Genomic DNA, 288,358 nt, shown 5'->3' on the forward strand with positions numbered 1-288,358 from the left:
GAGCTATCACATCAATGCATTGTCACATCACCCCACTGACATTGCATCACACAGAAACCGCTCACCACACCAAGAGGGGAGGGGGGCCTACCTGGAGACCCCTTTGGACAGCCCTGTGGGCCGCCCCTTCTGTGTGACTTGGCTGTGAGAGCACCTGTCCGCAGGCCCCTTCACCCCTCCCCTGTCCTGTCATGCTGTGAGGCAAAGCTTCCTTACCAACAGGAAGGAATGGGAGGAATTGCCACACCAAAGATGCACAGTTTGGGTTCTGCTTTCCCCCCCTTTACCTTTTTAGACCCTCTTCCCTGTTACGGGCAAGCAACCACAACTCAGGGAATTGCAGTAAACTGGCTATTTGGCCCATCCTTGGCAACATCTAATTCCTGGTTCACATCTTCAGAAACAGTAGAAAAATACAGGCGGTGGGAAAGACCTCTTCTCCTCTTTCCTCAGGCTCCCATTTAGCCCAGACACCCTTCTGCCACCTTACCAGTCTCCCCTGCCCTGGTTTCTGCTGTCCCCATCAGCTCTCATTTCCTACCCCTTCTTGGCTGGATTTGGCAAGGTCTCTGGTGCCCATTCATCCAGCCCACCTGCTTCCTTGGGCCAGCTTTTACACTACAGAGTCCTTCCAGCCTCACTCATTGCACAAAGGCAAGAGGCAGGCAGAGCAATCTGTTGGAGGTACAGTGATTGATCACCACTGGGCTTTTGAGAAACAGAGAGAGGCACAGACCAAGAATGTTTCTCTGCTCTCAAAGCAATTTTTTTGTGGGAGCCAACAAAGCAGCCAATAGTGCAACAACTCTCCCTTGTATGAAGAGCCCATAAACTTTAGCTGGCTGCACTCCCTGCTGAGGGAGAGGCCTTGGTTGAGAGCCTGCTGTCATGGTGAGTTGTAAAGCTACCCCCAACGTCCCTTTCCCCCATATGTATATTATTTGTCTCTTATTGGCCCTTCCCCCTTGCTCCACCCCTGTGCCCTCAGACCACTGGCCCTGCTGTTCTACCCCGCACTCTACCTTCCCTATGTAATCCTGGCTCTTCCAGACCCCAGGGTCAGTCTTTGTCCCTGGACCCCATTGTGAGGAAGACAATAAAGGCTTCTCATGGAACCCCATATGAAGACTCCTGTCCCTTTCTTCAGAGTCCCTGAGGAACTGCAGCCATCCAATAGCCCTTTGCAGGGCTAGAGCTGAAATCACTAGGGCAGACGTGCCTTTGTGCCCAAGGGATGTCCCATTGGAGATGCTTCCCTGGGAAGGTCACAGCACTCTACCATCCTCACCTGCCGCAATAGTTTCTGGCGCATGCTCCAGCTGCAGCTCTTCTCCAGCTTGGCAAGGGGAGGAGTAGCATCAGCTGCGCCCCAGCTTCCTTGTGCCACATGGACTGCTCAGCTGTGAGGGCTGTGAGCCCCACACTTCATTCAACTGGCATGGACTGTGATGTTCCCAGCATGGTGATATCTCTGCAGAGAAATCCACTGAAGTTCACAGTGCAAAACTGCAGCAGCTCAGCAAGGGCAGGAGCAAGGACGTCTCTGCCCAAAGTCTTGGCAGGGTCTGGTGAGCAGAGAGGACAGAGGAAAGCAGTTTGGGCTCCTTCCCAGGCCTCAAAAAAAAAAAAAGCTTAGTGTTTCCACATTTACTGCTTTCCTTGATATGTGGGGAAACAGTGGACCCAAAGTGATCCAGCTGCTCCAATCAGGGTCTGTCTGCAACCTGCATCAGAACAGGCAGAGACCAGCCAGGTGTCTGCAGCAGAGCACTGTTCTGTTCCCTGGAAAGGGCTGCCACTCCCATGGCCAGCCAGAACAGGCAAGTATGGCAAATGTCTGAGCGCTCATGATCATTTTAACCATGGACACTAACATTAGACAGAGAAGCTGGACCCCTGGACAGTGAACAAGGAGAAATGTCACAAATTGGCATAGATGTATCCCTGAACTACCAAAAGCCATGTGCTCTCAGTGGGAACAGCAAAGCAGAGGAGTCCAGTGGGATCTAAGAAGACCTATTTCGGAGGAGAAGGCAGTGGTTCTCAGGGAAGGTGTGCTAAGAGTCTGTAGTTTTTTTTTAAGTGATGAAACTCCAGAATGAAATACAGTGCTGTCAAAAAACCCATTACACAAACACTATGCTGATGTCTTGGCATAATAAAAAAAAATTCTATTTTGCTCAAAACTTTAGGGTTATTTTCCAGTTGCTTTCTATTTTAATTCTTTCTGCATTTATTTTCTCTTCCAGAAACCTGCAATGGTAAGACCACTTGTGAGATTTACAGGTTAAAATATAAATCCAAACTGAACACTGTGTTTTCAACCTTTTCTTTTTTTTTTCAACTGCCTGTTGCAGTATTTTTAGCAAGCCATTGTTTCTCCAGATTCCCAGCACACAGTTCACAGGCTCTGTCAGAAAAGCACTAGCATCTACTGCAGTTCACTGATGGGGACATTCTGCTTTAAACAATCCTTTGTGCTCTCTGGATCCTTCGATACTTGTGGCACTGGGCTGAGGCTGATGTCAAAGAAGCAGACAGATTTATGAAGCAACAGCAGTTCCCACAACTGGAGGAGGAGGAAGACAGAAGGGAAAATCACTTGGGCCATGTTGTGTCTTCCTCCAAAGCCCAACAGCACTGGCAACCCTAGCACTACGTGGACACCTTGGTCACAACAGTTACACTGTGTAGCAGTTCTTTCAATCACAAAACCTGACAGGCAGCAATCCTCTGCTGGTCTGTGGCCTCTGAACAGAATTTCAAGGATTATCACAGAAAACCTACCTGAACCAGGAAGAATTTATCCACCCACAGTGAAACATTGTAATATTAGACATTAAGAATTCCAGCATACATAGATCTTTGCTCTTCTGTGTCAATCTGGTTTGGGCTTTAACCCACCAAAAAACTACCAAAAAAGGAAAATAAAATTAATTTGCCCCTGAACAGCTCTGTTATCCACAGCAGAACCGACAGTCTTCTGGCTATACCAGAGGGTGAACAGGGCTGAGGGGCAGTGACGACCCCTTATGGGCACTACACGGGCCCACACGCGGCCCGGCACATGGGGCACCAATCCATGGGACCGAGCTCAGCCGGCGGTGGCTGGGACAGTTATGGGCGGGTGTGCGCGCAGGGGCGCCCGCACTCCGACACACGCCTCAAGGAAGGCTCAAGGGATCTCTCCCCTATATTTCACCCCTGTCCCACCCCCCGTGCTCACGCTCCCTGCAGAGCACTGCGGCTCCCCAACACGTCCGCCCCAGACCCAGCCGAGCCGCTCCCTGCTCAGTGCCCGGCCCCGCCCCCTCCGCGCGCCCTCCGGCCGGAGTGGGCGAGGCTCCCTCGGCCCCCGCCCCCCGGCGGCGCCGCATCGCGGCGGCCATTTTGTGCGGCTGCGGTCGGTGCGTGGGGCTCGGCGCGCCGCGGGCCCGGGCGGGGCGGCTCCGTTCTAACCCTTTTTCCCGTACAGATCTCTCGGTAAGAGCGCGGCGGCGCCCGGGCAGGTCGGGCCGCCTGCCCAGCCTCGCGCTGCGGGCCCGCGGCGCGGCGGGGGGACACGGGGGGGGGGGGCGGGCGGGCGCGTCCCCGCGGACAACGGGCCGGGCGCGGCGGCGCCTCCCGCCTGCGGCCCTCGGCGCCGAGCGGGGCCGCCCCCGCCTCGCTGTGGCCCGGCGCACTGAGGCCTGCGGCTCGGGCCGGCCCCGGCCGCCCCCCCGTTCCTGGCTCCCGCCCGCGCCCGGCGGCCCGCGGAGCTGCGCGGGCAGGTGAGTCTGTGCGGGCCGAGCGCAGGCGCCGCGGGCCCGTCCGGCGGGGGCGGCCGAGGGGCCTTGCGGCGGCGCCGGGCCCGGGGCGGGGGATTTGAGGGGCGCGGAGCGGCGCCGGGCGGGCCGGGTGCGGCGGGGGGCGGGAGCTGCGCAGCCCCGACGGGTCTGGATCCCGGGGGTGCTCGGGTGGGGAGGCTGTACGTCACCCTGCCCCGGGAGTGGGGAACCCGCGCGGAGCAGGTGCTTGCCCTGCCAGATGTTCAACACGTCAAGGGGAAGGTTCCGTAGATGGTACCACCGGCTGGAGGCTTCTGTTGCTTTTCTGTCCCATTAAATCTGGAGCATTTCTTTATCGCGCTGTATTCTGTCTCTTTAAACCGTTTTAAAATAACAGAAATTACGGTAGATCTTTTCGCTGACCCCAAAGCTGCCTCATGTCGTACCTGTGTAATGCGTAAGGTTGGGAGGCACTGTGGTATTCTTCCTGGCAGGTCTGTGTTCAGATACGGCTTACTGCCAACAAAGTGGATTTTTGTACCAGTTGGTAGTCTGTAGTCATTCCAGGATTTGGTTACTCTAAATAGGTACAATTTCGGAAAACAGTTTTATCTCCTTTTCTGACTGAAAATCTGGGTACCAGAGATGTTTCTGTGATCCCAGGCTGTTGTTTCTAGCCTAATGCTTAAAAATAAATCAGGAGAGGTATCTGAAAGTTGATGAGTCCAAGTTGAATAAAATAAATGTCACTAGACTACAGAATTTTTTTTGTGTTGTATGCAGTAGGAAATCATATGAAATGTTAAAGCAATGGTGATGACTTGAATTAACCTTTTGCAAGTATCTGTACAGCCATTTGTAATGGAGCATCTCTGTAACTAGTGGTTTTGACCTGGGTTCAGTTAATTTTCTATAATGAGTAAGGATCCTTTCACAGAATCAGTTTCCAAAAAAGTCAAGTGAGAAGGCTTAAGCAAAGATCAGTTACAGTATAACTCTCCCTTTTAATTTTTGTGTGACTTCTAAAGTTTCATAGTAATAAATTAAGGTGGCTTAGATGAGTGCATGTTATTTGACCTAAGTCAGCTTGTGGAAGAGTTCAGTAGTTTATGTTCTTGCTGAAAAATTCAGAGATGTCTCCTTAATGGAAATTTTACTTGAGCAGGCTGAGAGTAAAATGCTTGCATGTAATTTTAAGGTCAAGTTGGGAATGAGGCTAGAGTAGTAATTGCTCACAATGGTACTGCCTTGACTGAAATGTAAGAAGCATGCAGTTATTTCTTATCTTTAATTGGTTAAGCTCTCTGTAGCACTTTCTTTTGCTCCTGTAGCTCCTGCATGAATTAGGCAATGATATTGATTTAAATTCTCCCTCTTGGCCAGGGAAGGAGAGCACAACCCCTAATTTAATAGTAGGGGATGATAAATCCTCTGTAACTGCATATTTTATTTATAACTGAATCTGCAGAAGATAGGTATTGTCTGTAGCTGTAATTTGACTTGCTGACACTAGCTGTCCTGCCTGTGTGATACTGTCCTGTACACATGTGAGCACTTGCACTGTGAACTGAGCTAAAGAATGTACATGGGACAGGGGAAGGATTTAATGCTCAGCCCTACAAATGATTGTTGTCAATATTTAAACTGTGCTCTTGATGGTTTTCTAGTTGTGTGGATACAGTGGGGTCTTTTTAAAAAAGAACAGTTGCACATCTTTTGAACTGGTGCATTTTATTGAGAAGTCTTGTGAAGTGCTTATGAGTTCATTGTGTGTCTGATAAAGTCTATTCCTTTCTTTTTTACTTCAATTAATTTCTTGTTTTCATACTTCTGTTCCTTGCTTGCCTACAGGTTTGTTTTGACTGCTTGTACTTCCTGCAGGAAAATACTTTCTTCAGGTGAGAAATGGTGGTTTGGAACTCTTGGTTTGGCCTTGCTGTCCAAATACCAATAGCTACATGGCCTATAGATTTCTAAAGACCTTTTGGAACTACTGGCATTCCAGTATTTTTGTGACTGCAAGCACTAGGCTTAAATGATCATGCATGCATGGCTGCATACTGTGTCTGTGGTGACTGGCTGCAGATCATAAAGCTTATTGGAATATAAATCCTCCTTTCAGAGATATGTTAGTTTGTTGACATGCCTGTGTGTGTTTTTCCTGGGCTTGGGAACTTCCAGCCTTACTTAAGTGTAGCCAGCTACAGTCTTATTTTTTCATAAATCTACCTGAAATGGAGTTCTTAAAATTGGTTAAAAGGAAATTGATTAAAAAGGAAAACTCTTTCCATCTGTGTCTTCAGCTTGGTAGCCTCTATAAATGAAAAGAGAGGAAGCACTATTACTTATTCTGTGGAGGGTTTTTTTGTTTTGTGGGTCTGATTGTTGTTTTTTGTTTTGGTTTTGTTGTGTTTGTTCATTTGTTTTAGGTTTTTTAATATGAAGTTAGCACTGAAGAACTTTCTGATCTTGTTGCTGATGTTAAAATACTAGTTTCTGAATTGACTCACTTTTCTGCTTAAAATCAGCGCTTCTTTCTCAAGGAATTGGAGAATATCCTCTTGTTCCACAGAGTCATTGAGTAAGGAAACTATCTTCAACACTTCTGTGTTCCAGATGTGGAGCCGAGCATCCTTAGCCTAAACCTGTGCATAGTGATGCAAAGACACTATGCTATTGCACTAGTGCTATTGGTAGGGTATGAGTTAGGTTAGGTTATTAGTTACATTATTGGTTATGGTTATTAGTTACGTTAGGTTATTTAGTTGCCTCTTAAAAAACGTATGTTGGCATAGCAGGGGCTGTGAGTCCACCAGGCTGGAATTGCTTCTTCCCTATACTGTAGTTTGCTAATGGATGGAGCTTTTTTTGCTCCATGATCCTCTATTTTTATCAGTCATTTGCCTACACTGCAGCGGTCTTCTATTGCTGTAATCAGGCTTACAGAAATAGGCAGTTACAGTTTCTTGTTTGTTTTTCCTGCTGTCCTTTCATCTCGAAGCTTGGAGACAAGTCTGCAAGCAGTCTTGAAGTGCACCCCTTTCTTTTCTTCTAAAGAAAATAAAATAGGCAAATCATATCCTTCCTACAGGGTGACATACACACAGATGATGTGTCTGCTTAATTAATTATCTTAAGTAAAGACATAATTTTTCGTTGGTATTTATTCCAGTATAACTTGGAAGATTTCCTTTATTTGGATGTCTTAAAAATATCCTCTTCTTTATCAACAAGTAGGGTAGATTTGGTTCTGTCAAGGCAGGAAGCAGTGAAGTTATGAAACAGAATGCTGCTTCTAGGAGTCAGAACACTGCATAGTGACTGGGTGGAAACAGTGACCTGTGGGATTTCCAGTAGCCTGTGTTGCAGGTCCTGCAAATTATCTGTGAAAAGTATTTCTCAGACTTCTTTTAGTGGATATTTTTACAGGTAGATTTTTTCTAATTGTCAAAATTCTCAAGTCCAGTTACTGCTGCAGGTACTGTAACCAGATAGGTTTTCTGCTTTCTGACTTGGTCTCCTTCCATTTTCAGTCATAATATTTTTCATCTGATAGCTAAAATTCATGTTGATGCTTGGTGATAAAAAAAAAATTAGGTTCAGCATCCTGCTGTAAGTGTATATTGTGCTGCTGGAACACCCAGAGCAACCTCAGAGATGGGATATTGCAGCTGATGGTGCAGTGCTGGGTGGTAATGTAGCCAGGTAACTGGCATCTGTCCTGTGATGTAGGCATTGACTGGGAGGTCAGGAGAAGAACAGTTTTCAGCCTCTGGAGGCAATTCCTGTCAAGTGTGAGGGAAAGGTACTCTCTCCAGGATGATCTAATAGTGCACCCAAGCAGGTGGACTACAGTAGAGAAAGGTATCCACTGCCTGAGAGAATCAGCTGTGCTGGGGGTAATCTATAGGGATTCAAATAATGAGCAGTCAGGAGAGACGAGGTCCAGTGTGCATAAATATTGAGCCCCAGCGCTCACTTGGCAAGTTTCTTTTAAAAAGCTACTGCTTTTCCCACAGGTGGGCACACAAGAGAAATGCTGCAACATTCTCAGGAGGTTAAAAAACCAAACTTAACTGGCAAACTTGAGCAGAGCAGAAATTGGGCAACATTTAAAACAATCAGAATAAAGCACTTGACTTAGCAAACTCTACCCATCCAACCTCATAACACCCATATTCCAAGAAGAGGAAGTTAGGAGTGAAAAAGAGAGAAAACCAAAAGATACAGCTACCGTATTTCATCCAAGTGCAGTCTCAGCTATCATAAACTCCAAGGATGATAGCAAAGTGACCATGTGCACCTTTGCACAGTGGTTTTTAGCTCCTGTGGCCTCCTGTGGCTGTGCCTCCCAGGTGGGACTTCTGGTTGTCCAGCCACTCTGGGGCTGGATTGAGGCTACAGGCATGGGGTGTGGGACATTGCTTTCAATGTGCCTGACAATTGTTCTGGGCTGGACAAGAGGTTCCTGGGGATGAGGGCTTGGAATGGAGCAGTGCACCTCCCACTTTCAGAACAGAAAGTGCCCTGCCCCTTCCTGCCCCATTTTGAGCCAGTAAGAATTTTCTCTAGCTTTGACAGCAATCCATGTGGCAGAAGTTTGTATGGAGTGTGGCATTGCTGTACACCTGCGCATTGGCATTGATGTCAGTGAAAGAGGACAAGAAGTGCTCCAGGTGACTATCTGACTTGGGCAATTTGAGATCATCTTTTTTCCTCCTTACTGACCTGTGGCTTGGCTGTGGACTGTCCAAGACTCTGGACAGACTTGAAAGACTTGAGTAGGTTGGAGAGGAAATGTCCTGTAGTCCTATATGGCCAGTGCATGAGTACAATGGAGAATGGAGACTGACAGTGAACTACTGTGGCCTGAATGAAGTCGCACCATCCCCGTGTGCCGCTGTGTCAACACGCTGCAACTTCAGTATGAAATGAAGTCCAGGCCAGCAAAGTGGTGCCACCATTGGGATTGCCAGTGTGTTTTTCTCCATTCCTTTAGCAGTAGAGTGCAGGCCACTATTAGTGTTTACCTGGAGTGGCATCCAGTACACCTGGATGCCCCAGAGGCAGCACAGGTGTCCCAGAGGTGGAAGCACAGTCCCACCATTTGCCATGGACTGTTGCAGGGTGCACTGGAAAAGGATGAGGCTCCAGAACACTTGTGTTATGAATAAGGTGCAGTGATCGGCTCATGCAAATGAGGAGGAGTTATTAAGTATGGTGGGAAGAAGTTCTGATGAGGTTTATAGTTTTTTTGACATGTGCTCTTGTTCCAGTTTGATTTTGAACCCTTTTCTGTTCTCCCTTCAGTGTTCCCCTCCCCCTTTTGTGGTTACTGCCTGGCAGCTCTGGCCAACAGGGCTGTCAAAGCATGGAGGAGGGCATATACTTGCGCCTTCTAAGAGGCAGCAGGGAGTGGGAGACTTGTTGCTGGGAGGCTTGGCAGGCCAACATCTCACCACCAATCAAGATGTGAGAGGGGCTTCACCAACAAAAGGCAGTGAGGACTGACTGACAGACCTTGGGAGGAGCCAAATCTACCTCTAGGGATGAGGCCACGGACCCTAGGAGGAGCCAAGTATACATATATGGGCAAAGCCACTGACTGCGGGAGGTGCTGGGAGGAAATATAGGGACTGCTTATGAATATTAATGTAGCTGATGCAACCTTGAGTATATGAAAGGTAGAGACACCATTCTGTGGGCTGAGCCTCTGGTGAGCAGAAAGTCTCGCTACACTCCCAGTGCTGTCCCCTCCTTCGCTTTGTAACTTCAGCTTCTAATTAAGTTTTATTTACTCATTCCTGCCTGGGGTCTGAGTCATTTGTAACACTTGCAGTACATTGATGACATCACTGTATGGGGGCAGCACAGCAGAGGAGGTTTTTGAGAAAGGGGAGAAAATAATCCAAATCCTCTTGAAGACTGTTTTCTCTAAGACCAGGGACTTGCCCAGAAAATTCAGTTCCTAGGAATAAAATAGCAAGATGGGTGTTGTGAGAGTCCAGTGGATGTGGTCATCAAAATAGTGTGTCCAGTCAGCAAAAGGAAACACAGGCTTTCTTAGGCACTGTGGGTTTTTGCAGGATGTATATTCCATAAGGTAGTTCCATAAGTAAGCCCTTTCTGTCGTGTGACACGGGAGAACAATTTTAGGTAGAATCCTGAATAACAACAAGTTTTGGACAAATTAAACAGGAGATTGTTTGTGCAGCAGTCCTTGGGCCAATCAGGACAGGATAAGATGTGAAAAATGTGCTCTACATTGCAGCTGATAAGCACGGTCCTTCCTGGAGTCTTGACAAAAAGTACCCATGGAGACTTGAAGACTACCCACGGGGTTCTGGATTTGCTGATAAAGAGGATCTGAGGTCTGTTGCACCCCAGCTGAATAAGAGCTCTTCTCAAGTTTTGAAGGGGTTGGAACCACTCAGAAGTGATTGACACTGAAGCACAGCACTTTCTGGCACGCTGACTGACAGTGCTGGACTGGATATCCAAGGAAAATTCCCTTCTACACATCACACTGCTGATGCCACATGGAGTAAGTGGATCACTGTGACTGCACAGTGAGCTCAAATAGGAAACCCCAATCAATAGGAAACTCTGGGATCTTAGAAATCATCACCAAGTGGCACAAAGGTAAAAATGTCTGTACCATTGGAATAGGAGGAGAAAAAGGATGCCCCCCCCCCCCCCCACGTAATCAGGTATCAGAAAATGAAAAGCAATGCTCTCTTTATGCCTGATTCCTGTCATATCATAGGGACAAACTGAAGATTGAAAACTGTCATATGGCATCTTACACAGTGAGTTGCAGAAGCTATTGAAGGACAAGGTGGTCAGGTTGCAGAGCTGAAAGCTGTCCAGCTGTTACCAGCTGCTGCTAAATGAGAGAAATGGGCAGTGTTCTACCTCCACATTGACTTGTGGATGGTGACAAATGCTCTGTGGGGGTGGCTGGATTATGGAAAAAGACCAATTGGCAGTGCAGAGGGAAACCCATCTGGGCTGCTGAAGTGTGGCAAGACATGGCTGCCTGGATAGAGAAATCGGCTGTAAAAGTACATCATGTAGATGCAGATGTACCCAAGAGCTGGGCTACTGAAGAGCATTACAACAATGAACAGGTGGATCAGGCTGCCAAGGTTAAATTGCCTTAGGCAGATTATTTCGGGCTTGGTGGGCAGCCCATGACACTTCATGTCATCTGGAAAGGGATGTAACAAGACAGATGGGCTCATGACTGTGGGGTGAACTTAACCATGGACACAGTCTCCCGGTTGTGACCTGTCATCCATGACTATGAAACATGCACTGCAGTCAAGCAGGGCCAAGTGGGTAAAGCCCCTGTGTTATGAGGGGCAATGATAAAAATATAAATATGGAGAGGCCTGGCAGATTGATTACACCACTCTTCCATGACTCAAGCCAGAGGTTCCCAGGCTAGCTCAGATCTTCTCTCCAGTTCGGTGCCTGGAGGGGCCCCGCCAGGGCTACTGTTTGAGTCCTGGCCAGGATCAAAGTTCTCTGTCTCACTTTGAACACGAGTCCATGGATCAGGCAAAAGAGCAGGGGGGAACTTTTCTTCCATTTTGCAATTCAGAGATTTATTCTGCAACGGTAAAGCCGGAAGAAAGGACAAAGGACGGGGGTTTGACTGTCCTTTTAAAGGGTTAACGCCTCGGGGGATTGGAAGTCGGGAAGACCAGTTAGGAAATAGAACTGGTGGGCATATAACCTTTCTACAAATCCGATACATACAGGTTAAGATAAGCGGTAACAGACATGGGATTTCTCTAATTAACTTCCGAGGATTCGGGGATTTCCAACGGCAGGGAACAGCGGGGTGGAGCCGCGGGGGAGAGGGGGCGAAACCGAGCCGCCCAAACTGCTTTGGCTGGGACACGGGAAACGCATGGCACGGAGCGGCGGTTGCACCTCGGCGGTGCTTTCTCGTACTTGCAGTCCCTCCGGGAGCAGTGTGGGGCCAGCGGGACCGCCGGGAAGCGGCGCCGGGTGGCAGGGGAGCACAGCGTGGTGGGGCAGGGCCGGGGGCCGGTGTCCCGCGGCAGCGCGGGGGGAACGCAGTGGGGCCGGGCCCGGCAGAGGCGCAGGGCCGGGATGGACCCAGCGGAAACGACAGGCACAGCCGCGGGGGGCGGGGGGGGGTCGGCGAGCCCGGCGGAAGATTCGGCCGTGGCAGCAGAAGCCCCGAAAGGGAAAAACAAACACAAAAACCTCTAACTTAGCTAGCAAACTGAACCCCCACTGCAGCAATTCCATGGAGAGGTCTCCACAAGAAACAGTTTTCTCATGACTTTTCATTCCCATGATGGCAGGCGCCCGGGAAAAAACTGCCATCATGCTCTCCTCCCATTTTCACACCACTCAGAGGTGTGTTCATGGGCCATGAACTCAAGGGGTATTATTTTAAGGATGAGCTATTCAAAGGCAAAGGTTCTTGTCATCTGTCTCTGTGATCATCTCTGGGAACAGAGATTTTCTCCTTTTCTCCCAGGGAGCCAAGGGTCTGTATCAACTCTCACTTCTCTCTCTCTGTTCAAGCATTTAATAAGATCAGTTATTCTACCATCTGCTTAGCTTCATCAATGGGCACTTCTGCTCAGATCTTCACTTTGAAATACTTCATTCCTCCCATATACTCTTTCATAAATTAAAGGAGTTCTTCAGAACATTATTGTCCATCTCCATGGCCTTACCAAAATAATATTTCAGCTTATTAAAGCATCTCCTCATTCTCCTTTTATCTGGGGCTCGACTCTTACTGGCTTTGATGGTTCATGTTGTCTCTTTACATGTTGATCACTCCCACTTTTCCGCTCTTTGTAGAAGAGATTAAATCTATGGGTCTCATCTGGCTAGTGAAAGGGTTAAGTCTTGCACAGGTCTTGTGGATGGTTATGTGATCTCTGCCTCGGCAGCGGCCAGGGCTGTTTGTGATGGAGGATTTTTTTCAGCAGCCAGGCTAGCACTCAGAGGCAGCATGGTGAGGGCTGATGGCTTCCCCTCCCCCTGCTTGTCAGTTTTGGTGAAACCCAGCAGTGGCAGAGTTTCAGCCAAGCCAGTGATCGGCCTGGCCCAGCAGCGCTGCTGTACAGGGCTCGGCGGGCTTCCCGAGGGGGCTCAGCCCCTTTGGGAAGGGGCTTCTACCACCCCACAGTCTCCATCCCCCAGCCGGGAGCTGCTGCGCTCCAGCCCTACCCCTCCCAGGCCACGGGAGAAGCAGAGGGCCCAGCTGCACCAGAGTTCTGTAACCTTTCAAGGCCGGAAACAAAGAAAGCAAGCAGTTCCCAGGCTTAGGTTTAAAAGGTGGTATTCACAAAAGTGATCTTACTTTTCAGTGGTCTAAAGTACTTTCAGTTCTGAGAACTGGCTAGCTATTGGCTTGATCTCAAGCAGAGAGGAAATTCCCAGCAGCCTCTCTCAAAGCCTTCACTTCCGTGTTTTCTACTTTTTCTTATTTTTTTTTTAAATGCCAAACCATCACAGGTAAATTGTTCTTATCTCAGCCAATGATCTTTACCTTTTGTGCCTCCAATTATCGTTTGGGAACACTTGATGGAAAAATACCATTCCTAAACCACAGCAGATTCTATGCAGCTTTAGTTCAGATAGAAACCATGAGAAATATCATCAGAATGCCCAATTTGCAGCCTAAATTGGGCTTCTGGGAACAATTCAAATGGCTGTCTTTGCCACTTCTGCAGTGTGAGGAAGTTTGCGTGTATTGACAGGAGTTGGATTTGTGGATGAAGAAGTGAATCTGGAGAAACTCTTGTAGTTGATTCTTGTATTAGCAAAACACAGCTCCTTCTGCCATGTGGTGAATGTTGATTATCCAATGTCTTCACTGATAGGAGAGGACTACTTAGTTAATTATAGTTGGTTAATACTGCAGTACCTGCTGCACCAAAGTAGGAGTAATGATAAAGTTATTGGTAACTTAATGACAAAGTTACTGGTAACTTACAGTTAACAACAGATAAATAAATGATGGAAAAATCTGATGCAGATAGGCAGAGAGAGTGTCTGTGTGTCTCTAAGGGTCTCTTAAGCATCTCTTTAATTTGAATCATAGCAGCCTGCTGACCTGTACTGAAATATTTTCAGATTAAATTTTTGTTCTAGAGGTGTTACGCTATCATGGGGATACTGTTGACTGTAGAGAGAGTATTTTTTTGAACTCTGAACTACTTTTAGTGTCAGAATTCACATGATTTTTATTTTTCCTTTCCTGTAGTTATACAGCACTGTTTGGAATGTTTGCAGCAACATAAACAAGTTTCTTGGTGAGTATAAGCATAGATCCTTTTTTTAATTGTGGCTTTTCTTTAAGCTTTTGAAATTTTGCTTTAAAAATCAGATTTTACTTAAATACTATCCACAGGGCCTCTGTGAGACTTATCTGCATTGAATTCTTGTATTCCTAAAGGCTGCCATTTTTTCCTTTAATAAAAGCTATACAGACTTATTAAAGCAGGTTTTCATTAATATTGCTTTATTTAGGAAAAAACTGATTTATTTTATGTGACTTAAACCTTTTTCCAAATTCTTTTTGTTTGTTCAGTGCTTAGGTGCTTGTTTTTTATCTTTAGTGTGTTACAGGAAAAGAGAAGGGAAACTAGAACAGCTAAATGGGACATGATCAAATGACTGAAATAATTGTTTTCAGTAATAACTATTTATTTCTTTAATTACACTTGGTAATTCAAATGGATTTTATTATAGAAAAATTTTTTTTTTGTTCTTTTGAATTGATTTTATTCGTATGCTTCCATGTTGATCTATCCCAGTCTCAGTGCCAGTTGAAACTAACAGCACAGTTACATGAGATGTTGCTGAGGGGATAAAAATGACATTGTCCAGGCCCTGTAATCTCAGGGAGAGAGTGAGGGTCTTGTTCAGAGGCTCGCTCATGTAACATCTTTTCATTTTTGTCACTAAGTACTTTGGGAAGTCTTGGTTCTGCCTGAGGAGAAGAGCAAATGTAGATTTTTACTGGTATCAGTTCTCTTAATCTACTTCTATAAACTAGAGAAAAAGTAGACTGAAATCAAGTACTCAAGTCTTATGGTTTGAGGGAATGTCAGTGGTGAGGAATCATCTGTTCAGCATTCTTGTTAGAGATATTAAGTATCAGTTCAGGATCCAGTTTCTGTGTTGTGTGGCTCAGAGTTCACCTGTGTAGTTGTTAATTGAACCTGGGAAGTTTTTAAAGCAAGTAAGTGCTGCTGAATATGTAGTTGAGGATGCTACATCATGCAAGTAAGAACTGCGTTGTAGTCCAGTGTCTTGTTTGAAATGTGTCTTTTGGATAAAAGAAGGGGGTGATGCAGTATTCCTTGAAGTTTGTTGCAGTGTCAGGTCTTCCTGTCCAGTTTAAATCTTTCATGTTCATGTTCCTGTTAAAAAAAAAATTCCAAACCCAAAAACTTGCCTGAAGATCTAAGCATTGTGGTTTGAAATAGTGGTGTGAAGGACATCATCTGAAACTTACAGTCACATCTGAAAACAGTCACCTACCTGTGAAATGGTACACAAAACGATCATGAGGCAGGAGCAGACATTCTTGGATGAGCAGAAGCTGTTCTTGGATTAACGTGTTTAGCAGGTATAGGGGTCTTATATCTGTTTTTATGTGTAGAGTAAAACACAGTAAGACATACTTCATTGTAGCACTGCTGCTGTAGTCAAAACCTGCCAGGCTGAGGATTTTGTTTGCAGGCAGTAAAAGTCTATTGTAATCGGCTTCCCATGTCAGTGCCAGTACAGTTTTTAAGTGGTGCTTGTGAGACTTCCACTTAGTCTTCATAAGATGCCATTAGGATTGTTTAGTATAAATGGTGTCTGTAAATACTGTTTTGCAGTCTGATATCATACCTTTTCTCATCTGCAGGTGTGTGTTGTTTCAGCACAGCATGGCTGTGGTCATCCACTTGCAAGGTGTTCCGATTGCGGTGGGGACCATGGACTTCTCTGGATTGACCATTCCTGATGGGGGTGTGCATATTGTAGGGGGTGAACTGGGTGAGGCTTTCATAATTTTTGCCACTGATGGAGACATGAGACTGGTGTCATGGGTATAGATCATAAAAGGTCAAAAGTATTTCAGAGTGAAAAAAACCTGATGTACAAAATGAGAATGGACTTAGTCCTTGGCATTTCCATCTGTAGATGTGCCAGCAGATTTGGAGCAGTGGTGCTGGAGAGGATGGCAGTCAGTCTTAGTCTTAGGCTTTGTGGAATCAACTGTAACCATGCTTTGTCCTAGAAGGAAACAAAACAAGTTTGTGTTGCTTGTGTAGGAGAGGCAGTGCTGCCTGCAGTACCCCAGGTCAGCAACATCTGTGCTGTATCTCCAGGAAATACAAGACAATCTCTGGCTAGTTGCTTTTACTCCCTGGTTTTGCCAGTGCTTTTTATTACCTGTCCTACCCTGTAGTGTTGCGGCATCACCACCAGGCTACTGAGTGCCTCCTAGGAACTGGGGCAGAAGCTTCCCATCCAGAATAAAACATAAATTTTCCATGCAAGGTAAGGTTATATTTATGGAAACTGTCGAAGTTGACTGTGCTCCTTTGTCAGGTCAGAGAGCTATGGTGTTTTCTTTCATGGTGTTCCTCTTTTTTTTTCTACTGTATCCTTATGGCAGAGGGAGGGAAAGCTCTGGGTTTGGCATGGATGCACAAAAGAATGAAGGAAATAGGCTAAATTTTGGAAGTGAATTGCATTTCTTGTGAGCTGCTTATGAAGCAGCACTGAGAGAGAATTAAGTTGGAAAGTGGGGCTGATTTCAAAGAAAGGGTTTTGGTGTGACAGTTAGTAAAATAATGGTTTAATCACTCTGCAGGTATTTAGAAAATAGTTTTTGCCAGAGTAGGTGTGGTTTGGAAAAGGCTGCAGTGGTTTTGCAGTTTTCACAGAGGAAATTATAGAGGCTGTTATTTGTGAAAATTTGCCGTAACTGCTTGGGTTTGCTCTGCCTGATAATATGAAACAGATTTTCAGTTTCCATAGGAGCCTACTTCTGTTGGAACTTGGTGATACGCCAGGTTTGGGGCTCTGCACTGACAGAGCCTAAAACTGGAGAGAGTAAGGTGTACAGGACGAGCACTGTTAGCAGAGCAAAAAGCTTGTTTTAGAAGTCAAAAATTGTTATGCCTGAAGGGATCAGTATTAATGTATTTCCTTTGCATTGCTGTAAGTCTGTCTTCCTCACTGATATGTGTGTCTGAAGAGTTGAAAAGTTAAATTACCTTATGATGACTTTGATAGAGAAGAAAAGACTCTCCCTTTTAAATAGCAGGTATTCTTTCAGTAATAAAGGTTTAGTAGATATATATCTATAATACAGATTTATAGATTTAATAATAGAGAAACATTTTCTTTTGGAAGTAGTGACTTGTCTAAATCCTGAAGTATTTGTTCCTGAAACAGATCTGATCTTAGAGAAGTAAGAAGTTTTGTAGAAAAGCCATACAGCTCTTGGGGTAGGCCTAGTTTCCGTGTTTTAATTACAGACTTGAATACATCTCAGAGTTACCAGAGCATAAATCCTGTTAGTGTGTCGATTTAGGTACCAAGTTAGTACAAATTGATTTTGTGGTGAAGAAGATTTTAGGAGAGATGTTCTGGCAAAGCATTCTTATTTCTAAGTTGTAGCTATGAATGTCTGATCAGTCTAAGGTTGTTTGTTGACAAGGTGTTTTATTGCAGTTCAGAGTTCTTAAGCAGTCTTTGCTGGAGAGGACAGAGGCTGAAACTTAAAATCTCAAAGTAGGCAAGCCCCTGTGTAGGGTGCTTGCTTTCTGAGAAACTGAAGTTATCAGTGTGGTCATGGGCATGCTGGTGAAGTGTATTTTGGCACTGCCTCTTGGCCTAGTTTGTGCAGAGCTGTGTCACGGTTCTCAGTAAAAGTTGTGTCTCATGGTTTCAGTGTTGCTCTAAGGCTGGGTGTTTCAAGGTAAAATGGTTGAGACCCTCTACTGAGTAATTTATCTTATGTAATGTTCCGCCAAGTATATATCTGCTTGAAAAGACTGTTCCTGAAATGGGCTGCAAATGGAAAAACCAGCCTGCTTTCATGGTCTGAGGGGCAGGACTGCTGGGTCACATTGCAAGCCAGTGGTAGGATATGAGAGAAACCGAAGCAGCCCAAGTTTTATAACTTGGGAGGGGAGAGAAAGGAAGACTTGGGAGGAGGGGCCAATGATACGAAATTTTTGCTCAAAATTTTTTCTCTTTCAATTTTGTGACCTACTGCCTTCTAACAAGCTTGGCGAAGGTGAAGCCAAGCTTAGTGAACTTAGTGAAGTGCAGTATGTGTGTGCTTTGACTAATTTTGATGTTAGCTGACTAGCTGTGTTCAGATTTTCATGGAATCTGCTGCCTTTGTAACTCTGATTAAATGGCTTTGGCCGTTTTCTTCAGATTTCCTATTAGCTGTGATACTCATATTTTTTTAAATATTTGACTGAAACCATAGTAAGACCTTCCTCACCAAAACGGATGTGTTTATGCAAGCCCTGCTGTGTGTGATCCTGTTACTGAAGTCACAAGATGTGTATGTTCCTCTCCAGCCTCATGGAGATGAGCTGAGATGAATCCTTTTCATCCAGGTGGCAGCTCTTACTGAGGAGGACCACTGCGGGAAGCTAAAATAATGTACCGAGAGTGCCTCTGGGAATATGTTGGCTTTGCATGTCCCTCCTTAGTGAAAAGGAAAAATAAGCGTACTAGGGAAAGAATCACCTTGCAGATGTCATTTCTTCTACAAGTGTTAAGCAAATTGTATGTCTGCTCCTCATTTGGAGGCATGAAATTCCATTGCTAGTGCGTGAAAGGGATATTTTAATGATGTAAATCTGCAAAGAAAATAGTGAATATTTGAGGTGTGGGTGGATAATGCTCTTAAAATACAGCTTCACACTTGCCTTTTTTTTTTTCCCCAATTTCTACATTCTGATGCGATATAAACTGTAAAATCCCAACCATCTTAAGTTTTTCTTAATTTCATTTCTCAATTAAAAGTTATGAGCTCCCACCCCAGTCATTAGAAGACTGGGCTGATTCAGATCCATGCTGTGTGAACTTGATCTGTTTATCAGATACTACTCTAGGAAATTATTTTTTTTACTTCCTAGGTGGCTAGAATACTTTATCTTTTGCTTTGAATCAACCTTCAGGCAATAGTATTTTTTCCTCCATACCCTTGCAGGCTGCTTTAATAGAGGTGAGGATCAGTCTAAAAGCACTGCTTTAGACGAAGGCAGCAGATGAGCTTTTGGTAGAGAAGTTTCTTTGCAGTGAGGTGGTTGGGCTGTCTCTGTGGCCAGCCCTTGCCAAATGGCTTGGCTTAAAAAGTGTGGTGAAGGAGTAGCTTTTCCTTATTGTAGAAGCTTTATGGTATTTCCAAAGATCTTTGATTTCTGAACCACAGTTGAAATTAGAGTAGTTCTTCATGATGTTAATCCTTTTGTAGATGCAGGTCAGTTGATACCATTGCTGTTTATGCCTTATGTGAACCAAAACACTGGTGCTTATTTCTGTGTATGTCTCCTTGTTCTTGTAGTGTAAGACTAAAAAGTTTTTTATTTTAACGCGAATCAATTTTGTCCATCTGTAATTGAATCTTCAAGATACAGCTTTACTATAAGGACAGTGATACTGAATAAGACTTATTTGTGTTTTTGGATCTTGTGAACTTGAAGGCTATGAGAATGGATCATTATTTGTGTTACTAAAACTGTGGGAAACAACTGACAAAAAAAATCAGGAAAAATAACTGTTGACCAGGCTTTTTCACTGTGTGTACCTTCAGAGAAACTACTAGAGCAAGATTTCTTAAACTTTTATGTTATCTGTTGGAAACAAATATTAATGAAGAATTTTAAAAATTTTCCCATTAAAATGGTGGACGAAAGCAATGCAGATATGCAATCAGTACAGAAAGTCTTCTAAAATTGGATTAAAAAAACCTACATATTTCTAATGGCTTTGAAATTTATTGCACTTGTAGTGATGAGGTGACATAGTGTTCTAGAGTGTGTCACTAATATGGTAGCTGTTGAAAGATTGTCATTGTGTTTGTTTTGCCCACTTCCTGTTTACTGGATTCCTTGTTTTCATCAAAACCTGGAGGGGGGAGAAAATATTATGAAATTACCGTCTCATTTGTGAATAAACATTGGGTTGCATGGTTCTTAATTGACCTGGAACTTGGACCAATGGACAGAGGCTGAGCTTCACTCTTTCACGGTCCAGTAGCTGACATTTTGAACATGCTTTTGGGAATCGTTCTGCACACTGTCACTTGGGAACCCTTGTTTAAAAGATAATTGCCCCCTAACTTTCTGCAAATCAAAATTACAGCAGTACCTTAACATCTGGCTTCTGGGAATTATAGTGCATAAGCTTATTTTGTGTATGTCTTGATTAGTGATTGATATTTAATTGCATTTTTCAGGGGAATAAAATCAGCAGTGTTGATATTACAAAATGACAAAACATCCTCCGAATAGAAGAGGGATCAACTTTGAGGTGGGAGCCCAGTTGGAAGCCCGTGACAGATTAAAAAACTGGTATATTTTTAAAACCATTCATGTTATATTAATTTTAAGTCTTTAATATCTTAAACATTTTGTATTGGTGCAGTATTTAAAGTCATAGTCATTGGTTTGTAGGAAAGTAGTTAATTTATTAAAGTTTATATACCAGTGATTGAGATGGGCAATACATGCTAATATGTTGTGCTGGCCCTCCAGAAGTATGGTGGTGTTGTGTCTGGGAATAGGACTGCTCCTAAATCTACTTGGACTTCAGGCTCTCATTCTCCTGAATTCACCCTTTAAGTTCTGTGCTATACTTAATATTGTAGAGCAGATATTGTGGAAGAATAAATTCTTTGCAGTACAGAATATCCTCACTGCTTCCTTTCTCAGTGCGGTTGCGAATTCATAGGTTCTGAAATCTGATTGAATTTGTTAGGCCTGTGCTCATATGAGGGTGGTCAGCTTTTTAGAATTAAAGAACTGTGTGGGGAAACATGTTCCATGCTAACAAGTCTGGTCCGGTGCCTGTCTTGCAGCCCTCAGCTGTGAGGAAGAGCACTTTTCTTCACTAACCACTGCATTAGGAAGAGGACAAAGAGCTTACAAATTATTTGGGCTAACTTTGAACTTTCTAACTCTTTACATTTCAGGTAGTCAACTCAAAACTTAGCATTTACTAACAGAAACTCCGTGAATGAGAGATAAAATTAAAATTGCCAAAGATTTCTTAAATACAGGAATTAATTATGTTTTGTTAGCTCCTGTAGATAACTTCTCTTTCCAGAAATCAACTGTAGTTGATTTTTATTAAGTAGTCTGTGTGGGATAGAGATGATTGTACTTAAAGCTCTGGAGCCTGTCAACAGGTGAAGTGTACAAAGTCAGTATTGAAAACCATATTTGGAATGTGTCTAAGGCAACCACTGCCTTAGACACATTCCAGAACATCTTGGTTGCATGCAGAGCATGTTCTCTCCAGATACAAGGGCATTGGAATTGTGAAAATGAGAAAACAGCTCTTTCTGTAAAGCATGTAAAGTATGACCATTAGAACCTATTCAGATTTTAATTTGGCTTACCTGTATATCCAAATGTTGTGTAGGTAAGCAGTGATCTGAACCTGCCTGCATTTTCAGTATTCTTGAGTTTTGTTAGTACGACAAAAAAAAATAGGCTTACAAAAATAAGATCTCTGAGCCAGTCTGTAATGTAGGCTTTTTAAAGATGCAGCTTGGTGTAGCTGGAGTAAGGCTAATAACTTGCGTCCATGACTGTTACCCTTCTGACATGTTTGCTAAACAACAACAGTATCTGAGCGTAAATAACTCTTGCATGGGAAAACTTTGTGGGGGGAATTCAACAACCTGCTCTACTTTTTGCGTATCCCTTGGCTTAAATTTAAATTTTGGATGTGCTGTTTGTTCCATATTCTTTGGTTTTTGGAAACACTTGATCTTGAATGACCTGTCCCTACACAAAGTGCTTTGCAACTCTGGCCTCACAGCTTGGTTATGAACTCTCAGTTTCTGAAATATTTTGTTTAATTGCTAAGCTCTGAACTCTGGATTGTGTGCATTTGCATTTTCAGGGTTTCTAAACAAAAATTTTTAAGAGCTGGGGGCTTAGCAAAACTAACAGTACTGACACAGCTCACTGGGTGAAGATTTGTAGAGGACAGAGACTGGTTTTCTTTCTCTGCTGCTTTCACCACTCTGTGGTGTGGTTACAGTCCACTCCTGTGGAGGAACAGGATTTTCTGTTTGCTGACACTTGCTTTTCCCAGTGCTAGACCTTTGGAGGTCTAGACTTTTTTTGTGTGTATATTTGTTGCTGTGTTGGCGCTTGTCACAGTGCAGCTGGTTTGAAGCTGCCCCCCAAACTCAGCCAGCCTAGAAATAAACAAGTCCCTCGGTGAACCATGATAGGATGGATTTGAACACATACAAGGGACTTCAGCCAACCCCATTCGATCCTAATTGCAAACGTATCACTGCTTGAGGAGCTGGGCAGTGTGAAGACCCAGACCAATCAGCTATCTAAACCCAGGAAATTCAAACCCCCTATTAAAAGAGCTGCCATAATAAACTCTTTGCTGTTTGTCTTATGATCATCAGACTTGAGTCATGATTTCTGTCTTCAACCTCACATAACATGCAGTGCCGCACTGTGAGGACCAGCCATCCCACGAGCAGAGTGGTGGGAGACAGAGGACAGCATGTGCAGAGTCAAACCAGTGAAAAAAGCTGGAAAAAAAATCAGAGCGTGCAAGGAGAGCTGCCAAAACAGTGACAAAGCTGAAAAACCAAAGAGCTGGAACACAGAAGCGGACTGCTGTAAAACCAAAAGGCCAGTAGAACCCTACTACAGCGAAAACAAGCTGCCAAAGATGTCATGAAGAGCCAACCAAAAACAGCGTGAAGAGCTGACCAAGAGTCCGGATTCACCTTTATAAATATCCCTTCTAAATAGAAAACGGCACTGAAGTAGTGGGTGGATTTGCCTCCATGGAGGAGAACCCAGTCTTTGTGGACTCTCTTTTTTTACTTCAATGGCTGATGAAGTATAAGCAACAGATTCTAGAAGCCATTATGGACATTATAAAACCCTGGAGGCTTGTAAAACAGGCTGTAGAAGCTGCTATGGATGCTGTGAATGTTATAAAGCCCTGGAACTTTGTTTCGAACTTACTGGGGTGGTTGGAAGCCAAGTGGGATGCAGGGACACACCAGTGGACATGCCACGGAAACCGCCTGCAGGGCAGAGTGGGGGGTGAAAAACCGAGAGGGGAGTGGCTGTTATTCACCAGAGCTCCCCCACCACCGTCCAAACTGGTGGTGACTGCATGGTGCGTGGATTCACCCGTACTGCGACTGCTCGAGCCACACCCACCAGATCCATCCTCGGAATGCCTGGGACTGCTCACGACCCAGCTGTAAGGGCCACCTTTGAGCTTCATGCCCCGTAAAGCACCACAGAGACAGCCCACTGAAAAACGCCAAAAAGGCAGACACCATGTGCCTCGGGTGTGGGTCACCAACATGGCAGACGCTACATGGAGCAGAAGTCACTCACTCCAGATGGCACTCACCACATGGTGCAGGAGCTGCACACTCAAAATGACAGAGCATGTGTGCCACAAAAGCAGCCTGCTCAATCATCTCAAAATGGCGGAGCGCAGGAGAGTGATGCCGTCCCAGCCAAGTGGGGGCTTGGTAGCTACCATCACTTCCGTAGTGGCACCTGAGATTCCATCCATTGCACCCACCAGCTTCTGGAAGCATTGCAGCACGAGAAAACAGAAAATAAACTGGCAGCCCCATCCCTGAAGCCCTTCCAGCACCCCCTGTGCCGTGCATAGAGCTGCTGGCACACGGAGATGCGGGACGCTGCTTACCGCCCACCTGCAGCAACGCTGCACCTCCCAGGAAACCTGGAAGAGCACCCGATCACAGAAGCCAAGTGACATTTCCTGAACCCAGAAGCATCAGCGGGAACCCACTGAACCCTAGAGTTGTTCCAGCGCTTCACCCTGTGCGCAGCCTGTGGCTCCACAGCGCTGACGTCCCCAGCAGCAACCCGAGAGCTCCAGAGCCCAACACAACGCTCTGAACCAATCCTGGCTGTGCCGAGAGCTGCCACCCCAGCGGGCGGGGGGCAGGTCCCAAGCGACAGGATAGCTGTGCGGAGTGGTGGGTGTTCACCGGGCCACCACCGCCCACCATAACCCACTTGCTATGGCAGGTGCCCAGTGTGCAGGGCAAACCAGAAAAACCTATCCATGGAGCATTAAAAAACCTCTTTTGGTGAGGTTTTCAAAATCAAAGACAAAAATTTACTGCCGTAAGGCAAGCACGCATTCTAATGTTGGTTTCTAGGTACCGTCAGCAGCTTCAGTCCTTGTGCTGTGATGAACAATACTAAACTCCTTTCAAATATGCACTGAAGTTTCATTATAATACTGTGTAATATTTAAGGTTTTAGTTTAATTTAATAATTTCCTTCTGTATAAAACTCTGAATAATTTTCCAGACTGTTTTTACCCTCCAAAGGATAAAAAAAGCATCAAAGTCCAAAAAGAGCATTCTAAGTTCATAAAGGCAAACATAAAGGTACTAATTTGATGTAAAAGCAAAGTGTTTCATTAGCAAAATTTAGTTACGGGGTTTTCTAGCCAAATATTTTCCACCTGTCACTTTGTTTACAATATCTACAAAAGCATTTTCATGCTGTTGACCACTAACAACTGCCTTTCATACTTCAATCATGCCAGCTCCTGAGGTCTCAGGAGGTTGAGGTCAGTGGCAGGTTTCTGAGTACAGCAGGTCTGTTGCTGCTGTTGCTCAAATACTAGTTTGCACGTTTCCTTGATTTTGAATCAAAATATAAACATGGCTTTTAATGTTCAGTTTTTGCAACAAAGTATACAGATACTATAATCACAAAAGTAGAATAATTTGAGATTACAGAGAAGTTAAAAACTATACATGAGAAGGTAGTAACAGAAACTTCTAAATTAACAAAAATAGTTTGCCTTGCAGCCTTGAGGTCATGTCTTAATACCTTTCCTGAAGAAAACATATTATTTAAAGATGCATAATCCCAAAAATGTGTTTAAATTACTTAGAATTGTTATCAATTTCGTAACTCTTAACAGAAGGAAAAGGTTCATCATTTACACTAATGCCATTAAGTGATGTTAAGTACACTAATAATACAGTAGCTGTGTAAGAGTAACTTAATTCTTTCGAGCCTTAAGAAACAGCTTCATAAGTGTCCTTAGATAACAAAATTATTCACTTTTGATGTCTCTATTCTGTAATATTACAGATTATCTATATTTATAGAGGCAAACACCCCAACTAATTTTACACTTTGTTTTTAGTATTGTGATTTTACAAAGTGGTTCTACAAGTACAAGGGAATGATGTTATTAACATTGTATATACCCATCAAATAATAAGCTAAGATCACAACCAAGTGAAAAAGCTTTCACAGGAGAAATCCAAAAGCTCCAAATATACACCTTGGACCATCTGTGGGACCCGTGGAATGGCAGTTTACTTACAACTTCATTCAAAAAACCTCAAAAGTCAAGTATTTTGGGGACATTGCTGGCACAAGGGCATGTCACTTTTGATCATGTAGCACAATATGACCTGTAAAACCTGGCTGAGACGGGGAGATGTTTCCTTTCATGGTTTTGAATTGGTTTGTGACAAGGAGATAAATGGTGCTTTCAGAAGAGTAATATATATGTCTGCATAGTTGTATTTATTTACAAGTTATTTATATATCATTGGTTATTTAGTTAAGGATAGATAAGAAAGGCAGCTGTTCTATGAGTTATTACTGAAAGATTTCTTTTAAAGATATGATAGGGAAGCCCACCCAATCTGCGTCTCAGCTCTGGCCAAGCTGTGGCTTTGACTGGCAGGAGAGGTGTGCCATCGAGCCCTCCCAGTCTAGGTCTTCGTTTTGGCCAAACTATGGCCTTAACTGGCAGGGGAAGTTATCAAACCCAGGTGTTTTTGTGCTAAAGATGAAAGCAAGTCACTTGGACTAGCTGATTTGGCTTTGCAGAAGCTGAACCCCTTTCCTTTGAGATAAACAAAGAAGCCTCATCCAGAAGAGGCCTTCCAAATCCTCGTTCTGAAAAGGAGGCTCCTCAGCGATGGAAGACCCTGGGTGACAGTAAAGCATATAAGCAGTTTAAATTTCACCTTGTTAATTTCATTCAAAAGTGCGTATTTTGTTTCTATTATAGATGCTAAAACAAAGGGGAAGAAGCGTGGGGTATATATACACCCCCTTCAAAATTCTTGGGTGCTCTCATGTTCTCATGGTTTTCTCATGTTTTTCAATAAATTCACAACATAACCAAGCAAGCCAACAGCCTGTTGGAAGCAGAAGATTATCAATGGTAAGACAATCTTCTCATCGCCCTACTTAAACTCCAAGACTCAAATATTTGGAAGACATCAGTGGTAGAAATACATGTGTTTTTAATTAAAATGGTTTTGAGTTGAATTTTTTATTGCTTGTAGTGTTAAGTTGTAAAATTGCAACTTCTAAGTAATAAGCCTGCAGCATGCCATCTTAAAAACTTGTATTTCTGGTAATCCCCTTTAACAGCTCCTAAATGTGAGTGTTAAAACTCCAGTGACACATGAGATACATCACTGGCTGAGGGAAACTAGGCTTGTCGAGTTGAGTGGAGAGTCTAATTCAAACTAGATTCATTTTCTGTGTCATCATGTTGTCTTTGTCATCTTATCTGCAAGGCACCTGCAGAAGATAACAAATAACACTTTCACATTCTTTAATATTACTGGAACAGTGAATTGTCACAGCGTGGCTGGTCTGAGGCTGTCCCCAAACTCAGCCACCCGAGAAGTAAACAAATCCCTGGGTGAACCATGATAGGATGGATTTGAACACATACAAGGGACTTCAGCCAGCCCCATTCGATCCTAATTGCAAACGTATCACTGCTTGAGGAGCTGGGCAGTGTGAAGACCCAGACCAATCAGCTGTCTGAACCCAGGAAATTCAAACCCCCTATTAAAAGAGCTGCCATAATAAACTCTTTGCTGTTTGTCTTATGATCATCAGACTTGAGTCATGATTTCTGTCTCCAACCTACAACTGTCCATAATGGGTGCTAAAACATAGTCATAAGTCTCCTGTTCAGTTAAAGTGCTGTCTTTGATTTCTGTTCTCAGCACCAAATACCTCAGTCAATTAATGGGCCACCATTGCCAGTACATTGGCAGCGATGCATTGGAAAATATTTCATGTCAGAGTGCCGTATACCTCTTGCATACCAATGCACGTACCGGTACACAATGGCTTGTGCCCCAAATTGCTAGTGAAGGACTTCGGTGGTGTTTGGATGAGTTTCCAGCTTTCATGAAGAAGAAACATTGTATGCTAGCAGAGTAGTCAGTGTGAAGCCTGCTCATTGTCAGTGCAAAATGAATTCTGTATAATTACTACTCTTCCCAGAGGTTGCTTTGTTGTATTTGGAATCATAGCATATTGGCAGTGCACTGCAATTCCTGGTGCAGTTGTCTGTCATGTCCTATACTTGGAACTCCAGGGAGTACAGTGAGTACTTTCGGTGCTTGACTTATGTTGTTAGGGCTTGTGTTGATGCATCAAACCTGTCATGAAAGGTTTGGCCTCGGGTTGCTGTAGGGAGAGAGCCTCTGTGGATGCTAAAAGGTCTCCTGGTACATAGTGCTGGAGGTCAGAGGATGAAGGAGGGGGGCTGCTGTAGTAGGACAGCCCTGAATGGAGGGATCCCAGAAGGATTGCTGTAGCCACAGACATGGGCATACTGTCTCAACCGAGTTGACTTTCTGAAATCTTTTTCATTGGATCATTTAAACTGATTGAGTGATGGCTAGCTGCATCTCTTACTGAAAAGAGGATGACTGTACTACATGCCTGCAATAGGCAAATGATGTTACCTTTTGTTACCTTGTTAAAATGACACCTCCAAGTTTTTCTGTCTATTGTCTAAGTAAAATGTGAACGGGCTTTTAGTTCTGGTTAGAGCTCTTGAGTAATACTGAGAGTATGGTGCTACCCTGTTAAGATTCACATAGTCACTTCCATGAATTCAGTTCATGCTGTCAGGAATTGGTCTACATAATGAAAAGATGAACCACTATAGCTGTTGTCCTTCATGGTGCTGGTGCTCCTTGATGCTTCCTTTCCTCTCTGCATTGCTTTGACTGCACTAAGCTTGTCCCTTCCTAGTTCCAAGGGAGTCAGGGTTTATAGCAATTCTGTTTTGGTATGTAGGAAAAGAGAAGAGAAACAGATTAGTCCAGGGAATTTCCAGATATTTACCTTTTCCCAGAAGGGGATAGTTTTACATTTGTCTACCATAAACCCATTTTCATACTGTTTCCTGTGCTTTGACAGCTGTAATCTGAAGTTGCCAGTCGTTACTAACCATAGTCTATTCAGTTCTTTGAGGTTTTGATTGTCACTTAGGTTCTTAGAAAATTAATGCCAGCAGTTTGGGCATCTTAGAGATTTTCCCTTACTGTTTAGCCAGTTAATAAGTTCTTGAAAGGTATGAGCTCATTCATTTCAAATTTTGCTGGAAAAGTTGTTTTGCCCTCCCTGTATGTTGCAAGATGTTGTCTCTGATTACACAGTGTTTCAGATAAATACTTAAATCAGTACCATTTGGGATTTTCTTACCCAGGATCAGTTAGCTGTCTTGAATACCCATTGAGTGAGCTGAATACTTCCTTTGTGGTTTGGGGGAGGATGTGTTGGGCCAGCCTGGACATATCTCAGTTGTTCTCTGGGGCCTTAGCCAGGCTTCAGCTATTTGCCTTTCACTTTGTGTATCCTCTCATAGTATGTTTTGTTGGTTTTTTTTCCTGAAGAAGTTTGAATTTCTTTTAAGTTACTTCTACCCCTATGTATGTTCACAGGCTTTTTGGGGGAAGTGTATGGATAATGCCCTATTATACTTCTGTATAGATCTGTGAGCACTTGTGCCTTCTCATATGGTGTGCTTGCTCAGTTCTATGGAAGATGTGAGAGTAAGGAAGCTTGACCTGTGAATGAGAGGTGCTCAGGGCTGTTGAGAACCTGCGAACCTTTCTGCTTTGTTTTGTAGCTGCTAGTGCTCTCATCTGAGAGGAAGGTGGTGTCGAGGAGAGGAGGCTGTCAGAGTTCATGAATAGGTCTAGCACAGCTTCTAATAGGTTTACTGCTCCAGTCAAGAGCACTGAGTTTATGTTAACTGATGTTTATTGCTTCAAAAAGAGAAGAAGATGTTGAGGCTTTGCAGCATGTTGTCTGAGAATTGAGAACTTATTCAGGTAGACTGAAATTTGGTCTCATTATCAGGTAAGATCTTGATGATCTTGGCTCCCATTAGTGAAGTGGGGTGGGTGCAGATGGCACTGATTTATGATTCTGGGATGACAGTTCTGGTAGGGAAAGTTCCTCTTATTGCTGGATATGAAGCAGGGAGCACTCTTGCATCAAGTTAGTTGGCTCTTATAACTTGAGCTTGTCTCATTTTAGTGGTAGAAAGTAGACTGTACTTCCAGAGGTGGTTATCTGCTTGGACAGGATTATTAACTTGATACTGAGTCAGCACTTTGTCCTTTTTATCAGCTTCCTTCTTCATCATTGAAAATCTAGACTAGTTCCAGGTGTACTGCAGTCCCAATGGCAAGAACACTGTTCTGGCTGCTCTATTGCTGAGAGGATCTGGGATTTCTTACCTGGTTTTGCTGCACTTAGATTGTAAGAAATCGGATGCTGATTTTTGTCATTACCTGAACTTAGCAATAGCCAAAAATAATCAGTGTAGTAGAACTAGCTTGTGACTGTTACTGTTGCCCCCTCTTGAACTTGTGAAGGACAGCACTTGAGTTACCTAAAAAAAAGTATCTGGACTGTCACAGGAAGGAAGTTTCTTTTTTTTCCAAGAAGTTGTAACCAGTTAGAGACCTCCCTGCCATGTAAGTATCTCCCATTTGGGTTCCTCTGCTCCACAGCCTTTGCTGTATCCATTTTGGTAATACATTGGGATGAACTAATGGCATAGCTTGATGTGTGTGGCAGTGAGTATTAAGCTAAATATTAGTCTATAAGTATTAGTCTGTAGTTACAGTTTAAGCCTCTAGCATGGCCTGTTTGTAACTCTTTGTGAAGTTATCACTGGACATGTCTCAGATCTGCTGGAGGATTTCAGTTGTAGGTAGATTTGCTTTCCCTTTGTGTAGGGTTGTAGAATGGTAGCTGGGGTTGCATTTGAGTCTTAATTCATACATGTCTTGGCTTTACTGTTAGCATCAGGCTTTATCCTTTCAAGATGCCACTTCTTTCTACCACTTGTTCTACCTTTCAAGTATTAAAGAATACTTGTGGACTTGAGTTTTGTCTTCAGCCCTTTGTTCAAGAATTCACTAAGGCCTTGCCTTTCTTCCAGAATACTGAAAGCACTGACAAATGGAAATTTTCTCTTGACGTTACTATTGTGGAAGGGAAAGCATTGTACTTGGAATGTGACCTTCAGATGGGTTAGTGAAATAGCTGTGATTCTGAAATAGTTATTGAAGTTACAAATTACCAATGCAGTTTGAAAAAATACACTTTACAAGGCCTTCCTGATCAGAAACATTTGAATTTGACTCATCTCAGATTCCTGTACTTCTAATGTACTAAGAAGTTTATATTTACAAATCCCAGGGTTTTGCAGATGAAATTTAATTTCTGAGTCTATAAAATTATGTTTAGTGTGCCTGCTGGGTTTTTGCTGTTACATTGGATAGATGAGTCATGATGACTGGTGATGAGAAGTGAGTGGATTGACCCCCAGGCATTATTCTTGATAAGAGAGAACTGAAGCTATTGATTTTGTAAAATGTGACGTTTGTAGATGTAGGGAAGGTCTTTCTGACTTCTGAATCTGTAGTTAAATTTCTTTTTCCACCCCAGACTAAGAACTTCTTAGTTGTCTCCTTTTGCTGCAGCCAATGTTTGCGTTTGCTGTTCAGTTTTGGGTTTTCTTATGTGCTTTGCTCCATAATTTGGTAGCATCTTTATTGCTTATACAAGTGGTACATCAAATTAATAAGACTGAAGTAGCTAAACCAAGGTTTATTTGTATAAAGTGTCTGAGACAGCTTACCTTATTCTTATTTAAAATATTTTAATCTACCTTTGACCAGGTATCCAGCGCACATTGAAGAAATTGATTATGAGGAGGGGAAGGTACTTATCCATTTCAAGCGCTGGAACCATAGATATGATGAATGGTTTTGTTGGGACAGTCCTTATTTGCGTCCCCTAGAGAAGATACAGTTAAGAAAAGAAGGATTGCATGAGGAAGAAGGTTGTGCAGTAAGTAGAAATTAGAGGACATTTGTGTGTGTTGCAGTTTAATTGCAGTAAGTTGCATTTGTATGAATGATTACCTTTAAAATACTTCACTGTTGCTGTGTTACCCCTGCTGTGTAAATGTTATGATTTCTTCTAAACATTGGAAGGCTAGTAATTGAAATGTTTTAATAAAGTTGTATGTTTCGGTAATTCTCAGATGAAGACACTTTTAACTACTGTTTTGTAGGGATTTCATATCAATGATCAGGTATTGGCATGCTGGTCTGACTGTCGTTTCTATCCCGCCAAAGTTACTTCTGTTAACAAAGATGGTAAGAACTCCTGGTTTTGTCATGCTTAGTAGTCATGTATTTCTAATTGTGCTGGAACCTCGTTTAGGTGGAGAGATACTACAGCAGATGGAGAACAGCTGTGGAAAATTGCATTTTCAGTTATGTGTTTTAGTCTGTCATCAACATTTTTAGCATCTTATCTTGTTTATGAGATCAAAACTTTCTGCTGGTATATCCAGTCAGTAATTGCTTTAAGTATATATGTGGGAAAAGTTGTTTCTTAAATTTGTTGTTATTGCCTGTAAACTGCAATAAAACCTACTCTCAGAGCTGCAAAACCGCCTTAAAAATCCAAAGGGGAGAGGGATCTTTGAAGGATTTGTTCTAGTGCTGGGCTTGCTTTAGACTGTTTGTGTTGTAAGATCAAGGAGAAAAGGGTTGTGTAATTATATTTTCGAATATTCCACCAGAAATATTTTGGGGTTTTGTGAGTAAGGTGCATCTGAGGAGCAACTCTTAAGATTAGACATGCACCTTTATTTTGATCAGAATTGTTCTGCATAACTTTGCTGTGTCTCCCTGGCCTGTGATAGGAGCTCTGTGTTGAGGGTTCTAACAACACAGGTAGGGCAGCTTTCATGTAGAGCTAATTGTGCAGCTGGAATATTGGAGCTGTTAGCTGATGCTGTCTTAAATAACTTCTGATCTTTGAACCCTTGTGCTTTGTTTTCATATCTTAGGTACATACACTGTGAAATTTTATGATGGTGTAGTTCAGACAGTCAAAAACATTCATGTCAAAGCTTTTTCCAAAGATCAGGTAAGTATGGTGTTTGTGCAGCTAGTGTATTCTTGAATGAGCAGTTCAATGGCTAGATTTGGTGAATTATAAAACATAAAATTAATGAAAAGCCTTTACTGCTGAAATACAGTATGTCTGAAATGAAGTCCATTAAAATGAAAAGTGGACTTCAGTTCTGCTTCATTAAGGGGAATGAAATGTGAATCTTTGTGGTATGATTTGCAAAGCTCACAGATTCTTTAAGTGCACCTCTTGAACTAAAGAAGTCATCCTGTAGGTAAAACAGATATCTAAAAGTCATTGAAAAATTCAGAATGTACATATTAAAGCTGGTGGTAAGGTTTTGAATCATGGTGTGATTGTTTTGCCTACTTGAGATTACTTTAAATATACCTGTCTTAAAAATAAAGGAGTGACAACTGTGGAGTGGACAGAAACTATTCTTTCCCAAAGTAACTGCTAAATATTTGTGAGACTTCTAAGAAAAATGGCTATTAATCTTTTACCTCACAACTTTGAGAAGATCAGTTTTTTTAAGTATTCTTTGTTTTCCTTCTGTAGTTTAACTGTGTTACCAGCCCTTCACCTGCTCAGTGCAGTGGGTTCAACCTTCAGCATGTGATAGAAAGTAGTAGTGAGCCATTAAAAAAAAAAAACAAAAAACTGTCCTGCTGATGGCGAGAAGGAAGAAGTGCTGCTCTGTACTTTGATTTTCATGTACAGGCATGTAGGAAAGACTGACCAAGTTCTGGCCTTGAGTAACTTGGTTAAAACTTCTTAAATACCTTCAGAGTAATTTTCATTACAGGCAGGGTTTTAAATTTGTTCTCTTGTCATGCATTCCTGTGTGGTAACTGCCTATGGATTTTTTTGTCATGCTCTCTGCCTTTAGCTTTCTGAAACTTTAAGTTTGAGCTAAGAAATTGAACCTGTCCCCCCAGCACAAGTCTTAAACACAGATTCCACTAATGAATGTCAGTGGTACCATTTAGATTTTTCACTGTTGCAAAGAGGTATGCCAGTCCTCCAGATTTCTGTATCTGCCAGGCTGGGAGGCTATTTCACATCTGCCATAAAGTGCCCTTAATATCTTTCAAATGGTTATCGTTGTATGTGGTGGAAAGTTGACTAATACTCACAAGTGAACTATAGCAGAATCTTCATTCCATTAAAAATGTTTTTATGATATTTAGCATTACATAAATGGAGTCGAACAATCTGAAGAAATATTCTGCATAAGAAAACAAAAATATTTTGTCTCTCCTTTAGCTAGTTTCATGATTCTGCATAGCTTTGGAAAGGTTTTGAAAGGAGATGAAAGGGGTTTTTGTTTTGGTTCTTATTGTTTTCTCCTTTTATCCTTTGTCCAAGAAGATTTCTCTTAGCCCAAGAGAGTCTCCAGTTATGCTAGAACATTTATTCTGGTCTCTAGCATAAAAAAGCATAAAGTGAGAATTTCCTAGTGAGCTCTATACAACCAGAAGTAAAGTTGTTTTAAAAAAATACTTGAGCCACTGGAGTGCTCAAGATTCAGAAAAAAAAAGTACAGCAGTAGTGTAGCAGCATGTTGGAAGTGTCTTGATCCTGTTCTTCAGGAGGAGAGAGTGGAGTCATGAAGGCACACATGGCTCATATCTTAGTACTTGTTAAGGAAAAAAAAAGTGGTCCAAACCACACAATTCCTGAAGGGAGCAACATAAGCAGTCATAATTTCTTTAATTACAGTATTACTCTGTCCCTGTGTAGAGGGTGTAACTGTTTATGTTGAAGAATGATGGTAAAATGCTAGTGACCTGTAACAGTGTGAATCTGCCTTTGCAATGACACACAGCTTTTAAGAGTTCAGTAACACAAGAGGTAATTCAGACATACTATATTCATTATTCAGTTTCTTGAGAATGTTTTAACGATGGCTTATGAGTGTTCCAGTAGCACATACTTTACATCAGATGGTTTTGTGAGCATCACAGGCCTTGAAACACAGTTGCCTGAGGGTTTTTTTTGAGGTGGTAGATTTTTGTTTGTTTTCTTGGAGTGGGTTTGGGTTGTTTTTGGTTTTGTTTGTTTGGGTTTTCCCCTAATGTTTGAGTTGCCGCTGAAGTGTCTCCTGTAAGGAATTTACAGAATACAAACTTATAGGATGTCTAGTTGTTGGAGTCTGAAACACAGAGTGTATGCCCTTGTTTCTGATACCTAGCTCTGAGATCCAAAAGAACACTGAATTTCATATAACATGAAATTTATGAGCATGTTTTCATGGTGATACATGAAAACAACTGTTAAAGTTAGAAAGCTGGAAGTGTGAGTGTGTAGAGAGTTTCCTTCAGTCACTGAGTGAAAAAGTTAGAGTTTAAAATAGTTTAGAAAGCAGAAGACAAGATGGAGGATTTAGAAGTTTTAGATTTAGAATTTAGATGTTTCTTTTCCTTCTTCTTTCTTCTTCCTGTTCTTCTTCTAGAGGTTTTTGGGTAATAGTAAGTGATGGGATAGAAAATGCTGCAGTGCAGCACACAGGTGATGGGTCATTGGGTCATTAAGAAAAATAATATACGTGTCTATTGTTAATTGGATAAGAATGAGTATAATGATAAAAGAACTGTGTGGTTCAGGGCCATTTTGTGCTTGCAAAGCCCAAAGTGAGTCACAAGGCCATTTTTTACCATCAGGGATGAAATGCGCCAGGTTGTGGTAAATAGAACTTGTGGAGAAAGTCTGGAGGGACCTGCCATGTTTTGTGGTAACATCCTAATAAACACGAGAAACAAAATCCTAACAGACTTTGGAGTTTTTGTCCTGACCCAGAGAACTGAAATAAGCAGAACTCCCCATGAGGGAATATTCCCAAGGAGCTCAGCTCAGAGAAGCTGAGAAATCCAGGAGTGAAGAGAAGTGCAGAAGAAGCACAGCAGAATCAAGAGAAAAAAGAACAGGAATTTTAAAAAGTTATATCTGGTAAAAGGGGTGCTCAGACATGTGGAAGATTTCCTTCCTATTTACCTCATAGTAAGTAAACTCAAAGTAAACTGAGCTGTCTGTTTTCATGAAATATACAGCAATTTGATTTCACACTTCTTAACAGTGACTTTTTTTAGTCACATCTGTACCTAGTATGGTTGAAATAATATTATAGAGGGTGGAGCAGATTGCATATTCACCATTTTAGTGCAGTAGTATTATTTCTTAAAGGTATGGTCTGAAAATGCCTTAAAAGGTATCTGTTCATGTAAGCCACATACAGACAGGAATATTGGGGTGAGAAGAGACAAGATGTAGTGCAGTACAAGGAAATAGTGAGTCTTAAGTGGATTCTCAGAATTTCATATAGCTTAAATGACCTGTTCCACCTTCTTTCCCCAAGAAGGTGTTGAGGTATTTAGTCTTTCCTGTCCTCTGATCCTAGGTCAGAGTTGAAGATTCTTGTACCCTGTAGAACTGTGTCTGGGAAGAAGCATGGTTCATGCTTCAATTAGGCAACAAGAAGAGAGAAGTTAGTTGAACTAAAGGCAGTGTTGACACATGACCAAATATTAATCCATGTGCAAAGCTAGAACATTTCTGTTTATCTGGGGCAGCCAGTAGCAAGATCACTGGAAGGGGAAAAAAACATAATCAGCATATGTCATCCTCCTTGCTCCTTTCCAGTGGTGTAATATAAAGCCTGATCACAAAAGGGGATGGACATGGAGTAGCAGGGAGCTGTTGATACAGTGTGTTCTTCCTGGCCTGGTGTTACCCAATAAAAACTATGGGGAAATAGGCTGGCAGTTGAAAGTTGCCTCAGTAGCGTGCTGGCTGGGGACTGTTAAGGGTTTTCATGTCCTCTCATGCTGAACACAAATTGCAGAAAAAAATTCAAGTTTCATTTTTAAATTTAAATGCTTAAATTCTAACATCACATAGTTCCTGATGACTGCTGATTGCAGTTGCTTTACATGACTCTGCCTAGCAATATCAGCAGCAGTGATGAGGGCAAGCAAACTGCATGTCTGTTTTGAATGAGACTTCAGTAAAGGAAAAAAGTTTGCACATGCAAGTGATTGAGCTGTTTCCTGTTTTCTGTGCTCCTGACTCCCACTCCTTCTGCAGTGTCCCAAGCAGGTTTTATGTAGTACTGCACAAGCTAGTAGAGACACAATATTTCCTGTTCACACTGCGCAGGTCTTTCAGGAGTTCGGGTGCCTCTAAGTTTTAATCTGTGGGTTGCAATAGAGTGTGTACCTTTATCACTTGAAAAATTGGACAAAGATGCAGGTCTGCTAAATACAAAGTGGGAAGGATGGCTTTTAGACTACAATGAGTTTATTTGCCTGTCATTCTTCTTATTCTAGAATATTGTGGGTGATGCTAAGCCTAAGGAAAGAGGTAATGAAATTCCATCATCTACTGAAAACCAGGAGAAACTTAAAGAGCAGAGGAAAGCAACAGGTAGTGCAAAGAAAGAAGAAGATGAAAAGACATTAAAGACTGAGAAACGAGTTAAACAACCCGATAAAGAGGGAAAATTTATAGTCATCTCGGAAAAAGGCAAGATCTCAGAAAAGAATATATCTAAGAATGGAAAAGAAGATAAAGAGAATATATCAGAGAATGATATGGAATATTCAGTAGATACACAAATTGAGAAAAAGCCTGAAAATGACAAGGTAAAGAGTCCACAGGAAAATGTGAAAGAAACTAAGCGAAAGCGTGGCAGACCACCAATAACACCTTCCACGGGTATGTAGCCAAGCTTAAATGTTTAGGCATGTGCCATAACACTTTTAAACTTATCTAAAGGAATAAGAGATACCTTGCTCTTTCACAGCCTAATCTCTAGAATCTCTTAAAAATTTTTTAGTTCATCTTTGTTCAGGACAGCCAAGAACATACTAAAGCTTGGGCCCTTGGTGGTTTGGTCAGAGATTAGCTTTAGCAAGTATCCATCATGTAATATAAGCACACCTGTAGTAGGGTTAAATACTACTGTGTGGGTTTTAGAAAGCCAGATGAAGCTGTATTTATGCAAATCCAGTATTTTAGATTGTAAAGCTTGTGTTAAAGTGTTTCAGAGCTTTGTATTAAATTGATTTTTCTTCTCTTATCTAAATCTGTAGAGCCAAGTTCTCAGACACTGCAGCCCATAACTTTGGAGTTAAGACGTCGGAAAATACCTAAAGGAGGTGATGTTCCATTGAAGCGTCCCAGGATTGAAAGAAACTTGTGTGAGTAAATATTCATGCCACTGCAGTCCAATAGCTTCTACTTTATCTTCATGTGCTGTGTGTGGAGGCTGAAGAACTTGAGTGTGTTGATGAGGAAAGAAAATTATATTCTCTGTAGTAGTGTCTTGACCAAGGAGATGAAGATCTAAGGAAAGCTCTTTCCTGTCCTTAATACCACAGTCTTAAACTTCAGTGTGTGTAGGTTATCCATCTCAGTTACAGCTGTTTGTGTGCCTGAATTGTCTCATCTAACTCCTGATATTACTTAGATCTGTGGAACAGCTTGTTTAGACCAGCTCCACTGTAATGTGCTCTGCAGTATACTTCTGTGTGCATTTTACTCAGTGAATTTTTTTTTCTCAGTAAGAAACTAGTAGGATACTGATCTGTATTCATACTTCAAATCTGTTACTAGAAGAAAAAAGTTGAGAGCATTTGCTGTATTTTTATGCTTATTTGTAACTTAATCATTGTAGCTTTTACAGAGGCCTGATTATCCACGCTTTTTAGCTTTTGCTGTTAGCCTTAATCCTTAAAAAAAAAATACTTTCAAGGGAGTCACAGGGAGGGAAGAATTTGAAAGTTTGCTTGTGGTCTGTTTGTACTCCTGTAACTGCATGTTACAACTGTTCCAGCTCAGGAAAAGTTTAAGAACTCTTCAGACAATGCTGAGAGAGACCAGATCAGGAGGCGATCTTCAAGACTGTCATCCAGTATTAGCCGTGAGATTTTAAATACAGATCTTGTCACAACTTCCACGGAAATTCAGACTTGGAAAGATGCAGTATCTAACCAAAATGAATCTGAGAGGGGTAAGTGCCTTCGCAGTGTACTCTGGATTTTTGTGATGAGGTGGTCATGTAGTTGTTGCAAGCTCTATATTTTCAGTTGCTTAACCTGCAGGCTCCATATCTGACATTAAAACCTGATTGCATCAGCAGTGCAGGGAAAGCTCATGGAAAGTTTCTATCACACTGCTGCCCTGATTGCTTTTGGCTTTTGATTCCCTTTCTATCAGTAACCTTAGCATTTTCCTTGGGTTGTGGGAGCTTTCCAGCAGAGGAGAGCTCCATAGGCTGTAAAAATATCCAAGGAAATAGTTTAGTTTGGGTTTTTTTGGTTGGTTGGTTTTCTTTCTTAGGGAATACAGGTTCTGATCATGAAAATGAGGTAATTTCAAAGTTTTAATGCTTTCAGATTGTAGCAGTAATAGCCCAAGTACTGAACTCAGAGTTCTTGTGGATTAATCCTGTTGTTGAACACTAAAAGCATCAAATGGGACACTTTTATGCTTAAACAGGGTGGAGATAACACTCCCTTTTCTGCTCTGTTCTTCACTGCCCTTTCCCTTTTGAGGGAGGTCTTGCAGTGGTTTGGGATCTGTCCTCTTCTGGGCTATAAACAGTTAGCTTGTGTGTTTCTAATCAGCTGTAAATTTATAGGGGTGTTACCAGTTAATTGTGTTGCAAAAATTTTGTGTGACCAAGAGTCAAGAACATGGGTGGGTATTTTTCTCCATTATAATGTGATGAAGATTCCCCCTCCCCCCACAGTGTTCTGCAGTATGCTTTTGAATACACTTTATTCAGTGGAAATTTTTTTTCTCATTCTAGTCCAGTTAGAAATTCCTGTTGAATCTGACCAAAGTTTCGGTGAACAAGGATCACCTGGAAATTCGTGGCATAGCACAGCACTCAGTACAGACACCAGTTTGCAAGAAGAGAAAGCTGAAGACACAGAGTCTTCCTCTGTTCCTTTCAGAACTCAAGAACCTTCTGCTGCTACAGGTTCAGGTTTTTCATATTTAATATTGATGCATTTCTTAAGGCAACCGATACCAGATGTTTTGTACAAGTGTTAAAATTATGAATTCTTGAAGTTTTAACCTTGGTAAAAAATTTTTATTCCTTGTGGACTCAGTTTTAATCTTACGCTTTCAAGTTGGACAGGAGTCTTAAAAGTGGAAATTGTAATTTTTAAATGACTGGGTGTACTATTTTCAGCATGAGTGATGAAGTTAACAAATGCTTGTTTTCAGTGTTTGGAATTCTGGATTAAATTGAACTTAACACTGTAAAAGGTTAGGTTCTTTTCTCCTTAATGTGCTGAAAGTATGTGGTAATATTGCTGTTACTGCTGTTTGAGAATCCTGACTGTGCATTTTTATATCCTTATGTTTAGATTTGGAGGCTTTAATGCAAATTTATGAAATAGTTCAAACATTTCAGTGTCTGTCTTAATATATATACTCCATTTTCTCTTAGCTAGGGAGTGTTCTTACCTTGCCTTTTCAAATTAAAATTTCCTATGCAGATAGTAGACTGTTAAAACATGGTGCTGTCCTGTGATTATTTCTCATAACTTTAATCTTTGAATCTACAGCTAACTGGGGAAACTTGATGTACCTATTTCCTAGTTTATGCTTTATCAAACAAGTTTAATTTTAAGTGTAACAGAACATTTAGAGAGATTTACAGTTGCTCAGCACTGCTGGAGTAATCTGTGTGTGTTGTTTGTTGGTTATTTTAAATTTCCCTCTTGTTTTCCCTCTTGTATCTTCTTTCACTCACTCTGGCGTAACTATTCAAGTGACATGTCCTCTCTTTCCATTAATGGGTATCCTCAGGGCAGGTATACCTGTTTTTCCCATGACCTCTTTCCTTCACTCAGATTGAATGTGTATATGGTCTTCTACTGTTTAAAAATTTTTTAAAAATTTGAGATCTTTTGATGTTGATCTCCTTCAGCTGTTGCTGAGCATTTGTAATTTGGGTTTAAACTCGGGAGAATTCCAACTGAATGTGTAACGTTTGTGTGTGTAGTCATTCACACTAATGGAATGTGTGGGATGTGGCCTGAGCTTGCTTCATTAGGTACAAGCAGCAAAGCTGTGGGAACAGGGCTTGGCTAACACCTACCCAGAGGCTGATAGAGTGTGCACTCTTGTTCCAGGCTCTTCTGTCAGGTCTTGAACAGGCTAGATTAAAGATAATTTGGGAATATTCACTCACATTGAATTCTGACCTGAAGTACAGCACTGGTGGTACATAAAAATCCACACTTCTGAGCAAGGATTTTATTGTATTTAATTGAAAGTTGTTTCAGTTAACACTAAAAATGAGACATGCACCTCAGTGGACATCCAGATGTGACAAGCAGGTGTTTTCATTTTAGAGCACTCTTAAGGATTGGGGATAAAAGCTATGCAGGGTGACTAAGTACTATCACCTGAAATCTAACTACAAAAATCTACATTTCCATACTTAACCAACATGTAGTTAAAAGTGGATCTGTGTTTCCCTCTTCATGCTCTTTTGGTTGTGGGATTGTACCAGTACACCCCAGTGCTGATGAGCTGCCTGATGGGGGAACAGCAGGGCTTGGTCTTTTACTTGGTAGTGGTGCGTGTTTGTAGCAGCATGACAGCGACAAGCACCTCATGGTAGGATCTGAAAATCGCCAGTGGCTTCTGCTCTTGTGGAGGGGTAGATAAGTTGCAGAGCCCAGGCATGCTGTCCTGAAAATAGCTGGTGTTGGAGACTGGGAGTTGAATTAACTCATTTATGGTTGATTATCAAGGGGAAAGATATACTTCAGGTAGAATAACTATGTGTCAGACAGTTATATTCATTATGTTCTCAGTCTGCCATGTGTTTTAAAGAGACTGGGGGCTTGGGAAGGGGCAAAGTACATTGCTGGAAAGTAGGTGGTGTATGTGGGAGAAGAGGGTGTCTGTTGCATATGAGATTCCCACAAAGTACAGCATGGAAATTAGTTGTTGGTAACTTTTCATGTGTAGAACAAATTACCATTATTATTTGTAGACTTTAATTCTAGTCATTTAGTGGGAATTAATTCTCTTCATGCATGAAAATACTCTAAAACCTATCTTTTCCTCAGTGTGATATGTTAGTGTCATTTTGGCATTGTTGAGTAATGCATTCTGGTAGTACCAATTTTACCTTGCATGATGTATAGGAAGAACATTGTTTTTATAGCATTTGAATATCAGCAATTTTTAACGACATGAGCACTCCTTTTAGAGGGTGTTTATCTAGTCTGGTTGGTAGATGATTCAAGGTTCACAGTGGTTGCAGACATCTGTAACAGCAAACACAGTCTGGAGTCTTCCTAGGACTGAGATGTTTTAAAATATAACATGTAATGAAAGGGCAATATAGTATTGCTTGTCAAAACTGAAGTTCCTTTTTAAAAAGTTTCAACAAAATTCTGAATGTACTGAAAGACTGAAATCGTGTTCTGCTGGCTTTTGACACCTCTAAGGACAAGGCACCATAAGTGGTAATCAGAATTTAGCTGAATCACAGAATCACTAGGTTGGAAGAGACCTTCAAGATCATAGAGTCTAACCCATGCCCTAGTACCTCAACTAAACCATGGCACCGAGTGCCATATCCGGTCTTTTTTTAAACACATCCAGGGATGGTGACTTGTGGACCTGATTTTTCTGAGTCTGAGAGAGTTACAGTCTGTCAGTGGCTGATCTGTTCCCAAGGGAAAGTCTCTTGAGAACATCTCTCACTCAAGGACTATTATTGTAAATAATCTCATTTTCTCAAAACAGTTCTGTACAGCTGTGGTTAGTGTGTTTTCTCTTGTCCCACCAATGGGACAGAGAGGTGGTGTTCCCTTTACCAATCATGTTAAACCTGTAATGTAATACCATATAAAAAGCTGAAAAGTTTGTATAATAAAACTTTCCCTGAACATGTTGTTCTGGTGTGTGCCGCTGCATAGAATCCACACTTGTACTTCATGTGCAACAGGACAGTGACTTTGCCACCTCCCCAGGCAGACCATTCCAGTATTTTATCACTCTTTCCATGAAGAACTTTTTCCTAATGTCCAACCTAAATTTCCCTTGGCACAGCTTAAGGCTGTGTCCTTTCGTTCTGTCAGTGCTGCCTGGTGAAAGAGACCGACCCCCACCTGACTACAAGCACCTTTCAGGGAGTTGTAGAGAGTGATAAGGTCACCTCTGAGTCTCCTTTTCTCCAGGCTAAACAACCCCAGCTCCCTCAGCTTCATAGGGCTTGTGTTCTAAGCCCTTCAGCAGCCTCATTGCCTCTTCTGGACGCACTCAAGCATCTCAATGTTCTTCCTAAACTGAGGGGCCCAGAACTGGACACAGAACTCCAGGTGTGGCCTCACCAGTGCCGAGTACATGGGAAGAATGACCTCCCTGTTCCTGCTGGCCACACTATTCCTAATACAGAAATCAAGTTGTCTTTCAAAAAAATATGTGAGAGTCTGTTGGCAATTTTTTGCAGACAGTTAAAGCTCTGCATATATCTGAAAACAGAAGCATTCCATAGCTGTTCATGTCAGTTTAGTCTTAAAAATTCTTTTTACTTTAAAGGTGGGCTGCCTTTGCTTTGCCCAGATCTGCTATCGTGTTTGTAGTTGTATTTGCTAGCGCTCTTGAAATAACTTACTTATTTGCATCAGGGATTCTGTTTGCCTTTTAAGTTACACCTGCTTTTCTAGTTTTGTTCACGTAGCTTTGGGTTTCAGTTAAGGAGAAGCATAAGACCTTTTCACCAGTTTGAGAGAGCTGCTATTTCTACTGCAGCTCACCTCAACAGGCTTTAATCCCTTCAAGGTAGCGTGAAAGTTGTATTTTTGAGCCTAACAAGATATGGTAGGTAAATAAGTCCATCCTGCCTTGCTCACTAAAAGCTCCCTAAGGTGAGGCACCACAATGTGGTCACAGTGTTTCAGTTACAGGTCAAAGTACAGGTAGAGCCTTTATATCCTCCTTACCTGGCCCCTCCAGAGGTACCTTGAGGTGTGAGTGGTGCACTGCAAGGCTTACATGCTTTACTGCCCAGTGCAGGCTGCTTTTATTGGTACCAATTTATTTCCAGCACAGGGGGAAACTGGTGAGTGGAGGGCCACAGGAAATACTATCTTGAGTAACTCTTGCAAAACCAAGTAATGTTACAGCTCAAAACCCCACAAGTTTATAAATGATCAGTGATTACTGATGCTCTTACATATTTCTTATACCAGGCATCTCCTTCTGTGGATTCTGGATGCACTGGAAGTTCTTGGATGCTGTCCTTACCTAAATTAGCTTGAGAGGAGCAATTAAGCAAGATGCTTTTTGTTTCACAACTGAGATACTGAAAGAGAGAGGGTTTTTGAAAATAAAGGAAGAAAGGTAATTTGAGAGTTGAAATGATGAAACACTTGTTGAGCTCAAGAAAAACAACACAAGATTTCAGGAGAGATAAGTTGAATGAAATAAGTAATTAGTGAGGACACTGGCCCAGAGTTTCAATGTGTTTAATTTAACAGTACATGAATGAAGAAATAATTTGATCTTCACTTAATATTTCTTTGGAGACTAGGAAATAGAGAGTGATGGTCTCCTCATTTTAGCAAGCAATTGTGTGTGGAGGTCTAATGGCTCAAAACTGCAGTAACACCCGTTTTAAGTGGGGGAAAATGAGAAGAGTTCTATGCGCTGCTGGCTTCTTCGATTGTTTACCAGAATGTTGCAGGAGATGCCACAGGATGGCAGACCTTCAGTCAAGGTACCATGCTGCTGCCAAATATTCCTGTCCCAGCAGGAGTCACATCAAAGGGAAAATTGGTGATGGGGTAAAAACACCTTTGGTGGACTTGGAAGCTTTACACTATGCATTTTACAGTGAACTTACTGCTGAACGTGGTCATAGCTTGACCCTTGGATAATTCAGCCCAATAAGAAGTGGGAAGGGTTTCTGACTGGAACACTGAGGGAGTGTTTTTCTCTGTAGTGAAACTTAAAGGACACACTGATGTTTGACCATGAGTGTCTGTGCTTAATGTTGTATGGCTGACTGACAAGCAGATGAGGAGTTTGAATTTTGATTATAATTATGGGAGAAATAGCAGGTGTCAATTTACCGTTCACTTTCCTCTGTACTCACAGAAAATACCCACCAAGCTCCTCTGTAAAGGCAAGTGCCTGAAAATCTGAAGACAATACCTCAAACCTGTTCCTCTAGAAACCAATTTTAGTGGTGTATGTTGTGAGCAAAACTTCTGTGTGAGGATGGTAGCTGCCCCTTTAGGTGTTGGTGTAGGAGGTCATTTTCAGAGTGCTGGGGACATGGGCTCTGCAGAGGCTCCCAGTGGCAGAGTTGGTTGTCAGTTTCCTACTGTGCCTGGGTGACAGGGAGTTCTATTGTGCTACTTGTAAAGAAGGAAAATGTAGTCATGGGAATGATTGAAGCTTTGTTTCAAATTTTGTGGGATCGTCTGTATTTTTATTACTCTGAATACATTCCTTTTGTACATTGCAGTAAGTTTTTTGTCTGCTTCCTTTCCCTTTGCCCCATGTCTTTGTTATCCCTATTTCTAACTTCAGTTAATGCAATCCTTTCCTTTTCTAACTTGCAGCTGATCAGTTAGAAGGCGTTCCCTATATCTTCTCCAGAATATGTCCAGCTTAGTGGAGAGGAAGTGCTCTGAGCTTGTATGCAGGGCCTCATCCTGACAGTTGCGGATGATGTAATACTTTAACTTGTTATCTTAGTAATGGTTTTTTGTTAAGTCTTTGGACCCCATTACTCCCTTCTGCTGCAGTTATTTTCCAACTTCATGTTGGGTATTAAATGGTAACAAGTTCTGAGGCTCTGTAGTCCCAAATGCTGGTTTTTTCCTTTACAGTCAAGAGAACCTTTTTGTGTTTGCTTTCACTAAACCTGCAGGCCATTGCACTGAGTCTTCATTTTTTCATTCTTCCTGACTGCAGCTTTTGATGGTCTGCATTGTATTTTGATTTTGGAATTGGCAAACTTCATCATTGCTCAAGTGAGAGTCTGGCTTTGCTGCAGTCTTACTAATGTTCATGTCAGCATGTTCTTAATGTGGCTATGACAGTGTCTTCCTCCTGGTCATTACCACTGTGAAACACCCAAAACTAGTGTCTTTCTTTGTACTGTTTCCTTCTTCAATTTCACTGCACATTCTGCCTTTTAATCAGATTCATGTTGCATATGATTTAATCTTTCCCTATGCGTCAGGGTACAATTACTTGTGTTTTCTCCATGTTAAAGATCTGTTTGTACAGGGTACTTAAAGACTGGGTGTCCCTCAGATATAGCTGTCTAGGATGCTTCTCTGCACTGTGACAACCTTTTAAGTCTGCTGCTCAGTAACACCAGTTTTGTTACTGCATGCTAAAAACTTGGAAACAAGCTGTACTGTGTTTTTACTTCAGGATTGTGTTGACACTGCCTTTAACACTCCTGTTCAAAGCCTTACTGCACTTACAGAAAATCTTACTTCTGCTCATAATGTTTCTGGATACTTTTGTCCCTTGTTTACAGCTATTTCTAGTACAATGTCTTAATTTTCATTCATGTGCTGCATCCCTTCAGTTTTAGTCACTGTTGCTAGGTTTGGGTCTTGCAGATAAACATTCCTTTCTTAATCCTGAAAGTTGAAAACTATTGTAAATATGGAAATAACACTTCAGTACTGGCAAAGCAAATTGAGAAATTGTATTTGGAAGCTGTTTTTTTGAAATGATACCTCTTTTCCATTGTCTCCTAGCTGGAGAGGGATTTTTTGATGCTGTGTATTGGTGATGGATAATTGCCTAGATCTATTTAGATCTGTTTCCTCATTTTTACCTCTCATGTGTTGTATTTAATACAGATACTTGTGACAGTAATCTGATTTAGTTCAAAATGTTCCTTTGGTATGTTTCTTTAGTTCAAAATCATGAACTAAAAGTTTCTGACATTTATGATAGATACAACCCTAGGTTGCACAGTAGTGCTCTGTAGAATAGGTGCCATAAAATGTTCTTACATTTGAATCTTTAGACTTCCCTTGCTTTTCTGAGAAACTTAAGTAAGTATAGTTCATAGGGAACATTCTGTAACAGATGCAGGCAATTTTGTTTTTCATTGCTCCTTAAAAGTTGAAATAAATTTCAATTTTACTTTAAAAATGTTTGGGCATACTGCTTCTGTTGTCTTTGGAGGTAACCAGGCTTTGGTGGTGGGACTGTGCACCCAGAAAGCAGGTAGCAAAATAGGTGTAAGGAGAGAAGCAGAACTGTTTTCTTGCTTTCACCAAAGGTATGAATAGTTGTGAACAAATAATCTTTAGTGTTTGGATTTAGGCATGTAATCTCTGTGTGATTCAGTCTTTTATCTTTAGGAGCGCTATACAGTAATATCAGCTGTTGGGCAAGGACTCAGGGAAGCAAAATATTATAACTTACTCATTAAAACAGTGGCATCATGACAGCCAGTTTCTATGAGCAGTGTAGGGTAGTTTTCCCTTTAAAGTTACTGATCTTTAAGGCAGATACGGCATTAACATTTTATTTTTAGCATTTCATAGCTAATATGTGTGAATGCATGTTTACTTAATTTCTTTTTGCTGTTTAAGTTTAGGAAACCATTTGGTAAATACAGCATATGCATGGGGCAACTTATCTGTTTTGTTCTTACAGTAACAAAACCTTGTAGGAGAACAGATTTTCTTGCATCAAAAAAAGCTGCAACTGTTGACCAAGATCACAAGTTTAGATGCAAGTTCTTGGACTGTTCAAAATCCTTCCGCAAAGCCAAGTTATTGCATTATCACATGAAATACTTTCATGGAGTGGAGAAGGCTGCAGAATCACAGCAGAACCCTGTAAAAAGAAATATTCAAACCAGAGCTTCTTTGGCTTCTGAAAAAGCTAATCAAGAAAGGTCAAAAAGAGGACGGACCACAGCTGGTTCACTGTGTAAGTATGGTGCTGGTCTCTATCATTTTTTTAAACAGCAGCAGGCAGGACAGGCAGAAAATACCAGAAATCCATTTTCTTTTGGGCTGAAGGACTCTCTTTTAGGGCTGTGTCTTAGCATGTTTCTATATGGAGAAGCATAATATATGTGTACATCATATTGTAGAAGGGTATGAAGATGTTCCTTCTTGCAGAATTCAAGATCATGTTCTGGTAAAGATCCCACTATGCAGCTTCTCTTATTTTTCTGTAGAAGCTCACTTGCATATGAAGCCTCTGTTCTTTTTTAAAAACCACAGTTCCCTGAACTTCTGACTTGATGTTTATTTTTCTCCTGGCTTACAAATAGTATTGATTGGAGATTTCTCTCGTTTTCTGTATTAGGGAACAGTTTGGATACCTCCAGTTCTCACCTATTTCTTCCTTGTCCTTAGGTTTTGACTTTACTTATCTGTACTTTACTGCCTTCAAGCACATACCTGGCTGGAAATTCAGTACCAGTTTCAGTAGTATTTACTGTTCTGTGGGATGAGAAATCCTAGTATTTAACAAGTTCAGTTGTTTCCCCTATGCTTGGAAAAAGATCTTTGCACAACAGATAATCAGTGGAAAGGGATAAAAACTTAGCCAGAAAAAAAAAGAAAAGTAAGTTTTAACTGCTTTGCAGTCTGCAAAATCACATTCACTTCTGTTTCACCCTCACTCTCTGAAGCACTCTCTGCCTGCCATGATACCAGAGTGGCAGTCTAGGTCTAGTGTGAATTGTAGTGGTTATTGATAACCTGTCCAGACTTGGCTCTTGTGGACTGATGTCTCTGTACTGCAAGTCTGTAAAACTAGTCATGTCTTCTGTCTTTTCACTGAGCCTTTTTTATAAAATACATCATTCTCCTTGCTGAATTCCCTGATGTCTTTTGTCTTTGCAGTTGATTTTTCATTAATACTTTAAGAATTCCAAAGTCTTGCAGGTTGATCACAGAGCTCCAGCTCACTACAGGAGGATATATCTTGCCTTACTTTGTTTCATGACTGCATTTCCTAGAGTCCGGAAAATGACTTTTCATTTGAGGTGCTACTGCTTGTTCCTGACAAGATGTGTGTGATTTTACGTACTGTAACTACATGTAAACCCCAAATACTTCTGTATCTTTAAATAATGCAAAGGCATAAGCTTGGATTAGGTAGGGAAGGAATTCTCTTTAAATACATTAGGTAGGAGGATGTAATGATTTGTATATATTGTACTCTGCGTGCAGCTTAATTGAACCCAGGTATTGCCTGGAGGAACATACCTGAGATAAGCACGGTGTGAAGACTGGCTGCTGACAGCTGCAAAGTGATCAAAACAAGCTTTGTACATGTCATGGGCTTTTCAATAACCGACTTCTGTTTGGCTCTTCGAACTGTGTAATTATTTTTATTTGAGTTGTTTTGTTGTGATTGTCTTCAATGCCCTGACTAGTGACTCAAGATCTTGACCCTTCAATTTATCCATTCCTCCAAGTGCATACAGTCAGATGCACCATCATCACTGTCAGGTAATTCCTTGTGGAGCTGAGATATAACTGTATTTGCTTATTTTAAACCCCCACTCTTCTAATTCCCCATTTGTGGATGGATACTTTTCACCTGGATCATTTCCACGATGTGATTCATAGCAGCTCTCTGCACAGAGAACTTGGGGTGTGCTCACAGCTGCTGAACATTGCATCAAGGTGGAAGGGGGTTGTAAAATTCTCAAGTAACCTTCACAGCTGAAGCCTGCTGTTGTGGAGCTATCCTACATTTTTTTCTTGATGAGGAAAAGCACTGTCATTATATATTTGTTAATTGTCTGATACTAAGTCCCATTGTTTTCTAACTCAGTGTGTTCTTAATTTCCCTGATTTTTGTTTGGTGGTGCTACACAGTCAAAAGCAGAGTTAATGAGGTTCCTGAGCTCTTACTATATTTGAAGTTCTGTTCTTCTGTCTTAATGGCATGGATAGAAAGCTGGTCTTCTAGGTAAGACTTTCTGTCTACTGAACACTTACTCCACCTTTTCAAATGGCTTTTCAGGAGGTGCTGCTTAGAGTGAAAGCTTTTGAGTCCGTAATTCAGTCTGATACGTAGTGGGTATACTTTCCACTTTTACCATCCTAACTTTTACCAACATCCTTACTTTTACCATTTTGTGAGCAAAAATTCTCCTGTTTGAAAAGAATATATTTAAATAAGAATAAGAATTTAAGAATATATTTAAATAATTTTACCTTTTTGGTACAAATGTCCTTTTCTGGTACTTCACTATATTAGGTAGATTTTAGTGCTTAAGAAAAGGTGGCAATTTCTAAAAGATAAAACTTTAAAACTTCAGGAATCATGATTTTTGTCATTCCGTAAACTTGAAGATGCTCTTGCTTTAAAAGCTTTGTCACACTTATCTAACAAGTTCTATTTCAGACTTCCACGACTCCTTACTCTTTCTGCTACACATAAAATAAATGGTGGGGGTTGTCTGGTGCTGGATTTAAAGTGAGAATACTTACTGCTTCTAAAGTTGTAGGAAAATGTGCAATATTCAGAGCAGTAGCAAAACATTTTCTTTGCAGTGCCTAAAATTAAAATTTTAACACATAGGAAGGAAAATGGATGTAAGTGGTCTTCAGTGACCGTGTTGTGGGATTTGGGAAAGAACAATTTAAATATAGTTGCTTTGCACTGAAGTGGAGACTCTGAGATTACGATTTATGTAAATTGTGCTACTTGACATTGGAATCAAAGCTTGAATGAGCTGGAAAGGTTAATGTGGGACTGATTTGAGCTGTCTCCTCCTTTTTCCAAAGAAGGATCTTGCCTTTGCAGTGGCAAACTTGATGGATAGCTCTCTAAATTTTGTAGTTGCTCTGAACAGAGAGGACTGAACTGCCGTTGCCTACAGCTTGTATTTTACATATGCCTTACAGAATATGCCTAAACAGAATGACTAGGACTTCATGGCTACTGGATGTGTTCAGGCAATACCTTTCTTAAATTTATCAGGAAGTAGTATGAGATCATTATGATGAAGCAGCTCTTCCCCCATGTGCCTGTTACTTACCTCCTTGCGTTGCTGCTACTTTGGTCTTCAGGACAGAATTGTTCTTATATGCAAGAAGGCAGTAAATGTTGTGTCCCCCTGGGCTATAGGAGACACAGGCATACCTGCCCTCAGCTCTCAGGTTGCATTACACCTCAGCAGGTGCAGTGCAGAACACCTGCAGGCTTCTGTTAGGAGGATCACAACCTACACAAATGTATGTGGGTGCATAAGCCCTAGAAGAGGCTTTTTGAAAATCTGGGCTGCAGATGACTTCAGTGTTGGTCTTAGTTGAAAGAGTTGCTTAGATTTTGTGCTAGTTCAAATAGACACGCTCTATCAGAATTATTGTTTGGAAATTAAATGTGGTACGGCATCTGTGAAAATGTATGTCAGTTAGTGACTTAGTGATTGCTGTAATGAAAAATGGAGTAGAACTGGATTCTGTGTCCATATGCATTAACCTTTAGACAGGCTTTTTTCTTTGTGGTCCCTTCTCTTTTGCTACAGAACCCCTTAGTTTACTGTTGAAGTACATCATCCCCTACTGTGACTTGTGCCCTGCAGACACTGTAAACAATTGTCTCTGAAGGTACCAGTTTTCTCTTTCAGATATGTCTGTCTGTCCATGTTATTTCATATAAAGTGCCTGCAAAAGGTTATTCTTAATAAAGATTGTTGTTTCCTGACCTATAGAAATTGTTTTTTCCTGACCTAGACCACTCCAAGGGCATGAAATATAGAATAGCTTTATTTCTTTCTTTGTACCTGTAAGTACAACAGTTTTGACGTCTTGACTTGGAGTTTTTCTGGATTGATGGCTTTCATCTATTTACTAAAATCTATTCATTTGGAGCTTTGCTAACATGTAGTTTATACCTTTGTGGTGAACATATTTTCTGAAATCTGAAAGTCAGGACTTGAGTGCTTGCACAGCTGATGTGCCCCCACGTCATACCCTGGCAAAGTTCTGCACTTGCTGGATGCTGAAGATTTCTCAGGAGACACAAACCTCGTGAACAAGTAGGGGAGTAGATAGTGTGCATGCACGGAAGCACCATATGAGGTGATCTGTGTGTTCTTAATGCTCCTGATAACTGCTTAGTACTGCTGTCAGCACAATTGTACTGACAGCGACCTCATGAGTTGATACCCATTGATTCCTCGGACATAATTTAGCTCTTCTCAGGAGTTTTGGTCAAATAACCTCTGTTTTAGAAAATTCTGCCTACTCAAAGTTAATTACGGTATGTTCTGTTAGTGTATGGCCAACTTTATGCATGAATTCTTTACTTGAATGCATGTAAACAAAATAGATATTTTGTCCTTACATGTGTTACGGATGAGAGCTGAACTGAGGGGGGCAGGGAGTGGTGGTGGGTGGCAAACTTGTTTTGACACCTTAAAACATGGTTGTCACTAACAGCTGTCCACAGGCGCACCTCTGGCCTGTTGCGTAGTGGTTGTCAGGTTAATCCTTTGGGAAATTTTCCTGTTTTTCTCTTGATTCTGGCTGGCCAATGCTTCTGCTAGACAGTGGGATATGCATGGTGATCTACAAATGTGAGGTTTTTCCTTGCAGCAGGGGAACATCTGCATAATCACTCTCTGTGTTTGCAGAATCACCAGTTGTATTCAGCTTATTATGACAATGCTGCATTTGGTTTCTGGGGGGCGGCTGTAAGTCCAGATGAAACATGGCTTTTCTTTCAGTTCTTGAAAATACCACTGGAAGTTCTCAGCGAATGATCTCACAGCTGTGGATGATAACTTTGTCTGATTCATGTACTTGGAAATGCAATCTCTGCTTCCTCTGAATGCTCAGTTATCTTCTTGCCTGGGGTCCTACATCAGGGTTCCAGGGCACAGAAAGCTACTGCTTTGTCTGTCACTGAACCTCAATGTGCTTAGTAGCAAGTTCTCTAAAGCTTATTTTGTGTGTTTTGTGCATGGTTGAGGTAATTTCATATCTCAGGTCTGTATGTCTTAGTTTCTAAGATCCTTCACAGCTTCTGGGTCAGCTCTTCATATGACAGAGGATATTTCTTCCAGGCTTAGGAGAGAGAGGCCTGAAAGAACTCCCTGGATGAAGGCTGGAGGCAGTTAATCAGCAATCCTGTTCATCTCCAGTATCTTGTGAACATACACCTCCTGTTCCTGTTAGTAGTATTCAGTGTCATCTGAGCTGGAAATTAATCTGCTCTGATGTTTAATCACAGCATTACTGTTCAGGGACAATGAAAGTGTCATTGTCCAGGGTGTCAGGAAGTTTTTCATGCCTTTTATGGTTTTCCCAAGGGGGAACACAAGATATATGTGTCTTCATGGGGCCTGCACAAGCAGCTTTAAGAAAAACATAGAGATTCCCTTTGTAGTCCTCACAGGAATCTCTATGAGCATGGTCCTCCTGTAGCTGCAGCCTCAAAACCCAGTCATCCTGTGACTGGGTGGAAGCAGAGGAGTAGGAAACCTTCTGGAGGGTTCAGGTTCACTTGGGGAGACCATAGGATGGAAGCAGGTGGTACTTATGCAGAAAAGCCAAATGTGAGAAATGGGCAAGTTCTAAAGCCACGTGCCTAAATATAAGGTCTTAGTTGTGGTTACTATGAATAATTGTTCCTTGTTCTTTAGGGATCTATTTTATTAACTGACCTGTCTGAGTTATACTTCCAAATGAAGAAAGACACCTTAGTGTGGAAAGCTTGTACATTGTCATCTCCATGGCATCAGTTTTAATGTTTGTTGCCCCAAAAGTTTAGGCTAAATTTCCAGGTATTTAATCTCATCTTCTCAAATTTAATTGCAACTTCTAAAATATATTTCAGAGTGCTCAGGGATCTTGTAGACCCTCTAAACTTTTCTGTCAATGTAACAAAGTTGTTTCAAAATGTAATGTGTTTGTGTCAGTTACTGGGGGAAAAAAAAAAATGCATCCAGTGTATGATAGAGTACCTTGGCCCCTCCCCCAGGACAGTGTAATGGTTAGCTGAGAAATCTTACAGAAATATATTAATCTGTGTGTTGCAAAAGACAGGATGTATTCTTGGCAAAAATCTCCTTGAAATTAAGTCTCACAAAGCTACAAAAATCCAGTGGACACAAAATACAATTTTGTTCCACCAGGAGCCTGTGTGCACCTGTGTCAGGTGCCACAGGAAGTGCCATGTGCTGCTGCAGACTGGTGAGATTGAGGTGGCTATGGTGCTCTTAAATGTTAATTCATGAGATTGAATTGGGGCTGTTGGGAGAAGGGAAAGTTAGGAGGCCTAAATGAAGGCCGTCAGGTTTGTATGGATTTTTGTATTGTAATTTTGAGTTTCACTTGACACAGAGTTGTGTAAATATTTTGGAAATATTGCAGAGTGGTAGACAGCCAGGAAAACTGCAGAAAAGATTGTTTATGTGACTTTTCACCCTGTACTGAAGTATGCCATTTGCATTTCTTAAAGCTTGGGTAGATCTCTAAGGGTACTGGTGTTCCCAAAGAGATTATGTAGTACCTGAATGTTATTTCTCAGCTACTGTGTACGATGGGAAAAAGTTTTCTTCTGTTTTTGTCATCTGAATTGATGACAAAATATCTTGACCCCTAGTCATGGAAGTCCTTAGAGGAGCAGTAAGTCAAAATAGACCTGACTTTAAAAAGTGAATAAGGACAGCACCAATAAAACCAAACAAACAAAAAAAAATTACCACAAAACCTCTTTTTCTGCAAGAAAACTTGGTCTTGTTGCAAATGGAAGGTCATACACCTAATTGTGGTGTTTTACCAAGGATTCTGCTTAATAATTCTTTATGGACAAAGCCTTCTACTTTCTTGAGGGAAATACGCACCCAGTGAAAGGCAGCAGTGTGTTGCCTGTCTGGACAAACGGCATCTTTTAGAGAGTCTTGTGTGGGAATTGGGTTTTGGTTTAATTTCTGTCATTTGTGCCCGCTATAGAGCACATGGGCAAGTGACTAGAAGATAAGTTTGGCTGTGGAAATAGTTGCAAGTGGCTTTTATTTTTTGTTTGGAATTTTTTTCCCCTTAAGTTCTAACTTCATAGAGAGAGAGGACCAGGGAAAATGTAGTAAGATTTGTGCATCTTTGAGTTTCTTTTGCCTGAAGAGATCCTGATTCTGAAAGCTCTACAATGACATGTCTTAATGTGCCTTGTTATTTCTTCAGCTTGAAATGCTGATCAGGGTGCTTGATCCAGTTTCTTCTATTAAGTGTGCTCTATGGGACTCTTTCCATTTTCAGTCGCTCTCAGATTCTTCTCACGATTGTTTCATTGAAGTGTCTAAGTGTAGCATGTTAATCTTCAGACTAGAAAGAAGTTGCCTTTCTTATCCTCTGAACTTTTGAGATGCGTATGATGATGGAACTGGACATTTTTGAAAAATGTCAGCAACCTGTCACCTTAGCTAATGGGTCTCATTGACTAAGATACTTGATGTAATACTCCAGAATGGCAGTGTACTGGTCTTGTTTAGTCTGCTGTCCTACCTGCCATGCACCTTCACTGCTCTTTTTCTGTCCAGGAATCTTTCAGTAGGAGTTGCTATTTGCAGTTAGGAGGATGAAACTGTTTGACTTAAATAAAAAACTTAATCTCAGGTGAAGCCACGTCTGCATCTTATGATTTTTATGAATTTTAGGTAGTGATCCTGAATTCTTGCATGTCACTCTTGACTGAAACACTGTTGTTTCAGTGGTATGTGTTTAAAAACTGTCCTTCCTTATATGTGCTTTATATATGCCTTAAATATGCCACTTCTGTGTGTGTTACAAAGCACACTTTTGAGAGCTGTCTGTGGTTCCTCTAGTTAAACCAACTGGACACTTTTTCTCTTGGAGAAACTAATAAAAATTACCTGACCCATATCTCTGCCAAACTGAACTGTTTCTCTTCTCATCTATTCTCAAAGTCACAGTTTTTCTGGAAGAATAGAGCTTTGGGGAATGTGGGGACATCCCCTGTTTCTTTTTGAGAGAAAAGCCCCTCAACAAATCTAACTAAAGCATTGGAGGTTTTAGCCTTTTAGTCAGGGCTAGGACTGAGTTGAGCAATGTCTGGTCAGAAACATTCCACATGGACTGCCAGAGCTGCTGCTGCTGCTGCTGCTGCTGCTGAAATAAACTGACTTTGGAAAGTATTTAAAGTTTGGACTTGGTCTTTGTTCTCTTTGTAGATGCTCCTCTACACATAGCCCTCAGGAGTACCCCGTATAGAGATGAAAAAGTAGAAAAGAGAAGAACTTCAACTCCTGTAAGTGTGTTAAATAGTCACCGACATTCTATTAGAGACCAAGCCAGGAACCACATAGCAAGAGCACTGCGGAGGCCTCGGGAAAGAGAAAGAGTTCAACATGGTACGGCTTTTGATTTAACATGGAAAGTTAAACGTGGAAGAGTCTTGGGAAAGTGTTAAACATTGTAAAGGACTGATAATACTCTGTATACCATCATTTATGGAGAGTAATTTTGTATAAATGTATGGCATAAAATGTAAGCAGTGTTTTCACTGTCATTTTGTAAGTTTTCATGCTATCTGCACTAGGGTTTATTTTTCCCAGTCAGTTGGTAATATTTATAAGATGTAAATAGTACTAAAGTATTAAAGGTCATGAAAAGGTTGTAGGTCTTAATTCTGTTCAACTCCTGGCTGTCCAAATCATTGAATATTTTAAGTAATCTTATACTTACAGAAATACCTAAAATTAAAATACCCCCCTAAAAAGAGGGGAATGGGGGTGGGCATGAGGCACAATTGCCTAGGGTGGTTTATTTTGTAAGGGCTTTTTTTCAATAGCATTTGATGACTTCTGGTAGTCAGCAGTTGCTACTAGACATCTCCGAAGAGCTTCACAACTGACTATTCAGTGATATTGTGTAAACACTGTTTATAGTGAAATCTACTGTTGCATAGGTGCGTAACAGCCAAACGGGATGAGGGGATGTATGTTTACACACACGCACACTCTCATAGAAACAATACATATATTCGGATATTTTTGTTTGTATATAAATAATACATAAATAATTTTTATTTCCAGCATAATTTTAGATTACTATATCACCACTTTCCTTCAGATGTTGGTAAAAACTTGAGTCACAGTGATGAGGAAAACACAAAATCTGAGGTTAGACTATTTTATCTCTGACAGATGCTCTGTGTCCTGGAGATTACCTTCTTAGCTGCCTGTCTCTGTATTGTTCTGTTGATCACAGCAGACAGACATTAGCATCTTGCTTATTCTTGGGCATCTCTCACTGCCCTCTCATGTAGGAAGATCTTAATGAGATCCATCAGTAGCTCCTCACTGTTCCTCACTCAGTGGGCCATGACCTATGTGTGAGTGTGGCATTTAGAAATTATAATGAGCTTTCACAATGGTGATGTGATGGAGGATAGTGAGCACTCATCCCAGTTCTTATGAGTCTCTGCCATTCAAGGAAGTTGAAATCCTTGTTTTTAAAAAAAAAAACAAAAAACCAAACCATTAAAAAATGTAGTTGTTGTGTGCTTAATTTTTAGGATTTTGTTTTTCAGTTTATCTTTCTGTTTGATCATGTGAATCTATGAGGATGCTCCTAACCTAGACGAGTCTCTTTATCTGGTCTTATGTCACTGAAAATACATTACGCTTCAGAGCACTTAGAAGAAACAACTTTAGACAACAAGATTGTTCAGTACCTGGTTTCTTGGAAGACTGGTATAATACTTGAATATTTGTTCTTTGAAGATTTTTTTTCCAGGGAAACATGCATTAACTGTGTTGTGCATTTCAGAAGATAGCGGCACACAGAAATTTGCAAATTCTTAGATTTTTTTCAGATTTTAAGACACATGGGGAAGCTTAAGGAGACAAAGTGGATAAAGTGACGATTTCTCTCATTTTTATCTTGGATACGTTGATAGTGGTTGAGGAAGCTTACCTTATGCCCTTGGATATCTTCAAAAAGATTGAGCAATCTGATCATGCGAATTTCAGTTTGCAAATGAAAAGAAGCAAAATTTTTCTACCTCTGTTGAGCTCAGTTACTCTCTCTTTGCCCTTCTGGAGGAATAAAATGGTAGAGCTTCCTTGCATCCCTGTGAGCAGAGAGAAGGGAATGGTACCAAGAGCATCCTGACTATTGAAAGAACGGGAAATGAGGACAGAAGAAAGTAAGAAGGAAGTTGGAAGTACTGTTGGAAGTACTGTATTTGACACTAAAATATGAACATTTTCTTTTCCTGTTTTTTGTTTTGTTGTTCTTTTTTTAACTCCCCTCAACACCCATGGAGAGGTGGAAGAAGGTGACTTGTGCTGCCACTCCTGCTGCCATTGAAGGCCAGGTGACTGGTGTAGCCATGTGGGTGAGCACACTGAGGTGCCTTAGCTAATTTCATGCTAAGAGCGGCACAGATGTGGCAAAGTAGTAGGAAATCTTTGAGGACTGAGAGGGATGGGGAGGTGCCGAGCTAGAGTCTCCTGAGGACAAGCTACTGAGCATGTCTCCTTCATGCTTACCAGAGCTGATTAAATGTGAATGCAATTTGCAGTTGTTCAGTGAGCTGTTTGAGCCATAAATATACAACTGATGAATTTACTGTTGACGTGTGAAAGAGGTTGATGTGATATGCTGGTATTGCCGGTTTGCTTCATAAATGGCTACAGACAGCCATGGGTTCTCAAATGGTTTGTGCAAGTGAAGATTTCTTACAGTATAGTGTCTTCAAGTGCTTATTCAGAACTCTTATCATCTGACATTGAAATAGGTTTCTGAATGGGATGGTGAGTGGCTCAATCAGCCAAGTACTCTGAGAGCAGAGCCCTTTTTTAGATACAAAGCATCCTTCCATAATAGATGTTGATTACATTTCTGAGTCAGGATAATTTACTTAAGGAACTGCGTAAGTATCTAGAAATTCTGCTGCTGAGACCTAAATCTGAAAGACCAAACATGTGTCTGGAAAGCAGGGATTTGTGTACATGACCTTGCAACAGAGTTATACTGAGCTGTGCATGCTCTAGTATCATGCTTGATTGACAGCTGTCAGTCATTCAAAAATTACAGTGTGTTTTTAATCTCATGAAAATAGGACAGAGAACAGATGTTGAGAGAATAATAGTTAAAGCCAGCTGAACCAATTGCTCTATTTTCAGTATCAGTAAAATATTTGATGGGGGAACTGAAGTTTGGGATGTTGGGGTTTTGTTCTATTACAATGCTAATGAAATGTTTAGTCATAATAATTTAGAAGGTGGATATAACGAATCCCTCAGTCTTTTTTATGATCTCTGAAGCATGTAAATAATAAATGAGCACTGCTGTACATTTGATTTCTCCCATGTGGTACTCATATTTTGTTATGGGACAGTCAAATTAGGACTTAAAATAGATCATTCCAATTGAGAGCTGAGAAATTCTTACGAATAAGTTTTCCTTTTTCTGTTTTTTTCTGCAGTGAACTGGCCTTGATTGTCCAAAGAAACTGTGGAGGCTTTTAAAGAAATTATGAAGTAGAATAAATGTATAATTTTTTTAAACTAATTTGGATTTTTTGTCTAATTGCAGCTGTTAAAGGACATGAGAAGAGCAAAGAAAAAAAATCCAAAGACTGTGGAAGATCCAAGTCAAAGAAAAAGAAAAAAAAGAAAAAGAGGTCTAAGCCTGGTAAAGCTCATTTTTCTTCTGTAGATGAAACTGACTTCATTATTTTGTTTTGTTACCTCAAAAAAATCAGTTTAGGTCACTTAAGAACAAGCATTGTACTTCAGACTTCTTTCTTCACTTAGCTTTTATTTTATTAAGTGATTGATTTTAAATTGTGATTGGCAAGATAATCTGTTTCCTGGTTAAGCTTTGTTGTTAGTGCTGGATGGTGGCTTGTAGTAGTGCTTGTAATGACACAGAACAAATGTCACTCACAAATGAATGTCAGTCTATAAGTCAGGCTTTTCCTTAATAAGTGTGCTTCTGTGCAAGCTTTGCCCCATTAAGAGAGTGCAGATACCCTGTGTACAGACTGTTCAGCTCTGGGGCTGCTTTATGAATGCTGGAGTTTGGAAGCATTGAGTCCTCTTTTTCTGCTGTTAACCGTACTTATTTCTTACACCTTCACTTGCGGGGGAGGGGCCTGTAACAATGAACCAAATTAAACCTGTCACAGCCTTAATTTCTTTCTTAAAGATTTAAGATCTTAAATTAATTTCTTAAAGAAATTAATCTTTTTTCTGGAGAGATTAAGTAAAAGCCCGATTTAAAGTCTGTACTCAAGTTATCCCTCTTTCATGTCTTATTACATTAAAGGATCAAGTGTGACAACTTTCTCTGCTGTTGTTGGGGATGCAGCATACTTCAATCTGCTAGGCATAATTTGTGAAACTAGATCTCCCTAAGGAAGAGTTTCTAAGGTAGAAACACTTTCCTAATTGCTGCCATGAATAAAGCAAACTATCAAGAGAGTGGATGGGAGGAACCATAGGCCAAGTAACTTAGAATTGTACTGAAACAAATAATGAGTTTCTGATTATATGGTGCTCACAAGTGTAATTGATAATGTGAAAAATGTAATTTGTAGATTTTTGCACCAATAGTCCCCATGAGCTACATGTCAATCTGTCTATGGTTTTAAGATGTTACATGCCTTTTTTTGATGCTGACCTTATGCTAATTCAGTCCAGAAACTGTGAAGATTTTTTTCCAGATAACTGGAGGGTGCTGCTTGTAACTTGACCCAGCCTTGATTTATCCAGTGTAGGCCTCACAGAGGAGAGCCATTCAAGGTGTTTTCTTCACACACTCCTAATCTGGGCTTGTCTGCTTGTGCATTCTGTTCCATTCGTAGACTAGGAAAACGAGTGCTTTCTGTCATCTTTGAAGTCTGTGAGATTAGGAAATGTGAGTGTAGCTCATGTGAGTAACAGTGGGATGTGAGGAGGGAGCTCTCCAGCTAGCTGTGCTTATGTGGAAGTCCTGTAAAGCAAAAGCATTTGTATACCTACTCAGCCTGAAGAATAGTTGGTCTGGAAAGGCTGGTCACTTACCCCTTTATCACTTCTGTTAGCAGTAAGCAGTGACTGAGTGGCATAAAATTGTCTGGTTCAGACAATACCTTCCTTGCCTCTGGAAAGCTTGCACATCTTCCAACAGCATCCTGCAGTCCCAGAGCTCCAGCATACTGGGAACTGGCCCAGTGAATTACACATTCATGCTATGGGCATGCATGGCGCTGTTTCTTCTGTCAACTTTTTTTGACCATAGATTTTTAATTGTAACGTGTACTACAATTTTACAGGGCATTCAGGCATTGGAGAGAACATAAATATCACACAAGAGCTTTCACCTGAAAAACCAGTTGTCATAAAATCTAGTTCTTCAAATAAATCATCTGCTTATCCAAGTACACTGCTGCACTGCACTGATTCTGGACAGCACAAAGGAAAAGCAAAAGCAAATGGTGAGCTGATTCTCCTATATGGCTTTCTGGTTCTGTCTTCCATTAACAGTAAATATGTGCGCAGTACTAACATACTTGAAAACTATTAATGCATAAGTTTGGCTATTCTTACTCAGGGCTGTGTGTATTTCCTTCCCCCTGCTTGGCAAGACTGGACCCAGTTCATTTGCCAGAGCTTGATGTTGCTGCTTTTATACTTTGACTTTGCTTTCATATACACTTCAAGACGATAGCCCTTATTTCAGAGTCGAACTCATTTTGCATTCTTTTTTTTTTCAGTGCCTTATTAACTACTAAAATAACTTCCAGCTTAATAATTAAAATTTTCATATTTTCAAAGGTTTCTACAAAGTAAGAATTCTTTTAGAGTTAAAAATGAGTACTTTGCAAGCTTGCTGTGTTGGAGAGACCACTGGGTGTGGTGAGGTGTACTTGTATAGATACAGAATGATATATGGTTATAATGACTTTCTGAGCTTCATAATGAGAAGCTCTTGGGTAGCTGTTTATTGGTGTCTTCATATCTGGTGTACTTCATACACAGAACCTATAAAAATCTGGCTCCTGTGTACCAGCTTTCAGAATTATTAATATCTTGGTCCATTTTACTATTTACTGTTACACGCTGGTGCAATAAAAAATATATTGGTTTTTTTCTTGTTCTTAAAATTCATAAATTTGAAGGAAATAGAAATTGTATGACAGTTTGATTATATACAAGAAAATTCCTTTTTGTACACATACACTGTTGAGAACCACTTATTTTTACTTTTTTTTTTGCATAGCTTTGTTTGTTATTAGACAAAAGTAAAATTTAAGTTCATTTAAATTCCTCTTCATAAGCCAAACAAGAAACATAAAAAATACTGAAGTGCAGATGGTGGTAATGTCTTGAAGCTTATTTTGCAAGTTTGAGCAGTTGCGTTTCTGGAGTATATCAACAATCGGACATATAGTACCTTGGCCATCAGTTGCTCAGACTTCTTTTGGTCACTTCATAGATACTGAAAGTGGTAGAAAATATCAGAAATTATTTTAATTCATCCTTTTCAGAATTGTTTTGTTGCTTTTTGCATCTGCAGAACTTGTGCCTAGATAAACAAGATCTGGTGTAAATAAAAGTGAAACTTTTGTGTAATACAGAAGTGTAGTGTGCCTACCCTGTTGCTTCCACAGTAGTTTAGAGTGTCCTAGTTCAGAAGTGGAATAGAACTTTTAAGCATGAAAAAAAACTTGTGTTTGGTTCTCATCCCTTTTAATTTGACAACAGATGTTTCTCTGAAAGATATACTTTAGGCCACAGTCTGGTGGTTCTGTTTTTGCATTCTAGGATTCTGTGAGCTAGATGATGAAAGTAGTTATACTCGCTGTGGGTGCAACCCCACCATCTTGCTTAAGATTAAAATTTTTACCATCCATTCACCTCTAACTCAATTATTTTCAAATAGTTAAAATACCTTGTCTTCTTCCTCTGACCCTCCCATTCAATCCCCAAGGAAGATACAGACATTGCTGTAATATTATTGAGGTAGGATTCCAAATTTAGCATGCTGTTCAGTTAAACTTTTCTTGGCAGTTTTATTCAATCTAGGATGCACTAATGCTTTAGCTAAGTAGTCCAGGTGCATTCTGGAAGAATACCTTGTGCAGTGCACTGTCTGTGAGTTTATAAATGCATCCTGAAGACTAAATAAAAGTAAAAATTTTTGAAGCAGGATTAAATTCTGTGTTGGACTCAGTATTTCTGTCATGAAAACATCACTTTGTGAGATTGAATGGTTCATAAAACAGAACCCTCTTGCCTCTTTTTGAGAGTTCTGCACTCGAAGTGCCAAGTCACAATTCTGTACAAATTGCAGCAACTAGCTTGAATCCTATTTGAATGTACAAGCCTGGTTTTGTTGTTTATAGTTTTGTCTGAAGAGACTTTGTGCCTTTGGTTTGAGACACTGTGTTGACAGTGCAGTTTTAATGACTGAAGCTGTTAAGGTGGAATATTTTGAAGGAGTCATTAATGAGACTATAAAACTTTGTTATGTGGTAACCTTTAACAAACTGTCAAAAGTGTGATATTCCTTCAGTTACACTGTGAATACACTCATGCTTTTAGGAATGTATGTCTGCATACTTGTGATGAGATTTTGAGGGACCTTTTTTGTAATTACTCAGGATTTTATATGAATACTTCTTGTACAGAGGATGACACCCTGAGTGAGTCATCTATGGATAGCTTGCCTTGGAGTGATGATGACTGCAGTCAGGATGTTGACATAACCACCAACCCTGATGAAGAAGTTGAAGAAAGTGATTTTGAGATTGTTCGGTGTGTTTGTGAAGTAAAAGAAGAAAATGACTTCATGATTCAGGTATGAAGTGGAGGGCAAATGTACATTTCAGTGAATGTAGTGGAAGGTGTCAGTGGAGAAACTTCTGTTTGTATATGAAGTAAACTATTGTTGTCCTCCAAAGCCATAACATTTTTTTAAGTAATGTCAGGATAACTGCTATGATAGTTAACTTTTGCTTCATAGTACAGTTCGGGATTTTTAATTGAAGGAAAGAGGGAAAATTCACTCCAAGTCGTAAATAGTTGGTTTGTTATTTGTGAATTCTTTTAAAAATAGAAGGCTTACTTGATTCTGAGAACACATATTTGAAATCAGTGACTTTTTAGGCTCCCTCTAATTTAGAGCCCATTCAGAACATTGCCATGAGATAGCAGTGTACCTCCCGTTCCTCTGCCCTGCCAAGAAGCTTGACTTACACATAGAATTCTCCAGACAGGCTGAAAGAAGCAAAAAACACCAAAACAAGCAAACAAACAAAACAAACAAACAAAAAGCAGAACTTATTTTGTGCATTCTGTGGTAGTCTGCAAATTCAAAGTTCCTAATCTGCCTAAGGCCATCTGTCCATTTCACATGTATCTGCTGTTTTTAAACCAGCTCCACAGAAAACTTGGAGAGGCTCCTTTTATCTCTCCTGCCTAAAAATGTTGATAAAAACCTCCTTGGAAGTTATTTGCCTATTTACTTTTTGAGATGTTTGTAAATTATCAGGAAATTGTTCCCCTATGTAGCTCCTTTGAACCATCCCACCCTGTTCCTATTAATTTCAAGAGGTGAAGTAAAAAAGATCAATTTCTTCATAATTTTTTACTCTAATTAGAGTTTCCATGCTATTTAATTTCTATGCTTTTTCTCTTAGTGGTGAGTTCACTTTGCACGCCTTTGTTTTAGTGTTGGATCTTGACAATGCAGGGCAAAGGGTACCTTATGAATTAGTAGGAGAGGGTGGAGTGATAGGCAGTGGTCAAGTTTAGGTAAATAGCACCGGACTGTAGAGGAGAAAAAAGGAGTCTGGCAGTGGTGACTAAAGGGGCTAGATGTCCTCTGCAGGAGATGGTTTACAGAAAAACACAGAGAAATAGCCTGGAGTATAACTGGCAAAAGTAAATTCAACACTAGGTTAGAATTGCAGAATTAAGAGAACTGTCAGCTGGCTCAGGACACTTTAAAAGTTCATGGGCTGCTTCTAAGATTGACTTGCTAGATTGAACTAGTTTGGGCGAGTTTTTTTAGCATATTGCAAACTTTTAAACACTTGAACTGTTTTGTGAAAGAATTGGCTAGGAGAGTAGGTTATTCTCTCTGAAAAAGAAATGCAGATCAGCAGTATTGTGAGTACCTGCATTCTTTATAGGGATTGAGGTGACAGGAAATATGCTGGCACATGGGTTACCTGCTTGGGTTTGTTGTGTACCCATCTTGATACCAGAATGAGGAGCCAGGGAAGTTTCTTCATGATTCTGGCTGGAGGTTCATTCCTCCCAGTACACATGTATCCCCTCCTCTCTTACAAGAGGGAGAATGCTAAGCATTCTCTTTGAGATGTGTTCATTGCCATGAAGGTGCCAAATTTAGAAATAATGCACGAAAATATTAATTTTAAATAAATCAGCACTTTCTTGTCCATGAAAGATTAGGGACCATTAAGGTTTAATGAAATTAATACACAGTTAAAATGGGAGTGTGTTCCTTTAGGTATCTAAACTAATAATTTTCCCCCACATTCAGAAGATTTTATTAAAAATTTTCTTTGACCTCTACTTGCCTTAAATTAATTGTCTTGAGCAATTTGTGTATTAAGGATGTCATTCATTGCACTGGAATGCAGAAATCTGGGTTTGCATTTCTAGAAGTATGTGCTTCAGTTAGTAGAAGTTAAATCTGGAAAAAGAAGTACAGAAAAATAGTGTATTGTTGGTTAGTGCTTTTTTGTTCCAGTCTCTTTAACTCTGCAGGGAGGTTACTAGACTTCATTTATGGAGCTGGCATAAAGCAGCAGGGTAGCATTGCCCTGTGTTCCTTCTGGAGGCACAGCACTCAGTTTTTGTGGTGAGGCCCAAAGAAATCTAGACAGACTGTCATTGTCCCTTCTTTCTAGTTTTTATACCTAAACATTGGTGGAATTTGTGTATAATGCAGAAAGTTCTGGGGCTGAATTTGATGGCCTCAGAGGTGATGGATGTAAATGGACTTGGGATATTTTTGTTCTGGAAGGTGAAAAGCTGCTTTAAAAACATCTTTTGGGTTTGGTTATTTATTTTGTGACTGAAATTTCAATTTAAATATTTTTTGCACAATGCTGTATGTTTGTTTTTTTCTAAATCTCCTGCTTGGCATGCTTTGAACCTCTCTACTAATCCCACCTGGGCAGGGATTAGCTTCCCAGAAGCATGTGCCAGAGCAGTATCCTGTACCCTGGCAGCCACAGTGTGCAGTAGGTTAAAGGATGGACCTGTGCCCTGGAGGGGTGGATATTTAAGTGTCAGTTGAGTAAAATTTTTAAAAAGTTGGGATGCTTGTGCTGGTTTGAAATTAAACCAGCGGGAGAAATGAATCCCCACAAATACCTTGAGACAGATTTCAGGTCAAAGTTACAATTTAATAGGAAGATTACAGTAAATGCAGTGATACACAAAAACTGACCCAGAGTCAAGACTACAGCCTGGTACCCTGTTGGTCGGGATGGTGGTCTCAGTCCCATAAAGCAGTGACAGCAGTCCTGTTGAAATGATGGTTGAAGTTGAGAGCAGTGGTCCTGTGGAAGGTCTGATCCTGAAAGTACGGGTTCTCCTCTAGGTCTGTCCAGGAGTCGTGGTGTCCGAAATCCCCAAAGCACACAGAATATTTATGGTCAGATACAGGCAGGAATGCTCAGTACCTCCCCCAGGGTGGGCAATTTCACAATGGAATGATGTAATCCTGTAGGTGATAGGATATTTTGGGGAGTCCTTGATGGCCTAGGTCTTTACAGCTGCCCACTGGGGCATTGAGCAGTTATGGCCCACTGCCAGAGATGACCCCCTTAAGCTGGGTGTAAGTTACCACTGTTCAGTCAGTTTGTGAAGACAAAGAAACACTAGCCTGATGTATCTGGATTGGGGTGGAGGGGGTTGCCTCTTTTCCTTATTTCCCTCTTTCACTTGCAGCCTGGAGAGTTGGGTGTGCACCTGGCAGCTCTTGCAAACGACCCACCGTTAACAGTTCATCAGGAATAATATAGATGGGAGTAGAATGGTTACAACCCCACTTGTAACCCAGGACAGACTCTTCACTAGAGTTCTGGGCAAAATTGCCTGGAAAATCACTAAGTGTAGCCCTATGCAATATGGCATGATTTATGGGATGCAGGTGTAACTAGATCTAGGAACTCCCTTCTTATTTTTAGCACAGTCTATTTCTGTGCTAAAATTTTTCACATTTTTCTGGCTTTAATTTGTGAAAGGAGGATTGTCTCTCTTTTTTGAAAGCATCTCCTAACTGCTTTAGGACCCATACTGGAAGGCAAAACATTAGTGATCCCATCCTTCAGAAACCTGTTTCTCCCTAACCTTTTACATTCTCAATTCCCAGAGCTTCTATTTCCGCCACACCTAGACCACTTATTTAATGCAGCGAAGTATTCAAAGTCTGGTTGTCCTTTTCTGTTCCTCCTAGCTTGAGGAAGGGCAGGAGATAAGAGCATTAAAGTGGTGTTGAACACAGATGAAATGTTTAGCAGGTTGGCATCTTTGTAGGTCAATGACGAGCAACATGTGAGATTCCCTGCAGTTGCTTGTTAGGGTTTGGTTTAGCACATATTGTAGTCCTGCACCACTGACAACATTTCTGCTTTTGGTTTATGCTCTGATATCACAGTTTCCAATCAAAACTGACTTAATATTCTTATGTGGGGTTTTGTTCCATGTTTCAGTGGTCTGTAGCCTACAATCAAAATTTTGTCTCATTAAAATACTGATGGGAGGAGAAAATGACAAAATGTAAATATTTTTTTTTCCTGCTTGTGAAAAACGAGGTTCACTCTCCTGATACATTTTAAAAGGTTTAATATAAACAAAAAGACAACAGGAGACAAAGACAATAAAGCAAAAGGTTAAAACTGCCAGGTGCTTGGCTCTCTGCCAAGAGCACACCTGGTGTCTTGGAAACACCCTTTATATGGTATTGTGCTACATGGACTTTCATGCATATTCAAACTTTTCCAGGAACTGTTTTTCATGTTTTCATGGCCACTCCTTGCATCCGCCTTTTTAGAGCATGCATGTTTCTTGACTTTGTGGTTTTAATTCCTTTCTTATCTTTTGATTTGGGCTTGGGCTCCATCTTCCATAGGTGGTAAGTGTTGATAGCGGTGTTGAGTAGCCTGGGCCTCATTCATCTGTTCACTGGGGGTTATCCTGCCTGCTCAGGCAGGACCTGAACCTAACGTCCAAAATTCTTCTGACCTATGCCTGAATTCTAGCTAATAGCAGGAGAAAAAGACTGCATTCACATAAAAGCGATTATAACATTATACATATAATATTCATCTTAATACTTGTGAAATGCCAATATCACAATATGTATTTATAACACTGCTCTGGAACAGCATGGCTCTAAGAGCAGTGATTGCATTTTAAATAGTGTAACTGTGCTAAAGAGATACAAATTATATTCAGTCATTGCCAGTATGATTGTCCTGCCTTGGAAGGATGTTGGAAGCTCTTAAAAGCTGATACAACTCCATCTGCACTGCAGGTTTGTATTAGAGCTACCTTTGAAATGGATAAAATGTCAGAGATACAAAAATCAGTAAAGCATAATGCTAGCTAGTCCTGTGTGACATAAATATCTCTGGGATTTGATAATTGAATGTGGTTTCCTGTTTGAGGGGGAGGCTTTTGAATTCAGAAAAAATTATCTGTTGTGGTGAAAAAAGCTTGATTGCTCTGTTAGCTGTCCTGGTTACATACACATGCATCTCATGAAAGATTTTAATTTCCAATTTTTGTAACTTTCAGGATCTCTGCTTCCACTTTTTAATTCTCATTCTAAAGAAACATACATGAAAAATGTGTGGGGAGGGCTCACATTTTATTATAGTCTGATTCTGTAATATATTTGCTTGTAAGTGGAAGGTGTTGTGTGGGTATTAATAAACCTTTTTGTCTTAAAATATGTAGATCTTGAGTTTCTTAATTGACATGATGATATTGAGCTCCTATAGCCTTCATTTCTATTAATATGCACTTCTTGACTTTGAACAGTGTGAAGAGTGTCTGTGCTGGCAGCATGGAGTCTGTATGGGCTTACTGGAAGATAATATACCTGAGAAATATACCTGCTATGTTTGCCAAGATCCTCCAGGTACCGAAATTTAAGGTTACAGACCCTTGTTATATATGTAGTAAATCTGCTAGTTTATCTATATCTAATCTGTATCTATATCTATCTCAATGAAAATTTGCACTATTTTTTCCCCTGTGTCTGTCATTGTAGTAGGTAAGTTTCAGTTTCAGAAAGTTAATTTATGTGAATGTCCATGATTCAGTATTGTGGAATTACAAAAGGACGGGAATGGAAAAGAATGTTTTCACTGTGATGACCATCTGTCACATATTTGCTGTAATAAGGATTGTACTATTTGACTGTGGCAAATGAGTGTAGAAAACACTCAGGAAGCTCAAGCAAAGACTCCTCACAAGCACATCTTACGGTATTTGACTGCAGGCCTCCCCCAGCAAATCAGGCTTATGTGTGCTTTAAAATCAGCACAAGGCTCCTGGCTCTCCTCAGCAGTGGCTCTTGTCATTTGACTGCATTACCTGCTGTCATGGTTTGACACTGGCCAAACACCAGGCACCCATGAAAGCTGCTTGCCCACCCCCCCTGCTACAGCTGGGCAGAGGAGAGGAAAATTTAACGAAGGGTTCATGAACTGAGACCGGGAGAAAACACTCTAAGGGCAAAACAGGCTCAACTTAGAGATACAAAGTGAGTTTATTACCAACAAAATCAGAGGAGAATGATGAGAAATAAAATGAGCCCTAAAAAACACCTTTTCTTCCCCAAACCCTCCCTCCTTCCTACCAACAGCGCAGGGAGACAGGGCATGGGAGTCTTGGTCAGTTCATCACCCAAGGTTTTTCTTCCACTGTTCAAGGAGAGGAGTACTTCCCCTGTGAGACTGTGGGGTCCCTCCCACGGGTTTCTCTGCAAACCTCTTGGACTTGGGTGCAATCTGATAAGCAGCACTCTGCCCAAAACTGCTGCAACGTGAGTCCTTCCCATGGGCACTCTTCCCAAAACTGCTATGGCGTGGGTCACTTGTCCACGGAGTGCAGTCCTCCAAGGACAGGCTGCTCCAGCCTGGAAGCAGGGGTTCTCTCTCCCACTGGATCACAGCCTCCTCCAGGCATCCACCCACTCCAGCATGGGCACCTTCCCTGCTGGTCTGTGGATCCCCATAGGCTGCGGGTGTATCTATGCATCTGGATCCCTGTATCCCCACTGACTGAGGGTGGATCTCTGTATCCCCTGTGGATCCCCATGGGCTGCAGGGGCACAGCCTGCTTCACCGTGGCCCTCACCATGGCCTGCAGAGGAATCTTGGCTCTGGTGCCTGGAGCATCTCTTTCCCCCTCCTTCTCCACTCACCTTGGTGTCACCATGTTGTTTCCCTCACATGTTCTCACCTCATCCTTTCTCAAACTAAAAGAAAAAACTATGTGCCTTTGTTTTGATTTTCTTCTTAAATCTGTTATCACAGAGGTATTACCAACCTCTCTCATTGACCCAGCCTTTGCAAGCAGCATGTCCATTTTCAGAGCCATCAGGGATTGGCTCTTCTGGACATGGTGGAAAACTTCCAGCAGCTTCTCACAGAAGCCACCTCCGTGGCAGCACCCCCTCCCCCCAATCGGGTGGTGCAAAAGCAACACACCTACAATAACCTATATATTGGTATTTACCTGGGGTAACACAGTCAGAGTTGATTAAACAGTGTGTTCTCTCCTCCTTAGCAGATAGTTTTAAATGTCTTAGTCCATCTTACACAGCACGTAAAGTTACACTTAAGGGAATATTTTCTGACTTTCTACTGTATGGATTACAAAGCCTTGCTGAAAGTGAAAATGGATGAGGTTTGGGCTTGAGTCTATGGTTATAAATGGCAAGAAAATGGATCTCTGTTCACCTGATGAAAAGACCTTTTTGGTTTATACACGTATTTGGATTGTAATCTAAGGGCTTATTGACTGTTGAAAGCTGCCAACTCTTTTGTTCTTTAACTCATAGATTTGTGTAATATGTTTACTGCTGTTGTTTGTACTCCCCCAGTGAAGACATTCTACATCTAAATATTGAACTTTTACTACAGAGACAGCAATATATTTAACGTTTTTTAGAGTATCTTGCTTCTAGGATTTTCACCTTCTATTAAAGATCTTATGTTTAATGTCAGTTGAATGTAGTTTTAAATGGAACTGAAATGCACACACCAACTGAAGTTGTGTCATCACACTTGAATGTGAGTGCTTTTGTGCAGCATCTGATTACAGTTTCATTTGTTTAGTTCATCATTAACTATTTGAAGATTTGAAATTCACATTGGAGGGGTCTTAATTTTTACCTCTGTCTTGAAAAAGGAAAATATGTCCAACTTTTTGACTGTAAAGATGTCTTTTCAGTGGCTCTCCTTTTGGCTTGAAGTGAGTTAATAGGCTGTATGAATCTGTAAAGAGGTGCCTTTTAAAACTGGGCATGGCTATTCAGCAAACTCTTAATTAAGAGTTTTCCCCAGTCTAAACTGCTGGAACTTATAACAGCACCGCTCATTCTATTAGAAATAAAAGCAAATTAAGTGTAATTTTGTCTAAAAGCTGTACTAACTGCTGTTTTACTCAGGTCTTTTTGAGTCAGGTGGGATTTTTAAGAGATTTGTTAACATTTACTCTTGTTTAAACATGATCAAGATGATCATGTAGCACAATTGCTTGTGGCTGTAGTCTGGTGTCTTAAGGTTATATTTTTCAAAAGGGAGCACTTTTTATCTCAGGGTGCACATAACCTCAGTTGTTCAGGTGACCACGAAGCTCTCAAAGTCACTATTTTATTCTTGTGGACTGAACTCCACTTTCCATCACAGATGTCAGCTTCTCTAATGCAGAAATTAATGAGGGAGGGCTAATGCAGGTGGCCAGGAATGTCTCCAATGTGGTTCTGACCATACAAAAATTCTGCTCAACTTTCTTCTTGATACAGTGTATCTGCCGGGAAGGTTGAGCTGGTACAGCTTTCAGAATTCTTTTTACCCTGTAGTGATTTCTGATGCCACCTAATACCCATGGATTGCTATGTAGTGCCAGCCTCAATCTTACCCTGCTGCCTAGTAACTCTCTTTTCTTTTTCTTTTTTTTTTTTTAAACTTCTCCTCTAACTAACTAACCTGCTTATGTTGAAGACCTTTTTGCAGTTACAGTTCTCAGTCTGTGCTCCAGTTTTATCTCTGGTTTTGTGGGCTTGCTGCCTGGGCTGTCCATAGGCAGTGGCTGATGTGATTGTTTCTGCAGGTGCTGAGCTGTTCACTGAGAACATCTGTAGTAACTGTACATTTTACAGGATGTGTGGGAACTTTTGTTAGGTATATAGCATTAAGGTTTTTTGTGTGTGTTTGCAATTTAGCAAGCATCTTTCCTTGTAATACTGTTTGTTTGGCAGTTTAAGTTACTTCTATTGATGCATTTATCACATTCAACACCATTTCAGCTGTTGCTGATATTCAGTATCAAGAGTTGATATTGATATCTGTCAAGACAGAATTATCATTATTAGAAGCTTTACTTATGCAAGTTTTCTGTCAGAACCTCATCCTTGATTCCTTCAAAATGCATTTTTGCACAACTGTACTAATACATATTGATGTTAAAAACAAGACCACTGGGAGGCTGATTGCCTTTTTCTGCATTTGTCTGTCTGCGGAGAGCTCCATTCAGGCTGTAATTTCTGTCATAACCATGGTTATACTAGACAATGTGATAGATATACTGCTAAAAATACAGCTTTCTTAGCCTCATCTTAACTGCCTGTTGTGAATGTCCTTTGGTGGAAGTTGGTGTCAGAATGCTTTTACAGTTGGGAAGAGGTTTTTGGCTTCTTGTTTTACAAGTTCTTCATTTCTTCAGGGTTATGTCTGCTGTTACAAGATCTTCATTGGTTCTGTTGATAAGAACAAATAAGCTGTTGCAGTACCTGGAGATAATCAGAATTATTACCAGCAATGTCAACACATCATTTTAATTCACTCATTACTGTCACTTTAGGTCAGAGGTCCAGCTTAAAGTACTGGTATGAAAAGGAGTGGTTAAGTAATGGTCACATGCATGGCTTAGCATTTTTGGAAGAAAATTATTCCCACCAAAATGCCAAGAAGATAGTGGCCACTCACCAGCTGCTTGGTGATGTACAGCGAGTGATCGAAGTCCTGCACGGGCTGCAGCTGAAGATGAGCATATTACAGTAAGCAGTATTTCAGTACCAGCCAGCATGTTCTCCTCGGGAATTAGACTGCAAGTATAAAAATAACCAGAAATGCAGACTTGCATTTGTGCTCTGTGAATTTGTAACATTGAATTGCTGATGTGATCTTGGGAAAGGACTTGGCTGCTTGAAAACTGTTTAAGTGGGTTGTGTGTAAATGGACAATATGTATAGAAAGGTTTAAACTAATAAAACTAATAATGACAGATTTTACTGAATCACCCACATAGATTTTAAGTAAGAACAGGATAGACTTATAACCCATTGCACCATTTTTGCAGCACTTGCTTTCTCCATTACAGGAAATCTGGTCATAACTTGTCCAAGAGGAAACAAATATTTTTGTTTGGTACAGTATGTTGTTCTGGTGCAGTGGGAGAGTGGTAGCACCCTCAGCAACCTGAAGCACTTCATTTCTGAACAAAGGTCATTTTAGCTGTATATACAGAAAATAATATAATTAATTATATAAAAGGTTTTTTTCTATCTAGTCAACTTTGTATTGCTTTTCAATGTGTATTTTCCTATTTAAAGTCATCCTTGGGTTCTGATCACTGAATTTATTTTTTTTAAACTCAAATCCAGCAGTTTCAAATTTATTTAAATTTATTGAATTCCGTAATTGTAATTTATTAGTTGATAAATTGCACAGCAGCAGCTATTCGAAAACAAAGTGCTTTTGGCATTCTTTAGACCCTTTCCCCTAATCTGTGGTGATGGAGGAGGTCCACTGACCTCTTAAAGCATGTGAGTAGCCATTTTAACATAGGGTTTTGCTTTTCCATTTTGGGATCCTTTAGTTAGGTCTGTAAGTAATCTCTTTCCTTTTTGGAGAAACATAAATACTGTAAGGCCACTTCATGGGCCTTTTGTTAAAGAGTGACACTTGAGTTTCAAGCTTTCCAGTTGTGAATTGAGATTTAGACAGTACTGAGGTAGGGAGCACTGGGCATGTGTGTGATTGTTGCTGCAGGTTTTGTTCCTTTTCTCTCCCATGCTAAAGTCAGTGTGATGGCCTAGCTTAATTAAAGGTAAGGTGCAGGCAGTCCTGTTTGGATCATCTGGTTAAAAGTTTCAGCATCTGTTTTCTTTATCATGATATAAATCAAAAGAGATTTGAAAAATTGCTGAATTAGAGTAATTATTATATTGTTGATGCAGATCAACACATAGAGGATGATTTCACAGGTGCCTGAAAGGATTAGGAGAATGTTGCTCAGTGTTTCAAGGAGGTGGCAAAAGACCCAAGGTGATGACCCCAGCAGTGCCATGGAAGGGTGAACCTTCAGCAGGCAGGAGTTAAAAGGTTATTCGGGTATTAGCAGTTGAATTTTCATCCTGAGGTAACTGGTGCATCATTTTTCAGAAGAAATTTCTGTCTTTTGTAAAATTATCCCTTGCTCTGTTCTGAGCAAACTGTAGTTTCTTTAGGTGTAGCAGAGTGGAGCTCAAGCAGAAAGCTTTGGTAAATGAACACCTGGCTTTCACTTTCCCAGGCATGCCTTCTGGATAGTTCACCAGGGAGATACATCCACACTATGCCAGCACTGGAGGCAAAGGTGCTTCTATGAAATAGTCTGAGCACATCCTTGGCAGCTGTATGCACTCTGTTTTCTTCTGAAAGACATTGAAGAGACCTGAGCTGCTGCGGAATGGCTTAGAAAGGAGTTACTACCAAAGTCAGGTGGTCATGTTTTGTTGGGTGGTTTGGTGAACAGCCAGAATAGATGGATCAGCTGAATAGAATAAGTCAATCCACTTTTGCAGGGAAGCAGAGATGGGGGCTTGAGGGAAGCCCTCCCTTTCTGTTTAGCCCAGTGCAGGTGCTTTAGAGTCAGGATTTGCTCTGCTGTGTTCCTGCAGCCCGTAGCAGCTGAGCTGCCAGCCCTTTGAAGATAGTATTCTGCTTTGCTCTCCTTTTACTGCCGTTTTGATGCCTGACACAAGGAAGAACATGGGTTATAATGCTCACTCGAAATCTTTTGTTTGTTATATCTGGAATAATATGATATCTGTAGTTGCCCCTTCTGCTGGAATAAATAGTGGATTAGTCAATTTGAAGACAATTAAAATTAGAATTTTTCTAAGAACAGGTTGGAACACTGCTACAATGTTGTTTTACCATTCCTTACTAAAAATATTCTAGTTAAAATTAATTTCTACTGTTAATAAATTGCAAATATTGAAGCAAAATGTTCCATGAAGGACCAACATTGGTGAGGAGTTGTATGTGTCTATTTGCAGCTTGTTCTTCAAGTCTTCTATTAATCTAAACGCTTGGCTTTTTTTACTGTTTAATTATTCTTAATTTATTTATGTAAGAGGATAGTTTGCTTAGTCACTTTGGCATTTAAATTGGGTGGTTTACTTCTTTATGTTTGAACAGAAATAAAGAACACCCTGACTTAAAGCTTTGGTGTCATCCATGGAAGCACATCACGGTGGATGAAAAAATCCGTACAAGACACATCATTCACTTTGAGGAAAACTGTTGCAAAGAGGAGACAGCAAGTTATAGAACTTGGAATGGGACAGTTGAGAAACCTTCAACAATTCCTTCTGTGGAGGAATCTTACATTACAAGTGAACACTGTTACCAGAAGCCTCGGGCCTACTACCCTGCCATAGAGCAGAGGCTGGTTGTAGAAACAAGAGGTTCAGCCATGGATGACGGAGTAAATAGAATAAGAGAAAATGGGGATGATACCCTCTCAGAGAGGTTTGGTTGGAATCTGGACCAAGAAATATGCAAGACTGAAAATGAATCCAAACACAGTTACTCAAAGGTATTTTTATTAAAATAACCCGCTCTGGCAAAGAGCATGTGTTTGCCTAACAACCTGCAAACTTCAGCCTTTTTAAATACTTTTTGGTCTGTTTGTCTTTGTTTTTCTGTTAGAATGTTAAATTTAAGTTGTCAGTAACAACTAAAATGATAAATGTGATCAACTCCTTCATTTTATAATTTAAAAATCTAGGTTGACTTCTTGACCTCAAGTAATTTGAAAAGTGTGGACCATGCATTATGGTCCACTGGTAGTTCATTGCTGCTTTCTTTCATGTTTTAAATGAAAAATAAACACTAGCAAAGAGAGAGAACAGGCCAAGCATGTATAATACTACCAAATACACTGGTAGGCCAACTTCGAATTATTTCCATCTTGATTTCCATGTTCCTTCTAATAGCTAAATTAATTTTAGGTTCTAAATCAGGCAGCAGTTCAAGATGGAAAAAAAAGGGTATTGGGCTGAAGTGATTTTTTTAAGACTGATCACCATGGAATAGTCCTGTATATTCTTCCTACTGGAGCACTTCAAGTTTAGCTTTTCAATGCTTGATTCTCATTGTCAGCTCTGTCAGCGTAGTAGAGGCCTTTCTACTCCCCAATGCAAAATTTTTGCTTCTATTAGCTAGTACTATTTCCTATTAAATGTGGGCTGAAAAATGTTGAAAACCCTCTGGGAAATGAATGAAACCTCTCTGCTCTAGAGCCAGGCTAGGAGAGCTGTGAGTGTTCATCTGGAGAAGGATCCAGGGAGACCTGAGAGCCCCTTCCAGTGCTTAAAGGGGTTCCAGGAGAGCTGGAGAGGGACTTTGGAAAAGGGATGGAGTGACAGGACAAGGGGCAATGGCCTTAAGATGAAGAAGTCTAGATTTTAGATGGGGTATTAGGAAGAAATTCTTCCCTGTGAGGGTGGTGAGGCCCTGGCACAGGTTACCCAAGAAGCTGTGGTTGCCTCATCCCTGGACGTGTTCAAGGCCAGGTTGGACAGGGCTTGGGGCAACTTGGGATAGTGGGAGGTGTCCCTGCCCATGGCAGGTGTTTTAAAGGCCTTTTCCAACCCAGACAATTGTATAATTTTACGATTCCGTTAAATACTGAGCTCCCTTTTTTTCAGATAAAGGTATAGCTCTTACTTCATCCATATGTAAGTTGTAATTTGCTGTTTTTAACTTCTCTGTCAGTCTGTTGAGATTGTGTTATGTTTTCTAGAAAGGAAAATATTTTAGTTCTTCAATCTAAAAGAGCCTTTTTCTAAAGGCTCATATTTCAGCAGAGGAATTAGAAAAGTAGGGGAGTAGAATGAACACTACTGATGTTGTAGTCAAGTTCTGTAAGGAGTAGTAATGTTTGTTTGGAGATGGTTCAGTGAAAGTTTTAGTAGAATTTAGATTCCTTAAGGAAAAATCCCTTTTCATTCCTGAATTGTTTGCTCTTTAGTTGATTATTGTCAGGTGAAAAACAGCTTCAGCATTCCCTGAGATGCACAAATTCAGTGCTGGGTCTTACAGATGAAAAGTGGCATGTATATGTTATCTTCAGAAAACCAGATGCTTGTGAAGTCCAAAAGCTTTTAGCAAAATACCTATGAAAATATGTTTATATTTAGATCTTCATGCTCAAACCAGTTTAGTATCTGTATATGGTCTGTGTCTCTCCCACTCACTGGCCTAGGATGACTTGAGCAATTGGGGGGGACTGGGAGGACTCAGGCAGTTCAGCTTCCCAGTTCTGTTTCACTGTAAGAAATATTTAATATGCATATTTCTGCTAGGTGAAAGAGTCTGTCTCTAAGAAAGTCTCTCCAGAGGAAGCTATTGAAATGAAATTGCTGGAAAAAGACAAAGAAGGAGTTATGAACTCACAGCTGCAGTGGCAGCTCAATCTTTTAGCTCACGTGGAATCTCTGCAAGATGAAGTCATACACAGAATGGATTTCATTGAGAAGGAGCTAGATGGTAAGTAGTGTTATTCTAGTTTAAAAAAATAACTTTTTTTTTAACTGAATTACTGGTTCAAAACATGTTCAAAACCAGAATTTTACTTCTTCAGACCTACAAAGAGATGAATGTTCCATTATCATATCTCCCAAGACATACTGCTGATGTGGGGTGTGGATTTTAAAACAAAGAGCAGAATTTCACAGAACAAGTTCTAATTAGGCTGTCTCTAAATACTTGCATCAGATGTTGTACTGGAACGTCTTTGTGTCTTTTTGGGTTTAGGTTTTTGTAATTTTCCAAAACTCTTCTCTATGTCTGCATTTCTCGGTTCTTCCGGGCCTCACTGGCTATGTTAGCCCGTTCTGGGTGGCCTCTTCAGTGCACAAGGCTCTTATCCTTTCCTCTCTCTTCTAAATTCTTCATTTAAATGTCTTTTTAAGATTTTCATAGTAATGGAAAAACTTATAAGCCCTTCGTGTTGCATTAAATGATTCAGGATAGTTCTTCTTTACTTCGTTAAGTCTGACCACTGGTTGTGTAGTGGTTACAACAGCAGCTTTACTTGCAGGGGAATCCAACTTCTGCGCAAGTACGAGTCCTCTCTTTGTAAGGTACTGAAAAGTTGGACAGCTAAAGGGCTGTTTCATGTAGTGAAGATCAGTCAGGGCTGTACTGCCTAAAGAAACTCTGGTTCCCAAAAGTTAGACTTTTTGTACCTGCTGTGGAGCATGGGTCTGTGCAGTTTGTTGCTGCTTGGAGTAGGAACTTGCTTAATTCAAGGCGGTATTTGTCAGTAGTGAGTGATGCTGCTGGTTCTGCAGCAGGTGCTGCCCATGGGTAAAGTTCACCTGTTGATCTGGTTGGTGGCAGTGGCTGCTCTTGGTAGAGGTGTATTTATTCTGTCTTCAAGGCTTCAGTCTTCATCTGCAATACTGGCAACATCCCCAGAAGTCATCATAATCCAGCCTGACCACCTTCCTTGTGGGTGTGTTACACTGTCACTTGTCTTCTGCTCCTTGTTTCCTACTGAGAAGCTTTTTAAAGCAAGAGTTCATTTTCTTTGTGCAGCACTCTACTGGCTCATGCTTTTGATCTTCATCCCCATTTTGTGTTACCCAGTTCTGCCTTGGTCAGTTGTATACCATATTGATGACAGATTTCTTTCATTCTGGTAGTCCCATCCTCGATGGCATAAACTCCCTGTACCACTGTGTCCTTGCCCTGGAATTGACACAGATCAGAAGAAGTTTAGCATGAGATTTCACAATGTCTTGTCCAGAGTTTTCCTTTCCTGCTTTTTCCTAGGAACAGCATCTTCTCCCCCCATCCCCATGTGAATTATTTGGTTATGTATCAAAAGTTACTTGCAACTTGTGTGAGGTGTTCAGTTCTGTGATTTCTCAAATAACAGTGTTAAAAATATTACCCACTTCTTTCTCAAGATTTACAAAAGATTTAAAGAATTCTTGTTTTGTGACTTCAGATGAGCTGTTTGCTGAGAACTACAAGTTCTTAATGACAGTGGCACTCAACTGAGTGACAGTTTTTGTTTTCTTTGCAGTTCTGGAGAGTTGGCTGGATTACACAGGAGAGCTGCAACCCCCAGAACCACTGGCTCGACTCCCCCAGCTCAAACATTGCATAAAGCAGCTGATAACAGACTTGGGCAAAGTGCAGCAGATTGCACTGTGCTGCTCCACGTGAGGCTGGAGAACACTGGGCAGTGACTGTGTGCAAAGCTGGAGTGTCTGATGGGAGCAGCTCTGAATCTGTAAATGAAATTAGCATGCTGGTTGCATGGGATGCAGATTGACTTCAGGGACTTGTGAAGAAGTGTTGTTCAAAGAAGAGCAAAACGGTTATTTCAGGTCTATTAGACAATTACAATGCTGTGGAAAAGGTCATACTCTAGTCTCCAGAGGTTGCCTGTTGGTTGATTAGTTACACTCAATTTTCACTCCTTACAAGTTGCTCATCAGAATGGTAGAATTTTTCATCATTAAATTGACTAAAAATTGTGCCACTGAAGAACAGTTCTAAGAGCCAAAAAAATTTGGTTGCCAGGGGTTGTAAATAACTTTGCATAATTTAAATGACTCATGCCATGTTTTATTTCTTCTGGTTTATGCATACTAGCACTCAGTATTTAATCATTAGGAGATGTTATAACAGTTTCAGACTTAGTAAGTATGAATGTCCAGCTCTTGACTATAAAATGTTATGTGGAGGTTTTCAAGTAACAGTGGCCTGACCCACACTTCTGTTACAGTAAATAATGTAGCAGGAGGTCACAGGTGGATTGCACTTATTTTCAGAATAAATGATTGTTTTCCATATTTATCCTGTCATTGTCACATGACTTGGTACTGGGAAGTCCATGAACATGGTGTTTATGTGCATTCTTGAGCTCTTAAATCTGGCCATCCTGTGCCTCCTGCAGCAGTTGGGTGGGATACCCTCCTTGCAGTAGTACAGAATGTCACCAGGACAGGACTGGAGCCACACTTAGAGTTCAGACTGCAGCATGGTCTTTCATAGATGTGATGTATTTTCTACCCATTTGTTAATAATTGCCATTCCGGTTATATTTGGAAATGTAGATTTTTTTCAATACTCTGGATGTGTTCATTGTAAAGACTTGCTATGAATGTGTGGTTTTGGGAATCAGTTTTTGTGTAAATAAAGCCTCAAGATCTATGCATGAGGTGCTGTCCTTGCATACAGTGAGTGGGTTATTATCTTTAATGGTCTGTGTTCACAAAGTCCCTTTTTATACCTTAAGTTTTAGATTTTGGTTTCTATGTACTTTGTAATAGCAAAGTGACAAAGCTGCTGGTGTTCAGTCATGTTATACAGAATCTTTGGAACATTGTGAGCATTTGAGAGGTTCAGAGTCTTGGAGCTGCAGATCACCACTCCTGAAATAATGGCTGCAACTTTAGTTTTCCTTCACAGATATTGCTGAGTTCAGTTCCCTGTGGAACATAGTGAGCTGGTTTTGCAGTGAGAGGGCATCCTAAAAAGCTGTTACCCTTATTTTATTGTGTGCAATGGTACTACCAAAGGGTAACATTAAAACAGAATTGTAATGGAAAGGCCCATGCCTGTACAAATTATTAATTTGGAATATATATCTGTAATGTGTTTATTCACAGGCAAAGAATAATGAAAACTTGAAATATCCAATACTGTTGTAGGAGTTACAGTCTTTACATGGTGAATATTTTATTTCGTTCAGAAAACAAAATAGTTAGGATGCTCTAGGTAGTAACTAAGACTTCTATATCAAGATTCAGTTCAGGGAATAATTTGTCTCACAGTTTTATAATAAAAAGTTGGTATTTAGTGAATACAATGTACATACAGCAGAAAAGTAAACTTACTTTTCTGTAACACAATTGGAATAAAACTTATATGGTATTTCAAGTATCACTTGGCTCTCTGAAGGTGAGTCCAGTTCTTATACCTTGGCTCATTCCTGTCAGGTACCTGAGCATGTGTAGCTCTAGAGGAGGTGATGGTGACCAGACAGCCAGAACAGCATCAGAGGAGCCCCCAGGCAACTGGTGATTTTCAGGTGAAACGGACCAGAAACCTGGACCCTGGTTATAGTCTGTAAAGCAGTATATGGCTGCATGGGAACAGCTTGCTTGTGCTCCCAGTCTGAGGGCATTTAAGCACTCAGTCCCTGAACAGGCTTATTGCTTCAGAAGGGGATTTCTTCCCAAGCAATGGCTTTTGTATGCTCATTGTGTGTTTTCACTTGTCAGTTTATTTTTCCTCAGGGCAGTACTGGAGGTTTGGAAGAAAAGGCAGTTCCCATGGGTAGATGAAGTTGCAGATCCTGAAGACTTGCATCCCCAATATACAGTCCCTTTAGTAGTGCTGGGGAAGCCCTTGCAGATAAAGACTGAAAATATTTATTTAAAATAGAGTAGTATTTTATGTGTTCAGGGAAGATTCTTCATTGTGCTCTGCCTGGATTCATTTCTGTCCCTTTTTTTGCAAGTTTCCTCATGGTTATTTTTAGTCTGGACCAGCTGTTCAGACTGACGGGTCACTTTTTTGTTTCCTTAAATCACTGGTAAGTGAATGCAACGTGGAGACTTGATGAACTGAGCAAACATTGCACTGTGGGTACACATGTGTTTGTTAATGCACTATTAGAACCAAGGGGCTGTACATAGAATTTTGTTTTGGAGCAATATATGCAAAACTTGAAAACTTCTGTATCTTGGTGTTTGGAATAAATAAAAAAATAGGTTTTTGTTGGTTAAGTCTTAGTAAAGTCTTTGTTTCAATTAATGATAACTCAATAAAATAATTCTGGAATTTTTTCCTTTACATTGCTATGAAATGCAAGTACTGTAGATTGTCAGGTAGATACATCTCTTAACTGTTGCTAAAGTCTGGAAATTGTTTTCCAGATCTGGTACATAAATATCATTAATAGTGTGTTGGATACTGTTTAATAAGGCACTCACGTTCCAAAATCCTAATATGTCTAATATATTAGTACCTAGTATGTGTGATCTGACCCTAATTTTTGTTCCATTTGGACAAGCAGCCTGTCAGGGGCAGCCACAGCAGCTTAAGGCAGAGGAAACACAGCATTAGCAATGGTGTGAAGCAAGGCGCTCTGGATGCAGTTGAACAATCCATACAGAGAAAATGCATGGGGGGAGAAGGAAGCTGGGGAGGGCTGGAGAGGAGCATTGTGCCTGGCCCAGGGTGCCTGAAGGCAAGGGACAGGCATTGATGTGCTTTCAGGTTCCATCTTCTTTCCTCTCAGTTTCCCCAGTGGAAGGAAAGCAGATGCGTTCCCTTCTGTCGCATGTGTTGTTGGAGACCGGCAGGCAACAAAACACACCAAGGTTCATGTGACAGCAGCCAGCTTTAGTGAGTGCTATTCTCCTTATATAGTTTTGGAGGTCTGCACAGTGAGTCCTGACTGGCTGAACCAGTTGCCATCTGGCCAACCAGCCAATAACTGCCCGTGTCCCTAACAGCTTTACCTGCTCCCCAACGCTCCATACTGGTCGAGTTATGTAATTAAGGTAGTTACATAATAAATTATATTTCCATTATAAAATTAGGATTATTTCTAACTGGGAGGCCTTCAGGCCAGCTGTTAGCCACCACACAGATGTATTCCCTTGTCCTAGCAAATTTTTCTTTATGATGTCATTCAAAAAAAAAAAAAAAAAAAATTATTATGAAACTGCATTTCAAGGCTGGAGGCTGCATTATTGCTGGAGCCTGGCATGGGAAGCCTGGAGAGACTTGAGCCATTGATTGCAGATCCCAGCGTGTCTCATTGCTCTGTGTCATCATGCAGGTCTTTGATGATCATTTAAATGCTAAAATCAGGTTTTGAAGTTGTTGTCTGAATTTGAAATAATTCAATGGGATGTGTGCTGTGGCTTGTCATGTTTTGATATGCCCTCTGATTTATTTACTTGCCTGATCTGAAGGTTTCTGTAGATGCAGACTCAGAGAAGGAGGCAGCTCTTAGGCAGCTGTCAGCCTTCATGTGGGCAGAGTCACTATATTCTTGTTATTTGACCAAAACATCATCTATAATTACGGGATCTGCTGTTGTCTTTTGTCCAGCCTGTGGGTCTGTTCATGCTCATTCTGATGGCCAGTGCACCATCCACACTGCTGCCACCTGCTGCTCCATCCAGCTGTGGGAGTGCTTGTGGTTGGTCCTTGTTCTGATTTCCCAATGGCGTTCTGGTGCACTGCAGGCCATTGCAGTTGTTCAGCAGCGTTTCACAGCTTTGTGCTAATCCTTCAGGTTGCACAGCAGTTTTTGTGAAGGGAAAAAACTGTACAGCTCTTGTCTGGGTAATACCTGCTGGGAGTAACCCATATCGAGGTCCTGTTGAAACAGACAGGTTAAATACATATATATATATATATGTATATATATATATGTATATATTCTGAGCTTCCAGACGTGACTAGGTGAGTAAGTCTTGGATCTTCAATACAGATGTGACAATGGACACCAGGGAAGGACCGACTCCTGAACTGATGGTTTCTGTGCCCTTGGGTCTATTGGGGTGAAGGTTAGGTGGATCTTGGTCTGAGTCTGGGCTCCAGGTACAGCCGTGTCCTTTGCACAGAGGCTCTGAGCTGACGAAGACACTTTGCCTGCTTTGCAGCTCCTCAAAATCCCTTGAATCCCAGCAAATGCTGCTGCAGGGAAAGATGCTCAGTTTAGTTTGATGGGGATGAGGGGCAGAGCATAGTCTTGCCTGGCCAGGTTGCACATCCAGATATCACTAAGTGTGAGAGACTAGACTTTTATGGGTTAATGACTCAAAGCATTCCTCAGTTGTAAAGGCACTGAAGTGCTTTGCTGGAGATAGGCTATGAGTGAGGTAACAGACAAACCTTGTGGCAGGATGGAGCCTCATGTCAGGGGAAGGTTTGATGGGGCATTCCTGGATCAAATGTCTGAGAGGCAGCTGTCATGTCCTTGTGTCATAAACCCTCAGGGACTCCCAAAGTGCTCACAGACTCATTTCTGATGCTTTTCACCAGAGGACTGAAAGCTCCCCACATGAGGGGAGGTACCTCATGGTACCTTTCAGGGGCATTTCTGGCCTGAGTGTACATTAACCCAGGGGCTTCTTTCCCTCACCCTCGATGGATCATCGTTTTGACCAAAGGACTAAGCTGCAGCAGTCAAGACTCATCGAAGGCCAGCTGGGTGGTGAGATTTTCACATTCTTCATCCCTCTCTCTCTCTCTCTCCCTTCCTCCCTCCTTTTTCTCTCTCTTTCCTTATACATGTCCTTGGGTATTTTTGTGGTTTCATGCTGTTGGAAATGATGTAACTTAAAATTTTAGAAACACTTTAGTCATGTGTTTGTTTGCCTTTGCCAGAGGGGGGGAAAGGGTGAGTGTGGAATTGAGGTTTCTCTTCAACGGACTTTATTCACTGGGGTTTGAATTTTGCTCGGTGAGGCCTGATTGGCTTCAATCAACAAAAATCAACATCTACAGGAATGTTGAGAAGATACAGAAAAGCTAAACGGACATTAACAAATATGCCTTCATTGGTGTCATCTGGTCCTGGGAAAGATTAATAAAAGAGCCAAAGAATGAGGACCAAATTAGCATCAAAGGTCAAATGATCCAATAGCAGATTGAGTACTGAGAACTGTATAATGTAGAACCAATGAATGAGAATTTCTTTGGGTTTTAAATGTATAAATATGTGAAAAGTCTGGCAAAGAAATAGGTGAGCTGGAATGACTTCTACTGCACATCCTGTGTGGAATAAAGTAATGCTTGATTCTCTAACACTTGAAAGATGATATTGAAGAGTTTCTTTTACTCCTGCTGTGGCGACGTGCCTCGAGGAAGACAAAGAGTTACATTGTCCCACCCCAAACCCCTTGTGAAGGGTGGCCCAGGAGTTCTGATTGGGTTTGAGTCCCTGGGGGGTTCTCCCTTGGTTTGCTTCTACTGGTCCCTGACATTGAACTCCACCCTCAAGGGTGGAGACCCTCAAAAGTTCTGTCCCTCAAAAACCCCTGCTGTGCCTCTGTTGGGAGCTCTCTGTTCTGAACCTGACTTTGTTCCCATGCTGAATAAGTGGTTTCATGAATGGGAGCCCATCTCGGTTGGTGTTTGATGCTGGTCCCCAGAATCCTGCGGCTTCCCTGGACGAGATCCTGAGGTTGCGGACTGGAACATATGGTGAGAGAATGCATGGCATCCAGTGAAGCAGCAGGAGAACAGCAGGACCGGCTGCATGGACACCCTGTAAGTTCCCAGCTAATGGCTTGAGAGCCGGCAAGACCCCCGCCCTAGAGAGGAGGACTCGAGAGAACCTGGCAGAAGGGCCAAGTTGAGAGTGCCTAGGGCATGGGGAAAAGAGGGCTTACAGAGGTGTGGGAGCTGAGAGACCAGAACGCTGGGACAAACACCTTACATCACCCAATGAGATGTATTATGGACGGTTTTGTTTTTTTTTATATACATGGGAAGGACCTTTATGGACAATATTAACATTATGGACGATTATGGACGGTATGGCTCTTTCTGTGGACTGTTTTTGGCTTCTGTGAAGTCCCTCATTTTTTTTTGGTGTATACCTCCTTGTATCTTTGCCTTTCCTCTGTTCCTAAGGGCAGGACAAAGGGTGAAAAAAGCCAAGATGGCTCGGGGCTGCTGCCGACTCCCCGTCACCCCGGTGTCTTTCTGCCGTCCCATCCCCTGTTTTCCTGAAGGCAGGCAAGGAGCAGAGAACATCCAGAGTGCTGCGGGTCTGCTGCCGTCTGCCCGCCGTTCCGTGTCCTCCTTCACCCCCTGTCTTTCCATATTCCCCATTCCCTGTCTGGGAAAATGAAAATGTCATGCTGTCCTGGACCCTCCCCCCTTCCCAAGATGACACTGGCAATGCTCTCTGAGATCCCTTTTTCCTGCCTTTCTCCTTCTTTTCTGGTCCTTAAGCCTTCTCTTCCCCCCAGTAACTCGCTCCTCCTCTGGTCCCACCCCTTTCTCCAGCAGCTCCACCCCTGGGGGCTGTGCCGTTTCCATCGTGGGTAACAGCCCCTCCGGGATCATCACCCCCTAAAGCGCCGACACCTGTATATTCAGAACAGGAGCCGAGGTTGAACACTAAAAACTCTGCCCCTCGTAAGAGGAGATCAACGAACTGCACCCTTCCTAAAAGAAAATCAAGAGCTAGAAGAGACTGAACTAAAAATCATTTATGTTTTTATTAATTATCACCGCTGCTTAATTTGCCCAGCTGTTGTCTGAGATCTAAGTGTTTTTTACTAATTTCTTTGTGCTTGTTTGCCTAATGTACTTTGTTGTTGGGTGCTAGTGTTTTTGGTGTCCCACAAAGCAAGATGGGTGCTTTGTGGGGGATTTGGGTTTTCTATGGTGTAAGTTTTGGAAACATTCTAAGCTTCTAATAAAAATTTAATTTTAAAAAGGGGCAGTTTGTAAGGTGCCACCCGCCCAGGGAGGCAAAGATTTAGTTTCAGATAAGCATTGTTAAACTGAGAGGTGTGGCTTTAAAGCCGGAAAGAGTGAATTCCATTCCTCTGTCTCAGGGGATGTGCCCTGTGAGCCTGGGAAGAGTTACCCTACCCCAGACCTCGTGGGGCATCAGCCCAGAGTGTTCTGATTGCATTTGAGCCCCTGGGCTTTCTCCCTTGCTGTGTTCCTAGTGGTCCTTGACCTTAAATTCCACTCTGGTTCTGTCCCTCAAAACCCATCACCCTGCCTCTGTTCGAGGCTCTCTGTCTCTGGATTTGAGTTTGTTCGTGTGCTGAATAAATGGTTTTCTGGGCAGAAGCCCATCTCGCTGGAGTCTCATGATGGTCGCTGGTCGCTGTAGCCTTCCTGTACCTGATCCTGCTGCTTCAGAATGCAACAGGATATCTCCTCCAAAAACATGCACCCCTTTGGAGACTTGCCCCTCTCTTTTTATTCTCTACAAACTAGGGCTACACAAAGCACCTAATACATATTCATTTCTTAACGCCACCTGCTCCTGCTTCATATTAAAATTAGCTCCATGCCTCTTTGCAACTGGGAACTGTTCGTTGTTGGTCACTCTGGCGGTCATCTGGGGCTGAAGTCAGCAGTCTTCCTCTCAGTTGAACTTTTCACCTTGCACATGCTCCTTTTAGTCCTTTAACCATCTTTCTGATTTTGATACAATATCTGCCTGCTTAGGGGTCCAAAGAACCCCCTTATCCTGTAGTGCTGTTATAAATTTGTATTGTGATATTGGCTTTCGCAGATGAATATTATATGTTAAATACTTTTTAGCTATGTATGTACTTTTTTCTTGCTAACAAGTCTTAAGCTTAAAAGAATTTCCTAGGTACAAGGCAAGGAAACCCCAGAGGGCAAGGACAGTGGGGCCCAAACTCTTATCAAGAGAACAATAGAGGCCAAACTGTTATCAGCGGAAGATATGAAGCCCAGCTGTCCTCAGGGAAAGGATGATGGCCCCGGACTGTTATCTGCCCTGACCATTTGCAAAAAGAAAGGAAACCAAACTCCAGAAAAATGCTGACCAGCAAGAATAATGATGACCAGCAAAAAATATATGCTGACCAGCAGAAAATAAAACTGTGAAAAGCATGATCCAAGAAGGCGGAACCAGGGAGGGGACATGCTTGAATATGCATTAACCCCTCACAGCAAGGAGGGGATAAAAAGGAGATCCCTGGGATACCAGGTGTGCTCTTGGCAGCGCGCCAAGGCACCCGGCCGTTTTAACCCTTTGCTTTATTTCTTATGTCTCCTAATTGTCTTTTATTTATATTAAATTCTTTTTATAATTTATTAAGTGAATCTCGTTTTTAAGAGTGCCTTTGTCCTTGCATCCTGTTTGCACATTCTAGCTCTTTATCTTACCTTGTAGCCTTGCTCTGTCCCTGTTCTTGTGGGAACAGTAAGCATTTCCTACAGTTTTATCAGGCCCTACCCCACCCCCCTTTTAGTCAAAGCATTTCTTGATGCTTGATTCCTAATTCTGAATTTCCTAATTTTCCTAATTCTTAATTTCTCTGTTTCAGTACTGTGATAAATGTAACCTTGGATAAAAATTCGTGAAAGAATAAATAAGTATATAACTAGATTTGTAACAATGTAAAAAGTATATAAAATATAGTGTGGCCGAAGAATTTCCCCAAACCCAGCAGTAACTACCCATTCAGGTGGTAACGACCCTAGGCGACGTTCATCAGCCTGAAAGAAAAAGCAGGTTAAGCCAAACAAAGAAAGGAGCCAGGCCGAGATATCTGTCGACTCCACACCGGACTTGGATACTTCACTCTGAGAGCCCAAACCGAAGATACAATCAAGAAGCACTCAGAACTTTTACATACGAGAGGACTCTGCCCAGTCGTCTATTGATTCAGTTCCACGGTTCCAGGAAATTCATTCAACCAGCCATCTAAACTCTTTGTTGAACAGTAACTGCTCAGAGTTTTGGCCTCAGGACACAAAATCCCTATAAAAACCCCGGACAGTCTACCCTCCTTTGTGGATTTGGGAACACCTATACCTTTGGGTATAGACCCCTGTCCACCCAGCGCTGCGCTGTTTATTTTATTGTGGTTTTTCCTCGTTGTTTATTTTTATTATAAAAATTGTTTTATAATAAACTGTTCTTTTATTTAACCTAAATTTGCCTTTGCATTTATAACAGTAGGTTGCAAGATTGAGCTCATCAGTCAGGAAAATGAGGAAGGAATTGGAGCATATCCAAGCAGGAGACCTGCACCTTTTGGCTTAGAGGTCTTGCTTCACTGGCCTCAGGGTGCAGAGAGGGAAGGAAGAATGGGATAGTGCCAAGTAGCAAAATTGCTTCTGCACCACCTCTGGCTGCAGAGGAAGGTCTAGCTTTGCTGATAAGAGCCTGTTGAAAGCAGAGGCTTGGAAGTGTGGCTGTTCTGAGGCCTTTCTGCTGCTGTTCAGGCCCCTTAGCCCTGCGGTGTACCTGGGATCAGGGTTGTACATGAGTATTTGCATTCTACTTCTCTGAATAATTTATTTCTGGCACAGACCCATTTCTTTCCCCATTGTTACTAGAACAGCAGTTGTGCATGTTAAATTACACTTTTAAACCTACTGGGCTCATGAATTTGCCCAAAGAGAGTTGGCTGAAGACCAGCACTGGCCAGTGGCTGCCTGCTCACTCCAGCTGGGGCTGAGGGCTATGGCAGGAGCAAATCCCCCCAGGTTGTGGCAGTGAAATCAGTTCCATGGGCAAGTCACAATATGTTCACCAAGCCTCAGCTGTGAACGAGGTGCCTTTTAATTGAGACACTACAGGTGGTTATTCCTGCATGTCCAGCAGGATCCTGTTTTATGTAATTTACAATCCATGCATTAAAAGGTTTTAAAATCAGCTGCTTTGGGCACAGTCAGGGGCTGGTTCCCCCCGGCTGCTGGTCCCAGCAAGCAGAGTGGTGAATTATGAGGATGAGAGCACTCTGAGGGTCCATGGCTGCTGCTTGCAGGCCTGCACCCATGCCACTAAAACAGTTGTGCTTGAACTTGGGAGGTCCAATGAGGTTGGGCTGTTCCTCCACCTGGTCCAAGATTTGGTTTGTTGAACATTTCCATCCTCTCTCTGCTGCTGTGGAAGTACAGATGCCAGGGGTCCCATTGTAGCATGTGGGGCAGGCAGGGCTCCTCTGTGCAGCCTCTGCCTCCTCCCCCCTTGGGTGTTGGGTGAGGCCCAGGGTGCTCATGCATCCTTTCCCAAAATGTCCAGTGAGGGAAGGACAGACCCTCAGGCAGCTGTCTCCTCCAGTGTCGCTGCCTGCCTGGCTCCACATTGGTCTTGGCTGCCCCAAGTTCCAGCCAATGGGCCCCAGAGGCAACAAAGACTGTGGCTGAAAGCAGGAGAAGGCCGAGCTGGGGGATGGGTGTCCACCACAGAGCTGTGGCCAAGTGGGGCCCTGTCCTCAGCTGTTCTTGCTGTTCTTCACCACCTTTCCTGTGGGGTCCAGCTCGGGGGTGTCAGTCTCTGAGACAATCAGGTAAGAGCTGATGGCTGCCCGCAGGCCCTGCCTGATGGGAGTCCTCCAGTGGGGATGTGGTCTCCAAGAACAGGAAGGAGCTGCTTGAGAGCAATTAGGGCAGTCAGTGGGCAGCCTACATCTCCTTGAGGGTCAGGTGGGGGAGCCCCAGCCCCTGTCCCAGCTGCCCCCACCTCCCAGTCTTGTCCCAGTGGAGCAATGGCTTCTTGATGACAGTGAGTGTTGTGGGGCCTGGGCCCACCCTTGGCCCTTCCATGGAGCAGGGCTTGCTGAGGGGGCAGCAGAGCCCCTCGCTGAACTCTGGGCAGGGACCCAGCAGCATCAATGGGGTTCACCCCCTGCCCCCAACCTGGGTGCACCTGGGCAGGGGGGGACCAGCTGCCACCTTTTCCCCCTCCCTCCTTTCAGGGCATGGAACATCTCCCCACACACTGCTCAGGGTGCCAGGGGGCTGGTGGGCCATTACCAGCAGTAGAGGTCCACCAAGTTGTGCAGGCTGGGGAAGGCGAGCTGGGGTGAGATGTAAAGACATCAATTGTTCAGCCAATGGATGCAGCAGTGAGTCACTGAGGCCCAGGCAGTGCGATCACTGCAGCACACCAAACAGCAGCCTGGCAGGCACAGGCAAAGGGCACTTGGCTGAGTTGTCTCAGGCCCCTGTTGTGCTCAGCCCCACTGCCTGATGCACACACACACTGCAGGGGTTCAACCATCCTACAGAAGCAGTAGGCATCACCTTTCTCCCTTTGGGCTTTGTGCCTGCAAGCACTTCTGTGCCAGCCCCATGCCATGAGCACCTTCAAAACAATGTAGGTGATAGGGAATGGCTGGTACATCAGGTGGCATTGATGCCACAAGTCACTTGCACAGTGGCACCTGGCAGGATCTCCTCACAGGTGTGATCCCCTTGGTGTGATGGGGCCCTGTTTCTTTTTGCAGGCTGAGTCTTGTCACTTCTCTGCATAACCCAAAGCTTCAGGAACCTGATAGTGGTTTGCTCTTTTGAGGCTCCACAGAAGGGGCTCAGCACAGAGTGGGGAGCAGCAACAGCAGGAAGCAGCCCTGTAGGCAGGGCCATTGCCATTACATGTGGCAAGGGAAGATCATTCCCTTTCACTCCTTGGTACCCTACTGGGGAGGACTGGGACAGTAACGGAGATGGGTCTGAGGGCACTCACCTGGCCTGGTCTAGCTCTCCTGTATCAGGAATGATCTACTGTGGTTGCTTGGATGGAGCAGCAGCTCCTTTTGCTGGCTGATGCCCTTGTACCGCCACTTGTGCAGACGGTGGGCACTGGCAGAGCCTCTCCTGGCTTCCAGGGACACTCCAGCACCCAGTGTCCTTGGGACACTCCAGCATGCCATGCCATCTCCCCAAGCCCCAGCCACTGCTCAGGGCAGGACACCCTGCAGCAGTGGCAAGAATCTGGCCTCAGGGTTGGACAGGTTCTGTGGTGGAGCCATGTTCCTTGGGGCCCTCCTTTGGACAGATTTTTCTCAGCACATATCTGTTGCCCTGAAAATTAAACTTCTGATCTTGTTTTCATAGTTTTAGTTACTTTCCCAGGAAAGTAACTATAAACATAAGTGTTTACATATTCCTTCTAAGAAACGTCTTTGACAGACGTTTCACATGGCCAGTGTGATTGAGAAGGTGGTAACTTATCCAATCCCTGGTCATTGTCAAGAATCTATAAATACTGGAGTCAGAAAATAAAGTTACTTCTTTTCCTGTCATACTGTTGAGATGTGCCCATGTGAATCATTCCGTGTCCTTTAGCAACATATATCCATGACTGAGCCACACAACTGCTGGGGATGTGGCACTCCTTGCCAAAAACCTTGGATGCCACCAGCCACCACTCCCTATCCCTTTGGGGAAGAGACATGAGCCATCCTGAGTGGCTGAGGCTGCAGGATGGGGGGGAAGAGACACAGGATTGGTGCCATGGCCTCACATGCTGGACACTGGTCAGGAGTGCAGAGACCTGTCATTCTATTAGGACTGGCTGGGTAGAGACGACACAGACTCAAGGGAGTCAGAACAGGAGAATTCCTCTAGTTTATTACTTTAGACTTGTTTTATAGACTGGTTCGTGGAAAGTACAGAAAGGAAACTCTTATTGGTTAGCAAACCACTACATCACCATCATTGGTCAGTGGGGCACACACCCCTCGACCTTCTCTTGCAAGGAAAACAAGGGACAGACAAACAGCACCTGCAAGGGCTGTTTTTTGTCTTTGAGAATTGTTTTTAAATCCTCCCATGAATTTCCCAGGCTAGCTCTCAGGCAGGAGCGAGCCACGCGGCCTGCAATAACCACAGGCACTCTGGTTCAGATTCAGCATCCATAGAGATCTACTCAGAGAGGATGCACAGCTGCTCCCGGATTGTCACACTATATTAGGAACGGCAAGAAGTACGACACAGACTCTCTTAGCTGCGTTGTCCAAGAGAGCAAGTTTTATTATCTTTGTTCTTCTTTTATAGGCAGGTCCAAGAGGTAAAACTCTCATTGGTTCACATTAAACTTACACATCATTATCATTGGTCAAGTGGAACACCACCCCTTGACTGTTTCTTGCAAGTAAACAACAAGGATCCTAAACAACACCTGCAAAGATTGTTGTCTTTCTCCAAGGATTGTTTAGATTTTTCCTCATGCTTTCTCAGGCCAGAGTGAGAAGCTTGTGTGACTTAGTTTCACACAGGCTGTGTTCCCTGCTTGCTTTTTGCATTTATCATCTACACCCAATCATCAGGACAGTGGCTACCCCCACCCTGGAGGGGAAGTCACAGAGGGCCAGGGCCTGGAAGCCACTGGGGGCTGCGGGGAGAGGAGAGAAGGCTCAGCATTCCCTTGGCAGCACCAGCCTGGAAACAGGCACATGGGGTATTGGATGAGCTCACAGCTGGGCACCCAGCTGCCTGAGTGGGCAGTGGAGATCACGAGGTGTCAGTAGATGCTGCTGGAATGCTGAGTGGCTTCTCTTGGCTGGGCAGATTCCCCATCCTTGGGGTTCAGTCCCCAAGGGCTTGGCCTGTGCTGCTGTTGTCTGGAAGGGACTTGGTTCTTGAGTCAGGATTCCCCACCCTGTGTCCCAGGCAGGGCATTGTTGCAGGGTGGTGCTAACATGGTCCAGATCAGGGCTCTGGGCTCTGGCTGAGTCCGGCTGGCTGTTCCCCAGGGAGCACTTTAAAGAAACCATTGTCCCATCACTGCCACAGAACATGTGTGGGAACTCCCCAGGACAGGGCATCCACAGCCTCATGGTGGAGAGCCCCCAGCCAGGCTGACTTCCTGAATGCTGCCATCCCACCCCAGACCCATATCCCCAGAATGTGGGGCACCCATCCCAGCGTCCCAAGCTGCTGGTCCCCATGGAGATTGAGCAGCTGCAGGAACACCTCTTTCAGTTCCTGACCATGGAGAGCTGCCACCAGAGCTATGTGTGACCCAGAACTGTTCCAGGTTGAGCCCCTCTCCTCCCCTGCCCTAACCCCTTCATGCCTTCAGGAGAAGTGAACTCTATTTACCTGCCCCTTACCGCTGTCACCATTGTTTGGATTCTCTCATGCTCAGGTAGCCATTGGCCAGCTCTGCCCTCCCTTCCATGGAGGGGCCTCAGAGCACCCAGGGTGGCAATTCCTGCCCTTGCCAGATCCTGTTGGCTTGCCCTTGGCCCTGTTCTAGGGGTGGGTGTTTGTGTTCAGGTCCTGGTACTGGGGTTGCTCCTGGCAGTACTGCATTGAAGGGCTGTGAGGTGATGGAGCTGCAGTTGCTGCCGCTTCCATGTACACACTAGAGAGGGTTTCTCCTTTTCACTCAAGCACAGGTCACCCAGCTGAGTCCCTTTAGGGCCCTGGGGTGCCCTGGGCAGCAGGGCCAGCAAAATCCCTGAGAGCACTCAAAGCACTTTGGGCATCACATGGGATTTATGGGTGCACAAGTGGGATCAATGGATAGCATTTGCAAGTGGGAGCATAGATGATAGGATTCGTAGGTTGAGGCTGGACAGGCACCATCCCCAGGGTGGTCTCAGTGAAGGGGGAGTGTCCCAGGGTGCCTCCTCAGTTGTAGCAACACCAGAGCCTTCAGCAGGTGCATGGTGTTGGATGTGATGGGCAGAGGTGGGGAGGTGTGATGCTCATGGACCTGCCCAACACAGTGCTGCATCCAACACTGCCCCATACCAGCACAGCCTCACACCCAACACTGCTCCACACCAGCTCTGCCCCACACCAGCACTGCCCAGCCTGTCTGTGCTTGGCCTGGGTTATGAGTGGGAGCAGCCCCAGCTCTGTTCCATCTCCATCCTCATCCCTATCATCTGCTGCTGATATGGGGCCATTAATTAATGGTTAATTAATTAACCAAACTGTGCGTGTGTACCATTCACCTTTCAAAGCAAACACTCCTTGTCTCAGCCAGCACCATCTACCCTCGCCCCACCCCATCACTGCCCAGTCCCCCACCCCCGCTGCCTGAGGTCAGAACCCTCTGATGTACACATGTACACCCTTCCCTGCAATCCAGCCCTGAGGAAGTTCCTCAGTATTTGCTCTCAGCAGCTTCTGAACTCATGGCCCAACTGAGCCCCTCTGTGTCCCCCCCATGATTTCCTGCTGAGCCCTCGCAGTGTGTACTCGCAGATACTAGCCCTGCTGCAGCTGCACATCCTGTTCTGTTTGTGCTGAAATGTGAAAGCTTCTGGTCAATCGTAATCACCTAGTGTGAAACACACTCGGGTTCAACAGAGCTTTTGGGCCTTCTGATGCTGTTGGGGTTCAGAACTCCTCTGAGCCTGCACTGAGCTCAGCAGTGCTGTTTTGTGAGTGGTTGATAATGTTTGGGAGATGATTGATTTGCTCTTGGAAGTGCTGGTGCCGCCCCACTGTGGTTCTTGGGGATGTAGGATGCAAAAGCATAGTGCTCAGACAACAAAAGCATGATAGCTCAGGCCACAGGAGGGGCTGTGGAGCCCTCTGTGCCCACTGGCCAGGGCAGCAGAAATGCACCATCTGATCTGGTGGGGAGGACTAAGGCTTCAGGCAAAGTGAGGCACAGCCACCTGCTGTTTCACGAGTTTAGACCAAACAATTGTTGCTTGGAGGAGCGGGAGCCCCTGATGGCTCCAGTCCTGGTCCTCCTCAGTGTTGTGACTGACACAGCTTTGCTGTGGCTCCACCCTGAACACCTCCAGGATGGACATCCCACCCCACTGTGGGATGATCATCCCACAGTCCCCTATCCTTCAGCCTTAAAAAAAAGGAAAAATCCCAACATCAATCTTGAGCTTTCCAATTTTCAGTCTTTGGCTGTTGCTCCTCACAGCATCTTCTGGCACCAAGAGTTTGACTCCATCCCTTTGTGAAAAATGAAGTTCACATTTTTTTAATATAAAATTTAAAAAGTTTAATAGAAAGACAATTAGGAGACAAAGGAAAATGAACAAATATGCTGAGACATTCAGCCAGGAACATGCCTTACTAACAAAGGATTGTCTCTTAAAAAGAGAAATCTCTTCCATATTCATAAATGCTTATGTATGATTGAAACATTCCTCTTAAGTTTTAGATGTTCTTTTGTTTAGCTTCAACTCCCCCCTCACCAACAGATCAATCTTCTTGGCTCCGTTGAGTCTCACACTCCACAATAACAGAGGTTCAATAAATTCCTCCCTTGGAGCTCTGGTCACCGCTGTCTTCATTTGGGTAAGATAATTTAAGAATGCAGGGAGGGTTTATGAGTTTATGACTATCTTTTCAGTCTCTGGGTTATATGAACAAAAGCAGTCTTTATTTCAATACCATGCTACAGCTTTATATATATATATATATATATATATATAATCACAATTTTTATCAATAAGAGAAATAAAAGAAACTGTATCAATACAGCAAAGTTTTCCAATATTATACATATAACATTCATTTTAATATTTGCAAAAAGCCAATAATATATGTATCTATAACACCTTCCGTCAAGGAGCATGTCCAGGTGTGAGGGTCAGGGGCTGGCTGTGGCTTGGTCCCAGGGCTGGGGGCAGCAGAGCACTTGGTCCATGCATTTCTGGGTACCCTCCCAGAACTCTCCCCTCCACCCCCACCATCCCCCAGCACTTCAAGCCCTGCAGCCCCCATGCAGAAAGCTCAGCCCATGGCTGTGAGTTGCATTTTACCATCAGTAAGCTGGAGCTGAGCTAAGCCAGATTCACCCTGTACTGCTGAAGGAGCCACCAATACAGAAATCTGTGATCTTGGGCTGGACATGCCACTGAATGAATTTGTCCCAAGGTTTTGAGCATTTGGGAATTCAGCCTAAGGGTGAGCACAGGAAATTGCTGTGGCTCCATTTGCCTGCCCCTTCTGTTGGGCAACCCAGTTCCCAAGGGCAGGGAAAGCTCAAGGAAATTCCACCAATTTTCAAGGTCTTACTCCAACCTCTGGGCTGCCCTTGAGGGGTGGGAATTCACATTTATGCCCTGCAGCCCCCAGCTGACACTTGAGCAGCCAGTAGGGATCAGGATCCAAGCCCATGGAAAGCTGTCTTAAGCTCAGGCATAGTTCATGGCACCCAAACACTTGGTCCCTTTATAAATTAATTTTTCACCTTGTATTCTTGATTTTTTTGCCTTTTTAACAGTAAAGCATTTTCTTAATAAAAACAAGCCCACTTTTCCCAGTTATCTTACAACTAAACCTTTCCAACTATCACTACAGATCCTGCCTGGCTTTTGTCTGTGAGCCACACAACTGCACTCTTCGCTAAATCACTCTTCTTCCAAATTGCTAAAGTCTTATCTCCACACTAACCTGGGCTCCTGGTCCAGGAGCAGTCTGGAGCTTGGAGCTCTCTTTGTCCACATCATCATGAACAGCACTTGAACCAGTGCCCACTGTGGGATAATTTCCTCTAACTCATTTCACTGTCATTTAAATATTGCATTTCCTTTCTTTAAGGCTGTATTTCTGGAGGCAGGACCACTCCTGGGCGCAGTCAGCTGGCATTAGATCCCAAGTGCTGCACCTACATGGCTCCTCTCCTACACATGGTGCTTTGCATCCAGCAGTGCTGAACTTCACACTGTGTCCAGGGGGCGGGTTTGATGGTCTCCTGTCTCCTATAGACTTAGACTTCTGGTTTTGCTCATTTAATCCCTTTCTACCACTACAGTAAACTGCCACTACTTTTTCATTGATAAAACTGGCCAGTTTTTCTCAATCCCCACTTTCCATCCTGTTTGCAATTCATGAGAACACTGTCTTATTTCTGCAATGACCTCCCCCAAGGTCTCACAGTCCAGGCCCCAGGGGGCTCTCCATAGGTTATGGTGACATCTGACAGTGAGAGTAGAAGTTGGGCCTGGTAAAGGTGAAGAACCTCTGGCAGCAGGTGAAGAACCAGGTGTGTTCCATGACAGGCTACTGGATGTCACTTCCCTGTGCCCAGCTGTAGGGTGGATGTGTCAACAGACATCCCCCAGCTGCCCAAACTGCTCTGTCCTCTTGTGCTGTGACAGTGGTTAGCTGTGTCATGTTTGTGCAACATACCAGTGAAGAGCACTGCTCCAGGGACAGCAGGTGGCTCTTATTGCTAGCTGCTGGGAGGTGGTTCTTGCCTGTGCTGCTGCAAACCTGTTATTGTTTCCATTCTGGACATTTCTAGTTGTATTTTGGCAGAGGCCAGCTCTCCAATGCCCTTGAACAGCCTTCATCCAGGGGCCACAAGGTCGCCAACCTCATTATTCTGGTGCAGGGGTGCCCAGTCCTCTCCCTGCCCTGGAGAAAGTTTGCGGCATGCAGCAAAAGAGACTCGGACTGAAAACCCCCAGGGGTGCAGGTCGTGCCAAGAGAAACAAGAACACACAGTGTAACAATGAAACTCAGTTACAGCTTTATTTAATAACCGGTACAAAGTCCCCTTCAGGCAGAGCCTCCTGGTCCTATTCCCTACCTGAAATGGAGCAGAACGTGAGCATGACCCTGGGAGGAGCTGGCTCCCACTGGGTCAGGGCTGCTCAGCAGTGAGGAAACCATGTACTGCTTATCAACTGAGACTTGCAGCAACCTGACCACTCATCCCTTTTCTCCCATTAACACCAAACCCTGGCCTGTAGCAGGCATCTGCTGTCCACCCTTAGTGACCCAACGAGGTGTAAAAAGGTAGCACAATTGTGAATCCCACAAAGACAGTAACTATTACCTGCACAGAGGTGTTCACTGCTCATCTTTCTGACCTGACTCACTGGAGTATGTGAATGCTGGCTGTCACCTTCACTGGTGTTTCCTGCTGCCACATAACCCTGTGAGATCCTGCCTGGGGCAGCAGCAGCGGGACACAGAGATGGCAGTGGAGGAGATTCTGGGATCTCCACCTAGCAAAAGGCAGTGCTTCCCATTTCATAACCTGCTCAATGTTAAAGATTCACCTGTGCCAGAGCAGAACAGTGACCTTGTGTCACTGCATCCCTCCCTTCTGCTGGGTCAGCAGAGGGTTGCAGAAGTGGTCTAGAGCCAGGGCTGCTGGAGTTTAATCCCTTGTACTGGGTTAATAGTGCACCTTGTTAGTGTAGTTTACTGGTTAATTGCTTTGCATTTTCAGGAGGCTTGGGTAAGAAATCACTCTACTCCTTAACACACGTACACAGGTAAGACCATATTTCTGACCATTTTCTCAGTCTTTCTCAGGCTGCGTGGCATGTGAAACAGCTCCAGGGACACCCAGATCTTCCAGTGGGTTCTGCATCCCAGGTACAGCTCTACACTACATTGCCTGCTCCAGTGCCTGGAGTGCTACATCCTTGTGGTCTTACTTTCCCACATCCCACCAATGACATACTAACTGCACCACAAGGGTCCTTTAGCAGAAGCACAACTAAAAAGCAATTCTAAACCTCACAAAGCCACAGAAATTATATTTAAATGGAGAGGGGAGACAACGGCTGTCATCTGGACTGATACACAGCACAGACAGGAGATGGCATCAGCATGTACAGTAAAGGGACTTACTAAGACTGTGGAATGTCAATGAGTTTTAAAGAGACTCTGATGCCAAGATGATACAGAAAAGATCAAAGTAATGTCAAGTACAGAATACCAAGGAGGTGGCTGCTCAGATGGGCATGCACAGGTTAGAGAGAACAGTTAATGCCATGTCGGATGAAATGCTAAATTCTGAGTGGGTTCAGTGGGGTGAGTGGAGCTGTCTGAATCCAGAAGAGGGGCTCCTGCCTAGCAGGATACTTCCATGGTTTGAGGTGCAGCCTGGAGGTCAATTCCTTCTGGGGTTCCAGCACTCCCTTCCCCGTGGGTGCTGGCATGAGACCGGCTGCGGCTGCTCTCACCAGAGCCCACGCTGGAGGAGGAGTGGCTACGGGAGCGCATCAACCGGGTCATGCTGGCTGCTGGCACTGCAAGAGAGAAGAAATGTTGGACTCAGACAAGGAGGCGCTTCCTGAAGCCAGGACCACAGTCACTCAGGTATGTGTCACTGGGTAAGCACAGAAAGCATTGTACCCTTTGGAAGAAAACTCACTCTTCACTGCCAAAATTAAGTCTCTGCACGTCTAAAGCAAGATGTTTAAGGCCCAATTTCAAAAGGTCCAAGGTGAGCAAATGCCAGCAGTGTACCTGATCATCTGCAAGTGCAGCCATGGCCAGTGTCTGTGCAAACCAAGGCAGTTGTGGCATGGATGACCTTTTGAAAGTTAGTCTCATCACTCTAGAAAACCACAGGGCTGAAGTCATGCAACAACAACAAAATACAAATGAAAGGTGGAAACCCATGGCACACATGATACAATGATCAGCCCACCCACAGCAGGACATGCTGAGAGCAAAGCATCCAGAGAACAATTCCACTCAGCACACAGACAGGGGCCGAAGTGGATGCACAGTTGGAGGTACCTGACTCAGTGCTTAGGTGGCTGAGCTGCACATAAGGGACTGGAAACAACATGAGACAAGGAAAGGGATGAATACAGGAAAGAGCCAATTAGTTGTGGTGTGACTAGTGGCTGTACTACTCCTGGGACCCCCAGCGACCTTTCCTTCCATTCCCAGCTTGTACACTGCACTGAAAGCTCCCAGGATTTGTAAAAATGGCTGTTGATGAGCATCTCATGGAGGTGTCAAGCCCACCTAAAAATCCATCAGGGCCAGATTTCTTCAATGCCTTTAGCTGAAAATCACACTGTACCTGGTGACATTAATTCCCCACCGCACACCCCACTTCTGCTCAACAGAGATACTATCTCCCTGGGGTATACTGTGTAACTCCAGATATGGGACAGAAATTTATGTCTTTGGGATGACAGCATCAGACTCCTGCTACAAAGTCTCCTTCAAGGCCATTATCTTCCACCTGCAGTGTCAGCAGAAGTACATCCAGCTGCTTCAGCCCATGTACAGCATGCACAGGAACAGCTGTTGGAGAACTGGTTTCTGTATTCCTAGCAGTGCCCAGCTGTGTTTTGCTTCTATCTTGTTCTCCCCAAGAGAACTGACCACGCTCCACAGTGTCCCACAGTCTTGCCCATGAAAGCTGGGAAAACTATTCTGGGACCAGCTACTAATTCTGAAAGGAGAAAATTGGCCTGTCTTTCTCCAGTGCTGCATGTCCTATTGACAAGAGAGCTGACCCTCAAAGTGCTGCTGAAGCCCTTGCTCTGACAACAGCACTTACTGACTTTACTAACACCAGGAACACAAAAGACATGAACATTGAAACAGCAAGGCTGAGGGACCCTCCTCACACAGCATCTTCCTCTGCAGGATCAAGCTCCTTTGGCCAACATTGGAAAACATGAGTGTCTGACATGTTTGTGTTACCTACGGAGCCCTGAGGAAAAGGACAGGTTCTCCTAAGCCCTGATCATGAGCTGGCAAATCTGTGAGGAGACCACTGCAAGTGTGCCAGCTCTCACAGTGGCCATGCTGAGTGGTTAGCCAGCCACACAAACTAACCCCTTCCCTGACTCCAGTTTTTGAAGGCTCATCATCCACAAAAGGGAACTGTCCCCAGCAGGCAAGAAAGCTGCTTTAGTGAAGAAGAAGCCCTTCTCCTGATGTTCCTGAGTAGTAAAGCCCTTCTTAGGGATAAAAAAGTAAAGAAGCCCTTCTCCAATTCCTCAGGAACACCAAGGGCAGGGGAGCTGAGAAGCTGTTAGTCTGATACACTCAGGTGACAATGTCTTCTGCCTCCAAGCAGGGGGAGGAAGCCCATAGACAGGACATGCACTGGTGCAAAGCACAGCTCTCTCTGGTCTCCCAGGATGCCTCAGAAGTCACCCAGGAACCTGTTCTGCCATTAGAGGGATTTGTTCTGGAGTACTGTTTAACCCCGGTGAGTCTGAGAGGAACAGGAACATCTGAGGAGAAAGGGAAGAGCTCTCATACCCAGACTAGTCACGAGGCTGCACTGCCACCTCCTTCCCCTTTGGAGAAGGTATGCACAGATTTGCTGGTTTTGGGAATACATTTTTCTGCATTAGCACAAAGACAGACTTAAAAGGTTTCACCAACATCAGCAACCAGAAAGGAGTCACCAACACATGTCAGGGAACAACACTAGTTTGCTAAGACTTGTCAGCACACTAGTTGATTTTCCAGCATGGATGGATCTCCTGGCAACCACACTAGCTCAGGAGTAGGGACACAGATGCCAGTGGGCTCAGATGGACCAGAAAGCTTGAGTTCCTCTCACGACAACCCTGTTCCAAACCACAAAGTTGTGTTTGCCACTTACTGTAGCCCATTCCCTGCACAAAGTACTTGAAAGCTTCAGTCAGCTTGCCAGGCTGTGGAAACAGAGAGGACTGCTTTAGTGCAAGCAGAACAAAGGGCTCTGTACCACCTAAATGCCATAGGAGAGCTAATGTGTGTCTCACCTGAACCACCTGGGGCAAGCCCCCGCAGTCGGCCATCTGCAACAGGAAACAAAAGGCAGGTTGAGCTGTCCTTCCCGCCCAGGACAATCCCAAATCAAGCCAGCACCACCCATCCAACCAGGGCTGAGAGCACCACACTGCAGTTTCCACCACCTCACCTCTACAGCCAGAGGAAGGACAAAGTGATACACCTTCAGAGACCTGCTGCTGACAGAAACCTGCACCTTGGAGGCCATGTCACCAAATGATCTCAGGCCACACTCCAGAAGCCCAGCACCTTCCCAGCCACCTCTCCCCCGGCCACTCTGCCCAAACCTGTCATTCTGCACTTCCATACAGCCGCTGTCTGGCACACTGCAGGGCCACATGTGAGGATCGGAAGGACCAGTACAAAGCCAGGAAAAAGGACTTTGTTGCTGCAGAGAGCAGGGTGGAGGCAGGGCATCTCCGCTAACTCTCAGGGGTCTTCCCTGCTAGTTGAAGGTGGCCATAAATCAGGGATTGGGGCACCCCCTGACAAACTCTTCCCTCTCAGCTCTGGCTCCATGGAGTAGAGAGCATGGTCCTGAATGACTGTCCACAAACTTCTCAAAGCCAGATGTATGGAAAGCAAAAACCTAAGTGGAGCAGAGCAAAAATAGTGTCTTTATGCTGGCCAGAATGATTCTAGAGTGGCACTCGCCTTCAGAAGGGTAGTTTTGGTTGGGTCAAGACGTGAATTGCATTCAACCTAGAAAAAAGAGAGAGGGACATGGTGTCATACAGAAAACTTGACTCAGATGTAAAATGTGGGATAGCTGCACCAGAAGCAGTGGCTGTGTTCAGCAGTGGGGGCTTCTCTGGAGCCTCTCTGGAGCCAGGAAGGACTGAGCAAGAAAGCAGAGATCATGCAGGAAGTAAACAATAAATAAAAGATCCAGGGAGGAATGGCAGGTGTTCCATCTAAGGGACCTTGTGATGACAAGTTATGCCTTCAACTGAAATCATCCCCTAATTTTGGGATGCACTATAAATCCCTGGAACACATTCTGTGCTCTGACAGCAAGACTAGGAGGTAAGAAGATTTCTGTGCAATGCAGCATGACGAGGTCACTTAGTCCCCTGGCCAGACAAGGAGGCCATGACCACCCCTTCTGTGTAGGACTGCTGCAAAAAGGGAATAGGCAGGGGCTCTATAGGAAAAGCAACCTCAGCAGGGGAGGCTATCCTGGGCTGGGAACCTGGGTAGCCAGACAGGCACACTAAAATGCAGAAGACCCTATCCCACACTATGCTGTGGCCAGTAAGCAATGGGAATCTTCAAGGATAGTATCCTAGAAAAGTCAAAACCTCCAGACTTAATTTCAGACTTCCAGATCAAACAGATCAAGGCAACAGGCCATGGCCAGAAAATGCTCTCCATGCATGGCTCCTAGGTTCAAGTTACTGCTTTAGGAGACTCCTATACTCTTTCATAGTTTTAGATAGCAGCTTTTGTTCACAACCCCCTGGTGTCCCCACAGTCCCTGTCTGACAGGGAGGAACAACATCCACCACAACCACACTACCCTGTGCCATGCCCTGTTTATAGCTGTGCTTGGGAGGGAGTGGGTTATGGGTGTCTGCAGAGGACAACAGTGCCTCAGTGCTGCCTTCCTGATGATGCAGTGCTCTAAGAGAGCTCTACGTGGCTCCCCACCACAAGAACTGGAGTCACACTCAGTTATTTTTGATCCCCAGGTAGCCCCAGTGTAACAGCAAAACAACAGCAATTCAAGACTTGAACCAAACTGCAGGCAGCAGCCTGGCAGAGCTTGGGGAAGGACACACAATCCTGAACAGGGTCCTCTGCATCACTCTTGAGTAAGGTGCTCATTCAGATTCTGCCATCCTCACCTTGGAGTTGCTCTGAGGGCCATTCAGGGCCCCTGAGCCTTGGCTCTCCCATGCATAGCCAGAGGACTGAAAAAGAGCTTGGGACAAGGAGTCACTGTTTGCAATTTTTTGTAAAAATTCTGAGCAAGGTGAAAATCACTGCAGTGACTCGTGGGGCTAATGTCACAAAAGGAAAAAGTTCATGGATACATACCACTGCTTCCACAGCAGGTGAGTTATCACCAACAACAAGCAAGGCAGGGCACCTGGTCAAAAGCCAAAACAGAGGTGTTACTCCAAGTGCATCAAAAGGGTTTCTGAGAAGGTTGAGCTCTGTGAACCAACACCTGCATGAAAGGTTAACAAAAAAAGGCTCAGCAAAATCCCTGCCTGCTATCACACCTTGGCATTTCGTTGTACCAAAACATTCTCCAGGACTTGCAGATGCACCCAGACTGTCCCCTCAATGCACACCAACTGCCACTGCTGTTGCACACATATGCCTCTGACCCTGTCTTCTGGAGAATCTCAATGTGTTCTAAAAGAGAGGACTTCCAGACACCTCTGCCCCAATTCAGCTGACAGTCCTGTACCACAGCCTGAAACTGTCCTGGACAGTCTTCCCAGTGCTTGGGCTTGGTGCAGTTCTTGCTGAGAAGCAACATCTTTTCTGCTGAAGAGACTGCACAGTCAGCAACTGAAATAGGCTGATTCAGACAACTTACTTGAGTGTTTTTGCAGTTGTTTCATTGACACCAACAACAGGTCTCTCAATTTCCAGGTCTTTACGACTGAAAGGCAAAACAGAACAATTCTCCATTAAATCTGCAGAGGAAACTGGTTATCATGGGGGCACACAAAATCTAACCATGAGTGCTGGCTCCAGCACCCAGGCAACTCCATGTGTCATGCCCCGAGCAGGAGCCCCAGCAGTCATCCCCAGAAAACAGGATCCATCCTCTCATGGTGTTGCTGTGTGCCCAGAGATGAGCTACTGAGGTGTCACAGGGTCTGGGGACAGACACAAGAGCTAGGCTTGGCTCTGCGTAACACCTGAAGACTAGGCTTAGGACAAAGGTTCCCCTGATACAGTACCCAACTGGCTAATACATATGGCAGCAAATCTACTGAGCAGGGAAGCTATGGGAGCTGTCTGTCAGGCAAAAAGTTATCCTATACCTGTTGTATGAGGTGAGGAACAGCTGAAGATTATCTTGGTTAATGTCCTGTGCAATATGAAGCCTGTATGTTTGGATCAAATCTAGATTTGCCTGTAGTTCCTCCTGTACAAAAGCAGAAGAATTGAAAAACAGGAAACATGCATTTCACAAGTAAGGAAGCAACAGTCATAAAAATACCAAAGCATTCAAGCGTGACCATACATGTCATTCCCTGTCTTCAGTGACACAAAGGGCAGCGACTCCAGACTGCATAAGGATCCCAGAGACATGAGGTGTTTCTGTCATGTGCTGGTGCATGCCATGCTTTGGTAATGTTACTACACTTTTACAACTGGAAGTGCACAAGCTACTGCAGGAGTACAGGTATCCTGAGATGGGATAAGTTAACTCCCAAACCTCAGTAATGCTTACACAGATACAAATCACTCTGCATTAGGCAGGTCTTCCTAAGACCTTAATATTTAAGAAGCAAAGTACATAATAATACTAATAAATGTAATAAAGTAAAAAAATACATAAGCTGTAAGACTGACCAAAGGAAAGTTAAATTCCAGCACCCAGTTCTAAGTTCTTTCTAAGAAGAAACTACATTCTGAGTGAACCAGACAGAGCAGGGAATGCAAGGAAGTCCTACACACAATGAAGGGGCTTGACAGTGGGAAGAGAACAGGATGTGCACAGGAGGAAGCAGTGCTGGAGAAGGAAGCATTCCTTTCAGTGGTGATGTGTTGTTGCAAAAACACTCCAGGTCAGGAACTGATCTGCTGTGTGGCATGTACAGTGTGCACGAGGTACTATCCCTGTCATTGCCCAGTAGGCTTGCTGGTTGAGAGACAGCTAATCCCGAACAGAAGGCATTGCTGTATCCAAAGTTTTCAGGAGGGGCTGGTTTGCCTCTGCTGAAACTGAAGGGTAAGATGAAGAGCAGAATGCAGCAGTTCAACATCTGGACAGATACAAGATCTCACTGCCAGCTCCCAGCTGACCTGCGCTCTACCCACAGTCCAAAGGCTTCCATACTGGATACAGAGAACTGGCTGCTACTTGTTTCTGTGAACAGTGTCCTGGGCACCACAAAGGAGTTATATCACTAGTGCGTGGCCTGGAGACACTTTGGGCAAGAGTGAGGATGTGTGTGCCCCCCAGCATGCCAACCTTGATGTGAGCTTGACACAGAGAAAATGGTACTGTACCTGTGGCAACCCTGGTCTGATGGACCAGAACTATTTGGGAGCAGACACATACAGAAGTTATAGCTCCATGTACAGTTGCACAGGCAACATTAGAATCTGCTGGATACTTACATGGCCAAAATGATGTGCCAAGACAATATCCACTATGTTGGTTGTCCAGCCTGAAAACTGAAGAGTGACCATGAATAAGGAGGAGAGTACAGGAAAATGCAGTTTCATCACACATTGCAAAACAGATACTCAGAGTAGAGAAAACAATGAAGAAACTATTCAAATTATATAAGAAGCAAATATATGAAGCTTGGGATGGACATGCAAAGCTTCAAAGAAATTGTGTATACACAACACATCTCTCCAAAAAACTTGAAACCTTAAATAATTTCAAGGGGCCAGAATAAGAGAATAATTAAGAGATCCATTCAATATCACTTAAATGAAGCCTGCAACCAGAAGTACTAAATCAGAGGAAAGCCGAGTGCTCCAGTTTATCCGCATTTCTCATTCGCATGATCACACCCATCCCTGCTCCTATGGCAGAGGCCATATCCAGACTAAGAACACAGCAGGGACAGAAATGAAATTGTACAGTTTTCACCAGAAATGGAAAAATTCCTGTATTCTGTCCTTTTCTGTTTTTTTTTTTACTCAACACACCATTCATTAGGTGCTGTGGAGAGCACACATGTGGGAGAACAGAATCTCACCTTGGATGCTGCCCAGTCAATCCATCCCTTTGCACATGGATCAACATTAATAAGAACAAGTCCCTCCACCAGGTCAGGGTGGCTGAGCTGTGGGGAGAGAGCAGAGGCACACTCAGAAGGATGATTCAGACCACAGAGTGGTCAACAGCTGGTACAGTAGCTGGAAAGCTTCTTGCAAAAGGTGTAAGGCAAAGTAAAATGAAGACAAAGTAGGGAGCTCCTCTGTGCCAGGCAGCCAGTGGGCTCCCCACAAGACCAGACTCAATTCAGTTGTAGCACTGAGATGCTGCACAGCACCTATAGCATTAACAGTGCCTTCTGGTGACCTGTGTACCTGGCACAGCTGCTCAGACCCCGTGTGTTACTTTCTCTGCTCCAATCCAGCATCTCTGTGAGGAACCTGGACAAGCTCCTGTGCCTGGAGAGCATCTCCTCCTCCTCAAGGAAGAGGCAGTCTTCCCAGTGGAAATAGGGCAAATGGCAGGGGAATTAGTGCTCAGGCCCCCAAGCCCCTGCAGTATGGGAAGTTTGAGCTAAAGGGGCACCCACTCCCCACACAGCACCCCTGCTGCCCCCCGTCTGCAAACAACCCTTCCCCTGTTCCATCCAGCAACCCAAAACCCTCCAGTGTACCTCAGCCTGTACATGGGCAGCACAAGTACAAAGCACTTATAAGAACTGCTTGCAAACACAAACTCAGAAATCAGAGGCAACCAGCCTCTACTGAGTTCTGGGCTCACTCTAAGGCAGCTCGCCTGTTCTATGGCACTGATGTGAAGGAGAAGGAAACACCTCTTCTGTCCTCAGCAGCAAACAGTCTGCAGCCCAGGGAGTGTGGCAAGGGCCTTGTGGCATTTCACTGATGACTAAGGCTGATTTGCACAAACTCCTCTTCAGCAAGGCTGAAAACTACCCAAGAGACAGAAGGCAAGGAACAGTGAAACACCAGTGCCTCACACTGCCCCAGTGCAATCCTGACTGTAGGGAATGGAAAACAGAACTTTGTGTGAGGAGGGGCATCTGCCCAGCACAATGGCTTGAAGAAATGATAGTGGCCTAAGCAACTGGCAACTCTCTGCACTCAACAACCTGAAGCAAATTTTACACAAAATATCAGATTTCTGTGTTAACACTAAGTCTGAAAGACTCAGGCAAATTCCTGGGCTGCTAAAAGATACCCACTGATTTTACATGAACACTGCACTAAAGAGAAATGTATAAGCAGGTACCGAAATAGAGGCAGCTCTCTTGTGTAATAGTGGAGCAAATCTGGCTTCCTTCCAGTGACAAAGCACATTTCTCATCAACACTGGTTTGCAGAACATCACCACATCAATTCTTTGGTGCCACAAACAGTGGACACAGCACACGGTAATGCAGCCAGTCTCTGTGAATACTCAAGACTGGCTATTCCTAGCACTCAGGATGGGCTCTGCTGACTCAAAGGCATCACATTACAATCTTTCCATGCCTGGCACAGCTTCAGAGTAACCCCCTGACTGCTCCAACATAACCATCTGGATGGAGGTAGCTCTCCCATGGCTCCCTGCAGCCCTGCTGTAATTACTGAATACTATTTTGCCCATGCCCCACAGTCAGTCTGATCAACAATGACCACAGCCCACGTGAGTCACAAGCAGTGAAGAGATACTTACTGCACACCTGCTGAGGACATAAGCACCAGCTCCTAGGCCAATCCCAATGAAGCTTTTCAGGCTGAAATACAGACATTTCACAGTCAGCACCACTAACTTAGCTCAGCTGAAGCATCCTTAGAGGCAAAGCCTTTCCCCTCTGCATCCAGCTATGCATTTATGGTTCATTTTCAAAACAACGCAGCAATGATGCAGCAGACATAAATTGCCTCATGTAGCATTGTCCCCAGCATAGAACTAGAAAGGGTCACACTGGTTGGGAGATGCTTTAGCTTCTTGGGACATCTCAGTAAGCATATCAGTCGTGGCAAGCAGAGACATAAGTAGGTGCTGGAATAGTGGTATCCAGCTGGCTCACCCTATTTCCTTTCAGAGACTTACTTCAGGTGTGTCAGAACAGCAGGTAACATTTCAGCCAGTTCATCCATACTGGGATACTGGTACCTGAAAAGCAAGAGAGCACCTCCAAATACAGCCTGACAGAGGTTACCTTCCAGTTCCACTGAAGGTAGGAGGGACAAGGAACATCTGGCAAACATATGCACAGGTTATTAATGTGCAACAATACTGTATATTTCAACTCACTGTGTGGATCCCATCCCTCAGAGCAAGACTAACCCAGAGCTGTGGTCTTTTGGGCAGTCACACTTCTGTGACAAGATGAACAGATGAAATGCCAGCTCGACTGCAGTATGCTGGGTTCATGTTCAAGTCAGAAAGGTGGTACCAGACTCTGCACTAGTGAGGGCTTCACCCATGTCTTAGTAATTGGAGTGTTTGCTGAATGCCCCTTGGAAGGCTTCCTCATCTTCCCATTTCCTCCGCTGCTGACACCTGCTTACTACTACACTCAGTCCTAACTGGCTTAAACTGGGTGCTGCCTCAGTCCAGACTGAACAACATGGGTCCCTGCAGAGCTCTTACCCAGATGGGAATGGGGGGGCTCCTTCCTGTTGGCCTGGTGCATCCACATGGCACACAGCAAAATGATGGGTGATTTCTTGCATGTCTTCGAAGTTAAAGAATGCATTAAAACAGGATTTGTCTGCAACAACAACAAAAAGATATTAGATGCTTCCTTAAGTTTTATTGCAAGCCACCCTCCAAACATCATGGCACACACCTGCAGGAGCTCAAGTCCCCAGTGAGCCCACAGGGCAGTGGGTGCTGGATCGTGTATGTGCTGTGCCTCAAAACTGCAATGCAGCAATGAGTCTCAGCAATGGAACTGCCATGACTGGAGGGCAGGCAGGCAAACAACAGTCAGCCTGCAATGCCCTGGAAAGCAGGGCTTTGCAGCACCTGGGTACTCAAAGCACTCACTGAGGAGCACCTGTGTGAACATAACAGTACATTTTGGGTGGGAAGAAATGTCAAAAGAGCAACTGAGCCCACCAGAACATTACACTACTGCTGCAGCTATGTAGAAGGGACTTGTTCAGCTTCCCAGCACCCAGGGAATGGATGCCCTATCACACAGTGCAGGAAGTCAGCTAGAGCACTATGGTGTGTTGGGTGGACCTATTTCCACCTTGGCCCTACCTTTCAAGGGCTGCTGGAATGGACAGGGACATGCCATATGCTCTCTCCTGCAGACCTTTATCTTTTCACCCTGGAATGACCTCATCTCAGCTCCATGCCAGGCCTGCTACTCCCCACGCTCAAAAGCAAATACCACGAATAATCACTTTTTCAGGGTCCTGGCAATGCAAGGGCTTACGGTTGAGGCCAATGTCATGGTATGTGAGGATGACAGGTCTGTTCCCCTTGGGTGTGCCCCGCATGGTGACATGAATCACTCCGAAAGCTGTCTCAATGTCATGCTCCTGCAGAAAGAGAAGAAGGAGCCCCAGTGTTACATGTGCTGCCTGCACAGGGAACCCTGAGGGCCAGCAGCAAGGGCCACATTCCCACTTTGACACTGCTCTCCTACCCACAGTACAGCTCTCGAAATCACAAAACGGTTTGGGTTGGAAGGGACCTTAAACACCATCTCATTCCACCCCCTGGCCATGTGCAGGGATACTTCCCACTATATCAGGTTGCTCCAAGACCCATCCAACCTGGCCAATTCACAACCCTGTTAAATCTCTGTGTCCAACCACTGCCCTAAGCAGTTTGCTTTTGTACAGAGGCGCTAACGGTATGGGGCTGCATCTCGCTGGGATAACTATGGACTTTGGAAAAGTGGAGATGTCAGAAAAGCTGGCTACACAACATCACCTGTAGGTCCCCTGTCTCATCTACAGAAATCAATAGTGAGAAACATGCTCTTACAGAAACTGTAAAAAGCACCATTCTCTTGATATTAAGAAAGCATCTGCCTAGGACAATGCCTCATGGTTCAGCTTAAAGATGGGACATTACAACCTCAAAACTATGCTTTACTAGTTTACATAAAGTACATGATTTTTATTTTTTTTTCTTAACAGTAATTTTGACCTACCTGAAAGTCATTATATCAAATACAGGACTGGTGAGAATACCTGGCTTGCAGCACACCAGAAATCAAACTCACCCCACTTTCTGGGTACTCTGAGGGCTGGTTGTGGAGCAGACTGATTTAGCTCTTGCAGGGCAGACCCTCCTTCCCCCAGCTGTTCTTCTTCGCAAGGACTCTAAAGCTGCTCTCTCCCCTTGCCCCAGAAGCACGGCAACAGGAGGACACTGGCCCAGCCAAATCACATGAGGTAGCCTGAAACCTTGAGCTTGTCTGTGAAGGATGACAAGACACCCCTGGCTGTCCTTGTCCTCAGAACAGGGCTGGGTTTTGCCTGCACACAGCTGTTGCACTGTGCATGTTCAGAAGCTGGAGTACTTATCCACAAAGCAGCAGAGACTCATCTGCAGATGACTTTACCTTACCTGAGGCTCACCTGGCTCCCTTTTCCTTAGGAGGGCGCTGGGGGTAGGAAAGGACTCGTCTGTGTGTGCAAAGCAAGCATGTGTCCACATGGCAGGAATTCCTGCCCTCGCAGCAAGGCTGCACAAGGCAGCCCAGGGTGCAGTCTCTGCTTCCTCAGCCTCCAGCAAACCTCCAGGCTGTGCCCCTTGCCCATGTCTCAGCTCTCAGGGCTGCTCTGCTGAGCTGGGCAAAGCTCTGACCTGTACTTCTGAAGGATGTGCTGTGCAGCCACAGCACTAGACTCCAGTTTAGTCTTTCCAAGCCAGCAGGTGTTAATGAGTCCTTCAAATAAAGTGGCCACCTTTGGAGAAGGTGACTAGCAGTGCAGGCGGCTGGAAGGGTGAAACACAGTGAAATCAATGGAAAGTGCAGGCAGCAAGTGCCAAAGTGGCTGGAGCCTCTGAACCTCACCTGCACTTCCCTACGCTCTGAGGGCTGAACTAAGGACTGCCACTAAGAGCAGGTCTCTCTGCCAGCTCTGGCACTTGCTAGGCTCTTCCATAAGCAGCTTGAACTCATTGAGATGGCAGGAAACTATCCAGTGTGGGGTTTGTTGTGGGTTTGGGGTTTTTTGTTTGGGTTTTTTTGCTGTTGTTTTTGTGTTTTGGTGTTTTGTTTTTTGTGGGTTTTTTCTTTGTTCTTGTTTTTGTTTGTTGTTGTTTTAATCAATCTTCCTTTGTTAGACTTCTGCCAGGTCAGTGAGTTAAGAAGCTCACAGAGAGGTCTGGCAAATACTGGTTCTGGCTCAGAGCCCAAGGGGAGTGCATAGGGTGGAAGAAAGAATAACCTTGCCCTGAACACAAGATCAACTAAACTGACACATGGCTCATGAAGGGGGGAACACATGCAGGGGACGAGGGAGGGTCTGTAAGCAGTAGCAAAAAGTCAACTATCAAACAGAAGCACAAACACTAAACTGAGGGAACAATGAGAAAACTCAGAAAGCAACAAAAGCCATGAAATATGGCTGCAACATAGTGTGATAAATGTAACCTTGGATAAAAATTCGTGAAAGAATAAATAAGTATATAACTGTATTTGTAACAATGTAAAAATTATATAAAATATAGTGTGGCCTAAGGATTTCTCCCCAGCAGTAATTACCCATTCAGGTGGTAACGACCCTAGGCGACGTTTATCAGCCTGAAAGAAAGAGCAGGACACGGGCAATCAGGCTAAACAATGAGAGGAGCCAGGCTGAGATGCCCATCGGCTCCACACCGCACCTGGACGCTCCACCCTGCAAGCCCCGACCGAAGATGCAATCAGGCCAAACAATGAGAGGAGCCCAGCCGAGATACCCATCGACTCCGCACCGGACCTGGACACTCCACCCTGAGAGTCCAACCGAAGATACAATCGGGAAGCACTCAGAACCTTTCACATGTGAGCAGACTCTGCCCAGTCGTCTATTGATTCAGTTCCACGGTTCCAGGAAATTCATTCAACCAACCATCTAGACTCTTTGTTGAACAGTAACTGCTCGGAGTTTTGGCCTCAGGACACAAAATCCCTATAAAAACCCCGGACAGTCTACCCTCCTTCGTGGATTTGGGTAAATCTGTACCTCTGGGTATAGACGTCTCCCTGTCCACCCAGCGCTGCGCTGATTTATTTTATTGTGGTTTTTTCTCTCGTTGTTTGTGATTGAAATTGTTTTATAATAAATCGCTTTTTATATTAACCCTATTTTGCCATTGCATTTATAACAGTTTTGGTGCTGTGACTTGGATCGGAGAAACTGCGGGGAATCTCGCTGCCCAGGACGGGTACCCCCGCTGATTTTGGCGGCCTGGTGAGTTGAGAACCCCCGTAGCTCGTTCTGACGTCTGAACTAAATTTAGGCTGAGAAAAACCACAATAAAAGGAAAACGGATCCGGAGGAGAGAGCTCGGGAAGGCACGGAGCCTTCGGGAAGCCGCGGCTTGTTTTGCTTGTAAAACGTCTGTTGTGCACAAAGACAACAAAGACATCCAGGCAGGAAAATAGCTGTAAGTACTGCTGGTTGAGTGGGCGATCGGGTGAGTGTGTGAGACGTGATCTGATCATGGGGCGAGTGTAGACTTCAAGGCCGCGTTTCCATCCTCCCGCAAGGGAATTGGCCGGCCGCGAAGGAAGCGATCCAGAGTGAAAGCTTTTTTTTCTCGACACACACTTGTAAAAACCTGAGGCCAAAGGGTGTCTCGGGGGACTGATCGCAAGGAACTAAAAGGGGAAGGATACGTCCTGTCGAGCTCGGGAACTGGTAAACCCTTTTAGTTAACGGACCCAGGTAGAGGTCCGGAAGAGGATCAAAAGTACCGATTACAAGAGACCTCAGCTCAGCTCGCTGAAGGGTGAGTATCAGCAAATTTTGATTCCTAGAGTAAGCACACAACACAGAAACCGACTCACGGAGAAGTCGAAGACAGGTAAGAAATTATATATATTTGCGAAGTATGGGGCAGAAAAAGAGTAAGCTTCAAAGAAAAAGCACAGGGAAAAATCCCTCTGATCAGGGGGAGGAATCACCAGACATTCCACTGGAAAGTCCCTTGGGGTGGATGCTAAAAACACTGGGAAGATTGTCCCCAGAGGAAGGGGAAATCAAAGGCAAAATTGATACATTATTGTATGGAGGTTTGGGGAGGACAGGAGTTGAGAAGTCACCTCACTTGGCCAGTGTTAGGCACATTTGAAAAATGGACATGTAATAAGTTATTCTCCTATGTGGAGAACAAGGTCCCCTCAGATCCTGAGGAGAAGGAATATGCTAAGCTCTAGGTAAACGTCAGAGTAGGGCTATTCCCAATGAAACAAAAAGAAAAACGTGAGTCGAGAGCTGAATCCTGGGAACCCCTCGACCACTTACCACCCACATATCATGGACCGGCAGGACCTTCCTCTGCAGATCAAGTGGTGCCTTCAGCACCCTTGGGCCCCCGAGACCAACCCACTGAGATGCGTGTGTCTCAAGCGGGAGACTCGGGGCTGGCAGCGATGCCGGCAGCCCTTCCCCTTTCCCTGCCTGCAAACACCGTAGCCACAGCAGCCTCTTCGGAGGTTTCTCCTGCACAAGGCTGGGGATCACTCTATCCCTCCTTGCTGGTCCGGCCGCCACAACCGGGACCCTCCCACATAACGGAGGGGATCCCTCCCGTCAACCGGGTGGCGGCGGAGTTCCCACAATTGATAATGGGGAGGCAACCCACAATTACCAACTCCCCTCCCGCAAGTAGAACCTGTTTGAGAGCGAGAATGATGGGTGATGAGTAGAGAGAGAATGAAGACGGGCACCGGTTGTTCCCTCTTAGGGAAGTACCGATGGCCCCGGGAGTGATCGGTTTTGTGAATGTACCCCTTAACTCTGGAGATGTAAGGGCATTTAAGAAAGAGATGGGACGGTTGTTAGATGATCCTTTTGGTGTGGCTGAGAGGTTAGACGAATTTTTAAAGAGTAGTATTTATACCTTTGACGATCTGATGGCAATCCTAAGATCATTGTTTAATCAGGAGGAAAGAGAGATGATTAAACAAGCCGGGATCAGAGACTGGGACAGACGCAATCCACAGGGGACGCCAGGTAACCAGAAATGGCCTAGCGTAAGCCCAAGCTGGAATGCACAGACGGAGGAAGGCAGACGGAACATGATGGATTTAAGGAGCATAATTGTCCAAGGTATAAGAGAAGCGGTCCCTAGGGGCCAGAATATTAGCAAAGTTTTTGGAGAGTGTCAAGGGAAAGAGGAATTACCCACTGAATGGATCGAGAGATTACGGCGAAGTTTACAGATTTACTCTGGGACTGACCCGAACTCTCCTGTGGGGGAGGTTCTGTTAAAAACACAATTCATTGCTAAATCTTGAGAAGACATTAGGAGAAAATTAGAAAAGATCGAGGGGTGGCAAGATAAAAGCCTCCAGGAGCTCCTAAGGGAAGCTCAAAAGGTATGCATGAGGAGAGAAGATGAGAAGCAGAAATTGCAAGCTAAGGTTTTAGTAGCTGCAGTGAAAGAGGTCCAGAAACAAGAGCAGATACAGGGTAAGTTTAAAACACTACCCGGAAAAGGTCGAGGTTCTCACCGGGCAGCCCCGGCCCCATGGAGAGAACCCCCTGAATGCTACTACTGTAAACAGGTAGGACACGTTCAGTGGAATTGTAGACAAAGAATCAAAGACGAGAAAATTTTTCAGGAGGATTAGGGCTGTCGGGGGCTCTTTAATTTGGGGACCAGAACATCCAAGGAGCCCTTGATAAAATTAAAAGTGGGCCCCCAACGACAGGAGGTACGTTTTCTTGTGGATACTGGGGCAGAGAGAAGTACCCTGCAGAAATTGCCATACGGATGTGTGGCTAGCAGAGAAAAAGTTTTTGTAATCGGTGCAAAGGGAGACCCCTTTGAAGTGCCTGTAATAAAAGATGTGGAAATAGAATCTGAAAATAAAATTTGCTTAGGGAATTTACTATTAGTGGAAGAAGCAGATTACAATTTGTTAGGAAGGGACATGATTGTCGCTTTAAGAATTAATATCATGATTAAAAATTCTGAATTGGTGGTGAAAATATTCAAGTTGACTCCTAAAGATGAGGAGAAAATAAACCCTGAAGTATGGCATTCAAAAGGAGAGGTAGGAAAGCTAGATATCAAACCTATCAAAATAGAAATCGAGAACCCTGAGGACCCTATAAGGGTTAAACAATATCCCATCCCGATGGAGGGGAGAAGGGGGTTGAAACAAGTAATTGATGACCTCTTAAAAGGAGGTACTTTAGAGCCTTGCATGTCTCAACACAACACCCCCATCCTGGCTGTAAGGAAGACGGATGGCAGCTTCCGATTGGTCCAGGACCTACGAGCGGTAAACGCTAGGACCCGGACTAGGTTCCTGGTGGTGGCCAACCCCTATACTTTACTAAATAGACTCTCACCGGAAGATGTGTGGTACAGTGTGATTGATTTGAAAGATGCTTTTTGGACTTGCCCTCTGGATGAAAGGAGTAGAGATTATTTTGCATTTCAGTGGGAGGACCCAGATACAAACCGAAAGCAACAGCTAAGGTGGACGGTCCTCCCCCAGGGGTTCGTGGAGTCTCCGAACCTTTTCGGGCAAGCTTTAGAACAATTGTTAACCCAATTTTTCTTGAAGACAGGACAAAGCTTTTGCAGTATGTAGATGACTTGCTAATAGCTGGACTGACTGAAGAGAGCGTGAGGAAAAGCACGATTGCCTTGTTGAACTTTCTAGGAAAGAAGGGTTTGAAAGTCTCAAAATCCAAGCTGCAATTCACAGAGCCCAAAATAAAATACCTCGGACATTGGATATCTCAAAGGAAAAAAAAAATTGGACCCGGAGAGGATAGCAGGCATCCTTGCATTGCCTGCACCAAGAACAAAAAAGCAAATTAGACAATTTTTAGGGCTCTTGAGATATTGCAGGCAGTGGATTGAGGGTTTCAGTGAAAAAGTGAAGTTTTTGTATGAAAGATTAAACACTGACAGGCTGAAGTAGACTGAACAGGATGAGTCTAATTTCCAAAAATTGAAAACTGTTCTTATGACTGCCCCGGTACTAACTCTACCAGATACGAATAAAGAATTCCAGTTGTTTTTGGATGTGAGTGGACAAACAACACAGGGAGTCCTGACTCAGGAATGGGCAGGCAAAAGGAAGCCTATAGGGTTTCTTTCAAAAATCTTAGATCCTGTTAGTCGGGGTTGGCCTACGTGTTTATAGGCAATTGTAGCAGTGGCTCTGTTAGTGGGAGAAGCCAAGAAAATAACTTTTAGAGCTCCCCCTCACCCCCCACTGGGAAGGACCGTTCCTCGTTCTCCTGACCACAGACACAGCTGTCCGGACTGCAGAAAGAGGCTGGACACACTCATCTCGAGTAAAAAAAGTAAAGGAATACGACACTTCCGAGTGGAAAGTCACCACCCCTCCGGGAGAGCTGAAAATTAAACTTCGGCGTCATCACAAATGACCAGTGACGACCAGATAAGTTGTATCAACCCTGAATGTGATTGTTTTCCGTTTATACATTTTAAGCGCGCTTATTGTAAACAGATTTGGGTAACCCACTGTTGGGGAGAGTACAAGCCTAAGGGATTGTGTACCAAGTGTCTGGAAAAAGAACAGGAGGAGACTAGCCGTCTCTTAGCACTTGCCACTCGGGCGGGGTTTTTAGAACTTGACTCTCCTGAGTGGTACCTGCCGGTAAAGGTAAAGGGGATAAGAGGTAAACTAGACTCCAAGGCAGAAGCTTTGGAAATCGAGTGCCGAAAGACAGTCAAGGTACCGTGCAGGACAGACACAATTAAGTTGTCTCGGTGGGCTACTTTCAAGAGAAAGTACGCCATTAGGACTACAAGGGCCCCTGAAGAATATCCTTGCTGCCGAGAAGATGGTAATCCCCGCCGTATATTTCTATACGGGCGAAGGGCAAGGCAGAGGGATACAATGGTGGGGAATCCTGACTGTCCTGAGTCTAGCCGTGTGCTTGGCCGAGGGAATGATTCCCGAGGTACCTCTGGGGGAGCGTCTCCTGGGGAAGTGTGAGCAGTGTCGGACTGCCACAGATACCAGACGAATAATTGACTGTCCTCCGGAACGACAAAAGGGGTTTTGTTTGTCTAACGGCACTCAGTATAATCTTTGTGAATTAAAGGGGGAGGTCTGGTGTTACCACTCAGGGGCAGGTTTTAAGGACGGGCAGTCTAAGACTCCTATGAGAAGAAAAACCAAAGCTACCCACTTCAGGTATAAGAGAGAAGTGGGAATGCTTCCTCCAATTCCAATCTGTAGCTGATGCAACAAAACCGTCTGGATAGGAGAAAAAAGACAATCCACCTTTTTAGCATATTATAAAGTCAACCCTTTGTGTTACAATAAAGCAAACTTAAAAACCTGTACCATAGGAGAGAAATTGTATTGGGAAGGTAAAAATTTAAAACATGAAGAGAAAGCCTCCTTTAGTAATGAACCGATAATTCTTGATTTGTTAAAAAGTGATGATGACCGAGTATGTTTACAATTCGATCAAGTGTTCTGCTTCTCCAGAGATGAGGAAGGGATGGACCCTGAAAGCAAAATAAAACAACTAAACCTAGAATTAAAGAGGCGAGAAGTAGAAATTCGGAAAAAGAGAGAACAAGAAAGCAGTTGAAGCCTTAAGGAAATTTGAAAATAAAAACAACCCTTCTCAGGAATACTGTGAGAATTCACTTACAGACTGGGAGGAAGACTAATGTAGTTAAAACTCCACAGTTCTCCCTCATTAGAAATGAATGGAATAACATGAATTTTTAATATGATAAATTATTAGGCGGGGGACTGTGATAAATGTAACTTTGGATAAAAATTCGTGAAAGAATAAATAAGTATATAACTGTATTTGTAACAATGTAAAAATTATATAAAATATAGTGTGGCCTAAGGATTTCTCCCCAGCAGTAATTACCCATTCAGGTGGTAACGACCCTAGGCGACATTTATCAGCCTGAAAGAAAGAGCAGGACACGGGCAATCAGGCTAAACAATGAGAGGAGCCAGGCTGAGATGCCCATCGGCTCCACACCGCACCGGGACGCTCCACCCTGCAAGCCCCGACCGAAGATGCAATCAGGCCAAACAATGAGAGGAGCCCAGCCGAGATACCCATCGACTCCGCACCGGACCTGGACACTTCACCCTGAGAGTCCAACCGAAGATACAATCGGGAAGCACTCAGAACCTTTCACATGCGAGCAGACTCTGCCCAGTCGTCTATTGATTCAGTTCCACGGTTCCAGGAAATTCATTCAACCAACCATCTAGACTCTTTGTTGAACAGTAACTGCTCGGAGTTTTGGCCTCAGGACACAAAATCCCTATAAAAACCCCGGACAGTCTACCCTCCTTCGTGGATTTGGGTAAATCTGTACCTCTGGGTATAGACGTCTCCCTGTCCACCCAGTGCTGCGCTGATTTATTTTATTGTGGTTTTTTCTCTCATTGTTTGTGACTGAAATTGTTTTATAATAAATCGCTTTTTATATTAACCCTATTTTGCCATTGCATTTATAACAATAGTCTTCTCTGTAATTACATTTGAACTTACTGCTAAGGTCACACATGCTTTTACTATGTAAGCTACAGGACAAGGTACTAGAAATAAAAACACCCTCTTCCCTTCAGAGCCTCTGTGCAACATCTCACTGCTTCACACTGCAGCACCCTGCATTTCTGTTTTCCAAAGCTGAGCTTGGATCTCAGCTCTCAAGTGGGGAAGGAAGTTTCCTTGAGCTGGTAATCAATTCTTTGTCTCCTGCTTACTTGACTTTGCAGACTGTGTAAACTGCGATTTGGGGGAAAGGGGACTACCCTGCTACTCCTTCAGTGACATCAGTGACTCAAATACATGGGATGTACATTTGTTGGAAGTTAGGATCTTTTTTCTCCCCCTTCCTTTCAGGGAATTTTCTCCTATTTGTTGCCTAAGAGATGATAACAATAGGTACTTAGGAAAGACAAAGAAGTGGCCAAGGTGGGGGGAAGGGTGCAGCTGTCTACTCTCCTAATCGGGGGCTTTTCTCTTGGGAAGGGCAGAGATCCCACGACATTTTTGGCTGGGGGCTGAAGGGCTGGGCTCAGCTCCTCACTCGCTCGCTGCTGCTCTCGGGATGATGGGAACGGTCGAGTTGCTGCCACCGCGGAGCCCAGCCCGGCACTGCTTCTCCCTTCCTGGGGGTGAACCTCTGCTCAGAAGAGCAGCCGCTGTACTGGGACCTTATTAACACCCGATCTGACTGCAAAGGACCCTCACCATCTACTCGGGTAGCTCAGAGGAAAAACCCGGGGCCCCGAACCCTTCTCCCTTCCCGGAGGGAGCGTCTCTCCGGCTGCGTGCGGCAGCTGCTTGTATTAACCCGGCTGCCGCTGCTGCCTCGGGCTTCTTCGCTATAGCCTAACCCCGTGTCCGCCCAACCCCCGCGGCTCCTGCTACGGCTGCGGAATTTTCTCTTACATTTTATTTGTCACCCCTGCTGTGTCCGCCTGTGCCGTCCCAGCCCGCTGCTCCGAGGGTCCTGCTGCAGTCCATTCAGCTTCCCGGCTGCTTGCCGTGACTTTCCAAAGGAAGCCCCTTGTCCATCCCTTCCGCCAGCCCGCCCGCCATTCCCGTGTGGAGAGAGGCGGCCGAGCTGGCGCCACAGCGCCCCCTGCAGGCGCGGGGGAATCATCGCGCCCGCCCTGCCCGGCCGGGAGCCAGCAGCGCCCCTGCCGGCTGTGCCCGGAACTGCAGCAAAGGGGAAGGTGCCTGCAGCCGGGAGGAGGCTGGGACTGGCTCTCTGGGGCTGTTCCTTGCTGCTGCCGGGGCTGTTGTTTGTTTGCCTTCTCACACACACACACATGTAAAGAACTGCTATTCCTTTTCCCGTATCTGTGCCTGAAAGCCCTGTAATCTCAAAGTTACAATAATTTGGAGGGAAAGAGGTGATATTCTCCATTCCAAGGGAGATTCCTGCCTTCCTTGGCAGAGACCCGTCTTTTAAACCAGGACAACACTGAACATGGCAGCAACATAAGGAAGTCCATCTTTAACAAATCTCAGCAAGCAGCACTTAAAAATGTAAGATGCTAAAGCTGCAAACTTCTCACTCTGTCCTGTACAGCAACAATGCCTCAGATTGGGAGCACTTAAGGCTACTTCTTATTTCTCCTGTTAGTCCCCTGGCAAGGTGGAAATCCTCCTCCTGGGAAGCAGCTACTCTGCTCTGAATAAAGTGTAGTGCTTTTTAAAGCCTTTCTCCAAGGCTTTCTCCTGTCTACAAAGGAAGCAGCAGCCACTACAACTAGATAAGGGTTTCTACCTTTAATTTTTTAACTCCACATCAGCTATCATGCTGATCTCTCTTTCAAGATTATCTGGAGAAATAAGACTGAGTTTTACCCCCAGTTTACCTACTGGTAATTCTGTCAGTTTTTCCAGCAATCTTTATTTTCTCTGAAACTTCCCAAGAATTTTAGGGCTTTTATCTCAATCTCTCATTGCAAAGCACAAAATCAGATGCCACAGAATTAGAGCACACATGATTCCCCATGACCTGTTTGTCTCCACAACAGCTCTCCCATGTATCAAAGCCACAGGACAGCAGAAGATAGAGGCTTAAACCAGAGCTTAGGTATTATGCTTTAGATGACAACAACAGTCTCTGCACTTACACAATAAAACTGCTACCTTGAACTGCTCCCCAAAAGTTATTATTTAGTTACATTATTACTGGCTTACTACTCTCTCAAATGCAGAGCAGAATAACCCACTTACAGTGGGTACCAGAGCACTCAGTGAGAGAACAGGAACTTTGCAGGCTGCACCCTCTGTCCTTGACAAACACTTCCTTCATGTCCTTCTTGTAGACACACTTCACAATTGCCTAGTGAGATGTCCTCCTTCTGTAACTGCTGCCCAGTTCCAAACACAGTTCTGGCATGTTCTCTCCTGGTATTTGCACTTTGCTTAAGTAGGAATGTTGTGTTGGAAAGTAACAGACACTTCCAGACTCTGGCACACTTGGTTTCTTTCTGCTCTCTGCTCACGCCAGCTATGACACACTACATCAGTGTGGTTTGAAAAGAGATTCAAGGGTTATAACATTGCAGGTGTCTAATTCCAGCTAAAGTCTGAACACTTAACTGGTCTAGTGCAGGGAAGCAGTAATAGGAGAAGGCAGGTGGAAAAACCTGTGGTCAGGAGAAAGACAGACTTTTACAAACCTGCAGTCTTCAAAATAAGGGAAATAAACACAAGAGAAGCTCATGATCCACAGGCTGTGTTTTGAAGAGCTGGATAAAATTCAGTTTTGACTTAGGGACTGAAAACTTTATCAGAAGTTTTTTCTGAAGATATTTTCATCTTTTGCCTTTATTTGTATAGTAGGTAAAAATAAGCAGCAGCTGTAGCCCACCTGCTGCAAATAGGAGGTGGGTAGCAGAGGCAGCGTGACTCCCAGAGCCAGCTCTCAGCAGCTGTGAGCACAGCCCATACCACACTTGCTGCTGGGACACAGCACTGAGACTGGACAGGCAGCTGCCATTGATCCACTCAGTGCAGCTGGGAACCACAGCTTCCAACACCAGCAGCACCTAGAGGTTTGGAATGAAAAGAGCAATGATGGAGGAGGAACAGAAGGCATGGAAACTAGCTGCAGCTGTAGCCTGCTGGGCTGACATCAGGAGCCTGGGCTTGTGGAAAAAGTGATACAAGTTCTCAAACACTTGCATCTTGTAACAGTTTCCCATAACTTTCTCAACCTCCAACAAACTGTAGGTCAAATGAGACTTCATTAACTGGGGGTGTGATTTTCAATTTTCTGGGGATGGGGTTGCAACCCCAACCACTTGTGCCTTTGGTACCTCTCTCCACATGCACCCAGAGCAACTGAACTTTATTAATGTGTGGGGTAAAGAACCATGTAATTCACCATCTTGTATCTGCTGATTTTGCATGAGATCTCCTGGCCCTTGTTTTAGTTTGGAAGCTAGGGAGCAACTTTTCCAATACTCCCCAGAAGTGACACCCTAACAGCTTGTAACTCTCACGTGCCCTTTTCTGGGCTGATGTGGTTGCAACTATCTAGCCAGCCAGCCCTGGTACAGCAGCTGACCCTGACCATACTACTGTTCTCCAGAACTGCCCCAGGGAGCTCCATCCTTGCTGAGCCAAGGGGCCTGGCAGGATGTCAAGAGCATGCAGGCAGGCACATGCTGTGGATGCACGAAGCAGCACAATGGGGGTGCTTTGTTCTCTGTTCCTGATGAAAAAGGATTGACGTGCTTTGCTGAAAGCCACAAGCCCTGTGCTGACATTGTCACTCATCCCTTGCAATGTTAAGGTCTTATGCCTCAGAGTTATCATCAGCCCTCAGCCCATGCTTTTGTTTTCCACTCTAGGAAGGTTTGACTCAATGTGTGGCACACTTTGTTTACCCAAAGGCAGGTAAGTTTTGTCACTGCATATTCCATCACTTTTACCATATCACTAAAGAGTATATTTAAGCAGCACAGGTCCCAGTACAGATCTCCAGAGTGCTCCTCAAGTGATCTTGACCGTGAAAACAAATACTGGGTTATTTTAATAGTATTTCATCCATCAGTAGACTTCTCCTCTGACTGCATGGCCTCCTAAATCCCCTAAGAGATATGTCTTATGACTCCTCTTGGAAATCCAAGTAGGCTGCATTGACTGAATTCTCTTCATTTATATCACTACTGACTCTTTTGAAGAATTGCAACAGCTCTGCAGAGCAGGACTTTTTCCATTTAAAAACTTATATTACCCTTTCCTAATATTTATCAGTGTAATATATCCACTATACTCTGCTAATTTTACCAGTCTGTCTGGTATAGCTGGTCAGTGAATTCCCAGAATTCCTCTGAATTCTGATCTGTCTTATGACAGATGAATCCTTGGGCACCATGGCAGCTTCAACAGAGGAGCATAACCTCTCACCTAACACCTCAACTATTTAAACTTATTTGAAACTCCTGGGTTGATACTTCCAGGTCTGGCAACCTGCTACAAATGCATAAATATTATTTTTGTAGAGCCTTTGCAGCAGGCACTGTGGGTTAAGACAGGGTCTGCACTGACTCCCCACAAAGAGCATTCCATCACAGTACTCTGTGAGTTCCTCTGTGCCAAGCCTGCATGCAGAAGAAACTATGTTTAGTTTTTTTGCTATAACTAGCCCTAAGCCTTCCTTCCAGGTTCCATTTTGATAGATCTGAAACAGGACAGTTGGGTTCTTCCTCTTTGCAAATCACCTCTCAAAAATCCCTCTGCCTGCTTTGTTCTGTTCATATATTTATTCTGCTAGAGTTTATAATCTCTTCCATTTTCTCTAGCTTTTTTAAAAATGCTTGGTTTACAATAGCCTCCCTGCCCTTCTGTTAGTCATGCTGGATTTCTGGCACCATTCCTTGTCTCTGCTGTGACGGACGGTGGGCATTTCCTCTCTGCTCGGCTTATGTTCAACAATCTTCTCTAATTCTGTTCAGGCTTTGCTCTGAACTTTGAGTGCAAAGCTACTTCAATTTTCTATGGTTTGCTGGTTGTTTTTTTTTCCTTTTCCCCAACAATGTTGATCTGGAATACATTATGGCTCCCATTGCAGAACAGCTCTTGGAAGGCACAGAATGGTAATTTCTCTGACCTCAGAATCACGTCAATGATGGCTTCTCATGCTCTGGGGCCCCTTAACCTGCTGCTCCACAGAAGTTTGTGGCTAAAATGCAGCGTTGTTACTACATAATGGATACAACTTAGAATGGCTGATTTGATGAAGTGCCACCGGAAAGACTTCTTCTCCTGTCCCTGTGTCCTGCCCTGTCCAGTGAGCTGATGGTTTTACAGAAATCTGTAAGTGGGAGTGCAGGGTTGGGTTCACTATCTTGTGAGTTTTGCTATGATCTCTATCGTGCCAGCTCCTGAGAATCTCTGCTCTTGATCAAAGAGCCCTGCACTTCAGGAGTGTGTGTGAACCATAGTGGCTCAGATACTGGAAGGTGATACAACACAACCCAACAGAAGCTCTAAAATAATCTGAGCTCAAACTCAAACAAGAACTGCTGGAAGGCATTCCTTGCTGGTCATTTACAGAAGGTCAGACAAGGCTGGGACATTATTCTATTTACCTATACCATTTCTGAATGTTTCTGAAACTAAAGAGGAAAGCCCACACCCAACTATGACTGCCAAAGCCTAAATCTACTGTGGGACTGATTATGGAAAGAAGTAGGCATATGGCCAAAGCCTCAAATGTAGGAACCATTTCTGACTGCCACCCTCTGCCTTTGGCCAGAGAGGGAAACAATAACAGTGCCACTGACAGGTGTCAACTGTTAAAGAATCCGTTCAGTGCCAGTAGCTTGAGGCGCAGCTGCAGTGGAACTGCAAGTTGAGCTCTAGAGGGGTAGGAGCCTAAGTCTGCAGCAAGAGGCCGTGAACTGAAGACCCTTTGCAGAAAAGGGCCTGAGAACTGAGGCCCAGAGAGGGGACCCAGACTCAGAGACACTGCAGCAGCTGAGGACCCTCAGACTTTCCCTGCACTGTGAGGGGATAAAGCCTCAGGGGCTCCTCTGTTTGGGGTTCCTCTTTGGAGGCACTAACTCAAGCTCTTATTTTGTTGCTTTGCTATTTCGTTGTTGCACCATGATTAAATTATCTTAGGGATGTCTGTGACTGCTATGGAAAACCTGGGATAGAGCCAGTAAGAGATCTGCAGCAACTGTGGGATATGAGCTTCCGGGGACTTAGTCCCAGTGCAGGTGGTGCGAGAGTGACTGCCAGAGTAGCTCCAGGAGGGCTGGATGGGGAAGTTTCCTTTACACCACCAAAAATTTCCTATGTTGAGAAAAACATTCTGAGTGAAGGAATGAGGCATCTGATGGCAGTTTCAGAGGTGCTAATGCTTTAACCTCAGAAACTCACAGGCAGCAGAGGTAGCAGTCCAGATTCCAGCCATGCTCCCACAGACCCAGGTCACAGTGTGATCCAGTACTTAAGTTTTAAAAATTATTAAAGGCTGAAGCAACCATTTGTTTCACAGTGGGAATGATTAATGATTAGAACTCATATTACTAGTGCTTTTAATGACTAATTTATTAAGCTTCATTTTTGGCATTACTAGATGAGTTTTACTTTCAATGTGAAGCTGCTCAAAGTTCAAAATTAATTCCTTAGAAAAACTGGGAATTTATTTACTTTGGAAACTGGAAATAAAGAACACATCTGTGAAATCCCTTCAATTTTTTTTTTTTTTAACATGAAAACCTGGGAGAACACAGAGCAGCAAGACATCTGTTGCTTGCACTCTGCTCAAGCTTGCTGAATGTCTGGGGCTAGAAACATCCCCAAAAAGCCTTTCAACTTCAGGATGTTCAGCTCCTGGTTCACCTAAAGCAAAGGAAACTGCCTCTGCTGCTTTGCTGTAAGGTGGAAGAGATGCTCAGGAAGAAATTACTCAGGGCAGGCTTTCTCCTTTTTCACTGACTCTGTGGCTACAGCTATTTGCTTTACATCATCTTTGCCAGTCTTGGCAAAGGTGAAAAACAACCAAATCATGCCCCTGGGGCAGCCTATCCCAGCTACTAATGGAGAGATTAAAGCAGAGACTCCGTCCTTGTCTTGCTCTTGGTACCAGCTGCCCTCAAATTTCTACACATTACTAAAACAATACCATAAACTATGACTGGAAGATAAGAAAAAAATATTGTGAGACAGTAAAACATCACCACCTGGTAACTCTTCCCATTATAGTACTGCCAACCTTAAGGCAGCTAGCAGTGGAATGCTTCTCAGCCCCTTCTCAGTGCAAAATTATTTTTGAAATAGTAGAGTTGGAGGAGATGGCTGCATGGGAAGTAACTGAAGATCAGATTTAAAACAACATCTTGAAGTAAATTATTAATTTCCATACAGAGCAGAAACTTACTAATAGAAAACACAATATGATCTATGCAGCCAAGCAATGGTTTCTGGTACTCTGTGTAATTGTATTAAATCTTAAATAAGAGAATTTCTGGGTGAGAATCAAGAGCAGCAAAAGAATAAGATATGCAATCTCCTTAGACAAACTTAAAAGCAACAGGAGACAGAGTTCCAAGCACCTGCTCCAAAGGCAGGTGACAGTGAAGGATGGACCCAGTGCCTCTCTGTGACCCTTGTTAATGCTCAGCATCAGCCAGCAGGAACTGGCAAGTCACTTCCACACACAGATACTGCCAGAGAACAGACACTGGCTCTGCAGTCAAAGAACTCAGTCAAGTGAGCTACAACATGAGCACAGCTGACAGGCTGGGTTTGTGCTCCTAAAGCAGAAATCACAAACCCCTACAACCACGCAATGCTAAGACCAGTAAGCAGATCATGACAACATGACTGAGATGTAGAAAGATGCACTTCTCCATCTTCTGCCCTGCCCATGTGTTACAAGAAGTTAAAACCACAACTTTCTTGCACTCCAGTCAAGTATCCCGCATCATGAGCAAGGCACCCAGCACAGACTAAGGAATAAGTGGTGCTTCTTACTCCTGCTCTGAGAGTAGATCCCCTCTTCACCACCTAAGGCCAGAAACTGGACCTGCCTAGATCTGTAATAGTTCTGGGTGAATTAAACCATGGCAGCTGAGATCAGCTCTGCCCAAGGCTGGCAGGGGGGCACTCTGCACTGTTGTTTTGAGACAGCAGTGTGTGAGACTGAAGCCTTCCCCATGGGCTGCAAACAACAGAGAAACCTTCTCTCTCTCCCATCCCCTGGGCAGTGGACAAAAGGTGCCCCTACCTGCAGACACACAGCCTTTGTAAACCTGAGGCTCGCTCAAGGGAGATCTGAATGCGCTAATACGCAAGTGAGCCTGAAAGAGCTTGTGTGACTGCTAGACCCCAGATCACCTTGACTCCTCAAGGAACCTGGTAGGTAAGCCAAGGGCTATGCTTCCAGCCAAGGACAGTCCTCCTACTAATATGATGTCCCAAACTGCATTTTAGTACCTTGCTGAATACAATGAACATCTCAAAATCTCTTGAAGAAGAGAATGCAGGGCTGTGTTCCATGTATCAAAACTTTTCATATCCCTGGGAACTAGAACTGCATTGAATTAAACCTGGTAGTACAGTTACTCACTAATTGTTGTGAAATACCATTAATGGATGTTGCATAATGGATAAAAATGGCCCAACCTAAAGCACATATATTTGCTTTGCTCTAAAAACTTACAAGTACATAAAAAGTACAGGAACTTCAAGTACTACAAATGCATAATCACCCTGTTGGCACACTGTTGTCACAGAATACAGAAAGCAAAACTAATGTTTAAGTAAACCCCAGGGAAGTACTGTGCAAATACATTTAAGAGTTATGTTCCAGTCCAAGTCCAGCTAGCTAAAACTTTCCAGAACTCAACATTGCAGCTTTACAAAAAAGTGAGCTTTTAGATAGAAAACCAGATGGGAGGAATCACAGGAAAAGCTTCCCAAGAAACATAAATAATGCAAAAAAAGAAGGCTAAAATAAAATTCTATTTTAATAATTGTTATCTTTAGAGTGTTTTATGCTGTGACGTCCGTAGTCAAAACCAGTACTTTAGTGGTGATGCTAGTTTTAATAAGATTAGGAGCAGCATTAATCTAGCAGGTATTAAATAGACTTGCTTTCTAGATCAAAACATCTTATGTGTTCTAATTAATTTCACTCTAGGACTTCAAACAAAAGAACTCGTTGTACATATCAGAGGAACGATGGTCCTCAATATCCCAGACAAAATGTTTCAACAGGGGTGAAAACAGCTCCCGTTATTCACACACAGAAAGCAAATCCTTCCTCAAAAGTGTTAACATTCCATTTTTTTTCAACACAGTAAACAGAAGACGCCTTAAAACACTTTGTATTCAATTCCACTGGTAGCACTCACAAGTTGTCTTAAATAAAAAATTAACAGTTTCAAAAAATGAGCACAGTTTCAATTCACCCTCTCCAACATCAGGAAATGCAAACAATGGAATATGTCAATAACTTCTCAGAAGCACATACTCTCTGACAGCAGAGCAAGTGAAAATAAAGTGAAGAGACTAGGCAAAGATAACCAAACTTTTAAAAATGCAGATTAAAAAAGCTTCAAACTACTTTTAAAGTATACATACTTGCAAAAAAAACTTCTCCAAAACTAAATCAGCACAATCATGGGCTTATTGAAAAGTGACACTTTTCAGTAAAAGTAAGTGGCAAAAGTTCTTATCAAGGTCTGACATTAACTCTGCAAACACTGTGTTGTGTTTTACTCTGGGCACAAGCAACAGAGTAATTCCACATACCATTAATGCCAGCAAGACAGCACATTTTTATACCCTGGTATAAAAATTTCTTTCCTCCAAGGGTTTATGCATGCCTTGTCCCTTTTGTTTCAGATGAACCTGCATGTCCTGGACTTACTTATTGCCACCTCCTCCTCCTTGAGAGCTTTCTGCAAATACTTAGCCAAATCCCAGACCACCTCCACACTCCAAGCCCCCTTCTGCATGGTGTGTGCTGAAAGCCAAACACCTCTCTGCCTTCCTGTTGGTGGGAGGCAGAAGAGGGGAAGTGTCAGCTCAAATGATCAAATCAACTCATCAGAGCAAATGCCAGCTCATTTCCAACTGAAACTTAATACAGGTTTAGTTGGATAGTTTTACAAATATATCAGCATATTCCTTCATTTCTATTTAAAGCAAATCATCTGGAAAAGAAGAGAGAGATGTAGGCTGAGACAGAACACTTACTTCTGAAAGCTGCAGAGGGTCTACAGATAATAATAAAAGCACAGGCACAGCTCTATTAACAGTGCAGGTCACCACACCATCTGTCCATCAGCATTCCAGACCATTTATTCAGCCATCTGCCCATGGACATTGAGAAAACCCAAGCCTAGACTTCATTAGGATTCAAACTGCATTCAAGTAAAATGTAGGTCTCAGATTTAGGTTAATACTTATTAGTTTTGAGAATAACCTAATTCATATTGATAAAGACCACTAAGACCCCATGCTAGCTCTCCACTGCAGTTACAAGATTAAGACAGGTTGTTTTACTAATGCCCAGGCAATCTCTTATATATCAGAGTTAGCTTTGGTTGCTTGCATATAAACAGTTTAAGAAAACCAGGACAGCTGTATCTACAAGTCAGTTGTACCAGAAAAGCTAAAAGCTTCCTCACATACATTCACCCCAGAGTAACAAATTTCAGAAGTAGGAAGAAGCAGAAACTTGTCCTGTTGACTTTGCCCAGATCTGATCCTAGCAAGTTACTCAAAAATAAAACCAAACATACAGAGAAATGAATAGAAATTCACAATGGCATTACCCTGTTTCACCAAAGGAAAGATCTTACAAATCTTAAATATACATGTTACCTTGAAAAGTAACACATGCCAAATATAGAGAAAACAGTGTGGGGAATCTGTGTGCTTGACCCTACACACCTCCTAGAGTCAGTGACAGTGCTAATGACATGTTTCTGAGATAGGATTAAACTAAACACTTTCCCCATTTTTAAGCATGGCCCAGCTGCAGAGAATATTTTGAAATTCCAGATTTCAGACAGAGGGAGGTCTAAAGGCACCACAGAACTAACACTGGTGGCTGTTATTCTGGCTGTATCCAAGGAGAAGCTAGGGCAGGGACATCAGTCAGTCCTAGAAGGAGCTAGGACCCTGAGGTTAGTTCAGCTGGTTAGAGCATGGTACTAATAGGACCAGAGATCGTGGGTTCAATAAGGGCCACTTAAGAGTTGGACTCGACCACTGTGGGTCCCCTTCCACCTCAGCATACTCTGTGACATTCTGGAATGGACTTGCAGCAAATGACCTCATGGCCAAGGCAACAGAATAACACAGAGAAATAAAACAGGACTTGTTCCAATATGTCAATATCTTTTACCGGCGAGCTCAAACTGTACCTACACTGCCAAAAGAGTCATCAACAGCCCTCACAGAGGCTCACCTTTCCCTCATCACCCCCTTACCTCATCACACTCCCTGCAGCCCAGCAAGCACTGCTCAAGATGTGGTCAGGCCAGTCAAAGCTACAGCTTCAACTCCATTTAAAACAGACTTTTTTTAACTATTAGAAAAACAAAAAGGTCTGAAATGCAGGTCTTGCATCACTGATGCCATGGTCTCATATTGCAAACACTACACTGTATAAGATAATAAAAATTAATCTCACAAATTCTTTAATTTTTGTCTTAAAACCCACCAGGTCCCTTGCAGATGTTGCTGTTATTGGAAGCTGACTGAGAACTCCACTGCACTGTAGCTGGAAACCATCTTCCAGTTATCAGCTTTCATCAATCTGTGGCCAGTTTGTGCCTGTTCTTGTCAAACTGAGATCCTCCCCAAGGCTCTTCCTCCCTGTGAAACTCAGGACAAATTAAAACAATGCCCCAGCGTAAGTGCTTTTAAATATTTCTCTACACAAGAGGATCTTCCTTCCTTTGAAAGCCCTGGCAACCTTCTTCACTCCAAATTCCCCTGACACCGGTAAAGTCACACAGGTTTCACAGAGGCCTGGATGTGGCAGCCAGATGTGCTTTGCTAGATTAAAAAGCAGCAGTAATTTTTCACAGGACACAAGCTCAGTCTCCAAGTGTAAGTACAGTTCCTGGGATTAGCAACTGAGACAGAAAACCCAAGGATTCAACACACAATCCATCCTCTCTGGCAGATTTCAGAGACTTGAACCAGCCCTTGGAGTACTTTCCAAGTATGATGTGGGGGAATGTCAAGCTAGGTGTGCCCTGAAACTACACCTTGTAGGGAGAAATGTTGGAGGAAGGTGAGGCTGGGACAATATTTACAGTCACAAGAGACACTGTGTTAACATATTGCTAAAAAAAGAAAAAGGTATTCTACATGAATTATATGGTTTCCTGGAAAGAACATCTTTCCTCCTGCCCAACTGTTGCCATGGCCACCAGCTCACTGGTGAACTACAGCAAAGCACAGAAGCAACAAGCCTGTCCTTCCCGGCCTAGAACTCCCCAGAGCACCACTCCCTGGCTGCAGACCACCCAGCTTTTCCCAAAGCCCAGCCCTGGAAAGGACAACCACAGCTCCAGGACATGCCGAATTCGCAGGTTGGTGCCTGCAGTGCTAGGTTTCTGTGGGGCTTGCTCAGTTTCAGATCTGGGGCTTAGTTTAAAGAAAAATGCAAAGAGGCTTTGCTTGCTGAGGGAAAGTATAGAGCCAAAAGGCAGCAGCTACACACAGCTCTGTGGCAGGGCCTCTTTCCCATCTTCCCACTCTGTTCTGGCTCCCACAACCATGCCGCTCACAGCCAGGCAAGGCATGGACATGCCCAGAGCTTTGGTGGGTCAGTAAAGGACTGGCAGCGGAGGCCAATACATAATATATTAATATTTTTCCCAATCCTGGCACACAGACCACAGCAGGAAGTGCCTCTGCTGTCTACACTCACTCCAAGGCATTGCACTTATTTTTACCCACCTGACATGGGAGCACACTTTACCTCTAAAAGTAACAGAGAAGATATAGATGGAGACATGACAGTACAGGAAAGTGTTTTAAACACATTATTTATTTCTAAAGAAAAACCATTGCTTAACACTATTGCTGCTTTCCAGATCAGACATTAAGGTTATAATGTGGTAAGATTAGTGATTTTTATACTTGTATGCTGTAAGATACCAAAGCTCACAATTAACTGAGCTAAAGCAATATAAAGATGTGTAGCTGCCCTATCAGTGTCTGATATTAAGAGAAGGAAAAAAATAGGGACTACCTTCATAGGATTGTATTTACTACATTCTTTCTGTGCACAGGCTTGCAAATAGTCTTTTGGAATCACCTACATCAACAGACTTCTATTAAATTTATCACATGATGTTGCCAGCTCCAGGTGTGCATCAGCAGTGCTGTATGACCTGCCCCATGCTGAGCAGAGCACTACAGACACAGCAGCTTCCAACTGCTGGAGAAAAACAGCCACTATCTGCATACCCACATACTGTTCAGTGAGAGGGCAGCAGGATAATCTGGTATGGGAAATGAGCCTGTGCTCTGCAAAATGCCACACAGAATCCCAGTGCTCTGCTCTGCCTATCACAGAGCATGCCCTCTCTCTTGGATGCTGGTGGAGCAAGCAATTCTATGAAAGGATTATTCCTATGGCAACCAGAGCCATTGGGCTCACCTCTGTATCATCAATAAAATCCTGGTAAACAACTGTGGCTGTGTCAAAACAGCCCCAGCAAAGCAGCATGCTGTATCTAGGGCAGCTCTCTCACTTCCATCTCCTCTCATGACAAACAGGTAGAACATGCAAGCTCCTCCTTTCCCAGCCAATGAACCAGACAGGACATGAAAGAGCTCCAGTTCTTCAGCATACTGCATTTTTCCAATAAACTGTTATTCAGGAGACCAGCCATCCTGCAAGATGTTGTGCAGCCTTAGCAGAGCAGTCTGCACCTCAAAACTTTCATGCTGCTTGTCATGTAAGGGTGAAGGGCAATTTCTGCCACTGGATATATTCCAGTTCTAATTAAATCTTAACAGGAGCTAAAATTAAAATATGGATTTTTTTTTTTTTCATCTCTCTCAACATTTCTGCTGAACTATGGGGAGTTACCAACTGATCCTTGTCTCCTGCACATGGTCTTACCTGACAGTCGAAGTCCTGGAAGTTGCGAGCTGCATTCTGTTAAAAAAAACAGGAAAAAAAGAAAGAAAAAAGGAGATCAGCACAATGCTCCAGAACACCCCCAATAACGTCATGAAACTTTCCCATAGAGACCTCTGCTATAGCACAGTCAAGACTGGCTGCAGTCAGGTAAACAGTGAAATGCAAAACCTGTACAAGCAAACTCCATGGAAGATCTGCCCATTCCTATACAACAAGGTTATTGGGCTGTGAGTGGGCTACCAGCTAAGGGAACTGAGTACCTGTGTGCACAGCTGAGAGTGTTCAAGCAGGGACAGATGCACACAGGAAAGACACTGTCCACACCTGGGCTGCATATGGGTCTGGGTTTTGTCTCCTCCTGGTGTCCATTAACAATTTGGATGGAAAACTCCTGGGATCTCACGTACTGAGTGCGAGAAAAAAGTCAGCTCCTACGCAGCCACCACTTCAGGTATGGGATCCTTTCACGACAGACACAGTGACCTGCAAGTTCTTGAAACCCCAGTGCGTGGGAACTGTGTGCAGTAGCTCACCATTGATTCTTCCCAGAGGGTGATCTCATGCAGGTTAGAAGGTCTGCAGGAACCTGTGTGCCCATGTGCTTTGTGAAACACTGTCTCTAACCCCAGAGTAGGTTACATCACTGAGAGTTGTCAGCAAAAGGCTGAGCAAACCACTTGAGATGGCATTCCAGTTTATGTGTTTTAGGCATAGCACTTGTCATGGTTTGATAGTGGCCAAATGCCAGGCACCCAGGAAAACTATTCATTTACCCTCTCTTGCTCTCAGCTGGGCAGAGAAGAGGGAAAAAAATTAACAAAGGGCTCATGACTTAAAATGAGCACTAGGAGAAAACACCCTAAAGGCAAAACCAGTTCAAATTTAAAGGTATAAAGTAAATTTATTATTAACAGAGTCAGAGGAGGATAATTAGAAGTAAAATAAGCCTTTAAAACACCTTGTTTTTCCCCCTAACCCCTTCCTCCTTCCCACCCACAGTACAAGGAGACAGGGCATGGGGGTTTTGGTCAGCTCATCGCTCGAGATCTTCTGTTCACTCAAGGAGAGGAGTCTTTTCTCTGCTATGCCATGGGGCCACTCCTACAGGAGACAGCTGTCTGTGAACTTTTCCAGTGTGGCTCTAATCTCACGAGCCGTCCTGCCAAAACTGCTGCAATGTGCGTCACTCCCACAGGCAAACAGTCTTCCCAATACTGCTGTGGTGTGGATCACTTGTCCATGGGGTGCTGTCCTCTGAGAATAGGCTGCTCTAGTTTGGAAGCAAAGACCCTCTCTCTGCCTCTGGAAGCAGGGGCTCTCCATTTGGGTCTCCCACTAGATTACAGCTTTCTCTGGCATCCACCCACTCCAATGTAAACACTTCTCCCACAGGCTGCGAGTGGATCATTGCATCCCCCATGGACTTCATGGGCTGAAGGAGTACATGCTCCTACTTCACCATGGCCTGAAGAGGAATCTTGGCTTTGACACATGGAGCACCTCTTCCCCCTTTTTCCACTGACCTTGGCGTCACCTCGTTGTTCTCCCTCACATATTCTCACTTCTTCCTCTTCTCTGACTAGAAGAAAAATCGCTGCTCGTAGGTGCTCTTGATAACAAGTTCTGCTAATTCAAAGATTCCTACAGGATCCCACAGCTCCAAGAGGTCGATCATGTCTAGGTTCCAGACTGGAGAGTCTCTCACCATCTTTCTGCTGCCAGTTGTGCGGCTCCGCCATCACCGAGCAGGCAGTGGTGGCCACCACGGCACTGGTGCTATTTAACACCTCTCTTCATGGAGGGCACTGGGAAGGAGAAGCTGCTGCCACTGCCCCTGCCCTTCTTCCTGTGGCACAGCTGGCTAGAGGCAGCCAGGCAGGCAAGGCTCTCCACAGGCTGCACTGGGATGGCAGCAGCTGTGGCACCTCGCAACCCCTGGAAAAAGCTGCGTGCATGCTGTTTTGATTTTCTTCTGAAGTATGTCATCCAGAGGCACTACCAACCTCTCTAATTGGGCCAGCACCGTGTCCATCTTCAGAGCCATTAGAGATTGGCTCTGTTGGACATAGTGGAAGCTTCTAACAGCCTCTCACAGAAGCTACTCCTGTGGCCCTCCCTCCAGGCTATACCAAAAAACACAGCACCTTACTACTAAAATTACTAGGAAAAAATTAGGATCACATATGGACAAAAGAAACACTCCAAACATTTCTTCTGGCTGAACAGCCTCATTTGTCTCCACGTGTAAATGCATGGCCGTGTTTTCCTCCCCGCAGAGTCTTGCCTTGTGTTAGCAAGAACAAGGGTTGTTACCTACATTCTGTACTTTGAGACATTTAAGTTGAAATATATCTAAATCTGTTCTAAGAATCCATTCCCCTCCTTTCCTCCTTTGTGTTAAGTGTTGAACTGTGGCAATGTTTTGAGCAGGACATAGCAAAACCCACTAAATCCTCAGGACTGGGGAAAAGAAAATAAAAAGCAGCCTCCTCTCATTTCAGTTTGAGACCCTGAAATTAATTGAGATTTCTGACACCACCACCATCTTGTGAAGCAGGTCAGTTCAGTCACCCATTTCTTTATGGAGAAATGAGAAGCTTCCGTATAGAACACTGGATTTGGATGGTGCATGCTAAGTAAAAAAGAAGGTGATCTGAATATGTAGTTAGAAAAGTCTGAGATTCCCCAAGCGAGTGGGGAAGAAATGACACAAAGCAAGGAATGGGGCTCTGAACTGAGCTGCTTGCTGTCAAGGCATACCATGAGGCAAAAGAAACTGACATGCCCTGACTCCCACATACTTGATTTTAATACACTGAAAATCTGACTTTAAACCATTTATTCGTTGTCTTAACTTGAGAAACTTTAAGGCAAGTTTTTCAGGCCTCTGAACTTGCCACGGCTGCACCTCAAAGCACAGAGCTGGCTGGGCTGATCAACCCAGCCTAAGGACTGCCCATTTCATTTCCTGAATGCAGCTCTGGCATTTCAGTAACTTTTCACTGAGGCTGAATTAACAGGAATCAAAGGTGCCAGAAGAATAAAGTGTCACTGGGATAGTTTTTTTGATCAGGCAATATTCTCTTTTTATCTTTCTTTCAACAAAATGGGAACAATGGAAGTTCCTTTGCTTCCCCAGTAAAAAGTCACTACATTTTAGTGAACCTGAATGAGGTGAACAAACATAATGTATTTTACTTCTTTGAACTTGATATTAGGCTTAAATTACACACAAACAAAATAGTGTTTATATTCTTTAAAAGTCAAGCTCATAACTTTTTACTGATTTGGGGAGGAGCAAAGCCAGGACCCAGTGGTCCACAGTGGCATTACCTACAGTTCAGACAAGTGAACAAGACACAAACCATTTCCATTTCCACTGGTAATTCCACTGGTTCCAGAGTTTGAGACATCAGAGCTTCTTCTCTGTGTACAGTAGCCTTTGTATCTGAGGAGTTCATAAGCACTCATTCATTAGCACCTTAAGAGTGTTACTGAATTTTTTCTGGCCATTAATCCATGCTGACTCAAACTCCTATGTCTAAAGCGGTTGGTCAGTAAAAACCTTAGTGTACTGCCAGCTCAATAGATTTTGGACTCCGATACCTTGCACAGAATTGCAGGTTATTGAACCACACCCTCACGCTCCATAAACTATGTCTAAAAAGTACACATGTATTATCTCAAGCTTGAAAGCCTTAATAAGGGCCACCCCTTCCAGGTGGCTGCTCCCCGAGGCCCTCATTTTGTTAAAACAACGCGTGAAAAGGAGAGCCACAACATAGTTCTCTTCCCACACAGTACGGAAGATAGTTCTGAAACTACCCTTCATATTTCTCCCTACTGAGACACTATAAATTTCCTGTAACTTCAACACTGAGTCAAGCAAAGAAGTAATCACTCTCTATGTGCCTTTTGCACAAGTGGTTAACACCACTTGCTGCTCTGTTTGGGTGACCACTCTGCATTTGAACCACAATTGACACCACAGCAAGGACTGGATGGGGCTAACCAGGCAACACTTGACAGAAAGACTGGAAACTTATAAAGTGAAAACCACTTTGATTTGGCATGCTTCATTGCTTCCTACTTAGGTCAGCTGACTGAAGCAAGGGCAACCTACCCAGCTGAATTCAAACACAGAAAATCCCAGGAGAATCACGAGCAAGATCCAGGCCACTGCATTTAGGAAGCTTGTCTTTTGTAAATGTTTTATTGTTTTGAAATTACAAACTGCCCTCAGAGCCTTATTCCATATTTTTATTTGCTGATCTACACTGATTTTATACTTTCAAGACTCAGCCTTCAAAGAAACACTTTTTTTAAAAATGGCGGAAGCCCAGTAGTCAGCACTAGTCTGTTACAACAGGCAGCTGAACTGCAGATTTCAGCTGAGTTTTTAGATTTCACAGATACTAAACAGATATGCTAGGACACTACAGAAATCAGCAAAAACTAATCAGTACAGACTAAAACATAGCAGAATTCCAGAGATTTCATCCATTTTGTGGGGGACAATGCAGTTTTCTGCAAGCACACAGCGAGTGCACAAAGCACCACAGACAGCCCTTTGGCAGCACAAGCCAGTTAGTGATCATCAGCCATCAAACAGCAAAGCCTTAGGAACTCCTTCCCACACCATTTGACTTGGCTCAGAGCTATGCAAAGCGACCAAACCACATTGCTCATAATCAGTTTGTAGATGCAAGATGCTAGATATTGTTGCCTGTAATGAACTTAGGCACTCTCAACAAGAGTTTGTGGCAGAATCCAGTGAGGCTCTTCTTCCAGTGAGCTCAGATGGCTCTTCCCCAGTCCACAGAAGACAGAGTGAAAGACTTAAACAGCTACTGTGATACAATGACTTTCCAAAGTCTCAGTATTGCATAAGTCTGGACTGCTCTAACTGCGCTCTGCAGACATTAAAAGGAAATTGCTTTCCATTACTAAATCCAGGGAGACAGGGCTGTTTTAGGGGTCAAAACACTAAAGGATCATTTAAGACAGAATATTTTAAACAAAAAGAAGAAAAAAACCCAAACCAAACAACAAAACAAAACCACCACAATCCAAAACCAGCCAAACAACAACCAGGACACAGCCCAGCAATTTCTAACAAGGAGAAACTTGGAGGTTCTACAACTACACCAGGTAAGGAATGTGATAACTTTTCCAGTTGCTGCCCAGCCTTTGCAAATCCTCAGTACAGGCACAACGTACTGTTTGGCCAGAACTCCAAAATTACCTGAATTGTGAATTACCTGAGACTTTGGAAGAGTGGATGTGGTAGATTATCAGAGTGGGGAAGAATTTACTGAGTTTCAGTACTTAAGGTTCTTCAATCTGTAGACAGATTCTGGCAGCTAGGACTCGTTGCCAGACACAAAGTCATCCCAAGTACACCTGTGAGGACAAAGCAGCAGCCAGCATTACCTTGTCATTCAGGAGTGGTTTGATCTCTGTCAGCTGAACATCCTGCAGTTCATCCATTGTGCTGGAAGTAGAGCCAATTAATCCTCAAAGCAACAAACAGGGATTCTGAAACAAAGGCATATTGTTAGAAACAGCATTACAAGATATGCTAATCAAAGAACGCTTAGAGACTTTGCATTAGACTTGTCTGTGCTTCAAATTAAGCCTGCAATAAACTGGTTCTTGATGCAACATGAAGCACCTGTCAGTGCAGAAGGCAAACTCTGCTCTCACTGTGTCAGCCTAGTTACTCCTTGCCCTGCCCACTGAAAGCTGCCCCTGAAACCTCAGGCCTTTCAAGTGAGAAACTGCATCTACTTCCATGTATTGGCAGTATTTCAGCCATAGCATGTCTGGAAATGAACTGAAAATTACTTGATCAGCAGAGTGAAAAATTGTTTTGTATGAAGTAATACTGACTTCCCCTGTTGTCCCCTACATACTCAAACCTCATCATCCTGCCACCCAAGGCAAGGCTGTGCTGTTTCACTGAGACACACAGCCAAAACCACATCCACACACAGGAGATGGAGGTGTGGAGATCCATGCTCCTTGCTGGCAGGACATAAGAGTTCAGAACTCAGGGAAGCCCTTGATGTACCAGATGAGATATAAAAATGGCCCTAGACAGTGCTGGTCCAGTGGAAGATGTGCAGACAACACTGACAGCATGGCAGCCCAAACCATCGTTCTATCAGATGGTGCAGAGTCAGCAAGGTAAAAAAAAACGTAATCAATAGTATAAGAAGCTGCCATATGTCTGTGGGAAATTGCTGCTGCCACGGAACTAGAGGAGAAATCTTTGAGTATAAATACAGCATTGAAGATAGAGAAACAATGTGGCTGAGTTTACAACACATTTAATTTTTATTCTAGACGTTCTAGCTGTGTTTCTAGACAGAAGAATTTCTAGTGCAAGCTAGAAAATAGCAATATGAAAAGTGCTCTGTCAAGGGATTATCACACCTGATGGTGCAGACCACCTGATTGCTCAGGAAAACTGTACCTATTACTGCAGATGAAATAAACAAAGTCATCAACTTCATTTGATGGAACAGAAGTAAGCATACGGTGGACTTCCTGAGTATCAGATGAGCATGCTAGGAAAATACTTTTGAATACTGTCACCAATATCTTTGTCTAAGATATTACAGGCTACTAACCACAGAAAAAAAAGAGTGGAAAAAGAACAATTGCGTTCACCATTCACCTTAATTCAACACAAATATGCACTGGGGAGAAGGGGTCCCTCGCACCCCAAGTGCTGCACAAAGCTGCACCCTTTGTGACGGGAATAACACAGGTGTGGCTGAAGCCAGTCTGTCAGGAAACAAATCAACATAAAATGCCTTTCCCTCTGAAAATCAGCCATAGGAACATGCATATGTTTTAGTTTCTTTGCTTTGGGAAACTTATTTTTGGGAAAATTATTTTTCTTTTTTAGACTTTTTTTTCCCTGTAAAACATACCAGTTGTGAGAGTTTCAAGAAATTGATTAATCTACAGGCAATAACCCCCTTACCCCACAATGAATTTTTATTCAGAAGAGGAGTAAGAGCCATTATATAGTGCATTGTAAGCCCCAGAGGAAAGCTCATTACTGTCATACCACTAAGATATTATGGAATAAAAAAATATTTCTACTAAGGAATTACAACTTCCACATACACTGGGACTGATCAAGAGCACAACATCTACCAGGTTCTCTCCGAAACAGCATCACATGAGGTTACAGACACAAAAGGAATTTCAAACAAGCATCACACAGCTTATCTGCAGATAAGGTGCAGGCAGGTGACACCGTACTAGAACGATCACCTTCACCTCATTAGTTGGAGAGCGTAACCCTTCTCTTATGGTCCCTTGAAAAGACACCCACTGGTGGCAGGCAACAAGGTCATGCTTATTCTTGGGGTCACCCAAGAGACAAGGAAGTTTCCCACTCTACCCAAAGGAATTAAAAACTGTGCACACACCAGCCACCTTTCTCTGTGGGTTTTTATACACATGGGAGTTTTCCTGAGTCTTGGGTTGACACCTTGCATTTTTGCCTAAACCACAGCCTACAGAGAAGGAAGGAACCAATATAATAACCCTTCTCTACTGAGCTGTGGCTAATCAAAGGACACCTCAGAGCACCAATTGTTGTGCATTAGATTGCTCAAAGAAACTTTTGCTACAGCCTTGCAGATATTTCTTCTAGTTTCCCCTGAGCTATAGAAAGTCCCAGAGGCCTCAGATGCATCCTACACAAACACGCCCAGGTATACCATTTGCTATCAATACAAGCACATCCATGAAGTGTGCAAAGTCTAGAGAAGGGGACACATTTTATAACCATGCACTACATTAATAATTATAATAATTATTAATATAATAATATAAGTAATATAATTCACAATATTAATAGTTAATGCTATTAAAATAATAATGTAATTAATCATTAATTATATGAGAAAAATAAAAACCTAGTAGGGGTTCAAAGAAAGGATTATCAAATGAATTTATCTCATCAACTTTGATTTAATACTTGGTCTCTAGATGCAACTACAGTGCATTTAATAAACAATATTTTCAAAACTCTGAAATTAACCTGGTGTTTATCTTCCTGGTCCACTATTGCTCCAAATGCTGTCTCACAGGAAGGGAGGTCTCTAGAGCAAGCTGCTGTTAGCCATAACATGCACTATGCACTGCCCTTTCCTTAAAGCAAGCTGGGTAGCAACAAAAAAGGGCTGCTGATTTGGGTGCTGAGAATTATGTGAAACTTCCTTGAGACAGAAGAGACAACCTTCCTTAACAACAGCTGGGTTCAAATAACTGTGAAAACCTCTGTAGGGAAGTTCACAGAACAGTAAGAGACTTGCTCTGCTGTAAGTCTGCAGCACAGTCAGCCTGGGAAGCTCCCCAGCTCTTAATACAGTCTCACCCAGAAGACCTATGAAGGATCTCTCCAGTGGGAAACAAATACTGAGGTGAGCCAGGAAGTCACTGAGAACTGCTCATCTGAGAGCAAAATCAGACGGAGAGATTAAACCTGCACAGCCTCAGATGGTGGATTTTTTTCTAAACATTTTGATTCTGTATCTCTTCACCTAGCTTGTAAAGTTTTTTAAAGGAAAAGGCACAGGGGGTTCCCATCACTGCTTGCAAGCAGGTTTTTTAGCTTGCTGAACCAGCTCTTCCCAATCCATTCACTAGTAAGCTCTCCAGAAAATGGCTGACATAGCCTAAGGACCTAATTTTAATTTAGTCAGAGGATATTCCACTGGCAGACGCATGTACCTTTCTCTTCCCAAGGTCTTAGCAAGCTCAATGTGATTGCACTAGATTAAATTTGTGTAATTTGTCATTACAGCATAAAATCTACTAGCTCTATATGACTATTTGCCACAACTGCACCTGAGCACCCTGCTATGCTAACAGCAACATATGTTTTGGCTTGAAATATGGCAAACAGGCCCATTTGAGTAAAAAAGGCCACAAAAAATTCTCAAAAGAGGATGCTTTGTAGTAGAGAGACCTTTGTAGACCACATCTTCAAGTGCAGAGGCAAAGGAAAGGATGGGGTGTTGGTGAGCTGGGCTGTCCTCTGTTCCAACCATACTAAAGACTACTTGTAAAAGCTCTGCAGACTTGTCTGCCCAGGAAACTATTTTCTCTCTCCATTCCTCCTATTAGTTAAAGAAAAAAACATGCCATTTCATAAGCTGAAAGCAAGCTTAAAATGCCACAACAAAGCAGCATAAATATTCATAACACTCAAAAGATTTTTGTAAAAGACAGGCTACAGGCAAAGTAAAAGGTCTGCCTGAAACAATCCCTGTATAAATCATACATTTTTTCTATAAATAGCCCAGTACCACCTGTTTTGCAAGTACTCCTCTTGCCTATATTACTATATTATATATTACTATAAATGCATTCAAATCCTCCAGCTGAAGCTATCTGTCCCTTTTCAAAGGTTTCCTAAAGGCTGAAGTAGATTCTATGCTCTTTGAAAACCAGTAAGACAAGAAACCAGGAAATTCAGTAAGACAAAAGATGTGGTGAATCATTAAGCACAGAGACTAGAATCAGGGTAGAAGACAGAAGGCTATCAAAAAACAAGGCAGGCGAGCCCCAGAAAGAAACCATCTACCTATAAATAAGGTCTTAAACATGCATTTGCATGTTCACTCTAAGACAAGGCTGTTCTCAATTTACATCATTTCAATATACAAAGAAAGAAATTGGAGTAAAGTTCAGTAAGTCAAGAGTATGAGTACTATGGGCCTGGAGTGTGAACTGCAGTATCTGTAGGTTCTGAAGCTCTGCTTTCTGGTCATTGAAGCTCTGGCACAACTGCTCCCTGCAGGGTTAGAAGCTGCAAGAGCTGCATCATGAATTCAAACGTTTTCTTATGGAGGTACAACCTCTCCACACAATTTAAGAACTCGGCGCAACAAAACCTTGCATTCAGAGGCTAAAAATTCTTGGGTTTTCACCTCAATTTGACGACATCTTATAATTTGTTACCTCCATAGCCACTTACACTCTTGCTTTATATGTTAACCACACTGAGGCAAAATTACACCCATTAGTTGTCAAGCTATGCTGGCATTAAATGTACCTAAACATATGCTCCCTCATTTGGCAGACAACAGAGGCAAGCTGAAGAAGCTCCTCTCTAGGGACTCATAGCCATGACAATCCAGGTAAGGTTTCCAAGAACCACTCCCTGACAAGCTAGTTACATCTTGTAAGATGGAAAGCAGAAGTGTTGCTCCCAGACAAAGGAAGATAGGAACAAACCCACAGTTTGCAGCCCATGCCAGAACCAAAGTACATTACCCATGATCTGCAGGTTTGCTGCTCAGGTATTTATTTCTTCAGCCATGTGTAGCTCTCCACTGCAAATTCTCCCTTTCTTTAAAAGGGGATTCCTAATTCCTGTGCCTCCTGTGCTGCTCTCCCACAGATGGAAAACCATCTGCCTGGAAGGGCTCCTCAGCATGGCTGAGCAAACCACAGTCTTGGCATATAGATCTCAGCTAATTTTCATTTAAGGGGCTTGAGACCCTTGGGCATTCCTGTTCTGTTGCTCCTCTGCCCTGTGCAAGCCTCTGGACAGCGATGTGCTTCCCAAAACCTGCACAGGCTATTTCTATAGTTTCTATTTTCTGTTTTCTGTACTAAAATGCTGGCTGACATGATAAACTTCCAGAGAAACAGGCAAAGGACCCAAATTCAGTTTCAAAATATTTTCCAAGGTTACTCACTTTGCATTCCAGCTCATGTATTTTTGGGAAATGTGCCACATGGTGCTCTACCTCCAATACAAACTGTGTGCCTACAGAAAGAAACTGTGTTCTGCTTCACCAGTGCAGTCCCAGCTTCTGCTGTTGCCAAAATGATTTTTGCTTTTTTATTTCCTTCATATATATTCATAGCTCTCTACACTTTTGTTGCATAGTTATATAGTTCCTAGCTAACTCCAGTACTTTTCCCTACCCTGATAGGCAGAAAGACAAAACACATTCCAGAGGTTCCAAGCTCTGGGGGCCCAAGGCTAGGCTCTCTGGGAGCCAAGTTTGAAACCAGCTCTTTGAGACACATTTTCATAAAGTTTAATTCTTGTCTAAGGGGGAGGGGGCAAGAATTCAGAAAAGGGTAGAACCAGGAGTTACCTCATCACTTGTGCTTCTAATTGGGGATTTCTGTCAAATACACTAATTCACTAAATTTACCAAACGGTATTCACCCTATGTGGGGGTGGGCATTTTTCCCTATCTGCTGCCCCTGGAGGGCCTCAATAAAGACCAGCCTTTATATTACCTCCTATACTAACATTGTTTCAAAAGTGTGTTGCCTTATTCCTAGCTCTTTAAGGCATTACTGCACTTGAGCAAAACAACAGCAGCTTCCTAATCCACCATGATTTTACATCCCTGAAATCTGAGCTACACCTAGGACAGAAAGGTCAGCTGGTGCACATAATTTCTAAGGTGTTTAAACAACACCTACATTTAACAATGGTTTTGTAAGGAAAAGGTCTGTGCCCAGCTTTCCATTAATTCTGGATGAATCCAATTTTAATTAAAAGCAGTGTCATATTGCCATGAGTGTAACTGAGCTCAGCAAGCAGGATACTGTCCCTGCCGATCACCTGAATTAACAGGCATCAGCTATAGGGCTGACTAAACAAGAATGCTGTAAAAGTCTTTAAAGTGTTTTACATTACCTGGACCAGTGCCCATGAAAACACTGAGATATGCTGAGATCCCCTATACAGGACAGTCCAAGAAGTTTTGGAGTGGGGACACCCAGGATATAAACTGGAATGAGAAATTTCTCTGATGAAAATTGTGCAAATTATTGTCTTGAAAGAGTCTCTTCTGATCATGGTATCTCTTTCAAACGACTTTGCAGCATTTCCCTTCTCCCCGAGGCAAATGAAATAAGCAGTTACTGTTACCACCAGTCATGTTACTCTCATGAAGTTCTATGTCCTTTTGTGCCCAATGGCATCACTCTAAAGCAACATCTGTGTTACCCAGTGCCAGAGCTCACACAGCTCAGACTAAACCACAGAGCCCTTCTCGTCAGCTTCATGAAGGACACGATCAAATGGATCTGTTCCAAGATGCTTTCACTTCTACTGAGTCACTTACTTAGATTAGCCCTGTAGTTTAGAAGATCCCACCCAGGCACTGGTGAGGGCTCTTGAAGGTTTTGGCTAGATGCTTGTCCAAATGAAAAAACATGTAGCTCTTCATCAGCACCGTCGCTATCAAGGCACATCCACAGCACCTTCTCCTCCTGCCCTCTCCCCTCTGTCCTGTGTCCCCACCCTTCAACACTACATGTAGCTGACCTCAATTGCTCCCCAGCACACACCCGCCCATGCCACACCAGGCAACTGGGAAAAATGCTGTCTTCAGCAGGAACATACACATAAGCAGCTTATGATGAAATCTGACTGCTTTCCACCAGATCCTTCAGTTTCCTCTGGAGTTTTATTTTCAAGCTTGTTTCTGCTTAATTTCAGCCATGCTTCCTACTAACCAACTGAGTTTTCACACTTTAAGTGAAAAAAAAATTAATCAAATGTGAATACATATTGCATTGAGCAAAGTAAAGCATTCCACAGCAAGGTGAATTAGAAATCTGTTTAAATGAGATTTGAACAATGATTTCTATCATTAAATATCACATTTCAATATCTTATTGAAAAAGTTGCATTTTCACTGGTTACTAAACATTAAATTGCAGTCATCCAAGGCCAGGTTAGATGGGGCTGGGAACAACCTGGTCCAGTGGAAGGTGGAGCTTTAAGGGCCCTTTCAGCCTAAACCATTCCATAATATAACCATTACACTTATCTGAGCCTTCTTGCTGTCTGTGAGGAACCACAATTTAAGTTATTGTACAGCTAAACAAAGAATTAGTCAGACCTGAGTTTTCATATTTTCTAATGCAATTTTGATTGATATTTTTTAGTTCATTTGTGTGGGGTGCTACTGGGACAGAAGAAAAATATTTAAATCAAATGCACAGGAAAAACTTTGTAGAGTAACTTGCATTTAAACTTAGTGTTCAAATATATAAATGGTACAACCGAAACCCAACATAGTGACATATTCACTGGTGAAGGTGATCTCTTGGCATGTACAGTGGAATATATATTTATATATATATATGTGTGTGTGTGTGTGTGTGTGTGTGTGTGTGTGCGTAATCTGGATAAACCAAACTTAAAAATCATCACAGACATCTGCAAAGTTCAGGACAAATAAATAGTTCTGCTCCTCAGCAGCTAAGAAGACACAAATGCCTCTTGTGCAGCTCATTCAGGTAAAGAGCCCTTTACTGTGCTGCATATATATATATATATATCTATATCTATATATATCTAAATCACTTCTAGTGTCTTCACAGAGCAACCACAAGCTTTTCTTCTTAACTCAAACTTGAAAAAATGCATTTTGGCCATCAGAAAGTAGTACACTTCCAGGAAAAAGCTGATCAAACACTTCCAAGAGCTCCAATTCCAAGTTATCCACCACGGTGGACACGGGAGAATCTGTAAGTTTTATCATAGCAAGTACATCTTACTCAATATTAAATATTGATGGTTAATAAGAATATCAAAGTACACAGAAGACAGAAATAAGCCTCAGGATGCAGTTTAACTATCTTAATCTGCTCTAACTGCAGATTGCTTGTAAAAGGGGCATTCACAGGACTGACACAAATTTTAAGAACACATTGTATGAAAAACAAATTGCTAAAATAAGATTTTTATCTTCTTCTTCATTAATGAAATATTCCTCTTATGCATGTAGTACTACTCCTTGAGCTTCCCAGGACAAGGTCTTTTATTTTAGCCCAACCTGTGTCATTGAAGGACAACCTCTCCTCAAGTATCAGTAGCATTACTTCAGCCCATGGCAACTGCCACACAACTGTCCCTTCCATCATTTCCATTTGGTGAATTTGCTTCCAAAGCAGAAAACATCCTTGTGTATACCAGGCTGAAACATCCCTCCTGAGGCAGCTGGCCAGGAGAGGTAACTCCACTTAGCATAGTTAAAACCAGTAATGGATACACGACAGACAATTCAGGACCAATTCAGGAGATAATTTCATTACTCATTTAATACAATTGTGAGCTTCTGCAAAAAGGGATGCTCCTGTCCTCCCTCCCTACACCAGACAGAACTTCCTTCCTCTCCTTCCCTCACATCAGACTGATGATTATGCAATGACATGGCAAATCAGATCTCCTTACCCTCTCCCTCAAGTGTTTTTTTCCAGGACTACCTTTCACTTGGATCAGTGAACTGACTGATGAAAAGGCTCCCTGTGTGCCATCTGTTTTCTAAATCTGTCAAGTATCTCGATTTGAGGTTGGATTTAAGAAACCAGGTGTCTGGGCAGTGTTAGCTCTTCAGCTGAATCAGGGAGCAGATAATGTACATGATCAGGACACTGCCAGATGATATGCAGGAGCCTGCACTTAGCTTCAGGGTATGATAAATCCCATACTAGATGGAGTACATACAGAACATAGGACAGAACTCTGATTTTGCTAATTTGAGTTGCCTTGTTTTAGGGTATTATTTCAGGACATATAGAGGAACTAGAGTTTCATATCACAGCCTCTGAAAGAAAACCTAGACCCTTAAGCTCTCTCCTTTGCTCCGTCCCCTTGCAGCCAGGACCCAAACCCTGCCTTGGGGAATGTCTGGCATGCTTGACTGCAATATGAGCAAATGTAATGCAGACTTTTTGCCAGGCTAGCTTTCTGCTGGTTTAGTGAGCTTAAGGAATCTATCAGACAGTCACATAAACGTTAGAACCAGCTCATGTAATGAGGACCAGAGTTGCAGGGACCTCTGGAACTGCCTCCAAATCCTGCAGTATAAGTTGACGATCACATACAAAAGGGCAGGGAAACATACTCACAAACTCACTAGAGTCTTCATGGTGCTCTGTGGATGCAAGTAACCTGGGCTATAAATGAATACCTGAGTACATATCAGCATGGACATCCATGTTATAAGTTTCTGAAATGGATAGAAGCCTTCTGATAAAACAGGTAATTAATTATGTCTTATTTCAGAGAGAGTAGAAACACCCCTGGAAGTGCCCAAGGCCAGACTGGATGGGGCTTTGAGCAACCTGGTCTAGTGGAAGGTGTTCCTGCCCATGGCACAGGGGTTAAAAAAAGATATTTGAGGTCCCTTCCAACCCAAAACAGTCTGTGATTCTGTGATGCAGCAATGGACATTTTCTTTCAGCCACTGTAAGTATCCTCCCTTACAAATTACAAGGACACCTGCAAACACCTGCATGAATACAACAGAGACTTAGGACAGAAAACACCAACTACTTAAGCCAAACATCACTCATAAGAATGACTCATGTTTGAAGTCAGTTATAAAACTGTATATAAAGCAAATACCAAAAATACCATTAGAAGGCAAGCGACATTTTTCATAGAATTAGGAATGCTTTTCTGCAAGCAGCTAGAAGCCAAAGGCAGATGGCGCTCTGTACCAGCACACCTTCCCAAATCTTGTCAAATAGGCCTGAGGAAACTGACCTAGTCACCAAGTTCCATGTTCACCCAAACCCAATTTGCTCTCTACAGATGTCCACTGCATGCTCTTGGTTCTGGCTGCTTGTGAGTTTAGCTCTTCCTGCAAAAGCTCTGGTCATTACTGCCTGAGATCTGCAGAAGTCCAGCAGGCACATCCTCCTAGACTTGCAAGATGCAAGCCCTTGCATTCCTAAAATGTCAACAGAACTTCTGTTTCCCTTTTTCTCCATCCTTCTTTCCCTCCGTTTCCTCATTCACCCCCACACCAATTCCTGTTAAAATCCGAGTGATCAAAATCAGAAACTGAAGCTATCTACTGTGTGAACTGGACTGGATAAACAATTTATACCAAAAAAAAGAGCAGTTTTAGAAAGGTAAGCTGAATCTGCTTCTATCAAATTAGCTTTTGCTTGCAGTATCGATCAGGTAAAAGCAATAACTTCTTTTTTCCTCACCCAAAGTTTTCCACGCCAAAGCCCATGGGTTAGATCAACTCAGAGTTTAGTTTTCATTAAGAAATAACAGTGCAAGTTAAGGTGGTTTGTACTAAGTGAAATTTTGTACATTTTTGTACATTTTTGAGTTTTGTACATTTGGGATATAGGAAACATTCACAATCGAGACAGTTTCACATCACATATCTTACCATGGAAATCCACGATCCCAAAGACAATTGTCAACTAGGACACACAGTTATTGTAAACAGACCCGTGAAGATGTTAAAATACAACGATTTTACTTCTTTAAAAACTAACTGAAGATCTCAATACAACTGATTTAGTCCTAATACTCTAGTCCTGAATAAAGCTGAACCATCTCATGGTTTTCATGTTTAACCCCTCCATGTTTAGAAAGACTTGGTTACAGCACATCGATTCCTGATTTCATTCCCTAAAAATCAGTATGAGATGAAGATGTACTACACCAAAGCAACAGTGAAGGAAAAAGCTGACTACACCAAAGCCTAAAACTAATTCCTCAGTGTGTTGGATTGGCATTTAAAAAAAACCAAAAACAAACTAAGGGAAACACCTAAAGAAGTTTAGGCTGCTGGAAGCTGATGGGAATTTTACTCCTGGCCAATAACTGGTCATTTCTGAGAACTGACAGTAATGTTGACCATTGAAAAGTGAGATCAAGCTGTGAACACCATCTTAAGCCCTAAGCCTGGGAATTTCTTTGTCTCTTTGTTTCTGGCTGTGAAAGGTAACAGAGCTCCAGCTGGCTCCCGTCCCTTGCGCAGGCCATGCGGCCCGGGCAGGGGCTGGGCTGGGCCTGCCGTGGCTCCCGGCCGGGAGATGGGGCCTGCGGGGCTTGCCCCGGGCTCTGGCCGGACCGGGCTCTGCTGCAGCTTCCTGAGAAGCCTCTGGGGTGGCTGAAACTTCTCGAGAGACTCCTGGCTCTAAGTGCCGCTGAACTGAAACCTGGCACCATGAATGCCTCCGGCTTGAGCAAGACTTTAACTCTTTTACTACCGAGATGAGACTTGCAGATTTAATCCTTTTTCCAGGAAGAGGGCAACAAGAGTGATCAACAGGTAAAGAAACAACAAACTATCAAAGACAGTGATGAAAGGAATTAAGCTTCAGATAGGAGAGAGAAATAAGAAAATGCTTTAATAAGCTATTATATTATTATATTATATATTATATATTCTATTATATATATTATATTATATATATATATTATATAATATATATATTATATATTATATAATATATTATATATTCTTCTGTTAAAGCTTTGGAGATAGACAATAGTGTTCTGAAAAAACTCCTTTAATTCATGACAGAGTATATTGGGAGGAATGGAATATTTCAAAGTGTGGATTTAAGCAAATAGTGAAGTAGTAGAAGTAGATGCTGGAACAGAAAAAGAGAAGTGATAGCTGTTGAAGATTTATAGCCCTTAAGAGGAAAAAAGAAAACTTCTGTTGCCAGAAATGCTCACAGAGACAAATGAAGAGAACTTTTGCCTTTGAATAACTCATCCTTAAAATGACACCCCTTGACTTCATGGCCCAAAAAACCTACCTCAGAGTGATGTGAAATGGGAGGAGAAAACTGATGACAGAGTTTCCGGGCAGCTGGCATCAGAGAAATAGAAAGCCATGAGGAAAATGGTTTTCTTGTGAAAAACACTATAAATTAGCAGAAGAGAACTTTTTCTCTACAAAGATCGATGAGAAGACTATAGCAAAATTAGGAGTGTTTTAACCACTAGGTTTTTTGTCTCTTTATGTTATCATATGAACAAGAGAATGGTTGGATAGTAGAGAAAAAGGGTTTCTGGAAGTTTTATTCTGGTTTCTTATTCTTGTAGTTTTGTTAATAAACTTTCTTTGCTCCTTTTAAGTTTTAAGCCTGTTTTGCTCTTGTTCTAATCCATATCTCACAGCAAGAAATAAGTAAGTTTTCTAGTGATTTTTTAGCTAATGGTTTAAAACCACAACACTCAATTAAGAATTAAGAGGTAGATTCTGAGAAGCCTGCTCACAGCATCTTTTGCAGGTAAGAACAGCGCAGCAGGAACATGGCAAGGTTTCTGTTTATGGGACCTGGATGCAATTGCAAAACCATGTAGGCTGGAAGAGATTTCTGGAGGAGAGATTACTCTCCAAGCAAGAGTAATTTCAAAGCTGGATCCAGCTGTTCAGGGCCTTATGGATTTGAAAATCTCTAAGGATGCAGATTCTAGCATTACATACCATGCTCCTAGCAAAAGTAGTTTCCTTTTATCCAAGGGAATATCCCTTGCTGCAAGTGTTATAAACAATGAGATTTTTAACCTGAAAACATCACAGGCCAGAATAAAAAGAAAAATGAAAATGAACAGATCAGAACTGTTTAAAAATTCCCTTTCTAGAACTGTTTTATAATGAATAAGGAGTCAACTCAGATACTTCATATTAAAGGCATAGCTGGAGCAGAAATTAATCTCCTGGTAAATTTTTCAGGGCAGATGTTAATATATCAAAATAACAGGCTTAATAGTAAATTGATTGGTAATTCTGAAAAATATTTTCAATATTTTCCAGAAAAAGAACACGTGAAGAACTGCACAAGATCTGATAATGCATCATCCAGTCTGATTCAGTTCAAGAGCAAATGTCTACGGTATGGCAAAAGAAGAGCACTTGACAATAATTCCTCTTTGCCTGTACATCCATGTGTATTTCAGGCAGCATCTGTCCCTCCCAAGTCCTGTAGAAGCTTCTGTCCCAGAGCACTGAAACACTGCTGTTCCTTGTTTACACAGAAGTTATTTATTCTCACACTTTGTGCTGCAGAAAAACAGTAAGGCAGCCTTGCCCATGAAATCTTGGTGCCTCTCTCCTTCCTTGAGTCACAAGAATTATCAAGAGCTTGACCTATTATATACAGAATAGTCCTTCATCACAAAAAAAACCCCAAAATATGCAATATAAAGTAACACACCCTGGAGATTTTAGCAAAGACTCTTTCTGACAGCCCATTTGAACAGCTCTGAGCAGTCACAACTCCCAGTGCCCACTTGCGCTGTCCAGAGAAAGAACTTTCCAATGCCCCTGGCAAACAGCAAGGATTAGAAGACCAGTCTCAACCCAACACAAGCCTGACAATATCTTCTCTAACGACAGGCTGGCTTGCCAACACTCACCTGGAGAGAAATTATGAAATACTACTTGATGTAGTATTACCTTTCTGTAATATTACTTGCACATTTCTCACATATTAACCTTTAAGCAGAATTTAAGCTGATGCAGGCATCTCAGACATAAAATTAAAGCCTAGTTACTTCTGTGTTGAATTTTTATTCACTCCAACATTACTCTTTTTTCCTCCCTTTCCGAGCTTCATTGCCATATCCTTTTGGAAAACGGCAGCTGTATTACATACTCCATGTCCAGTATTGCAATGTTATAGCTGTGGTATCTAAAATAATCCTCTGAAAATATTTAATATGTTCTGAAGAAGGGTAGCCATACCACAAGATGTAAGAAAGATAGTATTAGTCAGGCGAGTTGTGGTACAATCAGGCATCAAACCCAATTGTAAAGAGTATCATATTCATTTAAGGCACCATGAGGGAACCAAAGCATAGATACTCTTTTCAGCATTGTCCACAGCAATTTCAGCTAATGAGTTTTATCTGACTAATGGAGAGGTCTGAGAGCACTCACAGATCACAGGACATTTAGTTATCTGTGAAACCTCAGTAATACAATTACTCTAGATCATAATAACACTTTAGAAGTAAAATGATAGTAGCTTACCTTCCACCGAACACTTCCTCAGCACCTCTAGAGTCCGATTGAGTCTTGGGCACAGCCGTGCCCTGCTCAGGAGCAAGGTGTCCCCAGGGAGACACAAGGTCCTTGAGACCACGTGCTCACACAAGTGACCATGAGGGGTTAGCTCAGCAATACCAGCAGACTCCACCACTCCACTCCCTACTCTCTCAAACTCCAAATATCTCAAGGATTTGCAGATTAAGATCATAGCTTTTGTTTAATGAACTGGAAATAATGGCATGCTTCTGTGACCAGATGCCCTTCTGTAGGTCAGGAGCAGATGTTAATACACAACTCAAAAGCACAGTTCACTTGAGTAGTTTATGAGTTTAAGTTAGTGAAGGCTGTCTTTACAATTCAGTAAAGAAATGTTTAGCAAGTTGCTAAATCAGCCTAAAATGGCAAGAAAACAATTCTGTCAATAAATATGCAAACACAACAAAGCACAGGTAACAAACTACAAATAAATAGTAGCCGTACACTGAAACCATATCCAGTTTCTAGGAATCCAAAACCACCTGCTTCTCTAACTCCTGTGGAGCAATCCCAAAAGAACACTATTGCAAACTGGTTAGCATTTTAATGTCATATTATTTCTGTAGTAGATGCAGCTAGAACTACCACCACAGCCTAAGAAAATGCCACCATCCCAGCTAATGGTCAAAGAGGGTAAATTAGGTCTTGCTGTCACAGAAGTTTTAATACTCCAATCACAACCTGAAAACACCAGACACAAGACAAAGTTTTATGTCCTGAGCTGCAGGAACTGTATTTGACTTTACCAGGTATTTCTACTACAATATTTTGCTGATAAGTTGCACTGATTTTCCCAATGAAAATTGATCAGAGGGACCATTTTAGTCTGCCAGGCTGCATATACCTACTCCAGCATTCAAAAGGATTTCTGTTGTGAACAGAGCTCTAGAGCTAAGCTTACAAAGCTTCATGAACAGCGCTCTGATGAAGTGTTAACTGCAGAATAAAACAGCTTAAATCCAGGGAATTGTTCCAACAGATTAAAAAATCAATGCCAAAGAGAAAGGAGGAGGTCCTGCTCCCACTTTAGAAATATCTCACTTTGTTTTGAGCCTGCTACCCACTATTTCCATTTCGTGGTCTTAATCCTATTATCAAAAGAGACAGTGAATATGGGTTCACATATACACTGTGCTGCTAAGACCATGCTTCCATCATATCCTCTTCAGAGATATCTTCTTGAAACTGAAGAGCTTTGATCTATTTAAGCATTCTTTACAAGGAACTTATTTTGATCATTCACATCAGCCTTTTCAGAATCTCTCCCAGTTTCACTGGGTCTTTGAGAGCAACAGAACTCATGCAGCACTCACAACACAGGTGCACTGTGAGCTTACACACCACAGTTTCCTAGTTTGATCACTATTATTTTTCCACAAGCATCTAATCTTCAATTTGCTAAACAATGAGATAATATTTTGATAGAGTTGCTGAATACAACCCTCAGTTCTGCCTCGGACTAGAAAACCGATTCAAAGCTCATCACTCTACACATACAGTGGGGGCTCTTCTCCAGCTGCATTACTTCACTCTGCTGAACTTAAAATGCTACTTTATCACTTAGTGCCACAGGATTTTTTTTCATGCTTCCTCAAAGCTAACTGTGATAATGTATGTTTTTTGATACAAATAAATGTCACCTGTCTTCGGTTTCTTTTTCTGACTTTGACTTCTCTGTGCTTTTGGCTTCCACATCATCCTCTGGCAATGGTTAATATTGTGAAAACACTGTATAAAATAAATCTTCCATCTGTCTGATTTATAGCTATATTTTTATTGGCTGTCGCAACAGAACCTCATGGTCTCAGAAATGCCAGTTATTCTTCCCTCACCTCCTCCACCAGTCACCCTTTCCTTAAAATAAAGCTTTATTACTTCCTTTTGTCCTCCCAGTGGCTTCTTTCCAAGGTGCAAGGTCCTAAACCATTTAATGTCTCCTCTCCTCTAATTCCATGTTTTTGCTTTCTCATCACCTCTTTTTCTTTTCTAGTTCTCTTATACTCAAGAGTTTGCCAGATTATGCTGATAATGAGCTCCAGTGTTGATTATTCATATGATTTTACTGCTTTATAGGACTTCCACACTTCCTCAGGGAGTCATATCAGAGTTTCTCTTTAGAAGTGTGCCTTAATGCTGCCACAAACCTTCATAAATGTGCATGCAACCTTTGACATAATGCCCTGCTTCCTCCACCACTCCTAGAGTTGGGAATTTCATGAAAAATATTCTTTTATTACAGAATTTTAAAATATAAGATGCCCATATGCTTCTCTCTTGACATCAAGTTGACTTTTTTTTAAATTAGCCCTTTTATGTACATTTGCTCTATTTGTGTATGAGCTACACTAGGAGCTGCAAAGAGAAAGTGTCCATCCACTGCAGAGAAATGCTACACTCCTCGTTCAAGAGCTTTTATGAAATGTAGGACGCAGAGGGAATCATCAAAGGCTCAGGCACTCTTTTCAAAACAATGGCTTGATCTGGTTTAGTTGAGTGAGCTCATCATGATCTCTTTCTAGGCTGTACTCTTGGTCCTCTTGGACCCTTCAGGCAATGCTTCTTATGTCAATATTACTCAATACAGTGAAGTCAGTTTCTTTGATCTATCTGAAACTCCAGTTTAGCACAGGAGCATGAATGTTTCTCACAATTCCTTCACCAAACCACACACTGGGATTAAGTAGTCTTGTTTCTCTTGGGATCTTTTGAGTCAACATGGAATAACTTTGCATTTAATGAAGGGATCAACACGTTCCACTGCAGCCCAATACACTGGCACCTAATACACTCCTGTTAAATATTCACCTCAGTTAGAGATTAAATGTTTTGATTTTCCTTCAAATGAAGATGCAGTCGGGAGAAACCAAGAAAGAGGTAAAAGCTCCAAGGCTACTTCTCCTTCAATGCCCCTGCAGCCAGTTTGGAGGAGAACAGAACCCTCACCATCCCTGACTGAAAGCTGTTTTCTACCTTCTACTATGCAGTCAGCAGTAATAAAAGTCATTACTCTTCATCTAGTCATGGCACGAGAGAGACAGCACAGCACCACTCACCCAAGCTTCTTACCAGGTCAGTGGTGACGTGTTAATGCAGGTGCTCAGAGGAAGAAGCAGCAGCTGTCAATATTAAGATGTGACTGTTCATCCCTTAAAAATGAGGAACATACAGGTATGCCAGTAAAATAAGGATGGAACTCTCTAATAGCTGCCCAGAAACAACTGCAGGCTTTGTCTGTTCGGCCAGGCAAGAGAAAGAGATCCTCCTCCTACTAAACTGCACCCAGGAGTTCAGAGGCACCAGAAGACACTAGGAGGAAGGCACCTCTGCTCCCCACAACCTGGCTTTCCCCATACGTCTGATCCATGCAGACTATTGAACCCTGCTCCAGGGAAGCACAGACCAAGAGCATGGAACAAGTCCCTTGATGGATGGAAAGGCGAGTGCCAGTCTTGAAAGCTGAGGTCCTGGACTCTGGAATCACTACTCCTCAGAAACCTTAGGGTTTTCTTACTAACACAAAAGAAAATTTTAGTCTAGGGATTTAGGATAGGATAAAAATACTTCAGACTTCACTAAATTAAATGTTTAAAGATCAGGATTTAAACTCTGTGAGCCTTTCCTTACTGAATGTTTTGACAATACAAAGACTGTATTTGCTTAAGTCATTTTTAGGCCAACAAGTTGACTGATGATGGCTTCTACATAAACAGTTCATTTTAACAGGGATACAGGATAAAAATAGCAGCATAAGTCCCATGTTTATAATCAATCCATAACCCAGAACAGCTGAAGGCTAGAGATCTGAGAAAACATTAATACATCACATCAAGGAATAAAACTCTTGATAAGCAAGATATCTGCATTACAACATCTCTCTGTTCAGACAACTAACACTCTCAGGTAACAAATTTAGCTTTCTGGTACAATGTGTTTCAAACCATTTCAATTTTTTTCCCCAACAACCACTACCTACCAATGAGAGAAAGCAGAGAGATTCATATTCTGGAAACTTCCCTAAACAGCTGAATAATATGTGACTAAATAGTTCTTATTTTATGAAAATTAAGTACTGACGGTGTTTCTCCTGCATTTATACACAGTTTTAAAATTCATATTTCTATTCTACTATAAATTTCTTCAAAGCTTACTATACCATACAATGGACTTTACCTTATTTCTCCCTTTTTTTAAAGGGAGCACAGGCTTCTCTGGCTGTTTTATTGCTTTTATTGTTAAGAAACTCCCATCTTTATTAAAGAAAAATGAAACAATTAAAATCAAGGGCAAAAAAGCAGTTATCTTTTGTAAGGCCCAAGGAAAAACCTGCATTACTCTTTACTACTGACAAAAAAAGATAATATAATGCTCAGTGAATGTCTCCTCCATCTGTCTGAGAAGTCCTATGCAACACAATTTCCAAAGCTGGCATTTGAAGGCTGTCTTGGGCTTTGTTTCACAACCTCAACAAAACATTTTTTAAATAAGGAAAAAAGATAATAAAAGTTTTTTTTCTCCCAAATCAAACCAGTTCTTGAGCACAGTCTAAAGCTGAAGGTCAGCCCCAAGTGACACGAGCACTCAGCTCACTGTCCCTTCCCCAAAGCTGCTTCTGGCTCTGCCTCCCACTGCTGCACATTCCCATCTGCTCTTCACTGCTGATGCTGGAATTCCTACAGAAATTCTGCTCCCTTCTGGATATCACGGTTAATAAAAATTACAAAAAAAAAAAATTTAAAAAAATTAAAAAAAAACAAAGCAGAATGACAGACTTCTTTGACATTTTAGAAGGCAGCGCACTATCAAGGAAAACAATGTTCAGTAAGGAAATACCATTTTCTAACACCTGAAACCACTGCAAGAAGTGGAATGCATTCATGTGGAACAGTCACAGGACACCCCTACCAAGAAATCACCTGGTAAGCTCTGCAAATCGTTTTAAAGACATTTTTATACTGGTGTGAGTGCAGCATACACATAATTATAGTGGCCTAGAATTCCCCTTGAAAACACTTCATTTAGGCAATTACTACAAAATGTCACAACAAAAGCTATTTCTCACAGTGTGAGCTCAATCACTATCCAGAGGGCTTAAGGGTTCATTATCCTTGTGAAGCTTCTGGAGCACATGTGACCAGGCAGCCCTAGTGCTGACACCATTAGTTTCCCAGATTTCAAGAACTGAACAAAAACCTGGTCAGGCTACCTAAAATTTGGAAATTGTTGTAAACATTCCTACATATTTACAAAGAATTAATGAAGACATTCTCAACATCAACAGGAAACCAACCAACCAACCAACTAAACCAAAACCATCAAAAAACCATTTGGTAAGAAAGGCTCAGGAAGTCTCTGTTACTGTTTTGGTATGACCATCTCAGGCCAGAGAGGGACCAGAAAGATGGGATGACATTAAGATTGGAAAAGACCTCTAAGATCATTCAGTGCAATCATTGAAATACTAAATTATAAAAAATATTCCATTTACCACCCAAAGTATAGATATATCAGAAAGTAGGACTGGGGGGGGAGGGTGGGGGTGGAAAGCAAAGATGATGGCATTCCTTATCCCTGCACCTCCACCTCTATGCTTCCCAGCATGCCACCACAGAAGTTCAGAAGAACCAGGATAGTCCCCAAAGAAATCAGATCAGCAAAGGTTTTTAACTTCCTTGCAGGTCTGGGGTGGGAGCTGGAACACTGGCTGAGTGACAGGGAGTGCTGCAGTACAGTCAACCACATTTAAGGCAAGTAACACCTCTGAGTAAGCATCACAGACCTGAGATGGCTCCTTCCCTTGGAGCAGAGCCACAGAGAAATCTGTAACAATTACTGTCACAAAAGAGTCTGGTCACAGATACTCTGACAACATGCAATACAGTCAAACAAGCACATATTCAAATACCAGGACAACAAAAATCAACCTGGATTTAAGTTTTTTAAAAAGCTTCTCCAACTGCAAGTATCACATTTTGCAATTCCTCATCAGTAACTCTTTTGCATATTGGAAACAGGAGAAATGCTCATGGTTTCTATTTTCTAAGATCTGAGCTGCCGCTAAAGAAATCAGAGAAAAAGCTTTTGGAAAGCAACAGAGCTTGCACACATGTGGAGGTACTTCATGAAGCCTGCCTGGCAGCAGGACAGACTTCGAGTTGCTTGGGGCATTTTAGCACAAGCTTAGAAAAACTTTGTGATCCCTTGAAATCACAGGCAACTTGTCTCTGGGTCCTGCCTTATGTGGTCAGCCCCACAACTGAGTTCAGGGACAGGACAGCCATGGAGGTCCAAGTCCATTTCAACCAGTTACAAATACAGAAATTAAATGTCCAAAAGGTGTGGAATGCCTGTGCAATGGCTCTGATCAGTGTGGCCAAAAAAATATTTTAAACCTTTACTCTCTTATGTCAAGACCCCCCCATATGGCAGTGTTCCCAGGCTGGGGTACACCTAGATCTCTACAGCACACAGCCCATATTGCTGCTCCTCTCTGAGGTGGAGGCTTTGGAAAAACAAAACTACACTTAAACAGAAATGACCTGAACTACTTCATTAGCTCTTTTGTACAAATAAAGCTACAGCCCCCTCTGTGCTTCTGTATTCACCCTGCTGGAAAAGTCTGGCCCTTTTGCAATTTAGACATTTGTGCCGAAATCTTGACAATGACAGGTCAGTAACTGAAAAATGTCAGTTGAAAGCCCAAGATCATGCCAACTCTTCAGTTACAGTAATTCAGTTCTATGGCACAAAAGAGTGCAGTGCCTGACACTACCAAGTCACACTGTGGCCAGGGAGACAACTCGAGCTACAGCCTAGCAATACAGGCTAATGCAAGCAAGCCAAGGACTCCCCAAGGAGACATCCTGATGGACAATCTTCTAAGCAACCCCTTTCTTATGTTTCTTACAACACCAGTAATAGCAGCTTCCATGGCTGCATTATATAGGCATTGCACAATTTAAAATGCTGAATAGTATCCATCCTCTTAAAGCAATGTCCTCACTGTGAACCAGCAGCCCTGCCACAGTTCTGCTCTCAACTCCTGGACCTCCCAGCAACCTCACAGCAGTGTGACCATGCTCAGCTGTGTGGAGATGAAGCAGAGAGGCCACTCACTGACAGGTAACCTCACAGACTACTTAATAAACATGAATTAGTAGGAATACTTGCTGGGAGTTCCATCCACCTACTGCTAGAAGTAACAAAAAAAATCTCTTGCAGAATTTTTTTTTAAAAGAATGAACGTTTTCAATTAACTACTTAAAAAATGTCAGGAAAGAATAGTTCTATTCTGTGGCTGAGCTAATCCACGTGAATATTTTCACCAAGCCCTGTGCCTTTCTTTAGGTCAGACGACAGATAAAGCTCAATTGCATTGTAAAGTAAGAAAGAGATCTTTCCTGGCTTTCCTGAGAGCCATATGATACACATTTGATAACATTTGCATTCAAGCTAAAGGAAAAAGGAAGTTTAATTTGTAACAAGGGCCATTTCTTTCTGGAAAACTGTCTCAGAATAAACTACATAAGCAAAATCACAAATGTAGAGCTATACAATGATTAAAAACACTTCTCTGTCAACTGAGCAGTCTGTCCTTGCCCAAGACTCCCAGCACTGTTATATTAGCTCTCCACCAAGGCAGAGACAAGCCACACAGCATGTGAGCTGGCAGCAAAGAAAAGCAGACTTGAACCACTCCCTAAGTCACATCTTCCACCATCTGGACAAAACACAAATCCAAACACAAGCTCTCCTTTTCCAATCTAAGTCATAAAACTTGCACACTTAAACAAATCAAGTTTTTATTTCTGCCTATGCAAAGGTAGAAATATCCTTCAGAACCTGAACCCATCCCCCTGCCTCCAGATTTTATTGGCTAAGTAATAAATTTCAAAATGACCACAGCCAAAAGAAGCTCTTGAAAACTTAAGCACCTTTCCACACAAAGACAGTTAAAAAAAAACCCTCAGCAGAAAACTACTATGTGTGACAACAGTACTGGAGAATCCAGGCAAATTTTCAGGAACAGATCTAAAAAATCAATTTAGTGAACAGAAATTTCATTAAATATCTATATTAGTATTTAGAAAACTTGAATGTACACAGACACCCAAATAATTACAGAATTTACAAAACACTGTAAGAGTATCAGTTGCAAAATTTGTGAATTTACAGTTATATTTTTAAATATTTCTGATGCTTACAAATAAATTAGAATAAAGTCCATATATAGGATAAAAGGTATTACTAGATCCTTGTTAATTTACATAAATGCACTAAATCCCCTCCTTAATCACTGTCTTTGTTTAAGGAATTCCAGATGTTAACACAGGGTCAGACTGTTATCGCCCCAGCACAGGAAAACCATCAACTGAATTAGTACCCAGGTGTAATTCATACACCAAGCCATGCTAATCTAACTACAGCATCAAATGGGACCATTCAAAATAGGAAGTACCTACACAGACACACAGCCTCAGTCTAGACTACAGTTCAGCCCATTAGCTCACAGCTTCAGTCAGCAGCAGCAAGCACAGACACATGCACTTACCTGACTGAACTAATTCTAATTAAACCCCTGCATTTGTATACTGCCAGTACAACAGCACTAAATCAGTGTTAATTTGTCATTTGTTGGGCTCATTTCCAACCCAAGCTGTTTGCAGACTGGGCTCACTGCAGGGCAGCAGGAGCGCCAGAGGGGCACAAGACATGAGAGCCTCTCCCCAAGCAGCGCTCACAGCAGACAGAACTGCTGCACAGTCAACATCCAGAGAACTTCAGAAAACCCTGAGTGAGAAAGCCCCCACCTGGACTAACAAGCAGCTGAAAGCAGACCACAGAAGGTGGGCATAAGTGGTCAATTTTCCCAGGGAGAGAGACTGCAAGGAGACTTTTGCAGCACTCTACTACAACACCGTATTCATAAAGTCCGGATGAAGGGACAAGAAGCAGAGTGAAAGTCTTAGGATACAAGCTATTCTGAGAGCAAAGAGAAAGGCTGACTGAAGATCTGCAGAAAAACCCTCAGAGTAATAATGGAGAAATAAAATAACAGATTAAATTCAGTGCAAATGAAGTTACAGTCTGAAGATTAATGGTTCTTATTTCACATAGAGTAGTATGCTCCAAACTGACCAGTAACATTCAGAAAATCTTGCTAGAGTCACAACATATTGATTAAAGCAACAGTTCAGTCATTCAACACATGAAAAATAATGTTAGAAAATTATTAGTAATAAAACCACCATATAAAAATATAGAATGACTGCATCTTAATGCAGTGCCTACTCCTTTCTTTCAAGAGAACATAATGGAAAGGAAAATACTTTTTAAAAGGAAACAAGGTTTGAAAACACAAATGAAGAATAATCAATCAGGCTCAGGTTCTTCTGCCTGGAAACAGAGATTGCTGCAGTGACATACAATAGAAACCTGTAAAATCATCAACTGAATGGAGAAGGTAAAATGACATCAGTTCTTCACTGTGTCCAAACAATACAACAGCTAAGAGATAGGAAATGAAGCCAGAAGCTGTCAAGTTCAAAACAAAAAAACCCCAGAGGTAGTCAGAACCTACAGGGTGATTCTGTGCACTGGAAAATCTCCCCTGGGATGCAGTGCCTTATATTTAAATGGATGGGAGACATGGACTAGTTCACAGAAGAAAAATGCATTAACCATGAACAAAATAAAAGCAAACAACATCTACCTCTTGACAGCCTACAAATGACAAGAGACAAGAAGGTCATCAGGCAAAGGTATCTATTATACATCCTGACCTTATGCTCTTCTCTTTTTCGTTACTGCTAGAAAAGAACAGTGCTCTTACACAACAAAAATCAATAACGTTTCTGGTACTCCTCACACCTTTTTTGAACGCACTCAGCTTACTTACCTGGCAAAAGCTAATCTTCTGGGGAGATGAGGACACAGAGGGGCTGGATTAGTACTCTGATTATTCAGCAAACTGAACTGGATGAGGAAAACCTCCAGTAAAGGCTGAAGGTGGTACAAGAGAGAGCAAGAATATGACCAACCCCTTTGCATAGCAGCCAGTCTTTAGATCAGTTTAAGGTGTAACACACAGTTTAATCACCAAAACAGAGATGGAAAGGAAGCAGCTAATTGCCTATCTTCTCTGTTCAAACACACAAGTAAAAGCCACAATTCCAGCTCTTGCAGGGGGGAAAAAAGTGCCATTTCACATCTTTAGTCCATCCAGTAACTACAAAAAGAGTCTGGTTTATACATAACCAAATAGTAAAGGCTTCTTTAAAATTGAATATTACATTTATAACCAATCCTATTTTCATATTATGTAAAATAAGGAAAACCCCTTTGGGGAACTAGGCCCATTGTAAAATACAGAAATGCATCCAAGTCTGGAAAGGACAATAGCCAGATGCAAACAGCTATTCCTTCCATGCTTCCCACTGGATTACTGCATGCACCCGCTGGATTACTGCAATAAATGGTGCTATACCAGTCACAGAATACAACAGCATATGACCAGTTAGTAAACGGTGAGTGATCAGTAAGATCATTAAAAATCCAGCAAATCCCATTTATAATTCAGAATTTACAAGAACAGAACTGAAAACCAAGTGAAATTATTGAAGTCTCTCACCAACTCTGAACTCTGCTTTGCATAGTCACCCAACCTTTTCCACAGCAGGACCAAATCACAACTGCTCTGCATAATAACTGGCCTGACCATCCAGAACACTGAGAATTCTGGGGGAAAAGCAATACAGGATCTTATTATTCCTCCCAAACCACATTCATATAAACATGAAACCACTGAGGAGCACTGAGACACCTATCAGGAATACAGTCTTCAACATTACACAGGGAAACTACCAAACTGTTCCTCTGCTCCTGGAACCATCACAGGTTAAACCAGGCCATAATATTCACGGACTCAAATAGCGTGAGCCAACCCTGCACAGTGCCCAACATGAGCTTAAGCAGCATAGACATATTTACTTATATCCAAGACACAGCTGACACAATGAGTGTAAGATAAGCCCTGTTTAGGGAGGGCTATGGTGTCAACACTGCCTGTGGAAACAGAATTGAGGGTTTGGCTTCACCATTTTCCAGGAAGAAACTAAACTACCGTTTGTGAGAATGGCAGTAAAGTAATTAAAAATTAAAACCTCTAGTCTCTTCTTACACATAAAAAACAACCCCCACAAAAATTTAAAGCTGAAATGATTTCTCTTTTGGTTTTATTTTTGTCCTTAAACTATACTATGATTATAATTTTTGTGCTTCTCACTGAAATACCTATATATTACTGCTTTGTTGTAATGCTTACCTTGAGCATAAAACAGAGAAATGTTTAAAAAAGAAGTCTCGGAAGTATCTTTAAAAATATTTTCTAGTGTATATTCAAGAAACCAAAATGCATGTTGTACATAACAAAGCCTCTGCAATCTAAAGGTACCACTACACTTTACACTTTCCAACGAAAAACACTTAGGACTGCATATGACCAATGTGAAATAAGAGCTGCAAATGGGAGCACTGGAGGGTTTCTGAAGGTGATCTGAAATTAGAAAAATCCAAATCAAATACATTTATTTATTTCAATTAATTTTTAACCTCAGATACATAGTGAGTAACTAGGAATATAGCCACAGATTTCAATAATGCTGCTTGCAGCAGCTGTATAATTTTAATTGTAGAATATTGTTTAATTTCCATTGTGTAACATTTCCAGCTTCTACCTTTGCAAACATCTTGATACAAGGCAAATATAAGCACATGAAGCTGCTGCCCTAAGACACAGTGCTTTGTGTGCCACACAAGGCTCAAAATCCCCAAAAAATAATTTAAATTAGAACAATCATTGCCAACTTGAGCCCCATCAACAATCCCCATCCAGTAAAATAGTCCAGTTAAATCCTACTGATCACGCTTCAGGATTCTACACCAGTTCACACAAGACATCTGGTAAGCTCTGTTCCCCTAGCCCAAGGAAATTGTGCTAGAAAACCTTCATGTTAATTTAAAATTAGCATGATTTAAATTTAATTAAGAAAAATTTTAAATGCAGAGAGGACTTCACACCACTTTTCTGCATTTTCCCACAGACCGATATGCTACTGCTAAACCTGGTTTGCCAGGGTTCCATCATTTGGAAGACTGCTCTTTCTACAGACAAGGCAAAGCAGAAGCTAAAGCAATGAGCTTCCAAGTCCTCTGTACATGGGAGACTCACAAGCACACCTGACACATGCAGCAGAAGCAGTTTCTTCATAAAATGGCCTGGACAGGACCTTAAAGCTCCTGCGGTTCCAACCCCCTGCCATAGGCAGGGACACCTTCCACCAGACCAGGCTGCTCCAAACCCTGTCCAATGCAGCCTTGCATACTTGTATTCCATTCTTCCCCACTTGTAACCCCCATCTTCTCATCACCTCAGTATTCAAGCACAAAAACTCTTCTGGATTTCCCAGACACAACCCCCTGATCCTTACCAGACAGTTCCTGTTCTCTGGAGCAAACATGCATGTGACCAAGTCACAACCTCACAGCAATTCATGCTGTGACCGTACCTTATCTTGACACGATCACACATTGGCTCCAACCTTCTTGGACTTTCGAGCCACCAAAGCACGGTCCAGACCCCAGGCTCTCAATCAGCAGCGCAACCCCCCGAGGCAGTGCCACGAGCCACCAGTGCCGGGACAGGGCTCACAGCCTCGCTTGTTTTGTAATACCCCATCTTCTGTACTGCCCTTTATAATGATGCTCTTCAAGACAGCAGAAGCCTCTGATTTCGCGACAATGTTTCTAATTGCCCGTTGTGACTTACACTAAATACAAAATATTTATTAAGCATAAAAAAGAGACATGATGTTTCAAGTCAATGAAAATTTTTAAAAGCTATTCCCTTCCCATTCATACTCCAACAAGGCTGTGCCGAATTAAAGATAAACACTCAGTTGGCGTTGCCCGAAGTAAATAATACAAACGAGAATTCTGATATCTGAATACCAGAAAGAAAAGCTATAAATGAGAGAAATCAGAACGGCCGAAGCATTCCCGTTCGTTATTTACATTGCCCTCCGCAATAACCTCGGGCACTTCCGAGGCGTTTCCCTCATTCCCAGCGCAGCCCGGTGTGACGAGGATCATTTCCCACTCCCAGCGGGGGGAGCGGGTCTCTCGGCCGGGGCCTCACAGCGGATCCAGGCTGCGCTGAGCCCCCCCCTCAGCGGTCTCGGCGGGGAACGGTGGCGGCACCGACCCCCCTCGCGGAGAAATCACCTCCGTCGGGGCGCGGCGGGACACACCGCGGGCGCGGCTGCCATTGACTCCGGCCCACCCGCAACTGCCGCGTGACATCTGCTGCCTAGGGGCAGCCGCGCGTCCCGGAGCCGCGGCGGTTCCGCGGGGTCCCGCGGAGGGCAGGGGATCCCGGCGCGGGGAGGGGGGGGGGGGATCCCAGCGGGGCCGGCCCGGGGCTCACCTGGACCGCGGTATCTCTGCACTCCGCCCGCCGCGGCACGGAGCGCTCTGCGCCTGTGCGGGAGCCACCTCTGCGCGGGGTCGGAACTACAAATAACATGGCGCCGCCCCCTGCCGCCCTCGGGCGGCGCCTCTCGCAGCCTCCCCCTCCCGCCGGCAGATGGCGCGGCTTCCCTGCGGGCCCCCGCCGGGTCCCGTGAGGGCACCACGGGCGGAGCCGTGCCGCCGGAGCTCGAGACAGCGCCGGTGCTGGCGGGTCTCGGTAGGGTGACCTCCTCCGAGCACGGCTGTCCCTCCGCCCCCGCTCGGGGCTCGCAGCCATACCCGTCCCACGGCAAGCTCGCTTCCTGTCTGACGTCTCGGGCAGCGCTCCGCAGAGGGCGCGTGCTCCCCTCCACCTCCTCCTGCCTTTCCCCCTTCCTAGGTACGTCTCCAAGTGGAAATACGAACTTCCCGGAGTCGTGCGGCATCTCCAGGGCCTCTCGCCTTATACTCAGTGCGACCTTACCCTAAACATTTATGATCGAGGTATTTCCCAAACCTGTGCCCGTGCCCTGGTTTCTGGTGCCACCCTGTGGTCCTGCGAAATGCCTTTACCTCGGGTCTTCAATAAGGCTGAATAATGATGGAGTTGTCGAGATAGAACTGAGGGGTGTGTAGGTAAATCATTCCCGAGTGTGTTCCCAGTAGATCGAGATGGGAGTCAGGCTCTTCTCCCAGGGAACAAGTGGCAGGATGAGAAGAAATGGCTTCCAATTGTGCCACGAGAAGTTCAGATTGGATACTGGGGAAAAGTTCTTTATTGAAAGAATGGTCAGACATTGTAACCTGCTGCCCAGGACAGTGGTGGAGTCACTGCTATTGGAAGAGTTCAAAAGGCATGTGGATGTGGCACTTGGGGACATAGTTTAGTGAACACGATGGGGATGGGTTAATGAAGGCCTAAGAGGGATTTTCCAATTGTAATTATTCTATAATTAGAAAAGAAGGACCACTGAATAGATCATATGGGTGGGTGAAAGCCTCAGGTGGGGCTGGTCAGGGCCACTAAGATTTGGACTTCAGAAGTACCTCCCAAAAGTCTTCACACCTGGAATTGGCAGATTCTCCTTATACTGCACCTCCTGGTGCCCTTGAACAAAACTTGAAGCAGACAGCAGTTCAGGCAGACCACACCAGCTGTATTGACTGTGCCTCCCTATGAGGACCGGGATTTTCTTTGAGATCCCTCTTCAGATATGATCTGAAATGCAGTAAGTGATCGCTGGATACAAGCCAGCCCCTGAACATGCTGGCTGAGATGGCCCCGTGGTGGACCTGAGCATACCCATAGAGACCTGAATGGCCCTGACCAGCCTCACCTGGGAGCCCCATCCCACCCTCTTGAAGTCCCCTTCCCACTCAGCCCAGTGCCCTTCTCCCTGCCTCACTTACAGGAAGGTGCCTGTCTCCAGCTGTGCCTTCTCAGCTTTGCTCTGGGTGGACCTTGTCTGTTAAGTAGCTTGTCCCTTGGGCAGAACCTTACAATGTGTATTACATGCCACCAACCTTATTCTAATTGAACAATTAATTTTTAATTACATCTTTTTAAGTTTTGTTCCATATAGATACTTTTTCATATAAAAGCTATTAAAGAGTAACATACCAAGTACTGTCTGCCCCTTCTTACACAAGACCAAGCATTGTTCCAGCTCTTCATAACACCTTTGAGCTTGCCTGGGCTACCAAGAGCTAGAGAGGAAGGAAGAAGGGTAAGTGTGGACTTGTGCAGGCACTATAAGCAGAAAAATCAATACTTCTGCTTACATTTTTGGGTATAATGTAAACTAGATGAGCTTTTGAACAGAGGTAGAAAGAGGTTAATTTCCTGCCACATGACCATAAATCATTGCACTGGTTCTCCCACCCAGGAAGCTGCTTTTAGGCTGTCTGGTGTGGCTGGTCCCCACAGTCCTTGCTGTTGTCTACATGGATTAGATTCTGGAGCATATCCAGAGAAGGGCAACACAGCTGGAAAAGGGTTTGCAGCACAAGATCCTGAGGAGTGGCTAAGGGAGCTGTAAAGGGTTAGCCTGGAGAAAAGGAGGTTCAGGTAAGACTGCAAGTCTCTGACAGGAAGGCAGAGCCAGGCTCTTCTCTCTGACAACACATGACGGTATAAGAGAAAATGGCCTCAAGTTTCTACCAAGGGAGGATTAGATTGGAAGTCAGGGAAAATTTCTTCACTAAAAGGGTAGTCAGGCATTGAAACAGGCTACCCAGGGCGGTGCTGGAGTAACCACTCCTGGATGTGTTCAAAATATGTGTGGATGTGGCAGTTGGGTGTTAAGGAAACTTTCCAGTCTGACCATTCCCAAGACTCTCTTGCAGTCACCCTTCCACCACCGGCAACTTTTAACTGCTGGGACTGAAGACCCTTTGCAGCAGCAGCTGCAGTGAGCCAAGGAGTGCCCTGCTTGACTCTCTGCACTTCCCACTCTCACAGGCAGATCAGCTTTCCTCACCAGTTCGACCCCAGGTTTCCCATGGGAGTCTCACATGTCTTGTTCCACAAAGCCCTTTGTTCCTGGCACAGTAACACAGAAAAAGTTTGAGCTGGTGCCTCCAAGGAGCAGCCCCAGCAAAAGACTCCTGGGCTTTTATCCCCTCACAGTCCAAGCTCATGCAAGTCTTGGCTCTTCCTCCCTAGCCCTCAGCTCTTGCAGTGTCTGAGCACCTGGCTGGGCCACAGCTCCAGTGCCCTTTGTTATGCACAGGGTCAGCTGTTTGAGCTTAATCTGCAGCTGCCACTGCAGTTGCACCACCAGCTGCTGCCCTAAATGGATTCCTTGACAGGGGGATACGGTTCAGAGGTGGCCCAGGCAATGCTGCCTTAATGACTGGACTTGATGGTGTCAGAGGGCCTTTCCAACCTTAGTGATTCTGTGATAATTCTGTGATTATTTCATCTGTGCCCATGCTGCAGAACAGCATGTACAGGACCCTACAAAAGACAGCAGCATTTGCTCTAACTAGCACCACCTCCTCCCCATGTGTTTTTGACTGACCTGTGTCTTTTTTTCTTTTCTGCAGTTCTCCCAGAAAGTGTTAGTTTCTATTTTTCTCTAGGAAGACACTGAAGAAAAGTTGTGCTGTTGGCAATGACGTGCAGAACTATACACTGAGGTGTTGAGCATCCAATGTAGCAATAACCACCATGTGAGCATGGGTGAGGGCTGGGAATCAGATGGCTCTCTGGTGTACAGGCAGTGAGGGCTGGGGTTACTCATTGCTTTTGGAGCTATTCAGTTGAGCCAAGTGTCCTCAGTGTGGCTCTGGGCCAAGGCTCCAAGTGGATGGAGCTGCTGAGACCCTGGATGGGCCAGCTGACTACACTGATACTGAAATTGTCTGCATAGAAACTGTGTAACACAGTTTTGAGTCTTAGAAGCAGTCATTCTTTATTGTAGCGTGCTGGTCTCTTGGGGGGATCCTTCTTCCAGTTTGAAGAGTGTTGGGTGAACAGGGATTTTGTCATACACACTGATTACATATTCATTAGCTCTTCCCACTTCCTTGACTCGATCTTCTCGAGTGTGGCCCGGCTAGCTCAGTGATGAGGTTTCTCTTCACTCGAGTTTCGAGCCAGCATATGTTTGTGGGGTTCACTGATTTTCTTCAAGAATCCAAGTCTATAGAGCGAGTAAAGAAATCAGGGGGGACTCTCTCTCTGGTTTGCATTCCACAGTTTATTTCTGTGAAGGGGAATCCAAAGGATGAGAGACCCAGGATTTGGGGTCTGGGGGGGTCTCTTTTAACAGGGTTTCTCGGAGGGAGGGAACATCAGAGAGAGAACCAATTATTTTTCTCAGTTAGTACATCTTGCAAACTTTCTACAAATCAAGGTTACACACACCAAGATAAGAAATAACAGACACCAACTTCTTCAAATGCCCACAAAGGTGTGGGAGTATTCTATACAGAGGGGGAGAGAGGGGGGGCTTGGTTTCCTGGCAACACAGGGGGGAAAGAATGGGAAGGCAAGGTAAGCATGCCCTCTCAGCTTCCATAGTTTAGAGGCATTCTGGGACAGGAAAAAGTTACAAACTTCCGTGTAGGAAAGAAGAGTTCTCTTCTCCCAACCCCGTGCTTTCCTGGGCTAAAGAAACTTCAAGCAGCTGGAAATGCCAGCGGGGTCCTCTCTTTACTCTACCCGGCCTCTCGCCGTGGGGCTGAGGAGAGAAACTTCAGTAACCATGGTAACTTGACGCCAGGTAAACAGGAGAAAGAGAAGCTGGGGGGGAATCACAACTAAAAGATGGGAAAAGATACATTTCAGGCTATCAACTACAACACTTCCTTGGCTTTATTTTACATTTTGCACATCAGAAGTCCTGTAGTAGTTTTAATTTGCCAGTTTCGTTTCCTGGCCAATGTACCACATAAATGTTGTGGTTTTAAAGCAGTAACTAAAAAATCACTTGAAAACTTAATTATTTCTTGCTGTGAGATATGGATTAGAGATATGAGATATGGATTAGAACAAGAGCAAAACAGGCTTAAAACTTAAAAGGAACAAAGAAAGTTTATTAACAAAAACAACAAGAATAAGAAACCAGACTAAAACCTCCAGAAACCCTTTTCCCCCCCAACTACCCAACCATGCCCTTGTTCACATGACAACATAGAGACAAGAAAAAAACTTTAGTGGTTAAAACAGTCACAATTTTTGCTATAGTCCTTTCATCAGTCTTTGTAGAGAAAAAGAAGTCTTCTTCTGTTAATCTATGGCGTTTTTCACAAGAAAACTATTTCTTTTATAGCTTTCTATTTCTCTGATGCTAGCTGCCCGAAAATCTGTCATCAGTTCTCTCCTCCCATTTCACATCTCTCTGAGGTGTGTTATGGGTCAAATGAATCTAGGGATGTCATTTTTAAGGATGAGTTATTCAAAGGCAAAAGTTCTCTTCATCTGTTTTTGTGAGCCTCTCTGGAAACAGAAGTTTTCTCTTTGCCTCTTAAAGGCCACAAATCTTCAACTATTACTTCCCCTCCCTGTTCCAGCATCTCACAGGATCACAACCACTTCACCATTTGCTCAAAATCCACACTTTGAACCACTCTATTCCTCCCAATATACTCTGTCATGAATTAAAGGAGTTTTTTTTTCAGAACACCACTGTCCACCTACATAGCTTTAACAGAAAAATATTTCAGCTTATTAAAGCATCCCCTTATTTTCTCTTCCCCCTCTAAAACTTAATTCTTTTCTTCACTGTCTTTGATGGTTTTATGGTGTCCCCTTACATGTTGATCACTCCTTCTCTCTCTTCCCCTCTCTCTGGGAAAAAAAAGATTCATCTGCAAGTCTCATCCAGGTAGTAAAAGAGTTAAAGTCTTGCTCAAGCTGCAGATGTTCATGGTGTCAGGTTTCAGTTCAGTGGCAGAAACTGCAACCGAGCCAGGAACGGGCCTGGCCTGGCCGGCCCCGCTTTTCCCCTGCCACCTTCGGTGGCCTTGTCCAGCCTGGTGGGGGGGGAGGAGGCTGAGCCGGAGCCTCGTTACCTCTTCAGAAGCCGGAAACCAAAGAGAGCCAGAAATTCCCGGCCTTACATCTAAAGGTGGTGTTCACAGGTTGATCTCACTTTTCAATGGTCAAAACCACTGTCAGTTCTCAGAAATGGCCAGTTATTGGCCAGGAGAAAAACTCTCATCAGCCTCCAGCAGTTTTAACTTCCCTAGCTCTCAAAGCCAGCCTTAAAGGTGCAGAACTTAATATATATAAAGCAGGCGATTGGGAATACCAGTATCATAAAGGTACCCCAGGACAAGTCCTCACATGGTTCTTTGGGGTCCATCTTCAACTTCTGGTGTCCATTTTAGGTGGGTGTTCCTCGACCCCTGCTTTTGAGTAAACACAATATCATTTTGCATAACTTCTGTTTTGTCAGCCTTGAAGGCAGCCAGCCTGAGCTGGCATCCTGCTTGCAATTTGTTGCCTGCTTGACTTCTGTTTGCCTCATTTACATTCTTTATTTGTTTCTCCAAAGCTGTGCTGTTGTGTTTTACTATCCTTGATAAAAGTAAATGCTGTTCTGTTCTACAGCCCTTATCAACATCAGGAGGGCACAGGTGTCTGTTCATTTCTGAACAAGCAAGATATAGCTGTAGAAGTTCTCATGTCAGCCTAAATCCTTCACAAAGCTTTGGCTAAACATTCTTTCTTGTCAAAACAGACACGTATATGGTTTACATGAGTTGATCTAGGAGATCAGTAGCAGTGAAGCAACTACTCCCTCCATTCATATCTGTAGTTCAAAATACTAAGACAGGATTGAAACAATATTGTATTTTAATTAAATGAATTATTTTACAAGATTTATAGAAAAATTAATTGTTCACTACAAAGTGATAAAACTGTCTTAAGCCAACATAACCCATCACTTGCACAATGTGCAAATTTAGTGCAGCTAAACAGAGTGTTTGTATTTGGAGGAAAGCTGGATTTGGAAAATAACAGCTAGAATTGTCTGTCTCTGCCAGCCTCTCTTCTAACTAATCCAAGTCAGATTTTCCAAAACACTATTGGTTTTTGTTGCAATCAGAGATGTTGGAACATCTCTGCATATTTGCCTTCAGCCCTCTCTGAGGAGAGAGTTATCTGCCAGAGATACAGCTTTGACAAAACTGAGTTCCCATTAAAACATCTAACAGGGCTGGAAGGCTGCTGGGATTGGTCTGATTCTACAAGGAGTTTAAAATCTAACCTTTTCTTCTCTGACAGTTCTTGTGACAGCACAGAAAGAAACATATGTGCTGCTTCAGTGCACAATGAAGGGAGCCTATTCTGTTGATTTTCCCACAGGAGACTCACTTGATTGTTGAGGGCTGTCCCAGTTGATGGATTGTTTCCACCAAGCACCAGGAAGGGCCAATCAGGATCAGGTGACAGGCCATGAAGAACCTGGGGCTGGTCCTGAGCAGACAGCTCCACCTTCTGTTGCAGTAGTCATGGAAACAGTGGGGTACAAGCATAACTATGCCATTCCTGCATCCCCAGGCCTCACCAAGTTTTTTCACATCTACTGGGCCAGTGCGGCTGATTTTCCATGACTTTCCAGTTTCATGCAGAGAGCAAAGCTGCCCCAGCAGCTCCTGGCTGGAGCCTGTACTCCTGCAGATGCTGCCTGCAGCTCTGCTTTGCTGGGATGGATCTCTCCTGCTGGATCCATTTGTCCAGCATCTCTCCAGGCTACAAAGATGATGACTCCTCACCTTCAGTCACAGCCAGGATATGGAGCAGCATGCTACTCCATCCAGAAAGCTCCGTGCGTGCTGTGCCTTGGCTCACACCAGCTGCTCAAAGAACTACTGAAAAAGGCTGCTCCTCCCCATAAGAAAGAGACTGTAATGCTGAGAGCAGGGGGCAAAGATGTTCTGCACAAACTTCATTGCTTTGTATCATGACCCATGGTTCACTTGTGTCTTTCTGGGGCTTTCATGGAAGCAGAAGAATTGAAAGGAGCACCCTTGTTTAATTGGCATGCTGAAAACACCTTCCACACCATCACTGTATGTGACAGCCACAGCTGGTCTGCAGCTGCACAGAAAAATTTGCCATGAGAGACACCAACTGGACCAGCCTAGCTAATTAGAAATCGAGGTAAACAAGTCCCCAGGTATGATAACGATAGGTTGGATTCAAATTCAAACAGAGGACCCCAGCCAATCCCATTGAATAACATTGGCCAGTGAGCTGGGCGGAGCTAAGGCCCCAACCAATCACATATGTAAGCACAGGAAATTTGAAGTCCCTATAAAAGGGCATGCTCAGCGATAAACCTCAGCTGTTGCTGTATGAACTTTGGTGTGTTGTGTTGTGTGTCTGTCTCTGAAACTGCGACAACTGCACATCTGTCGTGTTAGCCATTTACTAAAGACACTTGTGGGGCAGTGCAGCTCGCAGTGCAAATATGGCCAGGCTGAGGCTGGCTGCTTGGTGTTCTCAAGGCAGAGAAGTCCTTGTGTAGGCTGGCTGATTTGTGGTTGAGGGACACAGACCATGTTTGAAGGAACCATACACCTGTCCAGCAGACAAACACAAAAGGTACTTCTGCTCCTTCACAGTAAAAGTCTATTTCTGCCTAAGCTAGACCCTGCTCCAGACACAGCAGCTGGGAACACTGGTTCTGTGTGTGAAAATAGGGGTAGCTCCCTGACTTTCAGCCTAGAAAATAGACATCAGATTCCTTTTTCCATTACAAATCCATGCTTTCCATTAGGAAGCATTTACCTGTTTAGTAGTTGCTTTCTCTGTGTTCACTTCCTTGTAAGTATTAATGGAAACTAAAGCAATGAAAGCTCAGCATGCCTGAAGGTACATCTCCATGTTACAGATGTGCAGCAGAAGCAGTGGGAAATGTGGGAATGTGACTGACAGAATGCATTTTTTCATTTATCTTTTTCTGAAAAATCTCTATGTGGGACAATGATACCAGGGTTACACTAAAAGTGAAGAAAATCTTCACAAGACACTGGTGGTATTGTCAGGATCAGAAGAGTAGGCTGAGGAAGCTGACAAAATATCCAGATTAAAGCTAAACATATAAAAGTATATGGATGTAAATTAATGGTTAAGAATATACATATGTCATTTATGAGATATTAATGATATATGACATATATGTAATATGTAAAATGTTGTGGTGGGTTTAATGCTGGCTAAAATCAACAGCGCACTTACTCATTTCTTGCTGTGAGATATGGATTAGGAGGAGGGCAAAACTGGCTCAAAACTTAAAAGGTATGAAGAAAACCTTAATAACAGAACTAAAATAGTAAGAAGCATCAGAATAAAACCTTCAGAACACTCTTCCTCCCCCTGCCCGACTTATTTTCTTTCCCATCTGACAACGTGGACACAAAACCTGGGATTTTCAATCTGTTCCACCTCTACAATAGCCTTCCACCAGTTCTTGTGGGGAGAGGAATTTTCTTTTGCCATGCCATGGAGACTTCTGCTCAAGAAACAGCTCTCTTGTAGCCTCTCATTTCCACAAATAGCAGCTGCCTGGGAAAAAATCTGCAATTGTGAAGCTCCTCCCATTTTCATAGCCTTCCCACAGCTGAATTTATGGGCCATGTCAGTTTATGGGTGTGGTGGTTTCACATTGGGGAAGAAGTCAGAAACCACCCACGGAAGTGATTTCTTTGAGAGAAGCTGCTGAGAGCTTCCTCTGTGCCTAGGACAGGCCAATAGCTGGCTAGTTCTGAGAACTGACAGCATTTTGAAGCATTTAGAAAGTAGATCCACCTCTGTGAATTCCACATTTTAAAAGCCACGAGCCCAGGAACTCTCTCTCTTTGCTTCAAGCCTCAAAAGGTAACCAGAGCTTTAGTGGGGCCGGCCCTGCTCCCCCGTAGCCTGTGCGGCCCGGGGGGGCCTGGCCGGACCCCAACAGCTCCCGGGTGGGGGATGGAGGCTGGGGGTTCCCAGCCCAGGCTGGGCCGGACCACGGCTGCTGCCATCTCACCAACACTAAACCCACCCCAGCCTGCACTGACAGCTCCAGGCTGAGCCAAGAGCGCCCGCCCCTCCCAGCAGCTGCCGGGCTGAGGGAGGCACCAGCACGGTCTGAAATCAATCATCCTGAGTGCTGTGGCTATTGCCTACAACCATCTGCAGGCAAGAATTAACCCTTTCAGTGCACAGATGAGGCCTGTAGACCATGATTCTCCCTTCAAGAGAAAAAGACAGAGGATATGTAGAAGACAATGTGAAAACACCTAAGTCAGTAAAGAAAGAGTCAAGCCCCAAACAAAAGGTGAATTCAGTGTTAGGCTGAAAAATTCTTCTAGTAAGGCCATAGAGATGCACAATGATATACTAGAATATCTCCTTTAATTCATGAGAGAGTATGGGGGGGATGAAGCATTCAAACTGCAGATGTGAGCAGAGGCATCCACTGATAAAACCAAGCAGATGTTGGAGTAGCTGTGATCCCATGAGAAGCTTGAACAGAGAGAGAGATGAGAGTGATGAAGATCCTTTGCCCCCAGGGAGAGAAGAAGAAAACCTCTGAGATGATCACAGAGACAGATGAAGAGAACCTTTAACTTTGAACATCTCACCCTTAAAATAATACCCCACGAGTTCATGGCCCATGGATACACCAGGGGGAGTGAAAATGGAGGGCTGTGAAAATGGGAGGAATTTCATGATGCAGAACTTTTCCTGGGCAGCTGCTATTCATGGAAATGAAAAGCCACAGGAAAAACTGTTTCTTGTGGAGAAGTCTCCATAGCATGACAAGAGAAAACTCCTCTCCCTACAAAAACTAGTAAAAAACTACTGTATAGTTGGTACTGATTTAACATCCCAGGTTTTGTCTCTATGCTGTCAGTTGGGAAAAGAAAAGAAGTTAGGCAGAGAGAAGAAAGATGTTTCAGAAGTTTTATTCTGATGCTTCCTATTCTTGTAGTCCTGTTAATAAAGTTTCTTTATACCTTTAAAGTTTTAAGCCTGTTTTACCCTCCTCCTAATCCATATCTCATAGCAAAAAGTAAGTGCAATAGTAACTTCAGCCAGCACTAAACCAGCCACAATGGGGTACTGTTTTAAAGATGAGCTATTCAAAAGCAAAGGTTCTCTTCATCTATCTCTGTGATTATCTTTATCTCTGAGAACAGAGGTCTTCTCTCCCTGGGGGCAAAGGGTCTTCATCTGTCACTGTTGGATATGAAATGATTCACACAGACGCAGCTCGAAGTGTGGTGAAAAAAGAAGAATTTATTTGTTCTTTCAGTATTTATAGGTTTTCGACAACAACCAGGGATTGGATAGTCAGGTTACCACCTTCCCAACCACACTGGCCATGAGAGATGTCCATCAAAAGGCATATCTTTAATGGAATGTATAAACACCTATGTTTATAGTTACTTTCCTGGGAAAATGGCTAGAAATCATGAAAACAATATCGAAAGGTCTGATTCTCAGGGAGACATTCATCACTCTCATCTCATCTCTCTCTCATATCTCATGGGATCACAGCTACTTCAATGTTTGCTTTGCATGGTTGTCTCTGCTCATGTCTACAGTTTGGACACTCCATCCCCCCATACTTTCTCATGAGTTAAAAGGGATACTTTATTGTATTGCAGTCCACATCCATGACCTTATCAAAAGAACTTTCAGCCCCAATATTAAGGCATCTCCTCATTCTCCTTCCATCTGAAACTTGACTCCTTTACTGACCTTGGTATCTTCATGTTGTCTTCTATGTGTCTTCACTCTGTCCTTTTCTCTTGAGAGAGGATCAAGGTCTGTAGGTCTCATCTGTGCACTGGGAGAGTTAATATCTCTCAGGCCTGCAGATGGTCATGATGGTTTCTGCTGGCAGTGGCCGCAGCAGTCACGGTGTTGGATTTCAGGCCACACGGGGCCCCCCTCCCTCTGCCCGGCAGCTGCTGGGGATGGGGTGGAGGGGCTGCCTGGCCCAGCCCAGAGCTGCTCCTGGGGCCCAGAGGACCCCAGCTCAGTGTGGGCTGACAGCAGGGGCAAGGCTTGGTGTTAACAAGATGTTAGCAGCTGTGAACTGGCCCAGTTTCAGCCCGGCCCAGCAGCCTCCCATCCCCAGCTCGGCCCCCCCCAGGCCAAGCAGACCATGGTGGAGTGGGGCAGGCCCTGCCAGCGGTCAGTTACCTTTTGAGGATGGAAGCAAGAGAGAAATTTCCTGGGCTTGCCTGTTCTTAAAATGTGGAATTCACAGAGGCAGACCCAGCTTCTAAATGGTTTAATAGGGTGTAAATTCTCAGAGCTAGCCAGATATTGTTTTTTTCCAGGCACAGAGGAAGCTCTTTGCAGCTTCGCTCAGGAAAATAATTTCTGTGGGTGGTTTCTTCTCTCTTCACCGAATATCAATTAATGCAAAATCAGCACAAACAGATATCAAACTGATGTAAATGGATTCAGATTTAACTCAGTGCATTCTCCTGGAGACTGAGTAGTTTGGGCTGGAGCTTTAGACTAGAAATATGCTCAATGTTTGTAAAATAATTAGTGAATTAAAACATGAATGACAGAAGACATCCTCTAAGAAAATGCACCATGCAGTGTAATAAGAAACTAATGAAGTGCTTACTAAAAAGAGGTATACTTTAGATACAATTTTTTGAGACTCAGTCACACTTCAATACTTGCTTCTCTACAGGAGAGTCATGAGACAAATCTTGTCCCTGATCCAACTGGGCAGGAAACATCCTGGTTCTCACAAGAACCAGGCTCTGAAGCAGGCAGTTGTGTGCAATGGTGTCTTGGGATGAAGCTCCCAGCCCTCTGCCCAGCTGGGTGCCAAATGTGGATGGGGAGAGTCACACCCCAGGATGAGCATCTGAAGAGTGTGATGAAAAATCTGAGGCCCAAAGTCAAGTTAACCTTCATCTCTGTCTGCTAACTATCTAACTGCACTGAGGTTCATGCCTAGAAAAAATCTGAAAGGTTTTTGGGAAGACATGAAGCCTTTGCAATGCTGTTTACTCCAAAACAGCTTCAGGCTATTAATTGGCTGAGATTTTTCTTTATGTGGAATGAGTCAACCAGAAAATCTGTTTCAAACTGAAGTAAGTAGAAGAAATCTTGAGACAAATTGCTCCTGAGAAGAAATTGCTTGCACTAGATCATACTCCTGCATTGTAGACTAAACAATCATTAATCATCTACCTGCTTATGCAACCACAAGATAAAATGCCCTTGATAGGACAGGACTGGGACATGGCAAATGCCATTCCACTTTTCAAAAGGGATTTGAGGAACCACTGATTTTACTGTCTTTATCAGGCAAACATATGGAAAGTATTCCAGAGAATGTGATTGATAGAAAGATGGAAAAAAATCTGGTAGAAATAGTGATGAGTCATGATGATTTTATAGAGGGGAAAGTGCTTCCGTGTTGAAGCAGAGAGACTGGAGGTCCCCAATAAGTGAGGGCAGGGGTCCAGCTGGATGCCAGGAGACAGGAGAGTGCCTGCCATAGAGCCCTGTCACCTCACCAGGCCAGGCTGCTGCCTGTCAGCTGTTCCCATTTCCCACTCCACAAAAGTGATGGGTGGTGGCACCCTGGGGTCCCCAATGTGCTGCTCGGGAGCACCGTGAGGGGGCTGAGGTGGGGGCATGGAGTGATGCCTCCTTGCCTGCAGACATCTGAATCACTGGCCAAGGAGATACCAGTGACTCCTGACCAATGCATCTCAAATGAGATTTGAAAATGCGCCATGAATTTTGACAGCACCTTTTCAGAGAAAGTTGAAAACTGCCTTTTTACTTCTCGATTCTCCATTGGGTTTATGTAATAATTTGTCCCAGATGCTGCTGTCTGCAGTGTAAACCACAATAGGACTTGTCAGAGAGTATAACTAATAGAGCAGTAACAATAGTATGATTAGTGAACAAATGACAATCTCTAGGTTGCAAAAAGACCTTACAAAAAAACAAATCTTTTCCTGTGGTTCTTTGAATGCCAATGGCCTTCCCTCTGATGTTGTTGGGGCTTTTTTTTTTGAAAGCTGTGGTTCCAATCCTGCGTGAAGAGAGTTGGTTGAGCACTGCTGTCTTCTACCTTGTCAGTCAGGCTCGTGTTTGTGTCTTGGTTTGGAGACAACTTCTAGGAGAAAAACACTCTAAAATTAGTAATCTTCTCTAAAGAGAGAGGGCTTTAATAACTCCCTTTTCTTCTGCCAATAAGAGAAATCGATAGCAGGGGATGAAAGTGAAAAAAAAGAAAAAAAATTAAACTGTGTAGGAAAACATTTTAACAGAGCAAGGGCATGATAATTTAGTAAAAGCCTGTCTGCACAACCCAGCTTTCAACCCAGACGACAATTCCAGGGACAGTGTCCTTGGAACTTTCCTGGAGCAGTGAGAATGAAGAAAAACAATGATGTTTTGTACAAGAAAAGGAATGATAAAATGTATTAGTCAATAGTAGCTTGTTAAGCTGCACAAACCCTGTAGGACCCTATAAGAATGTGCTAAAGATAGAAATAAAGGGAAGTTCACCTCTCTGAGGACTCTGTGAGTATTCTGAGCGTTTTCCATTAAAACTGTTTATTGTTATACATACATATTATAATATCGGCTTTTCACAAGAATTAAGATGAATGCTGTATGTATCATGTTAAAATGGCTTTGCTGTAATAAATATAGGATGTTTGAACTGTCTGCTTAGTTAGGACAAATTCAATGAACAAATGATGAGGACTCTGCTGATTATCAACACTCACTGTCTGTGGAAAGAAGGAGCCAAGGCCCAAATTAAAAGGTGATAAGAAGAGGATTAAAACCACAAGCCAAGAAACACACATGCTCTAAAAAAGGTGGACCCAAGGAGTGGTCATGCTAAACAGTTCCTGGAAAATGTGAACTAGTTAATAGAAAAGTTTGAATATGCATAAAGTCTATGAATATGCATCAGGTTGATGCACTAGAAATGGTAATAAAGAGTGTTTCCAAAGCACCAGGTGTGTTCTTGGCAGAGTGCCAAGCACCCGGCTCTTTGAAGTCTTCACTTTATTGTCTTTGTCTCCTATTGAATTTTTTTATTAAACTTATTCAGTTCCTCTAATTCTTCTGCTGGGATATTTCTCATACCTTTCTTTATTTCCTTTTGTTTTTCTTCTTCTTTCTCCTTTCGTGCTATATTTATACTTGGCTCATTTCCATTCTCATTTTTTTCAAAACAAAAAAATATTTCATATTGAGGACAAATTTGATCACTGTAAGGATAAGGAGCTCATCTATTAAATCCTAGATTTTTCCCTACCCAATACATTTTTCTATTTTTAACACAAACATCTATAAAATTGCTGTGAATGTAACAGGCAGCACTAACATATGGATGTCCTACGAACACAGATTCCATCTTGTCCCTGGCTCACACAGAGTGATTGCATTTGTCACATGGATCGGAATTGTTGGGACTTTGTTTTCACAGTTTGTTCTCTCATTGTTTGCTTTTGTGCTGCTTGTTTTATTATCAGTTGTTCTTTTCTTATCTCTTGGATTCTGTCCCATCCAGCTTTATGGTTTTGGCCAGTTGCCAAGGGTATCATGATAGACACAATGAAAATAATCCTCAGGAGTTTTAACTCTCTACCTTTCTCAAGGCCCCTTGGGTTGCAGCCAAGGGCCGAGGTGCCAGTCTTCTTGGTAGCAAAGTTGAGATCCTGGGATCTGGTGACTGACATGTTTGGTCTCACTAGTACCCTTGGCCTCATAAAGTTCGTATGAGCCATTTCAACTCTGCTTCAAGGATGGCACAGACTTTGCAGCACTGTCTTATCTCTCTCCCTCAGTTAGTCAGCTACTTTTTTCTTTAATCTAAACTACCAAAGCTCCAGAGATGTGCCAACCACAATAAAAGTTACCTTTTTACACAACTTCAGTTAACAATCTGATTGGTTGGTTGCTTTTTGCTTAAAATTAGTTACAATTACAAAACACAGACTCTTAATGGGCTGAATGTTCAATTTTGCTACTTCACTGGAATACCACACAGTGTCGCTAATCTCCAGATTATCTTCCTCAATTAATAAAATAGATTTTAAGTTTTCTTTCACAGGGTTTTATTTTAATGATTAACAGAGGGTGCTCTTGGCACAGTTTTTGCTGTTAAATAAATAAAGCATTTAGTCAAAACCATCTATATTTACTATACAAAATACTGAAAAGCAAACATATTTAAAAGATAAGGAAATTTAAGGTTTTGTGAAAAGAAACTGCTACATGTTATTCATACTTATAATGCACATAACACAACTGCAACACAGTATTTAGATACTGTATTTTCATACATGGCTGGTGTAAAGTTTTCATAAGGGGATGCCATGTTATTAAAATGCATTTGTGCTTCACACACTCTGAGCAAGGCAGAATTTGTCTTTTGAATGTCTAAATGTAATAAACTAAACCAAATCAATGCCAGGTTGTAACAAATGGTCAGTCATGTTCTATGTCAGAGCTCACTTGGTACAGCCAGTACTGCACACTTCTCAGTCAGATGGGATTTTGGTAGTGCTGCTGTTTTCTTTTCCAGCAAAATATCTTTGGGTGAAGAAGCAGTTTTACCCCTTTGCTGCCCTTCAGTTTATAAAGGATACAATGGATAACCCTCACTTTCCTGTCTCCTAGTAAAAAATTCATCTTTCCCCGGGGGAAGCCACAGGGCAGCATAGTTGCTCTCTTTCTGATTAAAAGGTTCCTTTGAATTTACATACTGACTTAAAGCCTGACAAATCCAATCTTCAACCCATCCAATATAAGTTAGCTTTTCAGATAATTTCCTTTGTCCATTCAAACATACAATAATTAATCATTTTCTGCTTGCTTTTTCCTCTCCGTGATTCCCTTGCATCTCAAAATCTTAACATCATCCCCAGTGGACTGTCCTGAGGAATGCTCCCCTTCTGAGAAACCCTCTCATGGTTCTCAGGTATACTGGGCTCTTGCGAATTTCCCTCATAATTCGCAGCCCCTGGGTTTAAGAACTTACTTTCCCTTGAACCCATTTTTGGCAGCAATTAAGAAATCTTCGGTAGCACTAGAGTCTTGATTTCCCTCACGCATGTCATGGTTCAACTCCCTCCCTTAATATTATTCTGGTGCACTATCTCATCTCTTGCCAACTATTTGCCTCCTGCCTAATTCTATCTCCCTCTCAATCTGTCTTCCCTGACTATTTCCTTCTGGCCACTTCCCTTTGCAATCCCTCTTAGTCTCCTACTGAAGTTGCCAACTATTTCTCTTTTCAAAGAAAGTTGAACTTGACTCAATCACTCCACTCCTGAGTCACTTCACTCAGCAATCAGATTGCTATTTTCTCCCTGAGGACCTTCCCGTGGGTTCTCAGACTGGGACCCTCCCTGCCAGTCCCTCCCAGGGATCTTCACTCGTTCTTTCCTTTCACTTCCCTCCTTTCCTGGCTGGTCCCCTCACGGATAGACGAAACGCAGTACTCAGAGGTTCACACTCGCATCGGGGGTCCAGGCTACCCAGCCCCTGTCTCAGACACTCCACACACACAGGCACACAGCTGCCCCCTCTGCCCAACCCCGTGGTAATCACACAGTCTGTTTTCCCACGCAAGACGTTTTATCAGCACTTTTTACAGGAGCTTTTCTCTGCGCTTCCTATAGCTAGCTTCTTTTGCTTATGCTTTATTGTGTTATAAATGCAAAGGCAAATTTAGGTTAAATAAAAGAACAGTTTATTATAAAACAATTTTTATAATAAAAATAAACAACGAGGAAAAACCACAATAAAATAAACAGCGCAGCGCTGGGTGGACAGGGGTCTATACCCAAAGGTATAGGTGTTCCCAAATCCACAAAGGAGGGTAGACTGTCCGGGGTTTTTATAGGGATTTTGTGTCCTGAGGCCAAAACTCTGAGCAGTTACTGTTCAACAAAGAGTTTAGATGGCTGGTTGAATGAATTTCCTGGAACCGTGGAACTGAATCAATAGACGACTGGGCAGAGTCCTCTCGTATGTAAAAGTTCTGAGTGCTTCTTGATTGTATCTTCGGTTTGGGCTCTCAGAGTGAAGTATCCAAGTCCGGTGTGGAGTCGACAGATATCTCGGCTGGGCTTCCACTTATTGTCCGGCCTGATTGCATCTTCAGTCGGGGTTTGCAGGAAGGGGTGCCCAGGTGCGGTGTGGAGTCGATGGCCATCTCGGCCTGGCTCCTTTCTTTGTTTAGCTTAATCGTTCGTGTCCTGCTTTTTCTTTCAGGCTGATGAACGTCGCCTAGGGTCGTTACCGCCTGAATGGGTAGTTACTGCTGGGTTTGGGGAAATTCTTCAGCCACACTATATTTTATATACTTTTTACATTGTTACAAATCTAGTTATATACTTATTTATTCTTTCACGAATTTTTATCCAAGGTTACATTTATCACAGTCCCCCGCCTAATAATTTATCACATTTAAAATTCGTGTTATTTCATTCATTTCTAGTGAGGGAGAACTGCATAGTTTTAACTATATTTGTCTTATTCCCAGTCTGTAAGTGAATTCTCACAGTATTCTTGAGAAGGTTTGTTTTTATTTTCAAATTTCTTTAAGGCTTCAACTGCCTTCTGGTTCTCTCTTTTCTCCTCTAACTTCATTAGTTTAGAGAAAAGAGTGGGTTTCCCTGGTGCTTTTTCTGGGTCAATTGGAAGAGTGGCAATTTGCATTCCTTGCACAACAGAATGAATCAACCTGATGAAGCAAGGAATCAAACACGGGAGAAAGATGATTCCGGCAATTGAACAAGATATAAAGAACACTAACTTTTTCCACCAAGCCCCCTGTCCAAATATCTGGTCCCACCAGGAGGCTTGCAGAATTGAGTTCCATTTTTGAACGGGCACATGTGCTACCTTTTTTATTTCGGCAGCTAGTCCTTTTATTGTCTCTCCATAATCATCTATTTCCATGCAACACTCGGATTCATTGTATTTACCGCATACTCCTCCTTCCTTGGCTAACAAATAATCGAGAGCTAATCTGTTTTGGTACACAAAGGCTCTCATTTGTGAATGTTGCTTCGCTAGGAGTTCTAGGGCCTCTGAGGTGTGGTTGGAAACCACTTCTACTACCGCTTGTAACCTGATAAGTCTGTTGAGAAGGTAAATGGGAGTCCTGTAACCCCAACTGCCATCGTTTGCCCAAGTGGCAGGCCCATAATACTTAATGATCCTTTCGGCAGGCCATTCTTCTTCTTTCCATTTCTGACTGCCTCCTGCCATGGGTAGTTCCCGTTTTAATTCCCCTTTTTGTCTATTTAATGTTTCAAAGAGGGGAGCTCCCAGCAATTTACTTTCCGTTCTGGGTAGAGTAAAGAAAAAGGGTCTAATTATTCCGAGAGTGCAAGACCCCTTCCATTTCTTAAGTAGTTCACTATATGCTTTTTTGCCACATAACCAGTAAATGCCATCGGGAGCTTCCCAGCCTTTGTTTGTTCTTGCCGGATCATCCCAATATTCTTTCAGGCCTTCTAGTGCTTGGAAGGGATTGGCCCCGGAGCTTTTGTACCAACATAGTTCAATTATTTCAACCCATTCGCAGTGATTACCCCGGGTGCGACTCCAATAGCCCGCGGGTGGTTCAGGTTGCCAAGTTTTTGATTTACTGTCAGAATTCACTGTGAGTGTGCTTACACACGGGGTATAGCCTACTAAATCAGTGAATTCTTTTCCTTCTCTGCTAATGCAGACGGTACCGATTATCCTTTGGTCTATAACCCATCCCTCTGGTCTTCGTTTTGTTTTTGACATTTTAGAGCCTTCCCATTTTAGGAGTTGCTCTGGGGTGAGTCCCTCTCCCTTCCAAGGCCACCTTTCAGCCGATTTTAAACCGCCACAGATCCAACAGTTAGATAGACCTAATTCTGTGGCTATTTCTTGCATTAGATCTATGAAAAGATTCTGGTTGGGGGCTGGCAATCCCCAATTGCTGTATTGTCTCTCTAATTGCTCATAGTGCTCACTAAGAGAGTTAAGCCTCTCTTGTTCTAGTCTCTTTTTCCAAATTTCCACTTCTCGCCTCTTTAATTCTAGGGTTAGTTGTTTTATTTTGTTTTCAGGGTCCATCCCTTCCTCATCTCTGGAGAAGCAGAACACTTGGTCGAATTGCAAACATACTCGGTCATCATCACTTTTTAACAAATCAAGAATTATCGGTTCATTACTAAAGGAGGTTTTCTCTTCATGTTTTAAATTTTTACCTTCCCAATACACTTTCCCCCCTATGGTACACATTTTTAAGTTTGCTTTATTGTAACATAAAGGGTTGACTTTATAATATGCTAAAAAGGTGGATTGTCTTTTTCCTCCTATCCAGACAGTTTTGTTACATTGGCTGCAGATTGGAATTGGAGGGAGCATTCCCACTTCTCTCCTATACCTGAAGTGGGTAGCTTTAGTTTTTCTTCTCATAGGAGTTTTAGACTGCCCGTCCTTAAAACTTGCCCTTGAGTGATAACACCAGACCTCCCCCTTTAGTTCACAGAGATTATACCGAGTGCCGTTGGATAAACAAAACCCCTTTTGTTGTTCTGGAGGACAGTCAATTATTCGTCCGGCATCTGTGGCAGTCTGACACTGCTCACACTTCCCTAGGGGACGCTCCCCCAGAGGTACCTCGGGACTCATTCCCTTGGTCAAGCACATGGCTAGATTCAGGACTATCAGGATTCCCCACCGGTGTATCCCTCTGCCTTGCCCTTCGCCCATATAAAAATATACAGCGGGGATTACCATCTTCTCGGCAGCAAGGATATTCTTCAGGGGCCCTTGTAGTCCTTATGGCGTACCTTCTTTTGAAAGCAGCCCACCGAGATGACTTAATCGTGTCTGTCCTGCACGGTACCTTGACTGTCTTTCGGCACTCGATTTCCAAAGCTTCTGCCTTGGAGTCTAGCTTCCCCCTTACCCCTTTTTGAAAAAGTAGGAACCACTCAGGAGAGTCGAGTTCTAACAACCCCGCCCTGGTGGCAAGTATTAAGAGACGGCTAGTCAAATCCTGTTCTTTTTCTAGACACTTTGTACACAATCCCTTAGGTTTGTACCCTCCCCAACAGTGGGTTACCCAAATCTGGTTACAATAAGCGCACTTAAAATGTATAAACGGAAAACAATCACACTCAGGGTTGATACAACTTATCTGGTCGTCACTGGTCATTTGTGGTGACGCTGAAGCCTAATTTTCAGTTCTCCCGGAGGGGTGGTGACTTTCCACTTGGAGGTGTCGTATTCCTTTACTTTTTTTACTCGAGATGAGTGTGTCCAACCTCTTTCTGCGGTCCGGACAGCTGTGTCTGTGGTCAGGAGAACCAGGAAAGGTCCTTCCCAATGGGGGGTGAGGGGAAGCTCCTTCCAAGCTTTGACGAGGACTTTATCCCCAGGCTGTATCTGGTGTATTGCGAATCCCAGAGTGGCGCTTTGGGGGATCAGTCCTCGTTTTCGCAATTTTTGTTGCTAGCAATGAGATATGGTTGTATTTGCACATCCTCCACTTGAGGGTGTCCTACTGGCATTCCATGTTTGTATGGCATCCCATACAACATTTCAAAAGGGGACAGACCCGTTTCAGAATGGGGCATTGTTCTAATATTTAGCAAAGCAAGGGGGAGACACTTAATCCATGACATTTTCGTCTCTATCATGAGTTTAGACAATTGGGATTTAAGTGTTTGGTTCATTCTTTCCACCTGCCCTGAACTCTGAGGATGCCAGGGAGTGTGGTATTGCCACCTAATACCCAGGGCCTCTGAAATTTGTTTTATAATTTTTGAAGTGAAATGAGTTCCTTGATCCGAATCAATACAATCCACTATCCCATACCTAGGGATGATTTCTTCTAATAGAATTTTTGATACTGTTTGGGCTGTAGCCCTTGCCCTGGGAAAGGCTTCTACCCAGTGCGTTAGTTTGTCAACTATTACTAATAAGAATTTATATCTACCGATTTTTGGTAATTCGGTGAAGTCCACCTGGATCCTCTCAAATGGTCTGTATGAGAGAGGACGCCCTTCCCAAACAGTTTGTTTGGAGTTGGATCTATTCACTTTTTGGCAAACCACACACCCCTGTACCTCTTGCTTGGCAATTTCAAAAATCCCCTTGCACCCGAAAAATTTCAGGAACTGATCGGCCAGTGCCCGAGTTCCCCAATGGGTCTGTTTGTGTAGTCTTTGTAATACTCTCCTTGCCACTCCCTTCGGGATTAGTTCCCTCCCATCAGGTAACCACCATTTTCCCTGTTTCATGACTCCCCCTATTTTCTTGAATTCTTCAATCTCTTTCTCTGAAGGGAGCCTGGGGATTTCAGGCGATTCCTCCGGAGTCACCTCGGGAATACTTACGGTGAGCAGAGCTGCTCGTTTTGCCTCTTTATCGGCTAGGTTGTTACCTCGGGTTTGAAACTGCAACCCTGTCTGGTGTCCTTTTACATGGACAACTGATATTTCTTTCGGTTCTCGGACAGCCTCTAGAATCTGTCGGATTATTTCCCCATGAATTAGGTCTTTTCCTTTAGTATTTATCAGACCTCTTTCTTCCCAAATTTTCCCAAAAGTGTGTACCACACCGAAAGCATACCGTGAATCTGTGTATATGGTCCCTCTTTCCCTTGACACTCTCCAAAAACTTTGCTAATATTCTGGCCCCTAGGGACCGCTTCTCTTATACCTTGGACAATTATGCTCCTTAAATCCATCATGTTCCGTCTGCCTTCCTCCGTCTGTGCATTCCAGCTCAGGCTTACGCTAGGCCATTTCTGGTTACCTGGCGTCCCCTGTGGATTGCGTCTGTCCCAGTCTCTGATACTGGCTTGTTTAATCATCTCTCTTTCCTCCTGATTAAACAATGATCTCAGGATTGCCATAAGATCGTCAAAGGTATAAATACTACTCCCTAAAAATTCGTCTAACCTCTCAGCCACACCAAAAGGATCATCCAACAACCGCCCCATCTCTTTTTTAAATGCCCTTACATCTCCAGAGTTAAGGGGTACATTCACAAAACCGATCACTCCCGGGGCCGTCGGTACTTCCCTAAGAGGGAACAACCGGTGCCCCTCTTCACTCTCTCCCCATTCATTATCCATCATTCTCGCTCTCAAACGGGTTCTACTTGCGGGAGGGGAGTTGGTGATTGTGGGTTGCCTCCCCGTTATCAATTGTGGGAACTCCGCCGCCACCCGGCTGATGGGAGGGATCCCCTCCGTTGTATGGGAGGGTCCCGGTTGTGGCGGCTGGACCGGCAAGGACGGATAGGGTGATCCCCAGCCTTGTGCAGGAGAAACCTCCGAAGAGGCTGCTGTGGCTACGGTGTTTGCAGGCAGGGAAAGGGGAAGGGCTGCCGGCATCGCTGCCGGCCGCGAGTCTCCCGCTTGAGAAACACGTATCCCAGTGGGTTGGTCTCGGGGGCCCAAGGGTGCTGAAGGCACCACTTGATCTGCAGAGGAAGGTCCCGCCGGTCCATGATATGGGGGTGGTAAGTGGTCGAGGGGTTCCCAGGACTCAGCTCTCGACTCACGTTTTTCTTTTTGTTTCATTGGGAATAGCCCTACTCTGACGTTTACCCAGAGCTTAGCATATTCCCTCTCCTCAGGATCTGAGGGGACCTTGTTCTCCACATAGGAGAATAACTTATTACACGTCCATTTTTCAAATGTGCCTAACACTGGCCAAGTGAGATGACTTCTCAACTCCTGTCCTCCCCAAACCTCCATACAATAATGTATCAATTTTGCCTTTGATTTCTCCTTCCTCTGGGGACAATCTTCCCAGTGTTTTAGCATCCACCCCAAGGGACTTTCCAGCGGGATGTCTGGTGATTCCTCCCCCTGATCGGAGGGATTTTTCCCTGTGCTTCTTCTTTGAAGCTTACTCTTTTTCTGCCCCATACTTCGCAAATATATTTTCTTACCTGTCTTCGACTTCTCCGTGAGTCGGTATCAGTTTCTGCGTTGTGTACTTACTCTAGGAATCAAAATTTGCCGATACTCACCCTTCAGCGAGCTGAGCTGAGGTCTCTTGTAATCGGTACTTTTGATCCTCTTCCGGACCTCTACCTGGGTCCGTTAACTAAAAGGGTTTACCAGTTCCCGAGCTCGACAGGACGTATCCTTCCCCTTTTAGTTCCTTGCGATCAGTCCCCCGAGACACCCTTTGGCCTCAGGTTTTTACAAGTGTGGGTCGAGAAAAAAAGCTTTCACTCTGGATCGCTTCCTTCGCGGCCGGCCAATTCCCTCGCGGGAGGATGGAAACGCGGCCTTGAAGTCCACACTCGCCCCGTGATCAAATCACGTCTCACACACTCGCCAGATCGCCCACTCAACCAGCAGTACTTACAGCTATTTTCCTGCGTGGGTGTCTTTGTGCACAATAGACGTTTTACGAGCAAAACAAGCCGCGGCTTCCCGAAGGCTCCGTGCCTTCCCAAGCTCTCCGATCCGGATCCTTTTCCTTTTTATTGTGGTTTTTATCTCAGCCTAAATTTGGTTCGGACGTCGGAACGAGCTACGGGGGCTCTCAACTCACCAGGCCGCCAAAATCAGCGGGGGTACCCGTCCTGGGCAGTGAGATTCCCCGCAGTTTCTCCGATCCGAGTCACGGCACCAATCTGTTATAAATGCAAAGGCAAATTTAGGTTAAATAAAAGAACAGTTTATTATAAAACAATTTTTATAATAAAAATAAACAACGAGGAAAAACCACAATAAAATAAACAGCGCAGCGCTGGGTGGACAGGGGTCTATACCCAAAGGTATAGGTGTTCCCAAATCCACAAAGGAGGGTAGACTGTCCGGGGTTTTTATAGGGATTTTGTGTCCTGAGGCCAAAACTCTGAGCAGTTACTGTTCAACAAAGAGTTTAGATGGCTGGTTGAATGAATTTCCTGGAACCGTGGAACTGAATCAATAGACGACTGGGCAGAGTCCTCTCGTATGTAAAAGTTCTGAGTGCTTCTTGATTGTATCTTCGGTTTGGGCTCTCAGAGTGAAGTATCCAAGTCCGGTGTGGAGTTGACAGATATCTCAGCTGGGCTTCCACTTATTGTCCGGCCTGATTGCATCTTCAGTCGGGGTTTGCAGGAAGGGGTGCCCAGGTGCGGTGTGGAGTCGATGGCCATCTCAGCCTGGCTCCTTTCTTTGTTTAGCTTAATCGTTTGTGTCCTGCTTTTTCTTTCAGGCTGATGAACGTCGCCTAGGGTCGTTACCGCCTGAATGGGTAGTTACTGCTGGGTTTGGGGAAATTCTTCGGCCACACTATATTTTATATACTTTTTACATTGTTACAAATCTAGTTATATACTTATTTATTCTTTCACGAATTTTTTATCCAAGGTTACATTTATCACAATTGTAATTGGAACTCCTTCTCCAAGGGAGCACGATCTAACCTCAGGACCACCTTAAAGACTGGTGGGGAGCTCCCTCCTGAGACTAGCTGCTCTTCCCCCAGACTGGAGTTCCTGGGTTTGAGCACCAAAATTGTTATGAATGGAATTAGACAGCTAGGTCTATTGAATTAACAGCAGTTTAATTAAAGATGAATACAATTTACTGAATTGAATAACAATTTGGTATAAATTAATATAATTTAGTAAAAGAATACAATTTAGCAAAAAAATATAATTTATATATGTCATTTGCCAGTAATTAAGTATGATTAAAACATAAGCAAAACCAACCAGGGTACGGAGAGGGTTTCTCACCCTACCTCACGTACAAAACAAAGCAATTCAAACTGAGCTTATACACTATACGCTTATACATATTCATTAATGTTTCCTGTAAGTTTCCTCACACTTTCAATTCTTAAATTCTGTGTCACTATACTTCACGGCACATGCCTCACTTGTTACTAGGGGGTCTTCAGTCTTCTTTTGGTGGTCTTTGGACAAAGGCTTACACTCATCCTTGTTGTCCTCTGAATAACCTTACAAGTTGCACATGCGTACTAAGCATTGTGTGATGTAAGTAAGCAAGCTATTCCAAGAATTAGCCTTGCATTTCATAGTTAAAACCATCATTTCAGACCCTATGCTTGATGTCATTCCAACTTTGTCCATCTCAAGGTCGATTCTGCTTTGAGACATTACTTAAAACTACATCCTGTATCCTATTTTTAACATGCAACATCTGCAAAGGGTCCATCTGCCCTGTAACACTAATTCCCTTTATTGCTTTATAATAATAGCTTTCCAAATAGTTACAATTTAGTTAGCACAAATCATTTCCATTTATCACAAACCTTTTAAAATGTATCAAAAGAGTGAATGTCATTTTTCACATTATTAACAAAGCAAGATACCCAGAAAGCACAGGAAAGAAAGAAAATTGAACCTTAAACCCCACCCTCACCTCACAGTGTGGCCAAGAGGAAAAGATGGTAGCTGCCTGTCTTTGTGAGGGGGGGAGAACAGAGTTCACAGCAGCTGAGAACCTGTTGGATTTCTGGCGTGGGTGTTCTCCTTGCACCAGGTGAAGTTGGTGGAGTTTAACGTCCCTCCTTTTGCTGGCTTGGTCTTTCAGGAGTTTGGACTGGCCAGAGCCACCCCACAGGCTCCCAGGACTGGAGAGAAAAACAACAACACAACAACAAAAAGCTGCCAAAAAGATTTTCCAGGGAAAAGACTCCAGGCCAGGGGAAGGGTAAACAAACAAACAAAGAAACAAACAACAACAAAAAAAAACCCAACAAAAATCAAAAAACCAGAAGCTTCTTGCCTAAATTGGAGAAAATTAATCCAGCAAACAAAAGGCAATGAAGTAACAATCTGTGTAGCCCCTCTCTGGCCACTTCAGAGAGAGATTGAACAGAGCCAGCGCAGAAGCCCAAGGCTCCCCACCCCATCCCCTGGCTCCATTGTAAAGCTACAGCAGTCCATTTTCTGGGCAAAAAGCAGGGAGTTAGGAAATAAAGCACCATCACAAAATCACCTGAAGACAGTTTCACAGCACACCATCAAATCCTCTTGGATCACAGGATGAGAAAACAGCTCACACAGGCTACTACTGCAAAGTAGTGACTACCAGCAGTTTTAAGCTCTAGTGGGCACAACTGTGGGCAAAGGGAACTCCCACCCAATACCAACCCCAGTTTTCTAATTCTCTGGCCTCTTTTCTCCCAATACATGTGGTCTTTTCTGGGAATTCCCCATGAGTATCCCTGTAATACTCCAACCTTGCCTATGAAAACCCTAAATTAGGATTGGATGGAAAAATAGTTTATAGATTTGTCCAAGACTTGCAAGCAATGAATAAATGGGTGACTGTACCACAGCCAGTAGTTCCTGATCCTTCAACAATGATAGCCAAGTTGCTTTGGCTAGTGCCAAGTGGTTTACACCAACTGAGTTGTGTGAAGCCTTTGTCCTATTCTGGTGTATCTAGAATCTCAGTATATTTTTGCCGCCACCTGGGAAAGGAAAAAATTCACATTTACTAGATTCCAACATATCTAGTGGTTGTGTTATAAAATGTGTGGTCCACATAAAAGAAATGTAGACTTACCAGTTCAGAGGTTCAGCTGTGCCTAATATACTCTTGTGACTTATTATCATCCTACACCGAAGGCTCTTGGTAAGCATAGAATATCACCAAGCCCCCCTTTCCTGCTCAGTGCAGCCTGAGGTTATCAGGCTCCCCTCTGAGTTTCATGCCCCACACCTCAGTGGTGTGTAAACCCCACCACACAGTCAGTTGTCTGTGGTCCAGCAGCCATGGAGGATCCGTGGAGTGGCCAGAGGTCAGAAATTCACACGGGCCAATATTTAACACCAAGCAAACAAAAGCTGTGATGAAATCTGGGTAAGCCACTACACAGGTTCTGTATGAGGCAAAGAAATTATTTCACACATCACAAACCCTGGGGAATGTGAGAGGTGTCTCCTTGTCCTTCCAAGATGAAATACATCACTCCTGGCCTGTGTGCCACAATTTCTGCAGAGATGGATCTTCCCTGCCAGGGGCTGGGTGAGTAGGCAGCTGGGAGGGGACACAGGGAACTGCTGACCCTGACTGACCTGAAAAGGGATATTCCAGACCATATGGCATCAAGCTCAGCAAGAAAAGCTATAGGAAACAAGCCAGTTGTGAGAAATGACCACTCACTTTTAAAAATTTCAGAGATTTATGAAACCTTAACAAATACAACAAAGGACTGAATAAGGATGTAAAAAATGAGGTTCACATTTTTTATATAAAATTTAGAAAGTTTAATAGAAGGACAATTAGGAGACAGAGATAAAGCAAGATGAACAAATACAGCCAGGTGCCTCAGCATTCAGCCAAGAACACACATTACTAACAAAGGATTGTCTCTTAAAAACACAGATCTCTTCTATATTCATAAATTCTTATGCATGATTGAAACATTCCTCTTAAGTTTTAGATGTTCTCTTGTTTCACTTCAACTCCCCCCTCCCCAACAGATCAATCTTCTTGGCTCCATTGAGTCTCACACTCCCCAATAACAGAGGTTCAATAAATTCCTCCCTTCGAGCTTCATCTTATCCTTCATCTGGATAAGATAATCTAAGAATGCAGGGGGGTGGGTTTCATACTATCTTTTCAGTCTCTGGGTTATATGAACAAAAGCAGTCTTTATTTTAATATGCTACAGCCTAAAAAATATATTTATGTATTACAACACTATTTCTAAGTTTCATCAATAACAGAAATAAAAAAAACCTATATTAATACATCAAAGTTTTCCAACATTATACATATAACATTCATTTTAATATTTAAAAAAACACAATAATATAATATGTATCTATAACAAGGAAAAATAACAGCACTGGGAGCTCTGTGACTGTCCACCACATGCTCATTGACAAAATGGTTGTCCCATCTTTTATACCCCTGGTGTTGCATCAGGCAAACCTGGCTCTTCCCAATGTCTGTCAGTCAACTTCTTCTTTGTCATCCATTGGTGGATACTTTCTTGCAACTTCATTGTAGTTCAGGTGTTGTCACACCACACATCCCTAGCAACAGGCCTTCCCAGACAGCCAAGGCTGTCCAATGACAACAGTACAGAGGGAGGAGAAAAGGGGACTGTGGGAGGGAGACAGAGGACATCCAAACAACAAATAATAACATCAATACAACTTCTCTTAACATGCACAAAATATTCATCCCCTAATTGCGAGAGCAAATCATTATATTACCTGTCTATAACACAGTGAACCCCAACTGTTGTCTGTATTGGAGGCTGAAGTGAACTTGACAGGGCACAAGTGGCAAAAGCAACCTATGACAGCCAGCCCAGAGGCCCATGTATCCTTGGCATAGACTACATCAAGGGATGGTAATTCAAGGACCCAAAATGTTACTGTCTTTGGTGTAGCTGCTGTGGGTATGGAGAAAACTAAGCAGCTGTCTCCCTTGTCTGGCCTCTTGGAAGATGCCTCTGTTGTGGGGTTGCTGTGAGACTGAAGAACAGCAGGTGCTGATGGCAGTAATAACCCACTGTCTGACCCTCCCTGGTTCCCAGCAATGAGCTGACTGTCAGCTGGAGACTCAAGTAGTGATCAGCAGGACCCACTCACTCTTTAACCACTGCATATGGCCACTGTTAAAATTTGATGGAGTGGGGAGTTAGAAGTGGGCTCTCATGACCTCAGCAGTCACAGCACTACCATGTGTTGCTGTCCGAGATGTGCTGGAGCTCCAGTACCAACGAGAGTCCAAGCAGCCCAATGGAATGCCACAGCTGATATTTCCCCTGTGTTTATCTCAGTCCTTGTGGCAGCAGAGTGCAAGTTTGCTGTAGCGTGAAGGGGTATCCAACACATTCAGAATCTACTGTCTTAGGGGTGGAAGCACAGCCTTACCATTTGTCGTAAACTTACTCAGGCTGCACGGAAACAGGTTGATGCTCCTCCTGAATGCCTGCGTCATGCTGATAACTTCATCATTACAGTCAATTCTCTGCGACCTGGAGTAGGTCCAGCCGAGTGGCGTGGCGAAAATACAGGGACAGGTGCAATGAGGAGCCCAAAATAAACATTTTAATGTTCATACAGACCACATGGCCTGAGGGGCTGCAAACAAAAGACCCAGGGTGTGGCAAGCTTCACAATGTAAAGGGATATCTGAGGGCAAAGGTCCAATCGCAGCCACAGGACAGGGTTTTGACCCTGTAAGTCCAAGGTCCTACCTATTCTGGGATGACTCTGTTAGCATCCCCGCAGCACCCCATCTCCCAAGGGCTTCAGGTTTATTCCCTCCATTTCAGGAACCCAGTCCAGGGTTTGATATATCCCAGCTAGATCAGTTCCCACAATGCAGAAGAAGGGCTGAGACCATCTCTCCTCCAGACCTTGGTGAGGGGACTTGTGGTTTGAAACTGCAGGTATCTAAGAGTGAATACACTGACCTGGAGAAGGGAGCTCCTAACTCTGGCTGGGAGGGTGAAAGGATGACCGCAATTACTGCACTGTGTGGATTCAATGGCCTGTCAATCAGATCCATGGAGTACAGGACTGCAGGGATACAGAATATGCCCTAATGCCATCAGGGTACGAGACCTGCACTCCTTGGGACAATGCTTGTGTGGGTCACTAGCCCCTCAATGCCCAGCAGTGTCATGTCAGGATCCATGTGGTTGCTAGGAATGCGGATCTTCCATTGTGCTCCACAAGCACTCCTGCTGCAGCTTGGCTTGAAGAGAGAATCCCGAGTGGACAGGGAAGAAAGAGACTGTAATCTTAGCTTTTTTATACATAAATAAAAGTTACATGACAATGGTAAGGTGCATGAGCCTTGTGATAATACATGGATATCAGGACAATTAATCCTCAAACACCATAGGTTTATGTCCAAAAGGCAGGAAGAGGAGTGCTGGAACTTTATTCAAATAAAGGGAGAGGTCATACAGCATTCCCCATGGAGTCTCTCAAAATTTTTAGAGGATGCAGCCTCCTTTTTGTCCTAATTTCTCAGCCACATTTCCCTCTCTCTTTCCCCACTGGCTGAGGTACTTCAGAGGTACAGACTTCCCGAACACTTAATACCCCTTCTATTGTATGCTCCCTGTAATATATGTTGGTATAATTCGCGTTTTATTGTACACATATAAAATCAAGTATAAAAGCATGTTTTATGTAAAAAAAAAAAAACCACAAGCAACTTGAGATTGCAAAAGCAGCTGCTGGAAAACCAGGAATTTGCAAGAGAACGACCCAGCAATTAAGATAACACCGAGAAGAGGTGGGTCCACCCAAGCAAGATAAACGCTCTAACGACCCAGTGATTAACGCCTTGTACCGACCTGATCTGATTCTCCAGGACCATACATCTCAATGTCGGTTTCCCGATAAAACTACACAGACTCCCTCTCCTTCTAAGAAAAAAACTCACCACGATTCTACATCTCAAAGCCTGCTTCCTGAAAAAACACTCAAGCTTCATCTCCTTCTCAGAAAACTCATCAACAGTCCAGCAGCAGAAATATGAATATGTAACAACACAAGAAAAAGAAAGAAACTGAAGCTGCATAGCCTCAAGCTGTAAAAACTGTATAAAACACAGCTCTCCAAAAGACAAGTTGTGAACTTGGGGGAATCAGTGCGATAGAAGCTGGTTCAGAGTTCACCCAGCACTGATCCCGGGCTCGACGCTGACTGTGATTGTGGTTGTTTCCATAATTAGATTTTACATTTTTTTTTAATAAAATACTTATTGATAAAATTTGGCTGATTTTATTTATAACACTCCCCAACATATTTTTCTTTTTCCTTGTGTCTCTCTTTTTCTCTCAATCCAGAGATGCAGCACAGTCTTGTTGTGAATTCATGTTGTAAATATTGGCTTTTCACAATTATTCTGATAAATATATATTATATGCTTTCACTATATTTTCTCTCTTAGCAAGTTATAGGCTTAGATAGGAATTCTGAATGGTAAGGATATGTTTCATCCGGACAAGGCAAGATAACTCCAACAGGCACGACAATGGGAGGATCAAGCTGTGGAAAACAGGCTATTATCAGCAGCAGGAAATGGAGAGCAAACTGTTATCAAAAAGCCGGTACCAGGACGTGGGCAGGGGGGAAAGATAAGCCCAGCTGCCCTCAGAAGAAGGATGAGGGGCCCGGACCCTTATCAACAACTGACCATCTGCAGAAAAAAGGAAACCAGACTCCAAAAGAATGCTGACCAGCTAGAATAATGATGACCAGCAAAAAAATTATGCTGACCAGCAGAAAATGAGACTGTGCAAGAGCATGATCCAAGAAGGCGGAACCAGGGAGGGGACATGCTTGAATATGCATTAGCCCCTCACAGCAGGAGGGGATAAAAAGGGTATCCCTGAGATACCAGGTGTGTTCCTGGCAAGGCGCCAGGGCACCCGGCCGTTTTAACCCTTTGCTTTATTTCTTTTGTCTCCTAATTGTCTTTTTATTTATATTAAATTATTTTTATAATTTATTAAGTGAATCTCGTTTTTAAGAGTCTTGAGTAACAGTCTGCATCAATTAGTGGAATTCCTATAGAATTTATGGTTCCCCCCTCATTGCTTCTTTCACCTCTCCTTATCTAGCCTTATCTACCATCAGCCCAACAGTTTATTTGTGAAGACACCTTCTTCTCATTCCTTTCATGGAGAATCCACACGGGGTGAACTGCAGAGAGCTGGGAGGCAGCACAGCAGCAGCTGGCAGCCCTAAGGCCACTCTCAGTGGTTTTGAAGTCACACACAGTGAGTGGACAGGGAAAGGTGGCTCTCCATGGGCTGCTACAGGTGAACTTCAACTTCCCTTGCTCTGCCGCTGTCAAGATTAATGTACGAGATTGGAAGGAGTGTTTGTTCCTCTGATTTATCAGGTAAGGGGCCGAGAGGAAGATGGGCACAGCAAGCAGACTGTAATCTGGGGAACGGGGAGTCACTTTTGCAGTTTCACCTCTGCACATGTGGCTGCTGGCTCTGAGCCTCTCTTTTGTAATAAATTGTTGGAGGTTAGGATTGCTCCTTTTGTTTACATTCTCTCAGGGAATTTTCCCCCATATGTTGCTAGGAGACAAAACTGACTGGTACTTAAGAGAGACAAGGTTCAGGGGAAGGGTAGGGCTGGCTACTCTATTAGCTGAGGGGTTTCTCTTGAGGGACCAGAGATACCGGGAGACTTGGGCTGGGGGAAGGGTACTGGGGCACAGTTCCTAGCTCTCTCTTGCTCTCTCGGCAATCGGAGGGGCAACAGGCTGTGGTTCCTGTGGGGAGAATTCGGCACCACTGTGAGGCTCCGTCTCCTGCTGCCTTCTACAATGAGTGAAGTTCTGCTTGTGGTAGTGGCTGTTGCACTGGAACCTTATTAACACCCTACCTCACGAAAAAAGGACCTTCACCATCTGCTCAGGTGCCTCAGCGGAAGCCCTGGGACCCCAAACCCCTTCCCCCTCTTGAGGGAGCCTCTGTCAGCCGTGTTCAGTAGCCAGGCCGCCTTTGCCCTGCCCCTGCCACGTCTCTGCCACTGCTCCGATACATTGTAGCTCCGCACCCCGGCCTGCAGGGATATCCCTCAGCCTCTGCTGCAGCTGCGGAATTTCTGATACATCTCATTTATTATATGTTATATAACCGGGATCTGCTTGCATCTGCCGTTCCAGCCCGCTGCTCCGAGGGTCCTGCTGCAGTCCATTCAGCTTCCCGGCTGCTTGCCGTGACTTTCCAAAGGAAGCCCCTTGTCCATCCCTTCCGCCAGCCCGCCCGCCATTCCCGTGTGGAGAGAGGCGGCCGAGCTGGCGCCACAGCGCCCCCTGCAGGCGCGGGGGAATCATCGCGCCCGCCCTGCCCGGCCGGGAGCCAGCAGCGCCCCTGCCGGCTGTGCCCGGAACTGCAGCAAAGGGGAAGGTGCCTGCAGCCGGGAGGAGGCTGGGACTGGCTCTCTGGGGCTGTTCCTTGCTGCTGCCGGGGCTGTTGTTTGTTTGCCTTCTCACACACACACACATGTAAAGAACTGCTATTCCTTTTCCCGTATCTGTGCCTGAAAGCCCTGTAATTTTAAACTTAATTTGGAGGGAAAGAGGTGATATTCTCCATTCCAAGGGAGATTCCTGCCTTCCTTGGCAGAGACCTGTCTTTCACACCAAGACACAAATGACTTTTCCGTTCAGTCCTCTCTGTCTATGCTGCATTCTATCACCCCCAGCAGCCTCACTAACCCCTCCAGATCTCTCTCTCTCTTTTTAAATTACGCACCAGTGATTCATGGTACTGTGAAGGGATGTGTCCTGCAAGGACCGTGCTCTCTCCCTGGGGACAGAACAAAGAGGAGGAAAAGATTTACAGTAAAAGCACTGAGCAAATCTTTATTATGAAACTCACATCCCTTGCTGTCAGCAGCCTCCATGCACGGGAAGTGCACACCAAAGTCTTCCTGCCAGGAAACGGAACAGGAGTACAGTTTGCACTGTGATATATGGTGTTTCTTCAGTGGACTGGAAATTAAACGAGTGAAATCACTTTGCAGGCTCCTGTTTGTTTAGGTTAACATCTTAGTGCTGCACTGAGCAAGAAACAGTGCAGGCAAATGCTGAAGAAATTACCTGTAAACCTGGCCCCTGTGGAGTAGCCCATAAAGAATCTGTGAGACCGGGCTGACTTTCCCAGCATTGCACCTGCTGGAGTGCTTGCAGAAAGCAGAGAACACTGCAGAGGGCTGAACACAGCATGTCCCCAGGGGTGATACAGGCAGGTGGATGGTGCCATTCCCCAGCTGCAGCAGTGAGTGAGGTAAAGTGTTCTATTGCCAGGGACTCTCAGAAGATCGGGCCTTAGCACCAGCCCTAGTGCTGGGCTGTGGAGCAAGGCACTGCTCCCTTCAGAGTGCTTGTGCTACCTTTTCCACTCAACATATTCTCTGTTTCATAGAATCAAAGAGATTCTGGAAAGGACTTTTTAAAGGTCATCTATTCCAAGCCCCCTGCAATAAGCAGGGATGTTACCGCTGAAGATGAATAGATCACGTGGACACAGGTCGAGGTGTGGTGAAAAGAAGAGCGAGTTTATTTTTCCTCCCAGGATTTATAGGCTTGTGACCACGGCCAGGGATTGGATGGTCAGGATAACACTTTCTCACTGCACTGGCCACGAGAGATGCCCATCACAAGACGTGTAACAGAAAGAATGTACACATATCTATGTTTAAAGTTACTGTCCTGGGAAAGTCCTTAGAAAACCATGTCAGCAAGCTCAGAAGCTGAGTTTTCAGGGCGACACAGGGACACCTTCTACTAGACAATATTGCTCCAAGCCCTGTCCAACTTGTCATCGAACATTTCCATAGATGGGCTGCTACAGCTTCTCTGGGAAAATTGTGTTTTACTACCCTCACAGCAAAGAAATACTAAAGAAATCTATTCTAACCCTGCTCTTTGGCAGTGGGAAGCCATTCCACCTTGTCCTGTCCCTCTGTCCCTTGTCCCAAATCTCTCCCCAGCTTTCCTGGGGTCCCTTTAGGCACTGGATCCTTCCAGTCACTGCTGCTGCTCTAAGGTCTTCCTGGAGCCTCCTCTCCTCCAGGTGAACATCCCCAGTTCTCCCCACCTGGCTCCAGAGCCAGGACTCCAGTCATGGGACTCCGTGTCCCATGGAGTCTCCATGGCTACTTCTGGACTTGCCCCAACAGCTCCACATCCTTTTTCTGCTGGGTCTGCAGGGCTGGAGGCAGCTCTGCAGGTGGGGTCTAACCTGAGTGGGCAGAGGGGCAGATTTCCCTCCTCTCATGCTGCCCATATTGTTTGAACCCAGGTAACCCGTGTCGCTGTGCCCAAGTAGTTTCAGCACCTGCAGACTAGTCCATACTATGGGCTAGGGGAGCAGCAAATGAACGCGGGATGGAGTAAAGATCGCGGGAAGGGCGAGACACAGCCTGGGGAAACAGAACTGGTGCTGTCGCTGTTCCTTGTCTTAAAAACGAGATTCACTTAATAAATTATAAAAAGAATTTAATATAAATAAAAGACGATTAGGAGACATAAGAAATAAAGCAAAGGGTTAAAACGGCCGGGTGCCTTGGCGCGCTGCCAAGAGCACACCTGGTATCCCAGGGATCTCCTTTTTATCCCCTCCTTGCTGTGAGGGGTTAATGCATATTCAAGCATGTCCCCTCCCTGGTTCCGCCTTCTTGGATCATGCTCTTCACAGTTTTATTTTCTGCTGGTCAGCATATATTTTTTGCTGGTCATCATTATTCTTGCTGGTCAGCATTTTTCTGGAGTTTGGTTTCCTTTCTTTTTGCAAATGGTCAGGGCAGATAACAGTCCGGGGCCATCATCCTTCCCCTGAGGACAGCTGGGCTTCATATCTTCCGCTGATAACAGTTTGGCCTCTATTGTTCTCTTGATAAGAGTTTGGGCCCCACTGTCCTTGCCCTCTGGGGTCTCCTTGCCTTGTACCTAGGAAATTCTTTTAAGCTTAAGAGTTGTTAGCAAGAAAAAAGTACATACATAGCTAAAAAGTATTTAACATATAATATTCATCTGCGAAAGCCAATATCACAATACAAATTTATAACACTTGCCAGCCGCAGGCGGGTTGGGCTTCAGCTGCCGGGGCACAGCAGTAGCGGGGCAAGACGGCAGGGCAAGGCCGGGCCGGACACCAGGGTCCTGCAGACCCCGCGGTGCTAGTGAAAGAGGAGGCGGAGCCGGGCTAGCGGAGCGGCACCGGCGGCTCCCGGACGCTGCCCACGCTGCTCGAGCGGGACGGGCTCGGGAGCACCTCCCCGCACCTGAAGGCCCGGGGGCGGTCAGTCGCAGTGAGCCGCACAGGCCCTCCCCAGGCCCGGGTGCAGCGCCCGGGGAGCTGTGAGACGGCGTTCAGCGGGCAGCCCAGGGTGCGGGCGGGGCCGGCGTGCGCGGCCTCTTTAAGAGTAAGAGCGCCACAGTGGTGCCGGGCACAGCGGCTGTCGTTCCACGCATGCGCACAGCGTGCCCCTGCGACTTATTCGGTGCTGCCGGCACAGGGGTTGCGTGTAGGGGTGGGGAGTCGCGCTATAGTCGCTCGCGCATGCGCAGAACACGGCTTCCCCCGTGCGCTTTGTGGTGCTGCCGGAAGCGGGTGCGGGCCGAGCACAGCGAGCGGCGCTCCCGGTCCCGTGTGGCCGCGGCCCCGTGGCGCCGGCGGCCTGAGGGAGCGGCGCGCTCCGACATGTCTGCGGGGCTCTCGGCTCAGGTAAGACGGCCAGGCTTCCCGCCACGGCGCATTCGAGCTCGGTCCGCTTCGCCGCCCGCGGGGCCTGTGGCGCGGGCGCCGCCCGGAGGCTCCGCCGCGCTGACCTCTGCGCTGCCGCGGCGGGGCCCGAGCGGGGCGGGCGGCGGGCGAGCCTGTCCCCGGGGCCCCCCCAGCGCCTCGCGCCTGGCTGGTGCCGCGGAGCCACCGCAGGGCGGGCGGGAGCGACTCTCGATGACCTCCCCGCGGCTCAGGGCCCCTCGCGGCCCTTGCTCCGGCCCCGCGGTCGAACCGATTTTCGGGTGCCTAGGAGGAGCGTGAGGTGGTACCCGCGCCCTTCCTCCGGTCTGGATCCTGCGAGTGGGAGCTGGGCCTGAGGGAGGAAAAAGTTTGTGTCGCTCTTTCCCGCAGAGCGCGACCAACAGCTCGCTGATGTCGAGCTCAGGCCTCCCGGGCTCTGTTCGGATTCTGCTTTCCCTGTCTCATTTGGTCTCCCGGCCCAAATCCTATTTATTTGGCAAACAGTGGACTGCAGCGAGGCTTCCCCCGGAGTAAGGGGGCTGTGCCTGCAAGAGTCATTCCTGCTTGAGCAGTTTGGAGACTTCACGAGAAACTGGACTGACAAATAAGTGCCAATGTAAAATAAACTGTTGAGTAAAAAATTTTCTCAGTCGAGTGGACTGTTTTGTGCTCAAGTTCATTAAATAGTTTTTGGCACAAATGAGGGGTTTGAAAACTTATTAAATTCTCAGATGACTTGCCTGGAAGATAATTTTCTCAAACCTATTGTTAAAATGAGAGTGATAATGAGAAGCAGAATAATACTGATATCTGATTAATGATGCTTGAAAGCAGAATAATAGCCAAAACATACAAAACTGACTGATGTTTTTGCTTTTTTTATGGCTGTGCTCATCTTCAGCTGTAACAGTATGCAGCTTCTAGGCCTTCTTTGTAGCAGGTGCCCTGCCTCCGGCTTTGGCCAGGCTGTGTCCAGCAGTGTTCCTGGGAACTAAGGAGGCGATGGGGTCCATGAAGTGTTGGAGACAGTAAGGCCGGAGTCCTGTGGCTTAAATAGTACCTTACATTTGAGATCCAGCCTTCTCTGTGGTGCATTCATGTATTAACTTCTGCTACAGTAATGCAGTAAAATCTGACAAATTTGTCTTCTCTGGGCAAGGGCAGCTGGGATTCTCTTCTGATCCTTAGTAGCGCTGTGATTGAATGGCTTGGGAAAGGATGACAGGAGATCCTGTTTTTGTGTGTGCCTCGTCTCTTCTTGCCTTGAATATAGAGATTTTTTTAAAAATTTAATAGTAGCCCTGACATGCATGATTTTTTTTATTCTTTAACAAAATACTTAAAATACTAAGTTTCTGCTGGTCTTTCAGATAGGTCTTCTATATTGTTCTTGCCATTTTTATTTTATACATGCTCTCTGCTCTGGCTGTTGTCCTTTACACACAGTGCATACCTTAGGCAGAGCTGACCTGATAGATGGCTCCAGAGGTGAGCTACCAGGAGGGTTGTGCTTCCTCAGATCTGCTAGGCTTAATGCCAGAGGTGCAGTTAGTCTCAGCTAGATCTAACTCACTTTCTCCAGCATGAACTTGGAGGCCAGTGGGCATATAGCAGCTGTTCATGCTCAGAATTTCACAGGACTGAGAAAAACTGCTCATAAACATGGTTTGTGCTCTGGGGGAAGGTGGGTTGTGGCAGAATGGCTTTCTGGCAAGAATTGTTTCCTCTAGAGAGCAGATATTAGTATTGTTAGGTGGCAGAAGTCATGTTAAATGAGAGAGCTTTCTTTTTTTCCAGGAAATACTTATAAAGCATATCTGATATCCTAGAACTTTGATGTAGACCTTTTTTTGTGGCTGCTTCTCTGGTTTAGGCTCAATTAGGCCTTCAGCCTTCCTTGAGCATATCTCTGCTGATGGTCTTTGCATCTCTTGTACTACTAACAATTGTCTGCTCTGCTTTTTTGGTTCTAATAAAAGCAAGGAAAGATCCACTTTTGGGACAGTTTCTCTTTGTGCTTGAAGTTCTTTTGCATTGTAGGAAAATACTTAATTTTACATCTGAAGCTGCTGAACACAAAAGACTAAATGTTCACATTTGCCCCCAGCACTTCCCTCCCTCAGTGTACGTTTTCTGAGGAACTGCTCTGTACATGGGTATTGATTCCCCGACCTCTCCCTTGCACACACTTTAAATACCTCAGCTTCAGGCTCGGACCTTCTATACATTCTTTCACAGTAACTGCAGAATGTGGCTCTGTTTAGTTCTCACTGTCTAACTTTAGTGATCCAGGAGTTTAATACTTTGGCTGCAGCTGTTCATATTAAGTCTTTGGAAACTGGAAATAGAACTTTATTTTTTCTGGACTCATTATTCTTCGGTGCTCACTGACTTCTCTAGTGTTTGAAAACTGAGAATCTTGGGTCTTTAGTGCTGGGACATCCAGTTTCAGTAGTGTATATGGTGATAACTACTGAAGTTCCTAAGATGAAACAGATTGGGAAGAAATACATAAAATCCAGATTATTTACCACACTAGTGAATATTGGAATTGACGCTCAATTTCATAGTAAATGAATGTCTCCTTTGTTTTGCTGGTTTTAATGCTGGTGATTTCATTCTAGGTCTATCTGTGAGAGTGCGAGGATGTTTTATTTAGTGCAGCCTCCAGGAACATACAGTGAACATACAGCATACTAGTGTGTGAACAACAGGGGTTTATTTATTGTTCTTCTCACAGCAGGGAGCTGCTTTCTGTGAGTCCTTAGTGATTTGAACCCCAATAGGACATATGTATACGTGAAGTGCAAATATTCAGCTTCATGAAACTTGGGAGATGTTAGTTGGGCCAGTGGGGGTGCTTTATTGAAGCTGAGATACAGAAGCGTTGCAAAAACAAGTCAGAATCAGGTGTGATGTGACAGTTGCTGTTTTGGTCTTCAGTTTGCTGTTGCTGTTTCAGTAGTTACTGATAAATACAGCATATTGGAAGGGAGGGAGTCCTGCTGCTGTGCAGCATTACGCGCTCTTTGTCTGAGGCAAGTTAGGAAGCTGTCAGTGGAATCTGTCAGGAACGTTGTCTAGGATATCATAGAGTGGAGACTTTCCAGTGTTTTTAATTTCTGTCCAGTTAGAAGGAGCTTCATACTAGATAGATTTAGCAATACTCCAATCCTAACAGATTGCAGCCATTTCCAGTTCAAGTGGCAGTTGAACTGGAGTCTTAAATAAAAAGTAACTTCTACTCCTTCTGAATAAAAACTTTTAAGTGCTAAATATAAGGGTGTTAATAGATCAATACCCTGATAAATCTCCCTTTTAAGGATTTTGCATCTGAATCAATTACTTCTTTCAGTATTCCTTGCATATTGCTAAAACTAACAGATTTCTTTTACAGCAAGACCAAAGGAAGCCTCAAATATTAACAAGATACAGACTGATCATTAAATTTATGTATGAATGTCAGACAGGAGGCTGGGATTGTGTAGTATGAGAAGTTTTGGTTGTCCTGCTGCTGAATCTCTTCAACATGGAATATTGTATATATTCTGTATCTTAAAAGTGCTACTCCTCAGAGGTGTGGAAGACCTCTGAGGAGTACCCAGAAGAGCTTTGTATCTTTTCTTCAATGTGGCAGGGAGCTGCATGAAGATGGGTGATTGTGTCCTAGTATTTCCCTTCCCCAGTGCAATTAAGGTTTTCTGAAATGCAGCAGGATTTGGGAATCCTTGTTCTTTGAGTTCTTCTAGATGAGAAAGAAATAGGCATTGCCTACAATTTTCTCGTATTGTAAAGCACTTCCACACACCTGGGCACCCTACTCTGGGATGAGGGCAGCCACAGTGAGTGTGCTGTGGTTATCACTCACTGATAAGCTTCTGCCATGAGCGGCTGCGCACTGCCTTACTGCCAGCTGGAGGGTGGGTATGGAAAGGACATGCTGTTTGATCAGTTCAAATCAGTTTCTTTAAACCAGTGTTCCTCAAGTGCTGTTACAGGGTTGCATACTTCTAATGAGCTTGTGTCACAGGAGAGGAATGGAGAGTGCTTGCCCTCTTCCCTTGTAGGATTGAGGGTAGGGACTCTGCTCTGGGAATAGAGACAATGTGCTGCGGGGCTGAGAGAGGAGGGGGAAGTCTTGGAAAGTGGATTCTATCTCATTTCTGTCCCTTCTGCTTTGGCTCCAAACTCAAGATGGTGTTCAGAATGGAGAGAAAGGGGAAGACAAAGCGTCTCTGTGGCTATAGGACATGAAAGGAAAAGATAACTGTATGGAAACCTAGATACTGAAGCCAAACAGTGATTGAAGCCATCACTGAGGATTGGAATTTTGTGGGTTTTGTTTGGTATTTTGTTTTTGTGTGGTTTTCTTCTTTGATTTTTTTGTTTGGGTTTTTTGTTTGGTTTGATTTAGGTGGGAGGTGTGTGTGTGTGTGACCTTTCTGTGTCATGGAATTGCCATTTTTCTCTAAGCCTAAGGGCTTTGACCGCAGTTGCATGAGCATTCCCCTGCCTCAGCCCCCAGAGGAGAGAAGGTGCCTGAAGAATGTAGGGGTTGTACGTCCTGCAGGCTGCTTCTGCTCTGGTTAATTCACTATCAGATTGGCACACATGATTGCTGCCTCAAACCAGGAAGGATGTAGTTTGGAAGACAACATCTTGCTGTCTTGCTTTTCTGTCTCCCTTGGAGGGAATCACCAGGCTTTTGCATAGGTTTTGGGTATCAGCATTTGGGGAGTCAGCTAAATAGGCAGACTTGCCACTCGGGTTTTCCCTAGGAATGCGTATTTCTAGGCCTGGCTTCTTGTTCGCTTTTGGGCCAACTAACGTCAAAGGGAAGTGTTCAGAATATTCCCTGTATAACTAACTGGCTTCCAAATTCTACCAGGTAAATGTAGTTGGCAAACAGATCTTGGAGTGCCATCCGTGACAGCTTGAGTTGCTCTGATCTGTGTCTCCTGAACACTCATTGCTTTTTTCCTGTGCCAGCCCTGTTTTCCTTGTTCACATGGTCAGCTGGCACAGATAATGGATGAAAGACTCCTGATTCTGGTGGGAGAGGAGGAAAGTGAGATGGTGCAGTCTCAGTTCTGGTGGCTTAGGCTGCTGTGGTACCACAGCTTGAGCAGCAGTTTAACGTTGTTGTGAGCCTGTACAAAACGTTCTGCTGTCAGAGGGATGTTCCTGCCACCCCTCTGGCCTTGGGTCCTCACTACACTGTTGTGTTGGCACAGATGTTTCTCATCTGAGTTAGATCAGATCTGTGGATGTGTTTGATGTGTGGATCAAAACTGGCGGTGCGTGGTGGGAGTCTCTGAGCTGCCCAGTGCAGTCTCATGACTGGTGCTGCCTCATCCCTCCCGTTCCTGGGGCAGGGGTTTCTGGCCTGGCTCCCAGCCCTGCCTCTGTACAGCACATAGGTCTGTGTGCTGCTGGTGCAGTGTGAGCTGCTGCTGGGGACACAAGGGTGCTACTGACTGAGAGGGACTGTGGGAGCACAGCTTAACTTCTGCTGTTTCTAATCACCTCTCTTGGCTGAGGTTTCACAACAATGCCAAAATACCTAGCCTAAGCTCCCATCACTGCAAAAACCTGGTTAGTTCATGATCAGTTTGGCTTCCTGATCTCAAATGGCAGTGAGGGGAAATGCACAACTACAGTTGTGCTGGGATTGTTACTGAAAGGAGAACTGTGTCTAGTTCTGAGAACACAGCCTGGGAAATTTCCTGGTGGCTTTTCTGTCTGGAATCTGTGGGACAAATGTAGATTTTTATGGAGTGACTCTCTGTGTGTATTGACTTTAAAAGGATTTGAAATGCACCCTCAGTGCGTTGGAACCTGTATGTGTTATAATGAAACTGTAAACTGATGCTGGATTTAAGCTAGTGATGCACTAAAGCTCAGCAAGTCCTGAACTCACTGCAAATAAAGGGTTAAATTAAATTATTAAATTAAATAATATTAATTAAATTATCACTCAATTGCATTTTGCAGCTGCCAGTTTTGAGAAGTGCCTGCTGTCGAAATACCTTATGAATGTAAAAGAGGCTAATTTTTTGTCTTCTCAGATGACTAAGGTTTTCCTGGAAGTTTTCTGGTATCTCTTTTTAACTGCCCTTGAAGTGAAAAAGGGAACAAGGGATGAATTGCAGGCATTGCTTCATGAGCAGTATACTTGTAGAACTGTTTCCTACTTACCTGAAGATGTCGTGTAAATGGGAGCATCTTTCCTGCAAAGATGGTGCAAGCAGAAGTATGAGGTGAAGTCACTTCTCAAGTTAAAGTATCCAAAATGGGCTGATAGTCCTGAACTGAAACTTGCTGTAATATCTGTAATCAAGCTATGTTAAAGCTCATCTGCATAAAAAACATACTAAGGTCGAAGAACAACTGTTGGAATCTCTTCTGGATTGTCAAATGTATGAAATGGATATATGCATCTTGAATTTACAGGGGTCTGGATTGTTATACACAGCCTCAGTTTTGCTGACTCATGTCATAGACATTTCGACTAATTGTCTCTTTTTCGTCCTTGTCCCCAGGTGTTGATTGGATTGTAGCATAGAGGCACTATGTACTCAGAGTGGAGATCCTTGCATCTTGTCATTCAAAATGATCAGGGGAATACCAGTGTACTTCACAGCTATCCTGAGAATGTGGGGAGAGAAGTGGCAAATGCAGTGGTGCGTCCTCTTGGACAAGCTTTAATTACATCATCTGTTGGAAGTGAGAGTTTACTGAAAACAGACAAAGAAGTAAGTGCCTTTCCTTGGAGATGATAGTTTCCTTCATGCCAGAGTGAGAGTTTAATGGTTTTCTATTTATTTCTTTTATTTTTCTCTCTTTATTGTCCCAAGTTTTATGAAGTGTGATACATTCTTAGTTTAGTAATCTCCATAGGGTTTTTATTAGCAACTAGATCATAGCAACAGTGTACCTCATCACTTAATAGTAAATGTTTGTCTGAGCTACTGTACCAGGAGATTTAGGCTGAAGAAAACCAACCAAAAAAACTCAAAAGCAACTCAAAGAATTTAGCATTTAACACAAAGCCTTTCTAATTACCTTCAGTTTTGAAGCAACAGTATGTGACTTCAAAATAAAAGTATTTGTGTAGTACACATTTATTAGAATTTGAAAGTCTTTTACTAGCAGCTTTTGTGTGTTCTAAAGTGTTTTTTCTGCTGTTTAGCTTTGAGAGATTCAGGATTTAGAAAGTGATTTGCCATTTACTCATATTCTTCATAATATCATGATATATGAGTTAATGGTTTGGTATTTTCTTGCAGGATATGTTAAACAGAATTGCACATACAATATAACTACTGTTTTGTTGTTTGTTTCTTTTTAATTAGAATGAATCTGTTCTGACCAGTACTCACTTATGAATATTTATTTTTAATAACTTTTGCTTTGTGTTTGTTAGGTAAAATGGACTATGGAGGTGGTTTGTTATGGACTGACCCTCCCTTTGGATGGCGATACTGTGAAATACTGTGTGGATGTGTATACAGATTGGATTATGGCTCTTGTGTTACCTAAGGACTCTATTCCTTTACCTGTTATTAAGGAACCAAACCTTTATGTTCAAAGCATTCTCAAACATCTCCAAAATCTCTTTGTACCAAGGTGAGTGTTAGGGATTCCAAGCTGTAGTTAGCAGGTAACCTGTCAGAGGACACATGAGGCGTGGAGGCTCTTGAGTAAAATAAGACTGCGATTGCTGCAAGCTTAGGAGGAAGGTGTTTCTCCAAACATCTTTTGTAATTTTGCAGTAGCAAGTTGAGTTGTTGCTGCTGTGGTTAGGTAATTAGAATCACAGATAGTTCATATACGGTTTGAATGTTTACCATCCCAAAAGCTTCAAGATTTATCTCTATTGGATGACTGGAGGGCAAGCAGAAGAGCATCACTGTGTGACCATGTGCTTTTAATTGTCTAAAACAGATAAACTAAGAGCACATCACAGTCCCAGCCATTGTTAGTCAAGATTTGAGCATGTTTGTGATGTACTGAAGGATCTTGCAGTGATGGCTCTGTGCCTGCATATTGCCTGTTAAATGTGCATGGTTATGCTGACTGTCCTTCACTGGTAGTTTTGAAAGAGCCCTGTGGCAGAGTGCTTGCTGCCTGAAATCCTTGGATGATGGTGAGATAGACATGTTTCTTGGTCTTGTACACAGCTATTTCAGATTGTCAGAGTGCACAAACATCATTACCTTATTTGTAGTTTATGGTAAGTTTACCTGCTGTTGGACATACGTACTGGACAAGATTAAATATTAGTGTCCCCTGAAAAGGTATTTAACTTCAGTGTTTAGTATCGGTCCTTAAGTATCAGATTATCTGCTTTTATCAGTTTTAAATATGTATCACTGCAGGTGGCTTTCAAAGTGCACTTAGGTTGCTTCACTAATGGCTTTGTTTATAAAGGACTTTGAATAATAACTTGCAAATTCAGATGAATTCTTTGCTGGTTATTGATTACTTTGAAGTCTACACCTACTCTTAGCTGCTGTTGCTCTTAAGTTGTAGTGAAAATGCATTTTAATTCCCATTAAAGGATGGTCAAGGCAAATGACACAAGTCTGAGGAAAGCAAGCTTTGGATTAGACTGCAGCAGGAGGTTGTCTCTAAGCTTTAGTAAGTGCAGAATACAGTCTGCTGTCTGGGATCCTTTATTCCCTTGGCACAGCAGAGAAAGAATTCACTAGTCCATTAAATAGTTGTTTCTGTGATCCCTTACTTACTTTCACCTCGGAGACCCTAGCAGCAGACAGCAGTAGTAGTACAGCTTCTTGCATGCTGTTGGCACAAGCTTCCACTTCACCCTTCTCTCCCAAAGTCATTGTTGGACCCCGATGTAGGCTGGTAGACTACATGTGATAGCTGTTGAATGAAATAATTAACACCTAGGGACACAGAGGGCTGAAAAATTGTTATTTTAAACATTGTCCCTGTAGTATATCTGTTCAATAGTTTTTCTTTCAAGAGCCTCTGAGAGGTATCTTAAATACTGATTTTTCACGGTTGCTGCTGTCAGCACTCGATGTTCAAATCCCTACTCTCTTTTTAAGTTTTACCCTACAGGGAGCTGTGTTCAGAATTCATTCCAGCAACATAAGAAATTTCTATACTGCAAATGAAATGCAGAACTGAGTTGTGTATACCTGCCTTGAATAAAAGCAAAGATTCAGACTTAGGTGTCTGTGGTGGGGAAGAGGAGAATGATTTCTGGGTTTACCCAATTGATGGAGGTTGCTGATGGGCTCGTGTAGAATACTTACCCAAGAGGTGTTATGGCAACCTGTATTGAACTGTCTCCTGGAAAAATCTGCTCTCGTGTGAAGCCATTAAGTCTTTATCATAAGCCTATGTCCTATGGAAGGTTGTGATTAAAATAACTTCCTTCCTCTCCTGGATCTCTGGAAACGATGTTGCTGTTGGTTTGGCTGTCTTAAAAGTTGTGGCCCAGAGCTGTGATGGCTTCAGACTCAGATGGTGATGTATAGGTGAGGTGTGAAACGCAGCAGCCTGAAATGGGCACTTCAGTGTAAATGGCATTTCATGGGTTTTTGTACACCTATACAGAGCAGGTGCATATAGATTATTCTAATCTGAGTGCTCAGCTGAATCAAATGTTTACATGCACAGACCTTGAAATAGTGTGGTGCTGAAAAATAAAACTGTGAAGGCTGGGTGAGTCAAGTTACCTTTCCTCTATCTGCTGCAGTGATGGTAGAGAGGGTATTTGCCTCCTTCCCTCCTGCACTGGCCTTCTGTCCACCCTGAAGAAACAAACACTTTTTTGACATATTTGAATAGTCCCCAGGCAACCCTCAGGCTTTCCATTTCTGGCAGCCCTAGAATGTCCAAGAGGTCTTGAAGATGACTTAAGCAGTAGTGGTTCTTACTGCAGTCAGATAAAGTTTCAGTGCCACAAACACTGTTGGAAGGAAATATGAGAACTGTCTTCCCCTGTATAGCTTCTCCAGGAGAGTGAGGTACAGATATCTTGGTCCTCTGCAACAGACATGTCTGGAATTGCTTGAGAGGCCATGTAATATGTGACTGCCAAAGTACTTTTTTTGTAGTTCCTGTACCTCTCATGAAATCATGTGAACAGTACTTCTGAAGGAGTATGGCCAAAAGGCCACGGTCTGTAGAAATCTAGACATCTAGAAGTCTAGAAATAGTGCAAGCAGAGCTTGCCACTGGGTCAACTTTGTGGACAAGAAGAAGTCACAGATGGACAGGAATCTTTGAGTTGCCTTTACAAGATTAGTGTAGAAGTATCCTGTTAGCTTGCAAATAAGCCCTGGTTTTTTACGGTTTCTCTGAATGATTAGGGAAACAAGTCTTGAAGCAGTCTTGGAAGCTTCAAGTCTATACAGATTAAGGATATCTTTCAGTTGAAACAGTCTGCTCTGTTGTTGCTCGGGAAAAAAAAATAAATAATGCTATAAGCAAGAGAGGGCTCACTTGTCCCAAAGTTTGTTGTTCTACAGAGAGACTCTGGGTTATGACCTAGAACTAGCATCAAGCAACCCACTGAGGTCCTGAACTGTGGCTAGTAGTCTGCAATTTTGCATTAGGCATTATCTTGTCTCTTTGTAATCTTTACATATAACACTTATGTTATCAAGGTAAAAGCTGATGGTATTTAGTGGACTGGCACATTCTTGAGGTGCTTACTATGCAACATGACTTGTGGGTTATACCACATGGAAAATGTTTGGTAGGAATCTGATGATACTACTTACTAGTCCAGTGTAAGGTAATGCTTTTATGATTTTTTTTTTTTGTCATCCTTCAGTGGTGGTAGGAGGGATGACAAAATGATGCATATGTTGAAATATGCCTTACATATACTGCACACTCTAATTTGTAATCCCCTCTTTCACCCATGAAAATTTAGGCTTCCTCAGGTTTTTTACCAGTGTCCTCAGATACTGTCCAGAATGTGTCGCATTACTGTTTTGTACCTGTTCTGCCTTGTCCAGACTAACTGATCAGAGGAGGTGGTACTGCTTTGTACTGCTTCTGCACAACTTTGTGTTGAGTGACTCAGCAGTGCCAGTGTGGATCTGATTATTACTACAGGAAAAACTAGAAAATATGAAACTTTCCTTTCTTCCTTCCTTAGTCCTAACTGCTTACAGAAGAATATCTAGCAGGTCATTAAATAGGAACATCAGACTAAAGGAAGGAGGGATTAAGAATTAATTTGGAAACAAGACGAGAACTAGGAATAATTTTAATTAATTTGCTAACAATATGTTCTCCTAGTTTTGCCACTTCTGAATTATGTATGTAATAATTCATGATGTCTCAACTCGATTGTCATTGTTTGGCCCAAGATAAATCTTAGATGATGGATTGTGCTTGCTCTGGTGTTTGCTCTGTATTTAGTCTCACATGGAGAAGAGTGTTACAGTGCCTCTTGTGCTCATTAAGGCAGAGTTAGGATGCCTAGCAGCAGAGTTGAGGTGCACAGAAGCATATTGGCTCATGTTCCTAGGTCTCACTCAATAATATTTAGTTCCTTTTGTAACTGCTGAAAGTTCATGTTACTGAATACATCACTTAATAGTTCTTTCTCAAGTACTGTTTTTTCTTCTCTTACAGGCCAGACCCAGGATCCAGTCAGATCAGACTGTGCTTGCAGGTTTTGAAAGCTGTCCAGAAGCTGGCGCATGAGTCAACAATTATGGCAAGAGAAACCTGGGAGGTTTTGTTATTATTTCTTCTTCAGATCAATGACACTCTTCTAGCAGCTCCAACTGTGCAAGGTTCATGTTCATCTTCCATTTGGTTAAATTACTGAAAAAAAGTTCAGTTCTTCTTGACATTCAGCTACCAGCAGGATAGGGGAGCCCATTAAAAGCTCTGAGGAGCTACCAAAGCCCAGTAGTTCACTCCTAATTCTGCTCCGTTACTCCAAAATAAAGCATTGCCAGAAAAGGCTGAACGATATGGAGCTGAGTTTTCCTGAAAGTGTTTTTGAAGGACAGTGACTTTATACAGGAACAGTTTGGTATGAACAGTTTCAGACAATGTTGTTCCCTGTTTGTTTCACTGAAACCCCTTTGTTTTGTTGTTCAGCCTGCCTAGTGCAAAGTAATAGTGTCAGTTTTACCTATTTCAAAAAAAGACTGCAATATAGACACAGTGTAATAGGAGGCTGCCTGAGATTGGTGGATTCCTGCTGTCTCTTAATATACACTTGTGGCTGGGCTTTGTCTATTGTACTTGATCTTGTAAAAAGGCTAATTGACTGTAGGAAGCAAAGATCAGTCTTAAAAATCATGAAGAAAAAAGGGGCTGAATCTTTATTCTCTTTAACCAAAACCTCTTTGGGGAGATGTTTGAAGTTATTTAGATGGAACACTAACTGAAGGTATGCTTGGTTTCTGTTGTAAGGTGGCATTGCTGAGAATCTGGCTGAGAAATTAATTGGTGTGCTGTTTGAGGTATGGTTACTCGCTTGTACGCGGTGCTTTCCAACGCCTCCTTACTGGAAAACTGCCAAAGAGATGGTGGCTAACTGGCGACATCATCCTGCAGTAGTTGAACAGTGGAGCAAGGTCATTTGTGCCCTTACTTCCAGGTAGGAGAAATACCATGGAAATAAATGTATTTATGGGGATAATAGTGGTTATACATGTTTTGGAGTTGCTTATTTGTGGAATGCACAGCAATCTAAAAGTGAATAAGCAATACAAAGTGAGAGATCTTGCTGTATCCTTGGATTGTGTGTGTATTCCTTTGTTCTGCAAGGGAAGATCTGAGTTTGATTCTCTCTGTTCTTGTGTATGTTTAGCACCTTTGTGATATTTAGCACTTTGTGATGCACGTGTGTGTGTGTGTATTAGTCTCCATCATTGTGACTCTTCATCATGTGCCCTGAGGAATGACTCAAGAATATTAGTGCAGCATTAAGTTCGTATGTGTGACCATCAAAATTATTAGGTGCTTGTTAGTTCTCATGCTGCTGGGTTTGAGGTGACTCTTGGACTCTGCTTGGACCCTGTTGAGCTGAAACTGTGTTACAGATGCCTGGCACTTGTGCCCTGGCAGTCAGGATGTGATGGGTCAGAGGCAGACCACAGGCTCTCTGCTCTAGAGAGAAGGGGACAAGAGCTGTACTGAATCTTGCTGGGTATGGGAACAGTGAGGATCATATATGACAGGACTGTTTAGGCTGGAAAAGACCTCTAAGATCGTCAAATCCAACCATGCCCCCAGCACTGCCAAGCCTACCCAACCCATGTTCCCAAGTGCCACATCCACAGGTCTTTTAATACCCTTTGGTGATTTCACCACTGCCCTGGGTAACCTGTGCCAGTGCCTGACAATCTTTTCCATCCAATTTAAACGTCCCCTAGCACAACTTGAGGACATTTCCCCATCTTCTGTCCCTTGTTACCTGGGAGAAGAGGCCAACCCTCTGGTGGCTCCAACCTCCTTTGGTGTAGTTGTAGAGAATGAGAAGGTCCCCTCTGAGTCTCCTTTTCTCCAGACTGAGCTCTCCCAGCTCTCTCAGCTGCTCCTTGTGCTCCAGCCCCTTCCCCAGCCCTGTTCTCTTCTCTGGATATGCTGCAGCCCCTCAATGCCTTTCTTGCCGTGTGGGGCCCAGAACTGCCCCCAGGACTGGAGGTGCTTCAGCAGTGCCCAGCACAGGGGCACAGTCACTGCCCTGGTCCTGCTGCCACAGCACAGCTGGTACAGGTCAGGTGTCATTGGTCTCTTGCCCACCTGGCTCTTGTTCAGCTGCTGTTGATCAGCACCCCCAGGACCTTTCCTACTGGGCACTTTCCAGCCACTCTGCCCTAAACCTATAGCTCTGGCATTGTTGTGACCCAAGGGCAGGACCCATCACTTTGCTTTGTTGAACCTCATGGAGTGGCTTCAGCCTTGTGATCCAGCCTGACCAAATCCCTCTAGAGATCCTTCTTGTCCTTCAGCAGGTCAGCTCCTGCCCACCTTGGTGTCACCTGCAAACTGACTGAAGGAGCACTCACATCTGGGCATTGCAGGAGAGTTTTGGCTTTAGTAGAAGGCTCTGAACAGTGAAGAGATTTTCAGTATCCTTAATATTGAGGTCCTTTTGGTATGAAGTCTTTGTGGGACAAATCTCAGACTCTTTGAGGAAAAAACTTCATTAATTGCTTGTAAGAGGGTCATCTGGGTCTCCTTCCAGCTCTCCTGAAATATCATTAACTTATTTCTGTGAAAGTTCAAAGATGTGTTAAAATTGCTGCATTGTGAAATATTCAATAGTATATTTTTCTGCAAGGGTTTATTATAACTTTGAAAACTTTTGCTTTGAATTACCTGTCAAAATGTGAAGTATGGATAGATTTTTCCAGGTTATGTTTTCTTATTATTTGTTAAACCCCTGGGAAATAAAGCTGCAATACGAGTTCTGTGTATTTCCCACGCTATTTCTTTAGCTATTTTTAACTTGTTAGATGTAGCGTTACATAAGGGAAAATACTTTATGATTCACTGATCTGAAAAGAGCAGCTCTGTCTCAAAACATGTGTTGGTGTTCTGCACCACACACTGTGCCTACACTTTCTTTCCCACTGTTGACTAACAGTCTTGGTTCTGTTGGTGCACAGGAATCTGCAGGGTTTCTGGAATGTTTTAGTCTGTGTTCGGTAATGTTGGTTTATGCCTGATACATGGAAAGTTAGGCTCCTGTGAGGTTAGCTTTAAATTCAGTGGTATTTTAAACTACATTTTTAATACTTCAATGAAGCTCCAGCTTCAAACAGTTAAAACGTTTTAGTAAACAGTTCTGTGAATCAGGTTATTAGCAATAAGCTGAGAGGAACCGTTTCAAATTTAAACCATACGGAAATTATATTTGGAAATTTATACACATATACAGTGTTAATTTGTGTCCTTGGCTATGATTTTTAGCAGGATGAAACTGGAGGCTTGATTATGTTACCATACCAATAGATAGTACTTTTACCCCATCTAGATTGCTTAAAGTATATTTTAACTGTCTTGGATGTGTGGCTTAAAATTTATTTCTGTCTTCAATCATTCTTGAAAATGTCCCATATGTCACTGAAGATTTGGTCATGCTCTTTGAAAAACTGGTTTCTTGCAGTCATAGGGAGAACTGAAGCAGCGCACTGTGTTGCCAGGCAGTGGTGTGTGGCACGACAGTGCATGGAGTTGGACCAGGCTTTTTAGGGTCTTTAAGAGCCAGGTAATTCCTCAGCAAAAACATACCATGGGGTCATGCCTCTGGGCACTAAATGTAGGTGGACACAGAGCTGGAGAATGCCTGATACCTGGTGCTACCTTGTGCAGATGTATTTCTGGTGTTAAGGAAACTTTCCAGTCTGACCATTCCCAAGACTCTCTTGCAGTCACCCTTCCACCACCGGCAACTTTTAACTGCTGGGACTGAAGACCTTTTGCAGCAGCAGCTGCAGTGAGCCAAGGAGTGCCCTGCTTGACTCTCTGCACTTCCCACTCTCACAGGCAGATCAGCTTTCCTCACCAGTTCGACCCCAGGTTTCCCATGGGAGTCTCACATGTCTTGTTCCACAAAGCCCTTTGTTCCTGGCACAGTAACACAGAAAAAGTTTGAGCTGGTGCCTCCAAGGAGCAGCCCCAACAAAAGACTCCTGGGCTTTTATCCCCTCACAGTCCAAGCTCATGCAAGTCTTGGCTCTTCCTCCCTAGCCCTCAGCTCTTGCAGTGTCTGAGCACCTGGCTGGGCCACAGCTCCAGTGCCCTTTGTTATGCACAGGGTCCGCATTTCCCAGCCTCTTCCCCAGCCTCCTTTCAGGGAGCTCAATCAGCTGCTGCACTGAATGGATTCCTCATCTTCCTTGCATCTGGAGAAGGCCTCATGTCCTAAAGCTCTTTTGCTTTTCTGTCCAGGCTATGTACTGTAAATAGGCTGTGATTTCAGACAGTTGTGTTAATTGGCTGCAGGTTACTCTAGTGACCACCGCTGGGAGAAGTGGTAGATGGAAATTCAGCCTGTTTGACTCTTGGTTTAGGAGTCAACCATAGGCTACTTCTCTCCTCCTCTTCTCCTAGTTGTAATGACTTAAAAAAGCTATATGGCTTTATAAGTGAGTAAGGATGAGTGGGACATTTCCTGACCATTACAAGGAAATTATCGTAGGAAAAGACAAATTGATTTCTGGGAATGCTGAGATATAGAGAAGATGGAATGCAGCTCTCTTCCATTCCTTTAGAAAGATTATGATAGTCATGGAAATTGAACTGTAATTTGCTGAAGATGGATATGATGCAAGGGTCAGATTAGACAGCAGGAGCTCAGTGAAGGTCACTGGTGACTTCAGGTAGTTATGGCTCTTCTAGGGAAAGATCTCCATTTATCCAAACATTGTCCTCTTGGCACTGGATCACTGTATTGCTCTTTGCTGGTCTGTAGATCCCAGCCTCTGACAGATGTGGTGCACCTGTTTTGAAGAACTCACTAAACTGTGGGTTGCAAGTCCTGTGCTGCTTGTAGGTCAACAGTGAGTGCTACTCAGGGTGCTGGAGTACAGTGTAGGTCATAGTCACAAGCTGGAATTTCAAGCTGCAACCCCTCATGACTTGGTAGTCTCATTGAAAGCTTAAGCTAAAAAGCTGTGAGGATAAGGGCTTGAATTCCTTCTTTTTTTAAAAAAAAAAATCAATCCCTCTTCCTTGACCTGTAATGTCTTATCAGATGTGCATGTGGCTGTGATAACTGGTAAGCCCTCTGGCTAAGTGATGGGAGAGCTGCTGAGGGGTCTTGTGCCTTAACAGCTCTTGGATTTGGTGGAGCTTCAGGCAGGCTCCAGGTGTGCACCATCCAAGACTAAGAAGGCTGAGTGATTGTATAAAATGGGGATCTCTAGGAGAATTTGGGATGTTGCATTATTGCCTGTGGACTCACCTGTGGGCTGCTGATACCTTTGGAGCTCAAAATGCACTGTTAAATTTTGGAGTATGAGCTGAAGAACAGGTCTGTCTGACTTGCTTTCTAGGTTGCTGCGTTTTACATATGGACCTTCATTTCCTCCATTCAAAATTCCCGATGAAGATGCTGGTCTGATTCCTCTTGAAATGGATAATGAGTGTGTTGCACAAACATGGTTTCGCTTTTTACATATGCTGAGGTATTGTAATTACAGCCATCCATTGTTCCTGTTCTTGCATCAGCTCTATGCCTTTGCATGACAAATGAAACATTTCTCTGGAGATTGAGAAGATTAAGCACCTAAATAGAATAAAATGAGAGACTTGTGCCAGTGCCATTCAGCAGCTCAGGGAATGCCATGAGTGGTTCAACTTTGAACTCTGACTTTTTCAAAATGTAAACTAGTTCAGTTAATTAAAAACTATTTTAGCTATTTGGCATTTTGGAGGATCTGAAAAACAAGAGTTCTATAGAATTTGTTTCTCTGAGATAACAAACAGGAAAAGCTGAAAATAGTTCTGGGAGTTGCACATGACTTCCATTTATTCTCCAGGTTAATGGAAAATTTTATTTATTTTTAAACTGTGTGTTTATATTTATGAAAACATTTATACAGCTCATTTTACCACACATATTAATCTTTTTTAAATGCACAGTTGAAGCAAATGCTATGTTTTTTTTTAAAGACTTTTGGACTTGGCATTACAGTAATGCTCTCAATGGCCAGAATACGAAACAATTGATACAAAATACTATTTAACAGTTAAAGCTAAATAAATATTAGACTGTTTAAGATTTACTTCTTAACTAACTAAAAAACCCTCTTTCTTCATTTGTAGCACTAATGTCACAACTACTGTGTTCTTCAAATTTGGAGTTTACAAATTTGCTGTTTCAGGATTTGAGTCAGTCAGGGAAAATTGCCCAAACTTTTATAATCTACTTCTCTTCTTGTCACTGGTTGACAATATTTAATTCGTTGCTTACCTTTCTAGAATAACTTTAACAATATAAGAAACTCTTAACTGGGTTCAAAAGACCACATAAGTAATTAATATAACTGCCATAACTAGTCTAGCAAATGTGTGCTCTGGTTTGTTTTATTTTACTAAAATTGTTCAGTGTTTGGCTGATGTTTGAAATGAAGACGGTTATATACTGCTAACCCAGGAGGTGAAAATTGCCTTCCTGTGAGGGAGTAACAGCTAAAATGTATTGATATTGGATGCTGGTTTGTGGTGTTACTTAAATGCCTTAAACTATTGCATCTTCAAGTGTTTTTAAAATCTTAACAGCTGTTATTAAACTGACTAACATATATTTTGCTCTTTTTGTGTGCAGTAATCCTGTGGATTTGAGTAACCCAGCCATTATTAGCTCTACCCCCAAATTTCAGGAGCAGTTTCTGAATGTGAGTGGGATGACTCAAGAACTGAATCAGTACCCCTGCCTTAAACATCTTCCTCAAATATTCTTTCGTGCCATGCGTGGAATCAGCTGTTTAGTGGATGCATTCCTAGGTAATGCTTTTCTCTTACCCATGGATAGCTATAAATATTAACTTAATCATTATTCTCTTTTAATCTGCTTTCTCTATAAATACATCAGTATATCTCTATAAATACAGCAGTAACAATTTATCATTTGCAAGTATATCTGGGAATTGATGAGGAGACTTCAGATCACTTCTAAAAAAATCTGTACACACAATAGAAACATTTGAATGCATGATGTTGTAGATGGCCTTAGTTTCAAATGCAGAACAAATAAATAGATCAGAAATATAAAATAAGAACCAGGGATCTCTTTCCCAAACAAGGCTTCTTTTCCCTTTCCATCTAATCACCAAAGCAAGTGCTATGCTTAGCATGTTCTAGGCACTCACCACGGTGTTTCTAATCTTTGTGGCAGCTGCTGTGTGCCTGTTTTATAAGGTGTTGAATTTGGACTGTCACTTTCAGATCTTTGTGAGAGTTCCCCTTAGTTTATGATTAGTGGGTGACTACTACTGCTGAGTAAAAAAGTCGTGTTTCTTTGTGTCTTCTGGTAACCTAGTAGCTCTGGCTGGTCGGTTTGAAGTAACAGGATGGAGTACCTGAAATTTAAAGCATTATATTTAGTATGCTTCAGACTTGCTGAAAGTTCTTCAAGAATACCTGCTATTGTAAACTTGGAAGAGCTGCTTGTCTCCAGCTGCTTCTCTGCTTAAATGTGTGCAAACAGATGGTATCTGCCATAAGCATGAGCTGATGTAAGACTGCACAAGAATCAAGTAGATGCATACAAAATATTAGGAGAAGACCTGCCAGTGGAACGAGACCGTCAGCCTGGAGAAGAGCAGGTTCTAGGGACACAGAGGGCAGGGTTAGACTGGATATTGGGAAGAAATTCTTCCCTGTGAGGGTTGGTGAGGCTCTGGTACATGTTACCCAGAGAAGCTGTGACTACCCCTGGATCCCTGGAAGTGTCCAAGGTCAGGTTGGACTGGACTTGGAAGAATGTGGTCTAGTGGGAGGTGTCCCTGCCCATGGCTGGGGATGGAATGGAGAGTCTTTAAGGTCCCTTTGAACCCAAACTATTCTGTGGTTTTATGAATCAGATACTTAAGACTTCTGAAGATCTTGTAGCAAGATAAAACACCCAGAACGATAATAGCTCACCTGGAGTGCAGAGACAAGGCATTGGGGCACAGGAGATTTCTTAGTGAAATTAAATTCAGGCTGTATGTATGGATTGGAAGAGTGTGCTCAGGCAAACTTGAGAGCTGCAGAAAGCTCTTCAGTGAAGGCTGATGGGAGAGCTCATTACCTTCTGTCACAAGTGCTAAAACATTGGGTTTTATCTTGCTCTCCCCAGTACCTATGTGATGTGTTTGGCAAAACAGTGCATCGTCTTTCCCAGCCAAATATACTAAAACAATAGGTTTCATAATGCATACACTGCCTGGGGTGTAACGCTGCTGATTTAGCAGGAGCAAATTGTTCTGTAATGTGTTATGAAAAGTACTTGGGTGCTTTAAGTAACAGGGTAAAAAAAAAATCTGTGTCAAATTCTCAAGCACACTGCAGTTCTCCACTTCATTTTTCAAATAGGGCACTAGGGTGTTAGAATTCATTAAAATGGGCAAAAGTGGTGTTTGTCACTTCAAGTTTTGCAGATGTTGAGTTGCTTCTGATTCTGATGGGGGAGAGCTCTGTACACCATTAATTTCCCTGAAGCTGGATAAAAACTGGTCTAATGTCCTGCTGCTGCCAGAAAAATAGCTTGCTCTGCTTTCTTACTCTATCTTGTGTACTGCCTTAGTATTTGACTGTTCAGCAGCTGATTCAGCTTAAACTAAGCAGAAAGCTGTGTGGTGGATGGGTTTCATCTTAATTTAGTGAGCTAAGGTGGCTTTAAGGGCCAGACATCTTAGAGAAGTCTCAGAAAAAGGTGTGGGAGTTATGATTGGGAAAGAAAGGCAAAGGTGAGAGGCATCTGAATTTTGGCAGAAGTGAGCTGTGAAATTGTCTTTGGCAAGTGAACCTTGCGCCTTTCCCTCTGCCTGCTTCTAGACTGATTCCTCCTATCTGCCGTTTCCCGCAGCCTTAAGGTGTGAGGTCCTTTGGTTTTTTTAAATTATTGCTTATCTGATGTAATTACTGTTTTTATTTGCTTATGCATTTATTTTTGCTAATAGTAAAATGGGGAGAGGTGTTTTTGTTGCTACTGCTGTTTTGGGGGACAGGGGGAGGCATGGAAATTGACCAAAGGCTCTAATGCTTACTAATGGCCTACTCTGTGTGAGCCCATGGAATTCTTGCTGAAAGCCTGCTTTATTCCTGGCCTTACAGGCATTTCCCGACCCCGGTCAGACAGTGCACCACCCACGCCAGTGAACAGGCTGAGCATGCCCCAGAACACTGCTACCAACACCACTCCACCCCACAACCGGAGGCATCGGGCAGTGACTGTGAACAAAGTGACAATGAAAACCAGTACTGTAAGATTTCATACTCTGTATTTGAGTAGCTGACTGTTTGGATAATTTCCTCAGTTAGAGGAAGTAATTTCCTTGATTCTAGGAGCTGATCTGTTCTTCTGTTCAAACAGGTAACTACTGCACATGCTTCAAAAGTGCAGCACCAACCCTCCTCTCCTTCTCCACTCTCTAGCCCAAACCAGACAAGCTCTGAGCCTCGGCCACTTCCAGCTCCTCGCAGGCCAAAGGTTAACAGCATCTTGAACCTCTTTGGATCATGGTTATTTGATGCAGCATTTGTTCACTGTAAACTTCATAATGGAATAAACAGAGACAGCAGCATGACTGGTAAATATTACAAAAAAAAATATATATATACATATATATATATATATGTACACCTTTTTCCTTGTTTTATTGACATTTCCTACCTGTAAGATTAACACATGCATAATCCAAAAAAAGTAAAATCTGAAGTGCTCTGTGGTAGTTAATTCCTTGATCTGAGCCAGCATCTGCTATTACCTGAGCAGCTGTTTGGGGATTTCAAAGTTTAATAGAAGCCCACTTTTTACTATTAAAGACTCTCTTGCTCTAACAAGCATGGCACTTCCAATTATGATACTGGGGAAAATGCTGTTATGTGGAGGAAATCATATGGTAGGAGTCCATTTCTTAGTTTGAAATCTGCTTCAGTTCTATAATTAATAGCAACTATTTATATCGACTCTTTAATATTTGAAAAATTGTCCTGCCTCGTTCCACATAGTGCACAAAGTGATACTTGTTTTCTAGAGTGTTATGAAAACACTCTTAAAAAGTCCTTAAAATAGCTAGTGAAGTTGCTGCCTATCAGTTATGGTTGCTGTGTATTTCCCTTAATGACTTGATATCTTCATTCTTCAGCCCTTAACTGCCAAACTTATTTTTGTCTCCTGTGCTTTGCTCAGCTGCAGAGGTGAGATGTTTTGAGATGTAGCAGAATTAGTGCTCTGCTCAGAGAAGCTTTTTAGCTCTCTTCTTACTTTTGTTGATAATACTCAGAAAAGACTAATCTTTCTCACTCCTTGCATTTACTGTTCCTTGTGTATTCTGAATGTCTGCTAACTTTTCCAGGAGATCTATCAATCAGTCAGTAACTCACTGTCCTAAGAAAAATAGGGGAAAGACATTTGTTGTACAAGTTGGATGTGTAGTGGGACTTGACAGCAGCAGTTAAACTTCCTTGTTTATTGTGTCAAGTTCCTGTGTGAAAGCTTAGTATTTAGGATCTTCTAAAGGTGTTTTTAGGTATGTATCACATTGTTTTTGGAAGTGTTCTTTGTGAGGTTCTGTGGTAGGAGTTTGGAATCTCTTTGTAAAAGGCCTGTGACTCATGACTAGGGAAAGAGCTGAGTTTAGGAAGGAGCAAGGCATCCTTGCCTTGTGTATTTGGTTGCATATGCATTTAATGTATTGCTACATTTAGTGCTTTTCAGATTGATTAGATCATTTTAATTTTGACATAACCTGTTTCTTGAGTGATTTCAATGAAATGCTTAACCTGTAAAGGAAGGATGTCAGCTGAGATGATGCTTACGCAAAAGCGTAAGCTGTAAACATTCTGTGTTGTTAAGAGGGCAGAAGTACACAGTCATCCAAAATCAAAAGGTTTAACTTCCTTGAAGGTGTTCCAGGACCTTCTGTTCATATTTGCAATGTCTTAAATCACCTAATAGCAATCAGAAAATTGTTGTGTTACTAGCCTTACAGGAATATTTACTGGCTTTCTGAAAACTAGAGGCAGCTGTTTGAAATTGAGTTAATCTGTCTGTTGCAAGACCAGTCTTAGCACAACGCGTGATCTGCTGTGTGTTAGCAGCAGTGGTTCTGAGACAATGATGTTGGTGGACTCCCAGGAACCTGGCTGTGTCATGTCCTGCTTTTTTAGCAATTTGGAAGACAGAATTAACTTACGGGAATTTAGTCAAGTGTTTGCTGCACTTGCAGGTTTCTCTCTCCTCTTCTGTAATGTGGCCCAGTCTCGGTGAGAATCCCTACAATGTGATTACCAAAGAGAGATTAATGAGCTCAGTGCAGTGCCTACCAGGGGCCCTGTGGATGAGCTGTGGTCTAGTTCTAAATTCTAGTTCAGAATTTAGTTTGGTCTTTTTAAACAACTCCTGCTGACACACACGGCCAAACACATTGTCCTTGTCCCATCTTACAGTGCACCTTTTTGATGAGCTCTAGGACATAAAGAGCACATGGTCAAGGCTGATGTGAATGAGAACCCCTCTACCTTTCCTTTTTTCCTTGTCCTGGGACCTCATGTTTTACCACTGGAACTCTCCAGAAAGGAAGAAATGAAAAATGATGGGTGGAAAAAATGTCAAGTTTTTTGTAAGTCTTGAGGTGAAAGACCATCTAAATGGATGGAAGGGTAACTGAACTTTAGTCTACATGACCCTGCTTTGCAGGGGAGGGCTGACTATCTCCAGAGGCCCCTTCAGCCTCAGCTTTCCTGATTCTGTCAGGTTAACTGCTGCCTCATGGGTTTTCAATTTTCTTTCATCTCATGGGTGAATTTCTTGTACCAACTCTTAACTGGAAAACTGTAGGTATTCCACGTTTGTGGTTGTTCTGGTTTTGTCTGACTTTGGGAAGAGAGAATTGTTCTCTCTCAAGATTAGCTGGAAGTCATCTGTATACACTTGGCTGCTGGTAAAGCAGTTGTTCTCTTTGCTCTTTGAGCCCTGTCCTTCAACGTAATCTTGCGTCATTGTTTGGATTCTGAAGCAGAGCAATGATCTTGCCATCACTGGCATGATGCTTTTGGGCCTTGAGTGTCCTTATCAGGTTTTAGTTTCTGCACACAGACTTTAATGGTGAAGCTTTATGGTGGACAGCTGATAAACATCACTGTGTTGTGGTGAGAAAGTAAAAATGGCCTGTTGGAAGATGCACAGATGGTTTGAAAGCAGCTGGATCCTGCTGGCATAGTCGTTAGATGGGTATGTGGCATTTATGTAGCTGATAGTGTGGGATAAATAGATCCCTATGACAGATAACACCTTCATAGAAAATTGGCTACAGAGCCTGTATGAGGTTAACCAAAGAATGACAGCTTGGGGTGTGTGTATATCTGTGCTAGGGCAGATTCAGTGGCAGGATGTGTTTCAGACAGGCTTGGCCATACAGTGCATGCTACTGCTACCTACTGTCCTCAGCCTCTGAGAATTTGGAGAAGCTCACCAGCACCTTGTGCCACCATTTCAGCAACTGAATCTTTCAATCTGATGGGCTTATTCTCCATCCTTGTACCTAAAGGGTGCTGGCTTTGCAGTTTATAGCAGCTGAAGGAGACACTTCAGGGGTTTGTTGGTATTGCCCAGGGGCTGTTGGCAGTGGAGGAGCCTTGAGGTACATCATTATCCTCACCTTTTCTGTCCCTACTGTCATTAATGTCCCATAGAATGTTTCTGGGGCTCTAGAAGCTAATTCTAAGCAGCCCTGTCTGGGTTTGTAGTGAGTGCTGCTGAGGGGCTTTTTAACAGGTTTGACCCTGCCTGTTCAAAGAAGTAGCTCTCCCCAGCTGATGGGTAGTGCCTGGCTGCTGGAGTTCTTGCTCTCTTCTTTCTCTGGATGGTGTTTGAGGTGTTAATATTTCTGGGAGTGTTCTACTTTTTGTTTCTGCTTTGGAAGATTGTTAATGAAGCTGATGGTCAGGGGAGGCATGCTCAGATATTCTGGTTGTTAGCAACTTGGCTTAGAGAAATGGGAGCTGTAATCCTGTTGGGAGCTCCTGGTTTGGAAGCAGGAGTACTGCTGTGAGGAGATTGCAGGTAAGTAACTTTCCCCCTGCAATACCCCAGTTCAGAGGAGCCTTAGGATAACCTGGTTTATGCTCCATGTGCACTGTGATATGGGGACAGGTCTGTGAGCTGAGAATGGTTTGTACATTCTGTTAAAGAACTGGTGTATGTTGATATGAACAGCTCTAAATTTTAGTCGTATTTTGTAACTTTTTGTTCATTGTTTTGCATGGTACTTTCAAAACCATAATTTTGGACCTGTATGCCAGTTTCCTATGTGTTTAACGAGCTTGCTGTATCATAAAGCTTTTAATCTATTTTTTAAAAAGCTAAAAGCTTCTTAACTTATATTACAATTTCACCATCTTAAAAGTATTTTATAACTACTGCTGTCCTTTGATTTGTTTCCATTTTATTTCTATTATCTTGCAGCATCTTTTATCCAAATTCTTCTTTCTTATAAATCTTGTAAGTAGGAACCAGTAGCTTTTCCTTAATTGCGGTCATGCTTTTTTTTTTCCATAATCCCATGTTTTATTTGTAAATTCATTCTCATTGTCTCTTGTAGCTTTTGCACTTTTACTTGAAAAAGACAAGTAATTTTTTTTGTGTGTGTTTTTGAATGGGGAGGATTGTTGGCAAAAGCAAATTAATCTGCCTGAATCAGTCCCATCTTTTCTGTATTTTAGTCTGTGATCATGTCATGAATTTCAGGACTTTGCACTAACCATGTTTTTTTTACTTAAAGCTTATTTTACAGACCTAGTGTTTGATTTGTATGCATTGTGCATGTAGTGTTTTTTTCCAACTACAGTATATTGCTGGATAGCTTATTTAGGACAAAAAATGGCTCATGGGAAGATACATAAAGATTTGTACTTATTTGCTACTTAACATCAATGAAAATTTATGAGGTAAACGTCGGTTAAATGATAAATTTGAGAACAAAAAATTAGGAGTAGGCACTTGTCATTAAGACATTTCCTTTAAAACAAAACAAAAAAGCATCCTATCTGTAAATTATCAGGTATTCCAGTTGCTAAAGTGTTAACATGCCTTTGTTAGCAAGGCTGACTGTGAACCTGCAGTTCCCCAGTGTCCCAGAGCTGAGACAGAAGTTGCTTTCTTTTGCTGGTAGCAACACATAGGTGTGATTATGGGAGCACACATTGTCTGCTGTTTGCTTTTGTAGTTTATAAAAGTTTTGGAAATCCATCTAATCTTAGCTAAAAACAAGAACACACTCTTTAAGATGTTAGTAATCCTAGAGCAAAGCTGTCCAAGGAAGAGGAAAAAAATTTGAAAAAAAAATCACATTGAGTGCAGTATATATTTTGTTTTGGTAGCAATCCTGGAAGAAAGCATGGAGTCAACAGAGCGAGTGGTCTTGCATCCAAACAATGCTGACGTGTGAAAGAGAGACCAGAAATCTCTCCAGGAAGACTTGAATTGGATTCGAGTGGTGTGGACTGGCAGAACTGGCCTGTGGGGAGGGAGCACACAGCTGGGCAGAACCAGGTTAGGACCCTCTGAGAGGGTCATGGAGCTTCCTGTAGGATAGGGAGCAGGAGACAGCCAGGCCGTGGTAGCTGCTGTTTGGAGGCTCTCTTATTTGGCAGTTTTAGTGATCACATGAGGAGAGAGGGACCAAATTAGGAGAATGGGATTCCACAATCTTCCCTTTCTCATACGGGACCTTAAAATTTTTTGATTGTTTTTTTAATAACTATGTTTGTACAACAAAACTGGATCAAAGCTGCTTGGTGTTCAGGGCAGCATGAGATGAGTTGGCTGGCTGGAAGTTAAGCACTTCTTTGGAGGTCAATAGTAATAGCACCATCAAATTTTTTTGTTTGTTTTTTAAGGGAGCAAGGGAAAGTGGCATTTCATTTTTGTGGGGACAAGAGCCAGGTGAGGCAGATCCTTGCCCTTTCAGAGAGGGTAGGAAGCTAGTATTTGGATATAAGTGCTCTCTTCCCAGCAAAAAGTTGGGACAGCCTCCAGGATATGAAGGTCAGTTGTTGTCATCCTTATGAAGAAAACAAGTTAGGTACACCCACAAACACTTCCTAAACAGAGGCACTGGCTCAAATACAGTGAACTAATAGCTTCATGTTAACTATTAAATTGGACTTGATCTTTGTGTCCAGGATCCCATGAGCCTATTCTGTACATTATCACGCACAGTGAAATGCTGTTTTTTCTCTTCCCAGCTATAGCGACGCAGGCTAGTGTGGAGTTCCGCCGGAAAGGATCCCAAATGTCCACAGACACTATGGCTTCCAACCCCATGTTTGATGCAAGTGAATTCCCAGACAACTATGAAGCAGGAAGGGCAGAGGCATGCGGGACACTGTGTAGGATATTTTGTAGCAAGAAGACTGGGGAGGAAATATTACCAGCTTACCTATCCCGGTACTAACCTATCTTCCAGTTGCTTTATTGGTGTAACTTTAAGATACAGACTAATTCCCAGTGAATAGCATTCACTTGCTGTGTGAATCCTGTGTTACCAGTTTAAAAACCCCTAGCTGGCCTTCAGAGGCTGGAGGTGGGATTCTTGGCTAAGCCCAGCACTGTCTTCCTCTCACATTTTCATGATGCAGCTTTTCACTGTGTTTTCTTCAAGTTTCAGTTGAAGGAGAGTACCTTAAAGTGCCTCCAGCTGGAAGGAAAATTTTCTTTGGCAGTTTCTTGCCTCCTGCATTTTTATTTTTGTTTAATTTGTCACTGAATATTATTCACATGGAAAAAAGGAGTGTGCAGGCATAAGACTTTGTACACTTTATTAGACTACAAAGGTTCTTGTGTTGTCAAATACCACAAAATTTGGTTTTGTTTTTTGTAGGTTTTTTTCACGCTCTGAATATTGAAATATAGTAATATCCCATTATTTGAAACAGTTGTGTTTGAACTACCACTGTGTTCAGTTTTATTTCTGAGAAAATAAAGCAGTTTGCCTGTTGTAGTATACCTTTTTCACAAATTTTTGTTACGTAAAATAGCAAATGCTAGAGGCAGAGAATCAGTTTTAAATCAATGATTCTCAAACTGTTCAGGTACATATGTCCCAGATGGCATTAAAACTTCCCAGAAGACTGAACAATTTTATTTCTTGAATGTTGTAGTATTTTTTGTATAGATAGTTCATATTTCTTTTGGCCAGTCAGTGGGATTCCTTTGTGTCTCCTAGACTTTTGAAACAATTAAGAGGGCATACATGTTCTCTAACAAGAGGCTGCAAAAGAAGCTAACTGCTCTAGGGTGATGGACAGCTGGGTTTCTGCCCTTGCTTTTTCATTTGAAGTGGTTATGATGGTTATGATTGGTCTCGTTTTCCAAATTGCTGATCAGTGTGTCTTGTCCTGATACCCTGTTCCTTGTCCTATCCACTGCCTCCCCCAAGATTTCACAGTATTTTTCTCATATTGGGGAGTTAAAATCAAGGTCTTGCTCCCACCCTTACTTGGAGAGTAGTGGGGAGCAGGCGATCAATTGTTAGTAACCAGCTGGTTGTGCTTACTCAGCTCTCAGTCTGGGTGTTGCAACAAGTCAAAGATTTCAGTAAAACTGTGCTACAGTGGCTTTTCATATGCAATACCTGTCATTTGTGAGAGTTTATTAAGCTGGTCAGGTGTGCTTGCCTGTACTCAAGTAATGCAGGGGAACACTTACATCAATGTTTCCTATCTCTGTTTTTGAAACTTACTCTATTTTATATAGACAAGGTCAAATAGTGGCTGCAGAATCATGTGGGATTCTGATGATTTTATGTGCAAATAATTAAATCTTATCTTTCTTTGTCAGATTTTACATGCTTTTAATTCAGGGTTTGCAGATAGCAGATTTCGTTTGCCACCCTGTTCTTGCCAGTGTTATTCTAAACTCCCCTCCTCTGTTCTGCTGTGACCTGAAAGGCATTGATGTTGTGGTTCCCTACTTCATTTCGGCTCTGGAAACTATTTTACCTGACAGGTAAATTACCATTTCCATATAGACATCATCAGAAATGTTGGGAGGTGGTTTTTTTTTTGTCATTCCTGTGTAATTTCACCAAAGAAATTCTGCAGTGTGGGGCCCACAGTGTTTGTGTATTTGATGGTGATAATAGCAACACTGTGTGAGCTCAAATTTTCATTTTTATTTAATGCAATTTTCTTTAAAGTAATAATTGTGCTTATTTTAAATTAAATATGTGAGTTGTTTGCTCCCTACTCATTGATGCAAAGCAGTGCCTTGAAGAATAGGAAAATATATTGAAATATGTAAAAAATATATTGAAAGCCTATTGATTTTAAAGTAAACTTTCACAAGATACTCATTAGTGGCTGTTGTTGCAGTGTATTCAGTAAGTAATCTTACGCATCATTAAATGGAAAAGTTGATAATTTAGACTGATAAAATTGGAGTAGGTTCTGATCAGAGCTTTATAGACACCTATGTTTTGCTAAGTTAGGCACTTAATAGTAGTCTTCTGCATGCCTTCTTTAATGTATGTGTTATGTCTTGGTATGGTGTTTCATTTTGATGTTAGGCATTTAAACAAAAAGCATTATTTATCTCCTGGGCTTAAATCTGAGCTACTCCTTCTTTTGGATAGGTCTTAGACAGAAACAGCTACATTGCATACTCCAAATTACTTAAGGCCACTGGATGGATGTATATTTAATATTAACTTAGTTCCATTCGGCTCCAGATTCTTGTGAAAAATTGATTAACTGTCTGATGCTTTGATTTGCAGAGAACTCTCAAAGTTTAAAATCTATGTAAACCCCACAGAGCTAAGAAGAGCTTCCATTAACATCTTGCTATCTCTGTTGCCTCTCCCTCATCATTTTGGAACAATAAAGTCTGAGGTAGTACATTTATCACTATGTTTTGCATTCTGTTTTTCTTTCCCTGGGAGTGGTATTTGGATGGGTTGTGGGTTGTACTGGGTGTTTTCTTTAGCGCTGGAACTCTTCCAGTGAACATGAAACAGGAAGACCATATTACAAGGTGTCAGTAGCAATGTGTGCTGTGAATGTTGACTTTTGAAACCCTGCTGACATGATCATTAATTGACACTGAAATAAGTGTATTTTTTCTTTAGGTTGTCCTGGAAGGGAAATTCAGCAATGATGACAGCTCAGCATATGATAAACCAGTAACATTCCTGTCCTTGAAGCTGAGACTTGTGAATATCCTTATAGGAGCTTTGCAAACAGAAACTGATCCCAACAACACTCAGATGATACTAGGTTATTTCAGCTTTCTTATTTATTAATTGTATTATAGAAGTGTCTGTCTTAATCTGTCATAGGATAATGTGGTTATTAGTGATGTGTTGCTTTGCAAGAAGAAGGTTTAAATTCCTGGCAGGTTGTCATATGTGTAATCTCCATTATACTATGAAAACATCATAGAAAGCCTCACATTTTTGTTAATCTCTCTTTATGTGGAGTAATACTTGAAAAGTAGAGGCAAAAGTAAAGCACATTCTAGCACAGAAAGTTGGTCATAACTTGAAATGGAAGTAGGTAAAAAATGTCATAATTTTAGGAAGGATTCCTGACTAATGAATTTCAGAGAAAACCATAGGTTTTGGCACAGTTAAGCCTAATAAACATATTGACATACTGGTGACTGGTGGTCCAGCATTGGCAAAATACAGGTGGCATTTGTTTAGCAATGTGTAAATCCTCAGACAAAATCCAAAAGTTTTGGAATAGAGTTTGTAAAACTGTTCTTTGAGGCAGTGAGTGGATTAATATTATGCTGAATACTCAGGAAGTAGAAGATGAAAACTTGGATAGTGCATAATCTGTCAAGTTAAATATGTTTTCAGGTAAGTACAAAGGTACATGCCTATTATTCTTACTTGTCCCCCCTTATTCTTCTCTCTTTAGAAATGCTTATTTAACATGGTGGTGTTCTTGCACCTAACCACTTTCCTTTAGTCTGTTTAAAAAGGCAACAGTCTTGTGGTGTGAGAGAGGTGTCTGCCTCATTCTGGGAGGCAGACAATTTACCTGGTTAACGGGGGAGGGCAAGAAAATGTTACATAGTTAAGGGAAGGGAAACAAATCCAAGTGTGCAAAGCCTTTTGGAAGGTTACCTTGCAATAGTTCAAGCAGTTTATTTTCTCACAGAAGACTAGAGGGGAATAATATGAAAGAATAATTTGCACCCAGTGCTGGTGAAGCAGTGGGGATTTCTGTGGTTTCCAAGCGAGACCCTCAGAGCATTTGTGCACTTGAGGTTGTCCCGCCTCCAGTGCTGTGTCTGACACCTTAGGGTGATGCTTTATTAAATCCCACCCCTGTCATCCCATGCCCCTCCACACCAAATTGGTCTGCAGCCAGCTGGGTAGGTGCTCTACCTTGAATGGCTTTTCTACTGGGAATTATAATTCCCATTGTAGTCCCTGATAGTTCACTTGCCCTGTATTCCTCCTCTTAAGCTCTTGTTTCCATATATAAAGTTATTTCCTGCTAGCTTTAGCTGCAGGGGACTCATGAATCCCAAGTTTAGTCAGAAATTCTCACATGTGCTATCAGCTTCTCAACAAAAGTGAGGTTTGTTCATCTGCCAATAAATGCTTGGCAGCAAGTGGTGCATTTCATAGAATTACAGAGTGGTGTAGGTTGGAAGAGACCTTAAAGCTCATATCATTCCACCCTGCTATTCCACCCCAGTTCCCTGGGTAGGGACACCTTCCACTAGACCAGATTGTTCCAAGCCCTGTCCAGCCTGGCCTTAGACCCTTCCAGGGATGGGGCAGCCACAGCTTCTTTGGGCAACCTGTGTCAGGGTCTTCCCACCCTCACATAGAAGAATTTCTTCCCACCATCCCACCTCACCTTGCCCTCTCTGTGTGAAAACATTCCCCCTTGTCCTTTCATTTCCCTTCATAGGGTAAGTTGTGTTTTCCTAAATGTTGATGAATGAAGCAGGGGAAGGAGGCAGAAAAATTAAAACTGAAGCCACCAAATGTGCCAGTGTCAGCCAGTTTCAGGTCCATGTCCTTATTGATTCTTCCCTCCCCATCTGGAGGTGATGCTGCCAAGCAGGTACAGGCTGTTCACTCTAGTTTAGCTAAGACACATCAGCAGTTTTGATTTAAGTGAGTTAAAATTTTTCTGAGGTTGAAGAGAGAGCTCTGTCCTGGCTAGCTTGGATACAATGGGGTTGGTGACCCCTGCAGTTAAGAGCTTCAGCTTTTTGAATACAGTATTTTGGGCGCTGATGGGAATTAGAGAATGGAAAGTGAGAGGCTGGGGAGAACTTCTAGGCAGAGGGAATTTCAGTGTATCCCACCTTAGATTATGAACTCATCTTCTCATAAATATTCTTAAACATAACCTGAGTTTTAAAATGAGCACAGTCTGGTGTGAGACAAAGAAGCACTCCAGCCTTTCTGTGAAGCCAAAATCCTTCTAAACTGAGGAATTTGACAGACCTATCACAGAACAGTTGGGGCTGGAGGAGACCTCTGGATATCATTCAGTCTAACTCCCTACCAAGGCTGAGTCACCAGAAGCGGGAACCTGTCTAGGTGGGTTTTGAATGTCCTCAGAGAGGGAGACTACATGACCTCCCTGGGCAGTCTGTTCCAGTGTGCTGCCACCCTCCATGGAAGGAAGATTTTCCTCGTGTTGAGGTAGAACTTCTTGTAATTTAGTTTGTGCATTACTCCTTGTCCTGTTGCTGGATACTACTAAACAGAGTCTGGCACCGTCCTCTGGACACCCACCCTTGAGATATTGATAAGTAACAATGAGATCCCCTCTCAGTCTTTTCTAAACTGTGTTCAAAGTATTTTTAACATAGCTGAAAGCATTCTCTGTCTCAGCTTTCATTTTCTTCAAATGGCTAAGCTCAAAGCAAGTCCTGTGTTTTAATAAGAGATTTTATAAAACAGGACTGCAAACCTCTTACATTACTCCTTCTATGCTGCTTTGTAATTTTTAGTAGTGAATTCTACTGTAGTTCATAATTACCTTCTCCCATCTGACTCTGCAGGTGCAATGTTAAATATTGTTCAGGATTCAGCACTGCTAGAAGCCATTGGCTGTCAGATGGAAACAGTGAGTATTTTTTGTTTATGAAGTTACTTCTTCAGAAAGAATGCATTCCTCACTTTACCTGTTACTGAAAGGGTTTCAGGTAGCATCTTGAGGTTTGATTTTTTTGTATCTGAGAGCATGGGGAACTTAGAAATTTTCTCATCTCTCTAAACTGCCTTTCACTTTGCAGAATGGTGGTGAAAACAACCTCTTCAAAAGCCACAGTCGCACAAACAGTGGCATTAGCACTGCAAGTGGTGGCAGCACAGAGCCCACGACACCTGACAGTGAGCGGCCAGCACAGGCCCTCCTGAGGGATTATGGTAAGGACAGCTCTTTGGAAAACCCTGTCGTGTTTGCCAGGTTGATGTTTTCTGGGTTTTGCTGTTTTAGTTCTGGCTGATGCATTAATGAGCCCAGTTGTTTGAAGCCAGGGGAATAGCCTGGCTGTGTGCTGCAAGTCTGCACTCACAAGTGGTTGTCTTACCCCTACTAAAGGACTCTAACATTTTCAAAATCAGAATGTAAAAGCTTATGAAAAAGGTGTTTGCAAACTTTTAACTTGCGTTTTCAAGACACTTAGTTCCTGTCAACAAGAAGGAGATACATGTACACCAAGTGTAAATTAATCACTTCATTCATTTTGATAGCATTCCAAATGCTTGCCTGACCTCTGCAGCACCTTTTCTTAAATATTTAAAGAGCACTTCGGGGGCCCTGGCTTTTATAGGGCAAGTAAGCAGAATGCTTGTGATGTGTCATATGTTATAACAATATAATTTAGTAATTAACTTTACTTTGCTATGTCTTGTACTGTACATTTTTGACTCTGTGTAGTAAAATCCATGTTCTAAATCTGTGTGTGGTAAGCTGGTTGACTGTTACAATCCTGCAATTTCATTTACTCCTTTGGTCTTCAGTTTAACTGATGTTGGCCAATTAAATGTGAGAACAAATCACGTTAATTATATTGTAGCCTAGACTGACAATTCTGTCATCACCAACCAAAAATGTTTGGTGGTGATTTTTTTAATCTAATTCTGTAAATAGCAAGAGGAGGGAGATGATCAGGAAAGGCTTCAGTATATTCTAGGGATTCATATAAATGTGTTGGTGCTTTCCCTACAGGATTTGCTTGTTTGAAATTATCAAAGTGCTAGTTTTCTGTACACAATTTGAATTGTGTGTTGAATTTATGTGGATTTTCATTGACAAATGTTTGTAAAAATATTCATTTGTAAGATTTAAAAAATACTCTAAATATTTGAATTACAGAGTCATCTTACCATGACATAACTTGAAATATGTTTTTGTAGTATATTCATTTTATTGGATTTTTAACATTTCCTGTGCAGAGAAGGTAAGGTTGTAAAGAGCTTATGAAAAGAATTTGTGTTTCCACTGGATGCTTCAAGCAATAGAAAATTGAAAACAAGATGGTCTCTTGTTACGGTTTAGCCATAGTAAACTCCTGAATCTGCTCCTGATGTGACATTGGACATAGTTCTTTAATGTTAAATAAGGTATTTTAAATATTGGGAAGGATATGCTTTATCTGTCATAGTTCTCATGTCTCTTTATAACTAGTCATTGAGCAGTTTTTTATTTCTGACATTAATTTGCACACTTCAATTTTAACCAATACAGATAGTATTTATGTTTTGTAGTATTTTGAAGTGAGAACAACTGATACTTAAAACATTTTCTGTTTTTGAGTTAAAGGTTCAAAGAAACAGAAGGTTAAAATAATTGTTTCTCTAGCACTGGTTCTTTCATTATCTGTGTCTATTGAACCAGTGCAGCTTTTGATAAACATTAGGTGTGGAAAGAATGGTTAACTTCTGACACAGATATCTGAAATTACATATGCTCCTTAGTTCTTCAGTATAACTACTGACATTTAATACACATTTCCAATGCCTATATTTTCCAGAATCTAAAAGACATAACATGACAGATAATTTGAGTACAATAGCAAAACTTGAAGCTGGCTGTTCTGTTGCTGAAATGCAGCAGAGCTCTGAGATCTTTCAAAATGTCTTAAAAAAAATTAAATTGAGCTAGCTAGTCTGAATGCGTTTGTATAATGCCTGGAGAATATGTGAGGGAGTTAGCCTGTGCAAAAGGCATCAACCCAGTTTTGAGATGTTTAGAGTTTATTTTATGTCTGTATTGTGGCTGCTTTGCCTTGTGCCTGTGCTTTGCTTTTTGTCACTAATGCTTAGTTATTTTCCCTCCCTGTGGTGTGTGGTTTTGGGGTTATATCCTAGCTCTTCATACAGATACAGCTGCTGGATTGCTGATCCGCAGCATTCACCTGGTAACCCAAAGGCTCAACTCCCAGTGGAGGCAGGACATGAGTATCTCTCTGGCTGCCCTGGAGCTGCTCTCTGGACTGGCAAAGGTGAGACTTGGTGTGCTATGGCCCCTTCTCACAGGGTGGTTGTAGTCCTGCCTGGGTGAAAGTCATGCCACTTCTGTGGCTGAGTTTGTCAGCAACTATTCTGTTTGGAAATGAAAAAGAGGCAGCACTGCTGTTGTAGGTAGTTTTTTCCAATGTAAGTGCACTGTGGCTCAAAGGACATGTGGCCTGGGAATACCTCTTAGCTGAAACTTCTGTTGTACCACTTTTCCCCTTCCTTCTCATCTTGGAAATAGCTTTTAGAGCTTGACAAAATGTAGTGTATTGCTAATATGAAGTGTTGCCTTCTTCAGAGCTTTATCTGCACATAGTTCTTCATTCAGCACAAATAACAATTAAAGCTGCTAGCTGGAGGAGAAGAGTTGTTGAGATGCAAAATGTCCCTTTCTGCCTGAGAGCTCTTGTGCCCAGGCTAAACTTCATATGGCCTTTGTTAAGTGAATGTCCAGTGTACTTAGAGCAGCCATGATAATCTGGTGTGACAAATCAGCATTTCCTGTCATAATCCCTCAGGAACTCAACAGATCTCTTTAAACAAGTGTATCAGGCAGCTTTTAGAACATTAAGTCAGCACTGAGCCATATTAGACTGTGTGTTTATTCACAATTGCAGTAGCATGAACTGAAGAATGTATTTGAAAGTGTTCTGAAATGAATTAGTGTGTATTATTGGATCTTTTAGAGCACCATACAGAACCAGGGCTTTCTCCAGCTTGTGTGGTGTGGTGGGTTTAGCACTAGCTACAAATCACCAGAAAATTTACTAATCTCTTGCTGTGACATATGGATTAGGAGAAGGGCAAATCAGGCTCAAAACTTAAAAGGAATAAAGAAAGTTTATTAACAAAACTACAGGAATAAGAAACCAGAATAAAACTTCCAGAAACCCTTCCTCCCCAGCATCCAACTTTTGCATTGTCCAACTGACAACATAGAGATAAAACTTGATGGTTAAAACAGTACGAGCTGTGCAATAGTCTTTTCATCAGTCTATGTAGAGAAAGGAGTTCTCTTCTGTCATTCCTTCCTTCACTGACTTTGATGGTTTATGTTGTCTCTTTACATCCTGATTACTCTCGCTTTCCTCTCTCTGGAAAAATTATTGAATCTGCAGGTCTCATCTGGGTAGTGAAAGGGTTCCAATGTGGCCCAAGGCGCGGCAGGTATTGCTGGTGTCGGATTTCAGCTCGGCAGTGCTGGAAAAGGCAGCGGGCTGGTTCAGGCTGTGGGGCGAGCAGCCGTGGCCGCCCCAGCCCAGGCCCAGGCCCCCGGGAGAGCCCGGCCCCGCCTGGGCAATGGAACAGACCCGGGAGGCCTCCGGGAGGGCCGCAGCAGCTCGGGCCTGGGGTCGGGGGAGTGCAGCTGGAGTTCTGCTGCTTTTCAGAGGCAGAAACAAAAAGAGCTAGAAGTTTCCGGGCTTAGGTTTAAAGGTGATCTTACTTTTCAATGGTGATCAATTCTGTCAGTTCTCAGAAATGGCCAGCTATTGGCCAGGTCTCAAGCCTTAACTTCTTTGGGTGTTCCTCCCTTTTTCTTAAATTCCAATCCATCACATTAAACCAGGGTCTTCTTGGTTTGATTTTTTTTTTTTTTTTTCTTGCAGGGTCATGGGAATGTGAAAATAAAGTATCTTTTCAAATGCATCCCCAGGTTAATGTTAAATATTGTAGTCTTTATATAATTCTCATGCAACCGAAGTAATTTTTGCCCTAGAATATCTTTCTCCTTTACAACAAAGTGGTTAAAAAGAGATTACTTCTTGCTGCAGAAATACTGTGGGGACTTGTTCTGCTTGTGTCTTAGGCTTTTGGGACATGTTACTGCCATTCTCAAGTAGGGTCTGCCCTGTCTTGTGTCTGTTCAGCACCAAGTTATTAGTGGGACTTAGAAAAGTCAAAAATCTTGTTTCCCATGGGACTGCTGGTTCACAAACCTGGCTTTCATAAGCTCATCTTGAGGGGACTCTCTTTGCTGTAGATCTTGAGCTTCTGAAGAATGTTCTAGATAAATCTTGGGGCTCTGAATTGTCACTGCCATTTGTGGAGTATAGCTGCCAGGTTTCAATGCTGGCACCAGCAAGTCCATCCACCTTCCTGCTTGGATAAGCATGGTGACATGCTACAGAATAGAAAAATCTATCTGTTCCTGTGCTGGGTAACAAGCTGTGAGTAAGAGAGAAGAGAAATTCAGTTCTTTAGCCTTACAATTCAAATACTCATGGCTCATTATGCTGTTTCCTGACCTTCTTGCCTGGAGCCTTGCTCTCTGCAGCCCTGAGCTGGGAAAGAAGCAGAGAGGGGTGTTTGCAGTGAGTTTGGGGGAAGAGCTTGTGCATTTTCTGTCAGTCTGCTTGTCCAAGGATGGCTTTTTAGTTCCTTTTACCAGCGGTGAAAGTTAATGTGCTGAGAGTATGTCTAGGGGAAAGTTACTTGAGCAGAGTGAAGCCCTATGGAAGGGAGATTTGGCAGTGAGTGGGTTCTTGGAGATACAAAATGGGTTACTAGAGCTGAAGAAGAGACATTTGTGGAAAAAAAAAAAATACTTCAAGTTCAGCTTACATTTGATTTCTTACCAAGCCACACTGGTACCACTCCTGCTCTTTGAAATCAAGGCATGCAATTTGGTCACACCTCAGTGCAGCATTTCCTTATTTTTAGTTTCCATGTCTATCACTGTTAAATAATTTTACCTGCAGTTTTAAACTGTAATCACAAAAAAAAGAGCTCAACTGTTTATTGCTGTTTCTTAAAATTACATTTAGAAATGTTTTCAAAAACTGTTTTTTTTCTCAAAGATTTTTGTGGAGGAATTCTCACCCTGTCGCCCTTGTTGATGCAGGTGAAGGTGGTGGTCGATCCCTCGGATCGTAAGCGCGCGATCAGCTCTGTGTGCAGCTACATTGTCTACCAGTGCAGCCGCCCGGCCCCGCTGCACTCCCGGGACCTGCACTCCATGATCGTGGCAGCTTTCCAGTGCCTCTGTGTTTGGCTCACAGAGCACCCTGACATGCTGGATGAGAAGGTCAGAGTCTCCAGTGGATAGATTTTGAATGCTGCATCTAAAGTGTTTTTTGTGCCCAACCTGTATCTGTTCTTGATACTTTAAAATAGTGTGGTTTGCTTAGCTTTCTTAATTTCAAAAATAGGTTCTGTGCAAAATGCTTCTGAACTTTAATCCCTGATCTTTATTCACCAATGCAGTTTTTTGCTTTAAAATTACCTTTATAGTTATAGGAATGTCTCAGTCTTTCTTCTCGCTCTGCAGAACTGGGAAAAAAAAAACAAAACCAAAAGAGAAATATAGAAGTGAATGGGGTTAAGCCATGGCTATCTGCTGTAGATAGCAATGGCTTTCCTCCTTTCTCAAGTCTTACCTGACTAAAGCAGTTTCTAGGCTTAGCAGAATTCCTTTGATACAAATATTTCGATAATAAGAGTTTGTTTCACCAATTTTCTAGAAACTGAGCAAAACACCGTTCAGTATAAGGTGGAATTTACTTGGGAAGCTTGAGAAGAACAGGAAATGAGAGACATGTTTTCATTTGCCTTCTGCTCTGCTGCTTAAGAAAAAATGAAAAAATTGAATTCCCATTTTCATTGTTAGTCTCTTTCAGAGTCAACTTAGTAATCTTTCTGAGTTTTTATAGATAATACGTATGTATGTATTACATAATATTTTGCTATCTTTTTAGATAGAACATTACATATATTTATAGCTTGTTTATTCTGTATATATAAATATATATTAAATTAATAAAATAATATATATTATATAAGTTAATAAATTAAATATTTATGTATATATGTGTATTTATATATATATTTTAAGAAAAGACTGAAAACCCACAAGCAGAAGTTTAAATAAAGATTCTTTCTGCATGTGCTTTCGAGTACTGGCATGGCAGTAGGTGACTGATAGGATAGGTTCCCTGGATGTGGCACAGATTGTGTTTAGTCAGTTGCATAATGCTTTATTCCATTTCATTATGGTCTTCTTTAATTTCAATTACCACTATAAGGAGATAGTGTTACATACTGTGTGCATTATGTACTGGACACTGAGTAGCTTATTCATTATTATGAGTCACCATAGTCAGATGAGAACCTTTGCCTGCATTTGCAAGTATTAAAAAAGCAGCTTTCCAGGTGTTTCCTCTTACATTTGCTTTAAAATTCACCTGTTGTATTTCTGCTCTGTAAACTCTTGCTGCAATTCTTTGTGGCCAGTCTTTTCAGCTCAGTGCTGGTTAATTTGGCTCTGTTAGAAAACTTTGGTTTTTCTCTTTACCTTTTATTCTGTATCAACAACAAATATAAGGAAGGACAAAGGCCAAGACATAGAATGCTGTCTAGTTTCTGGTTGCACAACCTGACCAAGCATGTTCAGTTTTAATCACTTATTTATTCTGGAGAAGTCTGTTATTCTGTAGCACAAACCATGAGATCTGAACTTTTGTTTTAGCAATCTGAATATTTTCAATGGGTTCTGGTGTGTCATATCTACAGTTCTACTGAGTGTTGGCCTCTCCTGTAATAGATTTTACAATGTACTTTTAGAATGTTCTTTTTTTTTCTTGGTGAATTAAATACTGTGGTGTATTTTCCTAATGAAAGATGTTGGCAATTGAAAAATTTGGAAAAGGATTTCTTGCCGTTTTCCAGATGAGTTAATTCTTAATGTGCTTAGAACTTAAAACTTCTTCAAAGAGTCCCATAAATGCAGTTATCTCTTTAAGTATGTTTACATTTTTCAGTTGCATTCATAATAGTCCTCTTGACAATTTGGTACGTATGCAATAAAGTATATTGTGTGTTTTTATTGATTCAGAGCACTTTTTACCATTAGAATATAAGTAGATAATAGAAGTACACATGTATAAGCAGAAAAAAATACCAGTTCTATAGCAAATAGGATCTTATTTTAAGTGTTGGAGTAATCTTCTGCCTTTAAATAGTGAGCTCATATTACCAGCAGTGTTTTTTTTTACTTAATATCACTGTTTCCCTGAGGTTTTGGATATGTTTATCCAAGTGCTTCTGCTTCAAGGTGGTTCTTGTGTTTTAGGATTGTTTAAAAGAAGTACTGGAAATTGTGGAACTGGGCATTTCAGGGAGTAAATCCAAAAACAGTGAACAGGAGGTCAAGTACAAAGGAGATAAGGAGCCAAACCCTGCATCCATGCGAGTGAAGGATGCTGCTGAAGCTACACTAACATGGTATGTAATTTGTCAGAGCATCTTTAATGCTCAGTATTGTCTTGTCTGAGAGTGTTTAATAAGGAGTTGGAAGCTGGTGATCTCTGATGTAAAAAGAGTGTTTGAGAAGTCAGGCAGAAGTTCCTTCTATTTGCCCTTTCAGCAGGGCTGTGCTCTGTCTTAAATCTCCCCTGCCCCTCGAAGATGTTAACAGAAAATAGATCACTCTGGTCACTGTTTTACCCTCCTGCTTCCTCTCTTCCTTGTACAGCAAAACCCAGACCCTCCTCCAGCCCTGGTGTTCTGTTCCTGGCTAGGCCTTTCTGCAGACAGTAATTCCCTCTCTCTTTCACTATCCCAGTGATCCCATCTTCCCATTTCTTCTTCTCCTCAGCCTGACAACATATGCTATCCCCACTCTGGTTAGAAAACTGACAGACACTGTGTGACAGCAGGGAATGGCACATGCAGCCACATGTATGCTGCAGCAGGATGGGATGGCTTCCTGCCCACAGTGTTGGGCTTGATTAATATATTTGAGAGGTTCTGCTGGAAGTGCAGTAACAGATAATATGTGGGTTGGGGAAGGGAAGCACAGAGAGGAAAACTGGGATTTGCTCCAGAGAAGTTGGAAAGCATTGTGTTATGGGCTGAACAGCATGGTGGTAGACAGGACAGACTGAGGATGGGAAGGATAAATATGTTTTGCAAAAAGCAATTGCTGCTTTCTTTTTTACTCTGCTTTGGAATCCAACTGTTATAAATGTTACTGTTAGGAAAAACAACTGCGTAATTTCCAAGAAAAAGCAACTACTCATTGGAACTTATGGACAAATCCATATTGTTGCCTGAAAGTGTTTCTTTTATTTAGAGAGATGGAACTGTTTTCACAGTAGAGTGGAAAAGTGTATGGGGAAGGGCACTCAATAGACTTACTTTTGCTCTAGGTGTTGGTGTTAAGGGTAAAGTCCTGACTTAGATCATGTGTACTTCAGTCTGACACTGGACATCTCTCATTACTGGTTCCTGTCATAAAAATTCTAAATTTCTAATAGTGTTAGTGAGATCCTGTACAAATTCAAATTATTTAAAACAATGCTTCTAGGGGCTTCCTAAGGCTGTGGCACCAAGGAGGTAGGCAGTGTTGACCCCACCTGGAGGCTTTCTTCCAGGGAAGATTACCATCTGAGATAGTTGTGCTTATGTGATCCTGGACCTTTTAGGGTCCCAACCCCTTAAAGGGTTTTAGGTTACTGTAATCTGTACTTGAAGAAAGCAAAGGCAATTGTAACTAGTGTATTGCCATGTCTGTCCTGCTTGTTGATATGAAAGGGCTAAAGTATGGATAACTGGAGAAATAATTTTTTAAAATTACCATAAAGCTATGAAAGGGTACAGATTTTCGTGCTTTAAAGCGTGTCTTAATATCTTTATAACCCATGTTATAAAGAAGCTTTTTCTATAGGCAGAGTACCCTTCTTTGTAGGTTTTTATGCATGTTTTTCTGAAGGTACTGGTTATCTTAACCTGATGGGCGGGAGCCATGATAACATAACTGCTAGGTCATGATACAGATGAAGGGTATGAGTGAAAGTTTGTGCTTGGATGGAACAGTTCACTTAATCTGTCATAACTCTCAACTTTTTTCTCACTTGCAGTATTATGCAGTTACTTGGAGCATTTCCTTCTCCCAGTGGTCCTGCTTCTCCTTGCAGCTTGGTGAATGAAACCACGTTAATTAAATATTCCCGTCTCCCTACCATAAATAAACACAGCTTCCGTTACTTTGTTTTGGATAACAGTGTCATCCTGGCCATGTTGGAGCAGCCTCTAGGGAATGAACAGAGTAAGTTCAGATTTTCTGTATAGAGCTGCAAAATAAAGGTACTTCATCAAGTGTCTCTCTCACATTTCAGGGGCTTTCCTGTCTGTGGGTGGGCACACAGAACAGAGAGCTGCTCTGGGGCAAAGCAGTGGGAGTAACTTAAATGCCACTAATAATCAAATAAGCACAAGTCTACCCAAACTGTTCATGCAATTGTCCAACTCTTTCAACCAGTTAGGTCATATACTTGCTGCTGGCTGCCATTGAAATAATGGGTGAGGGACAAAAGCAATAACAATACATTTTGAAACATCCTTGTTCATACAAGAATAAAAATGTAAAGAGTATAGGAGACTTGATTGGGACAAGGGATTAACATATAGTTAGTGTGTCTCCTTTATGCTTGCACCATCGCTGCTGCTTGCTTTAGGCTTCCTCTCTTAAAACATATTTCTGTGGGTGCTTTCAGCTCAGGTGGTTTTAGTTGCTTAGGATCTGTTATAACTTTCCCATGTCTGATCCTGTTCTGTCAATGACACCTCCTGTAAAGGAGACTTGTCACAGGGTGTTGGCTTTCACAACTGAATTTAACTCATTTCAGCCTCATAGACTTTGACCTTCAGGAACTTACATTGCAAAAATCTGATATTAAATGATACTTTGAACAGAATAACTGATCCTCTCTAAGTCTTCGTGTGTTATAGTGTTACCCAGTAGAATAGATGAAAATTCTTTAACATGCTACCTCAGTTAAATACTAACTTATGTTACAGCTGATGTACTGTCCCCAGGGTATTTTCCTCATCTGTATATAGGATGGGGACTAGAAACTAGTCTTGAAAGCAGAGATTGCACAGAACTGCATGAACTGGTGCTGAGAAGTTGCATTATGGTCTAGAGTGCTCTGACTGTGTTGAGAATCACTGAATAGATCTTGCAGGAAGTGACAATGCTGGGAGCCATTGCCACATGTCCACCCTCAGTCTGTGAGCAAGTGTATCCCTGACTAGAGTGGATTAGAGCATGCTACAATGGCTAAGCACTCCTCATCCTCACTCTGCCTCGGCTAAATGTGTTACTGTGGGAATCCTGCAAAGCTGTTGGAATCACAAATCAGATTATCTTTTCTTGCTGTGTATAACTTGCTTACAAATCCAGTTTGAATTACAAGATTAATTGTAATAATACACAAGTACATCAGGCCAGTTCTGACGTAGATCATAGAAAATCATGGAAGACTGATGAGCTAGTTTGGGTTCTCTGTGTGTGTGTGTGTGCTTATGTACAGAGTGTGCATAGGCTGTGCTGCAACCTCAACTTCCAGGGAATACTGGGGAGGGAATAGACTTCTGTTAGTTACCTGATGGTGCCAGTGTGTGGTTTATGTGCACAAAAGATAAATGCAAATGCCTTTAAGAAGAAAAGCTTATGATCAAGTATGATGATCTCATCTAAAGTGACTAATATCAGTAGCCTTTTCAGTCTTGATGGAAGACTGAAATCCCTGAAATGTTAAAATCATCATTGTGCCAGTAGAAATGTGCCTCAGGTCTCTATGGTCTGACCTCCTGCTGTATAAAAGGCCAGCACTGGATTTGGACCAGGATAACACAATCTGGTGTTGCCCAAGTGAGTCTTGCTAACCTGAGAGGACCACTTAGCTCTGTGTCTCTTGTGGGGAAAAATTTTCCATGTTGCAGAGTCAGAATCTTCTTTGTTTGACCATGTTCGACTTTGTAGCTTTTGTCCTTCCACTGTTCTTACTGCTACTGTTTGTGAGGAACTTTTGCAGAAGGTCATGGAAGAATCATGGAATTGGTGTCTCCATATGGTCATTGTCTTACCTAAACAGGCAGTGACTGGACAATCTTAATTGATTTCCTCAGAGGTATGTTGGAGGCAAATGATGATCTGCATGAATTTGGATAAAAGTTGCTTTTAATGATGAAACTGAGCTGGCAAGTATTGAAATGACAAAGTAGACTAGTACTTTGCTGCTGCAGAGATATTTGTTTGCTTCTCTACCAGTTTTCTTCAGAGTTAGGGAGGAGTTAACCATGAAAGAAAAACTTCTGCTGTCATGCCTGCGTTTTCTTCTTGTTGAATGATTACACAGTAAACTGTTTGTAGTATATGATGATGTCTTATTCTCTTAACCCATGTGCTTTGCAGATGACTCTTTCCCCTCTGTCACGGTTTTGATCCGTGGGACATCTGGAAGATTTGCGTGGGCCCAGCAGCTCTGTCTTTTACCAAGAGGAGCTAAAGCAAATCAAAAGGTCTCTATCAAAGCCCGTAAAGAAATCTTTAACTTAGAGATGTTCGGCAGAAATTCCACTAATGTGAGACAGCCCCCAAAGCTGGTGATTATACATTTAAAGCTGAGCCATGGGGCCTTTAGCTGTAGGTAATGTGCAATATCTCTGGTGACTCCTTACCACTTGTGTTTAATATTAACTACAGGCTGTGAAAATGCTGTTGCTTTTTTGACTTGCAGACTTGCTTAAGGGAGGGGGCATTCTCTTTTTTTTTTTTCCTTTTTTTCTGAAAGCATTTTCTGAAGTGATGGGGTAAGGCACAGTGTATTTAGTGTATATGCAGGAGTGTTGGTGCTAGTTTTCAGGTATTAGGCAAAGCCCTTGCAGAGGGAGTGAAGTCTGGAGGTGTAGAATGTGGTGCTGCAGAGAGAACAGGTCTTCAAGCTACAAAACCTGATGTTGCAAAGATGGCTGTAAACCCTCTGAAAAAAATTATCTAGCTGGAACTCTGGAACAGCTCTGGAGGGGAATGGTGGAGGAGAAATACCTCAGTCTTGCTTTACAGAAAAAATTTCTTACTGCAGTTGGCTGATGGAGCATATACTCTTGTCATGGAAATGTCTGTCTGTGAATTTCTCCAAATCTTTTAAGTCTTCCCATGACCCTCAATAAAAGAAAGGCGGTAATGTAACTGCAATGAGGGCTTGTCAGTCTCAGCTGGTATGTTCATTTAGATGAGTGTAGTCTCTGCAAAGCAGCCTTTGGGAAGACAATCCAGGATGTGTTTGGAGCTCTGCTATCTGTGGAGCTGAAACTCTTGGCTCAATACTCTCAGTCCAGGTGTGCTACTTCCTGCACTAAAGGACAAGCCATGATCTGACTGCTGACTTACCAGTTTTAAGGAAATTTTCCAACTTGGAGGCATTCTAAAACATTATTGTTAATGGTTTTGCCCTTTTGAAATGTAATCAGTAGTAAACTTAGAAGACAACACTGAAGATGCAATGAATGATCTTGCTTGCTTGGAGCTGATGCACCTCTAAACCTGCACCTAGATAATTTGTTGCTTTCCTGGGTAACTTGGAAGTTTGGAATTACATAATGACAGTATAGAACATGATGTAGTGTAGTAGCAATGTCAAAATTGCATCATGATCTGTGATACAAGACCTTTGGCTATTCTGGCAGTGCATCTCCTGACCCACAGCATTGCTGCTCTCTTTGGCTTATTCTGTGATTGTCACAGTCAGGAGGATTGAAATGGAGTTTCTCAAATACTTGCCAACTTTGTCTGAATACAGTTAGAATGGGCTGAAATTAAGATGTTGCCATGTAAGTCTGCCATTTTTGTGGGGTTTGCAACTGTTTACAGGCTAGATGCTTAGAAGGGTTCATAGATTTCAAATGGACAGTTCTGTCTTTTTAAAATTTACAGTCACATTTTTAATACAGGTCTTTTAGTTTAAAGTACTGAATTTTTCTAATGATGCTGCTCACTAATAGATTAGTGTAGTTCTGGCAGCGAGGGGAGAGGAAATGTTTTTCATCTGTTCTAATATTGTCTAGTGATGTAATACCATGAATGTAAAGCAACCTCTTTTTTTTCAGACATTTGTACCAGAACCTCGACCAGCTCCTAAAAATGATGTTGGGTTGAAATACAGTGTTAAACACCGCCCTTTTCCTGAAGAAGTGGACAAGATTCCATTTGTGAAAGCTGACTTGAGCATTCCAGATTTACATGAAATCGTGAATCAGGAAGTAAGTAACTGTCTCTGACTTGATTTTGTTCTTGGGTTTTTTTGTCTGTTTGTGAGTCATGCACTTATGTCTTACTGTAAATATTTTTACTCTTTGGCTTGTCCAGTTTGATATTAATGGAATAATAACCACTGCAAATTAGTTAAAACTGTGCACTTCTCCAGGAAGATGACAATGCTTTGGATGTATTATTTGGGAGACACTGCTGAACATGTTTTATTACTGATCCTAATACTCTGTTATTGTAGGAAGCAATGACTTGCACTTTGTTGCTTCTTCTGGGGAAATGGAAGGGTCTTTTTTGGGACCTTCCTGGAGGAAGAAGAGAGTGCATGTCTCAAATATTTTAAAGTTTGACAGGATCTAATTTGTTTTAGTTTCTGTTCTCTTGAATAGAAGCCATAGCTGATACTAGATATTCACAGAGCTCTCCTGTCCCAACAGGGTGTTTAGGTGCTCAGTTTACAATGTTGCAAAGTCTTTTTGAAAGTGTTTTAGTAACCATTCTGGTGGTGGACTGCAGCAGCTGCTGCAGAGCTTTTCTAAGTGATGGAACCGTTTTCTTAGTGGATCTTTGTAAATTCGGTGACATCAGCAGTTCACACAATGTTTTCCAGCTTGAAGAGCGCCATGAGAAGCTGAGGAATGGCATGGCTCAGCAGATTGTCTTTGAGACTTCCATAGATCAGAGAAGTGAAGAGGAGTGGCAGAAGAAGAGCTTTCCTGATCCCATCACGGAGTGTAAGCCCCCGCCACCAGCACAGGAGTTCCAGACAGCACGTCTGTTCCTCTCTCACTTCGGCTTCCTCTCGTTAGAAGCATTGAAGGTGATCTGATACCTCTTGGTGTTGTCTGGTTCCTCCAGTTCCCATGTGGTCTGGCTTGACAGAAGAGGACAAATAAGTTTTGTTAGTGGAAGATCATCTATGTAGTTCCAACTACTTTTCAGCTGCAGTCTAATCAAATCAAGTGATAGATTCCAGTATTCCAGGATTAAGAGCAGGGCTGTGAAAGGCTGAGCCTCAAGCTGAACATGCTCTGTGTCTTTGTTTTCAGTGAGAGCACAAGCCATCACACTCAAATATTCACACTTAAAATCATTCCGCAATTTGAGTTAGGTTTTGGGGTGGTACTTGAAGACTCTCTGAAGTATAACTGACACAAAAGTTTTGCTTCAGAGGTGGTTGTGCTGAGGTGGTTTAATCACACATAAACACTTGGTACATAATAGATGTAGAGGCTTCTTTTTTAAATTAAAATACTTATTTTTAGAGGTGATCCATATTCTTAATTTGAAATTTTGCCTCTTACCTGAAGATTATCCCTTGTATTTGTTGCTTTTCCTTCCAGAAAGCTGTCAGGAAAAGTAGGCTATAGAGCATTTGCAAAAATATTGTCTGAGAGTGCTGAGTATATTGCATATTACTGGTATTTAAGTTAATTTGAAACTGCACATGCAACTGTGTGCATAGCTGTGATATTCTGAAAGCATCTGCTGTTTTTGTTGTGTGCTCTTCTTGAGCAAAATATTATGTCTCTCACTGGCAAAGTACCACTTTTATTTAATGGAAATAGAATGCAAGAAATTGTCAACCTCTTGTGCTTGCTGTTACTCATTTACAGTGACAAGATGTTCTATTGCATCAGAAATCCCTGTATAATTTTTCTCTTAGAGAAGGGAAATTCTTTTTATATTTTAATGGATTGCCATTGAAGCCATGAAGACCTTTCAATTAAGAAAGATGGGTTTTTAAGCTGTTAAACTCTGTCTGTTGGACAGGAACCTACTAACAGTCGTCTACCTCCTCACCTGATTGCACTTGACTCTGCTCTACCTGGGTTTTTTGATGACCTTGGCTACTTGGATTTGTTACCTTGTCGTCCTTTTGATACTGTTTTCATTTTCTACATGAAGGCAGGCCAGAAAACTAGCCAGGAGGTAAGTGTAAGTGTAGAATGCCTACTAGTTGATATTGTCTTGTTTCTTGTAATTTCCGAGTGAATAAAGCATCAGTGCTAGTGATTAGAATGGAGTGTCAGAACCAGTGTGAGCTACAAGTCACTCTGTACTCTTCATATGTAGGTTGAAGTATGTTGCTCACACTTAGGATTATTGTAACAAATTTAATATATTTTTAAATATAGATAAGATATATATTAAAATATTAATAGTATCTTTATTATCTGTTCTGTCCTTATTGTCCTTATTTGTAGAGTTCAAAGATTCAGATCAGAAAGGCATTTCAGCTTTGTACGCTCAGCTTGCAGGGAAGGTTGCAGTTTGTTCCAGCAATGAGCAGTGTCAAGGTAGTTTGGTTTAATTCTAATGTTAAACACGTGTTAAAGGAATGAAAAAGTTTCTGCAAGTAAGGAAGTATTATTGCATTGTAACTCTTTGTGCTATAATATTTAGATTCAAAGGCGATTGGGTTAATCAGGTTAATTTGTGTAAATCTAAGTTGTGACTTCTTTGTGACCTAGAAACTTGATAAGAGGGTTAATGGGCTCATTAGGATAGGATGTTTCTCTATTACCTTCTTATTCCATTCATAACTCTCATAGTAAAGATTAGAAGTGTGGTTTCCATAATAAATCATTGTGCCAACTCCTCATGTCACTGTGAATGCACAGAACACTGCAGCACCTTCTGCTTTGGTGTGGGACACAATTCTTGAAACCAGGATCATTTGTCTGTGAGTGTTCAAATTGTCACTCAGAGCAGCCAGTGCAGTCTTTTCATCTGCAAAGTTAGCTATGAAGCAAGATATGCTAGGTTTGCCTTTGAGCTGAGATGTGCACTTGCTGAGCTAGCAGAATGCTTATACACTCTTATGGAGCTCTTATGTCTTCCAACCCACACTTACCCTGACTTGTTCTGAAGCAGAGCTTTGGTTTCAATGTGCTTAGTAATGAGAATTAATAATGATATTTCAATGCAGTGTGTCTAGTCATTGCTGAACACTGTATGAGGCATTAGGATGGAGTGTCAGGACTATGTGGCTACACAAAGCCTCCAGCCTGGAAGCTTTCCTTCCAGCACCCATCCTTGCAATTTCTGCTTTGTTGGGGCCTGTGTCCCAGTGTTCTGCCCCTGCACAAGGCAAAATGATTGATGCTTCTACCACAAAACAAATACCTGCATGGCCCAGAAAGGATGAATGGATTGTTTGTTCCGTTCTGGTACCCAAATCACACGTCCTTGTGTGGTGTTTGGTGAAGGGCTCAACTCTCACTTGGTCATAATGAGGTAAAAATTGCCTTAACATGTGTAAATGTCCCATATCTCTGTCAGAAGTAGAATTAAAGTAACATGAACAGGACAGTGTGATTAAAGTGCACACTTGATGTTGCTGAAAACTGTTTTGGAAAATCTGTTTCATAATCTAATGTGCTGTGAGGCCTGCCCTTTAAATCACTGTCATGTACAGGTGAGTAATGAGGAAAATACCTTTCTCCTCAATTTTTAACTCAGTCTAAGAGTGAAAACTGTCTAGAAAACCCTTGTATTACCTTTGGTGCTAATGCAGGCTCTGCACTGAGTACTTATTGGTTTTTCTGATGAGTGCTTGAGTCTCAAAATTGCCATTTCCAGCCGTTTAATTCACTGTTTTACAGGCTTTGAAAATGCTGGCAGAAAGTTGGGTTGATTGAACAGGACAAGGTCAAGCAGAATAGGAGGATGATGAGGTGCAGGGAGTAATGTCCATGTAGAAAGTCTGGGCTTCCAGGCTTATTCTGTAGCTATATTTGGGGAAAAACATGTCGGTGACAAAAATTTAATTAAAAAGCTGAGGAGGAAGAGACCTCTTTCCTGCTTCTGTACCAACATGGTGCTGCTGGTGGTTTCAGATCCTGAAGAACATGGAGTCTTCCAGAATTGTTCAGCCCCACTTCCTGGAGTTCTTGCTGTCTCTTGGTTGGTCTGTCGATGTTGGGAAGCACCCTGGGTGGACTGGTCACATCTCAACAAGCTGGTCAATCAACAGCTGCAGTGATGAGGAGGGACCTGAACAAGGTAAGACATAGTAAATGTCTTTTTTAGTAAATTAAAATGTTTAGGCTCCTTTAGAAGACAATTTTCTTGCTCCTGTGTACCTATCTGAACACTGGGTTTTTGTTGTTTTGTTTTTTTAATAAATTATGTTTGCTAGAAAAAAATGTGTAAATGTTGAATTAAGCTTTTAGTCAAAGTGAGCAAAACAAACGTCTGTATGTTGTTGGGAGAAAGCAGCCTCAGCAGAAAAAATACCTCTGAGCCATGTTTTTTAAGATTTGATGAGTCTTTAAAACAGTATTCAGGTGAAATTGGTTGCAGATTGTTCTGTGTATTGGCAAATAGGCTTGAAATACCAGGGGGGGTAGATTAAAATGAAATATTAAATCAAGCTGCTGTTTATAGGTCCTGGAGGTGTTGGAACCCACACATGGCTCTATGTCTTGCTTCATTGACTGCTTTTTTTCACTGGAGCAAGAAACTCCTCCCCTGAGCTTGTCATAAACCACCATCCCCCCATTCTGACACCCAAAATGATCCTCAGGAATGTGAGCTGCTATCCCAGGATGGGAAGCCAGGGGCTGGGTTAGATTCTGCCTTGGACAACTTGGTCAGATACCCTGGGAAGTGGTAGTGTCTGGACTGGCTCTAAGGCCCAAACTTGTTTGGGGTGATCTCCAGAGCCACAGCCTCTGGTGGGGCACTCAAAGGCAGTGGTAAGGCTGGTGCAGCTTGTTCATCATCGTTGACCTGTTGTTGGCATCAGGTATGACACCATTACAACTGCAGGTGCTTAAGCAGCGCTTGCTCTGCTGTCCATTTACTGTGTCTAGAAGTGCATTTCACCTGTATCTGCAGCTAGATGGAGGCTTCTCCCTTAAGTTATGGAATAAAAGTACAATCCACTGAAGGCTGGAAGTGTTGGGGTAGAGGTTAGAGTACAGAGGCATTGCTTTCTCTGAGCAAGTCAGGATGGATTACAGAATGGCCAAGTCTGGATTTGATTTTGCTTTAAGGACAGGGTCAGGTTGTGCTTTCTTAGAGGCAGAGCCTTCTGACCTTCCTGTACAGTGGCTGTGTCAGAACATCTGCACAAGGCAGGTCCCTCAATTAGCAAGGGACCTGGTTTGATGTGGACTTTTCAACTCAAATCTTTTCAGAATGAAAACACAAACCACTAAATAGCTGAATTAATTCAAGCAGCTCAGGGAAGAAGGAAACAGAAAAAGCATTCAGAAGTGGAAGGGAGGAAGGCCAGATTACTTCTAATCTGGTTCTGATGGTGAACGGGTTGGAGCACAAGTCCAGTGAAGAGCAGCTGAGGGAGCTGGGAGGGCTCAGCCTGGAGAAAAGAAAGCTCAGGAGAGACCTTCTCACTCGCTACAACTCCCTGAAAAGCATTATAGCCAGGTCAGGGTCAATATCCCAGGTAATGAATGACAGGATGAGAGGAAACGGCCTCAGTGCAGGTTTAAATTGGAAATTAGGGAAAATTTCTTTATGGAAGGGGTGGTCAGGCACTAGCACAGGCTACCCAGTACAGTGGTAGAGTCACCATCCCTGGAGGGATTTGGAAGTGGGACTTGGGGACATAGATTAGTGGTGAGTTTGGCAGTTCTGAGTTAACAATTGGAGTCGATGATCTCCAGTCTAAATTATTCTGTGAGTCTAAGATAGCTTCCAGTGAGTTGTGGTTAAAATAATTTCATGGGAATGTTTCCCTGCAGCACCCCTAAAATCAAAGAAGTTCCTAAAGAGCTGGGTGTGAGTTGTGGTGCTGCTCCTTGGGAGCCTGTACACTGGAGATGTGGGAACCTTTTCCTGATGCTGAAGAACAGCTTGGAGTCTTCAATATGCCTCTGGCCACTTTTCTGTCAGTATGCTGCATTTCAGTGCTCCAGTGGCTTTGCCAAGGCAGCTATCCCAGGAGCCCTTCTGTAAAGTGGATCAGAGAAATAATTCATTTTAAAGTCTTTGCTAGTCTTTCTGGAGGTGACATGGGGAAGGAAAAGTGGGGAGGGAAGTTACTTCTCTTCTCTGAAGGCCTGTATTGGCCTCAGTGTCGTGAGGGAAACAGTGGAAACTGAGAATGAGGAGCTTTCTTGCATTGATTTGTTGCTAGAGGACACAAAGTATTGCAAGGGTTACGAGAAATCACACATACAGCAGCTTTTCATGAGGCGAAGAAAAGCCTTTATTGCGGGGTTTTAGAACCCTTATATAAGCTGTTCTGATCAGGTCATCCTGATTAGTAGAAGGAACAACATCTCCCTCCTCCCATTGGTGGGACAAGAGAGAAAACACTCTCAGAATATCTGTGTCTTGTTTTGGGAAAGCAATCCCTTATTTACACAAATAGTCTTTGAGAAAGACAGTTCTTAAAGCTTTTCCCTTGGGAACAATTAGCACCTGAGAGCTTGAAATTCTCTCAGGTTCAGAAATCATGTCCACATTGATATTTTTCTAACTCTGCTTGGCAAAGACCAAAGAGAGCCTATAGAAACTAGCTTGAATTCTAGAATAGTATCAGACTGAAGAGATAAATATTAGGATCCTTTGGAAATGGAATGACTAACAGAAAGATATTGCTAGGCAGAATGCTCAGAAATAGATAGTAGATGTATTCTTGTGGCAGGTGTGCTTACTAGAGTACTAGGAACTAAACAATCCAGTACATCAGAAATGTGTTCAGAATGAAGCCACTCCCAACCCAAAATGCCTTTTCCTTCAAGATCGTAAAACCATTTATCTGAGAAAGGTTGTTAGCCATGAGATTTGAGTCCTTTCATTTTAAAGTGAGATTTACATGGTTTCTTCTCATTGATTGCACTTTGTATTTGAAGGTCATCTCTGATGATCATCTTCTTCTGGCTAAACTTTCCTTTTCTGTCCATTTTAGATGATCTAATTATCTCAGAAGATGTTGGGGCAAGTATTTTCAATGGACAGAAGAAGGTGCTGTATTATGCGGATGCCCTGACAGAAATTGCCTTTGTTGTCCCATCACCAGTGGAATCCCTCAGTAAGATCTCTCTGTACATGCTCTATACAAAAATAAAATCAACATTTTTTTTGTTTGAGAACTCTTTCAGAACCACAGCCTAAAATAAATTAACTAAGTAGTGTATTTAACAATATCCTTGTCAGAAAGGCATGGATGTTTAAATTACAGTATTCTAATCTTCAGATTCGTTCCTGATGTGGCTTCTGTTCTGTGTCTTTCTCAGTCTGAGCCTCAGTAGATGTCCAGGCATGCATGGCAATTTTGTTGTTGTTAGGGTGCTTTAGGTTGGACATGTGATTCACCAATAACTGGTAATGCCTATTCGTTTTTCCCTTTCCTGTCAGTGATGTGCTCCTGCAGCACATGGAGGAGTGTTGGTTCCACTGCTAAGCAGAGAAGCAACAGCTTTCATGGCATCTTTGGCATGCTAAAAGTTGCCTGGAATAAAATATGGTGTAGCCGTAGGAAGGAGGAGACTGTATTCTGTAGGAAGTTGCTGGGATGTGTGTAAGTCCATAGGGAGTGCTTTATTGGCAGGCTGTTTCTGGAATAACTGGCAGTTGTTTCCTAACTCATCTTCCTGCTTACGAGGACTATATTGACCATACATCTATGTATGTCTAGATTCAAAAGCCTTATAACATTTTTTTAGTATCAAAACCTAATATATGATGACAGCTTAAGTTTTTTGGTGGAAGAATAAACAAAAACTTCCTTTTTTTAATCTGGCTTACAGCTGATTCACTGGAAAGCAGTGTCTCTGACCAGGAAAGTGACTCCAACATGGATCTGCTGCCAGGAATATTGAAGCAGCAGCCTCTGACACTTGAACTCTTCCCCAATCATACTGACAATCTTAATCCTTCCCAGCGGGTAAGGGAAAACTTGCATTGAAAAGTGATGCTTTTTTTTTTTCTTTTCAAGAAACATGCTGGCAATGCTCAGGATTTTTGATAGTATATGATTTGGTTTCCTGGGATATAGAGCTACTTGTTCCTTGTCATTAATCTTTGATACCTGCTTTGGTCATGCCAGAATTTGCATTTACAGTAGGAGATAGCAAGATTACATTACTTAAATATAAAACTTAGACATGCTAAGTGGTAATACCGTGCATCCTTAAATCTTGAAATGCATGCAGGAAAAAGTATATGCAGTATTTACATAGTAATTCAGCCTCAAATCCATGCTTGGAAATTGAGGATGGATAGACATGAACGCCTTTCCTACCTACCCAATTTAAAACAGTGTGTCAGTTGTGTCTGAAATACCAGAAGTTGCTTTTGTGCACTAACAAAGCAGAAAACCATGAACTGTTCTATCTGTAAGCAAAAGACTTATTACTATGGATTTCTTTTTTAGAATTCACTTCCAAGTGTATATTTAGTTACTCATTTAAGGTCTTCAAGTACATTAAGATAAACATGTAACTGATCCAAGGGTGAATATACATATATATATATATATATTAATTTGTATTGAATGAAAGTAGGTTGGTGACCCAGATTGCAGGGAGTACTTCCAGCACAGCTGCCCCTGTGCAATAGCTGGTAGAAGTTGTACCTGGCTGAGATATGAATGACTTAGGAGCAGCAGGGAAGTACTTCTTGGCTGCATTATTGGGCTCATGATGTTTGCAAATGCTACTCTTCCCTTATGTTCAAAACAGCTGAGTCCTACTTCTAGATCCAAGAGGATCCCTCAGGGCCGAACCATTCCACCAATGGGACCTGAAACCAAAGTGTATGTGGTCTGGGTGGAACGTTATGATGATATAGGTATGTACAACTCCTAACTGTTCACTAAAGTAACAACAGGGCAGGAACCAGAGATAAAACTCTGTTCTTTTTTTTTTTTTTTTTTTTAATAAAATGCTAGATCATGGAACCACTAGTTTGAATTGGAGGGGACCTTAAAGCTCATGTAGTCCCAACCTCCTTCCATGTGCAGGGACACCTTCCACTAAACCAGGTTGCCCCATCCAGCCTGAGCACTTCCAGGGATGGGGCAGCCACAGCTTCTCTGAGCAGCCTGTGCCAGGGCCTCCCCACCCTCACAATCAAACTAAGTCCTTATTATTGTCTGTAACAACACTAAGGTTCTGAATCAGTTCTTCAATATTTGAGTTGTGATCCATAGGGTGTACATGAATTAGTGACATATGCAGGTCTGAAGTTTCCTTTAGCACTGGCAGTACTTGTGAAATGCTGTCATGAACTTTCTTAAGCTCAGTACCCAAAGTGGGTGTGTTCCCTTGCTTTTGAATCCTCCTCGGCTGTTGTCTTCTAGGAGTGGATCTGGTTTTCTTCCTTGAAAAAAATGGCTTCTAACACCTGCAGCTTCTGTGGTGGAGGGATCATCATCCTCCTTGGTGTGATGGCACCTTTGGAACCCCGTGTTCTCTCTTCAGGGGAGGGCTCATTTGTTCTGCACTCAGGTGCCTGCTCTTTGCTCCCTCTCTGCTGTGCTGCTCCGGCAACCTCCTGCTCCTCATGCAACTTTGTTTCTTAGTTTGGTGTTTCCTCTCTGCCTCAGAGTGCTGCTGCTCTGGGAGAGACCCAGCTTTGCTTATCCTGTTACAGCCGTGGCATGGCCATGGTGAAACAGCATTGAGGAATTCTTTGTCCCCAGGAGCTTCTTGCATGCTGGTTCCAGGCCATGGCTTGCCCTCAGTGCTATGCGAGAGTCTCTGTACACTGGCCTAGCCCAACAGTATCTGCAAGACTAGTCAGAAACTGCTGCTTCTGTCTTTGATTTCTAATCCTCATTCCCGGTCTGTCAGGGTGGACCTTAATCAAGGCCTTAGCTCCTTCCAGAGTAAAGCAACCAAGGGAATGGGAGCAACAATCAAGAGGAGGCTTCCTGTTAAGTGTAGATATAAATTCTCAGGAAGACCACCGTGTCCACAGCATGTCCTTCAGAGCCTTACTGAGATCAGGAGGCGACAGCAAGTTCTGCATCATCATTCCTTGTACAGAAATTGGCCCAGAGTATGTTTCAAGCTGGTGTCCCTGACCCACTTCCTTCTTGGGTGGCAGCTAAAGCCCCTTCACTGCAGGGACAACAGCTGTGCTACACAGGCAGGCTTCTGCTTGACTGTTCCTTTCAGCAGCCACAGGAATTTCCCAGAGTTCTGTGCCTGAAGCTGAAGAAATGAGCTTGTGAGCCTGGCAGTTGGATGGAGGGGAGGGCAGCTCTTGGAAGTGACTCCTAGCCCAGAGGCTCTGCCATATGCTCCTTATGTTCTTGGCTTTTGCCATATGCTTCTGGTACATCTTTGAGTTTGGACAGTGAAAAGCTGTCACTTTTTAGTCAAGGTTTTCATCCCAGTGCCAACTGCTGCCCTTCCTCTTTCTCCATCTCAGAGTGTGTCCATGAGAGCATGGGAGAGCTAACCATGCTCTGCCTCTGCTTGCTCCAGCTGTTGTGCACCCTTATCATCTCAGCTTTGGCAACGTCTGGGTTTGGGCCTTAGGCTCCTTCTGCTGGAAAGCACTGTCCTGCTACCTGAACTGTACTTCTGTGAGTAATTCTCAACATCTCCTAACCCCTCAACAAGGTGTTGGGAAGTTCCAAATCCCCTTAAGGGATTCAAGTTCTTACTATTTCCTCATTCATCTTCATAATCCAGTCTTTGTTATCAAGTACATGGGACCAGAGTTGTAGATGATGGTGGAGATCCATAGAGCTTGGATTTGAGGAAGGATATCCTGTTTGTGGGATCAGGGCTCAAGGGAACTATGGTGTGAGTGGATGGCATTGTTCAATGCTTCTAGCGGTAAGTATTCTGGAGGCTGATCACTTGTGGATGGGTGAAGATGCTGTGAATAATAATTTGAAAGTTCTTTTTGTGGTTGAAGTAGTTCATCTCCTTCCTGCTTTTGTGGTTCCTCTAGGGATTTGACCTTTGGGTTGAGAGAATGGAGGGTTTGGGACCTCATCTGCTGAATGCAGATGGCTGAGGTGTGTGTACCCTCCATGAATGCTGAAACTGGAAGCTAAACAAGGACACTAGATGTGCAAGAACACCAGTGGTATAAATGCTTGAGGAGTGCATGGTTTTGACTGATGATAATCTTTCCCTGTACACAAGAAAGAAAAGAAAATCCAAAACTATAGTAGATAACCTTTATTTGGTGTATCCTGTTCTTAACAGAAAACTTCCCCCTCCCTGATCTGGTATCTGAGACTAGCACTGGTGTGGAAACCACAGCCAATAGTAGCACTTCCCTGAGGTAAGACTGCTCTTATTTTCATTATTTTTATTGATGTCTCAGTGGACTATTTTTTGGTTGAAAAAGTGAGAGCTTTTCATATCACTGCAGATAAAATATAAATTAAAGAACAAAAAATGTCCAGTTTTATCTGAGTCTGTGATGAGTCTCCCTCCTGACTGGCTCCCTTGTGAGGTGGCTAATGCTACAAACATGCTGTACCCTGGCTGCAGGGCTCTCCAGTCCTGTGGGAACAGAGCTCCATAGGCACAGCATGACTGACATAGCCCTTCTGAGGGTCCACAGCATGCCCCGGGATCCTGCTGCCTTAGCCCTGAGGCATTTTAAAACTTTCTTTTAAAGGGGTCATTTTTCTTCTGTGGATTAGTTGAAATAGTGTTTTAGAAGTGATTCAACAGTTGTGTTTTTCCCTTAAGATCTACCATTCCTGAGAAGGAAGTTCCTGTGATCTTCATCCATCCTTTAAACACTGGCTTATTCAGGATAAAACTACAAGGAGCAACTGGGAAATTCAACATGGTTATCCCACTGGTGGATGGAATGATAGTCAGTAGGAGAGCTCTTGGTAAGCTAAAAGGTTTTAGGAATGTTCATGTTTATATTTTATTTTTTAAAAAATAATGATATATCTGCAAAGTACACGCTCTGGAATCTTTCTTTGGAGAAAGTGTTAGACAATGCTGAACAAATGAAAGCCATGCATTTTGCAGTAACAATGGGAGCAGGAACAGCAGAGGGAGCAGGTGGGCAGCACTAGGCTGCCAGGGTAACAGGAGAGAGCGCTGGAACTAGGAACAGGGCTTGTGTAAATAGAAGAGATCTAAAATGTGACCTTGGTGTTTAGCACAGAGAACCAAGGTGCACCAGAGGGTGCTATGGAATTTGTTACTTTGCTGGCATGCTGTGTGTTCCTTCTGGTTTAGAAGACAGACAGGGATTAAAACCATAGCAACTGAGGATTTTCTTATGTGTTCAATAAAAATACCATACAGGTATGTGTTAACAGGTTCCCTGATTTCCCTTTGCCTTTTTCTCTGTTCCTGGATGGATTCATAGACCTGTTCTGATATTGGTGCTATTTAGCTTCAGTAACTGGAAATCCCATCTGGCAAAAGCAGTACACAGGACAGAGTAAAATGAAATAATGAATATTAGGATACCTGTCCATAACCCTAAAGCTGCTGTTGGAGGTGACTTTCAGGTTCTGGGGTTTGTATGCTTAATTCAGTGACTGGCAAATCAAAGCCAGATCTGGGCCCTTAAGTAACATCTATTAATTCAGCTGATGACAGTGGCTTTTTACTGAAAAACTATCAGGTATGTTTTCCTAGAGTTGGGATCGTTTTTCTGCTGCATCAGGACTGTTAATATAGTGAAATTTTTCTTGTCTCTAAGTTCAGCAGGTGTAGTTTGTGTGTAGTGAGGTCCTCTAAATGTTTCTGTCTTTAAGAAAGAGCTTGTGAAACAGCAAAGGGGGTAAGGAATACTTGCTTCTTTAGAAGCAAGAGGCATAGAAATTTCCTTTCAGAATGAAATAAGATAAAGTTAGCTGCCAGCTTTTGAGTGCTACTACTTCAATTCCCCACCTCCTCCTCCATCTGCATCCAGCAGTGTGAGTTACAGGGGGTGACAAAAGTGGCAAAGCAGTGAGGGGTAATTTGCTTGCAGCCACAACCCATCAGGTCTTTCCTCGTCTTCTTTCCAAGGGGAAAGGACTCTGCAATTCCTACTAGAAAAAGTTACTGACTTTTTCAGGGCTCCACTGGAATTACCTGGTGTGTTCTCAGGACCCATCCAAGGTCCAGATGAGTGGCGTAGCTGGGGCTGTGGTACTGTGACTCTTGTCTTGGCTGCCCTGGGTTTGCCCTCTTGTCCCAAGGGTGCTGTTCCAGGCAGCTGCTTGGCTCTGGCAAAACTGAGAATACTCCTCCTCCAGCCAGTTTAGGGTACCACTGAGTCCCTTTCTTCGTTCTTTGCAGTGAAGGTCTTTACGAGCCTGGGGACCATGGCTGCCTGTTATCAATTCATAGAGTAAAGGACTTGACTTGATGGTGCTGAACATCTGCCCTGGGTTTAGATGGGACAGAACCCAAAATTGTCTTTGGCTGGGAAGCCAGCAAAGGGGTGCAGGACTGAATTTAAGCTTGATTAAAATGTTGTTTCTTTTTCAGGTTTTTTAGTGAGACAGACAGTAATAAATATTTGTCGCAGAAAGAGGCTGGAAAGTGATTCATACAACCCACCCCACGTCCGCCGAAAACAGAAAATAGCAGATATTGTCAATAAATACCGGAACAGGCAGCTGGAGCCAGAGTTTTATACCTCGCTTTTCCAGGACGTTGGGCTCAAGAGCTGCAACCCCTAGGTCATTATCCTTCCAGGACAATTAGATCAGAGCTTGGTGGCTACACTAATGAAAACAGTTAAATAACAGCAACAAATTTTCTCAGCCCTCCGGAATTCAGGAAATCATGTTCTAGCACAAGTCAGCAGGTACCATGTGGGAGGAATGAGAAATGAATCCGAAACACTGCAGTTGGGATGTTGACATGATTCACCTACCCTCAGAAGATTATTGAATTCCAGTCTTCCTGGATGCTAGCAAAATACTCTCTTCACCCAGTCATCCTTTCCAGACTAATTAGGAGCTGTAGGAGTCTTGCTCTGAAGGGAAAACAATCAAAGTGAAGCCATCTCTGCATACGAGGATGGAAATAAGAATAGAAGCAAACCTGCCATTAGACACCTTGCTTGCACCCATGTGTCCAAGGGCAAGGGAGCAGGATCTTCCCTTGGAGGAAGAGTCTGTTCCAGAGCATTAACTTTCCCTCTAAGAACTTCAAAGACATTTTCAGTCCCCCTTGAGTGCTCAACAGAAGATCCTTCATTGGGTGTAACCCATCTCTGTACCAGAAGCAAGAGGAAGAGGATTGCTTGGAAAGAGAAGGCCCTAAAATCCAAAGCCCAGATGCTGTATGTGGCTACTCCCTCCAGGGCTCCTAGTGAGTCCATCTGCATACAAGACAACCACCACCACCTGAAATTAACTGACTTTCCAAAAGAAGTTATTATTGGATAAGAGCTTTTGATTATATAAAAGCGAGGTTATGACTTTCAAGTCTGTTGCAAAATGTCTCATTTCAGTAGCTTGATTTTTATTTTTTAATTTTTTTTAATGCAACTACTTAATTTATTTTGAAGTGTCTATATCACCTACTCACTGTTTCCATAAAAAGCATAAAAAGGCCTTCCTTCCATTGGATTGAAATCTGAGGTATGGGGCTGCCTCCTCCCTATTATTTATAGCATGAGCAGATTTTGCAGCTTCTACGACACTTTTCAGAAGCTCCTGTTAAGCAAACCAAACAACTCAAAAAGAAAATTCACAAATTCTTCTTTTCCCCATTAATTTCAATGCCATGAAAGCCCCTTTGGAGTTATAACTTCACATTGTTTTGAATCTCCTATATGTTCTCACATTTGGCAGCAGTGCTTCCCTTCCACCTAGGTCAGGAGTTTTCATTTTCAGCCTGTGGCTTTGATGTGTTCAGGACTCAAAGGATGTGCTGGGAAAAAATGTTTGCAGCTACAGCTGTGATACTGGGATCTCAGAGATGTGGTGGGTGCAGGCAGTCCTGGGAGCACCTCTGGCTTCTGGCACATCCCAGCTGGTGGTGCAGCAGGGAATTGTGGCTGACACTCCTGGGGAGGTGCAGCCTGACAGCAGTGGGGATCCTGATCCTTCCAGCACTGGGTAATGGAAGAGGATGAGTGAACACGAATTTGGGGGAGCTCTTCACATTATTTCCAAAGTGGTTTTAATATGCTGTGCTATGCATTGTAGTAATACCTGTCAGGCATTGAATTTTGATATTTCAGAGCTACTTTTTGCAACAGTTATGACTTGAAGCAGTCTTAATTGTTTCATTACAACTTACCTGCCAAGGACAGACCTCGCTCCTGGCTTTCCATGTGGTTTTTCAGAGTTCATGGAAACACGGGCCCCTAAAAATACATGTGAAAGGATTTTGAGGTGGCCAACCACTGTGCTTTGTGCTTGTTGCAGGGAATAAGTGCACTGACTTCTCCATTCTGGAGCTCTGGAATTTGATCCAGATGAATCAAAAGTGAAAAAGTTAAACCACCCAAAGAAAACTCCTGTAGCAAGATGTGTGCTGGCTGGCCCATACCTGTGTGCTGCCCAGGTGGCACATGGCAGGAGGAGTTCCAGGGCAGCATTTGGGTGCATTGGCCAACCTGTGCAGGAAACTTGGACAGCCTCATTCCTCTGCTACACTCTTGCCAGGAGCAACTTAATGCACAGACGCTGAATTTACCCACACTGTGTATGTACCTATGGGCTCTAATTAACAGCCAAACACACTTGAACCAACAGGTTTAAAAGGCGTGAGCAATGCATGTGTAACCAATAAACATCCTGAGGAATCCCTGTATCTGCACACTGACAGTGTAACAGCAACCCCCTTACCACAGCTGAGTGTTACACAGTCCTAGCAGATGCAGCACAGCTGCACCAGGTGCTGCTGTCAGACTGTTGGGAGCAGTCACGAATGCAGAGATGGGTGTCGGGGCAAATCCTGAGTGGTTTCTGGCAGGGATAGCCAAGTGGACTGCCTGAAGATTTACTTTCTTCAAAAAGACCTGTGCTTGGCTGAAGGGTTGTCTTGGGTCTATTTCCATGTTGACCAAAAGGCACCCATGGGAGCAGTAACAGCTGTGAGATCCATAGGACTTGGGCGGAGTCTGGAAAGAAGGGAACTTGGGCACATTGTCACCACTCCCTATTCCAGGGGATGGATGTTTAGAATATGTGTCAGTTGAGTTGTAGAACCAGCTGGTGAGCAGGTTACACGTGGTGTGACCTGGCTGTAGGTGGTGGGATTGGTTGTCTGGAAAAGTAAGCCTTTGGGAAAGTCACAGTTCAGTACAAAAATGTGATGCAGAGCTGTGCTGCCATCCCTCATGGTTTGAGTACTGGTCACAGTAGTGGGCACCCTGTGCAGACTGTGCCAGTGAAGGGTGCCTGCAGGGACTGTCCCCCCTTCCCCCAGATGTGCAGAGGTCTCGGGCTTCATAACAAAATGCACCCCACCAGTCTGGGAATTCTATCCATCTCCTCTCAAAATCTGACCAAACTGATGGCTTTAGCTAGTCCAGGGTACTGTCTTGAGAGCTTTTCCCTTGAAGGGCCAGAGCAAATGTGGTTTATTTCCCTGATGATTGCAAGAGTTAGCCAAGAATCTAGATTTTTTTTTTTTTTTTTATATCACAAACTGCTGCATAAAATTTCTGACTTGATGCTTGAGTGGCTTGGGTCAGCATCACTGTCCATTGGAGGGGATGAGTGCTCAAACACCTCCCTGCCCTCAACCTGCAAGAGTTCCACAATATAAACTGGGACTCTTCATCAAACCTTTCAGTTTGGGTTCATAATTCTGTTTTAACAGAGCAGGAGGTGATCACTGTCATGTTGTTAAACACAGTGTTGAAATTACATTTTAGTACCTTAATATAGAGACTTTTTAAAAAAAAGCCATTCTTTTAAAGGTACTTTTAGAAATGTGTTAGAATCTTACAGCAGGCAGGAGAGGGGGAGGACAGTGCCTGTGGAAATTGGTGCATCTGTGGGTAGCAGTGTGCAAGGCTGGAGGGAGGAGCAGGCCTGGCTGCTCCTGGGCTGTTCCTGCTGGGTTCACTGTAGGTCACAGTGTTTGTTTTCACAAGGTTCTGCATGCCCAGGAAGAGGAGAGAACTAAATTTCAGCCTCACAGACAAATTTGATGCATTTTCGTGATTGTGTAATTGAGTGATACCTTTAAAGGCAAACACAGCCCTTTTCTCCATGGATTTAGCAGGAGTAATTAGAAGTGAGAATGCCAGATATCATGTGCTTCAATCATAGAAAATTTGTATGAATTCCTGTATGTTGCCAAGACATGAACGTTCTGTTCTTATTGTATTTTTTTGTAAATATTCCTGGCGCTAAGTTGTAAAGTAAAGGTAAAATGTAAATATGAAGATGTGAACTATGTTCTGTTGTCTCTAGTACTTTATCTCTTATTTGTTTAGGGAAGGCACACAAAGGCTTGTTTGTATTTATGCCAATTCTTTGTCCAGGAGAAACACATCAAATATTGAATGTAACACAATTAGTCAAATAAATTTTAAAGATTCTTATCTAAGTAATTTTGCACTGGTCAGTTTTTAGTACTTTCCAAAACCTTGGTTGAAATTCTCCAATGGAGATGTTACTCAGGACAGCAGCAGACAGAGGAAGCAGAATTTGACACCCTCTGCACCTCAGTAGCTCTGGGAACAGTGAGGCTAATAGGTAAAGAAGTCATGTTGCATCTGCACAGTCTGGGGAGTGAAAACATGAGACTGCCCTTTGGAGGGAGCCTGATGGTCCTGCAATGCTGGTGCTCTCCAGTCACACCATGTGGTGCTTCCCATCTTAGGTGTGGGTCCCCTGTGGTGCAGCCACTCCAGACACCAGCTCAGGACAGGGAAAAGCCATAGGCTTCAGCTGCAGAGTCCTGTGAGGGTGAGGCCTCTGCTGTCTGGGTAGAGAGGGGAGAAAGGATAAGACTCCTCAGCTTTGGGTTTGGGGAGGAGCTGGGCAGCAGCGGGGCCCTGTGTCCCATGAGGGTGCTGCACCCAGCAAGCCATGGGGAACTGAGCTGGGATAGAGAGGATTTGTCAGTGTATTCCAGCCAGATCCCCATGGACCATCTCTGAGCTCCTTAAGGAGAGAATGAGTTCCCAGTGTGGGTGAGGGCTGCAGGACTTGTGTGTGAGAGTCTGTGCTTGTTGGGCAGAGAACAGAGAAGAGCAGGGGCTATTTGTCTGGCAGGGTCCCTGTGCTGTCCCTGGGATTTCACCTTTGCAGCAGCTCTGGTGCTTTACCCAAGTTGCCCCACCTGAGGACCAGAACAAAAGCACTGAAGTGACTGGTCCAGTGTGCTGGTTTTGCATTAACTGACATTTGGTGAGGAGGGAAAAAGCCACCCATGGAAATTATTTTTCAGAGAGAAGCTGCTGAGAACTTCCTTTGTGCCTGGCAAAACCAGTAGCTGGCTAGTGCTGAGAACTGACAACCTATTAAACCACTTAAAAAGCTGGATCTGCCTCTGTGAGATTCACATTTTAAAGACAGGCAAGCCTGGGGAAGCTCTCTCTTGTTTCTGGCTTTGAAGAGGTACCTGGGTGCTGGTCAGACTGGCACTGCCCCACTGCAGCCCATGAGGCCTGGCAGGGCTGGGCAGGGCAGCAGCAATGACCAGGCAGGGGATTGGAGGCCACAAGGCCCCAGCTGAGGCTGGGCCAGGCCGTGGCTGCCACATCTCACTGACACTAAGCCCTGCCGAGCTGGGGTCAGCTGGGCTCTGGGAGCAGCTCCGGGCCGGGCGAGGCCCCTTCTGCCATAGCCCCATGGCCTCAGCAGCTGCGGGGCAGGGAGAGGGGAAGCCATCGGCCCGCAGCTGAAATTGAAGGAAGCAAGGGCCTGGGACCAGCCATGCAGCCAGGGCAGCCGCCACCGTTCTGGCCGGGCCCCCTGAGATCTTGGCACAGCCCCAGCACGGCCTGAAATCCATCACTGTGACTGCTTCGGTCACTGCCCAGCAGAAACCATCATGACCATCTGCAGGCCTGGGTGAGATATTAACGCTCCCAGTGCACAGATGAAACTTGCAAAACATCAATCCTCCCCTTGGGTGAGAGAAAAGCATGGAGTAAGGACATGTCAAAGACGACGTGAAGACACCAAGGTTGATAAAGAAGGAGTCAAGTCCCAGATGGAAGAAGAATGAGGAGATGCCTTAGTATTGGGCTGGAATTCTTCTGCTAAGGCCATGGAGATGGATTATGGTACACTAAAATATCCCCTTTAATTAATGAGAGACTATGGGGGGATGAAGTGTTCAAAGTGTTGATGAGCAGAAGCATCCATAATGAAGCAAAACAGATGTTGGAGTAGCTGTGATCCCATGAGAAGCTTGAACAGAGAGAGATGAGAGTGATGAAGACCCTTTGCCCCCAAGGAGAGAAGAAAACCTCTGTTCCCAGAGATGATCGCAAAGGTAAATGAAGAGAGCCTTTGGTTTTGAGCAGCTCATCCTTAAAATAATAGACCATGAGTTCATGGCCCATTAACTCAGCTGTGGGAAGGCTGTGAAAATGGGAGGAGCTTCACGATTGCAGATTTTTTGGGCAGCTACTATTCATGGAAATTAAAAGCCACTAGAGAAGTCTCCATGGCATGGCAAAAGAAAACTCCTCTTCCTACAAGAACTGATGCAAGACTATTGTAGAGGTGGTAACTGACTGAAAATTCCAGGTTTTGTCTCTACGTTGTCCGTGGGAAATAAAAGGGGTTGTGGGGAGGGGAGGAGAAATGTTCTGAAGGTTTTACTCTGATTCTTATTATTCTTCTAGTTCTGTTAATAAAGTTTTCTTTATACCTTTTGAGTTTTGAGCCTGCTTTGCCATCCTCCTAATTCATATTTCACAGCAGGAAATTAGTAAATAATTCTAAGCAGATGAACTGGTGATTTTCTCCAGTGCTGAATCCATTACATTATTTGGTGCGTTGGCCAGGAAACTCAAATGAGCAAACCTAAATCACTACATCCAGAAACCTCAAGCTGGGATATGTGAACATCTGTTTTCCTGCTGGCTTCATCTGCAGTAACTTCAGCCGGTGCCACCCACCCAAGCTCCTCACCACAGTACTTCAGGGAAGGTTAAGGCAGGTCCCACAGTGATCTCTGAGGAGTCACAAACATGAGTGATGAACACTCATATCTTCCTCTGAAGTCCCAAAGTGCAGGGCCAGGGGCAGTAAGAGCATTCTGGAGCTGGTTTGGGGCCTGGTGCTTTCTTCTTTCCTCTTGGGGAAGGATCGATACTCCCAGCTGTTTTGGGAGGCTGGAAATCTCACCTAAGGCTCTGGAGGGCCTGAAAGTAGGGCTCTTTCAGCCAAGTCTTGGAACAGGTGGTTTTTGGCAGATGGGGCCTGTGTAGGTGCACAGTGGGGAACAACCTTCCTCTGTGAGCCTAGGAACTCAGGCAATTCCAGTAGCTTCATGGCCTCCAGATCCTCAGGACGGGAGGGCCCAGCTGGGAGCAGCTCCTTGGTTTCTGTGAAAGATTCCCTATGCCCCACAGGTACTCCATTACATGTGAGTGGAGTGACCTTGCACCACCTGGTGATTGCTGCAAGGACAAGAATAAATCCTGGGATGAGGCAGGACTGGCCACAGTGTGAAGCAGCCAGGGCTGTGCCCTCTGCCACTGCCAGAAATGAGAATTAACTTCCAATTTGTTGTTAATGAAGGGGAGCTGCTCCATGGGGCACTCATCAGCTGGCAGCATCCCCTGTCAAGCTGAGGAGCTGGTGGCAGGTCTGCCACGGGACTGTAGACGAGATAACTCCTCCCCAGTGCCCTCTATTTTCATCAGCTATTCCTAGAAACTTCCTGAGGAGGCAGAAGCATGGTGCACCGACACCCAAGATGCCTGTTCTCACGGTAGCATGGCTGGTTTTGACCACAAATTAAGCCAGATTGCAGTATGGATAATTTTCCAGGGTGAGGTGTAATCTAGTTACTGCTTTAAACTGAGAAAACTTCTCACTTGGCTGCCTGCAGTGAGCAGATGTCTGTCAGGAGTGGGGTAAGCGGCTGAAGACTGGAACTGGGCTAAGCCATGACTGGCTGGCATCCCCCAGCACACTCACTGCAGTGATGAGTGCTGGCAGAGTTTGTCCAGGCCAGGCAGGTGTTGATGGTGTGTCCCTGGCCCACATCAGAGCTGCTGGGATGTCCCTGGTGACACTGGGCTGCCCAATGGCCACACTGACTGTGTACCCCAGGGCTGTGGGGGCCACTGGGTGTCCTGGGGTCATGTCTTCTCCATGACAACACCACCACATCATGGAGGAAGGCAGCATGTTGCTGTGGCAACCAGGAGCATCCCAGGGACCTCAGCCCTGACTTTTGGCTTTTCATGCTGTTTTGGGGATCCCTCTCATACCCAGCATGCATGCACTCTAGAAGCTGTGGGCAGCACCCAGGGCATGGCAGCAGCCATGGGAGTTGTGTACAGTGAGATATAAACCTGGGTGCAGAGAGGTTTAAACCTGTTTTCTCCTTTCTGCAAGAGCCATGAGATTTTCTTAATTGTTATATTTATTTTTATAGATTTTAATTAACATTAATAAACAATAGATTTATTATATCAAAAGCACCCACCCTACATACAGGACCCAGCTGTGCCTGGCACCCCTGCAGAGTGTGACAGGAAGGGGTGACACCCTGCAGCTCTGGCCTCACACCAGGGATCCTTACAAAGTTCTTACTGGAAAGGCACAGATGGGCCAGTCCATCCATTGCTGGCTGTCCCCAGAGTTGGTCCTGGTGAGACAGCAAGATCCACAGCCATTGGCATCCCCACCTTTGCCAGCTCTGGGGGAACAAGCTGCTTTTGGGTGGTAAAGATTCCTCTCACCAGGGCAGAGCCCAAGCAGAGCAGGGGTGTCCCAGGAGGGATGGGCATGTGAGGCCAGAATGTGGGGCTGGTGGTCAGTGCCACAGTGGTCCTGAGCTCCCTTCCATTGTGTCTCAGCCCTGTCCCCCAGCTGGGATTTGAATTCCCTAGCGCTGGCCAACCTTGCCATGTTCCCATTGCCCACATCCCTAGGGATTCCCACCAGGAGCCGGCATCTGCCAGCACGTGCCCTCCTGCCATCCCAGGGTCCCACAGCCTCCCCCAGCCACCCTGCAGACTCTGGTGAGGCCTGAGGGTCCCTGCCCAGCCCTCCCATCCAGTCCAGACAGAGTGCTTTCTTCTGGGACTTCCCTGGCTGGGACCCTCCTGCCCAGGCCCTGGGGTGCTGCTGGCACAGGCTGAGGGCAGGGAGAGCCGGGGGGGCCAGGGCAGACCCTTCATGGTGCTCCAGCCCCATCCCAACAGAGGCATCCCCAAGCCAGCACTGGGCTACCTGCTCCTCCAGGCAGGGCTGAAGGCCCAGTGCCCTCATGCTCCCACAGCAGGCCCTAATGGAGCCCATTTGATGACATTATTAAATGATTCAGTGCATTTTCTGCCTCTTAAAGTACTTAATATACGTGCCTGTGTGATTCATTATTATTATTATTATCTAATAAAAGATTATCTGACTCACTTTAATGTTTCTTCCAATTACAAATTGAAGTTGTTCCCACTCTGACCTTGCAGCTGCTGGATTTTCTAAAATTAGTCATAATGATGCATTTTACTAAGATAATTAATTAGCTAAACTGAGAAAATTGAGTAGTAGAACTGTTTCACATGCTGCTAATTATCTTTTATTATGTCATCTTTACATGCAAATAAAGAAATATTGTGATTATTTTAAATACTGTTTTCATTAGCTAATTCACTCATTAGTGCAGTGATGGATCTGTCTCCCCCAGCAGCAGGAACATGTAGGGACTTGCTGCTGATTGACTACAGGACTCAGTCTTTCAGGTTGAGAAAACAGAGTAACAGTGCAAATTAGGTTTATTTTGTCAATTTATTTTAATGGTGGTTGTGGGAGGCGAGTGGGAGGGGGTCAGGTGGAAGAGCCAGGAGCACAAAGGACTCCTGCTCAGGTGGGGGGAGTGTGATGTAGGGGTGCTGCACCCCAGACTCTGCCAGGGACCTTCTTGTTCAGGATGTGTCCTGTGGTCCCAAGCTCTGTTCCAGCCATCCAGAGCACCTGGAGCTGCTCCTGGCACCTTGTGACACTCTGGGAGTAGTAGTTGTGTGGGCACCATTCCTGGTGCTGTGCAGAAACTCTTCCTGTCAGACACTGGCCATGTGGCCACAGGGGCTCTGGGACAGCAGCACTGGTGCAGAGGGAGCCCTGGAGCCTCCCACTTGTCTATCAGAGATTTCCTGCTCCAGGAGCCAGGTGGTCAGCAGGAGACATGGAGCAATGTCCATGGATGCTGAGAGCCCCTATTGATCCCTGAGGGCTGCAAGTCGTGCTGATCTGGCTGTTGGCCACAGGCAGGAGCTACTGCATCTGGGGAGCCCAGGCTACATTCACCATCCAAGAGCTCCCAGAGCTTCTTCCCAACTTTTCACTGGCTCCTGGGCAGGGGATGTTGGGGGTTTGGTGTTCCCAGCTTGGCTCTGGCACCCAGGTCCCTTCCCTGGCACAGGCACAATGGGCAGGGGATGGATTTTGCTCCCTCCAGTCTTTTGCTCATAAATACCAGTCGTATTTATTCCAGTGGGGAATTTGGGGCCATTCTCCAGGCTTTTCATGGCCCTGTAATAGCCCAGAGGTATGAGCAGGGATGAGGACACGCGATAGGGACACTTCTGGCTCACTGGTGCAGATGAGGTTCCTGCTGGAGATGGAGTGGAGGCAGCATTGCCAGGTGCCATGGGAGTTACTGGGCAGAGGGGCCACAGCAGGCACAGCCCACTCCTGCCCAGCTGAGCACGAGCCCTGGCACAGCCCTGGCACCGCACCTGCCTGATGGAGAGCATGGAGCCAGCACTGCCTGCTGCGGGACTGGGCAAGAGGGGACGGGGCAACTGGGGCTCTGGGGCAGCAGGATGGAGGAGCAGGGCTGGGATGCAGCAGGAATCGGTCACCTGGCTCAGCTGCCACGTTTTGGGCTGGAGCTCCCGGCAGTGCTGGAAGCTCCTGGAGATTGGAGCACTGGTGTGTGCTGGCAGAGAGGGAGCGCCCAGCCCTGACACGGCTGCCTGCCCTGAGCACAGGAACCATGGAGGCCACTGAGCCTCCTCCTCACAGCAGAGCTATTCCAAAACCTCTAGGCCCAAGATTTGTCTCCTGAGGACACTCCTGCAGTGGCACAGGCTCCTTCCTAGGAGATGTGCAGCCCACTCTAACTGACCTTGCACCACTGACCTTGCTTTGGGGAAGAACTGGAATTAAGCACCTCTTGAGCCTCAAAGGACTTCCTCACCCCATCACCCCATAATCCTGAGTCCCTGAGGCCCCCTGAGTGCCATTGAAGCCTGGTACCTGCCCTGGAGACCCAGCAGCTGCCAAAGACACTTCTGGTCTGTGATCAGTGTGACAGAGGGAGAAGCCAGTGGTGACAACATTGCCCCTGACAGCTACTCAGCCCCCTGTCCAGGGGGACAGATGTGCCCAAGAAAGAGGGAGATGTTGGCAGACCCAGCACCAGCTCCCTCCTGGGAAGCTCCACGGTGGATCCTGCAAGTGCCAAGCCCAGTGGGCACAAGGTACTGCAGCCCCTGCTGCCCCCACCGCAGCTCCAGCCTCTGGTCTCATCCACCACTACCTTTGTTTCCATGCACAGCCTGAAAACTGTCCTGTTGGAGCTTCCCATGGGCTTTGGGAACCTCTTTCTGGGCAGAGATCTCATGAGTTCCAACCTCTGCCTCCTGTAGCTGGCAGAAACCTGTGCTGGCTGCCTGTGTCCTGTGGCACTGCCTGGGACAGCCAAAACAGTATCTCTAGGTCCCTGTTTGCCATGGACATGTTAAAGAAACCCCTGACAGCTCCATACCAAGGAAAGTTGCTCATTTTGTGGTGGCAGCAGTTGGGAAGGGAGTAGGATGGTGGCTGGGATGAGCACTGGGCACTTTTCCAGCTCTGTAGAAGCCTGGACAGTGGAGTTCATGCATTGTTACGCCTCAAACACTGATGACCAGCAAGTTGGAACAGGACATGACTGGAAAGGGTGGCCCTACAGAGGTAGGGAAGAAGCTTTCTGGAACCAATTTTGCCATTGAGGTCCATGGTGACCACACAACACAGCATAAGTGCAGAGGTGGGGTCAAGGAGTGGCAAGATGAATAGAAGGGGATTGATACCACCAGGTATCCCCAGGTAGCCCCGGGCTCTTTTTAGAGACTCTCCAGCAGAAAGCTGCATTTGTCCCATACTGTTACATCAGAAAAAAGAAATCCCCTCCCTGGAGAAGGATACGGGCATTCATATGCCAGCTTGGATGTATATAACCTGACTTTTTGTTTCACAGCCCTCACTCCCAATGGATCTGTGGCTATTATTCTGACCATAGACGTTGGAATTGCAATGATCTAGTCTCTTCACTGGATCCACAGGTGGTGATTTTTGTCCTCTTCATCATCTACTCTTCTCCTTTTGGTCTCTTTCTTTTGCTTACATATTTTCTTCATGTTATTTTTATACTTTTATAGGAAAACCAAAACCAGACATCTACAGCCTTTCTGCTACAATTAAACTTTAAAAATTTAATCTGCCTCATATATACACTGGTCATTCAGTGTTATTTCACTCCAATTCACTCAAAGGGATTTATTAGAGAGAATTTACCCTGCCTTAGAGATGGTCATAACAAGCTCCAGGCCTGCCCTAGACCCAGAGTTTCCTCACTGGCTGAGCATGTCCAAACAGGGCCAGCCCAGTCCTACAGCCCCTCACATGCCCCTCCAGCTTAACCAGGACCCCCTGATGACCGCGTCGCCCTTATGGAGATGGACCCTGACTGGTCCTGTGCAACGGGAAACCTCCCTGGATCAAAGGACAAAAGGAATAAGCTGTAATAATGACAAAGGAGGTTTAACCAAAAAAACACAGGTGAAAGCTAAGTGTCATGCTGGGAGGGGGAAATCAAAGATATGGAGTAGTGTTCTCATCACCATTTGAAAGTGGCCATCAGGAACACAGGGCTGCAGGTGCCAGGCAGTACAGGATGGGTTTCAGCCTTTGGTTTCATGCTTCACAAGAGACAGGGAGAACACAGCCCAGCCCTGCACAGCCCTGTTCAACCCTACCCACAGTGTTTATGGAAACACAGAATCACAGACTGGTTTTGGTGGGAAGGGATATTTAAAGGTAATGTAGTACAGGTCCCCTGCCCTGAGCAGGGACACCTTCCACTAGCCCAGGCTGCTCCAAGTCCCGTCCAGCCTGGCGTTGGTTACTTCCAGGGATGCAGGGGCAGTCACAGCTTCTCTGGGCACCCTGTGCCAGGGCCTGCCCACACTCACAAGGAGGAATTTCTTCTCAATATTCCATCTAACTCTACCCTCTGACAGTGGGAAGCCATTCTGCCTTGTCCTGGCATTCCAGGCCCTTGTCCAAAGTCCCTTTCCAGCTTTCTTGGAGCCCCTTTAGGCTCTGGAAGGAGCTCTTCTGTTCTCCCTGAAGCCTTCTCTTCTCCAGGTGAATACTCCCAGCTCTTCGAGCCTGTCTCCAGAGCAGAAGGACTCCAGCCCTTGGAGCATCTCTGTGTTCTCATTTGGACTGTCTTGGTGTGAAAGACAGGTCTTGTCGCCCTGAAAACTCAGCTTCTGAGCTTGCTAACATAGTTTTCCAAAGACTTTCCCAGGACAGTAATTGTAAACATAGATATGTGTACATTCTTTCTGTTACACGTCTTGTGATGGGCATCTCTCATGGCCAGTGCAGTGAGAAAGTGTTATCCTGACCATCCAATCCCTGGCCATGGTCAAAAGCCTATAAATCCTGGGAGGAAAAATAAACTCTGCTCTTTCCTTCACCACACCTCGACCTGTGTCCACGTGATCTATTCATCTTCAGCGGTAACAAGGTCTCTGCCAAGGAAGGCAGGAATCTCCCTTGGAATGGAGAATATCACCTCTTTCCCTCCAAATTATTGTAACTTTGAGATTACAGGGCTTTCAGGCACAGATACGGGAAAAGGAATAGCAGTTCTTTACATGTGTGTGTGTGTGAGAAGGCAAACAAACAACAGCCCCGGCAGCAGCAAGGAACAGCCCCAGAGAGCCAGTCCCAGCCTCCTCCCGGCTGCAGGCACCTTCCCCTTTGCTGCAGTTCCGGGCACAGCCGGCAGGGGCGCTGCTGGCTCCCGGCCGGGCAGGGCGGGCGCGATGATTCCCCCGCGCCTGCAGGGGGCGCTGTGGCGCCAGCTCGGCCGCCTCTCTCCACACGGGAATGGCGGGCGGGCTGGCGGAAGGGATGGACAAGGGGCTTCCTTTGGAAAGTCACGGCAAGCAGCCGGGAAGCTGAATGGACTGCAGCAGGACCCTCGGAGCAGCGGGCTGGGACGGCACAGGCGGGCACGGCAGGGGTGACAAATAAAATGTAAGAGAAAATTCCGCAGCCGTAGCAGGAGCCGCGGGGGTTGGGCGGACACGGGGTTAGGCTATAGCGAAGAAGCCCGAGGCAGCAGCGGCAGCCGGGTTAATACAAGCAGCTGCCGCACGCAGCCGGAGAGACGCTCCCTCCGGGAAGGGAGAAGGGTTCGGGGCCCCGGGTTTTTCCTCTGAGCTACCCGAGTAGATGGTGAGGGTCCTTTGCAGTCAGATCGGGTGTTAATAAGGTCCCAGTACAGCGGCTGCTCTTCTGAGCAGAGGTTCACCCCCAGGAAGGGAGAAGCAGTGCCGGGCTGGGCTCCGCGGTGGCAGCAACTCGACCGTTCCCATCATCCCGAGAGCAGCAGCGAGCGAGTGAGGAGCTGAGCCCAGCCCTTCAGCCCCCAGCCAAAAATGTCGTGGGATCTCTGCCCTTCCCAAGAGAAAAGCCCCCGACTAGGAGAGTAGACAGCTGCACCCTTCCCCCCACCTTGGCCACTTCTTTTGTGGCTGTTACCATTTCTTAGGCAACATATGAGACAAAATTCCCTGAGAGTAAGGAAAAATCCTGACTCCAAGCAGGGCTCACTCCAGCAGCTCCGTATCCTCCCTGTGCTGGGGACTCCAAAGCTGGAGGCAGCTCTGCAGGTGGGGTCTCACCTGAGTGGGGCAGAGGGAGAATCCCCCCTCACCTGCTGCCTACGCTGCTGGTGATGCAGCCAGAACACGGTTGGTTTTCTGGGAGGTCAGCACACTCTGCCAGGAGCCATTTTCCCTTAAAAATACCAGAGGTCTTCTGCCTTAAATCTCACATCTACTACATGTATGGCTGATGCTGCTGTTCCTGATTGTTCCAGAATAACTCCAGGCTGGGTTACCCTGGGGATGGTACTAGTTATTTGGTATAGAGCCATCATGCACATCCATCTTCAGCAGTTTTTTTTTCCTTGGGGACACTGGGGACATGGGGACCACATAGAGTAGCTATTTGCAACCCACAGAGCCTCCTTCATTCTGCAGAAACTTGTTGCAGCAAAACTCTGCTGAGCTGTGTCCCAGTTCCAGCACAAACCCAGCACAGAAGCTCCATTTTCCAGCGAGAATAATATGCCAGTGAGGAGGAATTCATGTCAGACTAGATCTGCTATCACTCTGAAAATAAATTTCTTTGTAATTTTGTGTAATTAAGTAGTAATTCTCTCCCTAAGCAGTTGTTAGCCATTGGGATACAAAGCAGTATTTATGGCTGATGTCTGCCATGAGCGGGGAGCAAGAGCAGAGACATTGGTGGGGATAGGGAGGGGACAGCAGGGCTGTTTCAGGGTGGCTGGTGTCAGGCTGCCCTGGGATGATGCTGTGGATGTCCCAAGGAGCTGATCCTTTTTTGCTGAGGTGCCTCAGCACACCAGCTCCCACGGCCACAAGAGCCCCAGCCTGCAGCCAGACAGTGGCTGTAAAAGCCACCAGTGTTTGGGGCAGGGCAGCAGCTGACAAGCTAATATTGATTCAGAGGGTGCCACATGCCATTCCCTCCTGCACAGCCACAGGAGCCAGGGTCATCTGGGATTAGGGGGATAGGGAAGATGGGGCACCTTTGGCAAGTGGTGGAGCAGGGTGACAGCTGGGGTAAATGCCAAGAGTCACCTCCCTCACAGTATTGCATGGTGTTCTCCTGCATGTGCTACAACCCTGGGCTGAGGCTGGGGTCATCCTTCAGGGTCTCTCAGCCTGAAAGGGTACGGGAAGTTTCCCAAAGTACACTCACACTCCAAGACCCTCCCTCCCACTCCCCTGAAGCTTGTTCATGCTGAAACTTGCTGGAAATGGCTGCTCCTCATGCCCCTGTTCCTTCCCACCTGACTGACTGGTCCTGTGGGAAGCCCACATTTTTGCCCCAAAAGTATGTGCCTGAAGTTTTTCTTGTTCTTGCTTCTGTCTTGCCCTGACCCTTTTTTCTTCCTCCTCCACAACTTACCTGCTTTGGGCCTGAATAAAGCTTGTCCTCCTCCTGGCACAGCATCACTGTTCCTTGTAAGAAGTCCCCCAAAGGGGACAAATCAGGATGAGTGGAGCCCTTCCTCAGTACCAGCACTGGGCTCAGTAATGAACTGACACCCTGGTGGTTCTTGGGTTTGGGCTGTTTTATTGTCAGTGTTTCAGGAACAGCAGCACTAGCCCCTGATGTGGTGGATACAAAATTTAGTGACACCTGGCTGCTGCCTGACTCAGTTTCCCCATCAGTGACACACAGCTGGGCCACATCACATACCTGCCAGGGCTGCACAGTACCAGGGATCCTTGGGATGCTGTTCCAGGGCACTGTCTGTGGCAGGACCTACCCCTCTGCCTATACAGGGAAGTAGAAATTGTTGTATTGCTGTGATATATCCAAAGGTAAGAAATTATTTTGTCGCATCAAGGAAAATGAAACTGAGTTTTGCTTTCAAAAAGGACACTTCCCTATCCCACAGCATTCAGCCCCAGCACAGACCTTAAAAAATACCATTGTTTCCTTCCCTGTTCATCTTCAGTGGAGACCCTAGCTCAGAGCATGGCAGGATAACTCATGGGACACTGGAAGCTGCCAGCCCGAGCCCGAGCTTTGCTTGTTCCAGTGTCTGCTCCTTATCCCTTATCCCTTCACTGCAGAGCAAAGAATTTTGTTCTGCCTCTGCTCCTGCAGACCTGAGTGCTCCTGGTCCTCTGTGGTCAAGCCACCCACTCCTCCCATGTCCTTCCTCCCACCCCTATAAGCTCATATCCCCTGGGGAAAAACACCTCTCTGGAAAGCTGTGGAAACAACCTGGCTGGGGTGATGCTCAGGGAAACTGTGTTCCTCTCCTGGAGAGCCAGTGTGTCCCAACAGCTTTGTGCTTCTCTACAGGGTGCTGGTAAAAGAGGGTGTATTGGCAGCCAGGGGTCCCTGTGGTGGGAAGATGCTGCTTTTGCCTGGGGGTCTGGCAGGGCCAGTGGCAAATCTTGTGCCTGGTGCCGGCCTTGACCCTTGCCCTGGGCTGCTCCAGATGAACAGCTCCCAAAAGCTGCCCCACTCACTGGAGTGGCACTGGAGTGGTGTGGGCAGGGAGCATCCTGCTGGTTGAGACTGCTCCAGGCAGCACTGAGTGGGCTTGTTTTTCCATCCAGTGTTGATGACAAAGCACAAAGCTCCAGGAGAGGGTTCACACCCCTGGGAAGTATGCCCAGAACTTGGATTTACACCAGATACTGACAATGTCCAAGCACAGCCTTGCAGTTGGAATAACTCAAACATGGCTTTTCCTGGCTCTGGTGCTCTGCCACTGGCTGAAAAGAACTCACCTGCACACAGTCACATGGACCCCTTTCTTGCACCATCACGGACTCTGCAGCTAGCACGGAGGGATCTGGGAGTCCCATCCTTCCCAGCAGACCCTTGCCTTGATACTTGCAGTGCAGACCATTCCCAGCCAGTGGCACCCCTGCCCAAAGCTGCCTCCAGCAGCTCTGGGGCTGCTGCATGGAGATGGATGCTGTTCAGAGCCCAGCTTGGGTACTCACTGCTCCTCTATGCCTTTATTTCCTCCCTGGCCAGTCTCACTCACCTCCTGGTACATGGGTGGAAGGGGAGGGGGTGCCAGCCTGGCCAGCCCCAGCACTGCTGGCTGCCCTAGCACATGGGTAGGTGTGAAGCCACATGCCTGCAGAAGCCACAGGAGACCCCAGAGAGATGTGGCACGCTCAGTACAGCCCTTGGCCACAGAGGAGAACAGGGGTTAGCCTACTGCATGCCCACCCTGTTGGGGCACTCCAGAGGAATAAGCAAAAGGAGCTGGAAGTCTAAATGTGCAATCAAGATTATGAATTAATTGGCATAACAAAGGCTTGGTGGGCTCAGGCTCATGACTGGAATATTAATATAGAAGGACGAAGCTTGTTCTGGAAAGACAGGCAGCGGATTAAGGGGAAATGTGCTGTTTTGTATAGGAAGGCTGGATACATTTGGCTTGCAATCCAACAAGAACCTGGATGCCATCCTGTCAAACTGAGGGGCTTTCCATGAGCAATTGCCAGGCTCACCCAAAACCTGGGACATCAGGATGATGGAGAATGTCCCTACCCAAGCAGCTGGTGTGGTACCAGGAGAGCAGGGACAGACTGTCCAGAAAACACTCTGAAGGCTCTAAAACTGATTTTTTTTCTTTAAGAAGAGACCAGTAGAAGAGAAAGGCTATGGCTTTGCTTCTGACCTTAGGTGTGGATGTGGATTTTGGGGAGAAATCAGTGGGATGAATGCCAGACAAGAAAGAACTCCTTTTCTTGCAGAGGGGAAAGAGCTAGAGCTTGGGACTGGGAATAGGAACCTCTGGGGTATGGGAGCAGGATGCTCAGGGTTTGTTCAGGTATGGTTCAAATAACTCCACATATGGGCAGCCCAAAGCTCTGTGGTCAGGGTCTAGCCACCCTCATGGGGAAAACTTTGTCCTCAGAACAATTGCCCTGATCCTGCTGGGTGCTGCCTTGCCCCTTCTCTGCACCTCAGGTGTCGCCAATTTCCCTGATATTGGCCACGTCTGCTGTTCCCAGCTCACCAGCCCAGCTGGGGAGAAGCTGCAGGACACCACAGCAATGGCCATGTCAGGATGGGGAACATCCTGTGCTATCTCCAAACTCCAGAGCATCTGGGAAGCAGGCAGGCAGGTTTGAGTGTAAACACATCTACTTAGAATGCAAAATCAAGAAGGAGAAGGAACAGAGAAAGGATTCAGCAGGCAAGGCAGTGAGAGCACATGGAGAGGCAGGGGACAGGCAAAGCCAGTGCTGATGATCTGGGGTGGAAAGGGGAATGATGGATACTGTGGTGCCAAGAGCATTCACAACTTCAGTGCCTCAGCCTGAACCAGCCAGGGTGTACAGTCAGAACCAGTGAGAGGCAACAATCCTGACAGGAGCAGGGCTGGGGAGCCTGGAGAGACAAAGAAGTGCAGGCAGGCCAGGTTTGGCAGCCCTATGTGGATACAGGCAGAGCAAGCAGCAGGAAAGCTGGGACCAGGAGGGCAAAATTGGGAAGCTGGGACAGCAGAAGGGTGTGTGGCTTTTTAAGAGGAGAAACCTGAGTGCTCAGTGCTACTTTGGACCTCTGGAAAACACAAGGATAAGCAGAAAAGCAGCTTGGAACCTTGCAGGGTGGCACACTGGGAAGCAGTTGCCAACTCCAGCTTCTCAGGCAAAATTGTGGCAAACTTGGTGTGGTCCTCTCCTCTGACAGAAGAACAGGAAACACAGTGTGTGTGCTTGATGTTCAAAAGGTTTTGACACAAGTCCATAAAAACATCTCAGCAGCAAGCTGCAGATCATATCCAGCCTAACCCTGGTGTGAAATGAGTGCTGGTCCCAGCTCAGGCTCCAGGCTGTGGCTGTCAGCAGGTGACATCATGAGATACGCAACTGCAGGCACAGTAGGAAGATAGGAAATGTGGAGATTATGTTCTGTGGTTATGAATCTGTGATAGGCAGATTACTAACCCCAAACTCACCTTATACAACACCTCACTGACAAATTAAATAAGTAGGCTTGGGGAGCAGGACATCATGGAGCACAGCCCCATACAGACAGCATCCCAGCACAGCCAGCACATTGTATAAACAAATAAATTACTTGCAAGAAGCAATTCTGGGGGAAGGGACTGACATGCTAATTAATTACTACAGAGCAGGGGACTGACAGTGGGAAAAAAGGGGCAAACACAATGCTGGAATGTGTAACCGTGAGAGGGCTGCAGAGTTGCTGGAGGCAGCTCTGCCCTTCTCCACAGCAGCTGGGAGTGGTGGCTGGAGAAGGGAGCTATGTGTGGGCATTGCCCTTTGGGCTGGTTGGAAAGGATCTAGGTAAGGATGTCAGAGACCTGGAAAACATGACTGCAAGGAAACAGCAAATGTGGGACTGTTATTGGTAGGAGGGAGTGAAGGAGGCTGCAGCAGCAGTATGCTGGAATGTAAATGATTGCTGCAACAAGGAATCTGCCCATGCCAGATAACACAAATAGAATAAGGCTTAGATTATGACAGAGAAAATCAAGATAGGCAGTGGGAATAATCTTCCCAGTCATAAGAAGGAAGGGCTGGAGTCTCCATTGCTGAGGTTTCTGAGAGAGCCAGGTTCACAACAGCATGGTATTACCTGGTATTAACATTAGCTGGTCCCCAAGGCTCCCTTGTTTCCAGGATTTAACTATTTCTGGGCACAAGTATATGGGAAACCCTAATACTGTCTTTATGGCCTGTGAAAAAGCAAAGGTAGAACTGGACAAGGGACCTGAAGGGTTAAATGGGTCTGTATGGGCCATGGAAGCACCATTGTCACCGTCCCACAAGCCACACAGGTTGGTGCTGGGGATATTAAACCAGCTTCTCCCAGGAACTGACAGATGGAGAATTCATAGGAATTAAATGTTGGAGTAAAACAAAGCAGATGAAGTTCATGTGAGCAGCAGACCCCCTGCCATATTGGGTGCTCAATGGGAGCCTGGGGAAAGAGGAGCCTGGTGAAGAAGCCTGTCTGGAAACAAAATCAATTTGGGACAGTGAGAGGAAAATGTGCCAGGTGAAAAACAGTGTTTATAGAGACAAGGGCTATGTAAATTGAATTTGTGAAATAATTTCTGTTGTCTCAGTCCAGGGGCAGTGATGGCTGATGGCTCTGCTTTACTTGCATGCACTGGATGAGCAGAGCTCATTCAGGGACAGGTGATCCATGCTCAGGGACCAGGCTAATGATAAGGAGCTTGTTAAGCATCCTTCACTCTCACTAATTGGAGGAGTGCTCAGAAGCACCTCCAATCTGGCAGTTCCAAAGCAGTAAGAGCCACAAAACTTGAACAAAAACTCAAGTCCAGGGGATGTCACTGGAAGACTGCTGGTAGTGGATCTTTCTCCACCCAAGTAAAGCTGCTGTGCACAAGGTGCCCATGGGATTATGTCTGACCAGATGAAGGTGACAGATCTTGCCACCACAGCTGACCTTGGTAGCACCATGTGGGGTCCACAGGGCTGGTGTAGCACAGGGCAGGAGGATGCAGAATACCACAGCTGCCTGCTCAGCCCTCTTTCTCAGTCCAGGACTGCAGCTGCAGAAGAGCAGCAGTAAAAGATTACGTGTAAATTCTTCATAGATTTAAAGTTTTATGTGTAATTTTAACCCATACTTACCTGCAGGATAAGGTGGGCTGTGGTACTGTGTTCTGGGGACAGCCGTGTGGTACAGCTTCCCATGGGGCATATGGGGTCCTGTGGGGGAGGAGGCTCCCAAATCCTCTCTGTGTGAGCCCTCACAATCTTACACCCATGCTGTGAGCAGGACACAGTGTTGGACAGACCCCAGGTTTACAGCGCTGACAAAGCACAGAGCTCACACGGGGACAGGGTGAGAGATGTGTACACCACCCCACCTTCCCTGACATCAATTATCCCCAGCAGCAAAACCCAGGAGACCACTTAATAATCCCAAATAATCCCACAGGAAAATTTACAGGGTAAATTATTCTACAGGATAATTTATCTGATAGAAGCTCCTGAAGACAAGGGAATTTCCTCAAGTAACTACATCCCACATCCACAGAAACCTCTGTCCTTAAATGAGGAGTCTCCAGCTGCAGCCTACCTTGCCAATTCCCTAGACCAAGGCCAAGAGAACACCAGGGTGTCCTGCATAGGCTGGAGGTTGACTGCTTCTGCCACAGCTGGGCAGATGGAATACAGGCAGGATAACCCCACAGACAACAAGCCAAACCAGGGCCAAGAGGCATCTAGGCTGCAGCACCTCCAATCTATGCACAGTTTGGTCACCCCTTCAGCTGCCCATGGAGAAGCCTCCCAGTTCTCGCTGTTGGCTCCACTGAAGGGCACCTGACACAAGGAAGTTTTCACAAGGATGAGGCCATGATGACCCCTGGAGCTGGAGAGTCCTGTGGTGCCTCAGATGTGTCCAAGCATCTCACCTGGGTTCAGAGTGCTTTTCAGATCTCACACTGGACCTCACTGCCCTAATTCACTCTGCCACACCAGTCTGGAAGATGTTGAATTCTGCCTTGATGACATGGTTAATTACTCATGGCTGCTCATAGGCTTCACAGTAGCTTTAGAATCTGATCCCTCCCCTTCAGCTGCCTGCAGACTCTGTGTTTCACAAGGACATAGGTGTATGCTCCAACAGCAGGGAAGGAGAAGTGCTGCAGCATCAAAGGAGCTCCCTTTCCTTCCTGCTGTGTTGGATATAGCTGGAACCATGGCTGAAGCTGATGGAAAAGGGCTGCAAAGGAAGGTCCATCCTCTAGTTTGTGTCACCACAGGCATTTGGCTGTTGAGCTCTGCTTCTTACCCGCTTTGCAGTGTGGCAGGGGCTGGGCTGCCACCTACATGTCCCCATTTACCAGGCAGCTTGGGGGTCTCTGTTCACTATCAGGTAAGTACTCCCAAGCAAATCCTCCCAAAAGCCCTTTGTAAATATAACTGATGCTTTCGCTGCTGGGTGTGACTACAGCCTCCATCTCCATTTCTTGTCTCCCATCTCTGAAATGGCCCTGACTTCTCCACTGCTAAAGGGGACAACAGCCAAAGTACTTGTGCACAGGGAGGACATCTGTTTTTGGGATGCAACAGCATGAGCAACAAGTGCTGCTATCCATGCAGCCTGTCTGCAAAGCCATGGCCAAGCCTTGCTGGGTGCTGGGTCACAAATAGTTCTTCCTGCGTCTGGCACTGGGCCACGGGCCCATGGATGCCCAGCTTTAGAAAATATCCCCTTCAAATGTGTGAGATGGTTGATGCATACAGGGATGGGTTTAGCCAAAGCATTTTCCAAAGGAATTTACCTTCACTTCAAGCAGAGCAAATCTTTCCCAAATCAAATTACTTTTGTGATATTCCTGAATCACCTTAAGGGGGTTTGTTTGATCAGAGAGACAGATACACTAGGTTTTGCTAGTAATTTAGATTTTATGTAATTGGTAATTGGTAATTACTCCTCATCCCTCCTTTGAACCTCAGGCCAGAGACCACGTGCATCTCCAGACCCTGAAATGGTTTTGCACTATGTCTGGTTCCCAGACACAGGACTCCTGTTCTGGGGTATGTGCACAAACCCTCTGGCCGACATGGAGGTAGCAGATGAGCAGAGGCTGAGCAGCCCAACAGTCCTGTCACACACAAACTCCAGTCTGAAGTGACAGATTGGCACTTTCTTATTGTGTCTGTGTTGTGTATGGGAACAGTTTGCTCAAGGACGCTTGAGCTGACCTGATTGCCAGGTGTAGCATGCCTGGGCTGGCTGTGACCCCGTGCTATGGCCAGGATATGGCTTGTTCATGCTGATGACTCCAGCACAACTCCAGTGGTTTTGCCCAGGTTTTTACCAGCATAAACAATATCTATTGAAATCTGCATCTAGAGAAGAAGCATGCAGTAAAAACCAGCACTGTCTGCTGGTGTACATCTTAACATGCCTCATTTATGGTCCATTCAGAAACTATGTTGTGTGTCCACTGTAAGGTCTTCAGGACAGCTCCTTGACAGCTTCTGGACAAATGTACCCTTCTGCCTCGCTTTACAAATGGATCATCAAAGAGGGATGGGAGAACTGAAGCTCCTGGTCCTTAGTTCCTTCTGACCTTCTTTTGGAAAGCCAGGATGGACATCAGACAGAGCACCTTGGTGGCAATGAGAGCCAAGTTTCCCCTCCAGCCTGGACCTGGTGCTGTGTGGCCATTCATTGGCATGTGAAGATGCCCAGTAGAAAGGAACTGAGGAATCCCTATGCTGGGACAAACAGCACAGCCTGAGAAGATTATTCTTTGTGTAAAAACTCTAGAGCTCCAAGGAAGCTACCAGCTTGTAAGGAGACGACAGGTAACCATCGGAGTCACGCCAGCCTCCCCAAAAGTGGGCAAGTGAAGGATGCTCTGAAATGTGCAAACATACAGAAGGCCAGAACAAGCCAGGGGTTGTTACATCAGCAGCTAAGACTGATTTTCTGAGTTGGAAAAAACCCTGCGGCCCTCTACCACAGGATGCCTATGGCTAACAGCAGTTAGATGCTTCTTTAATGGTTTCTTCAGTCAGCTTCCAAAATCTGTCCTGATCCCAGGTGAGAGCTGCCACCACAGAGAAACCTTTATCTCCCTGGCTTTGTGTCATGGGGTGGGAGATCAGTCAGGGGGATGCCACTCATTCTGCCTACCCCTGTAGAAACCCAGCCCGCCCTGCAGGCATCTCTGGAACATCCCTCTCAGTAAGGGAATGAGACTAGCCTGGAAACATTTGGCCTTTCTTCAGCCTCAAGGGACTCTGTCATTTCTGCTGCCAAAACTGTCCCTGCAGCCGCCAGGGCCTGTCCCTGTAGTGGCAGCATACCCAGCACTGTGCTTGTGGATGCTCAAGGGTTGCCCAGACCTGCGTGTGCCAGCTGGGCACATGCACCCGCCTGGCCAAAGTACTGCAGCCATGAGGTTTGCCCGGGGAATCCACACTGCTGCTGCATCTTAAGCAGGGATTGGAAGTCTCTGGGGCTCCTGGCCAGGACATGAAACGCCTCTGGCAATGTCTGCAGGCACGCTCATGGGGGGAGGCTGCACCTTCTGCTGCAAAATCTGGGCTTGAAAAAATCAGTGACATTTGTGAGTGGCATGTGACATTGGAGGTCCCCTGCCCCTGGTGGCAGCTCAGCTCTTGCTGCTCCTTCACAGAGCTGTACACAGGGGCTGCCAAAGCAGAATCACTGCACCAGGGAACACAATACAGGTCACAACCACCCACCTGGGGATGGCTGATACTGTGAGTAACCACCTTTGTTTGCATTTTGCTTTTCCTGATTCCAGGTAATATTGGTTTCAAGGGAAGAACATAGCAGTAATGAGTTTCTCTTTCGGGGGTGGGGGGAACACACCTGTAAATCAGGGCCACAATAGATGCTTGTGCATGTCCACACATGCACATTGCAGGTAAGGATGCAGGTAAGGATGTGTGCTGATGCAGGGCTGGCTGAACTCCCTAGAGGGAGGAAGGTTCCATCTGGGCAGTGAGGTATGGAGGTATCCTGAGCCCAGAGGCATTTTCTCAGGGAAGACTGCCACAATCCCTATTAGTAAATGCTAAAATGTCAGATTGTTATTATTATTATTACTACTACTACTATTATTATTATTTCTTCAAATCAGAAGAGAGTTATCCCAAAGACTGTCTACAACAATGGGTGCTGGCAGCAATGCTATATTCCAGGTGATGCCTGACCCCAGTTCTGCTCAGCTGCACTCACAG

At 43.6% G+C, this 288,358-nt stretch overlaps 4 protein-coding genes across 19 annotated transcripts; 2 read left to right on the top strand and 2 right to left on the bottom strand.

Annotated features, from left to right (window-relative positions):
• The first annotated feature begins 3,377 nt into the window (after nucleotides 1-3,377).
• PHF20 (PHD finger protein 20) lies at nucleotides 3,378-81,618 on the top strand. 10 transcript variants are annotated; one of them, XM_014260780.2, is made up of 23 exons: nucleotides 3,419-3,483; nucleotides 5,619-5,665; nucleotides 10,039-10,311; nucleotides 14,032-14,080; nucleotides 15,688-15,818; nucleotides 20,257-20,371; nucleotides 31,054-31,225; nucleotides 31,452-31,536; nucleotides 32,238-32,317; nucleotides 36,628-37,015; nucleotides 37,393-37,500; nucleotides 38,136-38,312; nucleotides 39,114-39,287; nucleotides 46,982-47,260; nucleotides 55,497-55,676; nucleotides 58,870-58,968; nucleotides 60,593-60,754; nucleotides 62,924-63,120; nucleotides 68,346-68,445; nucleotides 72,399-72,594; nucleotides 75,002-75,401; nucleotides 77,173-77,356; nucleotides 78,903-81,618. In XM_014260780.2, the coding sequence occupies exons 6-23, from the start codon at nucleotides 20,289-20,291 to the stop codon at nucleotides 79,043-79,045; spliced, it is 3,207 nt and encodes a 1,068-aa protein (XP_014116255.2). In that variant the 5' UTR covers nucleotides 3,419-3,483; nucleotides 5,619-5,665; nucleotides 10,039-10,311; nucleotides 14,032-14,080; nucleotides 15,688-15,818; nucleotides 20,257-20,288; the 3' UTR covers nucleotides 79,046-81,618. The 10 variants fall into 10 exon arrangements, with proteins under 10 accessions (XP_014116259.2, XP_014116260.2, XP_014116255.2 ...); XM_014260778.2 differs by lacking the exon at nucleotides 15,688-15,818 and having other exon boundaries at nucleotides 3,420-3,483; XM_014260777.2 differs by lacking the exons at nucleotides 10,039-10,311; nucleotides 15,688-15,818 and having other exon boundaries at nucleotides 3,457-3,483.
• An 8,184-nt stretch (nucleotides 81,619-89,802) lies between these two features.
• Nucleotides 89,803-93,014, bottom strand: SLA2 (Src like adaptor 2). The gene is given in 9 exon segments (XM_088064743.1): nucleotides 89,803-89,920; nucleotides 89,922-89,957; nucleotides 90,051-90,216; nucleotides 90,219-90,488; nucleotides 91,056-91,171; nucleotides 91,675-91,749; nucleotides 92,241-92,276; nucleotides 92,630-92,705; nucleotides 92,972-93,014. Coding segments are annotated over 9 exon segments (936 nt in total).
• Nucleotides 93,015-97,752: 4,738 nt separating this feature from the next.
• On the bottom strand, nucleotides 97,753-166,896 carry NDRG3 (NDRG family member 3). 4 transcript variants are annotated; one of them, XM_014260799.2, is made up of 17 exons: nucleotides 166,803-166,896; nucleotides 138,888-138,992; nucleotides 133,434-133,469; nucleotides 110,077-110,182; nucleotides 109,281-109,401; nucleotides 108,738-108,800; nucleotides 108,357-108,417; nucleotides 106,702-106,788; nucleotides 106,109-106,165; nucleotides 104,803-104,906; nucleotides 104,349-104,414; nucleotides 103,838-103,889; nucleotides 102,452-102,499; nucleotides 101,770-101,805; nucleotides 101,628-101,679; nucleotides 99,788-99,826; nucleotides 97,753-99,291 (listed from the first exon to the last, which is right to left on the bottom strand). In XM_014260799.2, exons 2-17 carry the CDS (start codon nucleotides 138,942-138,944, stop codon nucleotides 99,113-99,115), a joined length of 1,164 nt encoding a protein of 387 aa, XP_014116274.2. In that variant the 5' UTR covers nucleotides 138,945-138,992; nucleotides 166,803-166,896; the 3' UTR covers nucleotides 97,753-99,112. The 4 variants fall into 4 exon arrangements, with proteins under 4 accessions (XP_014116274.2, XP_005532256.2, XP_014116273.2 ...); XM_005532199.3 differs by lacking the exon at nucleotides 99,788-99,826; XM_014260798.2 differs by having other exon boundaries at nucleotides 101,628-101,805.
• Nucleotides 166,897-203,325: 36,429 nt separating this feature from the next.
• On the top strand, nucleotides 203,326-267,177 carry RALGAPB (Ral GTPase activating protein non-catalytic subunit beta). 4 transcript variants are annotated; one of them, XM_014260773.2, is made up of 31 exons: nucleotides 203,326-203,509; nucleotides 210,070-210,282; nucleotides 210,954-211,156; nucleotides 215,156-215,319; nucleotides 215,951-216,137; nucleotides 220,546-220,677; nucleotides 221,820-221,998; nucleotides 224,312-224,460; nucleotides 224,571-224,787; nucleotides 228,666-228,701; nucleotides 230,447-230,648; nucleotides 232,041-232,208; nucleotides 232,975-233,089; nucleotides 233,326-233,473; nucleotides 236,238-236,302; nucleotides 236,472-236,604; nucleotides 238,552-238,685; nucleotides 241,541-241,723; nucleotides 243,767-243,918; nucleotides 245,556-245,743; nucleotides 247,895-248,001; nucleotides 249,589-249,741; nucleotides 250,359-250,568; nucleotides 251,522-251,680; nucleotides 253,591-253,756; nucleotides 256,635-256,757; nucleotides 257,476-257,612; nucleotides 258,409-258,517; nucleotides 260,896-260,974; nucleotides 261,391-261,539; nucleotides 263,146-267,177. In XM_014260773.2, exons 2-31 carry the CDS (start codon nucleotides 210,100-210,102, stop codon nucleotides 263,337-263,339), a joined length of 4,524 nt encoding a protein of 1,507 aa, XP_014116248.1. In that variant the 5' UTR covers nucleotides 203,326-203,509; nucleotides 210,070-210,099; the 3' UTR covers nucleotides 263,340-267,177. The 4 variants fall into 4 exon arrangements, with proteins under 4 accessions (XP_014116248.1, XP_014116249.1, XP_005532255.1 ...); XM_014260774.2 differs by having other exon boundaries at nucleotides 238,564-238,685; XM_005532198.3 differs by lacking the exon at nucleotides 228,666-228,701.
• Nucleotides 267,178-288,358: the final 21,181 nt, after the last annotated feature.

Source organism: Pseudopodoces humilis, chromosome 19 (assembly GCF_049639895.1).
Source record: "Pseudopodoces humilis isolate 2021_Gansu_Grassland_sample_001 chromosome 19, ASM4963989v1, whole genome shotgun sequence".
NCBI lineage: Eukaryota > Metazoa > Chordata > Aves > Passeriformes > Paridae > Pseudopodoces > Pseudopodoces humilis.

Coding starts and splice junctions, on each gene's coding strand:
- PHF20 (XM_014260784.2), top strand. CDS start 20,289: ATGACAAAACATCCTCCGAATAGAAGAGGGATCAACTTTGAGGTGGGA. Junction 31,226..31,451: donor ATGAGGAAGAAGGTTGTGCA/GTAAGTAGAAAT, acceptor ACTGTTTTGTAG/GGATTTCATATCAATGATCA. Junction 37,501..38,135: donor CAGGATTGAAAGAAACTTGT/GTGAGTAAATAT, acceptor CAACTGTTCCAG/CTCAGGAAAAGTTTAAGAAC.
- NDRG3 (XM_014260798.2), bottom strand. CDS start 138,944: ATGGATGAACTGCAGGATGTTCAGCTGACAGAGATCAAACCACTCCTG. Junction 110,183..133,433: donor TCCAGGACTTCGACTGTCAG/GTAAGACCATGT, acceptor CTCTTTCTGCAG/GAGCATGACATTGAGACAGC. Junction 109,402..110,076: donor CCATGACATTGGCCTCAACC/GTAAGCCCTTGC, acceptor TTGTTGTTGCAG/ACAAATCCTGTTTTAATGCA.
- RALGAPB (XM_014260773.2), top strand. CDS start 210,100: ATGTACTCAGAGTGGAGATCCTTGCATCTTGTCATTCAAAATGATCAG. Junction 233,474..236,237: donor CAACACTCAGATGATACTAG/GTTATTTCAGCT, acceptor CTGACTCTGCAG/GTGCAATGTTAAATATTGTT. Junction 253,757..256,634: donor TGAGGAGGGACCTGAACAAG/GTAAGACATAGT, acceptor TGTCCATTTTAG/ATGATCTAATTATCTCAGAA.